At 62.6% G+C, this 257619-nt stretch overlaps 38 protein-coding genes and 2 long non-coding RNA genes across 69 annotated transcripts in view; 17 read left to right on the top strand and 23 right to left on the bottom strand.

Annotated features, from left to right (window-relative positions):
• The first annotated feature begins 18321 nt into the window (after positions 1 to 18321).
• Positions 18322 to 45412, top strand: SYT7 (synaptotagmin 7). Of its 5 annotated transcripts, XM_051776986.1 has the most exons (13): positions 18322 to 18449; positions 28927 to 29030; positions 31057 to 31136; positions 32283 to 32414; positions 32972 to 33178; positions 35870 to 36238; positions 38214 to 38339; positions 40457 to 40592; positions 40983 to 41253; positions 41656 to 41825; positions 42214 to 42328; positions 42421 to 42620; positions 43323 to 45411. In XM_051776986.1, the coding sequence occupies exons 1-13, from the start codon at positions 18419 to 18421 to the stop codon at positions 43425 to 43427; spliced, it is 2046 nt and encodes a 681-aa protein (XP_051632946.1). In that variant the 5' UTR covers positions 18322 to 18418; the 3' UTR covers positions 43428 to 45411. The 5 variants fall into 5 exon arrangements, with proteins under 5 accessions (XP_051632946.1, XP_051632945.1, XP_051632947.1 ...); XM_051776985.1 differs by lacking the exon at positions 18322 to 18449 and having other exon boundaries at positions 28830 to 29030; positions 43323 to 45412; XM_051776987.1 differs by lacking the exons at positions 18322 to 18449; positions 32972 to 33178 and having other exon boundaries at positions 28830 to 29030; positions 43323 to 45412.
• Positions 45413 to 47624: 2212 nt separating this feature from the next.
• Positions 47625 to 49552, bottom strand: LRRC10B (leucine rich repeat containing 10B). Its single transcript, XM_051777124.1, has one exon. The coding sequence runs from the start codon at positions 49466 to 49468 to the stop codon at positions 48614 to 48616; it is 855 nt and encodes a 284-aa protein (XP_051633084.1). The 5' UTR covers positions 49469 to 49552; the 3' UTR covers positions 47625 to 48613.
• Positions 49553 to 50383: 831 nt separating this feature from the next.
• LOC127466373 (uncharacterized) lies at positions 50384 to 53003 on the bottom strand. The gene is made up of 6 exons (XM_051777110.1): positions 52532 to 53003; positions 52240 to 52457; positions 51058 to 51173; positions 50841 to 50918; positions 50681 to 50753; positions 50384 to 50593 (listed from the first exon to the last, which is right to left on the bottom strand). Exons 1-6 carry the CDS (start codon positions 52822 to 52824, stop codon positions 50466 to 50468), a joined length of 906 nt encoding a protein of 301 aa, XP_051633070.1. The 5' UTR covers positions 52825 to 53003; the 3' UTR covers positions 50384 to 50465.
• Positions 53004 to 53136: 133 nt separating this feature from the next.
• SDHAF2 (succinate dehydrogenase complex assembly factor 2) lies at positions 53137 to 55736 on the bottom strand. The gene is made up of 4 exons (XM_051777177.1): positions 55679 to 55736; positions 54053 to 54261; positions 53702 to 53811; positions 53137 to 53426 (listed from the first exon to the last, which is right to left on the bottom strand). Exons 1-4 carry the CDS (start codon positions 55691 to 55693, stop codon positions 53296 to 53298), a joined length of 465 nt encoding a protein of 154 aa, XP_051633137.1. The 5' UTR covers positions 55694 to 55736; the 3' UTR covers positions 53137 to 53295.
• A 1127-nt stretch (positions 55737 to 56863) lies between these two features.
• CPSF7 (cleavage and polyadenylation specific factor 7) lies at positions 56864 to 65129 on the top strand. Of its 3 annotated transcripts, none has more exons than XM_051777035.1 (9): positions 56864 to 56979; positions 59738 to 59956; positions 61234 to 61337; positions 61606 to 61751; positions 62852 to 63257; positions 63371 to 63489; positions 63567 to 63732; positions 63855 to 64024; positions 64105 to 65129. In XM_051777035.1, the coding sequence occupies exons 1-8, from the start codon at positions 56926 to 56928 to the stop codon at positions 64021 to 64023; spliced, it is 1383 nt and encodes a 460-aa protein (XP_051632995.1). In that variant the 5' UTR covers positions 56864 to 56925; the 3' UTR covers position 64024; positions 64105 to 65129. The 3 variants fall into 3 exon arrangements, with proteins under 3 accessions (XP_051632995.1, XP_051632993.1, XP_051632994.1); XM_051777033.1 differs by having other exon boundaries at positions 63368 to 63489; XM_051777034.1 differs by having other exon boundaries at positions 63368 to 63489; positions 63855 to 64028.
• Positions 65130 to 65280: 151 nt separating this feature from the next.
• Positions 65281 to 67143, bottom strand: TMEM216 (transmembrane protein 216). The gene is made up of 5 exons (XM_051777181.1): positions 66881 to 67143; positions 66613 to 66714; positions 66441 to 66533; positions 65845 to 66046; positions 65281 to 65756 (listed from the first exon to the last, which is right to left on the bottom strand). Exons 1-5 carry the CDS (start codon positions 66891 to 66893, stop codon positions 65741 to 65743), a joined length of 426 nt encoding a protein of 141 aa, XP_051633141.1. The 5' UTR covers positions 66894 to 67143; the 3' UTR covers positions 65281 to 65740.
• A 96-nt stretch (positions 67144 to 67239) lies between these two features.
• Positions 67240 to 70652, bottom strand: TMEM138 (transmembrane protein 138). Its single transcript, XM_051777175.1, has 5 exons — positions 70586 to 70652; positions 69031 to 69253; positions 68777 to 68948; positions 67649 to 67724; positions 67240 to 67554 (listed from the first exon to the last, which is right to left on the bottom strand). The coding sequence occupies exons 2-5, from the start codon at positions 69156 to 69158 to the stop codon at positions 67442 to 67444; spliced, it is 489 nt and encodes a 162-aa protein (XP_051633135.1). The 5' UTR covers positions 69159 to 69253; positions 70586 to 70652; the 3' UTR covers positions 67240 to 67441.
• Positions 70630 to 73108, top strand: LOC127466386 (lysosomal membrane ascorbate-dependent ferrireductase CYB561A3). The gene is made up of 6 exons (XM_051777131.1): positions 70630 to 70793; positions 71795 to 72000; positions 72064 to 72272; positions 72348 to 72502; positions 72634 to 72790; positions 72887 to 73108. Exons 1-6 carry the CDS (start codon positions 70753 to 70755, stop codon positions 72908 to 72910), a joined length of 792 nt encoding a protein of 263 aa, XP_051633091.1. The 5' UTR covers positions 70630 to 70752; the 3' UTR covers positions 72911 to 73108.
• A 674-nt stretch (positions 73109 to 73782) lies between these two features.
• On the bottom strand, positions 73783 to 78574 carry TKFC (triokinase and FMN cyclase). Its single transcript, XM_051777010.1, has 17 exons — positions 78510 to 78574; positions 78253 to 78442; positions 78066 to 78176; positions 77600 to 77781; positions 77441 to 77519; positions 76759 to 76848; positions 76624 to 76658; positions 76441 to 76525; positions 76280 to 76369; positions 76082 to 76198; positions 75636 to 75755; positions 75427 to 75564; positions 74767 to 74873; positions 74592 to 74695; positions 74450 to 74483; positions 74244 to 74333; positions 73783 to 74167 (listed from the first exon to the last, which is right to left on the bottom strand). Exons 1-17 carry the CDS (start codon positions 78513 to 78515, stop codon positions 73997 to 73999), a joined length of 1749 nt encoding a protein of 582 aa, XP_051632970.1. The 5' UTR covers positions 78516 to 78574; the 3' UTR covers positions 73783 to 73996.
• Positions 78575 to 79369: 795 nt separating this feature from the next.
• DDB1 (damage specific DNA binding protein 1) lies at positions 79370 to 95566 on the top strand. The gene is made up of 27 exons (XM_051776926.1): positions 79370 to 79545; positions 81068 to 81216; positions 81308 to 81424; positions 82699 to 82920; positions 84133 to 84247; positions 84356 to 84453; positions 85106 to 85264; positions 85622 to 85705; positions 85843 to 85959; positions 86604 to 86706; positions 86823 to 86898; positions 86976 to 87084; positions 87268 to 87446; positions 87537 to 87700; positions 87784 to 87891; positions 88095 to 88302; positions 88406 to 88501; positions 88645 to 88756; positions 89827 to 89950; positions 90168 to 90332; positions 91901 to 91995; positions 92083 to 92253; positions 93585 to 93694; positions 94095 to 94264; positions 94360 to 94462; positions 94655 to 94778; positions 95037 to 95566. Exons 1-27 carry the CDS (start codon positions 79485 to 79487, stop codon positions 95118 to 95120), a joined length of 3423 nt encoding a protein of 1140 aa, XP_051632886.1. The 5' UTR covers positions 79370 to 79484; the 3' UTR covers positions 95121 to 95566.
• Positions 95567 to 97085: 1519 nt separating this feature from the next.
• Positions 97086 to 103572, top strand: VWCE (von Willebrand factor C and EGF domains). Of its 2 annotated transcripts, none has more exons than XM_051776954.1 (20): positions 97086 to 97195; positions 98156 to 98250; positions 98327 to 98416; positions 98785 to 98913; positions 98999 to 99115; positions 99186 to 99302; positions 99648 to 99776; positions 99874 to 100151; positions 100225 to 100318; positions 100386 to 100468; positions 100554 to 100620; positions 100723 to 100808; positions 101047 to 101164; positions 101571 to 101656; positions 101794 to 101890; positions 101966 to 102048; positions 102218 to 102308; positions 102403 to 102485; positions 102775 to 102865; positions 102967 to 103572. In XM_051776954.1, the coding sequence occupies exons 1-20, from the start codon at positions 97086 to 97088 to the stop codon at positions 103536 to 103538; spliced, it is 2616 nt and encodes an 871-aa protein (XP_051632914.1). In that variant the 3' UTR covers positions 103539 to 103572. The 2 variants fall into 2 exon arrangements, with proteins under 2 accessions (XP_051632914.1, XP_051632913.1); XM_051776953.1 differs by having other exon boundaries at positions 100699 to 100808.
• Positions 103573 to 104101: 529 nt separating this feature from the next.
• LOC127466357 (pepsin A-like) lies at positions 104102 to 110419 on the bottom strand. Its single transcript, XM_051777085.1, has 10 exons — positions 110299 to 110419; positions 106507 to 106625; positions 106284 to 106428; positions 105643 to 105760; positions 105247 to 105365; positions 104968 to 105167; positions 104740 to 104856; positions 104522 to 104660; positions 104355 to 104447; positions 104102 to 104266 (listed from the first exon to the last, which is right to left on the bottom strand). Exons 2-10 carry the CDS (start codon positions 106560 to 106562, stop codon positions 104117 to 104119), a joined length of 1137 nt encoding a protein of 378 aa, XP_051633045.1. The 5' UTR covers positions 106563 to 106625; positions 110299 to 110419; the 3' UTR covers positions 104102 to 104116.
• Positions 110420 to 110497: 78 nt separating this feature from the next.
• Positions 110498 to 113939, top strand: VPS37C (VPS37C subunit of ESCRT-I). 4 transcript variants are annotated; one of them, XM_051777098.1, is made up of 6 exons: positions 110498 to 110536; positions 110854 to 110978; positions 111582 to 111686; positions 111831 to 111924; positions 112131 to 112213; positions 112454 to 113939. In XM_051777098.1, exons 3-6 carry the CDS (start codon positions 111594 to 111596, stop codon positions 113135 to 113137), a joined length of 954 nt encoding a protein of 317 aa, XP_051633058.1. In that variant the 5' UTR covers positions 110498 to 110536; positions 110854 to 110978; positions 111582 to 111593; the 3' UTR covers positions 113138 to 113939. The 4 variants fall into 4 exon arrangements, with proteins under 4 accessions (XP_051633058.1, XP_051633057.1, XP_051633056.1 ...); XM_051777097.1 differs by having other exon boundaries at positions 110858 to 110978; positions 111753 to 111924; positions 112454 to 113937; XM_051777096.1 differs by having other exon boundaries at positions 111753 to 111924; positions 112454 to 113937.
• A 59-nt stretch (positions 113940 to 113998) lies between these two features.
• Positions 113999 to 120719, bottom strand: CD5 (CD5 molecule). The gene is made up of 10 exons (XM_051777206.1): positions 120653 to 120719; positions 120062 to 120100; positions 119514 to 119807; positions 119369 to 119431; positions 118727 to 119029; positions 117303 to 117587; positions 117000 to 117131; positions 115315 to 115368; positions 114691 to 114798; positions 113999 to 114609 (listed from the first exon to the last, which is right to left on the bottom strand). Exons 1-10 carry the CDS (start codon positions 120702 to 120704, stop codon positions 114524 to 114526), a joined length of 1416 nt encoding a protein of 471 aa, XP_051633166.1. The 5' UTR covers positions 120705 to 120719; the 3' UTR covers positions 113999 to 114523.
• Positions 115807 to 116189, top strand: LOC127466452 (uncharacterized). The gene is made up of 3 exons (XR_007902710.1): positions 115807 to 115829; positions 115930 to 115969; positions 116130 to 116189. It is a non-coding gene; the product is annotated as an uncharacterized LOC127466452 (long non-coding RNA).
• Positions 120720 to 123047: 2328 nt separating the features above from the next.
• CD6 (CD6 molecule) lies at positions 123048 to 127362 on the bottom strand. Its single transcript, XM_051777207.1, has 11 exons — positions 127211 to 127362; positions 125862 to 125912; positions 125071 to 125748; positions 124908 to 124976; positions 124684 to 124824; positions 124473 to 124595; positions 124286 to 124387; positions 124023 to 124140; positions 123847 to 123935; positions 123315 to 123521; positions 123048 to 123233 (listed from the first exon to the last, which is right to left on the bottom strand). The coding sequence occupies exons 1-11, from the start codon at positions 127263 to 127265 to the stop codon at positions 123154 to 123156; spliced, it is 1713 nt and encodes a 570-aa protein (XP_051633167.1). The 5' UTR covers positions 127266 to 127362; the 3' UTR covers positions 123048 to 123153.
• Positions 127363 to 128584: 1222 nt separating this feature from the next.
• Positions 128585 to 136639, bottom strand: TMEM132A (transmembrane protein 132A). Its single transcript, XM_051776925.1, has 11 exons — positions 136403 to 136639; positions 134974 to 135188; positions 134287 to 134895; positions 133836 to 134203; positions 132960 to 133109; positions 132633 to 132819; positions 132422 to 132565; positions 132131 to 132333; positions 131145 to 131421; positions 130144 to 130335; positions 128585 to 130061 (listed from the first exon to the last, which is right to left on the bottom strand). Exons 1-11 carry the CDS (start codon positions 136455 to 136457, stop codon positions 129021 to 129023), a joined length of 3441 nt encoding a protein of 1146 aa, XP_051632885.1. The 5' UTR covers positions 136458 to 136639; the 3' UTR covers positions 128585 to 129020.
• A 614-nt stretch (positions 136640 to 137253) lies between these two features.
• Positions 137254 to 139693, bottom strand: TMEM109 (transmembrane protein 109). The gene is made up of 4 exons (XM_051777142.1): positions 139645 to 139693; positions 138565 to 138798; positions 138106 to 138208; positions 137254 to 138027 (listed from the first exon to the last, which is right to left on the bottom strand). The coding sequence occupies exons 2-4, from the start codon at positions 138781 to 138783 to the stop codon at positions 137657 to 137659; spliced, it is 693 nt and encodes a 230-aa protein (XP_051633102.1). The 5' UTR covers positions 138784 to 138798; positions 139645 to 139693; the 3' UTR covers positions 137254 to 137656.
• Positions 139694 to 139939: 246 nt separating this feature from the next.
• On the top strand, positions 139940 to 146116 carry PRPF19 (pre-mRNA processing factor 19). Its single transcript, XM_051777039.1, has 16 exons — positions 139940 to 140080; positions 141921 to 142070; positions 142821 to 142897; positions 142979 to 143120; positions 143212 to 143285; positions 143398 to 143460; positions 143538 to 143579; positions 143663 to 143737; positions 143863 to 143938; positions 144129 to 144238; positions 144378 to 144533; positions 144619 to 144688; positions 144840 to 144925; positions 145145 to 145315; positions 145443 to 145548; positions 145642 to 146116. The coding sequence occupies exons 1-16, from the start codon at positions 140062 to 140064 to the stop codon at positions 145737 to 145739; spliced, it is 1515 nt and encodes a 504-aa protein (XP_051632999.1). The 5' UTR covers positions 139940 to 140061; the 3' UTR covers positions 145740 to 146116.
• Positions 145910 to 184426, bottom strand: ZP1 (zona pellucida glycoprotein 1). 2 transcript variants are annotated; one of them, XM_051776952.1, is made up of 12 exons: positions 184420 to 184426; positions 150901 to 151051; positions 150582 to 150703; positions 149133 to 150429; positions 148641 to 148784; positions 148381 to 148565; positions 147714 to 147811; positions 147382 to 147509; positions 147115 to 147304; positions 146887 to 147037; positions 146558 to 146642; positions 145910 to 146477 (listed from the first exon to the last, which is right to left on the bottom strand). In XM_051776952.1, the coding sequence occupies exons 2-12, from the start codon at positions 150953 to 150955 to the stop codon at positions 146362 to 146364; spliced, it is 2571 nt and encodes an 856-aa protein (XP_051632912.1). In that variant the 5' UTR covers positions 150956 to 151051; positions 184420 to 184426; the 3' UTR covers positions 145910 to 146361. The 2 variants fall into 2 exon arrangements, with proteins under 2 accessions (XP_051632912.1, XP_051632911.1); XM_051776951.1 differs by lacking the exon at positions 184420 to 184426 and having other exon boundaries at positions 150901 to 151204.
• On the bottom strand, positions 152470 to 156163 carry LOC127466331 (acyl-coenzyme A amino acid N-acyltransferase 2-like). Of its 3 annotated transcripts, none has more exons than XM_051777042.1 (4): positions 156105 to 156163; positions 154683 to 155152; positions 153700 to 153902; positions 152470 to 153124 (listed from the first exon to the last, which is right to left on the bottom strand). In XM_051777042.1, exons 2-4 carry the CDS (start codon positions 155143 to 155145, stop codon positions 152537 to 152539), a joined length of 1254 nt encoding a protein of 417 aa, XP_051633002.1. In that variant the 5' UTR covers positions 155146 to 155152; positions 156105 to 156163; the 3' UTR covers positions 152470 to 152536. The 3 variants fall into 3 exon arrangements, with proteins under 3 accessions (XP_051633002.1, XP_051633003.1, XP_051633004.1); XM_051777043.1 differs by lacking the exon at positions 156105 to 156163 and adding an exon at positions 155855 to 156064; XM_051777044.1 differs by lacking the exon at positions 156105 to 156163 and adding an exon at positions 155888 to 156064.
• CCDC86 (coiled-coil domain containing 86) lies at positions 156884 to 158833 on the bottom strand. The gene is made up of 4 exons (XM_051777158.1): positions 158369 to 158833; positions 157878 to 158007; positions 157478 to 157552; positions 156884 to 157260 (listed from the first exon to the last, which is right to left on the bottom strand). The coding sequence occupies exons 1-4, from the start codon at positions 158716 to 158718 to the stop codon at positions 157141 to 157143; spliced, it is 675 nt and encodes a 224-aa protein (XP_051633118.1). The 5' UTR covers positions 158719 to 158833; the 3' UTR covers positions 156884 to 157140.
• LOC127466403 (membrane-spanning 4-domains subfamily A member 15-like) lies at positions 158832 to 160937 on the bottom strand. The gene is made up of 6 exons (XM_051777160.1): positions 160767 to 160937; positions 160505 to 160624; positions 160260 to 160316; positions 159526 to 159681; positions 159108 to 159227; positions 158832 to 158973 (listed from the first exon to the last, which is right to left on the bottom strand). The coding sequence occupies exons 1-6, from the start codon at positions 160935 to 160937 to the stop codon at positions 158965 to 158967; spliced, it is 633 nt and encodes a 210-aa protein (XP_051633120.1). The 3' UTR covers positions 158832 to 158964.
• On the top strand, positions 160835 to 166447 carry LOC127466385 (uncharacterized). The gene is made up of 4 exons (XM_051777130.1): positions 160835 to 160976; positions 163089 to 163234; positions 164172 to 164390; positions 166092 to 166447. Exons 1-4 carry the CDS (start codon positions 160894 to 160896, stop codon positions 166445 to 166447), a joined length of 804 nt encoding a protein of 267 aa, XP_051633090.1. The 5' UTR covers positions 160835 to 160893.
• Positions 166397 to 169544, bottom strand: LOC127466377 (membrane-spanning 4-domains subfamily A member 12-like). 7 transcript variants are annotated; one of them, XM_051777116.1, is made up of 7 exons: positions 168652 to 169544; positions 168324 to 168443; positions 167633 to 167689; positions 167392 to 167523; positions 166944 to 167250; positions 166766 to 166849; positions 166397 to 166510 (listed from the first exon to the last, which is right to left on the bottom strand). In XM_051777116.1, the coding sequence occupies exons 1-7, from the start codon at positions 168739 to 168741 to the stop codon at positions 166497 to 166499; spliced, it is 804 nt and encodes a 267-aa protein (XP_051633076.1). In that variant the 5' UTR covers positions 168742 to 169544; the 3' UTR covers positions 166397 to 166496. The 7 variants fall into 7 exon arrangements, 6 of the variants coding, with proteins under 6 accessions (XP_051633076.1, XP_051633078.1, XP_051633077.1 ...); XM_051777118.1 differs by having other exon boundaries at positions 166944 to 167057; XM_051777117.1 differs by lacking the exon at positions 166766 to 166849 and having other exon boundaries at positions 166418 to 166510.
• On the top strand, positions 167081 to 168365 carry LOC127466443 (uncharacterized). Of its 2 annotated transcripts, none has more exons than XR_007902696.1 (3): positions 167081 to 167225; positions 167941 to 168136; positions 168227 to 168365. It is a non-coding gene; the product is annotated as an uncharacterized LOC127466443 (long non-coding RNA). The 2 variants fall into 2 exon arrangements; XR_007902697.1 differs by having other exon boundaries at positions 168224 to 168356.
• On the bottom strand, positions 170143 to 173897 carry LOC127465794 (uncharacterized). Its single transcript, XM_051776320.1, has 6 exons — positions 173016 to 173897; positions 171670 to 171800; positions 171369 to 171472; positions 171113 to 171293; positions 170924 to 171035; positions 170143 to 170838 (listed from the first exon to the last, which is right to left on the bottom strand). Exons 1-6 carry the CDS (start codon positions 173895 to 173897, stop codon positions 170386 to 170388), a joined length of 1863 nt encoding a protein of 620 aa, XP_051632280.1. The 3' UTR covers positions 170143 to 170385.
• Positions 174562 to 176973, top strand: MRPL16 (mitochondrial ribosomal protein L16). Its single transcript, XM_051777137.1, has 4 exons — positions 174562 to 174648; positions 174835 to 174900; positions 174981 to 175129; positions 175722 to 176973. Exons 1-4 carry the CDS (start codon positions 174606 to 174608, stop codon positions 176205 to 176207), a joined length of 744 nt encoding a protein of 247 aa, XP_051633097.1. The 5' UTR covers positions 174562 to 174605; the 3' UTR covers positions 176208 to 176973.
• On the bottom strand, positions 177472 to 184899 carry STX3 (syntaxin 3). Of its 2 annotated transcripts, XM_051777123.1 has the most exons (11): positions 184732 to 184899; positions 183271 to 183351; positions 183090 to 183189; positions 182930 to 183004; positions 182753 to 182820; positions 182070 to 182178; positions 181468 to 181541; positions 181237 to 181371; positions 180390 to 180500; positions 177879 to 177979; positions 177472 to 177703 (listed from the first exon to the last, which is right to left on the bottom strand). In XM_051777123.1, exons 1-10 carry the CDS (start codon positions 184759 to 184761, stop codon positions 177902 to 177904), a joined length of 861 nt encoding a protein of 286 aa, XP_051633083.1. In that variant the 5' UTR covers positions 184762 to 184899; the 3' UTR covers positions 177472 to 177703; positions 177879 to 177901. The 2 variants fall into 2 exon arrangements, with proteins under 2 accessions (XP_051633083.1, XP_051633082.1); XM_051777122.1 differs by lacking the exons at positions 177472 to 177703; positions 177879 to 177979 and adding an exon at positions 179597 to 179875.
• Positions 184900 to 186152: 1253 nt separating this feature from the next.
• On the top strand, positions 186153 to 195306 carry PATL1 (PAT1 homolog 1, processing body mRNA decay factor). Its single transcript, XM_051776975.1, is given in 21 exon segments — positions 186153 to 186254; positions 187187 to 187298; positions 187502 to 187713; positions 187796 to 187873; positions 188438 to 188632; positions 188710 to 188811; positions 188987 to 189076; positions 189200 to 189349; positions 189352 to 189401; positions 189474 to 189557; positions 189690 to 189873; positions 190896 to 191019; positions 191112 to 191162; positions 191165 to 191208; positions 191291 to 191350; positions 191795 to 191943; positions 192274 to 192433; positions 193038 to 193187; positions 193586 to 193677; positions 193845 to 193994; positions 194128 to 195306. Coding segments are annotated over 21 exon segments (2274 nt in total). The 5' UTR covers positions 186153 to 186239; the 3' UTR covers positions 194150 to 195306.
• A 412-nt stretch (positions 195307 to 195718) lies between these two features.
• On the top strand, positions 195719 to 202157 carry OSBP (oxysterol binding protein). Its single transcript, XM_051777009.1, has 13 exons — positions 195719 to 196026; positions 196930 to 197138; positions 198233 to 198480; positions 198571 to 198769; positions 199213 to 199318; positions 199399 to 199453; positions 199654 to 199785; positions 199863 to 200108; positions 200188 to 200308; positions 200385 to 200488; positions 200582 to 200677; positions 200752 to 200933; positions 201019 to 202157. The coding sequence occupies exons 1-13, from the start codon at positions 195722 to 195724 to the stop codon at positions 201458 to 201460; spliced, it is 2445 nt and encodes an 814-aa protein (XP_051632969.1). The 5' UTR covers positions 195719 to 195721; the 3' UTR covers positions 201461 to 202157.
• Positions 202158 to 203359: 1202 nt separating this feature from the next.
• Positions 203360 to 207311, bottom strand: CABP4 (calcium binding protein 4). The gene is made up of 6 exons (XM_051777210.1): positions 207066 to 207311; positions 205741 to 205771; positions 205078 to 205221; positions 204890 to 204999; positions 203481 to 203628; positions 203360 to 203404 (listed from the first exon to the last, which is right to left on the bottom strand). Exons 1-6 carry the CDS (start codon positions 207309 to 207311, stop codon positions 203376 to 203378), a joined length of 708 nt encoding a protein of 235 aa, XP_051633170.1. The 3' UTR covers positions 203360 to 203375.
• Positions 207312 to 209046: 1735 nt separating this feature from the next.
• CORO1B (coronin 1B) lies at positions 209047 to 214651 on the top strand. The gene is made up of 11 exons (XM_051777013.1): positions 209047 to 209183; positions 210224 to 210426; positions 210510 to 210632; positions 210713 to 210842; positions 210911 to 211092; positions 211880 to 211999; positions 212076 to 212180; positions 212251 to 212396; positions 212495 to 212552; positions 213211 to 213519; positions 214098 to 214651. Exons 2-11 carry the CDS (start codon positions 210226 to 210228, stop codon positions 214218 to 214220), a joined length of 1497 nt encoding a protein of 498 aa, XP_051632973.1. The 5' UTR covers positions 209047 to 209183; positions 210224 to 210225; the 3' UTR covers positions 214221 to 214651.
• Positions 214652 to 215953: 1302 nt separating this feature from the next.
• PTPRCAP (protein tyrosine phosphatase receptor type C associated protein) lies at positions 215954 to 217370 on the top strand. Its single transcript, XM_051777121.1, has one exon. The coding sequence runs from the start codon at positions 216066 to 216068 to the stop codon at positions 216948 to 216950; it is 885 nt and encodes a 294-aa protein (XP_051633081.1). The 5' UTR covers positions 215954 to 216065; the 3' UTR covers positions 216951 to 217370.
• Positions 217371 to 217691: 321 nt separating this feature from the next.
• Positions 217692 to 222153, bottom strand: RPS6KB2 (ribosomal protein S6 kinase B2). Of its 3 annotated transcripts, XM_051777047.1 has the most exons (15): positions 222037 to 222153; positions 221196 to 221230; positions 220992 to 221112; positions 220836 to 220904; positions 220606 to 220753; positions 219893 to 219950; positions 219707 to 219807; positions 219542 to 219632; positions 219363 to 219453; positions 218953 to 219060; positions 218772 to 218834; positions 218617 to 218694; positions 218433 to 218540; positions 218247 to 218359; positions 217692 to 217854 (listed from the first exon to the last, which is right to left on the bottom strand). In XM_051777047.1, the coding sequence occupies exons 1-15, from the start codon at positions 222106 to 222108 to the stop codon at positions 217692 to 217694; spliced, it is 1419 nt and encodes a 472-aa protein (XP_051633007.1). In that variant the 5' UTR covers positions 222109 to 222153. The 3 variants fall into 3 exon arrangements, with proteins under 3 accessions (XP_051633007.1, XP_051633008.1, XP_051633010.1); XM_051777048.1 differs by lacking the exon at positions 217692 to 217854 and having other exon boundaries at positions 218772 to 218868; XM_051777050.1 differs by lacking the exon at positions 217692 to 217854 and having other exon boundaries at positions 218433 to 218537; positions 218772 to 218868.
• Positions 222154 to 223458: 1305 nt separating this feature from the next.
• Positions 223459 to 233867, bottom strand: CARNS1 (carnosine synthase 1). 3 transcript variants are annotated; one of them, XM_051776948.1, is made up of 10 exons: positions 233377 to 233867; positions 230427 to 230445; positions 229271 to 229502; positions 228848 to 228937; positions 228136 to 228623; positions 227547 to 227727; positions 226978 to 227063; positions 226231 to 226462; positions 225874 to 226145; positions 223459 to 225763 (listed from the first exon to the last, which is right to left on the bottom strand). In XM_051776948.1, exons 2-10 carry the CDS (start codon positions 230427 to 230429, stop codon positions 224537 to 224539), a joined length of 2811 nt encoding a protein of 936 aa, XP_051632908.1. In that variant the 5' UTR covers positions 230430 to 230445; positions 233377 to 233867; the 3' UTR covers positions 223459 to 224536. The 3 variants fall into 3 exon arrangements, with proteins under 3 accessions (XP_051632908.1, XP_051632910.1, XP_051632909.1); XM_051776950.1 differs by lacking the exon at positions 233377 to 233867 and adding an exon at positions 231537 to 231626; XM_051776949.1 differs by lacking the exon at positions 233377 to 233867 and adding an exon at positions 230619 to 230776.
• A 54-nt stretch (positions 233868 to 233921) lies between these two features.
• On the top strand, positions 233922 to 239439 carry PPP1CA (protein phosphatase 1 catalytic subunit alpha). 2 transcript variants are annotated; one of them, XM_051777071.1, is made up of 7 exons: positions 233922 to 234051; positions 235607 to 235738; positions 235851 to 236081; positions 237572 to 237676; positions 237770 to 237993; positions 238652 to 238786; positions 239024 to 239439. In XM_051777071.1, the coding sequence occupies exons 1-7, from the start codon at positions 233949 to 233951 to the stop codon at positions 239132 to 239134; spliced, it is 1041 nt and encodes a 346-aa protein (XP_051633031.1). In that variant the 5' UTR covers positions 233922 to 233948; the 3' UTR covers positions 239135 to 239439. The 2 variants fall into 2 exon arrangements, with proteins under 2 accessions (XP_051633031.1, XP_051633030.1); XM_051777070.1 differs by lacking the exon at positions 233922 to 234051 and adding an exon at positions 234933 to 235044.
• On the bottom strand, positions 239275 to 241763 carry RAD9A (RAD9 checkpoint clamp component A). Its single transcript, XM_051777083.1, has 11 exons — positions 241609 to 241763; positions 241450 to 241520; positions 241225 to 241359; positions 241005 to 241119; positions 240823 to 240922; positions 240545 to 240654; positions 240355 to 240461; positions 240215 to 240279; positions 240031 to 240132; positions 239721 to 239937; positions 239275 to 239591 (listed from the first exon to the last, which is right to left on the bottom strand). The coding sequence occupies exons 1-11, from the start codon at positions 241640 to 241642 to the stop codon at positions 239493 to 239495; spliced, it is 1155 nt and encodes a 384-aa protein (XP_051633043.1). The 5' UTR covers positions 241643 to 241763; the 3' UTR covers positions 239275 to 239492.
• Positions 241764 to 246729: 4966 nt separating this feature from the next.
• CLCF1 (cardiotrophin like cytokine factor 1) lies at positions 246730 to 254849 on the top strand. The gene is made up of 3 exons (XM_051777143.1): positions 246730 to 246915; positions 252312 to 252478; positions 253508 to 254849. Exons 1-3 carry the CDS (start codon positions 246888 to 246890, stop codon positions 254000 to 254002), a joined length of 690 nt encoding a protein of 229 aa, XP_051633103.1. The 5' UTR covers positions 246730 to 246887; the 3' UTR covers positions 254003 to 254849.
• A 127-nt stretch (positions 254850 to 254976) lies between these two features.
• Positions 254977 to 257619, bottom strand: part of LOC127466384 (glycine N-acyltransferase-like protein 3) — a 6997-nt gene continuing 4354 nt past the window's right edge. For 3 of the 4 annotated variants that reach the window (XR_007902690.1, XR_007902689.1, XR_007902691.1), the window contains exons 2-6: positions 257225 to 257332; positions 257014 to 257140; positions 256825 to 256942; positions 255176 to 255806; positions 254977 to 255104 (exon numbers count right to left, since the gene is read on the bottom strand). Coding sequence is in view for 1 of the 4 variants with exons in the window: in XM_051777129.1 (XP_051633089.1) it covers positions 255404 to 255806; positions 256825 to 256942; positions 257014 to 257140; positions 257225 to 257332 (756 nt within the window). In the remaining 3 variants the exon portion in view is untranslated. Of the gene's footprint in view, positions 255807 to 256824; positions 256943 to 257013; positions 257141 to 257224; positions 257333 to 257619 lie in introns of all 4 variants that reach the window. The other variant, XM_051777129.1, reaches the window with a different exon arrangement.

Here is a 257619-nt window from a genome sequence, read left to right as displayed (position 1 = left end):
GTGGCCGGGAAATAAGGGCGGATAAAGCAGTGGGACAAACTCCTCTTTCCTCAGCTGAAATTTGCCTGGTGGGGGAGAAAAAAAAAAAAAATAAAAAAAAAAGCCTGGAAATGAATCCCGGAGGCTCCTGGGCAGGAATTGCCATCCCACGACTCCCCTGAGTCACATGGGGCTGTTTGATCCCGGTTCCAGCCAAACCCTCCCTAATCCCGGGGACAACGGGGCGTTTTCCTTCTCTGCTTCACCCCCGCCAGGATTCCTCGGTGTTTATCCTCCTCCCCGCCCACCTCTCCAATGCCCTGGGCTCCAGCCTCCTCTGGAAGGAGCGCTCCAGCCCGGGGATGAATCAGGATTTGAGGGGATGTGGGATGAGTTCACCCCCACAGGCAGAACTGGCCTTTTCCCAGGGCTCCGTGGGATTTGCTCGGGTGGTGCTGGCACAACTTCCCCAGCCTAGCCAGCAAAACACGGGAATTCGGCCCGAGGATGAGCCGCTTCCCAATTTTCAGGAGCTTCCCGTGATGGGAACATGGCGGGATTGGGAATTTTACGGTCCGGCCGTGCTGTGCCTGCCGGTGCTCCAGGGAAGCAGGGTCAGAGTTCCAAGCCTTCTGCCCCTCCCAGGCTCCCGAGGAAACCTGGAATGCTGCTGTTGGATGCGGCACCACTGAGGGGCCGGAGGATGCTGTTCCCCATGGAGCACAGCTCCGGATGCAATCAGGGAGCAGCAGCTGGAGCCACTTGGATAATTTCATTAGGTCAAATCCTTCCCTTTCCCTGCTTCCTCGGGATCCTGCTCCTGCCTCTGGAGGCAGCGGCACGAACCAGAGGGTTTCAATGAAGGATTCCTGCTCCTGGCTCCACTCCCACTCCTCCCACCAGGCTCCAGGGCCATTCCCCTCTTCCCTCGGACCTCAAAGCCTCTCCTGACCCACTTGGCTCCATCCCAGCTCTGAAGTGCCAGAGAGGGAGGCTCCGCTCCCGCCTGGAGACTCTGCTTCCCGTTGAGATCCTAAATCCTGGCACTACTTAAGCCCAGCTCCTCCACAAAGCCCTGGCACAGGGGTCGGGATCACATCCCGGCAGGAAGAGGGGAGAGGGACCTCGGAGCAAAGCGGAGGCTGCCTTGAAGAGCAATAACCTGGAATAATTATCCTGTGAGGAATTTCCCAGTTTTCCCTTGCAGAGAGCAGCTCCCTTTTGGACAAGCCCATAAAATGTAGCCGGGAATTTTATCTTAACCTGGAAAAGAGGAGGATTGGGGGGGGAACCTTCCCACCCTCCACAATTCCCTGGAAAGAGGTTGGAGCCAGGTAGGGGTCTGGATTTTCCCAGAAAACAAGCGACAGGACAAGAAGAAATGACCTTAAGCTGAGCCAGGTTGGATATCAGGGGAAATTCCTTCATGGAAAGGGTTGGAACAGGCTCCAGTGGTGGAGTGCCCATCCCTGAGGGGTTTCAAAGATGGATGTGGCACGTGGAGATGGATCAGTGGTGGCAGAGCTGGGTTAAGGGTTGGAATCAATGACCTGGGAGCGCTTTTCCAGCCTGAAGGATTCTCTGAAGGGGAAGGAACTGGAAAAGATGAGGCTGGAAAGACAAAGGCAGCAGGAATGTGAGCAAACACCCCCCATCCGAGAATTCCCGGCGTGGGAGTGCAGCGTGCTCCACAGTCAGGACTCTGTGCCACGGTGACAGGGAGGACCCAGAGAGCCAGAGGCAGGGAAAAAGGAAAGCGGGAGAGGGTCTGACAGGCGGGATCCTCCTCAGCCACTTCCCGAGGGGGCACAGCACGAGCGGCTGCCGAGGGAATCAGGACAGATGGCTGGAACCGGGCACTTGGGGCTCCCGGCGACTCCAAACTCTTTTTCTGGGAGGTGGTGGGCTGGCAAAAGCCGGGAGGTGACCGATTCCCCCTTCTCCCCTCCCCCGAGTGTCAGGATGGATTATGTGGGAGAGGAAAAGGTCACGGAGGCAGCGGGAGCCAAGACGCGTTTGCGCTTCTGCCCATCAAGAATTCCCCCCCTCCCGGCCTTTCCTCCCGCTCCCCTTCTCCAGAGGCCATGGACATCATCCCTGGGTGAGTCCCTGGGACAAAGTCCCAGCCAGGAGAGAGGGAAAAGCTTTGGAGCGGCGCCTGGCTGTGAATTCCCGGCGCTGCGGCCGCACCGTCTCCGGGAGGCGTTTCCACCTCTCCCTAGTATTTCGAACCATCTGAGCCTCTCGGCTCCCGCTGCCATTCCTCTGCCGGGGGCTTTGCTGCCTCCCAAAAAAAGGCTCCCTGAAAGACCGGGGTGGAGGCAGGGCCGGGGAAAGGCAGGGAGGGGGTGGGAATTGCTGCTCCCTGTCATTCTCTGCGGGCAGGAGAGGTGCCAAGAGCCTGTCAAACCCTGACGGCCACAAACAAGGCTCTGGAGCAGGAGAGAAAAGAGGGAAATAAAACCCCTTGGAAGTGGAGATGGGCAGCACTGTGGGTGGGATTTGAGGGATGAGAGGTGCAGTGGGAAGAGCTGTGGGTTTAGGGAATATCTGCCCACCTCGGACTGGCCCCACACACCACCACGGGGCAAAATCTAGAGGGATTTGGGAAGGAAGGACCTGAAAGGGCTCCAAGAGAGCTGGAGAAGGACTTTGGACAAAGGCCTGGAGCAACAGGACAAAGGGAATGGCTTCCCACTGCCAGAGGGGAGTTAGATGGGATATTGGGGAGGAATTCTTCCCTCTGAGGGTGGTGAGGCCCCAGAATGGATTTCCCAGGGAAGCTGTGGCTGCCCCATCCCTGGAAGTGTTCAAGGCCAGGCTGGAGCAAGCTGGGAAGGTGGGAGGTGTCCCTGCCCATGGCAGGGGGTGGAACTGGGTGGGATGTAAAGTCTTTTCCAACCCAAACCATTCCAGGATTCTCTGAAGGGAGAGTTCTGGAAGCAGCCATTGTAACTCCATCATCCCAACCGATGTCAGGAACCTCCTGGACTTGGAATCACCCCTCGTGGAGCTGCAGATCCCAGAATTTCAGTGCCCAAGACCCCACAGGGGACCCTCACCAGGCTTGTTCCCAGCAATTCCACACCCCACACAACCTGGAGGAATTCCTGAGCAGCAGGACCAGGATCACTTCCCAGGATTGCTCTGCTCCTGCTGCCGTGGGGAGGAGGAGGAATTTGCTCCAGCCACGGAGCACCTCCACATCCCTGTGCCAGGAGCAGCCAGCACGATAGAAAACATCCCTGGATTTCATATCCTGGACTCCCACAACGGGCTGGGTTGAAAGGGACCTTAAAGATCATGGAATTCCAGTTCCTGCCATGGGCAGGGACAGCTTCCACTAGGCCAAGTTGCTCCAAGCCTTGTCCAACCTGGATTTGAACACTTCCAGGGATGGGGCAGCTTCTCTGGGAACCAGAAGGACACAGGACATGCCACCATCACCCTCTGGATTTCCTTTGGATTCCCAGAGAGGGAAGAAGAGGAGAAGTGGGAGTGCCAGCCCCTTCCATGGGCTGTGTGGGCAGCTCCCTCTTGGAGCCACATTCCAAGGAGTCCCACGGATCAGCAGCTCCCACATTCCATGCCAAACTCCCAGGGCTGCTGCTGAGAGAAACCCACACAAACCAAGAGATGCTCGGAGGAGCCAGGGAGACACAGGATCCCTTAGAGAAAATAGGAATATATCAGCAGCTGTTCCCATTCCAGCAGCTGTTCCCACTCCAGCTTGTCCCTTCCTAGCCATCCAAGCACATCTTCCCCCATCCCTCAGAGCAACAGGCAGTTTCCCAAGGGGTCACCCCCCTCTCTCCTCTTTTCCATCCGCTCCAAGTCCAGCCAAAGCCACCCCCACCTCAGGCCACTGACACAGCCCCTCTCCCGAGGGGAAAACTGCCTTAAAATCAAGGGAATTATTCCAGGAGAGCCTGGATGATCCCACTCATGGATGTCCAGGAGCAGGCAGAGCTTGTCCAAGTACAGAGAGACTCCAGTCTTTGGGATAAGGCCTCTCCTCTCACCCTACAGCCACCAGGATCCCAAGGACACTCCCCAAAATAAACACACACCCCACGAAAAATAAGGATCTTGTCCCAAATTTTTTGCTTTCCTCTGCATCCACGAGGAATTCCACGCACTCCCTCCCTTCTGCCAGATGCTAACAGGCACCTCAGGCAGGAAATCCCCCCTTTTTTTTGGGAAGAGGGCCCAGGATTTGTGCCATGTCCATCCCTGGCGGGCACAGAGCCAGGGACATGCCGACATTCCAGCTGCCCGGATTCCGGCACAGCGACTCCGACTGCGACGGGCTCGTCCTGCAAATGAGCCTGGCAGGGCCTGGAGAGCCTGGTTTGCCAAATGAAACTGCTGGAATTACTCATCCCAAAAGCCTCGGCTGCTCCCAGCGACACCAATTACATGGAGCCGCTGCTTCCCGAGCACATCCCTGCTCCGGGTGCTCCCGAGGCACGGAGCGGCTGAAGGGCAGCTGGGAATGATTTGGAACTGAAAGAGGGCAGATCGAGATGGGATGTTGGGAAGAACTCCTTCTCTGGAATGGGTTTCCCAGGGAAGCTGCAGCTGCCCCATCCCTGCAGGTGTCCCAGGCCAGGTTGGAAAAGGGCTTGGAGTAACCTGGGATAGCAGAAGGGTTTGGGATTGGAATGGGACGAGCTTTAATGCCCCTTCCAACCCAAACCAGTCTGGAGTGCAGGGATACTTTTAGGAGAAGCGTGTTATGCTCCATCCTCTTTTCCTAACGGTTTGTCCCTGGATTTTTCCTTCTCCCCTTGGGCAGGGAGGAGGCCTCCAGCTCTCCTAGTCCCTCTTTTGTGATCCCTGATCCCTTTCATCTTAACTTCAGGATTCTCCTCCCTACATTTTAGGGTTGATTTATGTTCTGGATCATCTCCTGCTGCTCTTCTGTATCCCCTGCATTCCACAATGCTGGAATTCAGAGACTCCCACGTGTGGCCGTCTCCTATTCCCTGCTCCCTATTACCTCGGGAAGAATCATTCCTGATTTTCTGTCAGTACAGCCAGTTGTTGGGATCAGTCAGCTGCCTCCTGTGCTTTCCCCTGCAGCTGCTGGAAGCCAAGGAATTCTTTTCCGGGGTGGAATGAGATGATATTTAAGATCCCTTCCAACCCAACCCATTCCAGGATTCCTGCGGCAGAGATTCCACCAGCTCTGGGATTCACAGCACGGACACAGCCGCTGAGTCTCTCCTTGAAATGTTTCCTGCCTGGATTTCAGGGACACTGACTCATCCTCGGGAGTTCTCCCGCTGCCAGTCGTGCTCCGGAGCAGCCAGAAATTCCCGGTGCTCCTCCCTGCTGTGGGGGAGCATCCCTGGCTCTGCCATCCCGCTGTTTTCCCTTGTCAGAGGCCCACTGGGATCCCAGGGGTGTGTCCTCATGGCCACGAGCACCCAAAATCCTCCCAGAGCCAGGGAATCCTGGAATGGTTTGGGTGGGAAGGGAACTCAAAGCCCATCCAGTTCCAACCCCAACACTTCCCACTCCCCCAGGGTGCTCCATCCTGGCCTTGGACACCTCCAGGGATGGGGCAGCCACAGCTTCTCTGGGAAATCCATTCCAGGGCCTCCCCACCCTCACAGGGAGGAATTCCATCCCTATATCCCATTTAAGCCACCCTCTGGCAGTGGGAAGCCATTCCCATTGTCCTGGCACTTCAGGTGCTTTTCCAGTCCCTCTCCAGCTCTCCTGGAGCTGCTTTAGGCACTGGAAGGGGCTCTAAGGTTTCCCTGGAGCCTTCCCTTCCCCAGGCTGGACACCCCCAGCCCCCTGGGAATCTCCATGTCCTCCTCTGGACTTGCTCCAGCAGCTCCACATCCCTCTTATCCCGAGGACACAGAATTCCAGGTGGAACAGAGGGGGGAAATCCCCTCCCTCCCCCTGCTGCCCAGGCCAGGGGGGAAAAAATCACGTGGGAAGAAGGTGGAGGAAAAATCCTGCTCCATCCACAGCATTCCAAGCATGCTCCAGGAGGAAACTCACCTTCCAATGCACTTCCAGCAGCCCCAGAATTCCAGGCTGGATCCATCCCCACCGGCACAGCAAGGCACTCCTGGAGGCTTCCCAAAGGACCCCGCCCCACCCTCCTCCCCCTTTTATCCCACCCCTCCCTGCTCCAGGTGTGGGGCTGATGGGCAGCACCTGGGATAAGGGGGGGGGAGAATCCCAGGAAAACCTTTTACCAAGGGTAAAGCCTAAAAATCTCTGGAATTAAAGGTGATTTCAGGATGTGGGAACTCTGCTTCCCGCCATTCTCTGTGTGTCCGTCCATCCCTGGCAACGCCAGTGTTTCCACCTCCTGGATCTCCTGGGATCAGCCTTTCCCTCCACCCAGGGCTTTCCAAATCCTCTTCCCGGGAAGGCAGAGGCCGACTTTCCAGCTCCAGCCCCGCGTAGGAGCAGATCCAGAGGCACTAATGAGGGAGCTCATTTACTGTGACCTAAATATTCCATGTGCTCTGCTCCCGTGCCTCGGCACCTCCGTAATCCCTGGGATACGAGAGGGATTTCTGCAGGGAAAGAGGCTCAGCACCTCCCCATCCCAGGGTTTTATCCTGCTTCCCGAAGAGCCCTGTCTGCTCCTGCTTCTTCCCACACCCCCTTTTCCCTCTGGGAAGTGATCCCAGGGGAAAGAGGGGCTGGGATTGCCAGATCCTGGCCGTGCTCCAGGACTGGGACAAATCTATCACAGGGAGTGAGGAGCCGTGGATGGGGTGGCTGCCATGGAATATTCCAGCACAGCCGGCCTCTCTTCCTGCTTTTTCCAGCCCGTATCCCTTGGGAAGATGCAGCTAATTTAGCCAGAGGTCGGGTCCCTGGGCCGGGAGGGGAGGAGGATGCAAATGGGACGGGCTGCTATAAAAAGCCACCGGCGGCTGCTTTTTTTGGAAGCCAGGGATCGATTTTTCCTTGTGGAGCTCCAGCTGGAGGGCACGGCAAGGCGGGGAAGGGGGCTGGAGAGCCGGGAATGGTCCCATCAGCAGCACATCCCACTTGGATCAGGTGGGAAGAAGGAAGAGGGAAGTGTAACCCCACCACAGGCTCCCAAAATAACCCCAATCCTGCTCCTGTTCCCTGCTTTCCTAAATCCCTGTGGCACTGCCAGGCCCTCTGTGGGGACCGGCAGAGAAGGATTCCTGGATATTCCCACTGCTTCAAAGGGCCATTTCCTGGGGAGAAACGGGGTTTGGATGTCCCTGGAGTAATGGGAATACCCGGGAATCCCTCTCTGCCAGTCCCCCCTTGGGAGCAGGGTCTGCCAGTGCCACAGGGATGGCTGGAAGGGAGGGATTCCTGGATATTCCCGTTATTTTAGGGAGATTTCCTACGGAGAAACAACAGTCTGCTGGGCTGGGGACACAATGGATTTGGAACAATCCCTTGGAGCATCCAGAGTGCCATGTCCCTTCCCATGGAAGCTCCAAGGGATTGTTCCACATCCACTGTGTCCCCAGCCCAGTAGGTTGCTGCTTCTCCATGGGAAATGTCTCTGAAGTAATGGGAATATCCAAGAATCCCTCTTTGCCGCCCCCCCATGCCACAGGGATGTCTGGAAGTGAGGGATTCCTGGATATTCCCACCACTTTTGGGACATTTTCCATGGAGAAGCAGCAACCTGCTGGGCTGGGGACACAGCGGATGTGGAACAATCCATTGGAGCAATCCATGGGAAGGGACACTGTGCTCTGGAAATGCGACTGCAGCTGCCCTGAGGGTCCTGGATGTTCCCATTCCTTCTCTCTCCCTCTTCTTTTCAATACCTGTGTCAGCAAAAGGAAAAATGAAGGAATTGCTGTGATTTTCCGCCCCCTCCTCACTCCCACACCCGGATCCAGGACCGTGGCCTCAAATCCCATTTCACGCATTAACATCAAACTTTCCCAGAATTCCCCTATCCCGGTGCGGCTCCAGGCTCTTTCGGGGTGGTTGGTGGCTTCCCGTAGGAAGTGAGCCGGGATGCGGCTCCGTCCCATCCCAGGAGGCTGCGGGGACAGGGAGAGCCTGTTTCCCGGGATGCTGGGATGCTCCGTGTCCCGCGCCCCGGCGCTCTCCTGTGTATCCCAGGACTCTCTCCTGCGTATCCCAGGACTCTGCCGTGTATCCCGGGGCTCTCCCGGCGGCCGATCCCGGTAGTTCTCCCCGGGAGCCACGAGGAGGAGCTTTCAGACCGCACGGCCGCATCCCGGGGCTCCCGGCGCATCCCACTGCTCCCGGGGCTCCCTCTGTTCCCAGGTGCTCCTGGAGCATCCCTGTGCTCCCGAGGATCCCGATATTTCCCGTGCGTCCCCATTCTCCCAGCGCATCCCGGTGCATCCAAGTGTTCCCTCTGTTCCCAGTGCATCCCTGTGCTCCCAGTGCTTCCCAGTGCCTCCCTCCCAAGGCTCTCAGTGTTCCTGGAGCATCCCCATGCTCCCGGGGATCCCTATACTCCTGGTGCATCCCAGTGTTCCCAGTGCATCCTGGTCCTCCCAGGGATCCTAATTTTCCTGTTGCATCCCAGTGCTCCCTCTATTCCCAGAGCTCCCGGTACTCCTGGAGCATTCCAGTGCTCAGTGTATCCCAGTGCTCCCAGTGCTCCCAGTGCTCCCAGTTGTCCCAGTGCACCACAGTGCTCCTCCCAGGAATCCCAACACTCCCAGTGCATCCCAGGGTTCCTCATGCTCCTGTCACATCCTGATGCTCCTGATTCCTCTCAGTCCATTCCAGGGATGCTGGAGGGGGGCCAGGCTGCAGGATCCCGGGAATTCTCTTCCCAGCCCCACTCTCCCACCTCAGGACCCACATCTCCTCCCTTGCCATCCTGTGGAAAACCAACCAGGAAGGGCTGGATTCAGGATGGGGCCTCCAGAAGCTGCTCCAGCTCCTGCCTTGCATTGCTCCCCTGGGGCTCCCACATGGATAGTGGCCCATCCCACATCCCATCCCATATCCCATCCCACCCCATCCCATATCCTATCCCACTCCCTCTGGGAGTGCTGGCCCGAGGGACACACGGGAGCAGCTCCAAGATGGGCACCCCCATTCCCCCTCCCATCCAGGCCCACTATCCCAGGAATCAATCCCTGTGCTCTGCCCACCTCTGCCGGGTGGGAGGAGGGCGGGACACCCATCCCAGCCCCCCAGGGGATGGATCCCCACCCCATTCCCACGGGGATCATGGTGGTGGCCACAGGCATCGGATCATCCCTGGCTCCGCCAGTGAATCCATTCTAAATCCGGCTCCGGGATCGGGGTGGGAGGATTTGCGTCACTCAGCTGAGGAGGGGGATCCCGGTGGGATGAGTCACACAGGGAGGAGTTCCCTGGAGTGGGATGGGGCCCACGGCAGCTGGCAGCTCCGGAGGGGTGGGAGACTCAGGATGAGGATGGAAAAAGGGGCAGAAGAGCCTTTCCTGGCTCCGATTCCTGCGCCTTCTCCTGCCCCCTTCCCGCAGCTCCCAGGGATGGGGAGACCCCCTGGAGCCCAGCAGGGCCTTAGTGCTCCCCTCTGCACTTCCCATGGGAATAACCCGCTCTGGGGTGCATTCCTGCTGGACACGAGGGAGCGGGGGCTCATCCACACCTGGAACCCCAAAACATCGGCACCAGATGGGGAAACCCTGCCTGGAGCTCCTCGGAGCGGCACTGGGACATCCCATCTCATCCCATCCCATCCCATCCCATCCCACCCCATCCCACCCCATTCTATTTTTTCCACATCCCATTTCATCCCATTCTTCCCCCTTCCATCCCATTCCACCCCATATCCCACCCCATTCCATCCTGTTCTTTCTCATCCCATCTCCATCCTATCCCACTCTTTTTTCATCCTATCCCATCCCATTCCTTCCCATCCACACCCCACCCCATCCTTTCTCATTCCTTCCCATTCTTCCTCCTCCCTCCCCATCCCATCTCATCCCTTTCTGTCTGTTCCTACCCCATCCCACCCAATTCCCACCCTTGCCCCATCCCATATCCCATATCCCATCCTATCCCTCTTCCGCTCCCCTTGGAGCCCATTGTCACAACAGTGACAGACACCCCCCACCCCCAGGGATGGCTCTGGAATCTCCAGGATGCCGAGAGCTCCCCCTGCTCACTCCCAGCTCTCGGAGAGGAACCAGGAAGAGCGGTTCCAGGCACTGCTGGAGCTGCAGATCCCCATCCAGGCCCATTCCCAAAATACCCTCCAGGATCACACATCCGGGGACGGCAGGAGGTGCTCGGCAGCGCTGGCACGATCCCGCTGCCTCCAAAATCCTTTTTGGGAATTCAGGCAGCCTCCCGTGCCAGGGAACGGCTCCATATCCATGCGGGAATAACAGGTGGGGGCAGGAGGTGCCGGGAGCGGGTCCATCATCCCAATGCTCCCCCACCGGGTCGGGAATTGCTTTCCCGCTCTGCGCTGGAGCATCAGGAAGCCCATCTGGTGCTCTCCATGCCGGGAACGGGGGAGTTTGTGGAGCACAGTGCCGGACATCTGCTCCCAGCCTCAGGAAGCGTGGGAATGGGATGGGAGCGGCAGCGGAGTGTGACGCCGGAGCCGCCGGCTGCCGGGAGCGTGCAGGGAGTTAATGATCCCAACATCTGCCAGCAGCTGGCACAGAGCCGGAGCCGGAGCCAGAGCTCTCCCTGTCCAACACAGCACATTCCTGGGATTGCCGGTGGGCTGGGATGAGGGAAGAGCACTGGGAAGCAGGACCGGCCTTTTCCAGCATCGCCATTCCCAGTGCAGGACACAAATCCCCCCCGTTCCAGCGCAGGCTCCGGTGATGGAAACAGACAGGATTGGGATTGTTGTATCTCCCAGGTGGGGAGGGCAGAATGGAGCTTCCATTCCCTTGTGAGGTTGTGGGAATGGCAATTCCATGTCCAAGGATGGAGAGCATTGCTCTGGGGAGCGGCAGGAAGCAGGAGACTCGGGACACAGCGGCACAATCCCATCTGGGATCTGCTGCAGGCTGGACAGGGGGTGTCCATCCCAGAACAAGCTCTCCAGGGCTGTGGAATGGCTCCTTGGGATCACACCTGGGACAAGGGAGGCTGTGAGGGCTCCCAGGGATTCCTGGAGCACGAGGAGCCCCTGGATGCCTCAGTGCCACAGACTCCTGGCAGTGCAGGATATGGGATTATGCCAATTTAGGTGGGATATTGGGAAGAAATTCTTCCCTGTGAGGTGGTGAGGGGCTGGAATGGATTTCCCAGGGAAGCTGTGGCTGCCCCATCCCTGGAAGTGTTCCTGGCCATGCTGGGCGGAGCTTGGAACAACCTGTATTAGTGGAAGGTGTCCCTGCCCATGGCAGGGAGTGGGACTGGATGAGCTTTAAGGCCCTTTCCAACCCCAGCCATTCCTGAATTCCATGATCTTCCAGTTTCCATTGAGAAACTGGGCCTTTCCCAAGCAACTGGAGATCCTGGAATCCTGGAATGGTTGGGGCTGGAAGCGGCCTTAGGGCTCATCTCCGTCCCTGATTCCACGGGAGCTGTTAGAGGGATTTGGCACAGGCTGTTCCCAATAATCCCACATTGTTCCCTGGCTTTTATTCCTTTCTCCCAACCTTTAGTGCCTCCACTCCAGGCTGGGAATGTCCTGTGAATTCTCACCTTGGCTCTTCCCATAACTGGGATGAAAGTCCCCCTTCTCCCCGCTTTTCCCTGCCCCACAGATCTCGGCTTTCTGAATCCATCCCCGGCCAGTGCTGGAGGGTTTTCCTGCCAGGATTTGCTCCAGCCCTTGCAAGGACACAGTTTATCCTGGACTTTGCTCCGGCCCCTGTGGCAGAGCGGAGATGTTTGGATTACAGGCGGATGTGGCCATGGATCATCAGCCCTGTGCCATCCCCTTTCCGCCTCTGGCCTGGCAGGAATTCCCTTCACGCTCCACGGCTTTCCCTGAGCCCTTTTTGCAGCTGGATACAGCTTTTTTGGGATATTCCTGGCTCCCTGCCCAGCTCGAGCTGACAGGGTCCTGTGGGGTATTCCCTGGGGTTCCAGGTTTTGGTGCCCATTGGATGGGGGTGGATTGCAGATTGGACATGGTTGTATCTTGGCATCACCCCAGGACTCGGATTTTTCCAGCTGGGATCTTCTCCAGAAGGTTTTTCTTCCCAAGGCTGCTCCTGCCCACCCTGCTGCTGCTTCCAGAGGGAAAATCCGGGGTCCCTTGGCCTCTCCTGAGTCTTTGGAGGGAGAGTTCATCCCAAAATGTGTCCGGGGGGCGCAGGGAGCCTGTGGTGGTTCCACAAGGATTCCTGCACGTGGGAGAAATCCATGGAGCTGCTCCTCGAGGTGATGAGTGCAACGGGAATCTCTCTCCGATTTTGGGGCAGCTCCTTCCTTTTCTATCTCTATCCTATTTTTCTCGATTTTTCCTGATCCCACATGGCCTCACTCCAGCCCTCCCCACGTGCTCCCACCCACCCCCCTATGCATCCATCCATCCATCCATCCGTCCATCCATCCATCCCTCCCTCCGTGGCAGGAACAATTTGTCCCTAATTGTGCAATTACCCGGCAGAACCTGCCCTTCCAGTGCCTCCAAAAAAAATCCCCGGAGAGGTTCTTTGGGAGCTCCGGGGGAGCCTAATTGCACTAATTGCCCGGCTAATCGAGGTCACCGCTCCGCATGGAGCCGGGGGCCGCAAATTATCCGACGTCAGGACGCGGCCGGCGGAGGTCTGGGATGCACTGAGAGCTCCCGGCTCCGCGCCGGCAGCGCCGCAGGAGCACTTTGGGATGGGCAGGAAGGGCAGTGGTTGAGTGGCCAAGGGCAGCTCCCGCTCCCAGCCCTGCCTTTCCCGGGAATCGACCGCCGGAGCTCATGAAAAAAAGATGATCCGAGCGCCGGAGGGCCGGGAAAGCGGCGGGAGGAGGGAAGGTGCTCCCGGGTTGTCCCCCCCGGAGAGTGGGAACACCGCAGGCACCCGCTGCCACCATCCCCACATTCTCTGGGGCCAGCATTCCGGGCGGTGGGAGCACACATCATTCCCATCGCTCCCAAAGCCCTTCCCAGCTGGTTCCAGCCTTCCCAGTGAGGATCCAAAGGCACTGGGACTCTGGGAGTGGGGCCCTGCTGAGTCAGGGCTGGAGCGAGCGATCCATCGATCCGAAACCTGATCCCAAACCGGCTGCGGAGGACTGGCTTTGGGCTGCCGGGAAGGACGGGCCCTCCTCTCTCCACAGGATTTTGGGGAGGCAGGATCTGAGGATCCCAGACCTGGATCTCTGGGGTGTCCCTGCCTCCCGTGGGCTCGGAGCCAGCAGGAAGGATCCAGGCCCTGTGGAGTGGCCTCGGATCCCGTCCCCGCTGCCGAGCAGCTGCTCCCGTGGGCAAAGTCCACTCTGTGACCTTTGGCCTGCACCTGCTGCCTTTCCCGGCTTTTCCATGGAGATTTCCAGGCACCCGGAGGGCCGGGAGCTTTGCTGCCTGCTCTGAGAGCCAGGCTGGCCGTCCCTATGGAGCTGGGCACTATCCTGGTGCTCCTGCCATCTCTGGGAGAGCAGAGAGTTCTGCCAGGAGGATTCCTTAGCCCAAATCACTCCCAGAAAAGACAAGGAGCATTGGGAAGCTGTGGGATATAAACACCTCAGATTGGGATCAGCTGGCAGCGAGGAGTAGGGATGAGGGAGCGGGAAGAGAGGGAATATGGGATATTCCCCGTGGCCACCCTGGCTTGTGTCTCTCCAGCTACTCCATCTCCAGCATTCCACATAATCCATGATTCTTGTCCCACTGCTTTGTCCTTTTAATATTTCTCCCCCTGAGAGAGGAGCAGGAATAAATTCCTTGGATGCAGAGCACAGCTCCGGTGTTGGATGGGGGATATCCCAGCTCCGTGCCGGAGCATCCCAGCTCACCCTCCGGATCCCTGATGGCTTCAGGCTGTGTTTGGAAGTTCTGAAATTCCCAAATTTACCTTTCTGGGAGCCCCTGCTCCTTGGCCCAGGGACACTCTGGAAATGGAAAACTTGCTTCCAGCAGCTCCAAAGGGCTGGATAAAATAACAGGGGGATGTGGAGAGGGCAAAAAGCACCAGCCACACTGGGAATGTCACTCCAGGCCTCTGGAAAAGGTGGCACCGGGCAGCTGTGCCACATGGCGGCTACTCCCTCCGGAATTAAAACACACAGACAATACTGGGATAATTATTCCTGAGGGAGAGCCCTGGCTGGGGGTCTGCTGCACTCCCCGCTTCCCGCTGGTGAATTCCCAGCCTTCCACGTGGATCCACTACGGATCACCTGCTCCTCTCCCACACGGGCCAGTGAGCTTGTCCAGCATTTATTCACCGGGATAATTCAGCTGAGGATGAGCATCCCCCCGGAGCGCCTCTGCCCTTCCTGAGCCTCCCGGGGGCCACAGCGCTCTCCCGGGATTTCAGGTGAGCCGGGATGATCCCACTCGGCCACCGGACCGGTTTTCCCGGCGTTGTGTTTGCCCAGAGAAGGCAAACACGGCCCCGTGGCGCCGCTTCCGGAGCTTTCGGGAATACGGCACCGTGGGAGCAGCTGCCGGCTCATTAACGCCTTCATTAGCCACGACAAGCTCCAGGTCACCTCCTGCTCCTGCCCGAGTTCGGGAATATTTCGCTTCCTGACCCCTTGTGATTGCTCCCATCAGGCTCCGAGAGTGTCCTCGTTTTCCATGGAATTACCCCGGGCTCGGCCTCAGCCCGGAGGTTAATTTGGATAAATGGCTCCAACAAGGGGAAAAAAACAGGAAGGGAAAGGTTCTCTCTGTTGGGTGGGCAGGGAGAAGAGGGAACATCCATGTTCTCCCCAAAAAAAAGGGAAAAACAGGAGAAAGGAGTGGAAAACTTTTCAGAGCAGCCAAAGCATCCAGGAGTTGAAAATTCCAACTTGGCAGTAGAATGCGCCTTTTCCAGGGAGTCCTGAGTGGTCATATCCTGGAAAAACAATTTTGGGATGAGCTGGCAGAGCTCTGGGATGTGGGAGTGAGGAGCTGTGGATTCCCAAGCCATGCTTGGAAGCTGGAGCTGTTCTCCATAGCTCCAGGGTCGAGCTTTGGGGAGCAGGGAGGAGCATCCCAGTCTTGGAAGACACCCTGGAGACAAGGGAGCATCTTCCTGCCTGGTGGCTGGGGCAGAAGGAACACACTGGAATGGGATTTGGGGTGCCCAGGGACTTGGGAATGTAGGGACTCCAGGTATCCAGGCCTTTAGGATGGCAGGGACTCAGGGAGCCCAGAGTTTGGGGGACCCAGGGATTTGGGAATGCAGGGATCCAGTTGCTCAGGGGATTGAGACGGCAGGAGTTGGGAAGCCCGGGAATTTGGGATACCCAGAAGGTTGGGATGGCAAGGGTTCTGTCACCAGGGATTGGATATACCCAGGGATTTGGGATGGCAGTGGTCCTGTTACCCAGGGATTTGGGATGGCAGGTGTTCCAGTTGCTCTGGGATTTGGGATACAGAGGCCCAACTGCCCGGGGATTTGGGGTACCTGGAGTTTGGAATGGCAGGCATTTGGTTGTCCAGAGATTGGAGGTACCCAGGGATTTTGGATGGCAGTGGTCTTATTATCCAGGGATTTGGAGTACCCAGGAATTTGGGATGGCAGGGGTTCCAGTTACCCAGGGATTTCGGATGGCATGGGGTTCCAGTTACCCAGGGATTTTGGATGGCATGGGGTTCCAGTTGCCCAGGGATTCCAAACCCAGAGGTTGGAATGGCAGGGGTTTGGTTATCAAAGGTTTGGAGGCACCCAGGGATTTCGCATGGCAGTGGTCCTTTTATCCAGGGATTTGGGGCATCAGGGGATTTGGGATACCCCAGTTGCTAAGGCATTTGGGATACAGAAGTCCAGTTGCCCAGGAATTTGGGGCACCCAGAGGTTGGGATGGCAAGGGTTCAGTTACCCGGGGATTTGGGATACAGAGGCCTGGGGATTCCAAACCCAGCAGGTTGGTTATCCAGGGATTTAGGATGGTAGTGGTCCCGTTACCCAGGGCTTTGTGGTACCCAGAAATTTGGGATGGCAGAGGCTTGGAATGGCAGAGGTTTGGTTACCAGGGATTTGGGGTACCCAGAAATTTGGGATGGCAGGGCTCACGTTACCCAGGGATTTGCGGACCAAGGATCTGCTCGGACCCGTTTTGGTCCCAATTCCTCCCTCCCGGGTGGGCAGGGCAAAGTCTCTGGAGCGGGGCCGGTGCCGGAGGCTCCCGCGTGGCCCTTCCCGAGGTGCCAGGCCCGTGACTCAGCAGCGCTTCCCACCCACTTGGCCCCACTGGAAGTGCCGGCGGGAGCGGCTGTGTGGGAGCGGGAGGTTACGGAGCTGCCGGGATGTCTGTGTGTGTGGGGACGGGAATGTTGGAGCTGGAGCGTGTGGGAAGCGAGCGGAGAGAGGCAGAGTGAAAGCCAGGGCCGGTGCCAAGGGCTTAATGAGCAGCTTCCCACAAAAAAAAAAACATTCCCGAAGCAAAATAAAGCTCCGTGGCCGCGGGAAGAGGCTCTGCCGGCCCCAGAGCAGGGAGGGTGAGCTCCTTCCCGGCCCGTCCGGAGCCTTGGGAAGGTTGGGAGCTGTCTGGCACCAGCCTCCTCGCTGGAAGAGCTTCGCCTGGGTGGACGTACCGGAGTTTTCCTGGCACGTGGCTCCCGGAGAGCGGCACCAGCCGGTACACGTGGGCACCGGCATTCCTGGCCAGCTTTCCAAACTGGGATGTGGCTGGCACACACGGAGAGGCCCCCATTCCCAGGAGAGTGCCACCGGCATGGGCTACGAGGAGGAGCAGGAGAAAGGATCCCTGATCCCCTGGTGCCGGCACCCCCAGCCTGGGGATTCCATGGCACTGGGAACTGCCACTGGTGCCCCCAGTTCAGCCCCATCCCTCAATCCAGTCACTGCCAGTCCAGGGGTTTTACAAGCAGATATTTCCTGCCTCATTCCCTGCTCCAAACCCAGCCTAGGGACAAGGAAAATTGAGATTTAATCCCCGCAGGATCTTTCAAACCATGGCAGCGGTAGTTTCTTGGATTTTTCCAGTATGACTCCAGAGAGATTCCATCCCAATCCCCATCCCAATAGTTTGGGTTGGAAGGGACCTTTAAAGGTCAGCTGGTCCCAGTTCCATTCCACAAGGCCAGGCTGGGGTCTGCCTCTGGAGGTTCCCACTAATCCTGGACCAACTAGGAGTGTTCCAGTCCCATCACCCCATCCTGGGATGTGTCTCTGACCCCTTCACCCCATCCTGGGATGGTCTCTGATCCCATCACCCCGTCCTGGGGTGGTCTCTGATCCCATCACCCCATCCTGGGATCGTCTCTGATCCCTTCACCCTGTCCTGGGATGGTCTCTGATCCCTTCACCCCATCCTGGCATGTGTCTCTGATCCCTTCACCCCATCCTGGGATGGGTCTCTGATCCCTTCACCCCATCCTGGGATGGTCTCTGATCCCACCACCCCACCCTGGGGTATGTCTCTGCCCCCTTCACCCCATGACGAGGCAGGAGCAGGCACAACTCCCAATCCCAGGAGCAAACCCCGCAGTCTCCATCCTCCTCCGCTGCTCCATCACCTCCATGCGGGGGCACCTCCAGGTCCAGGTCACGGAGTCTCCTCCTCGCCCCCGCTCCCTCTCGCCCTACGATGGGAGCAGCAGGAATTCCGCGGCGGAGGGGGGGGGACACACACCACGGGCCGGAGCTCCCGCTCCGGGAGCTCCGCTCCGCGTTTTCCGCCGCCCGCCGCGCCCGCCGCGCGCGCAGTTCCCGGGCAGCTCCCGCCGCGCCCCGGCCCCGGGAAAACCCGGACCGGATCCCGACGGAGCGCGGCAGCGGCGAGGGCCGCGCGCGGCCCCACGCGTGTCCGCAGGGTCCCCGCCGCGCTCGGCCTTCCCCGGGAATTCCACCTTTTCCCCCGGCGCGCTCGCGTCCGTCCGTCCGTCCGTCCGCGCCCCGCGCGCACGGCGCCTCCTCCACGCGGGGGGAGCGCCCGCGCCCGTCCCGCACCCCCCCTACCCCCACACCCCGCGCGGTGCCACCGCGGCCACCCCACGCCTGTCCCCCCTCACGGCGCGCATCCCCCCTCCCTCCCCTCCCTCCTCGCTTTTCCCGGCGGCTGCAGTTTCCAATCCCGCCAGCAGCGAGCAGCAAGTGGATGCAGGACCGCGCCGCACACGCACCCGCACACACACACATACACACACGCACCCGCACCCCCGCACACGCACCCGCACACGCGCGCACCCCGCAGCAGCGGGCGGCCAGCACGGGCTCCGCGGGGCTCCCGGCCCCGCCGCCGCCGCATGCGGGGCCCCGCCACCCCGCCGCCGCCCCCCGCCCCGCCGCCCCCTACCGCCACCGCCACCGCCCCCGCCGCCGTCTGATGAGCCGCGGCCCCGCCGCACCGGGCAGCCGCCGCCCCGCCGCCCCGCCGCGCCCCGCCGCCACCCGCCACCATGTACCTGCACCCGGAGGCTGCCGGCGCAGGTGAGCCCCGGGGGGAGCCGGGAATGGGGGGACGGGGACGCGCAGGACGCGGGGGACACGCGGCGGGGGGGGGACGGACGCGGTGGCCGCTGCCCCGCTGCCCCCCCCCACCTCCGGGGCGCCTCGCCGTGAGTTCGGTAGTTTGGGGAGAAAGTCGCTGTCGCCGGCGTGGTCGTGCTGCGGAGGGGCCGGAGCCACCGACATCCCCCGCCCGGCGACATCGCGACACCCCCCCCGGGGGTCGCCGGCCCCCCGAAAAATCCGGGGTGAACCTTCAGCCCCGCTGGGTGCCGGCACCCAGATAGCATCCAGGCATCGGCTCATCCCTCCGATCCTCGTCCTGCAGAGCCGCCGAAGCCCTGGAAACCACCTCCGAACGCCCCCCACACCCCGGGGGCTGCACCCCCTCCCCTACCCCCCGGGTGAGCCCCGAATCCCGCCGGGTGCCGACATCCAGACAAACACCCAGGGATCAGCTCATCCCTCTGCTCCTCATCCTGCAGAGCTGCTGGAGCCCTCGATACCCCTCACCGGGGACCCCCCAACACCCGGGGACAGCACCCTGCTCCCCAGACCCCCAGCAAACCCCCCAGCCCCCGGGTGAGTCCCAAATCCCGCCGGGTGCCGGCATCCAGGGATCAGCACATCCCCTCCGTCCTTCTTGGGGTCCCCCATCCCCGTCCTGCTGCGCCTCTGGAATGACACCGGGACACGCGGGGGTGGGCGGCTGGGGAAGGGGCTTCCTCCGGCGCGGATTTGCTGAGCTCATGCTCCGAAGGCACCGGGCGGCCCCGCACCGGGAAATCTGGGACGCCGGCGGGGAGGTTTTGGGGGTGTGGAGGCACAGGGATGCTGCCGGAGCGCTGCGGATCCCCGGGGCCTGGCAGCCGTCCCCGGCCGTGTCCCGGGGCCCGGGGAGCGGGCAGAAGGACGGCGTGTCCTGCGGTGGCGGGGCTGCGGGGACAGCGGGGACGGCGGGCGCGAGCTGCAGGTGCCAGGCCTGCGGGAACCGCCGGCTCGGGATAGCGCCGGGCACCGTTCCCCGCGGCGGGTGACAGCGGCACCGCCGCCCGGCACTCGGCGGCTCCGGCCGAGCTGCCTTCGAGGGCAACTTCCCGCCCGGCCGCGGGCTCAGCGCTCCCGGCGGGAGCGGCTCCGGCCGCGTGACCCCGCAGGGATGCCCGGAGCGCGGCACGGCTCGGCTCGGCCCAAGGTCACCCGGCGGGTCGGTGGCAGAGAGGGGTCGCCAGGCTGTCCCCGCCGGCGGCGCCGCTCTTCCCTCCCCGTGCCCGGCGTTTGCTCCCGGTTATTCCCCCTCCGAACTTCGCACCTGCCCCCAGTTTGTCCCCCTCGTCCCTGCCCCACGTCCCCATCGGTGGCCAGTGGGACACCGACGGCTGCCCGTGCCACTGCTGACACTTCTTGGCAGCCTGGAAGCTTCAGAGGCTGAGCTTTGAGCTGCGGGATTTGGGGGGACGGATCCACATCCCCTCTCCCCAAATCCCGTGCTCCCTAGCTGCTGGGGCTCCCGTCACGTGGGAGTTTTCCCACGTCACCGGCGGCGGTGGCTGTGCCGTGGCGCCTGGAGCCGTGGGGGGCTCTGGTGGGGCTGGGGGTGCACACACCTGTGCCAGCATCCGACCCCCTTTCCCGGCTTTTCCCAGGTGTTGTCGCCCGTGTCCGCAGTGCCCGGGAGGTTCCGGGGCTGACCCCCACCAGTGGAGGCTGGGAGGGTGCCTGTGGCTCACACCCCCGCGGGATTTGGGATTTGCCACATCCCGCCTGTTGTCCCCCCAAATCCCTGCCCGAGGTGGCACCAGCCTCGTCCTCCTCGTCCCCTGCTCCGTGTGACCGTGAGGGGACGGTGGCTGTGACCCCCAGTGTTGGCTGCGTTTCATGCCGGGGGGAGAAGACGCAATGTGGGGAAATTCGGGAAACTTTGGTGCCCAGGAAGATGGGGGTGTGTGTGGGGGAACGTGAAGCTCGGAGGTGCTGCTGGGGGTGTCTGGTTTTTGGGTCGGAGACGCCCGAGGGAGTCTGGGCTGGGCTGGCGAGGGGTGTTGGGAATTAGGACCGAACCGAGGCGCTTCCCAAAGCGGCTCCCGCCAGCTGGGGAGATTTTCTGGGAGGCCACGGAGGGCTGTGATGCTGGGGGACAGTCCCCCGTGTCGGGAGCGCCGTGCCCGAGAGACTGGGGCTGCCACAAAGGTGCCCTCTGTGCCACAGGGACAATGTGCCCCTCGCCGCCCACGCCGGCTTTGGGAACGCCGGGAAGCTCCTTCCCCTCCCCTGCAAGGCCAGACCCCCCCGTCCATCCCTGTCCCTGCTGCTGGCACCAGCTGTCCCCTTGGAGGGGGACAGGCTGCACCTCAAACGCTCCAAGCAGCTGCCAGGGGGCCCTGCTCCCGCTGTCCCCATCCTTCCCGGCTGGAATGATTCCGAGCAGAGCCGCGCGGCGGCTGGAGGTGGTGAATCAATAACCAGGCAGCTGCCTGTTTTCCCCCCGCACCGTCTCGGGGGATGGATGGATGGGTGGACGGATGGATGGGTGGATGGAGAGCTCTGCGTGCTCGTGCGGCTTTGGGATCACATCCCCGATGCCCGGGGCTGGGATAAGAGTCGGCTTCCAAACTGGAACACCCCGAGGTGGGAGGCTGGGAGGATGATGAGGAAGCGTGACAGGCGGGAAGGCAGACAAAGAGCGGAGGGCCGGCCCTGCCGGGAGCCAGGCACCTGCTGCAGCCACGCGTCCCGGCACGGGCACGGCGCTGGAGCTCCAGTTCCTCCCCCGGAGCCCCATCTTGCTGGGGTTTGGGCTTCGCCTCCCTGCCAGCCCCTCTGCTCCAGCAGCTGGAAGCATTCCCCGCGGCCTCATCCCCTCCCTTTGTTCCCCCCGGCAGCTCCATCCCGTTTTCCGTGGCAGTGGGGTGTCCGTGCAGATTCTGAGCCCCCCAGGGCAGCTCAGAATTCCTTCCTTCCCACCAATTCCAAGCTTTTCATCCTCCCCGCACCCGTAGGATCCCACACACTGACGTGTCCCAGGACCCCGTGTACGGCTTGGGAACAACAAGGACTGGGGGTGGGTCACGGCCGGGCTGGGAGGTCTCACCGATCACCCCCTCCCCGATTCCAAAGAGCAGGAGAGGAGCTGGAGGCGGCTTTTCCAGCGCCTGATCTCGCGGCTTTTCCGCCTGCCTGGGAAGGGAGGGGGGAGCGGGGAATGAAGACAGATGCAGATAATATCGCTGCCACCCCCCGGCCCCCGGGGGCTCGGCTACGATATCCATTATACATGGATTCGGGGAGGGAAGGGCTCCCGCAGAGCCGCCGGAGGGCGGGAGTAACGAGCAGAGCGACAGCGTGGAGAGGGGTGATGGACCCCCCCCGCTGCCACTGGGGGGTTTGGGGTGTGCGTGGGGCCAGCTCGGGCTTGGGGGGCAGGGGGCTGGGAGGTGCCAGGGGGAAGGTCCCTCATCCCTGGGGTGCCAGCCTGGCCGTGGTACAGGGATGCTCCGAGCCCATCCAGGAGCTCAGGGGGCCCTCCCAGCACCCCGACCCTTCCCGGTGTTCCCGGCTGCGGGAGGGAGGGAGAGGGTCACCTTGGGGGGAGTTAATGAGGTTTGAAGGGAAGCGACCGGTCGTGCCGGCGGATGCGGAGCCGGCGCGGTGGCCGAGGGATGGCACGGAACAGCTTCCCAGATCCCGGCCTTCCGAGGGGGTAACGGCGTCAGAATGCGCCCTGGGGGGCTCTGGGTATCCATGGAAAGAGGTGTGACCCCTCTGGATGGGCCTGTGGGACACTGGTGGCTGCAGGGGGTGATGTGTCCTGTCCCCACTCCCCCACGGATGACCATCCCTGCTCTCCACGGACGACCATCCCCATGTATTCCTGGAGGACACAGGCCCGGGATCAGGCTCTGCTGGAGGTTTTCCACTAGCCCCACCTGGATGACTCTCCTTCCTCCCCATGGATGACCATCCCTGTGTATCCCTGGAGGATGCAGCCCTGGGATCAGGCTCTGCTGGAGGTTTTCCACCAGCTCCACCTCCCCCAGGCACCTTCCCACCCCTGTGTCCCCAGTCCTCCCTCTGGAGCCTTCCTCGGCCCTTCATTCCCTTCCTCTTCCTCTTCTCTCCTCCCTCTGAGCTGCCCTTCTCCATCTTTCCACGTGTTCCAACCTTCTTCTTTCTCCCCCAGCACTGCCAGTTCCCTGATTTGGGGGCTGTGGCATCCCCCCATCGCTGAGCTCCCTGCGGGAATTCTGTCCCCACAGTCCCAGATGGATCCCACGTGACATAACTGGGGGGCACTTCCCGGGGGGGGAACTGGAGCTGGGAAGCAGGCAGGGATCCGGTGGGATTGGGATGGGCTGCATGGAGGCTGCTCTCTCCTGTCCCCTGGGAGCCTCTGGCTCTCTGCCTTCCCTCTCTCCCGCTGTCACCCGAAGGGCTCGGGAATGATGGAGAGCCCAGGGGCGGGAGGCTAAGTGGTGACGGCGCGGAGCTGGTAGTGCCACTCGGGATGAGAGCCCAGCCTGCTCCTCCGTGCCCGCTGCTGGAGCCAGGACACGATTCTGTGCCTGGAAAAGCAGAGCTGGAGGCGCATCCAGCCCCAGATTCCTGGGGGCTCCATGGCTCATTTGGGGGCAGGGATTACATGGAACACCGGCCTCTCCGAGGGAAGAGCGGCACCCTGCTGGGAGCAGGGATTGGAATGGGGAAGGCGGTGGCTGGAAATCATGGGAGCAGAGGGAGTTTGGGTGTCGGGGTGCTCCTCGGGAAGAGGGACACGGTGGGGACTGAGAGGCAGAGAAACCACACGGCTCTCTCCGGAAATCCTCAGCCAAAAATAGCCCAGCACCGGGAAAGGAGCACATTCCCTTGCCAGATTCTCCCTCCATCCCCACTTCCTGCTCGCGGTGGCCATGGAGGGGGGACAGGTGGCACCAGAGCCGGAGGGAACAATCCTTGTCCATCAGCAGGTTGGGATAGGGAACGTGGTGCCATGCAGATGGAGCAGCGTGCTGTTTTGGGCTGGTGTTCCCGGTGTTTTGGGCCGGTGTTCTGGGCTGGTGTTCCCGGTGTTCTGGGCCAGTGTTCCCGGTGTTTTGGGCCACTGTTCCCAGTGTTCTGGGCCGGTGTTCCTGGTGTTTTGGGCTGCTGTTCCCGGTGTTTTGGGCCGGTGTTCCCGGTGTTTTGGGCCGGTGCTCCCCGCAGACTGGGAATGGTGCCGGTGGGCTCTGCCGAGTGAAGCCCCCCGGGCCCGGCAGCTCGGCGTGGGGGAGGCAGAGCCGGAGGGATTGACAGCTCCGGGGGATGGCCAGATGGCTGGATGGAGAACAGATGTGTACGAGGGACGGATGGATGCCAAGATTGATGGATGTGTCGGAGAGGGGGACGCACGGATAGACAGACAGACGCACAGATGGAGACCAGACGGGTGTGCCCGCCCCTCTCACCCTGGGACGCCGCTCCTCTCCTGGAGCCTCATCCCGGGATCCTACTGGGACAGCAGGATGGCCATGGGGCTCCTGATGATCCCTCGTGTCCACAGAGCCCCTGGGAGCATCTGGGTAGGTGCCACGTCCAGGCCCAGCCGTCCCAGCCCTTCACCGAGCCTGGACCAAAACATTCCCGAAAAGCCCATCGGGCTGTTCCCAGGGGTGGCAACAAAGCCTCACCTCCCTTCAGATTTTTCACATCCCACAGCCGCTCTGTGTCCATCCCTTCTCCCTCTACCTGCGCCGAGGGCTTGGATTCCACCTGCCTGCTGTTCCCACCGGGATCCTGCCCTGTGCCCACCCTCCTCGCTCCTGGGATCCTGCACAGGAGCGAAAGCTGCAAATTCACAGCTTTTCAGCTGCATCCTAAAAATAAGAGGTTTGGGAAATATTGAGCAAATGAGTGGGAGGATGAGAAGAGGAGGAATTAATGGCCTGGCGCCAGGAAAGTGGCATCTGGGAAGCCCCGGCGTGACAACGTGGCCACCTCATTCCCAGTCTCGTGGCCACCTCATTCCCAGCCTCGTGGCCACCTCATTCCTGGCTTCATGGCCACCTCATTCCCGGCCTTGTGGCCACCTCATTCCCAGTCCTGTGGCCACCTCATTCCCAGTCTCATGGCCACCTCATTCCCAGTCTCGTGGCCCTCGATCCCAGCGGCATGAGGGGATGCCGATCCAGGCAGGATCCCTTCCCATCCACCATCCCGCTCCCAGCGCCCCTGTCTGGGCTCAGCGGCACATCCCGACCCTGGTGAAATATTGGGAGGGGGGGATGTGTCGCTAGCTTGGCACCTTCTCCCGCTCCCCTTTTCCCGGGAACGTGTTTCTGCTGCTGGTTTGGCAAGGCTGGATGCCCGTGTGGCAGCAGCTTGGCACATGGAGACGTTTTTCCGTGTGGAGCTGCCGGCTTTGATCGCCGCTTCCAGGGAGCTCAGCGGGAGCCGGGGCTGGGGAGGCTCCCACGGCTTTGATTCCTTCCCCGGGGGACTTTGCATCCATGGATTTCACCACTGGACATGGGAGGGTGGAGCTGGGATACCGAGAAGCTGCCAGGGAGATGCTCTATCCATAAAACCTGGGAATTTTGGGATCTGCACCCAAAAGCACAGCCCTGAGGGCCCGGACAACGACATCCCCATGGGACACCTGCGGAGAGGTCGGTTCCAGCCCTGGTGCTGCAGCTTTTTCCCACCGCTCATCCAAAGCCTTTGTCTCTCCATGAAGGTCTTTTCCAACCTCTCCATGCCGTGCAGGAGCTTTCAGTCAGGAGAGGATCTGGATCCCTCCCTGGATGCCCCTCAAGGGCTTTGGTGGGGGGTCACGGGGCAGCCCTTGGATGGGGTTGGGTGCTGGGATGGGCACAGGGACACAGGGAATCAGGGCAGGGAAAGGGCCGCAGACGTCTTGGATTGTGAGGGTCTCACCATCCTGGAGAGGAGTGTGCACGGGGCCACCGAGAGCACAGAGACACTGGGATGCACGGGGACACTGGGATGCACAGGGACACTGGGATGCACAGGGACTCTGGGATGCGCAGGGACACTGGGATGCACAGGGACACTGGGATGCACGGAGACACTGGGATGCACAGGGACACTGGGATGCTCAGGGACACTGGAATGCACGGGGACACTGAGATGCTCAAAGCCACCGAGATGCTCCGGGCCACCACGTTGCCCAGGGCCACACAAACCCGAAGCCATTGGATGCACAGGGCCACAGAGATGCTCAGAGCCACCAAAATTCCCAAAGCCACCGAGGTGCCCAGGACTGCCAAGATTCCCAAAGCCACCAAGATTCCCAAGGTCACCGAGGTACCCACAGCCACCGAGATGCTCAAAGCCACTGAGTCGAGGCTGGAGCTCCAGGAGGAGGATCTGGGAGTGGCTGGGACACCCCTGGGTGTCCCCAGCCCGTGCTGCCAGCACAGGGGTGCCCAGCTGTGCCACAGCCCCCCTCCCACCACCCCGGCACGTTCCCGATCCGTCGGCATCGGCGGCTCTTGCCTCCTCCGGGTGGATCTCTGGCTTACACACTGCTCCGGAGGGCTAATCCCTCTTGGATCTCGGCGCCTCTCCTTGTGCTGGGGTTGGGTTTGAAGTGTTTCCTCACACCCACAAAGGCCGGAGCTTGCTCCCGCTCCGGAGGCAGCTAATCCCGAGCCTGCGGGAGCAGCGGATAAAGAAGGACGGGTACCTGGCAGCAGGCTGGAATCACAGCCACCATCCTCAGCTCCCAAATATCTCCCGTCTCCCACTCCAAGGTGCAGGGTGTGGGCACGGGCGCGTGGGGGGGTCTCCTGCTTGGCCAAGAGGTGTGTGTGGGAAGGGATCCACTGTGGAGACCCTCTCCATGCATCCAGGACCCTCTTCCCGCGGCACCGTGCCCCTCTTTCCTGGAACAGGGAAACTCTCAGCACAGGGACTCTCTCCCTGCATCCAGAACTGTCTCCCCCTGGAACAGGGTGCCTCTCCCCCGGCACAGCCGGGTCCTGCTCCCGCAGCTCCACACAAATCCACCGCTGGAGAGCCGCGGCATTAGCGAGGCAGGTAATCCCCTCATCGATAACCGACTGGAAAAGTGGAATTATATCCCTCAAGTGGCATTGAATCCTGATGAAAGAGCCGCAGGGACGTTCCACCTCCTTCCCAGCCTCCGCGGTGCTCTTCCAGCACGTGGGACGGGATAGGGAGACCCAACCCCTTGGAGGGGGACGTGGGATCTCCGTCTCATGGATACCCCCCTCGCTGTGCCAATGGGACGAGGCAGGACCAGCGAAGGGCAGGTGGGATTTGGGATTTGGGGGTGTGGACCCCCCAGTCCCACCCGGCCGTCTCCCTACTCCCGGCTGGATCGGCGCTGGCAGCCTGGGAAACTTATGGAAGGAGAGACAGCGGCGGTGTGAACAAGTGCCGCGTTGTCACCTTGTCACCCCCTCCCGGGGCCGACGCTGCTCCCCGTGCTCCCCCTGCACCCACCCGCCCCGTGGCATTCCCGTTCCAAGCATTCCAAGCGGCGCGGATACCCCACACCGCGCCCCAGGGCTGGGGACGCTCCGGGAGCTCCGAGCGGCTCCGGTTCTTTAATTAACCAAGTGCTAATTGCCTGGAAAACGAGCCATCGAACTCCTGCTGAGGGCGGCAGCGGTCGGGGGGCTGGAATGGCCCCCCCGGCCTGGAGACAGGGCTGATGGATGTGTATTCCCACCGGGAAGGGCTGGAACCCGCCCTGGACACAGGGACGGCACCGGAATCCCTCCCCCAGCCTGGGGACAGAGCTGAGGGATCCATGTTTCCACCGGGAAGGGCTGGAACCCCCTCGTGCACAGGGACACCCCCAGAATCGCTACCCCCGCCCTGGGGATACGGCTGAGGGATGAGTGTTCCCAGTGGGAAGGGCTGGAACACCCACCGAGCCCGGGGAAGACCCCCAGGCAGATTCCCGCTGGTATATCCGTCGGGATCACCGGGTGATGCCAGGCTTGGGCGTGTGGTGGCACCTCGGCTCTAGGAACTTGGCCCCTGGAACTCACTAATATCCCTCTCCGTGGTGGCTTCTTTTCCTCTCCTTCTCCTTTGATTCCCTCCCTGCAGATTAATTTGGGCATGACCCCGCAGGGAGCGAAGGGCTTGTGGAAGCTCCGGGATAAGCCAGAGGGGTCACCGTGTTCCCAAGTCGGATCAGAAAGTGCTGAGGGGGCTGAGGTAGCATTTGGGGGGGTCACCCCCCAATCCCAGTAAGCCCATGTCCCACTTGAACTGGTCGGGATCCCGAGGAGGGGGTCCCAAGCCCTTCCCGCCAGATCCAGCTCTTTCCATTCCCCCAGCAGCTTATCCAGCTGGGGTTTATAAATGTTTGAAATTAAGGGCTGGTCCCAAATTCCCTCCTAGGCAACAGTTGCTATGTGAGTTTTATACACAGGCTCCTCGTGATCCGGGAGCAATGGAGGAGCTGCCTTTGGATGGAGGGAGTGCTGGTGGGACATCCAGCCCTGTTCCCTAAATCCCCCCCAGGATCCCACCCTTATCCCACCCTCATCCCACCATCCTCAGCTGATCCTGAATGGATTTCTATAAAACTCCTCTTTGTGGTCACCATCCCTTTTCCTCCTTTTCATCCCGAGGTGGGGGGGCTGTGGGTGCTTTTCCAAGTGCAGGGGCGGGGGGTGGATTCCAGAATCCCAATCCATTCTCCCGGTCCCCTCTGACTCACCCAGGCCCCGGAGCCGCCGGCAAAATCTGCTACAATAACAAAGGTCTGCAGGCGAATTAATTATTAACAATTATTGTTTAATATTTATACCGCAGCACAGCTCCCGCCGCCGCTTCCCGACTCCATGGACGGCCCCCATCCCAGCGGGGTGCGAGGTGTCCACAGGGATGTTGTGCTGAGGTCCTACCTGGAATTAAGGCTGAGCCAGTCCTGGGGTCCCGCTGGACCCCCCCCAAGCCACCTTAGATCCGTGATCATGCTCCCACAGTTCTAGGGCCATTCCACAGGCTGGGAGCAGGGATATGATGTGCTGGATGCAGTGGAGTGGTCTCCATCCGTTTGTGGGGTCCCCAGGGTTGTCCCCATGGGAGATGCTGCTGTTTGGGGCGAATCCGTGTGGGACCGGTTGAGCCAAAGAGGGAATCCTGACCGGGGGGTGGATGCAGGGCATGGATCCAGGGACAAAACTGGGGTTGCTTGTCTGGAAGGGAGGGAAGAGGAAGAGGAAGGAAGGGGAAGGAAAAGGGGAGGGGGCTGGAGAAGGTGAAAGGATGAGGAAAGGACAAGCATTAGGAAGGCAAAGAGGGAGGAAAGGAGAAGGGCTGGACAAGGGGAAGCCTGGAAATCGGGAAGGGGAAGGAGCTGTGTTTTCCCTGCCTCTCCTCTCCCGGCTCTCCCGAATGCTCCCTGTGGGTGGTGCGCCCCCACTCCCAGCAGGAATACCCCGGGAATCCCCTGTGACCCCCCTGTTTTGTCCCACAGGGAGCCCCTCCCGGGACGTGCTGCTGGTCTCAGCCATCATCACCGTCAGCCTTAGTGCCACCATCGTCCTCTGCGGGATCTGCCAGTGGTGCCAGCGCAAGATGGTGAGTGCCACCATTCCCTGCCCCCTTCCCCGGCCGGGGGGCAATTCCAGCTGCCGGGGATTCCCTGGCTGCACCTTTCCTTCGGGCTGGTTTTTCTGGCCGGGATAATGAAAGGTTCACGTGGCGCGAAGGGAAGTTTCCAAATATCTGGATATATGTTGGTGACGAGCCGGAACGAGCTGGCCCCGGTCCTGCTGGGCACGCTCCCGCCTGGAAAAGCCCCGTGGGAAGGCGGCCAGCCCGTCCCTGGCACCACGAGCCGTCCCTGCCGCCCACTCCCCTCTGCATTCCCACTGTGGATCGGGGCAGCGCTCTCTCCCTTCCTCCTCCTCCTCCTCCCGCTCTCCCGGGAGCAGGACGTGCTCGGCCACGTTTCCTTCGCCGTCGGAATCGAATCTGGGTCAAGTGCTCCGACGGCAGCGGCACTTCCCGTGTGGGAGATGCCCGCCCTGAGCCGTGGGAAGGCAGCATTCCCCCCGGGAATGGGAGAGGGGATCCGGCCGGGTGTAAGGCAGCGTGGGGGTGCTGGGTGGGAAGAGGCTTCCAGGTGCCCTCCAGGAGGTGTGGAGAGGCAGGGATAAGCACTGGAAAGGAGGAGGACGAACTGGCAGGGGAACAAACAAGTGTAAATTGGCCGGGAAGGCGAATCCCAACTGGCCCTCGGCAGCACCCGGAGCTGGAACGGCTACGTGGGAATGACAGCCAAGCCCGGCGGGCCCGGCTCCGGGATGTGCCCACGCGGCCACTGCCGGGAGGGCCGTGTCCTCACGAGCCCTGAGCAGGGACAGGGATGAGCCCAGGGCTCAGGGACGACTCCCTCCAGGATGGCCTGTGGACATCCAGAGAGGTCTGACATCCCTGCAGCTCCTGGCAGGATTAGCCCATGGGCATCCAAGAAGATCCAGGTGTTGCCCTGCAGCTCCCAGCAGGATTAGCCCACGGGCATCCAAGGGCATCCAACATCCCTACAGAGCCCAGCAGGATTAGCCCATGGGCATCCAAGGACATCCAACATCCCTGCAGATCCCAGCTGGATTAGCCCATGGGCATCCAAGGAAATCCAGGTGTTCCCCTGCAGCTCCTGGCAGGATTAGTCCAAGGGCATCCACGTTCCAACATCCCCACAGAGCCCAGCAGGATCAGCCCATGGGCATCCAATATCCCAGCAGGATCAGCCTGTGGACAGCTAGAGATCCAGGTGTTCCCCTGCAGCTCCCAGCAGGATTAGCCCATGGACATCCAAGGACATCCAACATTCCTGCAGCTCCCAGGAGGATTAGCCCACGGGCATCCAAGGAGTTCCAACACCCTGGCAGCTCCCAGCTGGATCAGCCCAAGGACACTGTGCCAAGAGCACAGGTGTCTCAGCATTCCAAGGATTTAGCTCCGTGTGGAGCTGCAGAGGCTGGGAAGGAGGAGAAGGGAGAAATATTCCCATTCTCTGGGCAGGCTGGATGCAGGGGGGATGCTCCCAGCTCCAGGCCCAGCGTGGTGGAAGGGCCGGTTCTCCAGCCCATCCTGCTGCGGGAGCTGGTCCCTTCCCACCTGGAGCCTCCTCGGCTCCTAATTGTTGTCTAATTGGCACTAATTGCGCTCCGGGCTCAGAGCGCGCGGAACCCGCCAGAGTGTCCTGATTACCAGCCCCAGTTAGGAGCCAGCTCCGGCTTCATTATCCCACGGCAGTGCTTCCCGGGCACTGGGAAAGGTGAACTCAATTAATCCAGCTTCAATTAAGCCTAAAATTATCCACTGCTTCCCGGTGAGGCCTTGGAATGGGACACTGGAGGCGGTGACCATCCTGTCCTTGGGGTGACACGGGGTACGAGCCCCCAGGGATCACGGGACGGAGCAACTGGGAATTTTGCTGCTTGGATGGGTGGGATGGGACCTGGAGACTGCGAGGGAATAAGGGAAAAAGGTGAAATCTGGGATGAACTCAGCAGATGGAGGCAGCTCCCATCCTTTGCTGGGACACTCCAGGGGTCCCCTGCCACTTCCTCATTCCTCCCTCCTGCCTTTTCCATAGGGAAAGCGTTACAAGACTTCCCTGGAGACCGTGGGAACTCCGGATTCCAGCCGAGGCCGCAGCGAAAAGAAAACCATCAAGTAGGTGCCAGGACTGGGGGGGAGAGGAAGGACAGAGGTGGCCATTCCCTGGTTCCCCACTCCCAGTGGGAAAGGGGCTCCAGGACACTGGGAGAGCTGGTGGGTCTTTCCTGCATCCTTGTGTATCCCACGGAGCCAGAGCATGGAGCCACAGGAGCCTCAGCCCAGGGATGCTCCAGGTCTGGGTGTGCAGATGGCTCTGCATCCCGGGGGCATTCCGTGCAGGAAGGAGAGCAGAGCTGAAGTGTCTCATGGCTCTGGGTAGGGAATGAAGTGTGGGGTTGGAAGTTGGAGGGGCTCTCCTGGATATCCCAGATCCAGTACTGCCTCTGGAAACCCCCCACGGGGCTCCAGGGAGGAGGGAGCCGGACCAGTAGCAGGGAAAGAGCTCCTGCCTGGAATAAGGCTATGGAAAACCTCCTCCCACGGTGTTGTTGGGGTGCAGGTGTCCGGGGTACCTCGGGCACCTGGATGCTGCTCCCAGCCCAGCTGGGATGCGCTGGAAGTGGAGTGGGAAGCACATCCCCTCCTGAATCCCGGCATACGTGTCTTTCCCTCCCCAGCTCCGGCACAGCCGGGATCATCCCAGAGCTGCAGGTGGGCCCTGGCGAGGGCTGGGAGAGCCGGGCAGCGGCAGCTTTTCCAGTCTCCCAGCAGGAACCCTCTGGGCCCCCAGTCCCTGGCACACAGATCTGGTGGCTTCCCGGAGCCAGGAATTCCAGGCTCCATGCTGGCAGCAGGAAGAGATCCGGAAGGGTCTCCAACACGTGGTTAACCATGCAGGGTGCACTTCCAGGACCTGTTGAGGAGGCAACATGGACACACACGGGAATGCCGTGCCGGCACCACGCTCGCTCCTTAATTCCCACCATCCTTCTCTCCTTCCCAGCCGGTGGAGCTGCCCGCTCCTGTCTCTCCACAGCTCTTCCCTGCTCCATCCATCCGTCTGTCCCCGTCCGTGTGTGTGTGTGTGTGTGTGTGTGTGTCGGTGTCCCAGGGATGGGCAGCCGCGCTCCCCGTCTCTCTCCGCAGGATCCTGGCGCTCGGGGCCAGAGCGCTGCTTTCCCTTCCCCTTTCCCGCAGGAATTCAGCTTCTCTCTCTTGTATTTCCCTTTTCTTTTCTCCCCTGGAATCCGGCCGCTGTAGCGATCTAGACAGAGACTTTTGGAATAACAATGACAACACAGTGCAGCAGAAATGGAGCTCCTACCCTCCCAAGGAGTTTATCCTAAACATTTCTCCTTACGCTCCGTACGGTGATCCGCGCCTTTCCCTCAAGTGAGTCTCTCCTTGCCGGGTTTGCTCCGTGTAGTGAGTATTTGGGCAGTACCCTCTCGCCTTCCTCCTCCTCCTCCTCCTCCTCCTCCTCCTGCTCCTCTTCCTCCTCCTCCTCCTCCTGCTCCTCTTCCTCCTCCTCCTGCTCCCAGGCTCCCCGCACGCCACCCCATGGGCCTCCCCATGGAGACGAGCAACCCCTCCTTCCCGCTTTCCCGGGGTTTCCTGGGATGTCCCCCCGGGACGGGGTTGCGCGTTGGGGGCACCCCCTCGGCGCGGGGTCGGGCTGCCGGCGAGCGGGACCCCAATTCCCGACCCCTTTCCCATCTCCCCACTTTCTTTTGGACGGTTTTCAGAGGCCCCCCACACGCCCCCTGGCCAGGCCCCCTTTTTTTTTTTTTGGCAGTGCTGATGTCTCTCTCTCTCTCTCTCTCTGTCTGTCCGTCTCTTGTCCGTCTGGCTCTGTTGCCCTCTCCCCTCATTCCTCTCCCACGTCCGTCCGTGTGTCCGTCCGGCTCCGTATGTGTCCTGGGGGGTGTCCGGCCGCTGGCCCGGCCCAGTGGCTCTCTGTTATCAGGGGCCAAGCTGACGGCGTCGGCCGCCTCCGGCTTATCCGGGGACCGGCCCGGGGACAAGCAGCGGCTCGGCGAGGACAGGATGAGGAGCAGCGTGTCCGCCCACAGCGAGCCCGGAGCGGGAAAGGCGGCACGAGGCCGCTGGCACACGGTGCAGAGCCACTTGGCCGCAGGGAAGCTCAGCCTGTCCAAGTGAGTGAGCACGCCACTGGCACGGAGACGCTCCCCTCTGAGGGATGCACTTGGATGGGGGCCACCATCAGGTCCCCGGGGCTACCAACGTGTTCCTGAGGTCACCGCCAGGTCCCTGGGGCCACCAATAGGTTCTCAGGACCACCAACAGGTCTTCAGGGCCATCAATATTTTCCCAAGGTCACCAGCAGGTTCCTGGGGCCACCAGTAGGTTCTCAGGACCATCAACAGGTCTTCAGGGCCATCAATATTTTCCCAAGGTCACCAGCAGGTTCCTGGGGCCACCAGTAGGTTCTCAGGGCCACCAATAAATTCTCAGGACCACCAACAGGTCTTCAGGGCCACCAATATATTCCCAAGGTCACCAGCAGGTCCCTGGAGACACCAGCAGGTCTTCAGGGCCACCAACATGTTCCCAAGGTCACCAACGGGTCCCTTGGGCCACCAGTAGATCCTCAAGACGACCAACAGGTCTTCAGGGCCACCAATATGTCCCAAAGGCCACCAGCAGATTCCCCGAGCCACCAACAGGTCTTCAGGGCCACCAATATGTCCCGAAGGCCACCAGCAGATTCCCAGGGCCACTGTGCCGAAGGCAATGAGGAGTTTCCCGTGCTCCTGATGTTGTTTTGGCTCAGAGGGAGCCCCTTTAGGTGCCGTGTCTGGCACATTTCCAGCTTTGTCTGATCCCGGCGGGAAGCAGCTCAGCATTCCCAGGGCAGGCAGTGCCACCTTGGTGATGGCCCAGAGACGGGAAGTGCTGTCCCGTGTTCCCATCCCTCAGGAATGGTGCCGTCTCCAGCCTCTTCCCTCCCCACGCTCCCCTGACCCGGTGCCAACATAACATTTGCGGCTCTACCACCCCATACTGGGAAAATCTGGGAGAAGTCCAGGATCGATCAGTTTTAGGGAAAATCCAGGCTTTGGCAGGCTCGGGGTGGGGGGGTCAGTGAGACCCTCCACTGGGAAGGCCGCAGCTCTGCTGGCTGCTGACGGGAATGTGTCAGATCTGGCTCCGTCCTGTGTTCCTGGACTCTGCCCTGGTTCTCCAGCACCAGGATGTGGCATCCAGGACATCCCGGCAACAGCGCCAGCACCCTTGGAGAGCCTGGGGGTTCCCAGGCTGGTGTGCTTTTCCAGCCGTGTCAGTGGGGAGAAAACCTATGGAAAAGGGGCAGGTCCCTCCTGCTGCCTGGGAGAAATCCCGAATGCCCCCAGAATCGGTGGCGTGACGCTGGCGTGCTCCAGCTGGGAACTGGGAGCAGGAGGGAGAGGCAAGGAAGAGGGGGAGCCGTATTCAGACTCGGTGGAGAAGCGAATTCCCACTGGGAATCTGGACAGATGGACGACGCAGGCGGCCAGGGCAGGGTTAAGGGCACGTCCCGTTTTCCAGCATCCCTTTGGTGCAGAGCTGTCGGGATCGGGGGCGTCCTGGGGGTCCATGCTGAGGGTCTGGGTGCTGTGTCCTGCTCCTGGTTCCACGGGATCCATCCGGGAGCGGGCAGGGCGCAGTGCCGCCTGGCACGGCGCTGGCAGAGCTCGCGCCTCCAGCTGGCGCGGGGCCGACGGGAGCCAGATTTAGTTTCCTGTGACTGAGAGGTTGTAAATTGAACTAATTTAGGATTCCATAGGAAAACGAAAGGAGGGCGGCGGCGGCGCGGGGGGGAGGGGGCAGTGCCCAGGCAGTGCCTCCGGCTCCGGCCATCCCGGCTCTCCGCTCCTCTCCACTCCCTTCCCTCCTCTTTCTCTTCCTCACGCCTTTCGCTCTTTCTTCACCTCTTTATTTCGGTTTTTGGAGCTATTTATCCTTCCCCTGCCATCCCCCTCTACCCCCGCCGCTGGCATTGCACGATGGCACAGCTTTGTCCCGTGGCAAGGCCGGGATCAGGATGAGGTCAGTGGGTGCCGCTCGAGGCGACTCCTCGGTGGTCCCTGGGGGCATTTTGCCCCCCCGGTCCCGCGGTCACGAGCATTCCAGGCCGCCACGGGCATTCCCGCCCGGCTGCATGGGCCGCGCCAGGCATGCGCTGCTTCCTCGCCGGCATCCTGCCCGCTCTTCCCGCTCTGGAAGCCTGTCCGTCCCGGGCCGGGCTTCTCCACTCTCCGCGTCCCACCGGAGCCGCGTCCGCATCCATCGTCCCAGAGCTGGGAGCCTCCCACCTCGGGCATCCCTCCCCGGGCCCCCCGGCTCGCTGGAACGTCCCCACGGCGGGGATTCGGCCCCGCAGGATCCCCCCCGGTCCCGGCGGGATGGGGACGCGGAGCCCCCGCGGCGCGGGCGCGGGGCTGGGCGGGGAGGGAGCGGGGCCGAGGGGCCGGGCCGGCGGCACGTGAGCGGCCGCCGCGGGATTTGCCTCCTCGCAGTAGCCTCATTCTCCCGCAGACGAGGTCGGGCGCCGGGAAGCGGAGCGGCAGCCGCGGGAAGCGGGTGGGCACATCCAGCCCGGCCGAGCCCCCCGGGGGGGGACGCGGGACGGGCGACATGGTGGCGGCACGAGCCCCCCGGGCCCCCGGCAAGGCCGAGCAGCGGGCGAGAGGTGGAGGATCCGGGCGCCGCTCCCGTTGGCTCCCGCCTGAGCGTTCCCTGCGCTGGGGCATCTTCTCTCTAACTCTCTTCTTTTCCTTCCTCCAATTTTGCCCCTTCACCTTCTTCTCCTTTCTCTCCTCTCCTCTGCCCTTCCTCTCCCTAAGTTTCGAGGACTCCACCCTGTCCACAGCCACTACCCTTGAGTATATCCCCACCTCAGCAGGCGATCCCAAATTCCAGAGGCCCCGCACGCTCATGCGCCAGCAAAGTCTGCAGCAGCCCCTCAGCCAACACCAGCGTGGCAACCACAGCCAGCCCACCACCAGCCAGAGCCTGGGCCACCTCCAGGCCCACAGCGGCCCCTCCGGTACTGCTGCCAACTCCCGCGGCACCCGCGGCGGCCAAACGCGCCAGGGAACAGCCGCCGGCTCCAAGCAACGCATGGCCGGGGGTCGGAGCCGCTCCAACCCCGGCAGCTGGGACCACGTGGTGGGGCAGATCCGCAGCCGCGGCTTGGACATGAAGTCCTTCCTGTAAGTGTGTGCTCTCCAGCGCTCTTCCCTCCATCGCCATCCCCATCGCCTCCTCCTCTGCTCCACCATCCTCTGCATCTCTGTCTCCTCTGGTCCATCGTCCTTTCCATCTCACTCTCCTCTGCTCCATCCCTCTGCTCCATCCCTGTCTTCTCTGCTCCATCCCTCTGCTCCATCCCCGTCTCCTCTGCTCCATCCCTCTGCTCCATCCCTGTCTTCTCTGCTCCATCCCTCTGCTCCATCCCCGTCTTCTCTGCTCCATCCCTCTGCTCCATCCCCGTCTCCTCTGCTCCATTCCTCTGCTCCATCCCCATCTCCTCTGCTCCATCCCCGTCTCCTCTGCTCCATCCCTCTGCTCCATCCCCGTCTCCTCTGCTCCATCCCTCTGCTTCATCCCCATCTCCTCTGCTCCATCTCTCCCTCAGTCCCTCTCTCCATCCCTCTTTCCTCTGTTCCATCCCTCTGTTTCATCCCTCTCTCTGCTCCTTCATTTGCCCCCGCACAGCCGCTCGTCCATCACCCCCTCGGGGACACACTGCTCATTCCCGCGGGAAGATCCATGTTCCCTCCATCCCCCTCACGGGGGCAGGGATGACCCACCCGGCCCGGGGGGCTCAGGGAAGGGTCCCCCAGTTTTCTTTGCCATGTCACCGGCTGGGCTGGATATTGCACTCCTTTTCCATCCCCAGGGAATGCAGGGATGATCCAGCCCGCGGGATAGCCACCGGCGCTGTCCCCGGGGAGTGACATTGTCCCAAGGATTCGGGGAGGGGGGGGTGGTGGCCCCCGGGCAGGGCGACCGTGTGTTGGGTCCTGATATCGCTCCCAGCCGGAGGATCCGTGTGATCCTTAAGCTCCTTAACCCCATCTCCTCCATCGGCGCTGGATTCCCAGCATCAAACCCCGGGGGCTAATCCGAGTCCCGTGTTGTCACCGTGTCTCGGCACATGACAATGTCACTCCTCCGCAGAGCTGGTGCCCCCGGCTCCATCCTCCCCTGGATTCTCCAGCTCCTCCCTTTCCTCCGTTTGCCCCCCAGCACCCTGGAAAAAGGGATGCTGAGGTCCCAGCTGCGCCTCCCGCAGACTGGGAATGCTGGGAGTGGGACACGGGGACTGATCCTGCCCTTCCATGAGCTGGCACAGCACCTCCTGCATCAGGATTAGGTGGGAAACACCCCGAGAGGCACCAGTTTGGGTGCTCATCCCGCTCCTTCCCGCACAGGCAGCTCTGGAGAGAGGGACGAACCTTCCTCCGGGCCCCCTGGGGTGCACTGACCGTGACCCCACCCCGCTCCTCATTCCTCTCCGATCTTCCCTTTCCCACCGAGAGGTCCCTTCCAGCTTCATTTCCCGGGTTCCCAATATGGAGCTGCGGCTCCTCAGCCGTCCCGAGGGTCACGTTCTCCCTGTTTACCGAGCCCTGGTGCCGCTTCCAGCCTGGAATGGGCGGAGGGGGAGCAGCCGCAGCGCCCAGACGTGCCGAGTCAGCGCGGAGGAGCCGCTGCCGCTTCCCACCGCCTCTTTCCCGATCCATTGATTTTCCTTTTGCTCTGCTCATCCTCCCCGGCGCCGCGGTGTAAATGCGGCTCCGGATCCCACAGAGGCCGCTCCAGAGGGGGCAAAGAGCCTCGGATAGGGCACCACCGCCCCCTCGTCCATGGAATGATGCCGGTGCCTCACTCCTGCCATAACGTCCCTCATTCCCAGCCCCTCCGGTCGCCTTTTCCCCCTGTCACCAGGATTTTGGCATCCTCCCTGCCTGGACCGGTGGAGGAGAGGGATATCCAGGCGGGGGTATCCATCTCCCCGGAGCCGGTGCCTTTCTCCCCGCAGCCCATCCCGCAGGAGCCGGCGGGCGCATCCAGGGGCCCCTCGCCGAGGTCCCGCCGGCTCCTGCCGGTTCCCCGCCTGACGCTGTGTTCTCCTCTCTCTTTCTCTCTCTCTCCCACTGCCGGCGGGGCCCGCCCGGGCAGGGAAGGCCGGATGGTGGTGTTATCCCTGGTTTTGGGACTCTCAGAGCAAGATGACTTTGCCAATATTCCCGACCTGCAACCCGCTGGGACGCAGCCGAACCAGGCGAACGCTCAGGGGGACAAGAGGTATGAGCGAGGACGAGGCCGGTCCCGCAGGAGGAGGACACGAGGGCCCCATCCAGGGAGGAGGAGGAGGAGGAGGAGGAGGAGGCTGCCCTCGTGGAGCGCCAAGGTTGGAGCGGCACATGGTGGCCCAGCGGGCACCGGGACGTCTGAGCTCTCCCCGTCTGAGTTCTGCCTCGGGAGCGGCGGCACGGAGAGGACTCCCCACCCCTCCCTCCTCCCTCCTTCCTCCCCCTCCTGCCCTTCCCGGCGCTGGCTGCATGCGGGGGGACGCGCTCGGGCAGCCGCGGGGCAGGGGGGACGCGCGGGGACCGCCCCAAAAGGACTCTGCACGGGCTGAGCTGCGTCCCGTCCCCACAGCGCCGTTGCCGCCTCCGTCCCGGCGGGACGGGCAGCATCCCTTGGGATACGGGGACACCGCTGCCCCCTCCCCCAAAGGGGCAGAGCGAGCGCGACGTGCCGGGAGGACGCATTATGCCCGTTCTCCTCCGGCACGGCACGGCCCCTCGCCTCCGGCTGCTCCCCGCGATCCTGGGATGCCAAAGGCTTGGCATGGCACGCCGCAGCGGCAGGAGAGCCCGGCTGGCAGCGGCGGAGGGTCCGTGTGCCGCCGGGAGCGGCTGTTCGTCCCCTCCGGAGCAGGGGGGAGGTGTGAAGCCGGCGGGCGCTGCTCGGCGTGCGGCTCAACTGGCACCGTTCTCGCCCACCGGCTATTTTTACCCTGCTCCGCTTGGTTTTCGCTCCATCTTTTAGCACTTCCCTCCCCGGCGTCGCGCTGCGCAGCCGGTCCCTGCCGGGAGCACCGGGAATACCGGGAGCACCGGTAGCGCGTGCCGACGGGACGGGGGGGGGCACCTGGGACACGGCGTTGGGGGGTGGCTGTGCCGCAAGACCCCGCTCCCGCTTCCCGCATCCAGGCTTCAAAAACCCATGCCGGCGCACGCATGGCCTCCCCACCTCCATCCCCGCTCCTCCCCATTCCCTGAGCTCCGCAGGACGCGGCGGGTCCGGCCGGCGAAGGGGACGCGCCCGGGCGGTCTCCGCTCTCTCCCGCCCGGCGACGCTGCCGACCGACCGCTCTTCTTCCTCTTCCAAACACCTCCTCCATCCCTGTTTCTCAGCTTCTTCCTTCCAGCCCGGCCCCGGCGGCTCCAGCCCGGTGCCTCGGCGCGTCTCCCGTCCCGGCGACCAATCGCTCTCCGTCCGTCTGTCCATCCCTCCTCTCCCATTCCCTCCCGGCAGGCCGGCGCTGGATGACACCGCTCCTCCTTTCTCTTGCTCTTTCCCGCTCTCTCTCCCGCTGTCCGTGACTTCCTGCGGTTCCACCGGTGCCTCCTCGCCCAGCGGCTCCTCCGCCTTTCATTTTCCCTGGTTTTAACTTTGTTTTCCCTCCCCAGCTGCCTCGGCCTCTCCGGTCCTTCCCGGTGCCATCCCGTGTGTGCGTGTGTGTGTCCTCTCCCCGTGTGTCAGCGTGTGCTTGGCGTGGTGTGGCGTGTCCATGGCATGTTCTGTGCCTTCCCGAGTGTCCCTGCACCTCTTGGTGGTTTGTCACGGTGTCGTGGCTCAGCGGGAGCATCTCGGGGTGCCTGTCCCCCCTCTGCCATGTTCCTGTGTCCCATTGTCCCTGTGCCTTGTGGCAGCGTGGCCCCGGTGCATTCCCGTCTCCATCGCTGCTCTGTCCGGCTGCCTCCCGCCGCTCCCGGCTGCCCACCCTTCCTGGCACCATTCCCACCATCCGGGAGCCACAGGGACAGTGATCCTGGGGGGGTCTCGGCCGCAGGAAAGCATGTGGAGCACCCATGGGTGCCCACCGGGATAACGGGCTGTGGTGTGAGGTGCAGCCGGAGCCGCCGGTGGGGACAGGGCCGTCCCTGGCCTGGGGACACGGATGGTGTGGGACCTGCTGCTGTGCTCCAAAGGTCCCAGGGCACCCACTGGCACCGGGATCGGGTCCGGGAAGCCGGTGGGCCACAGCCACCGGTGTCCTGGCAGCGTCCACTGGGTGCTGGCACAGCCCCGGAGCAGCATCTGCTGGGAGAGGGCTCCCAGGCAGCCCCTCACGGTCTCGTCCTCGGCTCTCCCGGCCCCTCTCCTCCAAGGAATCGCCTCTCTTTCTGCAGGTTGCCGGCCGGCGGCAAGGCTGTGAACACGGCACCGGTGCCGGGGCAGCCACCCCACGACGAGTCCGACCGCAAGACGGAGCCTCACTCCTCCGTCTCTGACCTGGTCAACTCCCTGACCAGCGAGATGCTCATGGTGGGTGGACGGGATGCACCGGGAATGGGGTCTCCATGGTCGGCATCCTGCCCGTGCCAGAAGAGTTCCGGCACATCCCCCCTCTCCGCCGAGTCCCCGCCGGCTCAGTGCGTCCCCAGGGCCGGCACCAGGGAGCGAGCGGGGCCGGACACGTGAGGGCTGTGCTGTCAGGAGGGATTTGGTTAATTGGAGCTCCCGCTTCCCCGGGACGAGTGGCACGGAGCCAGGAGTCATGGGAAGTCATGGGAAGCGGCGGGGGCAGCAGGGAGAGGCTGATGGTCTCTGACAGCTCACGGGGCTGGGGGTCAGGGGTCGGGGTGATGCAAGGCCGGGGGGACGGGGGTCCCCAGCAACGCCCGGCATCGCTCTCACCTCCCTCCTCCCCCCCAGCTCTCCCCGGGCTCCGAGGATGACGAGGGCCACGAAGGCGTGAGCCGGGAGAACCTGGGCCGCATCCAGTTCAGCGTCGGCTACAACTTCCAGGAGTCCACCCTGACCGTGAAGATCATGAAGGCGCAGGAGCTGCCGGCCAAGGACTTCAGCGGCACCAGTGACCCCTTTGTCAAGATCTACCTGCTCCCCGACAAGAAGCACAAGCTGGAGACCAAGGTGAAGAGGAAGAACCTCAACCCGCACTGGAACGAGACCTTCCTCTTCGAAGGTAAGAATTGGGATGGACTGGGAGTGGATGGACTGGCCCAGGGTGGAAACAGAGCCGTGGTGGGACCTGGAGGTTCAGCTCGGCTCAAGCCACTGGTGTGGTGGCCATCGGTGGTGCCGTGGGCTGGCCAAGCCTCCAGGGCCAGGTTGGAGGGGTACCCCTTAAAGGGGACATGGGGGAAAGATGGGAAGGCTCCATCCCCCCAACAAGCCCCCACGGGTGGGAATTAACCCGGCACTGGCCCCTCGGGCCGTGCTCTGCTCCTCGTGCTCTGCGTGATTCCAAAGTCTTGCCGTTATCAGGGGAAGGGCAAAGGGGTGCCGGCTCCTCACTCCCTCCTGCTCCTCATCCCTCCGGCTCCTCATTCCCTCTGGCTTCTCCTCCCCTCTGTCTCTGGTGCAGGGTTCCCCTACGAGAAGGTGGTGCAGCGGGTGCTGTATCTCCAGGTGCTGGACTACGACCGCTTCAGCCGCAACGATCCCATCGGAGAGGTGTCCATCCCGCTCAACAAGGTGGACCTCACCCAGATGCAGACCTTCTGGAAGGACCTGAAGCCATGCAGCGATGGCAGTGTAAGGCCCTGGGCCCACTCCCACCCCCCCTGTCCCCGCAGTGTCCCGTCAGGACCACCCCCCACTTCCTACCCCAGCAGGGATGTTTTCTGCTGTTTTCCCTGATGAGACGTTTCTCTTCCCAAAGCTTTCTATTAAGGCTCCGAGTGGCCCATTTTGGGTCAAAACAAGCTGTTTCAGGTAGATCCAAAATGAAAGTTTTCTCCTCCTCCCACCTCCAGCAAGACCAGCAAACATCCCACCGGGGGTGTCCCTGTTTCCTCCTGCCCTGATTTTCTGGGCAGCCCCAAAACCCCAACTCCGGGGGGGGTCCTGTCCTGTCACCCCGCTCCCACTGTGGAGCTCCGTGGGGTGTGGCAGTCCCTCAGGGTGCCCATGAATCCCACAGGGAAGCCGCGGGGAGCTGCTGCTGTCGCTGTGCTACAACCCCTCGGCCAATTCCATCGTGGTGAACATCATCAAGGCGCGGAACCTCAAAGCCATGGACATCGGGGGCACGTCAGGTGCAGCCCTGGCCCCCTCCCAGCCCCCTCCCGGCTCCGGCTGGCATTCCCTGATTCCCACGCCGGTGCTGAGCGGCTCTTTTCCCGCCCAGATCCCTACGTGAAGGTGTGGCTGATGTACAAGGACAAGCGGGTGGAGAAGAAGAAGACGGTGGTGATGAAGCGGTGCCTGAACCCCGTCTTCAACGAGTCCTTCGCCTTCGACATCCCCACGGAGCGGCTGCGTGAGACCACCATCGTCATCACCGTCATGGACAAGGACAGGCTGAGCCGCAACGACGTCATCGGCAAGGTGGGGACACCGGGGGGACACCGGGGCCAGGTGGGACTTGGGATGAGTGGCTCGAGGGCGACCAGTCCGTCACCTCCCGATGGGGACCCCTTGTGCTGCGGGGCCCAAGTTCTCCCAGGAGAGCAGGAAATGGGGCAGCAGGATCCGGGACCCGGATCTGGCTGGCTCCCAATCCCCTGGGAATTATCCCCTCTGGATTTGCTGCACGTGAAACCCACCCAGCTCGCCGCAGGTGTAACCGTGACAAACGAGCGCGGTGATATCCGTCCTTACCACTTGATCCCAAAAACCCTCCAAGAAAACACATCAGCTGGCATAAATCCATCAAACAAAACCCCAGGTCAGCGCCACAGGCTGCCAGGGAGGGGCAGGGGTGGCAGCATTCCCGATGTGGGCACACCCGAGGGCACGGTGCTGGTGGCACGACCGTTCCCAGAGCACAGTGTGTTCCATGGACACACTGGCAGCGTCCATGATATTCCATTAAAACCCCGCCACGTGGCACCGGCTCCTCGAGGTGTCAGATGCGGTGGCAGCTGGCACACGCGGTTTTCCATATGGAAAATCCGCGGGTAAAAATAGCCCGGCGCCAGAAAAGCAGGGATGGAGGAGTTTGGGGGTGAAGGCGGCGGCGGCGGGGAGCGGGATGGGGATGGAGGGGCCGAGAGCGGAGCCGCGGATCCAAGGACGCCATTCCCGCAGATTTACCTGTCCTGGAAGAGCGGCCCCGGGGAGGTGAAGCACTGGAAGGACATGATCGCCCGCCCGCGCCAGGCGGTGGCACAGTGGCACCAGCTGAAGGCCTGAGCCCCCCCCGGCACCGCGGGCTCGGGGTCCCCGTTCCCAGCTCCCAACCCCGCTCCCGGCGCGGGACCAGCGGGACAGCGGGACCCTGCGTCAGGAGAGGTTGGGAGCCCCCCCGGCCCCCCCGCTCTCGCCCCTCCCCGGCGCTGGGGGTCCCGGAGCTGCCGCGGACCCCCGGGCGAGGAGGTGCCAGAAGCGACGATTCCCCCCCTCCACCCCTATTCCCACCGCCGGGCGGGACTTCTGCGAGTGCTTCCGGAGCCTCTCGACCCCTCCCCGGCCTCGCCCCCACCCCCAAATGCCGGGGGGGGTCAGGCTGCGGGAGCAAGGGGGACCCTCCCACCCTTCCCGTCCTCTTCCAACTCAATAAAACCTCTCCGAGCGTCAGCGTCGCCCCCCTCCCCCGCCCTTCCGAGCCCCCGCCGCCTCTCCCAGAGCCCCCCGGGGCGGGCGGGGGGCGCTGCGGGGAGGGGGCAGCCCCTTTTCCTGGGATCGGAAGCCATGCCACAGTTCCTTATCCAAAGGAGCCCGGCGCGCTCTGCCCGCGGCCGCCTTCGATGCTTTACCTCCGTCTCCGGGCTCGGGGGCAGCGGGGGGGCCGCAACCCCCCGGGGGGACCCCCCAGTCCCGCCCTCACCCCCTCCCCGGGCAGGTTGCGGCCCCTCGGGGGGATGCCGGGCCCCAGGGAATTCCCTCTCCAGCCGGGATGATCCCGGACCCCCGTGAACCACTGGGGATAAGGGGTGGAGCGAGCGCTGTCGTGCCCACCCCGGGCAGGCGACATTCCCTGCGCCGGCGGCATTCCAGCCCGGCGGGATCGGCGCCAGCAGCATCCTTGAGTTCCCCTGGGACGCACATCCCCCTCCACCGGGACAGGGGCCCCCCAAAATGGGGACGGACCCGACGGGGGTCGCGGAGGAGCGACAGTGGGGTCACCCCGCGTGGCGGACGACGGATCATCCTCAGTCTTCCTGCTCCCCCCGCGGCTCCCCCCGCCCTTCTCCCCTCCCGCGCCCGCGGCGGGGACACCCACACCCCTCCGGGTGCCACCGAGGCCACGTCACCATCGTCACAGCGTGTCCCCCCCCGTGTAGAGCCCCTCACGGTGACACCGGGCACTTGGAGCGGGGGACACCCCCCGAGGTGCTCCAGGGGATTCTCCGCTGCAAGGAGGGGAACCTGCACCAGAACCCCCCAAAATCCGCGGGATTCCCGGCCGCTCGGTCCCTTTTCCCGAGGGGCGACATCCCTGCCACGGTGGGGACAAGCCAGCTGGGGACACGGTGGCCGCGGGACAACCCCTCCCGCAGCCCCGATTTAGACGATTTTGGACAATCTGGAGAGAAAGTCATAATTCTGCTACTTCAGTAATAACGACGCTTTTAGGGACATTTGTATTTTTGTCAGATTCTCTCTTTTTTTACCATAAAAGAAGAGATTTACACGCCTGGGGAAGGAGACGGAGCCGAGGGGACTGTGCCGAGCCCCTCCCTCGCCCCATCCCGCTTTTCCAGGTCGGATTCCTCGTCCGCGGTCGGGCTCCCCGGGGGGGCTTTGTGTGTTCATTTTTAACTCTAGAGCTCGTAGCCGTGATCTTGTTCAGGTATTTCTCTTCTTCATGTGACGGTAACATCCAACTGGTGTGTAAAATACAGAAGAAAAAAAAAAAAAAAGGCAGAAAAAGACAAAAAAAAAAAAAAGAGAAAAACAATAAAGGTAAAAAAACCCACCCAACTAAAGATCCCAGCGCGGCCCCGGCCGAGGAGTGGCGGGAGCGGGGGGTGCCCGGCTGGCGATGCCAGGGAAGGGGCGCGCGGGTCGGGGCGTCTCCTTGGCGGAATCCTATTTTTGGGGAGCGGGGCCCCTCGTTTTCTGGAGGCAGCCCCCGCTCTCAGTAATAAAGGACAGTCAGTAACTGCCAACCTGACTCGGCTCCGGGATCGCGGGAGCGGTAGGGCAGATCCTTGGGGGCGGATCCCACCCGGAGCGGGGATGGGAAATCTGGATGAGCAGCCCCCCAGCACCGAGAGACCCCCAGAACTGGACATCCCAACACTGAGCATCCTCCTATTCCTGAGCATCCCCCCAACACTGAGCATCCCCCTATTCCCTGAGCATCCCCCCAGCACTGAGCATCCCCCTATTCCCTGAGCATCTCCCCACTCCCAGAGTATCCTCCCCAAGCCCTGAGTATCCCCTCCACTCCCTGATTATCCCCCTCAACATCGAGTATCCCCTCCCAGCATTGAGTATTCCCCCCAAACACTGAGTATACCCCCAAAACAGTGATATACCCCTCCAAGCCCCGAGCATCCCCCCAATTCCCTGAGTATCCCCCTGAAAACACTGACTACCACCCCCCACTCACTGATTATCCCTCTCTACATTCCCAAGGTTGGGACAGGCCATGCTAGGGGACCTCCTGGTGAAAGGGACACATCTTGGGGGGCAAAGGAAACAAGGAACACCCTCCGAAGTGTCCCTGCAGAAAGGACAAGGACAGCCCCTATCCCACAGCATCCCGGGGTTTCCAGGATGCCTCTGGCAAATCCTGAGGCTTCCCAGGGCAGTTAACGAGGGTAGTTAACAAGGGTTCACTAAGAGCAGCTCCGGGAAGAAGCTCCAAGGAGGGGTGGCTGGAAATGGGGGGATCCTGCTGGGATTGGGATCCCCCTGGGGGCTTTGGGGACAACGGTGACACCTCCAGCCGGGTGACAACTTGAGGGCAGACTTCCCATTCCATCCAGGCCTAGGAAGGATTCCTTGGGGCTGGAAGTGCTGGGTAGGGACTGGAATGTGGTCCTGGAGGGTGGGAAGAGGCAGGAAACCGTATCCTGGGAGGTGCCACAGGGAACGTGTCCGGGAGCCACCGCAAAGGCTCCGGTGACCAATGAATAATTCAGCGAATGTTGCTCTTGAATAAATAAAAGAAATTCCAAACTCTGGGATGGCAAGAGAGCCGTGTCCTCCATGTCCTGGATGAAATCCCTCTGGATGCACCTTTCAGGCCCTGGGATGCAGGGGACAGGACTGTCCGGGGGCTGCCCACAGCAGGGTGGAGGGGAGGTGGCTGCTCCCACTCTGGTTCTGGCTCCAGTTGAGCCAAACTCTGGAATTCCAGCATTTCAGCATTCCTAAGCTTCTGATGGCCTTGCTCTGCCTGGGCTCCCACACCGGCACCAGGTTTCTTTTTTCACCTGAAACCTTTGAAAGCGGCAAAAAGTGCAGCAATCCCAGCGCTCCTGTTGCTCGGAGCCGCCGCAATTCCCAATCCCGCTCCTTTGAGCTGGCAGCCAGCGGGAGCAGATGGGAATAGCAGCATGATCCCGGCTGTGGAGAGGCCACAAGCCGGCACACGCCGGGCCGGCAGAGGAGGCAGGGATATATATAGGGACAGACGTATGGATGATGCATTCCCAGGAGCCAGGGCTCGCCGGTGCCAACATTCCCAAAATACCTGAGCGGAGCAGGAATCTGTCAGATTCCCACTGACTGCAGCAGCTCCTGGTCCTGGTGTCACCATGATCGTCACAGGATCCAGCTCCTTCCCCAGCCAGGGTGTGGAAAACAGGGCTGGAAAAAAACTGGGGGGTGGGAAAAGACCCCAGGGAGGCAGGATCCCCCCTTTCCCAAGTGTAGGAGCTCCTGGATTTGATCCCGGCCATAAAGACAGGGGGGTGGCATCGAGAGCCACCTGCATCCCAATTCCTGCCAGGCATGGATGGGCTGGTGTGGGTTTACATGGAGCTGGTGGCTTTGGATCTCGCTTAGAGCCGGGGCTTGGAATTCTGAGGGTCTCTGCCCCCCAGGTGATGGATAATTCCTGCTAGGGAGCAGCAATGTCTTCCCAGGAAAAGCAGCAGCACCCCCACATTGATGGCACGAGGGGCTGGGAGCCACCCAGCATTCCAGGACTGTGTTCCTGGGAATTCGTGGGATTCTGGGGTACTCTGCTTCCCAGTCCCACAGTGGGTGGGAAGAGGGATTGACAGCCTGGACCTGTCGGGAAGACCTGAATCCAAGAGGGAAGAGCAAGACGAGCTCCTGCCAAGCCCTAAATCCCTGGAATTACTGCTGGAAAGGTAGGAGCATCCTCAGGCTGCACTGCTGGAAGGGGTGGCACTGACAGCTCCTGCACATCCCACAGCTGAGGATGCTCTACGTGTCCAAAATAGCCACTGTGGAGTGGGAAAGGGGGGGAAATCCTGCGTTGCCAGCTCCAGAGAGGATGTGGCGGGAGCTCTGGCTGCTTCCCAGCCCCCAAACCCAAACCCCTCGGGATTAAAAGCGGCTGCACGGTCGGAAACCTCCGTCAACTTCCAGACCTCGGATCCATGAGCTTCCCACCACACCGGAACAGCTTGGAGACAGGTGGAGGGAAACGGGACTCCTCCAATGTCAAAAATAACAGGAGCACCGGGATGTGTTGCCGTGATCGGATCCCAGATAAACCTTTCCTGAGGCTGCTCCCCGTCACCTTCCCCTCACACCAGGTTTCCTTGGAATTGTGTTCTTTATTGCTTGAGTTTGGTCCAAGAGGCACTTGGAGACAGGAAGAGGGAGGATAAAGCAGCAGAGCCTTGGATTTGGTGCCTGTTTTGGAAAGTCTCCTCTTGCCATAGAAGGAAACCCCTTTCCAGGTTGGAGGCAGGCAGGTGGAATTTCCATCGGCTCCTTCCCAAACCTGATGGAGAGGAGGAGCCCGGTGGGAAATTCTCTTTCCCAGCCTAATTCCAGCAGCAGGATGGGGATTTTGGGGGTGAGAAGGTGTCTGTGTCTTCATTCCCAAACCCTGCAGGATGCCAGGATCCATGTGGAATGGATACAACCGGCACTGCTTTTCCCTGTGCTGCCCACGGAGACGGGAGTAAAGGATTTTTGGAAGTGGCTGGGTGGGAATGTCCCCGTGCTCGTGGGGACACTGGGACTGGGCACAAGGGTCTGTGGGGTCACTCCTCAGGGCAGGGGGCTGTATCCCAAATCCAAGACACCCTGGGATGCTCCCGGGTGGGCTCATGGATCCCCACAGCGATCCGTGAGCCCTGCAGATCCAGGAGGCAGCTCCTCGCTGTCCCAGCTGGGAGATGCCGATCCTCGGACTGTCGGTTTCCCACGTGGAGGCTGTGACCTCCTGCTTTCCCAGCCCGAGCTGGGAATTCCTTGGGAGGCAGGCGGAGGCCCCGCATCCTTCACGTTTCCTCCCGAGAGCCCGTCAGGGCCTCAAATTCCCCCTCCCCGTCCTGCGGCCCATCCTCGGCGGGCACCGGAGCGGCCTCGGCTCCTTCCTCCTCCCCCTCCTCCTGCGGGCTCTGGAGGCTCCGCAGCCGCTCCTGCCGTGCTTCCATGTATTCCTGCGCCCCGTCCCCCACCAGCCGGACCTCATCCCCGACCCGCGGCGGCTGCCGGGCGGGGTTGTGGTCGTAGGAGAGGAGGCGCAGGGCGGCCAGGCCGGTGAGGTCCGGGAAGCGGGAGACGCGGTTGCGATCCAGGTCGAGGACGCGGATGCCCTCCATGCGCAGCAGCACGGGCGGGAACTCCTGGAAGCGGTTCCCGTAGAGCCAGAGCCCGCGCAGTCCCGCCATGCGGGGCAGCCCCGCGGGGAGCTGGGACAGCCGGTTGTCCCCCAGCTGGAGGCTGCGGAGCTCGGGAAGGTGCAGGAGGGCGCGGGGGAAGCGCGCCAGGAAATTGCCCTCCATCCAGAGGCAGCGCAGGCTCTGGAGCTGGGAGAAGGCGGGAGGTAGCCCCTGGAGCCCGTTGCGGCCCAGGTACAGGTGAGCCAGGCGGGGCAGGTCGCACACGGCCTCGGGCACCTCCATCAGCTCGTTGCCGTCCAGGGCGAGGGTGCGGAGGTGCCGCAGCTCCCCGAGCTCCTCCGGGATCTCCCGCAGCCCCGCGTCGCTCAGGTAGAGCTTCCGCAGCCCCGGCTCGGCCCACAGTGCGGCCGGCACCTGCCGGCCCCGCACCTCCAGCCGCTGCTCGGTGCCGTCGGGGCCCTCGGCGGCCGCCACGGGGGCCCCGCTCCCCGAGGAGCCGCCGCTTCCCATCGCGGAGCGCCAGGAGAGGCCCCGGGAGCGGGACGTGGGCGGGGCGACGCCGTGGCCATGGCAACGCGAGCGGCCAATGGGAGGCCGTGCCGCCCGGGAGGAGGCCGCGCCCACCACGAGGCCACGCCCTCCGGTCCCCTTTCATGCCCCGCCCCGCCGTTCCCACGCCCTCCCCGCGCCCCATTCATGAGCTCCCCGTGCCCCACCCGGCCGCGCCCTGTCTCCAAACAAGGCGGGTCCCCCTCGCGCCTCATTCCCGGACCCTGCCCGGCAGCCTGGGGTCAGCATCCCCACCCTGAACTGGGGCCCTAAACTGGGCGTGGGGCCCTGAACTGGGTGGGGTCAGTCCCTGAACTGGGGCCCTAAACTGGGTGTGTGGCCCTAAACTGAGTGTGGGTACCTAAACTGGGGGGGGGGGGGTGTCTGTGAGCTGGGGCAGGATCCCTAAACTGAGTGTGGAGGTCCTGAACTGGGGCCCTAAACTGGGTGTGAGGTCCTAAACTGGGTGTGAGGTCCTAAACTGGGTGGGGGGCCCTCTGGGACCCCCAGGGAGCAGGGGGTGGGGGTCCCTCTGGGATCCCCCACATCCCAAGGAGCCGCCTCTGAGAGCACAGACCCCCTTCCCAGTGCCCTCTCACTACTCCGTGGCCAGGGAGGACATGGACGAAGCCCCCCCGAGCCCACCCTATGGGGTCCTTCCTCTTCCTCATCCTCCCGCTTCCCACCCAGCCCTGCCTGGATTTTCCTGCCGCAAATCAGCTGTGTCATCCCAAATCCAGCTCGGAAAAACGGGCTCGTATCGCCCTCCGGTGGTCGTAGGACAAGCGACACCCCCTGACCCCTCCAATCCTCCTTCCCGGAAGGATTTGGGACGCAAGAAAACCCCCCAAGACGAGGGGGGGGCCGACCGGGATCGTGCGCAGGGTCTTTATTGCTCTCACGGGGATTTGGGAGCTTCCCAAAAAAGCCGAGGCTGGGACTCCTGGGATTTTGGGGGTCACATGAAGGGGTCGTCGTTGTGCCACAGGTTGGTGGGGAGGTTGTTGGTGCTGAATCCGCTGGGACGCGGGACCTGGACACCCTCCACGGATCTGGGAGCCCAGGTGGGACCCTGCGACCACCAGGCTGGGAAATCCGGGAGGGAAGCGTTGGTGAGGGCGGAATTTCCCCCTCCCCGGCGGGGGGGGGGCTGCAATCCCACCCCAAACTCACCTGGAGCGATGGGAGCCAGGGGTGAGAGGTTGGTCAGGTGCTGGTTGTGGATGGTGGAGTATCCCTGCGGATCCTGCGGGACGGATGGATGGATGGAGGCGAGTCGGGTGCCTGATCCCATGGGAAAGGGGGTTGGGACGGGTGGCATTCCCACACCCACCTTCTTGCTGGGTTCCTGTGGTCCCACTCGCAGTTCCAGGGGGGCAAATGGGGGGTGGTGGCCCATGGCGGGCAAACCCTGTGTGGGAACGGTGGGATGAGGAGGGGACACGGACACGGGGATGGGATCCCGCTCACCCCGCAGCCTCCCGACCGGGAGCACCGGGATACAGCATCCCCTCCCCACAGGGGTCTGGCCACCCCCTGCCCTCGCTCACGTGGCGGTTCTGGGGGCAGCAGGGATCCAGGGCGGGAACACCGGGCTCCGCAGGGAGATGGCAGGCATCCCTCGGGGGGCAGCCCGATGACAAATCTGGCTTCCACTGGGGGAGATCTGTGGGAGCACACGGAGCAGGCGCATTCCCACTGCTCCCAGCACCGTTCCCAGCCCTGCCATCACCTGGATACGCCTGTGCCCCCGTGTTTGGGGGTGGGGGACGCAGGGCAGGGGGGCTCCAACAATCCCAGAACCTCAGATTCGGTTCCAGGACTGACACCACCAAAATCCCCGGAGCTGGAGTTGGCCCCGGGACCACCAACATCCCTGAAACCTCCTGGGGATGGAGCTGGGCCTGGAACCACCAATATCCCAAAACCTTCCTGGGGATGGAGCCGGGCCTGGAACCACCAATATCCCAAAACCTTCCTGGGGATGGAGCTGGGCCTGGAACCCCCAGTATCCCAAAACCTTCCTGGGGATGGAGCTGGGCCTGGAACCCCCAGTATCCCAAAACCTTTCCTGGGGATGGAGCTGGGCCTGGAACCACCAATATCCCAAAACCTTCCTGGGGATGGAGCTGGGCCTGGAACCACCAGTATCCCAAAACCTTTCCTGGGGATGGAGCTGGCCCTGGAACCACCAGGACCCCAAACTCTGGTGTGGACAGAGCTTTCCCTGGGGATCCCAAAATCTTCCTGGGGATGGAGCTTTCTCTAGGACCCCAAAATCTTCCTGGGGATCCCAAAATCTTCCCAGGGATGAAGCTTTCCCTGGGATCCCAATATGACAAACCCTCCTGGGGATGGAGCTGGGCCTGGAACCACCAGGACCCCAAACTCTGGTGTGGATAGAGCTTTCCCTGGGATCCCAACACCCCAAAATCTTCCTGTGAATGGAGCTTTTCCTGGGGATCCCAAAATCTTCCCGGGGATGGAGCTTTATGTAGGACCCCAAAATCTTCCTGGGGATGAAGCTTTCCCTGGGATCCCAATATGACAGACCCTCCTGGGGATGGAGCTGGGCCTGGAACCACCAGGACCCCAAACTCTGGTGTGGATAGAGTTTTCCCTGTCATCCCAACACCCCAAAATCTTCTTGGGAATGGAGCTTTCCCTGGGGTCCCAACACCCCAAACCCTCCCAGGGAGCTTTCCCTGGATCCCCCCCTCCCAAATCCATACCTGGCTGGGCAGGACTGGTGCAGCCGCTCTTGGCGCTGGATCCCCTGGATAACTTTGGAGGCTTCAGCCCCTCATAACGGATCCGGGACAGGGAAAACTCGGGGGGATACGAGCACTCCGGCTCCTCCACACACTGGGGCAGGATCCTCTGGAACTGTGGGCGCCCGAAGGGCCTGAAATCCTCGGAGGTGGTGGACATGGACACGAAGGGGTCCGGGCTGCGGCGGGAATGGCCGTGACAGAGCGATCCCAACATTTTCCCCCCCAGACTCGTCCCGAAGAGGGGACCTACCACTCAGGGCGCGGGGTGATCAGGGACGAGAGGGCCGAGTAGTTGTTGGTGACGTATCCGGATCCGGAATGGACCCCCAGGAGCGGGTGCACGGACGCCTGGTCGGGGGGTTTGACCCCCAAAACACGCCCCTCGAACTTGTGGGACAATCCCGGGGGTCTCTTCCCAAAGGACACCTCGTAGGTGGTGACGTAGAAGCTCAGCAGGTCAGAGCGGTCCCCGCCGTGCACCCTCACCAGCGGGAATCCCGTACCCAAGCCCCCGGCGGGGGAATCCTGCGGCAGGGAAGGCATCCTGGCACCGGGATAACCCCAGGGAAGGGCCCTACGCCATGGTTGGAGGTGCTGGCAGCGGCTCCCGGCCTTCCCGGCCGGCCGAGAGGGTGTGCAATGTTGCCGCGGAATGTGACTCGGTCTCCTGGCAACCGCGACAACGGGACTCCGGGGAGTCCCAGAGCACCGGGAACGTGGAGCTTGAAGCAGGTGTGGGGCCACCTCCCTGGGAGCCAGGGAAAAGGGGGCAGGTGGGAATTAGGGATATCAGTGGGATGGGATGTGCCAGAGCGAGGTGGGAATGTCCCCAAGGACCGGACCCTGAGGTCACAATGTAGGGAAGCAGGGCCAGCAGCCCCGGCTTTATTCAGCATTCCAGCATTCCACAGTGTCCAGCGGCTGCCGAGAGAGGAGGAGAACCACAGGGAAGGCAGCAGCGATTCCACAGATCCCCGTGTCCCTGCGCTGCTCCGGGGAACGGGCACGGAGGGGTCAGGGCGGGGGCTCAAACAGGTATTCCAGGTCCGGCTGCCGCAGCCGCTGCTCCCTGTTCCTGTTCTTGGCGAATTCCCGCAGCATGTCCAGCACGTCATGCTCGAATTCCGCCGGAGCCGGCTTGGCTTCTGCAGGAAAACTGGGAAAATCAGCTCCGTGTGGTCCCGAGGCACCACAGGGGACCACCCCAGTATCCCAATGGCCCATCCTGAAGTCCAGGGACCCATCCCAGTCTCCCAGTGCCCCATCCCAGTGTCCAGGTGACCCATCCTGGTGTCCCACTGACCCATCCTGGTCTCCCAGTGACCCATTTCCATCTTTCAGGGGCTCATCCCCGTGTCCTGGGGACCCATCCTGATCTCCCAGGGCCCATCCCGGGGTCCCAAGGGGTGTCCCCACGCACCAGTTGCCCAGTAATAGATGTCCCAGTCGTTACTGGGCTCGTTGATGAGCCGGTCGTAGCGGTTCAGCTGCTCCTCGCTCATCCTGCCCAAGTTTTCCTTGGCAAAGAGGCTGGAAAAGGGATGGATATAGGTGGGAGATGGGAGAAGAGGTCCCCATGCATCCCAGGATTTACACACATCCTCCAAAGGATTTTGGCTCTGCTCCATCCACCCCACTGGATCCTGAACCACCCTTGGGATGGTTTATCCCATGGATTTTGGCTGTGCAGTCCCTCACTAAGCTCTTCCCGCAACTCTCAGGGCTCTTCCCCGTTAATGCCCCCCCGGGACGTGCCTGGAGCCAATCCCACCTCAGCAGGATGCAGTTTTCCAGCATCCCCCTTTTCCTGCTCTCGTAGAGCAGCCGGGCCCTCTTGGTGTCCAGCGGCTCCTCGGGACGCTCCTGCCAGGGGGGCAGCGGGATCTCCAGCACATCCTTCCCGGAATCCGATGGAGAATCCCCGCGGTATCCACGCCAGGGGATCACTGGCAACGCCAGCTGCCGGCGCAGGGAGCGGAGCTGGGAACAGGGAATGCCCAGGGATGTCAGGGCTGGGACCCCCCCAAATCCTGCAGGACATGATTCCCAATCCGAAACCACACCCAGACTCTGCTGCTCCCAAAGTCCCCCCGGGGCAGCCACATCCCATAACACTTTCTCACATCCTGCTGCCCCCAATCCCTTATCCCAAAAGTCTCCCAAATCCCCTTTTCGCCCCAGACCCCCCTTTTCCCACCCTTCTCCCACCTTCCCTCCCAGACCCTCCTTTTCCCCTCCTTTCCTTCTCTTTCCTTTCCCTTTTTTCCCCCCTTTCCCGCTTTCCCCTCTTTTCCCCCTTGTCAGAGACTGAAATAGTTAATGATTTATGCATTCCAGGAGTTTGCAGGTTTTGACTTTAGCCCTAAAAAGGCAAGGAGATGCCTCAGGTGGACTAAGCCCTAAAAGGGCAAGGAGTTGCCTCACAGGGGCTAAGCCCTAAAAGGCAAGAAGACACCTCAGGTAGCCAACCGGGCCCATCCCTCCCTCCAGTGCTAAGCCCTAAAAGGCAAACAACTCCTCATGCCAGGGAGGTGCAAAAGCATGCTGAGGGTATATAAACTGACTGGTGACTTTGAGAATTTGGGGGTTCTCCTTTTCCCCCACTGCCTGCGAATCAAGACCATCACTCTCAAGCATCGCTGGACCCAGTGAGCAGTGACTATGTCCATTTCTTTTATACTCTCAGCTTCTCTTTTCCCTTACTCTCATCCTGGTTTTCCTCTCCCCTAAACAGTTTCTCCCCCCCCAAAAGTTATCTCTATGTTGCATTGTTTTATGACAACACCCAAACTGCTAGCATGCTTGTTGATACAAAATTGTTAAAATAAACTTTGTTTTCAGACACCGATTATTTAGTGTCGTTTCACTTTAATCCACCCCAAGGGAATTATTGATAAAAACCTGAGTTACTCCCCCCTTCCCCTTTTTCTGGGGTGGGTCGTAACACCCCTTCTCCTCCAAATCCCTATCCTCTCCTTTTCCCCCTTCTCCTTCCCTCCTTTTCCCCTCTTCTTCCCCCGCTTTCCACCTTCCCTTTTTCCTCCTTTACACCCCATACCCCCCGTTTCCCCTTCTTTCCCCCCTTCCCTTCCTTTTGTCCCCCTTCCCCCCCACTTCCTCTTTTCTCCGCTTTTCCCTTCCCTTGCCCCCTCCTTTTTTCCCCCCTTCCCCCCAAATCCTCTTTTCCTCTCCTTTTCCCCCCTTCCCTTTCTCCCTTCTTGCCCTGTTACGCCCCTTTTCCCCTTCCCCCCCCATCCTTTCCTCCTCCTTTCTTCCCCTCTTTCCCTCTCCCTCCCCTTTTCCCGCTTCTCCTCCCCTTTTCCCCTTCCCTGCCCTTTTTCCCACGCCTTTCCCCTCTTTTCCCCCCTGTTTTCCCTCTCCCCCCCATTCCCCGCACCCTGGCCGCCGCCATATTGCCCGTGGCCGCTCTGGCCCCGCCCCCGACTCTATGCGCCTGGGGGGTGTGGGCGGGACTTTTACCGGAAGTGGGCGTGTCCTGCGCAGGAAGTGGGCGGGGCGCGGCGGCGCTGGCGGTGAGCGCGGGCGGCGCGCGCGGGGCCGGGAACGGGGGGTCGGGGGGGGGGGGGGGGGCGAAGAGGGGGAGGGGGAGGTCGCGACCTATCGCGACATATCGCGACTTGCCGCCCCCTCCCATCGCATCCTCCCTTCCCGAACTCCCCCCCTGGATCGGGCTCCGCCGCTCCGCGGGGCCGCGTATGGCGGGGAAGGGCCGGGGGGCCGGCGAGGGGGGGGGCGAGGGGAGGCGGTGGGATTTGGGGGGGGGGGAGCGGGGAATTTGGGGGGAAAAAAGGGGTTTGGGGGGAAAGGGGGATTTGGGGACAGAGGGGATTTGGGGAGAAAACAGGGAATTTGGGGAGACAGAGAGAATTTGGGGGGAAGAAGGAATTTAGGGGGTAAGAGGGAATTTGGAGGGGAAAGGGGATTGGGGGGGAAACAGGGAATTTGGAGGGACGGGGTTTTGGGGGACAGAGGGAATTTGGGGGGCACGGGGGATTTGGGGGAAGAGGAATTTCAGGGCGACACAGGGATTTGGGGTGAAGAGGGGATTTGGGGGGAAAGAAGGAATTTGAGGGGAACACCAGGATTTGGGGGGAAGAGGGAATTTAGGGGGAAAAGGGAATTTGAAGGGGACACAGGGTTTTGGGGGGACGGGATTTGGGGGGAAAAGAGGGTTTGGAGGCACAGAGGGGATTTGGGGGGAAAAGGAATTTGAGGGGTACACAGGGATTTGGGGGGAACATGGGATTTGGGGGGGGGAAACAGGGATTTGGGGGGAAAAGGGAATTGAGGAGTAAGAGGGGATTTGGGGGCAAAGTGAGGATTTGAGGGGGACACGGGGGTTTGAAGGACAGAGGGGATTTAAGGGGGAAGAGTTTGGGGAGACAGGGATTTGGTGGGAAAAGGGGCTTTGGGGTGATACAGGGCTTGGGGGAAAAGGTAGAATTTTGGGGGCAGAAGGGATTTAGAGGAGAAACAGGGAATTTGTGGGGGCACATCCAACACATTCCCAAGGCCTCGCTGACTCACCACCCCCCCCGACCCTCCCTTTTCCCAGAGCACCTTCCGTGTCCCGGCTCCGTCCCGGTCCCAGCCCGGGCTCCCGCTTTTCCCGCCTCTGGAAATATGTCCGAGGGAGTGGATCTGATTGACATCTACGCCGACGAGGAATTCACCCAGGTGAGGGCCGGGATCGGGATCCACCCCCTCCCCAGGGGCCTCCAGCTTGGCCAAGGTGTGGCTGGGAAAGGGCTGGGATCGTTCCCAAATCCCAGTGGCCGGGGTTAAAGGGTTTCCCCGTGGGTCATGTAGCGTTTGGGATTTAGCCGCACCCTGGAAAAATGAGGAATCCTGGCTGGGAGAGGCACTTCCAGGGAATTACACAGTGAAGGGATGCAGAGGGATGAATCCGTGGGATCGCTCGTGGGAAGATATCCCTGTGCCACCTGTCCCATCCCAGGGATGTCTGGGATTCACAGGAGGGAATGGTTGCTGGAAAAGCAGATCTTAGGGAATTTTTTGGATCTGGGAGAGCTGAGGGTGGAAGATGGAAAGCTGCCATGGAAAACCTGTGGAGGGAAGCTGGCAAAAGGAAAAGCCGCGGGAAGTGGAAGGAAAACAGCTGGATTAAGGAATCACCGTGGAGGGAGGAATTCCTGGGAGGTCCTGGAGGGATAAAGAGGAGCTGGGAAGGAAGGAATTCCCGGGAGCTCCTGGATTGATGAAGATGAGCTTGTTCTGCTTATTGGGTGAGAGTATCCATGGATTAGACCTTCGGGAAAACCAGGAAACTGTGTCCATGACCTTGGAGCCAAGGGGGCTTCCAGGTGCTTTCCAGCCTCCTGGGAAGAAGCAGGAGTTAACAACATAATGGGAATGCCACCAAAAAAAAGGGAGTTGTCTGTGCTGCCTGGAGTTTCCAACTTCCAAGCACCTCTCCAGCATCATTCCTGGAAAACTCCTGGAATAAACCAGATTCCCAGTGTATTAAACTACCTTGCTCTGGGACCGAACGGCTCCGGCTTAGGAATGTCCTCAGGTTTTGTGTTTTTATGGAATTTGCATCAGGAAAAAAGGTGTGCCTGGAGTTGGGAGAGCTGGAAAACTGCAGGAATGAGGGTAGAAAGTGGAAAAGTGGGAGAATCCATGGCTGGAGTTGACATGGGAATGTCTTCTGAGGAGCTTGGAGGGTCTGGGGTGGTTTTAGTGAAAGCTTTGGGATCTCTGGGAATAAGCAAGTGAAATGGGTGGGAGGAGGATTGGAGTAAACTGGAACACACAGCGTGGAAGGATTTAACTGGGAATTTTGGGAATAATACACCAAAGGTCCTTGACTGGCCAAGAGGATCCTCAAAGCTGGAATGATGATCCAGGCCAACAGCTCCGGCACCTCGCTCCCTTTGGGACGTGTGGGAGCAGGAAACCAGGAAACCCGGAGTTAATCCATGGTAGGATCAAAGCTGTGGTGTCCCTGTGGCATTCCAGGGATTCCAGTGTTAATTCCAAATCCCACAGCATGTGCTAATTCCCACTAACAGTGCCCACAGGGCTTCATCCCTGTGCGCCTGGATTGGGAGCTGGAGGATCCCTAAAAACTCCCAAGCTGAGGCATCCTCCAAGTATCCTCAGGGATTCCGAGTGATTCCTCCTCCTTCCTATTTTTGCTCTCCGCTTTCTGAAACTTCCAGGCAGGAATCTCCCAGCCCTGGGCCGTATCCAAAGGCTCCTGGTGGAGGTAGGAACGTGGGAGTCGGAATAACCAAACACTTAGGCTTTTTTGGGAATGAGCACAAAACTCCAGCTCCCTTTTCAGATCCTGCTTTTTGTTAACTCTGTGGGAAGAGCCGGATGCAAAGGTTCAGGAAGAGGGAAAACGGTTGGATTTTGGGATTTCCACGATCCTTGTGCTGAGGATCCTTCCCTTTCTTGCTCCTAATGGGATGTTTGCAATTCCCTGACTCTCAGAGCGTGGATTTATCCACCTCACACCATCTCCAATGGAAGACATTATCCAAAGTGCCTGGAATTCAAAATGTGGGAACAGAACCTCTGGTTTTTATGGGACACCAGCCCTGTGCCTCGTTCCCGTGGGATGGATCCTCCCGGAGGGATCGAGGGGGTGTGCAGCTCCCAAGCTGGAATTTTGGGAAGCATGAGCTGCCAAGGAGGGAGAGGCTCATCCCTGGAGGGGGCTTGGTTTTTCCACCATTGAACTCTTGCCCTCCAAAGTGGGAATTTCTTCCTGGTGGTTTCCAGGAGCAGCAGCTTGGGTCTTGTCCTGTTTGGGAAAGCTGAGATCCCAGTGGGCTGGTCCTTGGAATGTGCTAGAGCCCAGTGGGGGTTTTGGGATATTGAGAAGAAATTCTTCCCTGTGAGGGCGGTGAGGCCCTGGAATTGATTTTCCAGGGAAGCCTTGGCTGCCCCATCCCTGGAGGTGTCTGAGGCCAGGTTGGAAAAGGGCTTGGAACAAGCTGGGATAGTGGAAGGTGGATCAGATGATCCTTAAAGTCCCTTCCCACCCAAACCATTCCAGGATTCTGTGATTCTGATTCTAACCTCTGCTTCAGTCCCAAAATCCAGGTGGCCTCGCCTCCATATCCCCCAGGATTTACATGTGTCCTTCCCAAAGGATTTAAGCTCAGCCATCCCTGGCAGCTCCCATAAGGGGAAGGTGAGAGGTAGGGGGTGGGAATGGATGATCCTTAAGGACCCTGCTCCCTTCCCACCTGAACCGTTCCAGGATTCCATGAAAGCAGAGCCCATTTTTTTGAGATTGCCCAGGCAAGGGACGGCCCCGCTTCCCAACCGCGCACAGCCCCAAACCGAGCGATCGGGGCGGGAATTCCGCTCGGGAACGGGGACGGCCGGTTCGGAGATGGCACGGGAGGCTTCCCGAGCCTTTTTCCCAAAGTGGGATCTGACGGCGCTCTCCCGGCAGGACCCGGAGTTCAGTAATGCTGACCAGATGGACCTGTACGACGACGTGCTGACGGCCAGCTCCCAGCCCCAGGACAAGCGCTCCGGCGGCTCGGAAGCGCCTCCGGAGATGCGTCCGGAGCCGTCCCCCAAGGCCCACAGCAAACCCCCGGCCATCCTCTACACCTACAGCGGGCTCCGCAACAAGAGGGCCGCTGTCTACGTCGGGAGCTTCTCCTGGGTGAGCCCTCCCGGGGAATTTGGGAAGTCGTCGGGATCCTTTGGGGGTGTTTGGGGCTGGTTCTGGGGGGCTCTGGGCTCTTCTGCTGGGAGCTGCTCCTCCTCAATCCACGCTTGTCCCCCTGTCCCAACCCGGGCTGTGAGCTGGGCTTGGGATACTCAGGGAAAAGGGATTTGTATCCCTGAGAGCTCCAAAGAAACCCCTGAGGGGCTACCAGGCTCTTTTGGGGGTGTTTGGGGAGCATTCTAGGTTCTTTTGGGAGCTGCTGCTCCTCCTCAATCTATCCTGGTATCCCAGCCTGGGTTGTGAGCTGGGCTTGCCCTTGTGATCCTCAAGGAAAAGGGATTTGTATCCCTGAGAGATCCAAAGAAACCCCCAAGGAGCTTCAGAGAAACCCCTGAGGGGCTGCCAGGCCCCTCTGGGGGGACTAAAGGGTTCTTTTGTGGGGTTTTGGGCTCTTTTCAGGGGGTTCTGGGATCTTTGGAGGGGCTGCTCCTCCTTAATCCACACTGTCCTGGTATCCCAGCCTGGGTCGTGAGCTGGGCTTGGCCTTGTGATCCTTAGGAAAAAGGGATTTGTGTCCCTGAGGGCTCCAAAGAAACTCCTGAGGGGCTGCCGGGCTCTTTTGAGGCGATTAAAGGGTTCTTTTTAGGGGATTTGGGGCTCTTTTGGGGGGGTTCTGGGTTCTTTTGGGAGCTGCTCCTCTTCAGTCCACACTGTTCCAGTATCCCATCTTGGGTTGTGAGCTGGGCTTGGCCTTGGGATCCTCAGGGAAAAGGGATTTGTATCCCTGAGGGCTTCAAGGAAACCCATGACGGGCTGCAGGGCTTTTTGGGGTGGGTTTCTCAGCTCTTGGGGGGGGCTCCAGGGTTTCTTAGGGGAGTTCTGGGATATTTGGAAAGGCAGCTCCTCCTCAATCCACAGCATCCTGGCATTCCAGGCTGGGTTGTGAGCTGGGCTTGGCCTTGGGATCCTCAGGAAAAAGGGATTTGCATCCCTGAGGGGCTTCTGAGCACTTTGGGGTGGGTGCCCACCCTGGTGCCCCTCCATGGGCGTGACCTTTGGGAGCTGCTCCCAAATTCTCTTTTCCCACGGGGAGAGTTCTGGGAAGGCTCCATCTTGCCCAGAGAACAGGGAGACCTCTGATATCCATTCCCAGGGCTTTGTCCGGAGCTGAGAGGATTTGAATCCCTCCCTGAGGGACTCTGAGGGTGACATTCCTGAGGCGGGTGGGGGACACTGGGGATGGACAGACATCCCATTCCCTGTTCCCTCAGTGGACGACGGACCAGCAGCTGATCCAGACCATCCGCTCCGTCGGAGTCTACGACGTGGTGGAGCTGAAATTCGCGGAAAACCGAGCCAATGGCCAGTCCAAGGGGTGAGAGCCGACGGGATTGGGGTGGGAACGGGGCAGCCGGCACGGCCCTGGTTTTGGGGAGGGGTGAGGGTGCTTTTCCTGGCTGGCACAGGGGATGCACCTGGAGCCGGGCCGGCGAAGCTGAGACTCCCAAAGTGAATGGAAAAGGGAGGAGGGGGCGTGGAACACCAGGATGGGATCAGGAACGGGGGGCCTGCCTGGAGGGTGGGATTTGGGAAGGGGGTCCCTCACCTGGAGCAGGGGGTGAACCTCCCCGTGTCCCGCGCAGGTACGCGGAGGTGGTGGTGGCCTCTGAGAACTCGGTGCACAAACTGCTGGAGCTGCTTCCCGGGAAGATCCTGAATGGAGACAAGGTGGAGGTGAGGTTGGCCACCCGGCAGAACCTGTCCCAGTTCGAGGCCCAAGCTCGGAAACGTGAGTGCGGCATCGGGACGACGCGGGCGGGGGGATCCATGGCACACAGAGCCCCCCAAACTCCCCCCCGGATCAGCTGCCAGGCCCAGCCCCGCGAGCCCTCGGCACGGGGGGAAAAGCAGGAGTGCGTGGGGGTTGTTTTTCCCATTCCTGAGCCGGATTAGCTCCTGACCCGAGTCTTTATGATCCCCTTTTAGGTGCTCCCACACTGCGAAGATCCCTCGTAGCCTCCTCCTCCTCCTCTCCAAACTGAATGGGCTTAAGCTCTTCAGGCTCTGGGCATAGCTAAGACCCTCCATATCTATTAGTAGCTCCAATCTGGATCTGCTCCAGAGTTTTTCCATCCCTGCGGAGGTAAGGTGCCCAACACTGGAGGAATATTCCAGCTGGGACCTGGCCGTATGGCGATAGGTGGTCCTGGCCTCACTCCGCAGCGATGCGACGGGATCCGCAGGGATTGTCCTGGCAGGAGTGTCCAAGGAGGTCTTTGTAGGTCCCATGGCATGTTTGGTGCAAGGAAAACCCCCTTCCTGGCCTCCAACCTGCCCCTGGAGTTTTGGTGGAGCAGGGAGTGATCTCTGAGAGTTCCGGGTGCCCTTGGGGCACAGCGGAGCTTCCATGGATCCTTTGGGAGCCGTGGCTCCCTCAAACCCCTCCTTTCTCATCCCCAAAGCCTCTTTGAACAGAGAAAGGCTTCTTGTCCCTCTTGGAATGCCGAGTTTTCCTTCCTCTGGCAGCGGCTCCACTGCTGTTAGTTCTGTCCCTTCCTTGTGCTCCTCCACGCTTGGGCCTTCCCAAATCCACGTGTGGCTCAGGCTCTCCGGGTCTTTGGGGATCTCCCCCTGCTCCTTGTGGCTTTTGGCTCCTGTCCCTGCGTCCTCCCTGTCCCTCAGGGCACCATGCGGGTTCTGGGAGAGCTCTTGGAAAAACCCATGGAAGCGGAGGCTGCATTTGGCCAGCTGGATCTTTTCCCTGGGCACCTCCAGCTCTCCGGGGGTGGGAGGAAGAGGAGGAGCAGGAGCTCTCCGAGACCTGGAGACCCTCCAGCTGGAATTCACAGCTCTTCCTCCCCCCCCCCCCCCCCCCCGTCCCGATTCCAGGTGTGCCGCCGCGGGCCCACTCCCGGGATTCCGTGGACGCCGTGGATGGCCGGGCGACGCCAACGGACAGCGCGCTGCCCCCTTCCCGCATGGAAAAGCCCCCCTCGGTCCTGCCCTTCTTCAGCCGCCCCCCCGCGCTGCCCCTCATGGGGCTGCCCCCCCCGCCCATGCCCCCCCCGCCCCCCCTGTCCTCTGCCTTCGGGGTCCCTCCTCCTCCTCCTGGAATTCCCTACCAGCACCTCCTGCCCCCGCCGCCCCGGCTGCCCCCTCCCCTGGCCGTGCCCCCTCCGGGGGCCGTTCCCCCTGCCCTGCACCTCAATCCCGCCTTCTTCCCGCCTCCCACTGCCGCGCTGGGACCCCCCCCAGATACCTACGGCAAGGCCATGGCTCCCTACAACCACAGCAGGTGAGCCGGGTAGGGGGAAGTCGGAGGGGGAGGGAATAGGGGCGGGGAGGGAGGGTGGGATGCTCCCAGAGGCTTTGGGTGCCCTGCTAATCCCAGAATTCCAATTCCAGCAGCCGGGAGCTGGGCCCGCTGCCCCCGGCCGTGAGCGAGGGGGAGTTTGAGGAGATCATGAACCGCAACCGCGCCATTTCCAGCAGCGCCATTTCCAAGGCCGTGTCCGGCGCCAGCGCAGGTAATTCCCGCCTCCTTCCCAAACCCTGTCCCGGGGCGGATTCCCACTCCTGATCCCTCTGCTCCTGGCTTTCCCAGGTGACTACAGCAACGCCATCGAGACGCTGCTCACGGCCATCGCCGTCATCAAACAGTCGCGCGTGGCCGGGGACGAGCGGTGCCGCGTCCTGCTCTCCTCCCTCAAGGATTGCCTGCATGGAATAGAGGCCAAATCCTACAGCAGCAGCTCCAGCAGCAGCTCCAGGTATCCCTGTGGGTCCCACCTAACCAGATGCTGCCCCTGGATCCGAAGATCCAGCCCGGCGGGGCCCGGGGTGAGTGACTGAAAGGTGCCTCTTTGTCTTCTCGTCCCGCTCTTCTCCCAAGGAAAAGGCACCGATCCCGGGAGCGCTCGCCCAGCCGGTCCCGCGAGAGCAGCCGGAGGCACCGGGATCTGCTGCACGGCGACGAGCGGCACGAGGATTATTTCCCGGAGCGGAGCCGGGAGCACGAGCGGCACCGGGACAGGGACAGAGACAGGGACCGGCACCACTGAGGCAGGTCGGGGGCCCGGGAGCCCCGGGGGAGGAGGGACCAGGGGGGCTCTGACCTCACCCCCCCCCTTCTCTCCCCGCAGGAATTCCGCAGGAAGTGGTTTTTAATGGACTCGTATCTCCTCACCTCGACACCCCCCCCCCCCCCCCCCCCCGAGGCCGCTCCGCCCCATCCCGGCCCCTTCCCAGCCACTCCCAGCCCTCTCCCAGCACCTCGTGGCCTTGGGAATCCCCCCCACCTGCTGCTGCTGCTGCTTCCCGGGGCCATCCCGCTCCGCTCCGTGGACACTCGGACCCAAAGAGAAATGGTGCTTTTATTCCATGGAGGGAGGTTTGTGAGCCCTTCCCAGTCCAAGGGGGGGGAACGGAGGGGATGGAGCCCTCCCGATCCCGGGATCAGGAGCCACGTGCTGGCCTCTGGATCGCCTGGGGACACTCCTGTCCCCATCGCCCCGGCGGGACACTGGGCCACTCTCCTCCTTTTCCACCCTCGCCCTCCAGGAGTTGGGAAAAGAGGGGCTGGAGCTGGGCCGGGGGTCACCCCCTTCTCTATCCCGACATTCCCCACAGCAGCATTCCCACCTGAACGGCAGCTCCGGCCTCTCCCGCGGCACCTTCCTTGTTTTAGAGGAAGCGGAGGAGGCAGGGCAGGCTGCGATTCCCTCGGGTCCCCTCCTGATCCCTCGGGATCCCCGAGCAGGAGAGGGAGAGCCCAGGAGGGTTGGGATGAGCCGGGACACACCAGTGACTTCCAGGGCTGGAATCGCCCCTGGAGCTATTCCCAGGCGGGAAAACCCAGGCTCTGGGAAGTCTTTTTAAGTTGAACTCTCCCCAAAATCAGGAATAACACCCCCTCCCGATTTCCCAAGCCCCACGAGGTGGGAGCGCTCGGCAGGAGAGGTCCGGGTTTTTTTTACTTAAACGCCACAGATTTTTAGTTTCTTTCCAAATAGTGGAGGGGGGGAAAAAAATTCCCTCAAAATTGCAGAGCAAATCCCTGGAAGCCCCAGCGAGGAGCTGCCCCCTCCTGCTCGCAGTGATTAGATTTGTCTTTGCATAGGTTGAAAAAAATTGTGTAATAAACTCGATGACGTTGTCAAGTCTTTTACATGGCGCTCCCGTCACGTTCCTGCCGTGGGATTTGGGAAGGGGAGGGATCTGGGGAGCCTTTAGTGCCTGTTTTGCCTCAGATCGTCCTCTGAGGGGCTCCCGTGTTTCCCAAGGCAGCCCGGAGCGCTCCCACATTCCCAGGCACCAGGTAAAAATAAATATTTATTGGAAAGTAGCGAACTATTCCGGAAGGGTGTAGAAAAAATGATTCTTCGTACCTTGAGCTGGCACAAACTCGGAGGGGGTGAGTCCAGGCGGGAGCAGGTCCCTGGCACGTGCTGCAGGTGAGGTGGGAAGCAGGAAAAGCAGGAGGGATGTGTCCAGGTAGGAGCAGGAAAGGTGGGAGGGATGAGTCCAAGTGTAGAAGTGGGAAAAGCGGAAAGGATGTGTCCAGGTGGGAGTGGGAGAAGTAGGAGGGAGGATTTGTCCAGGTGGGAGCAGAAAAGGTGGGAATGACAAGTCCAGGTAGGAGCAGGAGAGGTGGGAGGGATGAGCCCAAGTGAAAGGAGGAGTGGAAAAAGTGGGATCCCTCCCTTTCCCAGGGCTGGGAAGTGGAGCTGGCACCAGTCACACTTCCCTGTGTCCCTGGGCTGTGTCCCCGGTGTGGCTTCAGTAGGGATCCGCACTACGGAAAAGGACAAAGGGAGGGATGTGTCGGCACCAAACCAACCTGGAAACTCCCACGGCGTGTCCCCAGTCCCGGGATGCGGCACCTGGAGAAGGAGAGCAGCGCCAGGAGGCCCAGGAGCAGCTCGAGGCCGTAGAAGAGGAGCAGGATGGCGCTCAGGAAGGATTCCAGGCGCAGGGAATAAGTCTGGAGCAGCAGGTAGTACCCGGCCAGCGCCGCCGCCGGCACCGTGAGCGCCAGGCTGAGCGACAGCGGCACCTTCCGCCGGCACAGGTTCCCCTTGGAGCCTGCGGGATACACGGGATCAGGGCGTGCCACGGCCAGGGACACCTTCCACTGGTCCAGGTTGCTCCAACCCGGCTGTGAGAACTTCCAGGGACGGGGCAGCCACAGCTTCCCCGGGAAATCCGTTCCAGTGTCTCGCCGTCCTCACAGGGAAGAATTTCTTCCCAATATCCGATTTAAACTAGCACATGGAATCCTGGAATGCTTTGGGTTGGAAAGGACCTTATATTCCATCTCGTTCCCACCCCCTTCCGTGAGCAGGGACGCTTTCCATCAGCCCAGGTTGCTCCAAGCCCCGTGCAGCCTGTCCTGGAACATCCGGGGCTGGATTTCGGGGTTATCCCAGGACTCTGCACTCCCCATGGAGCCTTTGGAATTTTGGGGGAGGGAACTCACCGAAGAAGATCCGCGTGGCCTCAGTGCCGAGGTAGAGGAGGAGCAGCACCACGTCCAGCACCAGGTTGGAGACGGGATAGGGCAGGAGCAGCACTGCGGGAAGAGCCGCGCGGGAATCACATCCCTGCCCGTCCCGGCGGGCTCGGGAAGGGGGCTGGAGCGGGGGGCTCACCCTTGTACACGAACACGAACGCCTCCAGGAGGAAATAAGTGGCGCTGTACCAGCCGTTGAGGAAAAGCAGGATCTGCAGCGGCGCCGAGGAGCGATGGCGGCCTGAGGGGACACGGGGCGGCCGTGAGGGAGGGGCGCGGGGGGGGTGGGCCGCGAGCCCTGCAGCGCCTTGGCCGCCCCCCAGCCCCGCTCCCAGCCCCACTCCCATCCCCAGTTCCCCCCAGGATCCCCCGATATCTCGCTTTTCCCGCCCCGGTCCCGCTCCCACCCCTGGGCGCCATCTTCCATCTCCATGGGAACCGCCGCCGCCGCGCCCGCCCGCCCGCCAAGGGGCGCTGAGCGCACGGCCAGGGCCGCTCTACCCGCCCCTCTCGACGGTCACGCCGCCGCTCTACCCGCGCCTCTCTATGGTACGAGGACTAACACGCCGGCCCTTGGGTTCGAGACCCCCGCCCTCCCAAATCCTACGATCCATTGGGATGAGAATCCCACGCCGCAAAAGTGGGAATAATCCCGTCTGGTGTCTACAGGTGCAGCACTGACCGGGTTCCAGTGAAGGTCAGGCTGTGGGAATGGCAGATGTGACAATGGGGGGTCCAGGGAGGGAGAAACACCCGGGAGCCGCTGGAAAACACATCCCATTTATTCCTTTACAGTTCCCAAAAATATTCCAGCCCCAACCAAGGCCGTGGTGCCAGGATGGACATTCCTGCAGGGACACCTCACAAGCCTCCCACTGACTCCCAGCATCCAGGAGGAAGAGGAGGAAGGACAAGGCGGGACTGATCCCACAGAGCGCAGGGAGACTCCAGGGGATTCCAGGGATCCATCAGCCACGGAAGTGGGCAAATTCCTGGCGGAGCCAGAGGGAATCCTGGTAGAAGAGGGGGTCTCCCAGGTGCACGGCTGTCCGCTTGTAGAAGTAGCAGTAGAGCACGGCCGCTGCGGGAATTCGAGGGGATTCGGTGACTGGGATTTCGGATTTGGGTCCAAGGGGTGTGGGATCCCCCTCAGCCCCGATCCCAGGAGTTCTTACCCAGCCTCTGGAAAACGAAGAGGGTCTGGAGGCCTTCGGTCCAGATGAAGCGGCTGGAGTCACGCCAGCGCAGGTTCTGAGGGGATGGAAAACCGGGAATAACCCCTGGAGCAGTTTGGGGAGCCCCCTTCCCAAAGATTCTGAGGGTGATGGACAGCTGAGAATAACCCCTGGAACAGTTTGGGAGGGTCCCCTTCCCAAAGAGTCCAAGGGGGACAGAGAACTGGGAATAACCTCCGCAGCAGTTCGGGGCAGCCCCCATTCCAGAGATTCTGAAGGGGGTGGAGGGATGGGAACAAACCCCGGAGAAAGTTTGGGGGAGCCCCATCCCAAAGGCTCTGAGGGGGATGGAGGCACATCCAGCTGGGAATAACCCCTGGAGCAGTTTGGGGAGCCCCCCATCCCGAAGGTTAAGCAGCTCAGGGGATTTAGGCACGGAGCCAGGCCCTATTCCGGCTTCAGACCTGCAGATCCCTGCAAATCCCTGAAAATCCCCCTCCCGGATAACGCGGGCAGCGCCAGAGCAGCCACCGTGGCACGGGATGGCTCCAGGCCCTCCCAAAACATTTCCTGTGCCCTGCAGCAGGAAGACCCTTGGGAAAGGGATGTCCAGGGGATGGGAAGGGTGCAGATCTGCTCTGTTGGGAAGGAATTTATTTTGGAAAGGGGAAAGTGCTGCCAGGACAGAACCAGGAGCCCGGACAGGGCGGGCCCACGTGTAGGGATTAATCCCTAGGAAAGCAGGAGCTGCTGGAATAAGTTTTCCCTGGGGAAAGAGCATTTTCTGACAGGTTATTCCCTTAGGGAATGGGCTGGGATGGGATGGCACAGGATTTCAGCCCAATTCCAACACTGGGATCATGGAAGGGGACACCAAACTGTCACTGTGGAGGACTTGGAGCTGCTGGACTTTTCCTGGGGAAAGAATGTTTTCTGACAGGTGATTCCTTAAGGAATGGGCTGGGATGGGTTGGGACAGGGCAGGACCCTTCCAGCCCGATTCCAACAGCAGGATCATGGAAAGGGACACCAAACTGTCACCGCGGGGGAAGATGGCGAGAGAGGCCCGAGGGGAGCCCTCCTGGGAAAATCCCTCGGGAGAATCCAGCCGTTCCCAGCCCATCCTACCATGATCCAGACGTGGAAGGAGATGCTGAGCGCCAGGTAGGCAGCGGAGAGCAGGATGGTTCCCTTGAACTTATGGAAAAGCAGGCTGACCAATCCCGCCTGGAACACGAAGGTGTTGAAGAACATGAGGAAGACGATGATGACATTGAAGAGGATGGCGATGTCCTGGATACTGCCGGGAAAATGCGGGCGTTGGGGCGGTTGGGATCTCCGGGATCTCCGGGATCTCCCACCCCTCACTTCCCAGCACTCACATGAAGAGGACGAGCTGCACGGCCGGAGCCGTCCGGAGCAGCTCCGAGAAAGAATTCACGAACAGGTCGTAGGAGAGCAGCAGGAACTGCAGGAACAGCACCAGGCTGTAGTTGCTGGGCTGGAGCATCCTCCTTTCCCAGGCCTTGGAGCGCTCAGCCCCGGCATTCCCGACGGATCATGGCGCTGGGGGGGCTCAGCGGGGCCGCTCCCAACATCCCGCACCTGGAGAAGGGGCACAGGGATTCTTTGTTTGCTGGGATGGATCCCAGGGATTGTTTGGTAAGTGGGATGGATCCCAGGGCCTCTCCCAACATCCAGGACCTGGAAAAGGGGTACAGGGATTGTGGGATGGATCCCAGGGCCTCTCCCAACATCCTGGTCCTGGAAGGGGCACAGGGACTGTGGGATGGATCCCAGGGCCTCTCCCAACATCCAGGACCTGGAAAAGGGCTACAGGAATTCTTTGGTAGGTGGGATAGATCCTAGGGGCTCTCCTTAAATCCAGAACCTGGAGAGGGGACTTAGGGATTGTGGGATGGATCCTGAGGGCTTTCCTGATATCCAGAACCTGGGATTGTTTGGCAGCTGGGACGGGCAGCTGGAAAACTAGGAAAACCTAGTAAGCGGTGTCCCCTCCCCCTTCAAATCCATCCCAAATCTCCACGTGAGGAAATCCAGGGATGAGGGAGCTGTGCAATCCCAGGGAGCAGCGTCCAGGCAGGTTATTCCCGGCTCCATGGGCAGTGCCGGGCAGGACACGCTCCAGGAGCAGGTTTGGGCACATCCCACTCCGGGCAGAGGAGAGGGGTGAGGATACAGCCGGGAATTTGGGAACACGGGAGCAGGTACAGCACTCCTGAGCCATGTATCCCATGGGAGCAGCCCCTCTGGGATCATCCCGATTGGAGAAGGGAGGGAGGGGCTGTGGGAAATCAGGGACCTTCCATGTCCTGGAAGGAGAGGGGTGGGATGGAGAATTAATTCCCTGAGGGGGAAATACGGGAATGGAAATGTGGGGAGAGGGATGGAAAGGGGGGAAAAGGGATGGAAAGGGAGGAAAGGGTTGGAAATGGGGGAGAAGAAGGGCTGGACATGGGGGCAGGAAAGGGATAGAAAGCAGCAGAAGTGGCTGGAAACGAGGGAGAAAGGGTTGAACGTGGGGGAAAAGGCTAGAAATAGAGGAAAAAGGGCTGGATATGGAGGACGAAAGGGGTTGGAATGGAGTCTAGAAGAGGTCTGGATTCGCAAAAGAAGTGGTTGGAAAAGGGGGGGGAAGGGTTGGACATGGGAAAAAATGACTACGAGTAGAAGGAGTGGCTGGATATGGGAATTAAGGGGATCACTCCCTCCCCCAGACCCCACTTCACCCCCCCTTTCCCACAGACACCCCCCACTATTCCGGGGCACCCGCCTCCGCCTCCCCCCTTCCCCCGCCCGGCTCCCCACCCCCGGGGTCGCCCCCCGGTGCCCCCAACCCCCCCCGGGGTTCCGAGTGTCCCGTCCCGGGGGTCTCAGGGGGGGTCCCCGCCATGTCCCCTCGCCCTGGGCGCTGACCCGCCGCCGCCATCTTGGTCTCCATGGCAACAGCCGCCGGGGCCCGGAAGAGGCGCCGGAAGTGGCACCTGGAGGACCCGCTCGGGGCCTCTCTGGCCGCCGCTCTCGGTGGCGGCGCATTGGCGGCGGTACCATAGAGATGAGCGGGCAGAGAGGCGCCCGCCAAGATGGCGACGCCCAGTGAGGAGGAGGGGGCGGTGGGGCCCAGGTACGGCCCCAGGGGCGGGGGGGGCGGGGGGCGGCCCCGGGGGCCGGGAGGGGCCGAGGGGCCTCCTGGGCTGGGTTTGGGGGCGTTTCAGGGCCGGGGCCTGTGTCCTCAGGTTCGGGGAGCCCCAGGTTTGGGGGGGCCGTGTGGCCCCATGTCCCGGATTTTGGGGAGCCGTGGGGTCCCGTTTCCCAGGTTCTGGGGACCCGCGAGTTCCTGTGTCCCCAGTTTTGGGGAACCGTGGGGCCCCATGTCCCCACCCCTTCCTGCCCCAGTGCCCCGTGGGCAGCTGATTTTGGGGAGCCGGGACTTCCCCCACCCCCGGAGGGGCCAGAAATAGCCCTTTGTGGGGGCACACGCAAATCACACGCAGATCACATGCAAATGAGGCTCCTGCCAATCACCACCTACGGGGGGTGGGGGGGGACACACGGGGACAAGTGACCCTGGGAGCCCCTCGCTGCCATTCCCTGGGAATTCGGCTCTGCATGTCCTCCTCCATCCCTGGATCCGTGCCAATCCAGGGAGCAGCTGGACACCCAACACCCCCTCGAGATTTCCAGTTCCCCTTTCGCAGCTCCTCTGCTGGAGCTGTCCCCAGGTGCCACCACCAACCCCCCTGGATCCGTGCCTGACCTCCTTCCCAGCCCAGCGAACAGCTGGGCCTGCTCACCCCCCTCAGGGTTCCTGCTTCTCCTTTCTGTGGCTCCTCCCTGGGGGGTGTCCATCCATCCACCCGTCCATCCATCCCTGACCTCCTTCCCAGGGCAGGGAAGCAGCTGGAACCCGGCCACCAACCCTGGCTGGGAAGCAGCTCCATCCCTGTCACCTTTCCTGGGCTGGGAAGCAGCTCCATCCTTGTCACCCTTCCCAGTCCAGGCCCCCCCCTCCCCTCGGTTCCCTGTGTCCCCCCCCCCCGCCCCCTCAGGGTTCCCAGTTCCCCTTTCCGTGGCTCCTCCCCGGAGCGGCTCCGGACCCTAAGCTGGCTCCTCGCTCATCCCCAGGTGCCACCAGCACTCCGTGGCCATGCTGGACATTCCCTTCCCGCCTTTCTGCGCCTTCCTGGGATCCCTGGGCTTGCTCTGCGTGGCCCTGGTGGGCACCTGGTGCCAGCACTGGCGCGGGGGCTTTTCCCTGGATAGCGGATCCCGGACTTTCAACTGGCACCCGGTGCTGATGGTGACGGGCTTGGTGGTTCTCTACGGAGCAGGTGAGCCCAGGGAGCGCTGGGAATCCCAGCGCCGCCCCTTCCTGACCTTTTTTCCCCTCACAGCTGCCCTGGTTTACCGCGTTCCCAACACCTGGAGCGGCCCCAAGCTTCCCTGGAAGCTGCTGCACGGCGGCCTGGCTTTGGGATCGTTCGTCCTCACCGTGCTGGGGTTAGCGGCCGTGTTCCGCTTCCACAATTCCAACGGGACGCCCAACATGTACTCCCTGCACAGCTGGATGGGGCTGGGAACCGTCCTGCTCTTCTCCTGCCAGGTGGGAGCACTCTCGGATCCCCCAAGCTCCCCCGGGCATCCCGAGTTTTCCTGCCCTCACTGAGTTTTCCCGCAGTGGGCGGTGGGATTTGGAACGTTTCTGCTTCCCTGGGCTCCCTCCTGGCTCCGGCAGCTGTACAAGCCCATCCATGTTTTCTTTGGCTCCACCATCCTCATGTTGTCCGTGGCTTCCTGTGTGTCGGGAATCAACGAGAAGCTTTTCTTCAGCCTGTGAGTGCCAGGATAGGGGGGATTGGAAAGAGCCCTCGCAGGGACTGGGAGGCTCGGGGTGGGATTTTGGCTGCATTAAGGGAAAGGCTGGACACATCCAGAACATTCCCAGCCCCACTTCTCCCTCCCAGGAAAAACGGGACCGCGCAGTACAAGCTCCTTCCTGCCGAGGCCGTGTTTGCCAACACTTTGGGAATCCTGATCCTGCTTTTCGGGGTGCTGGTGGTGGGTGCCCTGGCCAGGCCCAGCTGGAAGCGCCCGGATTCCGACTCCCTGGATTCCCGACAGGTACCGGAAACACGCTGGGTGGATTTGGGAAGCAGAATTTGGGAGCACAGCCCCAAGGGTGGGGAAGGATCCCAGCTGATCCCTGTCTTCCCACAGCCCCTGCTTTCCGCCGAGCGCTGATCCCAAAGGATCTCCCAGCATTCCTGAGGGGTTTCCTGCATCCTTGCCATCCCAAGGATTTCCCAGCACACCCAGGGTGTCTCCTGCATTCTCGTGCCTCCACGTGCCAGCTCCTACCTGGATTTCCAGCTGTGCCAAACCCCAGCCCTTCCCGGTGCCATCCTGGAGCTGCCAGAGCCTCGTCAGGACAAAGAGGAACATCCGTGTTGTTCCCATGTGTCACTCCCCCTCCAGGGAATCTGGCTCAGCAGGACAGGGATGGAGCCACTCAGGGACATGGAATAAACCAGTGGCTTCCGCAGGAATCCTGCACTCAAATCCATGGGGATAAGTGGAGCCAGGCTGGGATTGGTGGGAGCGGCGGGATATCGGGAGCAGGTCCTGGCCAAGCCAAGCTGTGCCTTCCAAGGGCTCCTCTGCTCCCTGGGAACGTGGGATAGATCCCCGTGGTCACCCACGGGATTTGGGGTCATGCTCTGCCCCGTCTCTGCTTCTCCTTCCCTCCGGCCCCCGTGGCCAGAGCCCTGTGAGCCCTGTGCTTCCCCCTCCATACCCCGGCTTTCCTTCCTCCCCCGTGGTCACACGATCCCTGTTCCCATTCCCCTTCCCAGCCTGGAGCAACGGGGGGACACAGGGGGGCCGTTGGGGAACATGTCCCTGTCGCAGAGGGGGACACAGGGGGCCGCTGGGGCCACAGAAGTTTTTTGGGATACACGTCCCTGTCACCATGGGGGGACACAGAAGGTTACTGGGGGACAATGTCTCCAAAGATTTTTTGGGATACGTGTCCCTCTCACCACGAGGGGGACACAGAGGGTTATTTGGGGACACGGAGGTTTTTTTGGGATACACGTGAGGCGGGACACAGAGAATTGCTGGGGGACACGTCTCCGAAGGTTTATTGGGATACACACCCCTGTCACCGAGAAGGGACAAAGAGATCTAGTGGAGGACACAGATTTTTTGGGATGCACATCCCCATCGGTGTGGGGGGACACAAAGGGTTACTGGGGGACACGTCTCCTAAGGTCTATTGGGATCCACATCCCTGTCGCTACGGGGGACACGGAGGTTTTTTGGGATACACTACTTGGGGGTAGCCAGGGGGTCCCGCAGCCCCCCCAGCACGGCCCCCAGCACGGCAGCCACGGCCACGGCCCCGGGATCGGGATGCTCCAGCCGGGATGAGCGGATGTAACTGGCTCTTCCCGCCCCGGCCTCCATGTGCTTGGTGGCCTCCGCCGCCACCTCGGCGCTCTGCCAGGAAAAAACGGGATGTTTTCCAGGATTCCCATGCAGTTGTCCCACCGTCCCAGCTCCAGGCTCTCCGTACCTGCACGGCGGCCTCCAGCACCCGGAGCGGGTCGGCCCCGGGAACGCGCAGGGAATGCAGAGCCTTTGCGGCTGCACACAGCGAATCCAGCTGGGAAAAAACGGGAACAGGGCTGGGAGCCAGTGCTGAGGCCAGGCTGGAACCCCCCCACACCCCCTGGAATTTCCCCTTGGCTCCCGGGTATCCCACGGGATTCTGGAACTCACCATCGTCCGGTCTCCTGGTGCGGCCCCTCCATACCTGTGTTGGATGCAGGGAAATTGGGATTGGGATTCCTGGGGGGATTGGGATCCCTGGGGGGATTGGGATCCCTGGGGGGACTGGGATCCCACAGTCCCGGGCACTGACCTTTGCATGGCTTCAATCCCGGAATCCACGGCATCGGCCCACGCCGCAGGATCGCTCCGGCCGTGCAGGGTCCGGGCGGCCGCCGTCAGGAAGAGCCCGTAGAGCTTTGGGAATACGGTCACCCCCATCCTGGGAACACTTCCAGGTGTCTCCCCGCATTCTCATTCCCACTTACCACTCCAGAGGAGCCTCCCATCTTTTCCAGCAGCAGGTCGGCCAGGCAGGAGAGGAGCTGGGATGGGGCGGCCGGAGGCGGCCGGGAGCGCATCCATTCCCGGATGGCTGCAGGAATGGAGGGAAGAGCGGGATGGGGGGTGGTCCTGGGCTCCTTGGGGATTCCTGTCCCTCGTGGGGACAAGCAGGAATGCCGTGAGGAAGCTGCCACTGGATGTAGTGACATTCCTGGCCTGTGGCTCCCAGGGTGTGGAAGGGGCATTTTGGGAGTCCCAAATCCCATGAATGGATGTCCCAGGGAGATCGCCCACTCCTGGGATAAGCAGGGACACTCCCAGTTCCACAAGGCAGCTACCTCTGGAAACAGAGATGTTCCAGGGATACAGTTCCCTGTGGAGACTCCATTCCCTAGGGAGGGGTACTTCAGGGAACCAAATCCCAAGAAAGGAAGCCCCCACTCCTGGGATAAGCAGGGACACCCCCAATTCCATAGGGCATTCCTGAGCCACAGCTCCCAGGGCATGAGGACCCTGTTCCATAGAAAGAGGCATCTCAGGGTTCCCAAATCCCAAGAAGGGACATCCCAGTGAAGTCCCCACTCCTGGGCGGTGCTGGCTGGGACACCCTCTCCCCACAATTCCCTGGATATTCCCACACCCACCATGGGCCGCCCGGGCGTGTGTGTGGCCACAATCCCCATCTCCTGCTTTCCGATCCAGCTGGTTGAGCTTATCCTGGATATCCAGCAAAGTGCTGCACACCCGCTCCAGGACCCGCTGCACCGGCACCGCTCCGGGCCCTGCGGAAAGGAAACATTCCCGAGGGAAACCGAGGCACAGGAGGGGGTCACAAGGGATTCCAGCTCCGAACCTGTGCTGGTCTCATCCAACGGCTGCCCCGGGACATCCATTGGCGCTGGAATCTCCTCTCTCCGGGCGGTCGCCGGTCCCACGGGAACGTTGGGCCAAGCCATGGCCGTGGTCTTGGCATCTGGAAAAGCCAGAGGTGACAGTGGCTCAGGATCCTCCTGGATCCTTGCTGGCAGATCCAGCAGCCAGGAATTCCTCTCCCAAGCACTTCGTGTCCCATCACCCAACACCTGCAGACTCCTGTGTCCCCGTTCCAGGTGCATCCAGCAGCCAGGAATTCCGCTCCCAGACATCTCACTGACCCTTGTGCCTGTCTCCCAGCTGTGTCCCCTTTCCAGGTACGTCCAGAAGCCAGGAATTCTGCTCCTGGGCACTTCGTGTCCCATCACCCAGCACCTGGAGACCCCCGCGTGCCCATCCCAGGCCACATTTGCGCCGGGAACTCACCGATCAGCCGCAGCAGCTCCTCATCCACCACCAGGAGGGTGAGGGAGACTCCGGCCATTTCCAGCGCCGTCATGAAGCATCCCACCAAGGCCCGGGCAATGCGGATCCCTCGGTTCTCTGCGGGATCCAGGAGCCGGGGGAGGTCATTCCAGAAGGTCCAGAGCCAGGGAAGGGGATCCCAAGAAACCCCACGCTCACCCAGTCTGCACACGGTGGCTCCGGCCACGATTCCCAGCTCCAGGCAGGATAATCCACCCAGGTTGTTCACCATGAGCACCACAGAGCACCCTGAGGGATGAGGGGCGGGATGAGACCGGGATCAGGGATTTGGGGGGCAGGGGGGATCCAAGGGAGCTCACCAGGGGTCAGGGATATGTGGGAAGCATTGGATGGATCCGTCATGTGCTTCAGCATCGTCTCCACGGCCTCATCCGCTGACAGCACCTGGAGGGGACACAGAAGGTGGGAAGAGCAGAGTGGGGGTATGTGGGAATGCGGGGGAGGTCTGGGAATAGGAGGACACAGCAGGATCCCCCCCTCACCTTCATCCTGCGCACTCCGGCCTCTCCGTGGATCCCTAGGGAGACGAGGCTGTGTCACATCCCACACTTCCCATGGGGGACAGGGAATCTCAGTCCCCCCCAGGGATCTGGGAGGGATCCAGAGCCCCTCCTCACCCAGCCCCAGCTCCATCTCATCCTCAGCCAGCTGGAATGAGGGCTTGGATCCCGGGATGCTGCAGGGAGACAGGCTGAGACCCAGGGTACCTGCACGGGAAGGAATGTGCCGTTAAACCTGCTGGGATTTGGGATGCGGGGAGGGAGAGGGCTCATTTTCCAGGGGGGTTGGGGGAATGGGGCTGATTATCCAGGAGAAATGGGGTGGGGAGGGGAGGGGCTCATTTTCCAGGGGGGACAGGGGCTGGGGGGAAGCTGCTTTTCCAGGAGGGATGGGGAGAATGGGGCTGATTTTCCAGGAGGGAATGAGGCTGATTTCCCAGGAGGGAATGGGGCTGATTTCCCAGGAGGGAATTGGGCTGATTTTCCAGGAGGGATAGGGAGAATGGGGCTGATTTCCCAGGAGGGAATGGGGCTGATTTTCCAGGAGAGAATGGGGCTGATTTTCCAGGAGGGAATGAGGCTGATTTCCCAGGAGGGAATGGGGCTGATTTTCCAGGAGGGATGGGGAGAATGGGGCTGATTTTCCAGAAGGGATGGGGAGAATGAGGCTGATTTTCCAGGAGGGAATGGGGCTGATTTTCCAGGAGAGATAGGGGTAATGGGGCTGATTTTCTGGGAGGGATGGGTCGGAGTGACACAGGACAGCATTCCCATGGGATAATGGGATCCCACAACGCACCCATGGCTTTGGAAGCCACCGTCACCTTCTCCACGATCTCATCCAAACCCGCTCCTGCCTCCGCCAGTGCTCCTGCCACCTGCCAAGGACAACATCAGATGAGCCACCCTGAAAATTCCCAAAATTCCAAAAATCCCTCCGAAGGAGCCCCGGCAGGACCTTATGGATGAGGACGGTGCCGCAGATCCCGCGTCTCCCGGCTTTTCCGGGCGCGGCGAAGGCACAGTCGTCTCCCACCACCACCATCCGCACGTCGGCCCCTTCGGAGCGCGCCCGCTCCAGGGCCAGCCCGAAATTCAGCCGGTCCCCGGTGTAGTTCTTCACGATCAGGAGGATCCCGACTGCGGGAATGACGCGGGAGGAGCAGGAATGACACGGAGCGAACAGGAACAACACGGACAGAACGGGAATGACACGGAGAGAACAGGAACGATGTAGAATGGGAATGACAGAGAGAGAATAGGAATGGCATGAGGAGAATGGGAATGATATGGAGAGAATGGGGATTGCACAGAGAGAATGGGAATGATATGGAAAGCACGGGAATGACGCAGGGTGAAAGGGAATGACAGCGCAGGGATTCCGGGGCAGGAATCCCAAAGCTGCATCCCGGTGTATTCCCGACCTGCTCCCGCCTGTGCGAGCACCCGGATGGCCGCCAGGACACTGCCCACGGACGGGGACGTGAACACGGCTCCGGCCACCACTCCGGTCAGCATTCCCTTCCCGACGTATCCTGCGGAGCGGGATTGGGAGCTCGGCGCCGTCTCCGTGCCAGGTGGCTCCAGGAAGCGGGAATTGTGGGGTCTCACCTGCGTGGGCCGGCTCGTGGCCGGAGCCCCCCCCGGACAGCAGGGCCACGCGGCCACGGACGGCCGAGAGGTCACTCCGCAGGATCACTCGGTGGCCCTGCAGGAGCCGGAGCCCGGGATTGCAGGACACCAGCCCGGCCAGGGCATCATCGGCACAGCCGGACACCGAGTTCACCAGTTTTTTGGGAATCTGGGGGAACAAAGGGGGGTAAGCAGAGGAAAAAGGGGGATTGGCGACCCCCCTGTCCCAGCCTCACCTCCATGGTAGGGTGGGATCCTGCGCAACGCTTGGAGCTGGGGCTGGAATCTGCTGGGTAAGAGGGCAAGGTCCAGGCTGGACACGGGGGAGGTCCTGGCACAGGACTCTGGCACAGGGACAGTGGAAAGGGAATGGGGCAGGATGGGAGGGCTGGTGGGAATGGGGGGCTGGGGACGGGGCTGTTCCCAAATGGAGACCCCTCCCGTCAAGAAGGGATCCCACTTTCGGGAATGAGGATCACGATGGGACCCCCACCAAACAGCAACCATCCCCAAGCAGGGATCCCCTTTTTTGGGATGGGGGATGAGAACGAGACCACCCTCATATAGGGACTTCCTTTTGGGATGGGGGATCGGAATGGGACACCCCTCCAAAAGGGACCCCCCCAAACAGGGATCCCCTTTTTTGGGATGGGGGACGAGGATGGGACAACCCCCAAAGAGGGATCCCCTTTTGGGATGGGGAGAAAAAGGATGAGGCCAGGCCCAGAAAACAGGGACCCCTTTTTGGGACGGGGAGCAAGATCCCCTCGGGATATGGGGTGGGATTAGAGTGGGATACAGGTGGGAGTATCCCGGGGACTCCCACCCCGGATTTTGGAGTCCCCACATCACGGGGGGAGTGCATGGAGCAGGGAGGGGTCCAGACCCGCCTTCCCCGCGGGACACAGGCCGGGATGGGGCCGGGATCCCCCGGAACCCCGCGGCTTTCGGAGGGGGAGCCCCCCGCACCCCGCTCCGCACCTGCGCTCTCCGCGGTCCTCCAGCCGCGCCTCTCGTCTGCTCCGCGCGGTCCTCCCAGCCGGCAGGAGCGGCCTCATCTCGTCTGCTCCTCCCCGGCCTTTCCAGCGGGCCAGAGCGGCCACGCGCAGCTATTTCCGCCGGAAGCGGCGGCGGCGCGGAGCGGCTGCGCTCCCGGTTCCTCCCCGGTTCCGCTCTCGGCCCCCCCCCGGGATCCCCCGGGACCCCCAAACATGTCCTACAACTACGTGGTGACGGCGCAGAAGCCGACGGCCGTCAATGGCTGCGTCACCGGTACCGCGCGGCAGCGGCTGGGGGGACACCCCTCGGTTTGGGGGGGTTCGGTACCGGAGAGGGTTTGGGAGTCCTCGGACGAGGCGTTTTGGGGTCTCTGGGCGGGGTTGGGGGCACCCGGGAGGGGTTTGGGGTACAGGGGGTGCGGGGAGATGGAGGTTCTGGGGGGCAACGGGGGAGTTGGGGTGCGGGGCGGTTTGGGGTCCCGGGAGGGTTTTGAGGTTCCGGGGGGGCTTTGGGGGTCCCGAGGGCTCTGAGGGGGACTGAGACTCCTGGGGGGTCAGTGCGGGGTTGGGGGTGCCGGGGGGATTTGGGTCCGGAGCAGGGTTTGTGGTATAGGGGGTGGAGTGGGGTTCTGGAGGGTTTTGGGGTCCCGGGGGAGTTTGGGGGAGGTGTTGGCTCCGGAGGGGTTTTGGGGTATGGGGGATACCAGGGGCTGGGGGGTTTGGGGGTCGAAGGGGAATGGGGTGGAGGAGTTGGGGTTCCCGGACAGACGTTTGGGGTACGGGTGGGAGTTGGGGGTCCCGGCGGGGGGTTGGAGGCACTGGAGGGGTTTGGGGTACGTGGGAGTTTTGGGGGTCCCGGGGGGGATTTGGTTCCAGGGGGGTTTGCACTCCTGGGTGGGTTTGGGGGTCCCAGGCGGGGTTGGGGTACAGGGGGTGTTTGGGGACACAGGGAAGCTTTGGGGTGCAGAAAAATTTTAGGATATGGAGGCTTTGGGGGCCCTGGAGGAGGGTGGGGGGTGGGATACATGAGGGTTTGAGGTATGGGGGGAGTTTGAGGGTTCCAGGGGGTTTTGGGGTATGAGAGGGTTTGGGGTATGGGGGGAAGAGGTTGGAGATATGGGGGGATTTGAGGGGTATGGGGGGGTTTTGGGGCTACAGGGGTGGTTGGGGGTATCAGTGGGACTTTGGGGTCCTGGGGGGGTTTCGGATGGGGGGGCTCTGGGGGCACTGGAGGGGAATTTGGATGTGGAGGGGGTTTGGTGGTTTGGGGGTCCCAGGGGGTTTTAGGGTACGGGGGGGTTTTGGAGATACAGGGGAAATTTTGGAGTACGGGGAGGGCCTGGGGGATTTTGGGGATCCCAGAAGGACCTTGGGATGCTGGAAATGGGGATCCAGGGGAGTCCCTGAGCTCTGTAACGGGGTGGGGGCGCAGAAGGTGTCGAAGAAACCTCAGGAATGAGAATTCCCTTGGAAAGGCAGCAAGGAAAGGGATTCCTGGGACGAAACGTGGAGCCCGAGCTCTGGGAACGCGGTTCCCAAGGGGGCTGCGGGGGGAGGAACTGGGGGCTTCAGGAGGCAAACCAAGGATTGGCGGGAGATCCCTGAGGTGGCGGGAGATCCCTGAGGTGGCAGGAGATCCCTGAGGTGGCAGGAGATCCCTGAGGTGGCAGGAGATCCCTGAGGTGGCAGGAGATCCCTGAGGTGGCAGGAGATCCCTGAGGTGGCAGGAGATCCCTGAGGTGGCAGGAGATCCCTGAGGTGGCAGGAGATCCCTGAGGCCTTCCCGCTTTTCCCAGGCCACTTCACCTCCTCCGAGGACCTGAACCTGCTGATCGCCAAGAACACGCGGCTGGAGATCTACGTGGTCACGGCCGAGGGGCTGCGGCCCGTCAAGGAGGTGGGGATGTACGGCAAGACCGCCGTCATGGAGCTCTTCCGCCCCAAGGTGCGTCCCGGGACAGTGCCCCAAGGCCGGGGGGGGTGCTGGGGGGGGGTTCCCGGCGCGGAAGGGCCTCTGGAACGTGTTTCCTGCGCAGGGGGAGAGCAAGGACCTGCTGTTCATCCTGACGGCCAAGTACAACGCCTGCATCCTGGAGTACAAGCAGAGCGGCGACAGCATCGACATCATCACCCGCGCCCACGGCAACGTGCAGGTGAGGGCGGCCGGAGCGCCGGGAACGGGAATTCCAGTTTCCGGCCGCGGCCGGATTCATGCCGGTTATTTGGATTGGAGGTGCTGTGGGTGCCGCTGGATTTGGGATGAGTCGCCTGGTGCCTCGGGTGCTTCCAGAGTTATTTTTGGTCTGGGAATCTGGGACGGTTTGGGTTGGAAGAAGGAGCTTAAAGCTCATCCAGTGAAAGCTTGTTCCTTCCCACGGGCAGGGAATGTTGCTCCCGTCCAAGCTGGCCTTGGACACTTCCAGGGATGGAGCAGCCAGAGCTTCCCTGGGAATCCATTCCAAGGCCTCACAACCCTGCATAGGGAAGGATTTATTCCCAATATTCCATCTAAATAGGACATGGAATCATGGAATGGTTTGGGATGGAAGGGACTTAAATCCCATCCAGTCCCACCCCACTGCCATGGGCAGGGACACCTCCCGCTATCCCAGGCTGCTCCAAGCCCTGTCCAACCTGACCTTGGACATTTCCCGGGATGGGGCAGCCACAACTTCTCTGGGAATCCGTTCTAGGGCCTCGCCACCCTCACAGGGAAGGATTTATTCCCAATATCCCAACCAGGCAGCACATGGAATTCTGGAATGGTTCGGGTGGGCCTTTCAAGCTCATCCAATTCCACCCTCTACCATGGGAAGGGGCACTTTCCCTAGATCAGGATGCTCTGACCTGGACACATCTGTGTTCTTGGGAATAATAAATATGGGATAATAAATGGAATTTAAGGAAAATTAGTAAGGTCCGAATTGTCCCTGGGAAATGAGTTCTTTGGGAACTTGTGGCTGTTGTTTGCTGGGGTGGTGTTGGGAATGATGGGCAGGAGGTGGAGGGGGGAATCTCCTGTCAAGAATGTTTGGGAAAAGTCCTTGGCACATGGAGGTGCCAAAGTCATTCCCAGCCAAGGAACTCCAAGGGGTCTGTGAGAGTGGATAACAGTGCTGGATTTTGGGAGGGGGATGTTTGGTCATGGATATCAAAGCAGAGACCAGGAAAGGGATGTGGCTCCTCTGGATCATCCAGTGCAGAGTTGGGGCTGGAAAACCAGGTTTAGTGGCTGATCCCACAGTGCCAGATTCCCAGGAGAGAAGAAGCAGTGCGGGAGCAATTCCAGGTGGAAAGACACCTCCTCCTTAGGCTTGGTGGTTTCCCAGCTGGAATTCTGGGGGCTGGTTTTTCTGGAGCCCCTCAGCGATCTTTTCCCAGCACTAATCCCCTTTTCCCTTCCCTCCTCCGTGGATTTGTCCCCCAGGATCGCATTGGCCGCCCCTCCGAGACCGGGATCATCGGGATCATCGATCCCGAGTGCCGGATGATCGGGCTCCGGCTCTACGACGGCCTCTTCAAGGTCATTCCCTTGGACAGGGAGAACAAGGAATTGAAAGCCTTCAACATCCGCCTGGAAGAGCTCCAGGTCATCGACGTCAAATTCCTCTACGGATGCCAAGCTCCCACCATCTGCTTCGTCTACCAGGTACCGCTTTTCCATGGAAAATCCATGTGGAGGGTGGAGCCGAGGGCTCAGAAGGTTTTCCAGAGGCTGGTTTGGGTGATTCTGGCCCTTTCAGGCTCGTTAGGAACCTCCATGTGTTGCTTTTTCCCAGCTCTGGGAGAGAGGAAGTGACGCTTTCCCACAGAATTCCCGGGCAGCTTTGCCTTGAGTGGGAATGTTTTCCTTGTTAAACCCTCCAGAGGAGCTCATGGATCACTCCAGCAATTGGATTAGTTCCAGGATCAGTTGTTTCCCAGAGTGACACTTGAGCCTTTCCATAAAAAACAAGGCAATTGGGATTTTTGGGAGGCAGCTCCAAGTGTAAAGACAATCCATGATCCATAACCTCTCCTATCACTTGGCTCTTCAAGGAAGGAGCATTCCAGGCCTTCTCCAAACCCTTGTTTTAATCCCAACAGCCATTGCTGTGCCGATTGAGCGAGGGATTAGCTTTCCTTTGCCAAATTCCAGGTTATCCCATGGCAGCAGTGATTCCATTATTCCCTGTTTGGGCACTGCTGGATCCTCCCAAATTGTTCCTGAGTCAAGGAATGGGGGAGAAACCACTTTGTCACCACGTACCTGGGATTGCAGGGAACAATTGGATGATTAGAGGGCTTTCCAACCTTAATGATTCCAAGATTCCATGTCTAACACTCAAAAATATTTGGAGCACGAACAGGATCTTGTAAAGCTCTGGATTATTTTTATCCCTGCCTGTGGAAAGGGGGATTTTTCCAAGCAGCTGCTTTCATTCCTTCTCTATTTATTAACCATTATCCTGGGATTTGGACCAAATAGAGCAGCAGGGACTGGGATAATTTTTGGGAAGTTCTAAAGCCATGGGAAGAGAATGGCAAAAGGGAGAATACAATAAGAAAAAATGGGATTCCTAAAGGTTTGCTGGAGCTGGAGGTGATATTTCATAGTGATATTCTTGCTCCAGCATTGTCAGGTGAACACAAATCCCAGAAAATCCCTTGGATAACACTGGAAAAATGCTTCCCAGCCTCTCTTGGCACAGAGGTTTATCCAGAGATCGGTTTATATGCGGAAAATGCTGGGAGAACCAGCAGCCTGGTTTGAGAAGGGAGAGGAGGAGCTGGGAAGGTTCCCCAGCTGCCTGGAATGCTGTTTTTGCAGGAGATGAGGTGGAATTTCCTGATTTCTGGGATCTTGTGTCTCCTCCTGCAGGACCCCCAGGGCCGGCACGTGAAGACGTACGAGGTGTCCCTGCGGGAGAAGGAATTCAACAAAGGCCCTTGGAAGCAGGAAAACGTGGAGGCCGAAGCCTCCATGGTCATTGCAGGTTGGGAAAGATCTTCCTTCCCAGTTTTTTTTTTTTTTCGCCAGCCTGGATGCCTCAGTTTTTCCACACAGGGAAAGACTCGTGGGGTATTTGTCGTTGTTCCCGCAGTTCCGGAACCCTTCGGAGGCGCGATCATCATCGGCCAGGAATCCATCACCTACCACAACGGGGACAAATACCTGGCTATTGCTCCTCCCATCATCAAGGTGAGTGGATGTGGAAATCCAGGACTGAATCCCATGGAATTCCTCCTTGCCCAATCCTGAGCCCTGCAGAATTCCTCCTTTCCTAGTCCTTTCAGGCAGGAATTCCAACCGCTGCCATCCCAAGCGTGGCCTAACAGTGCTTGGGCTTCCAGGGGTTTGCCTTCCCAAACAGTCACCTTTGTATCCATGGTCTGTGGGACTCTTGGAAAAGGGGCAAAGCCTGGAATATTTGGGCCCCATGGAATGGGATTAATTAGGATTTAAGGCGTAGTTTGGGCAGAATTCCAAGTGGGAGCCTGGTTGTGTTTCAGGCAGAAGATATGGATGAGCCCCTTGGAGACTTGGGAGATAAAGACAGATTTAGGGATTTTGGGATGGAGGTTGGATTTGTGGATTTTGTGGGAATAATAGCCCACTTCCCACATTTAGTGGGAGCAATGGCACGGCTGAGATGCTGCTCCAGGCTGGAATTACCATGCAAAGGTCCTTTTAAGCTGGAAATAAGGAAAGAACCCTAAATCTTGGATGGAGAAATGGGAACCTGGAGCTCTGGGATAGTGAGTCTGGGATGCTGAAGCAGGGAATGAGTCACCTGAGCTCCAGCTTTGGGGCTGTTCCAGTGGATTCCAAGAATTCCCTCCTTTCCCTGCAGCAAAGTACCATCGTGTGCCACAACCGTGTGGATCCCAACGGCTCCCGGTATTTGCTGGGAGACATGGAAGGAAGGCTCTTCATGCTGCTCCTGGAAAAAGAAGAGCAGATGGATGGCACCGTCACCTTGAAGGATCTGCGTGTGGAGCTGCTGGGAGAGGTAGGACTTGCCTTTCCTGGGATTTTCCCTAACCTGGAAAGGCTCGGTGTAGGAATTGTGTCCCTTTTGGATCCCGGGATGGTGATTCTTCCCATTTTTCACAGCTTTAACGTTTTGGTTGCTGGAAAATTCCTTCTTAAATTCACACCTTCTTCCCAGTTTTTTACACCTTCATCCCAGTTTTTTTTCCCCTGTTGCTTCCACGCTGTTTCTGAGGGAGAAGCTCAGACTCTGTGGGATTTATGAAGGGCTTAAATCCCTTTCCCGAGCCCAGGGATTTCCTGTTGGATAAACAGCTCGGTAGTGGCGCTCTCGAGGTGTTCCAGAGACTTTTCCCTGCCTTTTCCCAATTCCTAGACATCCATAGCGGAGTGCCTGACCTACCTGGATAACGGAGTGGTGTTTGTTGGATCCAGGCTTGGAGATTCCCAGCTGGTGAAGGTACGTGGCTGCTCCCTCCTGGCCTTGGTTCCCACCAAAACCTTGGGATGTGGATAAATTTTCCCGCTCTTCTCCTCGACTGCCCTTTTTATCCCACTCCCTGGAAGCCAAAGATTGATCCCAGTGTTTATTCCCAGCTCAACGTGGACAGCAACGAGCAGGGATCCTACGTGGTGGCCATGGAGACCTTCACCAACCTCGGGCCCATCGTGGACATGTGTGTGGTGGACCTGGAGAGACAAGGGCAGGGACAGGTATCCCTGATCCTGCTTTTCTGACCTCGCTCCTGGGAATTTCTGGGCCGGCCAGGTGTATCCATGAGCTGTCTGTAGAATCCCAGAGCAATTTGGATTGGAAGGATCATCTGGTTCCAACCCAATGTTCCACTATCCCAGGTTACTCCAAGCCCTGTCCAACCTGGTCTTGGGCAATTCCAGGGGTGGGGCAGCCACAGCTTCCCTGGAAAAGGAAAGGAAAAGGCTCCAAACTGTTTATCAAAGGATCTCGGAGTCATATCTGGGTACTGGGATTGGGATAAGTGTTTTCCTGGAGCAGTAGGAGGTTAATTCCAGGATATCCATGAGGAAGGGTCTGCCTTTGTGCCATGGGGGAAGGATCAGCTGCCAAAAAAATTCCTTGGAGGAGGTGCCCACAGAGATTGTGGATGTCCCATCCCTGGAAGTGTCCAAGGCCAGGCTGGACAAGACTTGGAGCAACCTGATCTAAAAGGAATGTGGAAATCTCATGGAAAGGGATGAAATATTTGAGGTCCCTTCCAAGCCAAACCATTCCAGGATTCCATGATCCTCAGATGGGTTTCCCATCTTCCCGTGAACCCAGAGAGGGGTGGGAAAGCTTCCCAGCCACGGCTGGTAAATCCCACCTGCTTCTCCTGCAGCTGGTCACCTGCTCCGGCGCCTTCAAAGAGGGGTCCCTGCGGATCATCCGGAATGGCATCGGGATCCACGAGCACGCCAGCATCGACCTGCCGGGAATTAAAGGTGAGGGGGCTGATCCGTGGTGTCCCACAGCCTGGGAGGGGACATCATGGGCACAGATGACGTTGGGATGTGGAATTAAGAGGAATTATGTGAGGAACTGTGGCCTCTTTTCCCAGGCTTGTGGCCGCTGCGGTCAGATCCGCACCGGGAGACGGACAACACCTTGGTGCTCTCCTTTGTTGGCCAGACCAGGTAAAGGGGGATCCTCGCTCCAGAGCTCTCACCACGTGCCAGAGCAGGAATTAATGGGAATTCCCTTCCCTTTCCAGAGTTCTGATGTTAAACGGGGAGGAGGTGGAAGAGACGGAGCTCACGGGATTTGTGGATGACCAGCAGACGTTTTTCTGCGGGAATGTGGCGCATCAGCAGCTGATCCAGGTAATTCCAGCTCGGGGGAAACACGGATATGGCTCTCCTGGTGATCCCTGTGGATCATGGGGCTAATCTGGGGTGTTGTCAGGGATCAGCAAATGGGATCCTGGGTTCCTGTTTCTAAGGGATATGGAGCAGAGGGAGCTTCTCGTTCGCATTTTCCATGATTTTTCCGTGCTCTCTTCCCAGATCACCTCCGCCTCCGTGCGCCTGGTGAGCCAGGAGCCCAAATGCCTGGTGAGCGAGTGGAAGGAGCCCAACGGGAAGAACATCAGCGTCGCCTCCTGCAACACCAACCAGGTGGTGGTGGCCGTGGGAAGAGCCCTGTTCTACCTGGAAATCCGTCCCCAGGAGCTCCGGCAGATCAGGTGTGGGTCAGGCACAGCCCACCCTGGGCGCTCTGGGAGCGCTGGGATTCGGGATCGTGACGGACGCCTGTGCTCCTTCCTCCCTCCCAGCTGCACGGAGATGGAGCACGAGGTGGCCTGCCTGGACATCACTCCCCTGGGAGACTCCAGCGGGATGTCCCCGCTCTGCGCCATCGGGCTCTGGACCGACATTTCCGCCCGCATCCTGAAGCTCCCGTCCTTCGAGCTGCTGCACAAGGAGATGCTGGGAGGAGGTGGGAGCTTCCCGAGGGGAATGGCAGCAGCCGCTGGCCGAGCCCCGGGTGGCCTCATCCGTCCTTTTTCCCGCTTCCCACAGAGATTATCCCACGCTCCATCCTCATGACGACGTTCGAGAGCAGCCACTACCTCCTGTGCGCCCTGGGGGACGGAGCCCTCTTCTACTTCGGGCTCAGCCTGGAGACAGGTGACTTTTGCTCTTCCTTTTCCATGTTTCTCCATCCCTCTGGAACGCTTTCATGCTTTCCCCAGTCCCGGGCGGTGAGAATTGGGGCGGATTCCTCCAGAGAAAGGAGCCAGCCGGATCTTTACATCTGGGGCGCCTTTTCTGCGCTCCTTCCATCCCGAGGTGTCCTGGGAGATCCCAATGGTTGTTTTCCCTGGCTCCAGGCTCGCTGAGCGACCGGAAGAAGGTGACCCTGGGCACGCAGCCCACAGTCCTGAGGACGTTCCGCTCCTTGTCCACCACGAACGTCTTCGCTTGCTCCGACCGCCCCACCGTCATCTACAGCAGCAACCACAAGCTGGTCTTCTCCAACGTCAACCTCAAGGAGGTCAACTACATGTGCCCCCTCAATTCTGACGGGTATCCCGACAGGTGAGCCCCGGGATCCACCAGGATGTGGAGCGCAGAGAGGTTCTTGCTGTTCTCTAAGATTTCCTTGATTTTTTTTTCCTCCCCCCCTCTCCCCCTGGGGCAGTTTGGCATTGGCCAACAACAGCACCCTGACCATCGGGACCATCGACGAGATCCAGAAGCTCCACATCCGCACCGTTCCTCTCTACGAGTCGCCCAGGTGAACTGGGAAGGATTCCTGGGATGGGGACGGGTGGGTGGTGTCGCTATCTCGGGGTGGGCTCAGGCAGGGATCGAACGGCTTGTGTTGCCTCCAGGGTTTCCCTGGAATGGCCTAGCCCAGCTCTCCTGTTTATCCTGCAGGAAAATCTGCTACCAAGAGGTATCCCAGTGTTTTGGGGTCCTTTCCAGTCGGATCGAGGTGCAGGATGCCAGTGGAGGCACCACAGCCCTCAGGCCCAGTGCCAGCACCCAGGTGAGATCCCAGCCGGGATCATCCCTACTCCGTGGGGATCTGAGAGACCAGGCTGGATCATCCCTGCTCCATAGGGATCTGAGATCCCAGCCCGGATCATCCCTGTATCAGGGATCTGAGATCCCAGGCTGGATCATCCCTGCTCCATGGGGATCTGAGATCCTAGGCTGGATCATCCCTGCTCCGTGGGGATCTGAGATTCCAGGCTGGATCATCCCTGCTCTGTGGGGATCTGAGATCTCAGGCTGGATCATCCCTGCTCCATGGGGATCTGAGATCCCAGGCTGGATCATCCCTGCTCCGTGGGGATCTGAGATCTCAGGCTGGATCATCCCCACTCCATGGGGATCTGAGATCTCAGGCTGGATCATCCCCGCTCCATGGGGATCTGAGAGACCAGGCTGGATCATCCCCGCTCCATGGGGATCTGAGAGACCAGGCTGGATCATCCCCGCTCCATGGGGATCTGAGAGACCAGGCTGGATCATCCCCGCTCCATGGGGATCTGAGAGACCAGGCTGGATCATCCCTGCTCCATGGGGATCTGAGATCTCAGGCTGGATCATCCCTGTATCATAGGGATCTGAGATCCCAGGCTGGATCATCCCTGTATTACAGGGATCTGAGATCCCAGCCCAGATCACCCCTGCTCCGCGGGGATATAATTCCCCAGGCCAAATCCAGGTTTTCCTTGACAGTCTTCCCTTCCAAAGCTGTGGGGGAATTCCTCCTTCCGAGAATGGGCTGGTGGGATCTCTCCATGGGGGTGACCAGGTCCTGCTTCCCACGCTCCTTTCCCTACCATCCCTTTATTTTTGGGTGTTGCTCCTTCCATATCCCACATGGGCTTCTCTGTGCCCTCCAGGGGTTTCCTTTTCCCAGGGATCCACCTCTGGAAGCCACAGTTCCCTCACTCAGCCCCCCCCTGCAGGAGCAGGAAGCGTGTCCCTTTTCTCATTCCTTACTCCGCCTTCTCTTCCATCCGTTCTCCTGCTCCCTGCTTGCCTCAGGCTGTGTGGATATGCTGAGCAGTACCGGGATCTGACAGGTTTTCCCGGTTTTTTTTCCAGGCCTTATCCAGCAGCGTGAGCACCTCCAAGCTGTTTTCCAGCAGCACTGCTCCACATGAAACTTCCTTCGGAGAGGAGGTGGAAGTTCACAACCTGCTCATCATAGACCAGCACACCTTCGAAGGTACCTGTCCCATCCCAAAATCCAGCTTTTCCCACCTGGAAAACCCCGCGGTCAAGGCTGGTGATCCTCAAAACCTCTGCAAATCCAGGATTTTGCGTGTTCCTGGAGGAACATCAGCCACAAGGTTTAGGGAACAGCGTTGGCTGATGGTGGGGGAGCAGCAGAGGGAATGTCCAGGATGATCCCAAAGTTTCTCCTTTTCCCGCTTTTTGCCCAGTGCTCCACGCTCACCAATTCCTGCAGAATGAGTACGCCCTGAGCCTGGTGTCCTGTAAGTTGGGAAAGGATCCCAACACCTACTTCATCGTGGGCACTGCCATGGTGTATCCCGAGGAAGCCGAGCCCAAGCAGGGCCGGATCGTCGTCTTCCACTACTCCGATGGTAAGAACGAGGGCTTCCCACCTGGAAACATCCAGCTTTTTTGCTCGGATGAGCTCCTCACACCCTGGAGCAGGCAGAGCTTTTCCCAAGGGAAGTGCCCACAGACGGGATTTGTCCCAGTGTGTCCCCTTTCCCTCTATCTGCTGGAGAATCCCAGGAATCCCTCCCCAGCCCTGGATTCTGGGACTTGCTTCCCAAGAATCCCTCCCCAGTCCTGGATTCTGGGATTTGCTTCCCCATCTCCTAGGAATCCCTCCGCAGTCCTGGATTCAAGGATTTGCTTCCACATCTCCCAGGAATCCCTCCTCAGTCCTGGATTCTGGGATTTCCTTTGCGCTGTACCTATGTCCCTTTCCTCCCGTTCCCATGTCCCTTTCCTCCCGTTCCCATGTCCCTTTCCTCCCGTTCCCATGTCCCTTTCCTCCCGTTCCCATGTCCCTTTCCTCCCGTTCCCATGTCCCTTTCCTCCCGTTCCCATGTCCCTTTCCTCCCGTTCCCATGTCCCTTTCCTCCCGTTCCCATGTCCCTTTCCTCCCGTTCCCATGTCCTTTTCCTCCCGTTCCCATGTCCTTTTCCCCCAAATTCCCGTGTCCCTTTTCCCCCAAATTCCCGTGTCCCTTTTCCCCCAAATTCCCGTGTCCCTTTTCCCCCAAATTCCTGCATCCCTTTTCCCCCAAATTCCTGCATCCCTTTTCCCCCAAATTCCTGCATCCCTTTTCCCCCAAATTCCCGTGTCCCTTTTCCCCCAAATTCCCGTGTCCCTTTTCCCCCAAATTCCCGTGTCCCTTTTCCCCCAAATTCCCGTGTCCCTTTTCCCCCAAATTCCTGCGTCCCTTTTCCCCCAAATTCCCGTGTCCCTTTTCCCCCAAATTCCCGTGTCCCTTTTCCCCCAAATTCCCGTGTCCCTTTTCCCCCAAATTCCCGTGTCCCTTTTCCCCCAAATTCCCGTGTCCCTTTTCCCCCAAATTCCCGTGTCCCTTTTCCCCCAAATTCCCGTGTCCCTTTTCCCCCCATTCCCGTGTCCCTTTTCCCCCCATTCCCGTGTCCCTTTTCCCCCCATTCCCGTGTCCCTTTTCCCCCCATTCCCGTGTCCCTTTTCCCCCCATTCCCGTGTCCCTTTTCCCCCCATTCCCGTGTCCCTTTTCCCCCCATTCCCGTGTCCCTTTTCCCCCAAATTCCCGTGTCCCTTTTCCCCCCATTCCCGTGTCCCTTTTCCCCCCATTCCCGTGTCCCTTTTCCCCCCATTCCCGTGTCCCTTTTCCCCCCATTCCCGTGTCCCTTTTCCCCCCATTCCCGTGTCCCTTTTCCCCCCATTCCCGTGTCCCTTTTCCCCCCATTCCCGTGTCCCTTTTCCCCCAAATTCCCATGTCCCTTTCCCCCCCATCCCCGTGTCCCTTTTCCCCCAAATTCCCGTGTCCCTTTTCCCCCCATTCCCACATCATCTCTCCCCCATTCCCATGTCACTTTTGTCCCTCTGAGCAAGTTTTTCAGGAAGGAAGGTTCAGGGCCGTCCCCTTGACTTCCAACCCTTTGGATGAAGCCCCCAGCGATTCCCGGCTTTATTCCAGGGAAGCTGCAGAGCCTGGCTGAGAAGGAGGTCAAGGGAGCCGTGTATTCCATGGTGGAATTCAACGGGAAGCTCTTGGCCAGCATCAACAGCACGGTGAGGGCCGGGGAGGTCCGGGCAGGTGTTTGAGGAGCGTATCCTGGCTCCGTGGGGCACATCCCGATCCGTGTCCCGCTCCCGCAGGTGCGGCTGTACGAGTGGACGGCGGAGAAGGAGCTGCGCACGGAGTGCAACCACTACAACAACATCATGGCCCTCTACCTGAAGACCAAGGGGGACTTCATCCTGGTGGGAGACCTGATGCGCTCCGTGCTGCTCCTGGCATACAAACCCATGGAAGGGAACTTCGAGGAGGTGTGGGAGCGGTGCCGGGAATGGGGGGGAGGAAGGGAGGATTTGCGGGGATCCCGGTGGGATGGATCGTCCAGGGAGGAGCAGGGGTGGGCTGGGATGGGATAGAACCTTCTGGAAAGCTGGGGGAGTGTTCCCAGCTCTTGGGAGCAAGGGGAAGCTTTGGAAGCTTCAGGAAAGCTGGAGGAGCCTTCCCAGAGTGGGGATAGGAGAAGCTTTGGAAGCTTCAGGAAAGCTGTAGGAGGAGCATTCCCAGAGTAGGAATAAGAGAAGCTTTGGAAGCTTCAGGAAAGCTGTAGGAGGAGCATTCCCAGAGTAGGAATAAGAGAAGCTTTGGAAGCTTCAGGAAAGCTGTAGGAGGAGCATTCCCAGAGTGGGAATAGGAGAAGCTTTGGAAGCTTCAGGAAAGCTGTAGGAGGAGCATTCCTAGGGTGGGAATAAGAGAAGCTTTGGAAGCTTCAGGAAAGCTGGAGGAGGAGTATTCCTAGGGTGGGAATAGGAGAAGCTTTGGAACTCTCAGGAAAGCTGTGGAAGAGCATTCCCAGCTCTGAGGAGCAGCACACTGGGAGCAGTGGAAGCTTCAGGAAAGCTGGAGGAGCATTCCCAGGGTGGGAGTAGGAGAAGCTTTAGAACTCTCAGGAAAGCTGTAGGAGCATTCCCAGGGTGGGAATAGGAGAAGCTTTGAAAGCTTCAGGAAAGCTGGAGGAGCATTCCCAGAGTGGGAATAAGAGAAGCTTTGGAAGCTTCAGGAAAGCTGGAGGAGGAGTATTCCTAGGGTGGGAATAGGAGAAGCTTTGGAACTCTTAGGAAAGCTGTGGAAGAGCATTCCCAGCTCTAAGGAGCAGCACACTGGGAGCAGTGGAAGCTTCAGGAAAGTAGGGAGTAGGAGAAGCTTTAGAACTCTTAGGAAAGCTGGAGGAGCATTCCCACCTCTTGGGAACAGGGGACGCTTTAGAACTCTCAGGAAAGCTGGAGGAGCATTCCCAGGGTGGGAATAGGAGAAGCTTTGGAAGCTTCAGAAAAGCTGAGGGAGTATCCCCAACCCTTGGGAGCAGGGCAAGTGCCATCTGGAATTCCTGGAGTCTACTTGGAACGGTGTAGCCGCAGTCTGGGGGTTTAAATCCCTGGGAGTGGCTTTGGCACAGCCTTTTCCATGTTTTCCCAGGGCCACTCAGACCAGGATCATCTCCAGGAGGCACTTGGTGCCTTTCCTGCTTTCTGGAGCAGGGAAGGCCAGGCTGGAGCCTGCCTCGCTCCCAAATCTTGGCGAGATGAGGATGCTGGATCCCAGCCCGACCCGTCTGGACACACCATTGTCTCCCGTTCCCTTCCAGATTGCCCGGGATTTCAATCCCAACTGGATGAGTGCCGTGGAGATCCTGGATGACGACAATTTCCTGGGAGCAGAGAACGCCTTCAACCTGTTTGTGTGCCAGAAGGACAGGTGGGTTGGGCTGGCATGGCATGGTATGGAACCCTCGGGAATGCTGAGGGAACATTCCTAGCTCCTCCTGGAGCAGGGGAAGCTTTGGAAAACCTTCAGGAAAGCTGGAGGAGAGCACTCCCATCTCTGGAAAGCAGTGGGGTGGGAGCAGGGGAAGCTTTGGAGCATTCCCAGCTCTTGGGAGCAGGGGAGGCTTTGGAACCTTCACAAAAGCTGGAGGAGCATTCCCAGGGTGGAAATAGGAAAAGCTTTGGAACCCTCAGGAAAGCTGGGGGAGCATCCATGGGGTGGGAACAGGAGAAGCTTTGAAACCTTGAGGAAAGCTGGGGGGGAGCATTCCCACCTCTTTGGAGCAGGGGAAGCTCTGGAGTCCCCCCATCCTGAGTGTTTGGAATTCCAGCGCGGCCACAACGGACGAGGAGCGGCAGCACCTGCAGGAAGTGGGATTATCCCACCTTGGGGAATTCGTCAACGTCTTCTGCCACGGATCCCTGGTCATGCAAAACCTGGGAGAGACTTCCACGCCCACCCAGGGCTCTGTCCTCTTCGGCACCGTCAACGGGATGATCGGTGAGGAGCATCCCCGGGGAATCCTGGAATGGGTCGGGCGGGAAGGGACCTGAAAGCCCATCCAATTCCGAGTATTCCCGGTGTTCCCATTGCAGGGCTGGTGACGTCGCTGTCGGAGAGTTGGTACAACCTGCTCCTGGACATGCAGAACAGGCTCAACAAAGTCATCAAGAGTGTGGGGAAGATTGAGCATTCCTTATATCCTTTGGGATTCCAGCCCGGAACCTGCTCCGGGGGGGGATCGCTCGGTGGGATCAGGTTTGGGCAGCTGTGGAATTAAGGTTGGATAAACCCTCTGAGGTGAGGGGGTGCAGCCATTAACCCAGCACTGCCACGGGCACCACCAAGGAGTTATTCCCTGGGGATTTGGCTCCTTGACGGATCTGGCACCTGGAGGTCGTTTCACACGGAGCGGAAGACGGAGCCAGCCACGGGATTCATCGATGGGGACCTGATTGAGAGTTTCCTGGATATCAGCAGGCCCAAGATGCAGGAAGTGGTGGCAAACCTGCAGGTGAGTTCGGGAACGTGGCCTTGGGGTCAGGAATCCAGGCTCGGTAAGTCACGGAATCGTAGATCCATGGAAAGCTTTGGGTTAAAAGGGACCCCCCGAGCCCGTCCAGCTCCAGCTCTGACACCTATCCCAGGTTGCTCCAACCTGGCCTGGAGCACTTCCAGGGGTAGGGAGGCCACAGCCTCCCTGGGAAACCCTAAATCCACACCTTCCTGGGTGGTCTGGGAACGCCTCCGATGCCTTTCCCTTCCCGCGCAGATCGACGACGGCAGCGGGATGAAGCGGGAAGCCACCGTGGATGACCTGATCAAGATCGTGGAGGAGCTCACCCGGATCCATTAGCAGGATTCGGGATCATTCCCTCCCCCCAGAGCCGGGGAATCCTTCCCCAGCCGTGCCCAACACCGGAGGGGCTGGAATCTCCCAAGGAAGAGCAGCTTGTTAGGAATTTGGGGGGCTGTCGGTCGCTTCCCGCTGGGATTCATGGATTCTGTGGACTCGGCTGTGCCTGGAACTGTCCCTTCCCTTGGGTGATCCACTGGGATGCGATTCCCTCTTCCCTGGTATCTTTGGTAGATTTGACTCATTTTTTTGGCTTTTGATCCCTTTTTTTTTTTTTTCTTTTTTTGGATTCCTTGTGTTTTATTGGAAGAGGAGTCGAAGCTGGAGGAGCAGCCGAGCGGGATAACTTTCCACAGGATCCATTCCTCGCTCAGGGAGGGAATTCTGGGAAGCTCAAACTCTTGTTGATTGCGGAGTTTTACCAAATAAAGTAGTCCAAGAGGAAAGATCCGTGTCCTGAGGAATCACAGCTGTGACCTCGCCTGGGGGACCTTGGGAACCCCTGTTTCCCAAGTGCATTTTTCTGAGATTTGTAGGGAATTTTAGCTCCTTGCCCGGTTGCCAGCAGCACTGGGAATTCCCTGAGAGGCAGATTTTTGGCTCACTTTTTAGGGAAACCCGGATTTTCCATCCTCTGGCTGCTCATTAGTAATCTTCCTCCTGCTTTCCCACCTTCTTCCTCATGGAATTTGGGGGTTATCCTGGAGCTTGCCATGCTCTCCCCAGCCTGGATCTCCCCATAACTCCAGGTTAACCCCTGCAAATCCCATTCTGGGCAGGTTTTCCCCAAATCCTTCTCTCCCTGAGCTCCAGCTCGTGCTGGAAGCATCCCTGGCTCCCACTTCCATCCTGGATTCTCCAAGGAGGCCACAGGGAGAAGGCTATATTTGGACATCTCTTCCCGGAGCTGGAGGGAGCAGGAGCTGACCCTGGACTCTGTTCCTGGTTTTATTCCCTCAGGCTTTGTTTACCTGCCTGGAGCAGCTTGTTCCCAAAATCTGGGAGGCCCAGGGGGCGGATCTTTGAAGTGCTATCCCTTTCCCAGCAAAACTGGTGCCAATGGAATGCTGGCACCCTCCTTTTTTGGGGCATAAAAGTGCTGCATGCGCCGGGGCTGGATCAGGATTTATCCCTTTCCAGGACCATGGAGCCGCTTCCAGGGCCAGGAGCTGGGATTTGGGATCACATTCCTCTAGGAAAGGACCTTGCCGTGGCAGCACCGTGGCTCCTGCATCCCTTATTCCAGCAGGGACCCCCTCCCAGCAGCTCCAGTCAGGAATTGCTGTGTCTTGCCTGGGTGATCCTGACCCTTGGGCAGGGTTGTGAGGGAAAATCCATGCTGAATTGGGAATTTTGGAGGCCACAGTGCCCTTTGCTCCCCGGGATCAATCATTTACCTGCCTGTGACCTTTGCTTCATTCCCAGCTCCAGGATGGGATGAGGGGCAGGGGGGAGTTGGATGAGAGCCTGAAATGGGGGGTCCCACAGCCCCCCTCTCCCTTTGGGATGCATCCCACTATCCCAGCTCCGCTTTGGCCCCTTTATCCGCCGTGTGCAGGGCTGGGAAGGCCTCCAGGAGAAGGAGGAGGAGGAGGAGGGGTGGGAAGAGGCCAGGCCGGAGCTTTGCCAGATGTGGGAAAGGAGGGAAAAGGGGGATACGTTCCCTGTTGCTTCCCAACGCCTTGGGGACCCCCTTCCCTATCCCGGAGCCACCGCGGGAATGTCTGGGCTGACTCCACTCATCCCGGGCGAGCGGGACAAAGTCGGGATGATCCCGGAGCCGCCGTGGGTTTGGGGGGTGGGTGGGAGCCGCTGGCGCCGCTCCCGCCCCGCTCCAATCCCCGCTCCAATCCCGCGCCGATCCCGCATTGTTCCCGGCTCGGCGGGAGGAGGAGGAGCAGGGCCGAGGGCCAGCGGGAAGGGAGGCGGGAAGGCGGGAGCCGGGAAGTGCTGGAGCCGCCTGTCATGTTGGTGGAGCTGCTCTTCCAGGCTGCCTGTGTGTCCCTGCTCCTCTCCAGTGGCCAGGCCAGGGGGTATCCCGGGAGGAAGAAGCCGGGAAGCTTTGCCGTGGAGAGGTAGAGCTGTGTCCCCCCCTCCCCTTTTCCTGATCCCTTTTCCAGCTACACCTGGGATGGGCAGCGTCCCGAGCTCCAGCCATCCCTGCGTTCTGCTGCCTGGACAGGCTGGGACCCCGCAATTCCCTCCCTCTTGCCAGGTCCCAGAGAGCATGACCCTGCTCCCTGCATCCCTGTCCTTCTCCCCGCATCCCTGTCCTTCTCCCCGCATCCCTGTCCTGCTCCCCACATCCCTGTCCTGCTCCCCACATCCCTGTCCTGCTCCCCACATCCCTGTCCTGCTCTCTCCACATCCCTGTCCTGCTCCCCACATCCCTGTCCTTCCCGCATCCCTGTCCTGCTCCCCGCGTCCCTGTCCTTCTTCCCGCATCCCTGTCCTTCTCCCCGCATCCCTGTCCTGCTCCCCACATCCCTGTCCTGCTCTCCCCACATCCCTGTCCTGCTCTCCCCACATCCCTGTCCTGCTCTCCCCACATCCCTGTCCTACTCTCCCCACATCCCTGTCCTGCTCTCCCCACATCCCTGTCCTACTCTCTCCACATCCCTGTCCTGCTCTCTCCACATCCCTGTCCTTCTCCCCGCATCCCTGTCCTGCTCCCCGCATCCCTGTCCTGCTCCCCACATCCCTGTCCTGCTCTCCCTGCATCCCTGTCCTGCTCCCCACATCCCTGTCCTGCTCTCCCCACATCCCTGTCCTGCTCTCCCCACATCCCTGTCCTGCTCTCCCCACATCCCTGTCCTGCTGCCCGGACTGGGATATTTGGGATGGCTGGGACAGAATCCTCCCCCCCTATCCCACCTTCTTTTGGGATCCCTCTGCCCCCGCCTCCCCACCATTCCTGCCTCCTCCTGATCCAAACCATGCTCTGCTTCCCATGGGCACGTCCTGGCATTCCCAGGCCCTTGGCTCCATCCGGGAGGGATGGGAACAGGGTGGCCTCAGGCTCCGGTGTCCCGCAGGCGCCGCGGGGGGCCCCACGTTTGCTTCCCGGGCTCCGGCAGCGGATGTTGTCCCGGCTGGATGCTGTCCCCGGGCAGCGGGAAGTGCACACTGCGTGAGTAGGGGCAGCCGGGGGGGTGGGTGGGGGGTCCCCGCTCCCATTCCCATAGCTCCCGTTCCCATTCCCGCAGCGCTCTGCTCCTTCGGCTGCGGCGGCGGCTCCTGCGTCGCTCCCAACCTCTGCCTGTGCCCGGATGGGGAGCAGGGAATCACCTGCCCAGGTACGTCCCAAGGGATGGGGGGACTGTGAGTCCATGGATGCCAGGCTGGACCCCCTTCCCTCTCCAGGCCACAAATCCCAAGGGATGGAGGTGGCCATGATCCTGCGAATACTGTGCCAGACTCCCTTTCCTCTCCATACCACTTATCCCAGGAGATGGGGGTGGCCATGTGCCCCCTTCCCTCTCCACGCCCCGAATCCCAAGGGATGGAGGTGGCCCCATCCTGGCAGGGCCCGTTGCTCCCTGTCCTCTCCGCTTGCAGCATTCCAAGCACTGTCCCCATCCCTGAGGCGTCCGTGGATCAGGGTGGGAGCTGGGTGCTGCCGGGGTGCCCCCGGTGCCTGGTTGACCCCACCTCCACCCCCCAGATCCGCCGGGAACGTGCGGGGAGTACGGCTGTGACCTGTCCTGTAACCACGGCGGCTGCCAGGAGGTCGCCCGCGTGTGTCCCGTCGGCTTCTCCATGGCGGAGACTCCCAACGGCGTCCGCTGCACCGGTGAGTGGGAGCGGGAATATCCCGGTGGGAGCGGGCAGCCGGAGGTCCCACATCCCAAACCCAGGCATTCCCGGCGTCCCCCCAGACATCGACGAGTGCCGGAGTGGGGCCTGCGAGGGGCCGTGCGTGAACACAGAGGGCGGATTCGTGTGCCAGTGCGGCTCCGGCCGGGAGCTCTCCACGGATCGGCGCAGCTGCCGCGGTGCGCGGGGGGCCGGCGGGGAGGCCAGGAATGCCGAGGGATCCTGACCCTCATCCCGCCCCCCTCCCAGACATGGACGAGTGCCAGGCCACGCCGTGCCAGCACCGCTGCGAGAACAGTGTCGGGAGCTACCGCTGCTCCTGCCGGCCTGGATACCAACTCCACGGGAACCGGCATTCCTGCCTGGGTGAGGGCCGGGATGGGACCCTTCCCGCTCCAGGACATGAATCCCCAAGGGATGCAGGTGGCCATGAGCCTGTGGACACCACGCCAGACCCCCTTCCCTCCCCATGCCATGAATCCCAGGGGATGCAGGTGGCCATGAGCCCCTGAGCACTGTGCCAGACCTTCATCCCTCTCCATGCCCTGAATCCCAAGGGACGCAGTTGTCCACGGGCCCACGATCCCAGTGCTGCCACCTTATCCCTGTCCCTGCCTGGGCCATGCTGGGAGCACATCCCAGCGCTCCGGGCTCCTCCCTGGGTCACATCCCGGGGCGTGACACCTCCTTCCACATTCCCTTTTCCCGCAGATGTGGATGAATGTCGGCGGCCGGGAACGCGCCGCTCCTGCCAGCACAGCTGCCACAACATTCCCGGGAGCTTCCGCTGCTCCTGCCGCCCTGGATACCGACTCAGCACAGACAGGGTGTCCTGCGAAGGTATCCGTGTCCTTCTCCGGCTGGGAGAGTGGAGCAGGACGCTCCCGCTCCTTGCCTACCCCAAGTGATGTCTCTTCCTTCCTGGATTCCTTCCCAGGGTATCCCAAAGCCATCCTGGCCCCGTCACCCATCCTGCAATCCCTGCAGCACCCGCCCACCCTTGTCCTGCTCCCTCCCGGCTCCCACCTGCTCCCGAGGGGCTCCCCCTCTCCCCACATCCCTGTGGCAGCTCCCGGGACCCAATTCCCACCCTCTTCTCCATCCCTGTCTCCCGGTACCTCCATCCCACCGTCCCCTCGCTGTCGGCACCGCGGGGTTTCCCGGGAGCCCGGCGCTCGCTGGACAGAGCCAGGATGCCGGAGCTGCACCTGCCAGGTGAGAATCCCACCATCCCACACCTTTCTTTGGCACCATCCCGACTTGGGATGAGCCACGTGTGTCCCGGCAGGAGGGACGAGTCCTGTGTGACGCCGTGAGCTGCTCCATTCCCTGCTCCCACCCGCTTCCCGCTCCGGCTGGGGGGTGTTGCCCCACCTGCACAGGTGAGTCTCGGCCCCCCCGACCCCAAAATTCCTGGGATATCCCTCCCTGATCCCCCCTGGATCACAGGGTGCCTCCATGAGGGGGTGGCCAGAGCAGAGGGCGATGTCTTCTCCCCGTCTGATGGGAATTGCTCCGTCTGCATCTGCTTGGTGAGCTGGATCGGGGTGGGAGAATTTCCCCGGAGCCCTGGGGACCTCCCAGCCTTGGGGACCCTCATCCCACCTCCATCCGCAGGCCGGGAACGTCTCCTGCCTTTCCCCGGAATGCCCCGCAGGCTCCTGCCCCAGCCCCTGCCATCCAGGTGAGACCCCCAACCCGGGGCTGTGGGGACCCCTGGGCTGGGATGAGGATTCAGGAGGATCCACGCTTGGATCTCCAGCCCTCCTGACTCCGCCTTTCCCAGCCAAGTGCAGTTTCCAGGGCCGCACGTACGCTCACGGGGCCCGGTTCAGCCCGGACGGGGACGGATGCACCACCTGTGTCTGCCAGGTGGGGAAACCCCAGGGATGGGGATCCCACGGGATGAGGAGCCGCAGGGATGGGACACCCCAGGAATGAGGGTCCTCAAAGCTGGGGAATCCCAGGGAGGAGGGTCCCCACGGATGAGGGTCCACAGGGATGGGGGTTCACAGGAATGAGGGTCCCCAGGGACCCTGTGGGTATCCCAGCTCTCTCGAGGCTGGGGCTGGATGTGGGGACACCCGGTGACACGTTCACACGTTCCCAGGGCGGGGAGGTGGAATGTTCCTTCGCTCCCTGTCCCATCCTGGACTGCCCCCAGCACCAGCGGCTCCTGCGTCCCGGGCAGTGCTGCTCCTCCTGCCGGGACCCTCCGGCCCCCTCCGGTCAGTCGGGACAGGGATACACCTGGGAACGGGGAGGGTGGGATAAGGGGGCCAGCTGGAGACAGGGGACAGTGGGATGTGGGGAACAACTGAGGGGGAAAAAAGGGGGTTGGAATGTGGGGGACAAGTTGTGGGGGACACTTGGGGACGGGAAAGGTGGGAGGGCTGTGGGGATATTTTAGGGATGGAGAGGGTGGGATGTGGGGGACAGCTGGGGGACAGTGAGGACAGGGTGGAGGGACGGGGAGAGAGGGATGTGGGGGACAGCCCAGGGGCCGAGGGGATGGGATGTGGGAATACGTGGGGATGGGGATGGTGGGAAACTGGGAATCCCCGAGCCCAGAGAGGGGGGAGTGTAGGGGAGGGTGGATTTTAGGGGCCAGCTGGGCACAGAGAGCCTTCCCAGGTTGCTTCCTGGAGGACAACGGCGTGCAGTTTCCCGTGGGACAGCTCTGGTCTCCGGGTGATCCCTGTGAGTTATGCATCTGCCAGGTGAATGAGAACCTGCTCTGCTTCCCTCCTGCTGCCTGTCCCCGTCCCCGCTCCCCATTCCCACCCTCGGGATGCCCGCGGACCCCCCGGCGGGCTCGGGAATGCCGAGGTGTCTGTGGAGGTGTTCCCGCCCGCAGGCAGACGGCTCCGTGAGCTGCCGGCGCACGGAATGCCTGGAGACCTGTCCCTATCCCATCCGGATCCCCGGGCAGTGCTGTCCCGACTGCTCCGCAGGTGAGGAGGCCCTGGAATTCCCGACCCGGGAATTCCGAGCCTCCCGGGGCCCCACGCGAGCCGTTCTGCCCGCAGGCTGCACCTACATGGGGCGGGTGTTCTCCAACAACGAGACCTTCCCGTCGGAGCTGGATCCGTGTCTCAGCTGCATCTGCCTGGTGAGGGCCGGGCCGGGCACCCCCGCAGCTTTCGGGGCTTCGGCTCCACGGGCTGATCCCGGGATTTTTAACTCCGTTGCAGGAAAAAAACAAAAAAAAACAAACAAAAAAAAGCTGCTCCGGGGGCATTGCCGGGGGTTCCTAACGGGGTCTCTCCGGTCTCTCTCAGCTGGGATCCGTGGCCTGCTCGCCTCTGGAATGTGCCATCGTGTGCTCCTACCCCTTCCACCCCGAGGGCCGCTGCTGCCCCGTCTGTGACGGTAACGGGGGGGGGGCGGGGGGTCCCCGAACCCACCCCCCCGAGCCCCTCGGAGCCTCCCCGAGCCCTCTGAGCGAGCCCTCCCACCCCCCCAGACTGCAACTACCGCGGCAGGAAGGTGGAGAACGGGCAGAGCTTCACCCCCGAGGGGCAGCCCTGCACCCGCTGCGCCTGCCAGGTGAGTGGGGAGGGGACACAGCGGGGACCACGGGGGGTCTGGGGGGTGACCCTGACCGGGGGGGGACCCCGGGGGGTCCTCATGCCCATGGGATACCTTTGGTGTTCACAGGGTGCCCTGGTCTGTAGGGTCCCCGTGCCTGCGGGGGTGCCCGTGTCCGTGGGGTCCCTGTGCCCATGGGATACCCCTGTCCGTGGGGTCCCTGTGCCCACGGGGTGCCCATGCCGGTGCCATTGTGCCCCGGGGGGGTTGGCAGGCCTGGCTGACCCACCGTGCCCCCCTGTGCCAGCTCGGGGAGGTGACCTGCGAGGAGCGGCCGTGCCCCCACTCCTGCTCCGAGCCCCCCATGATTCCCGCTCCCTGCTGCCCACCCTGCCCAGGTAATGGGATTCCCAGACCTCCTGGCACTCGGGGGACCCCCACCCCAGGCTGGGGGTCCCGGGGGAGGGGCGGGAACTGACCAAAGTCATCCCTGTGCCAGCCACAGATGTCCGGCTCCCGCTGCAGGGTAGTGACCTGGCCCCATCCCTGGCCCCATCCTTACCCCTGGCCCAGTCCTTGTCCCCATTCTCCTCCCTGGCCCCATCCTCATCCTCGTCCTCATCCCTATTCTCATCCTCATCCCCATCCCAATCCCTGTCCCCATCCTCATCCCCCTCCTCCTCCCACTCCCCATCCTCATTCCCGTCCTCCTTGTCCCCATCCTCCTCTCAGTCCCCAATCCCTAAGGATTCACCCCCTGGTACCTCCCACCCCAATCCCCCCACATCCCGCCCCCGTCTGGCCCAGCTCCTGCTTCCCAACACATCTGCCGTCCCCAGCCCCTTTCCCGGGATTTGGGATGCCGGGGATCCCCCTCCCACCACCCCGAGCCCCTCTGGACATCCCTCGGTGCCCCCCGACCCCCCCTCCGAGGCTGCAGCCCCCCCAGATCCCACGGGCTGCTCCAGCCCCGAGGCTCAGGGACCCCTCGGGAAGGCGGATCCCGCTGCGGTGCCACCGGACAGCAGGAAGAGCCCCAGGTGCCGAGTGCCGGGAGGAGGAGGAGGATGAGGAAGAGGAGGGGGGTCTGCAGGATCAGGCCCCTGGGGAGGGGGGGCGACTGTCGTCCCCCCCCCCCGCCAATAAACTCATCCTGGTATTTATTCCTTGTCCCCTCCTGCTTGGGAACACGCGGAGCCCGGGGCTTGTCCTCAGCGGGAATTTTGGGATGAGTGGCCTCTGAGGGATGAGGAGGGAAGTGCTGGAGTTGGAGTTTGGGGACAAGGAGGACGTGTCCTGCCGGGATCCCCAGGGATGAGGATCCCTAAGGCTGGGAAGACCCCGGGGACGAGGGTGCTCAGGGAGAAGGGTCCTGAGGGCCGGGAGGTCCCCAGGGATGAGAATCCACATGGATGAGAGTCTCCATGGCCAAAGGTCTGCAGGGATGCAGGTGAGGGTGACACCCACCGGTGTCCAGGGACACGCCCCATTCCCAGGAATGCCCCGCCCTTCCCAGAGACACACGGCACAGGGAGGCTTCTCCACACCTTTATTGTCCTCGGGAGCGGCAGGAGGGGCCGGGAACGGCGGGAAAAGGGACATCCCTGCCAGCCCCCAAGCCGGCAACCGTCGGGATCCCCCATCCCGGCTCAGGGCAGCCGGGACAGCCCCACCTTGTTGTTGGCCCTGTCGAAGACGACGTAGTATTCCCGGATAAACACATCCCCAAGGATCCAGAGCTCGCCCTCCTCCGTGGGGGCATCCATGCCTTGGAATCCCAGGCTGCAGACCCCGCCGCTCTGCTCCAAGCACACAGAACAGGGAGGTCACCGGCTGTGGGATCCCTGCCCCACGTCATTCCAGCCCCGTTCCCAGCAGGATGCTCACCTGTATCACGTAGGCTCTGGCCGGCACCGGGAATGCTTGGCCGTGGATATGGAATACAAGGTCGGGCAGTTTTCTGGCAGCCTGGCAGGTGATCTGGGGGGGACAGGGTGGGTCAGTGGCTATTCCAGCCAGGAAAAAACATCCTGGGAAGCGTCCCGGGGGCTCACCTCGCCGTTGGAGCGGGCGCCCAGGGCTCTCATGACGATCTGGAAGGCTCGGACGGGCATGGCCAGCAGGGATGTTCCCGTATCCACGATGGCCTGGCATCCCGAGGAACAGGCCGCTGCCACCCCGTTGATGGAGACGCTGGAAAAAGGGAGGCAGGGTGAGCTTCCCGAGGTTGGGATTCCCCAAAAACACCAGCTGCGGAGCTTCCCGGGAGTACCTGTCCATGGTGATCTGCCAGTAGGTCTCGGCGGAGAGCGGGATCCAGGAGATTCCTTTGGCGGTGTAAAAGGGATCGATGGCACCGAACAGGACAAAGCTTCCGGCTTGGCCGTCCCTGAAAAGCGGGATCCAGCCAGAGATTGCCCACCCTGCCATTCCCACTGGGAAACCAGCACCGGCAGGAGGGAAACGGGAGAACTCCTCGGCGGCTCCGGCCGGGATTTACCTGCTCAGGTAGACGGAGAAGAGATCCCGATCCACGAGCCTTTCCATCATCATGTTGTCAAAGACCGGGGTGGCTCCGGAGGAGGCGATGCTCGGGAATGCCAATCCCAGGATTCCATCAAAGGGGGTGTAGTAGAAGAAATCCCCCGGCTCCGTCTCCGCCAGCCCGAAAATCTGGTTCCGGACGTTGATCCCGGCGACCTGGGAAAGGGAGAGAGGTGTGGCTCGGGCCTCCCGGGATCCCGGATCCCATGGGATGGGAAGGATGGAGCGGCCCTACGTTGACGGTGTCGTATCCCAGGACTCCGGACATGCTTCCCGTGCCGTAGGCGATGAACAGGGTGTCGTTGGTGCTCAGGAAGGTGGAGGAATCCGCGGGATTGAAGCGGTTGTGGTTCCCTGAAAGGGTCGGGAGGGAGGGAATCACGGGAATGAGGCCATTGGGAATGAGGGTGGCACCTCAGTGTCCCTGGGAGAGGCTGATTCCCAGGGCAGAGCCATCCCTGGCTCCCAAGGCCTGGGGGGTTCCCCATCGTCCAAGAAGCCACAGGGCTGCCAGACATGCTCTGGACACCTGGAGACATTCCGGACACCTGGACATGCTCTGGATACCCGGAGATGTTCCAGACACCTGGACACGCTCTGGACACATTCCAGACACATTCCAGACACCTACTGCAGGCCGGGCTGGAGCAGAAGACAGAGGGAACCCAAAGGTTGGAAGAGCCGGTGTCGAAGACGACGGTGAATTCCTGGGCTGGAGTCCCAATGGAGATGGTGCCGAAGTACTCGTCCTGTCGGAGCGGGGTGGGAAAGGAAGAGTGGGATTGGGAAGGGGAGAGTGGGGTGGGAATAGTGGGATGAGGAAGGGGATGGTGAGAAGGAAATAGTGGGACAGGGAAGGGGATAGTGAGAAGGGAATAGTGGGGTGGGAATGGGGATAGTGGGAAGAGGGTAATGGGGTGGGAATGGGGATAGTGGGATAGGGAAGGGGAGAGCGGAATGGGGACAGTGGGATGGGGAAGTGGTTAGTGGGGAGGGGATAGTGGGATAGGGAAAGGGATAGTGGGACTGAGAAGGGGATAGTGGGAATGGGACAGTGGGACTGGGAAGGGGACAGTGGGATTGAAAAGAGGAGAGTGGGAATGGGATAGTGGGATGGGGATAATGGAGAGGGGATAGTGGGGTAGGGAAGGGAATAGTGGGAAGGGGGTAATGGGATGTGGAAGGGGTGAGTGGGACAGGAAAAAGGATAGTGGGATTGGAAAGGGGATATTGGCCCCCGTGCCCTCCCAGATCCCGATCCCATTCCCTCACATCCATGTAGTTCTGCAGGGGCTCCACAGCGATCCCAGGGAGGTACTTGGCAGCCAGGTTATAGGGATTCTGCTCCAGGAAACTTTCCAGCAATCCCTGCTCCCGCAGCCTCTCCCGCAGCGACTTCATCTTCCTCAGGGGTACCCTGCGGACACCGGGATCCGTCACTGGGATCATCCCACATCCCGCATCCTTTGGGACAGGGGCCCTTCCTGGCGCTCACCTGGTCCCCAGGCCCTGGGCCAGGACCACCAGGGAGAGGAGCAGGAGCAGCTTCATGGCGGGAGCTCCGGGAATGTGAGCCTCCGCTCCCGCTCCCGCTCCTTATATCCCGGCTCCCGTGTTTGGCCGGTGGCTCCGATAAGGAAAGCAAACGGTTCCCGGGAATCTTATCACAATGTCCTTAAGGAAGGTGGCCGGGAAAGGGGGGGAATGTCAAGCCCTTATTCCCAGGGGTGAGGTCGGGATGCTGGGATGGGAGGGAAGCGCTCCGGTGTCCCGAGGGAAGGCGCTGGGAGCCAGTGGGAATGTGGGGTTGGGTTTGTCCCCTGGATCGCCCCCAGCTCCCGGCTGGAGGGTTTGATCCCTGGATTGCAGCTCATCAGGGATGAGGCAGCCAAGGCTTTCCTGGGAGATCCGTTCCAGGGCCTCGTTACCCTCACAGGGAAGGATTCATTCCCAATATCCCACCTAAACCTGCCCTCTGGCACTGGGAAGCCATTCCCTGTGTCCTATCATTCCAGGCCCTTTTCCAAAGTCCCTCTCCAGCTTTCCTGGTGTTGCTTTAGGGGCTCCAAGGTCTCTCCAGAGCCTTTTCCTCCAGCCAATCCATTTGGGATTTTCAGGCTGCCAGCTCCAGATTTTCCATTCTGGGAATCAGCCAAGCCCTTCTCCTTCCAAAACCCCTCCAACATATCCCACCCTCCTTTTTTTCCCTCTAGGATAATCCGCTGCTTCATCCCTTTTCTCCCAACATCCCTCAGGGATCTTTATCCATTTCACTCTCCCCTATGGAATTCAGCCCCGATCCTCGGATTCTTTTGTTCTTCCGGGAACGGGGCTGATTCCAAGGGAAGAATTCCAGCTCTGGCCTTAGGGAGCCTTTGATCCTTTGATCTCCTCCAGGACAAGGTGACCGTTCCAGGATCCACATGGTGCCGTGAGGGAAGCCAAGATTCCCGGCCCAGCTCCAGTGACCTTCAGCATTCCAGTGGCATCTGGAGCCAGACCTTCCCCTGGCTGCTCCCACTTTGACCCCACAGCTGGTCCCAGTTCTGCAGCAGCGCCGGGAAAGGGTGAGAGGGATGAAATCCCAGTGGAAGCAAGACATGGAAGTGTTGGAGCAAAGCCAGAGGAGGGCACGGAGGTGATCCGAGGGATGGGAAAGGCTGGGAGAGCTGGAATTGTCCAGCCTGGAGAAGAGAAGCTCCAGGGAAATCTTGGAGCCTCTTCCAGGGCCTCAAGGGGCTCCAGGAGAGCGGGAGAGGGATTTTGGGAATGGGAATGGAGCGACAGGACAAGGGGGAATGGCTCCAAACTGGAAAAGGGGTGATTTAAACAGGATATTGGGAATAAATCCTTCCCTGTGAGGGTGGTGAAGCACTGGAATGGATTTCCCAGGAAAGCTGTGGCTGCCCCATCCCTGGAATTGCCGAATGCCAGGCTGGAGAAGGGCTTGGAGCAACCTGGACTAGTGGAAGGTGTCCCTGTAAATTTGGAGCTTCCAAGTTGTCCCTGGTTTTGGGCCAAAACAGGAGGGAAAACAAAAATATTCCCTTATCCCAGAGCTGTTTATCCATTTAATTCCCAGAGCTGCCATCCCAGGGGATCAGGACTCCAGATTTTCCAATGGAAGGTTTTTGCCAGAAATGGGAAGTTTCAGGACAAGATGGTTGTAAATCCCATCCCTGGGAGGCAAAATCCTGCCGGATTTTTGGATGAATCCTTATCCCCAGCAGGAAGAAGTTGTGGGATTCAGGGACAGGGAGAAAATGGGAATTAATGTTCACCACTAATTATATCAGGAATAAAAAGGTGAGAGGATGGAAAAATAACCCCTTTGAGGGTGTGAAATGGCTTTTCCTCAGGGAGAAATCGGGATTTTTCCAGCCTCGGTGGGGAAATTCAGGGATCCTGGAATAGTCCATCCCGGAGCTGGGATTTTAGGTCGGGAGCAGGTGACCGAGGCCTCCCTGTCCCAGCTTTCCTTGGCACCAGAGGGCACCAAAGGATGGGAAGATCCCAAAAAAAACCCGGATCTGGATCCATTCCTGATTCAGGCAGGGATTCCTGGTCAAATCCTCCCTCCAAAAAATTTAGGTTTGTTCCCAGATAATCCTGGTTTTAACGTGGAAACGCCACTTGGGATGGATTTAACTCCCACGGGAATCACCCTCTGAATCAACATTTCGGGATTTTCCGGCTTTTGGGACATCAAAAGCACGGGAACTTCCTTAATTTTACCCCCCAAAAATCCCCTAACGGGGTCAGGGTTTATCTTGGAATGGATTCAGGAAGGAAACTTGTTTTCCAGGCCCTGTTCCCAGTTCTTCTTGTCCCTTTATCACCCCGGAGCTTTATCGGAACTGTCAGATGAAAGGAGGGAATTCTGAGGCTCCTGAGGAGGCAAATCTCTGGGATTTGCTTAAAAATATTGAATTAAGTTATCAAGGATCTTGGCATTCCCTGTGGGAATGGAATTCCGCCGGACAGGGACCTCAGATAACCTTTTCCTACCTGGTTTTGGGTGGGATTAACACAAAATCCGAGGGAAAAAACCCAGGTGTAACCATCTTTTAGGGAAATTAGGGAGATTAATAAGAAAATAATGGGAATATCCCTTAAAAAGGAAAAATTATCCCATTTTTATTGCCGGATAACATATTTAAACGGATATTTTCCCATTTATTCCTTGCAAATCTGAATACAATTTAATTTATCCTTAATCCTTAAATTTTAATGTAAAAGAATCCCAGGTGGAACTATTTTAATGGGAATTAAGGATATTAATAAACAGGTAATGGGAATATCCTTCCAAAAACATGGAAATTAAGGATATTAATAAACTTTTAATGGGAATATCCTCCCCAAAACACCCCTTTATCCATTTTTTTTTATTGCTGGATAGCAATTAAATGGATATTTTCCCATTTATTCCACAAAAATCTTAATTTTTCCTCTCCCCAATCCATAATTTTTATATCAAATGTTAACTAAACATTTTCCAGCTTTTCCACGTGTTTGGAAAACTGCTCCAAACAAGCCTGGAAAGCTTTTCTTTCCCTTTGGAAAGTCGAGTCCCTTTGTTTTCCCATAACATTGGGAGTTTGACCTGTTTATCAGCCGCACTGGGAACAAGTTGTCCTTGATTCAACTGGAATTTTTTGGGATCATGTGACTCCCATTTATTCCACCACAAAGGCTCAGGTGACTTATGGGATCAGAGGTGCCTTTCCTGGATCCCAGAGGCACTTTGGGAACAACCTTCTACTGTTTTCTGAAGGAGCTGCTCTCCTCATTCCTTATCCCTGTCTGGGATTTGGGAATATGGAGTTAATTTGGGAAAAGTGGGGCTTGGATTCGTGTTTTGGGTGATGGGATTGGAGCTTCCATGTACATTCTAGGAAACATATCCCTGTTTCATGTCAGGAGGGGCTAATCCAGGTATTCCAAAGGGATTTGCTTTGATATCTTGGTTCCAGCCGGGAAAACCCGCCATTATAGGATTTTTTTGGGATGTTATCTGGGTTTTTGGGATGTTGCTGAGCTGTGTGTGTTTTTCCTAAACTACTTCCAATCGGGCCTTGGGCACTTCCAGGGCTGGGGCAGGCACAGCTTCCCTGGGAAATCCATCGCAGGGTTCTACCACCCTCACAGGACAGGATTTATTCCCAAAATCCCATGAAACCCCTTGCCGTGTCCATACAACCCCATTCCCTATTATGCTATGGCCCTTCTCCAAACCCCTTTCTCCACCTCTCTCAGCGCTCCTCCACCCCAAAACCACGAAGGATATAAATCCTAGAGCGGCTATGACCCGGCAGAAGCCCTCTGGGCATCCAAACATTGATTAATTAGGAAAAAAAATCCATTAAATTGCTCCCAAATCCCGCCCCCCCCAACATGGCGGCGCCGGGAGGAACCACCCGCGGCCTCCTGGCGGGGGGGCGCGTCCCCCCTCCCTGACGGCAATGGCCCCGCCCACTTCCGGTCCGCGCCGGAACCCGGAAGTAGCGACGGGCGGAGGGTCTACGGTGAGTCCGGGGCTGGGCCGGGAATGGAAATATCGGGAATACCGGGAATAACGGCGGCATTACGGCGCTAACGCGGCCGCTCCCGCTCGCTGCTGCCGTGCAGTCACCCAGCGCTTCGCCTCCACCCCTCTGAGCGCCGTTGGGCGCTTCCCAGAGCCAGTTCTTGAGTTTTCCCGCTCCCGGCATTCCCGTTTTTCCCGTTTAAACTCCGTAAAATTTCGTTAAGAGACCAAAAAACTCCTGAATCGGGTGATTCCCTTGCGGGGGGAAAGCCCCGCGCCTGCAGCGTGGGACACAATTCCCTGTTTTCCCCTCAGACAGGTTTATCGGGATCATGAGTTGAGACATTCCTGAGGATCTTGCGACATTGCCGGCGTGAAATCCTTGGGATGCTCCACTTGGATAAGAGGTAGAAGAGCCGGGAGCCATCAGGACGGCGCAGGTTTGTAGGGTGTCCCTGGTTTTTTTATGGCATTCCCGCATTATCCCCTCCCAGCTCTTGGAATTTGCACCACAAACGCAGGATAATTCCTACATGTTATCGGAAAACCTGGAATATTTGGGATAAATCGCAGATATAATACTGGAAATCCAGGATTTTGTGTTATTTCACTGCTTTCCATGTCAGAGGGTGGAAGTGGATGATCCGTAAGATCTTTTCCATCTCTTTGGAAACAGTGGGATAGGAGCAGGTCCAGGTTTCATTGGAAGAACGGGAATCTTGGGTGGGATGGAGCCTGGAATGAGTCAGAATCTGGAAAATGGGGGAGAGATTCAGCTAGAATTTGCTGGTCGGGGCTGGGAGTGGGTTTTTCCTCGACAAAAGCCTCTGGGATGCACAAAATTCTTTCCAAACAGGCTGGGAAAAGCTGGGAAAAGTTGGGGAAAAGTCATTCCTGAAGGAGGAATTAGTGGGAATGTTGCTTTGCCCTCGCTGATTTCTTATAGAAGCTGCTCCAGGAGGTTTAACAAAGCTGGAGTTCAATCCCTAGGAGGCCAAACAGCTGGACTGGGGAATTTACCCGCCTCCTTTTCCGTGTCCCAGGAATCCGGGAGGATGGACATGCTCAGGAACCGGACGGTGGAGGAGCTCCGGGAGCTGCAGGAGGATTCCCAGGAAATCGAGCGCTTGGCTCTGGAATCGCAGGAGGTTGGTGGGGGGGTCACCCTGGGGTTCCCTTGTCCCGTTCCCGGCGTCACTTCCCGAATTCCGCAGGTGCAGGAGCTGCAGCTGGAACGGGAAATGGCCTTGGCTTCCAACCGGAGCTTGGCCGAGCAGAACCTGAAATTCCAGGCGCCGCTGGAATCGGGACGAAGTGACCTCTCCAAGAAATACCTGGAGCTGCAGGAACTGGCCGGGAGGTGCCGGGAGCAGAAGGAAAAGCTGGGTGAGCCCTGGGATCATCCTGGCTCGGGAACAAAGGATTCTGCTTCCCAGAAAGCCGAGATCCCACTTTTTTCCCAGGAGAGATCCTTTTGGGTTTTCCTCCTTCCCCGAGTGATTCCTGAGGCTGATCCTGTGGGATCTCTGCTGTTTTTTCCCGATGGTTGTGATTTTTCCGTGTTTTTTTTTTTCCTTCCATGGTTTTCCCAGAGAAATCCTCGGCAGCGCTGCAACCGCAGACTCTGCTGGAGCTGCTCCAGGTGGAAAGTCAGAAGATTGAGGAGGAATCTGAGGTGAGCTCGAGGCTTCAATCCATGGGGAATCCCAGGGCTTCATCCTCAAAGACTCCCGGCTAACCCAAATCCCAAAAATCCTGGGTTATGCCTGGAATTTGCTGGTCTTTTCCCCCCCCCCAAAAATCAGATTGATCCTTGTTTGTGTGGAGTCCAGGAAAGACCGAAATCCCGAAGCGGGATGAGGGAAGAGGAGCCGAGGGATCCTGGGATGAAGCCGAGGCTGTTCCTCTCTTCTAGAAAATGGCGGAGAAATTCCTGGAGGGCGAAGTGCCCTTGGAGACGTTCCTGGAGCAGTTTGCCACCATGAGGAAATTGTCCCACCTGCGCCGGGTCCGCGTGGAAAAGCTGCAGGAGATCGTGAGGAAATCCGAGGGATCCCAGGAATCCGGCCAGGACTCGCAGGCTCCTCCTCCTCCTCCTCCTGCTCTCCCTCCTGCTCCTCACGTTCCTGGCTCCAGGGATCCTCCACAGCCCTTCCCAGCGGGATCTCCTCCCTTCCCCCTTCCCTACAGCCCGGCTCCCGCGCTCCCTCCCGGCCCCCCGGCCCATGGAGCGCTGCCTCCCGCACCTTTCCCGGCAGCTCCGGCTGCTTCCCAGCCCGGCTCCCAACCCTTTCCTTACCCAGCTCCCGGATATCCGTCGGCTCAGGCTCCCAGAGCTGCCTCCGGAGGCTATTCCTGGTCTCCATCCCGGGCCCCTCCGCAGCCGGCGCCATATCCCGGTCCCAGTCCGTCTCCTCCTCCTCCCAGGCCGGGATACTCTCCCTACATCCCTCCCGGAGCGGGAAGGCCACCCTATCCCACCCAGCCCCCTCTCCCGAATTTCCCGATCCCGGCACAGCCTCCCTATCCCGGGGCTCCCCCACCCTTTGGATACCCGCCCCCTCCCAACCCTTCCCGTCCGGCTTGGCCTGGATACTAATCCAGGACTTTCCGGGAGCATCCTCTACTGCTTCCTTCTTTTTCTGGGGATTGAGGAACAGGTGGAATCCCAGGAATTCCATGGGATGAGAGTCACAGTTCCAGGAGTCAGAGCCAGGTGATTCCCAGCTGGATATAGCAGGAAGGAGCAGCCCCTCAGGGCTGGAATTCCGGAGAGGAGAAGGCTCCAGGGAGACCTTGGAACACCTTCCAGAGCCTAAGGGGGCTCCAAAAGAACTGGAAAAGGACTTGGATATAATGGGCTGGAATGATGGGATAAAGGGGAATGGCTTCCCGCTGCCAGAGGATGTGTTTAATGGGATATTGGGAAGAAGTTCCTCCCTGCGAGGTTGGTGAAGCACTGGAATGGATTTCCCAGGGAAGCTGTGGCTGCTCCATCCCTGGAAGTGTCCAAGGACAAGTTGGATGGGGCTTGGATCCGCCTGGATTAGTGGAACGTGGTTGGAATGAGATGATCCCTTCCCACCCAGCCACTCCAGGATTGTCTGGGAGTCGGTGATTCCCACCCAGCCTCTGGTATTCCCGACCTCCCGCGTGGTTTTCCGGGCTCCTCACATCCCCCTTCTCAGGAAACACTTGGAGACAGAGGGAACGACAAACACCGGGAATGGGATTTGCTTTGCTCAGCACTTTATCCTACGAGTCCCGCCCATATCCCTGGAAGTTATTTATAAGGAATGGTTACTAATGGACTAGGATGGGGCTTTGTGGGATTTCATGGAAGCAATTCCATCCCTGGGATTCATTACAGTAATAAAACTGCATTAATTAATTCCATACTGGAGTCACGGCCAGTATTTCGTTCGGGAATGACGGAGAATCCGCCCATGGGTTGATCCCTTTATCCCTTCCTGGCATCCCGACACCGGCTCCCTTTGGATTCCAGCCTTTCCTCCTCTCCCAGCACCATCTCCCAACCCATTTTTCCTGCTTTTCCCGGGCTTATCTTTCCTCAGCTTGGGGCTCTTCGGGGTAGAAAAACAGGGAAAAATGCCTTTCCCTGTTTTCCTGTCCTGCTTTTCCCTCCTGACCGGGAGTCTGGTGCTCTAAGGAATTGCTCTGGGATATAGGAAGGAAGAGGACAAGGTGTAATTAGTACAAAAATCCCAATTTTATTACAGTTGTTGGATATTAAATATCTTTGATTCCTTCCCAGTATTCCCACCCTCCCTGGACTTGCATTCCTTTCCTTTATCCATCGGTTTGGAGCCATGGAAAAGCCGACGATCCCTCTCCAAAAGGCCTCTTAAATCCATATAAGTACCTTAAGAACCCCCAGAACTCCTCTTTTTCTCCCTGGAACGCTGGGATCCCCCTGTGGCCGAGCCGGGAGACGGGAACGGCTCCTTTGGGAATCCTTTGGGAATCACACCCTGCGGGCGGAGCGCAGGTCGTAGTCGCTGTCCGAGGAGTTCTCCGGAGGGTTGGAATGTCGGAGCGCTCCTTCCAGGGCTGTGGAGGGGATGGATGGATGTGGCTCAGGGGGTGCCCGGAGGGTTCATCCCTGGAAGAGGAGCTGCTTCCAGCGTTTACCTGGATAAGCGGAGAGCTGGGAGCTCTTGGGCGGGACCGCGGCGTAGTCGTTGTCCCCTCCCTGTCCCCGAGGCCTCGGAGCGGCGGAGCCGGAGCGGTGGAAGGAGACTGGAACACAAGGTGGGATTGGGATCGGGATTGGGATTGGGATTTGGGGACTGGAAGGGCGGTTGGGAGGGAATGGACCCACCCCCGGGATGGGGCTGAGGGAAATCAGGTGAGTTGTATCCAACGCCAGGAATCCCAAATCCACCCCCAGGAGTCCCAGTCCCACTCCCAGGAATCCTAATCCACCACCAGGAACACAAATCCCACCCCCTGGAGCCCCATATCAACCCCCAGGATTCCCAAATCCACCCAAAGGAACCCCCAGTCCCACCCACAGGAGCCACAAATTCACTTCCAGGAATCCCAGTCCTATCCCCAGGAGCCCAAATCCCACCCCATGGGCCCCAATCCCACCCCATGGGCCTCAATCCCACCCCCAGGAGCCCCAAATCCACCCCCAGGATTCCCAAATCCTTCCCCCAGAGCCCAAAATCCGCTCCCAGGTGCACAAATTCCACCCCCAGGAACACCAATCCCACCCCCAGGAATCCCAGATCCCAATCCCTGCCCCCTCACCCGTCTGGTTGAGGCCCGTGGGGCCGATCCATTGGCGCTGCTTTTTCTTGGAGACTGGAAGGCAGAGGTGGGGGGAGAGCGGGAATTGTCTCTCCAAGGATCTTCCTGATCCTTCCTCCAGCTGCTTCCCCCCTGCCAGCTCCATATGTCATCCCAAATAATCCCCTCCCACACCATAATTCCCCCTCGGGATCCTCCGGCTGCTCCTTTGTGTCCACTTGGAGCTTAATCCCCTTTCCCGCTCCCCTGCTTTGTGCCTATTCCACGTGGGATAGGCTTAGGGATAATGGGAGAGGTCTGGGGACAATGGGACAGGTCTGGGGACAATGGGACAGGTTTGGGGACAATGGGACAGGCTTGGGAATAATGGGACAGGCCTGGGAATAATGGGGCAGGTTTGGGAATAATGGGGCAGGCTTGGGAACAATGGGGCAGGTTTGGGAACAATGGGGCAGGTTTGGGAATAATGGGACAGGCCTGGGAATAATGGGACAGGTGTGGGAACAATGGGACAGGTTTGGGGACAATGGGACAGGCCTGGGAATAATGGGACAGGCCTGGGAATAATGGGGCAGGTTTGGGAATAATGGGGCAGGCTTGGGGACAATGGGGCAGGTTTGGGGACAATGGGGCAGGTTTGGGAACAATGGGGCAGGTTTGGCAACAGTGGGGCAGGCTTGGGGATAATGGGACAGGTGTGGGGACAATGAGACAGGTTTGGGAATAATGGGACAGGCTTGGTGACAGTGGAACAGGCCTGGGAATAATGGGACAGGTTTGGGAACAATGGGGCAGGTTTGGGGACAATGGGACAGGCCTGGGAATAATGGGACAGGCCTGGGAATAATGGGACAGGCCTGGGAATAATGGGGCAGGTTTGGGAATAATGGGGCAGGCTTGGGGACAATGGGGCAGGTTTGGGAACAATGGGGCAGGTTTGGGAACAATGGGGCAGGTTTGGGGACAATGGGGCAGGCTTGGGGATAATGGGACAGGTGTGGGGACAATGAGACAGGTTTGGGAATAATGGGACAGGCTTGGTGACAGTGGAACAGGCCTGGGAATAATGGAACAGGTGTGGGAACAATGGGACAGGCCTGGGAATAATGGGACAGGTGTGGGAACAATGGGACAGGCTTGGGGACAATGGGACAGGTTTGGAAATAATGGGGCAGGTCTGGAATAATGGGACAGGCCTGAGAATAATGGGACAGGCTTGAGAACAGTGGGGCAAGCTTGGGGACAATGGGACAGGTGTGGGAATAATGGGACAGGCTTGGGGACAATGGGACAGGTGTGGGAATAATGGGACAGGCTTGGGGACAATGGGACAGGTATGGGAATAATGGGACAGGCTTGGGGACAATGGGAGAGATCTGGGAATAATGGGACAGGCCTGAGAATAATGGGACAGGTTTGGGGACAATGGGAGAGGTCTGGGAATAATAGGACAGATGTGGGGATAATGGGAGGGGTCTAGAAACAGTGGGAGAAGCTTGGGGAAAATGGGACAGGCTTGGAGATAATGGGACTGGTCTGGGGACAATGGGAGAAGCCTGGGAATAATGGGACAGGTGCGTGGACAACGGCACAGGCTTGGGGACAACGGGACAGGCCTGGGGATGGTGGGACAAGCCTGGGAACAGCAGGGCAGGTGTGGGCTGAGGATCCAGAGGGTCACCTACTCCTCTTGTGGAGCCTCCTGCAGGCAGGGGGGCCGCAGACAACGAGGAGGACGAGGAAGAGCAGCAGGGCCAGGCAGATGCTCCCGACGGTGCCGGCGGATGTGCCGGCAGGAAGTGGCTTGGAGTCCTGGCCTGGGAAGAGGACGGATGGCACCGGATGAGACCCTTGTGCCCAGGGACATGAAAACCCACTGGGAGCCCGAATCCCACCCATCAAGGCATCCTCCCATCCCTACCCGTTCCACAGGGCTGGGAATTCCAGCTCCCAGCACCCCACAGATTGCCCCCGGAACGGCGCCTTACACACAACTCTGGTCCGGGAGCACTTCTGGGGGCTCCCGAGGTTCCCGTGGCAGAGGTGCAGGGGGTCGATCCCGCAGGTGACTCCCAAGGAAGGCGGCTCCCGGATCTCGGCGCTGGAGGTGAGATTCCCACAGCGCAGCTCCCGGCAGAGCTGGCGGCCGCGCTGGGAGCGCCGCGATCCGTCGTCACACAGGGACAGCCACTGGCCCTCGTGGAAAACCTGGATGTCCCCCTCGCAGGGAGTGGGGCCGGAGCCCAGCCTCCGCTGCACCCGCGGCTCGGAATCTGGGGGATGGAGTGGGAATGGCTGTGGGGATAATGGGGCAGCTCGGGGATAATGGGATAGGCTTTGGGATAATGGGACAGGTCTGGGATAATGGGATAGGCTTTGGGATAATGGGACAGGTCTGGGATAATGGGATAGGCTTTGGGATAATGGGACAGGTCTGGGATAATGGGATAGGCTTGGGGGTAATGGGACAGGTCTGGGATAATGGGATAGGCTTGGGGGTAATGGGACAGGTCTGGGATAATGGGACAGGCTTGGGGATAATGGGACAGGTCTAAGATAATGGGACAGGCTTGGAGATAATGGGATGGGCTTGGGGGTAATGGGACGGGTCTGGGATAATGGGGCAGACTTGGGGGCAATGGGAGAGGTCTGGGATAATGGGACATCTTGGGGACCGTGGGATAGGCTTGGGGATTCCAGGACAAGTCTCGGGGTAATGGGACAGGTCTGTCAGATCCATAGGGAGGGGTCAGATCCATGGGGAGAGGGGAGTCAGACCCATGGAGAGGGATCAGATCCACGGATCCATGGGCAGAGAGGGATGAGATCCATGGGGAGCCTCATGGCTGGCTGCTCCTGGCACAGGGATGCTCCTGGCATTCCGCCTCATGCCATAGGGAGCAGGGGATGTGTGTGGGCCAAAGCAGAGCCGAGCACTGAGGAGCTTTGAACTATTCCCATGGGAATGCAGCATGGAAGCTCTGCCAGCTGCTGTGGCACAGCCCAATAAACCCCCAAATCCCTCGGGATGGCTTCTGAGCTGGGGCAGATGGCAGGATTGCTCTGAGCCCTGTGCCTTGGATCTCCATGGAAAAGGGCAGGGAGGGGCCCAGGTCTGGGAGATGCCCACGGCTGGGGGATGCCCGAGGTATGGAATACTCTCCCAGGCAGGACCCAGAGGGGCTGATCCATGGGTTCCCTGCTCAGATTTAGAATTTGGGACACTGCCGTGGCCCCTCTCCCTCCCCGGCTCATCCTCTTCCGGCACTGCCGGGAACTGAGATTTCCTGTTTTGCCTTCGCACCCCAGAGAGGAAGAGCAGGAGTGGGCGGATGGAGCTCTGGGCGGGAACCCGGAATTCCCCCGGGATATCCCCCCCAGAGAGGCCTGGATGCTCCAAGTGTGCTCTCACCTGAGCAGGTGACAAAGGCAGGAGTTTTCCCCCGGGGGCTGGTCCTGTTGAAGCATTCCAGGAGGGAATGGCTCTCACAGGAATCCAGCACTTCCCACCTCACTGGCAGGTGGGTCCCGTGCTCCGGCTCCTGGTGTCCGTGCCCGGCGGTGCCGCAGCGCAGGTCCCAGCAGATGCGGGTGCCCAGGTGTGCCCAGGTGTGCGGGGGCATCCTGGCCACGGCCCCCCACAGCCCCCCCTTGTGCAGCTCCAGGAATCCGGAGCAGCTGAAATTCCCGTCCGCCAGCCGCAGCCGGGGCAGTCCTGGAGAGGGATTGGGGGGAAGAGCAGCGTGTTAGGGATTGGGGTGACATTCTTTTCCATTCCTGAGGAGAAAGTCCCTTAATCTGGAGTTTAATCACTGCATGGATCCCCCTGGATGGGGGCCTTAGATCCCTCAGAAAGGGGGTCTCACATCCCCTGGGATGGGGTGCTTAGATCCCCCGGGATGGAGGTCTTGGATCCTTTGAGATGGAGGTCTTAGATCCCTCAGAATGGACTGCTTAGATCCCTTGGGATGGGGACCTTAGATCCCTTGGGATGGGGACCTTAGATCCCCCGGGCTGGGTGGGAGTGTTGGATCCCTCGGGATCGGGGTCTTACCGGTGGGCTCCAGGGTGGTGTCCGGAGGTGCCGGTGGGGGCTTGGGAGTGGTTTTCTCTGGCTCTGGAACGAGAAGAGAAGGAGCCCCATCAGCCTGGATGATCCCTAGGGATTGAGGTGAGCGGGGTGGGGGGTCCAGGCTCACCTTTGCAGGAGACAACAACGTGCTCTGTGCAGTTTTCCAGCTCCCAGTGGCATTCCACCAGCGCTCCCTCCGGATTCCTGCACCTCACGGGCTGCGCACGTGGCTTCTTCCCGCTGGGAATGATGAGCTGGAAGGGCTCGGAGCTGGGGGGGCCGCAGCCCATCTGTCGGCAGATTTCATCCAGGTTGGACCGTCTCATGTTGTCCTGGCACACTCGTCTCCAACGGCTTTCCCAGTCCACCTCCAGTATCCCGGTGCAGCGGCATCCGCCACCGACGAGCTGCAGGCCGGGATCTGCGGGAAAACACTGGAATTATGGGGCTTCCCTTCCCTTCCCGGTAGGTTTTCCACATTCCAGGGAATGATGGAAAAGCCCTTTTTCAGGATGTCTCATGAAGTGGGACAAGGACTGGGAGTGGGGGGGATGAAGGGAGGTCACGGGGCTGAGCTGGGATGATGCAACTGGGGCATCTACCATGCTCCTGGAGCCTGGTGGGATTCCCGAGGTGTTTATCCTCCCCATTGGTGTTTATACCCCCCGTTCTCACCTCGAGGTGTCCAGGCAGCTCCTCCGTGGTCAGGAATGGCTGGAAGGAAGACAGGGATGGGGCATCAATCCCGGACCCGCCATTTTGGGGCAGAGGCTCCGGCACTCGGTGGTTTTGTGGGAGAAATGGGATTTTGGAAGGGGGGGAAATGGGATTTCGGGGAGAAAAGGGGTTTGCCGCCTGTCCGTCTGTCTGCTGGGGGTTAATTAGGGCCAGAAAAAGCCAAGGGACCTGCTAATTACCCTTAATTAGCTGCGCTCCTGGGCAGAACGTCAGGCCAAGCAGCTGGGGCGGGTGCCATGTGGACCAAGGGAAAGCTGGGAATGGCAGGAGCCGGGCGGGAATGAGGATGGGGAGCACCCCTGGGCTCACATTTGGGGTGGGACGAGCACCCTGGAGTTGTGCTGGCGGGGTTTTGTCCCCCTCAAGCCCCCTCCCCACCCCAAGCCCCCCGGCTGGGCCTCACCCAGGGTGGCACCACAAACCCCTGGTGCCCATCCCCTCCCAGAACATTCCCGGGGTGGGAAAACTGGGACGTCCCAGCACGGGATGTGAGCGATGCCCCCAGCCCGGGGCACCCCCAGCACTCACCCCACGTTCCCAGAAGGAGCAGGAGGCACAGGGGGGGCAACCGGGGTTCCATGGGTGCCAGCAGCGGGATGGGGGGCACGGGGGGCTCCGGAGGCTCCGCTGCCCGGGCCTGGAGCGGGCGAGGGAGGGGGGCCCGGGCAGGAACCGGCTGTTTTTCCTCCCTCTGTGGTTTCCTGACGTCACGGCTGTGCCGGTTTCGAGGCTCAGCTGCCTCACCAGGTCCCGCCAAAAAAAAGGGGGGAGAAATGCCAAGGGGGGGAGCTCAGCCCCCTCCCCAAATCCCGGGATTCCCACATCTCTGGATATATCCAGTGCTGAGGGAATGTCTGGGGTCACGACCCTTCGGGGCTGAGGAGGAGCCGGTGCCCACCCGAAACACTGTGGAACCCCCCAGGAAGGGGACGAGGGAAGGGTTTATCCAGGCACATCCCAGTTTCTGGCATTCCAGGGATGCCCCCTATCCCGGCAAGGGCACGTGGGGCACTGGCAGGGCTGGACCAGGGCGAGGCAGAGGTGTTAATTGATTAGGCCCTAATTAATTTTTCCGAATCCAGGTCATGCATGTTAATGAGGCAACTGTTTTCCATTGATCCCATGGTGTTCCTGCTGGAAGGAGAGTGCCTGGGGAGTGGGAATGGGAGGATGGAAATTCCCTTCCCACTCCAATCCCCCACCCTGGAGCAGGAGCTCAGCTCCCCTGGGACTTCCCTGGGTGCTCCCTGAACTCCCTGCTTGTTCCCATCCCAGTTATTCCAGGGGTCCTGCTGACCCCCCCAGACTGGGATTGTGGCAGAACCAAGCCCTGTCGGGATGTCCCACCTGGAGCTGACCCCCACCCAGTTCAGCTTTGAAAATTCCCCAGAAAAAGGGTGTAATTCCCAGATCTGCTCCCACAGGACTCAGCCAGGGAGGTCTTTGTGCAGGATCCAGGCCCCAAATCCCCCCAAATCCACCTGAAATTGGTGATTCCCCCCACATATCCTGTGATACTTCGCCTCTAGGAAAGATCCACATTATCCAGGGGTGTGTGACCCCTATGGATACGGGATGCCTGGGATCCAGCCCTTCCCTGGGAGCCTTGGCTGGCTCTGGAGGCCCTGGAATCCCAGAGGCAGGATTTGGGATTGGATTGAGCATCTGCCTTGCCGCTGGCAGCGGGAGTCAGCTCAGCATCCTGTGACAGCTCGGGATGCTCGGAATCCCTTCCCGGGGGGATTTTGGGATGTGCTGACACGTTGCCTGCCGTGAGGAGCCTTTTAAAAAGCAGGAGCTGCCTCTGGAGCGAGCAAGGACGGGCTTGGCTGCTGGCAGCACCTGCTGGGATCAGAATGAAAAACGGGAAAGATGGGGGTTTTCCAGGCGGGAACAGCTCGGATAAAGGGTCGGCACCGCTGTGGGGGCGGAGGGGGCACATTCCCTGTGGGGCCACGGGCTGGATTGTCCCGCTCCCAGGGAATCAGTGACCCCCAAGGCTTTGGGACCCCTGGACACCAAACCCCCCTGAGGTCATGGATGCCACCCCACGATCCCGGCGATCCCGACGCCCTCGGTGCCGTCCTGCCCGTCCCCCCCGCTGGCACAGGGGCCGGGGGCACCACGCCCCTGTCACCCCCCCCCCGTGCCCACCCCGCTCTCAACCCCCGCCTGCCCCGCTCCCTTTGTCGGGGTTTTGCTGCTATTTTGGGATTTCCTCCGTTGTCGCGGCTCCTTTGTCGGGGCCTCTCGCCCCGCGAACACCTGAGGGGTGCGGGGGGGCCGCTTTTTCCGCGGGGGGTGCAGATGAACCCCGACCTGCCCCTCGGGGCAACCGGAAAGCCGGGGCTGGAGACGCTCCGGGGGGCTGGGCCGGGCCGTGGGAAGGGGGGTTTGGGGTGCGGGGGAGTCCCCCGGCGTGGGGGTGGCAGCTCTGGGGTGATGGGTGGGTGCTGTGCCCCCCCCAAATCCACCGGGAGCTTCGTGTGCTCGGCTCCGGCATCCCACTGGGATGCGGGTGAAGCTTGGGAGGCTGGAGGAGGTGATCCCTCTTTTGGGACCCCCCGACGCCCCCAGAGAGCGTCATTCTGTGGGTTTTGGGGTGTCTTCCCTCCCAGCATCCCCTGGACAGGATTTATGGGCCCCCCCGGGATGGGGACTGTGTCCCAATGGGATACAGGGAACCTCTGGGAGTGGGGGGGACACTGTGGGCCACCAGACCCTCCCACATCCCCAATTCCTGGGGGGTAATTTCCACTCCCAGAGCTGGGTGGGGCCCCTGCCACCCCCATCCCTGCTCCTGCAGGTTGGGAATGGGATATCTGGACATCCCAGTGGGCAACTGGGAGCGCTCGGTGGCCCAGCCCCGCTGTGGGAATGGTGATGAGTCACTCCTACGGAAGGACAAGGAATACGGTGGGAAAAGCTTTTAATGACAGCACAGGGGAATGGTTGGAGAATTCCAGAGGTGATGCCAGCAGTGGGATGGTGGCCTTGGCCAGGTGTCCCTCTGGAGCAGCGGGAAAGGCTCAGTAGGCAGCTCCCTGGATGTCGTCATAGTCACTGCCCTCGGAGAAGTCGGGATCCTGTCCCAAGGGATCCATCCAACCTGGAGGGACACAGCCCATCAGGATTTGGGAGCAGAGGATCCTGGAGTCCCCATATCCCCCTGCCAGCGTGAGATCCTCACCGGGATGTTGGGAAGGGTCTCCGGTGTGCTCCATGCCCGGAATGTTCTCGTACCACTCCCCTGAGGAGGTGCTGGAGCTGCCGGTGGGATCGGGATCGGGATCTGCTGGACACGGAGGTACCCAGGGCTGGGAGGGCACTGGGGCGGGAATGCTGGGAGCTGCTGGGGGAACTGGGAGAAACAGGTGCTTACTGGGACCCTCCATCCCTGTTCCCATTCCCGGGGTTCCCCCACTCTCGTTCCCTTCCTGGGGTTGGACCCATCCCTGTTCACATCCCTGTTCCCATCCCTGGAGTCTCTCCATCCCTGGTCCCATTCCTGGGGTACCCACACCCTCATTCCCCTCCCCAGGGCTGTCCTCATCCCTTATTCCCACCTTTGGGATCTCTCCTTTCCTTATTCCCACCCCCGGGGTTCCTCCATCACTGTTCCGTGGGGTTCCTCCATCACTGTTCCCATTCCCAGGGCTCTCCCCATCACTGTTCCCATTCCCAGGGCTCTCCCCATCCCTGCTCCCACACATCCCTCCGGCAGGGCCCACCGGTGCCCCAGCTGTGCTGGGAGGGGACGTTGCCATTCCGGCAGGGATTCGTAGATGATGAGGAGGAGGAGCTGGAGGAGCTGTTCTTCCTTCCAGGGAATGGGGGGCCCATCCTGGCCGGTGCTGCGGGAACAAGAACATCCAGCATAGGAACAGAGAGGAGCCACCCCCTTATCCATGGGATGGACCCCCCTTGTCCCATACCATCCTCAGGGAATGGCTCCATCCCATCCTGGCTGGGCCTCGGTGGAAGCAGCTGCTCCCCGGGATGGCGGCGCAGCGAGTCTGGGAAGGGGAGAGCGGTGGGAGTGACAGGGATCCCAGGAAAAGGGAACGGGAATCCTGGAGCATGGGGATGGGGATCCCAGGTAGGGTGACAGGGGTTCCTAGGGCAAGGTGAGGGGAATTCCAGAGGGAATAGGGTGCTCACTGTAGAAGGTGGAGAGGGCGACGGGCGGCTTCCTGCTGAACTCGTAGTATTCCGAGTCAGAATCGGAGGTGGAATCCTTGGAAAAGGCTGTGCCCAGCGGGTCTGGGGGGTGAGAATGGGATGGGGGATGTGCCATCAGCTGGGATCCCCTTCCCCACATCCCAGGGGGGTGACCTGCCAGACCCACCTGATCCTTTGGGAAGGCTGGTGGGAATCTCCCTGTAGTCATTGGGAATCCCGGAGGGCACATCAGGGCTCTGGGAGCTGTGGGTCACCAGGACTGGAGTGGTTATTCCCAAGGAACACATGGCTGCAAGGACAATGGGGATGAAAAGCTGAGCTGAGCCCAAAAAGTGGGATGTGTGCCCCAATTCCATGCTCAGTCCAGAATTCCTTACCGCTCTTCTTCCTCAGCCTCAGCAGAGCGATGGAAAAGGCCAGTACAGAGAGCAGGAGCAGCATTCCCAGCACCAGGCACAGGATAAAGAGGAGACTATCCCACGGGAATTGTGTCCCTACAACTGGAGACCCTTCCTCGGCTGAGACAGAGAATGGACACAAGTCATTCCCACCTAAATCCTTCCTTCAGGGAATGGGAAGGGAGAGATTGCAGGACACTCACCCCGCGGGACGGTGACATTCCCGTTTGTCCCTGTGGCTGTGGGGGTTGGATCCAGCAAACCCTGGGAGCCTGGAGAGGGGAGTGGGGACAGAAATCAGATCATGGGGATGCCGAGGTGGGGGGCAGGAATTCCCTCCCAGATCCCAGCGGGAAGATCCAGTACCATTGCAGACCACCCCGACCGCCCGGGACTGGTGGCAGGGAGCAGATCTGTTGAAGGTCCAGCGGCAGAACGCCAGGGAAGCCTGGAGGCTCCCGCACTCGTACAACATCTTCCCGGGAAGCGTGTGTCCGAAGGAGAGGCGCTGGAGTGGCGTCCCGCATCCCAGGCTGCGGCACAGCACCGCCGATTCCGGGTCGTACCAGGTGTTGTCGCACACCGTGCTCCAGGTGCCGCGGAAAAACACCTCCAGCCTGCCAGCACAGCCATCCCGGCCCCCGGAGAGCCGCCACTCCTGGTGCTCTGCGGGAAAGGACGGGGATGTGCCTCCCTCATCCCTCCCCGCTGGAGCCGGGATGCTCCCAAACCCACCTGAGCAAACCACGCCGGCGTCCTCCTTGTGGCTGCAGTCGTGCTCCGGAGCGGCCGGGCATTCCCAGAGGTGCCTCTCGTGCCCGTGGCATCCCAGCTCATCCCGGAGGATGGGGCCGTGCCCGTGGCCAAAGGCGGAATTCCCGTGGACGCTCACGGCGTGGCCGCACCGGAGCTGCCGGCACACGACGTCGGCGTCGGGAATGTCCCACCCGTCATCGCACACCGTCCCCCAGATTCCCTGTTTTTCCAGCTCCACGCGGCCCTCGCACCGGCTCCGGCCACCGGCCAAGCGGAGCGCTCCGGGATCTGGGAGGCACACCAGGAATGGTGACCCAGCGATGTTCCCAGTGCCCCCTTCCCACTAAAAAGTGGGAGCAAGGGGGTGCTCCTAAGGATGTTCCTCACCCTCCCGCACTCACCCGGTGTCACCGAGGCGTTCCCACTTGGAATACTGGGAGATCCTGTCGGCTCTGCGGGAGCTGTGGGAAGAAAGGGACAGAGGGGTGAGGAAATGAGCCCCCCAGGATTCCCAATTTGGGGATGATGATCCCTCTGAGGTGACATGGGGATGACAGATGTGGATCTGATCCCACAGATCCAGATCCCCACGGAGCGAGATCAGCAGGATTCAAGGGGTCAGTCACTCCTTTTTTGGCTCATTCCTGGTTTTCCTGGCAAGAAGCAGATGGAAAACAGGAAGCCATGGCCCTGTGGCCACCCTGGGGGGGCACACGGAGCGGTGTATCCCAATCCCCCCAAAATATGGGAATTCTCCCAGTTGTGGGTGGCTCTGTGGGACCCTCCCCCAGCCCACATGGTCATGGCGCTTCTGCATCCCAAAAATCCGTCCCCACGAGGTTTCCTGGGGCTAAATCCTGGTGTGAGGTCTGCTCAGAGAATTTTTTCCTTAATTATGGGAATATTGGGACACAACTCACCGGTGGAAGAGCTGAAATTTGGGACGTCCTCACGCATCCGGTCTGCTCCCGCTTCCCGGCTCATCCCTGTGGACACAGAGGGGCTGTACCTATCCCGGAGCCACAGGTGAGTGCACGCTCCGGTTATTCCCGGGAAAATTACCCCTTTGGCTTTTGTAGGGTGAAGGATCCCCCGGTCTCTCCCTGTTCCGGGGGGGCTGGTTGGGTGGGGATCCCGGGGAACTGGTGGGGCATGGATCGGAGTCCAAAGGATCAAGGAAAAGCTCAGGGATGAGGGGGAAAAGCGGGACTGAGCTGCTCTGTGGGGGTGGAGGTGAAAGGAGGAGCGGAAATGGGGGTGAGGGGCCCGTTCCCTGATTGATCCGAGGCCTTGAGGCAGCTCCTGGCAGCCATTTCAGAACCCAAAGCACCCCAAATCCTGCTGGGATTGGGAGGGGGGAAGGCTGGATCACACCCCAAAACCATCCAGGGGTGACAGGAGGGACAGGATGGGATTTGGCCCTGGAGCATCCCATAGGGCTGGCAGGTGGGACAGCTCTGAGAGCACTTTTAGGAGCTTAGGATCCCGGTTTTGGGGTCCCCAGGGTGGTTTTAGGGGTCCCTCATCCTGAGGAGACCCCAATCCTTAGGATTGCCTTTCAGGGACCCCCTTCCCTCGCTCCCAGTGGACAGCGAGGGTCAGAGGAGCTGCAGAGCCACCACCGGAACATCTGCCCTGGGACCTCCATCCCGGGAAGATGGCAGGTCCCCAACCACAAAATCCATGGATCCGGCACCCCGAGCTCCCAAATGAGAGGCCGGGAAGCGACAGGCTGGGGATGGTGACATACCTGGTCTGGGTGCCACGGCACAGAGAGTCACCACGAGCAGGCACAGCCCCCCCATCCCTTCGGCGGGGCAAGCCCGTGGGATTTCGGGATCCGGGGGGGGGTTCTGGAGGTCCCTCTCTCGGGGCAGGGAGGTCTCGCTCCCCCGGTGGTTCCGGGATGGAGGCGGAGGGGAGGAAGCTGGGCTGGCATCACGAGGCGCGCCGGGGTGGCCCCATCCTGCTGCCGGCGGGGAGGAAACGGGGCGTTGGAGCCCCCGGAGCCCCCCCCGGGGAGAGCGGATCCGGTGGAGATTTGGGATGGCATGGGGGGATCTGGGGTCTTCCAGGCTGCTGGAGCTCCATCCCTTTTTTCAGGGATGAGGTGGGCGGGAGGAGATACCCATGGGGCACAGCGGGAGGGGACCCCCCAAATGTGTCACCCGTCCCTATGGATCAGCTCCAAATCCTTCAGGATGCTTTCCAGGGAAGCTGGGAGGGGGGCTGGGATGGGGCCTGGATCCCGACCTTCCGGGATCCTGCCTGGGATCCTGCCCTTCATCCCAACCTGGATGCTTTACTTCCAGGATGGGCTCCATGCCGGACAGGTGGTGGTAGATCCATCCAGGATCTGATCCATCCGGGAGTTGATCCCATGGAGCCACCATCCCACTGCCTTCCGGATGGAGTCACTGCATCCCAAGCAACTTACCACCCCAGGACCCTCCAGGGATATATGGTGAGGGACGGGATGGGCATGGTGGGGGAGGGATGGGGTGGGAGCTGGGGCATTCCAGGAGATGTTGATCCCACTGTGGGTGAGGGCTTGGATCTGGTTGGACACCTGGAGACCTGGGATGCCCTGAAAGAGGGACAGGACCAGGATTGCCTCATCTCAGTGTGGTTTTGGGAAGCTTTGGGAAGCCGGGATCAGGGTGCTGGGGTGTGGGAGTGTGTTTCCTGCTACCACCCAGGGCGATCTGGGAGTGCCTTGGGATCACTGGGAGGCTGGAAAAAGGGTGGGAATTTCCATGGTAACCCCAAATAAAGGGGGATCAATTCCTCTGGCCAATTCCAGAGGGGACATTTGGGCGGATCAAGGTGGGAGGAGACCCAGGACCAGGTTGGTGTTGGGGCTGGAAGGTGGAGGAGGAGGATGGTAGGAGAGGGAGGAAAGAGATCCCTTATCCCTTATCCCAAGGTCACCCCAGCTGGGCCAGGGCCAGGATCCATTCCCGTGACCAGTTCTCACGTGGATCCAAGGTCAAGGGCACGTTCCCGTTCCTGGAAGCCTGGCACTGCCATGGGAGCAGGATGGGACCCAGTACCGGGATCAGAGGAGATGCCACACGGAGTGGGGGGGGGGGGGGAGAATTCCCAGCTTTTTTTTTTTTTAAATACTTTATTTTTGTAACAACGTCAGAATTAAAAACTTTTCCATAAATACCAGCCCCTGGCAGCCCCTTCCTGGGTGTTCCCGGTAAAAAATGTGTACAAAATGGATGTGTGGCCAGGGTGAAGGGATTGGAGAGGGAGGGGGCGGGATAACCAGGATCCCTCCCCGGGATCAGACCACAGGAATCACCACCACCATCATCATCATCAGCACTATGAACACCATGTCGCAATGAGACCCAAAGCAGTAAGGGCATCCCAAATTCCTCCCCGGAGCCGCCAGGATCCCAGAACCTCTGGAGACCCTTCCTTGGGCCTCTCGGCGGGGTCGCCGGGGATTCCCGGCGCGCGTGGGGCCGGGATCGGTGTCCCCCCGGCGCGGCACGGGGAGGAATTCAGTCCCTTACTGGTTTGCCCGGGAATCATGGGGTTCCCCAGGCTCAGGAGCTGCCGCGGATCCTCTCCATGTAGCTCCGGAGCTCCTCGGGGTCCCGCAGCCCCATGTCCTCGCAGACCCAGCGGATGTCGTCCTCGCTGGCCACCAGGATGGACTGCACGTGGGGGGCGGCCGGGGGGGGCTCCTCGGGGGCGCGGGGGGGGCCGAAGGTCACGAATTCCACCCTCTTCCTCCGGCCGCCCCCGCCCGGGGCCGCCCCTTCCTTGCGGGGCACGGGCGGCTCGGGGGGAGCCCCGTCCTCGGCCGAGCCCCCGCAGCTGCACCCCGCACCCGCGGGCTCCGGCTCCCGGTGCGGCGGCTCCCGGCGATCCAGCTGCCGGCTCAGCTCCTCCTGGTCCGTGCCCAGCCAGACCCAGTTGTGGGGCTGCGGGGCCGCGGGGGCCCCGCCCGGCTCGGGCAGCTCCTTCTGCTGGTAGCGCAGCACGAAGAAGATGCAGTTGACGAGGAAGATGAAGATGGCGAGGCAGAACACTCCCAGCAGGACGTACATCCCGATTTCCAGGTCGGTCACCCGCTCCGGGGCCTTCACCATCTCCTCCTCCTCCTCCTCCTGCCGCTCCCCCTCTGCGCGGTCGCGTCCGTAACCTCCTTCCTCCTCATCCTCCTCCGAGGAGGATCCCTGGAACTTGGTGGCCGCCGGCCCCACGCCCACGGGGTCCCCGCGCCCCACGGTCACCGCTTCCCGGGACATGGCCCCCTCGGCCCGCGGGAAGGGCCGGGGGCTCCCGGGGGTCGGGGGGTGTCCCACCTCGAGCCAGGTGGTGCCGGTGGCCAGCGGGGCCGGGCGCTGCCGGGCACGCCGGCACGGGTCCGGGGGGTGCAGGGCGAGCTGGAGCAGAGCCCCCCGGCCCGGCCCCTCCGCCACCACCCACGGGTGGGAAGCGGGAACGCCGGGAGACCCCCCGACGGTGGCGACAGAGCGATCCAGGGACGTCACGGCCAAGGCCACGTCGTGCCACCCGTAGAGCTCCAGCGGGGCCAGCGTGCGGTCGGAGAAGGACAGCCAGACGGACAGCGTGGCTTCCTGCCGGGATAAGGGGCGGGATGGCAGCGGATCGCGGGATATGGGGAACGCCGGGAGCCCCCTCCCCTCCGGCCCATCTCACCTGCTTAAGGGCGCGCAGGGTGGGCGTGCCCAGGGCGGTGGCGGTGACCACGCCGGGATGCTCCGGGTGTGCCCGGAGGGACAAGGAGAGCCCTGCCACCACCTGGGCACGGAGCTCCGTCACCGTCACCTTGTCCTCGGACACCACCAGCGTCTGCTCCCCCAGGATGGAGTCGGAGAGCGGGGAGCGCACCTGGGTTGGGGTGGAGCCCGGGGGGGGTTATGTGAGACCCCCCCCGACACCCCTCATGGCCGTTGTGTCCCTTCCCACCTCTGCCCTGGACACCCCAGTTCCCTCCCAGCCCACCAGCTCCCCCCCTCCCTCCAGTCCCTGCACTCCCCCAGCTCCCCTCTGCCTTCAGGACCCCCTGTTTCCATCTCCCCAGTCCCAACACCCCCAAAATCCCAACCAAGGACCCCCCTTCAGCTCCCTGAGACCCCCTCCAACCCCCCATCTCCATCTCTGCAGTCCCAACACCCCCAGTCTCACCCAGGACCTCCCAAACTCCCCCCAGGACCTTCTCCAGCCCCCTCATCTCCATCTCTCCAGCCCCCACATTCCCCAGGACCTCCATTCGTCCCCTCATTTCCCTCCTGTGCCCAGGACCCCCTCCAGCCCCCCATTTCCATTCCCTCCATCCCAACGCCCCCCAGCTCCCCCAGCATCCCCCAAGCCGACTCTTCACCCCCTCACTTCCCTCCCCTCTGCCCCCGGGACCCCTCCAACTCCTCCACCTGCGTTTCCCTGGCACCAACACCCCCAAGATTCCCCCCGGGACTCCCCAAACTGACCCCACAACCCTCTCTAGCCCCTCATCTCCATTTTCCCAGACCCTGCACCCCTCCAGCTCCTCCCAGGACCACCCCCCGGATTCCCTCCTTAGTTCCTCTCCCCCCAGGACGCCCTCCAGCCCCACCCCTCCATCTCTGCAGCCCCGACACCCCCCAACCCACCCCAGGCCTCCCCTCCACCCCCTCATTTCCCTCTCCCCCCCGCTGTACCTCCACGGAGGTAACCCCGGGCTCCCGGCCCACCACCACGAGCCCCCCCTCCAGCGAGGCCACCCGGGGGTCCTGCACGCGGGTCCGGGGGGCCACCAGGTGGGTGACGTCCAGGAGCCACTCGGGGCCGGGCAGGTAGGACAGGGAGCGGCCCCCGTCCGGCGGGTGGGACACGAAGTGGGCCAGGACACGGAGCCCCGTGCGCTGGAACTGCGGGCGGCAGCTCCGCACCCGCCGCTCCGGCTCCTCCGGCGCATCCTCGGCCTCCAACGGGGAGCTGGGAGACGGGAATCACGGGATAGGGGGCCAGGGATCCTGGGACAGGGTGATGGGAATCCCAGGACAAGGTGACGGGGATCCTGGGACAGGGTGACAGGGATCTCCGGAAGGGTGACAGGGATCCTGGGGCGCGGGGAGAGGGATTGCAGGGCAGGGGTACAGGGATCATGGGATAGGTGGCAGGGATTGCGGGACAGGGTGATGGGGATCCCAGGACAAGGTGACAGGGATCCTGGGACAGGGGGACAGGGATCCCAGGGCAAGGGGGGCAGGAATGCCAGGACATGGGAGTGTGTGGGGTCTCAGAGGGACAGGGACACAGGTCAGAAGTGTCACAGAGCTCAGAGGACAGGAACACACAGTCACGAGCGTCACCGGGCTCAGCCACACGTGCCACGAGTGTCACAGGGCTCAGAGAGGACAGGGGTAAATGTCACGAGTGTCACAGGGCTCAGCCACAAGTGTCACAGGGCTCAGAGAGGACAGGGGCACATGTCACGAGTGTCACAGGGCTCAGCCACATGTGTCACGAGTGTCACAGGGCTCAGAGAGGACAGGGCCAAATGTCACGAGTGTCACAGGGCTCAGAGAGGACAGGGACAAGCGTCACAAGCGCTTCGGGTCTCCCTGCTCCCATCTCACCCCTTTCCCACCATCCCAGGGACACAGGGACAGTCCCGGGCGCTCCCCCCGGGAACGGCGCTCACCTGTCGGGATTCCCGGGCCGCCTCCATCCGCGGAGCTGCTCCAGGGCAGGGTCTCCCAGCTGGACGCGCAGCGGGAGCAGCGGGGCCCACACGGAGAAGGCGAGCTCCGCGTGCAGCCGCCGCGCCCAGAAATCCACGCGGGCCCCCCGCGCCCCCCGGCTCTCCCGGCCCCCCACGAACACGGCGTCGCAGGAATCCGACACCTGGAAGAGCACAGGTGATGCCGGGGGACGGACAGGGATCCGGGCCAGGCGGGGCGGGATGCGGCGGCAATGCCGGGAGGGAGCTCACCTGCAGCACCTGCTTGTCGGCCGACTCGCATCCCACGGGATCGGCCAGCTCGGACACGCCACCTCCCGCCTCCACGGCCACCAGTTTCACCGGGATGACCCGCGGGATTCCCGTCAGTGGGGCCGTGTTCAGGATCTCCAGCTCCTGGTGGGACAGAGGGGATGAGCCGGCGCTCCCACGGGACGGGGGGGATGGAGGGAACAGCACCCACCTGGACCAGAGGGACGAGGGCGCGGATTTCCCGCTCTGCCACCTGGATCTCCCACACCAGCTTGTCCTTCTGGGATTCGGGATCCTGGCCGGGATACTCCACCTGCCAGGTGAGGGGCCGTGCCGGGCCCCCCGTCCCGTTCTCCACCACCAGCTCCAGGTGCAGGAACGCGGCCGAGTCGGACACCCTGTGGATGCACACCGGGATCAGGATCACCGGGACCCAGGTGGGATGGACTGGGATGGGGCGGGGTAAGGGATGGGGGCTCTGGGACTCCACTGGGACACTCTGGGATGGGGCAGTGCCACACGCTGTGCCAGCCCCTACCTCCCGCTGCCAGGGGTGTCCCCGATCCGCCGGCACGTCACCACAGCCAGGGAGTGCTTGGGACCCCGGGAATGCTCCAGGTGGGCGCTCCAGGTGCTGGGAATGGTGGGATGGGCGGCCACCACCTGCAGTCCCTTCTTGGCCTTGATCCTGGGGAGGATCCCATGTCACAGCGTCACACAGTGTCACGTGCTGTCACACACAGTGTCACACTGTCACACACTGTCACACACACAGTGTCATGCACAATCATGGTGTCACAGTGTCACACTGTCACAGTGTCACACAGTCACACACTGTCACGGTGTCAGTGTCACACACTGTCACATACTGTCATGCACATTGTCACAGTGTCACACACTGTCACACACTGTCACATACTGTCACGCACATTGTCACAGTGTCACACACTGTCACACACTGTCACACACAGTGTCACATATTGTCACACACAGTGTCACATATTGTCACACAGTGTCACAGCATCGCTGTCACACAGTCACACTGTCACAGTTGTCACACACAGCATCACACACACTGTCACACACTGTCACACACTGTCCCAGCGTCAGTGTCACACAGTGTCCCACACTGTCACAGTGTCACACACAGTGTCCCCCACAGTGTCCCACACCATCACACAGTGTCCCACACAGTGTCCCACACAGTGTCCCACACCGTCACACAGTGTCCCACAGTGTCCCATGCTGTCACAGTGTCCCACACAGTGTCACACACCATCACACAGTGTCCCACAGTGTCCCATCCTGTCACAGTGTCACACACAGTGTCCCACAGTGTCCCACATTGTCCCAGCGTCCCCCCTGCCCCGGTGTCCCCTCCCGGCCGTGCCCCCCGCCGTGTCCCCTCTCTCACCGCAGGGTCAGGGCGTGCGCAGTGAAGTTGTTCCTCAGGGCTATGGTGGCCCTGAACCTCTGCCCGGGGCGCAGGGTGGCATCGGGGACGCCCAGCAGGACCTTGTCGTCCAGCCGCACCTCCTGCCGCCGCTCCGGCTCTCCCGCCCGCAGCTCCAGCGTTCCCAGGAATCGCGGCGTGTCCCCCTTCCCGCAGTGCCCCGGCCCCCCCACGCTGTAGCGCAGCTCGGCCGCCTCGGGGCTGCTGGGGCTCTCCGGGGGCTCGGGGGGATGCGGGGTGTCCCCGTCCTTCCGGCGGCTCCGCTGGGGTCCCGGGAGGAACCAGCGCAGGGGGATCTCCAGCTCCACCACGCAGACGCCCAGGGGGGCCTGGAGAAGGGGGGGACAGGGGGCTAGTGGGTGTGGGGGGGGCAGCGGGCACCCCCCCAGGGGTCCCCGGGGGTGGCACTGACCTGCAGGTGACAGGAGCCCTGGGCCACCCGCCCGCGGTGGTGGGCGTGCAGGGTGACGCAGGGCAGCTCCTGAGCCCCGGGGTGATCCCAGTCCTTCTGGGGATGCCGGTCCTTCGGGGGGTGGTCCTGCTGCGGGTGGTGGTTCCAGGTCCCAGGGTGGTCCCAGTCCCTGGGGTGGTCTCTGTCCCTGGGGTGATCCCGGTCTCTGGGATGATCCCGGACACCAGGGTGGTCTTGTTTCCTGAGGGACTCCTGGTTCCCAGGGTGGTCCTGGTTCCTGGGGTGATCCTGGACCTTGGAGTGATCCCGGACCCCAGGATGCTCTCGGAGCCGCAGGTGGTCCCGGTCTCCAGGGTGGTCCCTCTGCTCAGGGTGGTCCCGCTCCCTGGGATGATCCTGGACCCCAGGGTGGTCCCAATCCCTGGGCTGATCCTGAACCCTGGGGTGGTCCCGAACCCCAAGGTGATCCCGCTTCCCAGGCATCCAGTCGGGCCCATGCAGGTGGAAGAGGACACGAGCCACGGGCTCGGCGGGGGACACGGAGCTCTCCAGGGACACGGCGCGGACAGCCCAGGATGCTGAGCCGGGTGGGCTCTCCATGGGAATCTCCTGCAGGGACACAGGGATGGTGTCGGGGGGCCGAGATACCCCATGATGGTCCAGGGGGGCTCTGGGGGTCCCGTTTACCTGGCGGGTGCTGAAGGGGGGGTAGGTGGCCTGGAGCAGGGCCTGGGAGCCGGCGCGGTGCCGGAGCAGCAGGAATGTCTCAGAGCGGGAGTGCAGGGAGGAGTTGGGGGGCACGTCCTGGTCCACCCGCTGCAGCCGGTAATACTCAGGAACCCCCAGAACTTCCAGCTCCGCCGGCAGGAACACGGGATCCAGGGGGTCCCCGTCACCCCTCGCTGTGAGGATGGGGCTGTGTCACTGGCACTGCGGGCACGGGGGGCAAGGGGGACTCCAGGCCCACCTGTGTGGCACCACACAGGGCCACCACATTCCAGAGTCACCCCATCCCGGGGTTATCCTATCCCAGGGTCACATCATCCCAGGGTTATCCTATCCCAGGGCCACCACATTCCAGAGTCACCCCATCCCAGGGTTATCCTACCCCAGGGTCACCCCCTCCAGGGTCACATCATCCCAGCGTCATCCCATCCAGGGTCACCCCATCTAAGGGTTATTCCATCCCAAGGTTACTCCATCCCAGGGTCACCCCATTTCAGTCACCCCATTCCAGGGTCACCCAACGCCAGGGTTATCCCAACCCAGGGTCACCCCATGCCAGGTTTATCCAATCCCTGGGTCACCTTATACCAGGGTCACTCCATTCCAAAGTCACCCTATCCCAGGGTTACTCCACGCCAGGGTCACCCCATTCCAAAGCTACCCCATCCCTGCGCCAGTGTTGGGGGTCGGCACTGGGGGACAGGGATTTGGGGATTTGGGGATTTGGGGAGGGGTCACTCTGGGGGGATCAGCGCTTAGGGGGGCCCCCCGGTTCCTCCAGCCCTGTGGGGATCCAACCCCGGTGGGGAGAGGGACGGAACCAGGTCCCACAAGGTGTGATCCATTCGGGTTGCCCAGATCACAGGGAGCAGATCCCACCTGGATACCCGGGCACCTGGATACCCTAGATCCCGCGGCCGGGAACAGATCCCACGCGATCCCACCCGGGAGGAGAGGCGAGGCAGATCCCGGGGGAAGGGGATCGCCTCGGGCTGCGGGGATCCCGCGGAGACTGCGAGGAGATTCCCCCTCGAGATCACAGCGGATCCCTGGGATCCCAGGTGGTGGAGGGGGCGCGGATCCCCGTGGAATGGGGGGCGCGGATGGCGGGGAAGGCGCGGGGGGTGGTGGTCAGGTCTTCCCGGTTCTCGTGATCCCGGCGGGAGCGGATCCCGGGGACCCCGAATGCAGGGAAGGGGCGGGGACGGGGGGGTGGTCAGGTCGTCCCGGATCGCGGGAGCGGATCCCTGCGGAACAGGGGGGAGGGATCCCGAACGCGGGGAAGGGGGGGATGATCGCCCCGGATCGTGGGACCACGCGGGAGCGGATCCCAGCGCGGCGGCGGGGGGATCCCGGTGACGTTCCCATTCCCGGTGCCATTCCCACTCACCCGAGGCGCAAAGCAGGGCGACCGCCAGCAGCGCCAGGCGGGGCCCCGGGGCCATGGCCGGGGGGCTCGGTGGGGCCGCCGGTGCCGCCGGTGCCGCCGGTCCCTGCCGTGGCTCCGCCGCTGCCTCCCGTCCCTCCGCCCCCGCGCCCAGACAATGGGGCCGGGGCGGGACCGGCACCGGCGCCGCCTCGTCCCGCCGGGTCCTAAACACCGGCGTGCCCGGCGCCAGGCACAGCCCGCTCCCATTCCCAGCCCGCTCCCATTCCCAGCCCTGCTCCCCTTCTCAGCCCTGCTCCTATTCCCAGCCTGCTCCCCATTCCCAACCTTGCTCCCCTTCCTAGCCCTGCTCCCCATTCCCAGCCCGGTTCCCCATTCCCAGCCCTCTTCCCCATCCCACTCCAAGCCCAATCCTGTCCCCATTCCCAGCCCTGTTCCCCAGCCCCATCCTCATCTCCTCCCCATTTTCATCCTCATCTCCTCCCCATTTTCATCCTCGTCCCATCCTTTCCCTATCCCCACTCCCCATCCCATTCCCATCCCCACCTGGTGCTGGACACCCTGGAGCAGGGTGGGATGGTGCTGTTATCCATTCTTCCCTGTCCCACCCCAGCCAGGGACACTTGGAAACACTGTGGGACACCAGGAACACGGGAAGGACCAGAACAGACGCGGCCAGGAGCACGGAGTGAGTGGGAATTACAGCAGGAATAACTGGAAGGCAGTGGGATCCTGGCACGAATAACCCACCCTCCTCCTCCTCTTCCTCCCTTCCCACCCCAAGTGGGTCCCCCAGGGGAGCCCCCACACTCCGAGCTCCAAGCTGGACCCCCTTCCCATGGGAAAGCAGCGGATCCAGGCCGGAAAAACCCGTCTTTATTCCAAACCATTTATCAAAACCGTTTAAAAAGCAGCTGAAACCCCGAGGATTGACAGTGGGGGGGTCCCCGGGGGAGGGACTCTCAGCCCCCCCCAAACGAGCAGAGCTCCCCTTTTGGGCCAGATTGGCACAATATCCCCGTGGAGCAGGGAATGGGGGAGCTCCTCTCCCGGATTTGGGCTCCGGGGGGGGCTTTGGGGGACCCCCCTCCCCAGGGTGAAGGCACTTGTGGCACTTGGCAAGGCACGGCCCCCCAGCTCTGGGAAGGGATGCTCCAGGGAAAACTGGGGGGGCTCAGCAGGGGTGGGGAAGACATGCTTGGAATTCCGGAGCCAAGCTGGGAAGTGCTTTGGTGGGGTGTGTGTGTGTGGGGGGGGTCAATCCTCCCGGTTCCGGGGCCCCCCAAACTTCTGGCGCCGCCGCAGCTCCTCCACCTTCCACTCCAGGCTCCTGACGGCCGCATCCAGCCGGGCAGTGGGATTCTGGGATCCCACCAGACTCCCCAGGAGGGCGTAGAGCACCCACAGGGCCAGCAGCATTCCCGCCTGCACCGTGGGGCTCTCCTTGGAAGCGGCCACGTGGAGGAAGGCTCCGAGGAAGAGGAAAAGCTTCAGCCCCCGGAGCAGCGGGAGCAGCAGCCCCCGGAGCCGGGATAACACCCAGGATCCCACCAGGGCGGCCAGAGCCCACAGGAGAACCCGCTGGACTTCCCCGGGGCTCAGCGCGGCCGCTCGCACCAGCCGGTGGCCTGGGAATGGGAGATGGGAGTCACCGGCGGCACCGAGAATGGGGGCCGGAGTCGTCCCACGGGATGATCCCAACTCACCACCGATGCTGGAAGCGGCCAGGAGATCCGCCAGGATCCCGCAGAGCGTGGTCAGGGCAGCTGAGATTCCAGAGGAGACGATCCAGAGGGTGGTGGAGAGGCTCTGTGGGGAAAAATGGGGATGGGGGACCAGGAAAAGGGGGTGCAGACCACTGCGTTCCTCCAGGAGAGGCTCCAGGGAAACTTTAGGGATTGGGACCTTCCCCTTGTCACCAGCCAGGGGAAAAGGGGACACAGACCCCTGTGTTCCTCCTGGAGGGGATCCAGGGCAAATTTAGGGATTAGGACCTTCCCGCTGTCACCAGCCAGGGGATAAGGGGACACAACCCCCCAGGTCCCTCCATGAGAGGCTCCAGGGAAGGTCTGAGGGGTCAGGATCCCACCATTATCCTGGGAAAAGGGGGAACACAGCCCTCTACGTCCCTCCTCGGGGGGAAAATTTAGGGATGGGGATCCCACCTCCGCCACCATCTGCAGGGCTTGGGGTCCCACCCAGCCCTCCAGGGTATCCCAGGAGGCTTTTCCCAGCCGGGACAGCAGGTCATCCATGGTGGCAGTGCTGGAGTGTCCCCGGAATCCCTCCGAGCCACCCTTGGCTTCATCCGCTGCCGATCCCAGCAGGAATGGGGCCCACAGGAGCAGGACCAGCAGGGCCCGGAGCCCCCCGGCACTGGCCATCCTGGATCCCAGGATCTGTGGGGAGAGGGGGAGCCGAGAGGGGCTGGTTTTGGGGTCATCCTGCTGGGTTTGGGGTCCCCCTGAGCAGGAGGGGAGGGCGGAGGCCCCAAAGCTCCGCCCTCCCCTCTCGCCTTCCAGGCACAGGCCTGGGTGTCCCAGCTATTTTTGGGATGGCTGGGAGTCAGCGGGACACGGCCAAGGGCACCGGGCCTGGCTGGGGAAGGGGGGGCACCCAGCACCCTCTTCCCAAAGGAAGGAGCGGGGAACTTTGGGATGGGCCATAGCCATCACCACCCCCTACAAAGACCCCCTGTGCACCCCAGTCCTCCCTAATCCCCCCAGTTCCCCCTGATTACCCCAAATCCTCCCTGTGCCCACCCCCTCCTGTCCCATCCACTCCTTGGGGTCCCCTCAATCCCCCCTGGATCCCCCCAGTGCCCCGCGGAACCCCAAATCCCCCCTGTAGCCACATTCCTCAGTTCCCCCCAGTTCCCCCTGGATCCCCTCAAATCCCCCCTGTGACCACCCCATCCCAATTCCCCCCCCCGCCCAGTTCCCCCAACCCCCCGATTCTCCCAGTGACCCCAGTAGGATCCCCCCAATTCCCCCCCCTCCTTGGATCCCCCCAGTCGCCCCTGGATCCCCCAATCCCCCCCGTGCCCACCCCGCCCAGGTCTCCCCACCCTCCGCGATCCCTCTGATCCCTCCAGGATCCCCCCAAATCCCCCGACCCACAGCTCCCCCCCCTTCCCCTCAACTCCCCCCACACCTCCCACAACCCCCCCGATCCCCCTGGATCCCCCCAGAATCCCCCACTGCTCTCCCTCCACCCCGCTCTCCTTCCACTGGGCTCACACCCACCGTATTCCCCCGTATCCCCCCAAATTTCCTCCGATTTCCCTCTATTTCCCCCTATTTCCCCCCCTTCGCCGAGATCCCCCCCCGACCCCCCCTCACCGGGGGCTACTCCGCGCCGCCGCTGCCGCGGGGCACGCCGGGAGCTGTAGTCCCGGAGCCGCCGCGGGGCACGCTGGGAGCTGTAGTCGCCGTATCACCGCAATGCACGGCGGGAGTTGTAGTCGGTCGCCATGGCAATAAAAGGGGGAGCGGAAGGCGCCGTTCCCGCCGGGGGCCGGGGAGGGCGCGCGGGGGATGGCGGGAGCGCTTCCGGTTCCGGGGGCGGTGGCCGCGTGAGCGCTCGGGGGCCGCGCGCGCCAACCGGGAACCGGGAGCGGGAAAGCGGAACCGGGAGCGGGGCCGCAGCTCCCGCGGGCCACCATGGCGCTCATCTGCTCCAGTGAGTGCGGAGGGAGGGGGGCGGCGGGCGGGGGGGCACCGGTTTGTGGGGGCACTGGTTTATGGGGGCACTGGTTTATGGGGTCACTGGGCAGGAGGGCACTGCTTTATGGAGTCACCGAGCAGGGAGGCACCTGTTTGTGGGGTAACCGGGCAGGGGGGCACTGCTTTATGGGGTCATCGGGCATGACGGCACCGGTTTATGGGGTCACTGGTTTGTGGGGTCCCCGGACAGGGGGCACCGGTTTGTGGGGTCCCCGGACAGGGGGCACCGGTTTGTGGGGTCCCTGGGTAGGGGGGGACACCGGTTTGTGGGGTTCCCAGACTGAGGGTCGCTCTGGTTTATGGAGTCACTGTTCGGGTTATGGGGCTCACGGACTGGGGTCGCTGGGCAGGGGGTCACCATTTTATGGGCTTCCCAGGCAGGGGGTCACTGGTTCATGAGGGTTGCAGGTTGGGGATCACTGGGAGGGGGGTCGCCAATTTATGGGGTCACTGGGGGGGGGGAGTCACCAGTTTATGGGGTCACTGGGAGGGGGGTCACCAGTTTATGGGGCCACTGGGGGGGGGTCACCAGTTTATGGGGCCACTGGGGGGGGGTCACCAGTTTATGGGGCCACTGGGGGGGGGTCACCAGTTTGTGGGGTCACTAGGAGGGGGGTCACCAGTTTATGGGATCACTGGGCAGGGGGTCACCGGTTTATGGGGTTCCTGGGCTGGGGGTCACTGGTTTATGGGGTCGTCAGGCAGGGGTCACTGGCTTGTGGGATTCCCGAGCAGGGGGTCTCTGGTCTATGGGGTCACTGGAGGGAGGCTCAGCGGGTGATGGAGTTCCCAGGCTGGGGGTCACCAGTTTGTGGGGTTCCCAGACTGGGGGTCAGCAGGCAGGGGTTCACCAGGTTATGGGGTTCCCAGACTGGGGGTCACCGGTTTATGGGGTGACTGGGCAGGGGGTTCCCAGGCTCGAGCGTTACTGGGAGGAGAGTTACCGGGAGAGGGGTGAGCAGTTTATGGGGTCACTGGAGCAGGGTCACCAGTTTGTGGGGTTCCCAGGCAGGAGGGTCACTGGTTTATGGGGTTCTCAAACTGGGAGTCACTGGGCAGGGGGTTCCCAGGCTCGAGTGTTACTGGGAGGAGGGTTACCAGGAGAGAGGTGAGCAGTTTATGGGGTCACTGGAGGGGGGTCAACAGTTTGTGGGGTTCCTAGGCAGGGGGGTCACTGGTTTATGGGGTTCCTGGGCAGGGGGGTCACTGGTTTATGGGGTTCCTGGGCAGGGGGGGCACTGGTTTATGGGGTTCCTGGGCAGGGGGGGCACTGGTTTATGGGGTTCCTGGGCAGGGGGGGCACTGGTTTATGGGGTTCCTGGGCAGGGGGGGCACTGGTTTATGGGGTTCCCACACCAGGAGTCACTAGGCAGGGGGTTCCCAGGCTTGAGTGTTGCTGGGAGGGGAGTTACCGGGACAGGGGTGAGCAGTTTATGGGGTCACTGGAGGGGGATCACCAGTTTATGGGGTTCCCGGGCAGGGGATCACTGGTTTATGAAGTTCCCAGGCTGGGGGTCACCGGTTTATGGGGTTCCCACGCCAGGAGTCACTGGGCAGGGGGTTCCCAGGCTCGAGTGTTGCTGGGAGGGGAGTCACTGGGACAGGGGTGAGCAGTTTATGGGGTCCCTCATTTGCAGGGTTCATGGCCGGGGGGTCACTGGGACGGGGTGTCACGAGTCTGTGGGGTCAGCGGGTGGGATTTTCCCGGCCTAGCAGAGTCACCGGAGAGGGGATTCCCGGGCTCTGGGGCAGGCAGGGTCCCCCAGGGCCCTGACCCCCATTCCCGTGGCCCCCAGTCTCCAACGAGGTGCCGGAGCACCCGTGCGTGTCGCCCGTGTCCAACCATGTGTATGAGCGGCGGCTGATCGAGAAGTACATCGCCGAGAACGGCACCGACCCCGTCAACAACCAGCCCCTGGCCGAGGAGCAGCTCATCGACATCAAAGGTGCCCGGCAACGCCAGCCCCGCCTGGGAACTGCCTGGGAATCGGGGGTGGGAGGGGATTTCCCGAGGGATGGGAGATTTGGCGAGGTGGGATTGGAGCGCAGGGATCCTGAGGACATGGATGACCCCTTTCTTTGCCGGTTGCCCAGTGTGGCTCGTGGCGCTGGGAAGGGTTTTCCTGAGGGATGTGGGAGTTTGGGGAGGTGGGAATGGAGCTGAGGACAGGAATGACCCTTTTCCTCGCCCATTGCCCAGCGTGGCTTGGGAGATGGGAAAAGGTTTTCCTGAGGGATGGGAGATTTGGTGAGATGAGGTTCGAGCACAGGGATCCAAAGAGACCCTGAGGACAGAGATGACCCCCTTTCCTTGCCAGTTGCCCAGTGTGGCTTGTGGGGCTGGGACAGGTTTTCCTGAGGGATGGGGGAGTCTGGGGAAGTGGGAATGGAGCACAGGGATCCAAAGGGATCCTGAGGACAGAGATGATCCCTTTGCTTGCCAGTTGCCCAGCGTGGCTCATGGGGCTGGGAAAGGTTTTCCTGAGGAATGGGGGAGTCTGGGAAGGTGGGAAGGGAGCTCAGGGATCCAAAGGGGTCCTGAGGACATGGATGACCCCTTTCCTTGCCAGTTGCCCAGTGTGGCTCGTGGCACTGGGAATGGTTTTCCTGAGGGATGGGGGAGTCTGGGAAGGTGGGAATGGAGCACAGGGATCCAAAGGGCTCCTGAGGACACGGAGGACCCCTTTCCTTGCCAGTTGCCCACCCGATCCGCCCCAAGCCTCCCTCGGCCACCAGCATCCCAGCCATCCTGAAGGCGCTGCAGGACGAGTGGGTAAGCCGTGGGTCCGTTTCCGGTGGGCTGTGGGGTGGGATGGCACGTCCCCCCCCCGGCTGACCCCGTCCCGCCCCGCAGGACGCCGTGATGCTGCACAGCTTCACGCTGCGGCAGCAGCTGCAGACCACGCGCCAGGAGCTGTCCCACGCGCTGTACCAGCACGACGCCGCCTGCCGCGTCATCGCCCGCCTCACCAAGGAGGTCACGGCCGCCAGGGAAGGTGAGTCCCCCCGTCCCGCGGGAACTGGGGAGGGGCACTGGGAACGGCTCTGTGCCCGCTCCCCCCGCCCCAACTCACGGTGTTCCCGCAGCTCTGGCCACCCTGAAGCCCCAGGCCGGGCTCATCGTGCCCCAGGCGGTGCCGTCGGCGCAGCCCAACGTGGCGGTGAGTCCCTGCTCCCCAGCCCGGTCGTTCCCGACCCCTTTCCCGCTTGTTCCAGCTGCCAAATCCCTCCTCTGGGTGTCCCTCTCCACCCCTGTTTCTGTGTCCCACCCAGGGCGCCGGGGAGGCCATGGATTTGGGAGAGCTGGCGGGAATGACCCCGGAGATCATCCAGAAGGTAAGGGCTGCTCCGTGTGTCCTGTTCTCCCGTGGAATTCCCGACCTGTGCCAACCAACCCTCCCCTTGTTTTCCAGCTCCAAGACAAGGCCACGGTGCTGACCACGGAGCGTAAGAAGGTGAGTGACCTCATCCAGACATTCCATGGGAGCCAGAATATGCTGTGCTCCAAGAGAGGCTGATGTTTATCCCTGTTTTCCAGAGGGGCAAGACCGTCCCCGAGGAGCTGGTGAAGCCGGAGGAGCTCAGCAAGTACCGGCAGGTCGCCTCCCACGTGGTGAGTGCCAGGATGGGAAAAGGCTGGAAAACCAGGAGCTGGGAATCCCTTGAGGTTTCTGGATTCCTTCTGGGAGTGTTTTCCTGCTTGTGGTATTTAATCTGGGGGTCTCCTGCCTCGCACAGGGGCTGCACAGCGCCAGCATCCCGGGAATTCTGGCCTTGGATCTGTGTCCTTCCGACACCAACAAGATCCTCACCGGTAAGGCAGGAATGCGGCTGCCTGGGATGGGATCTCTCTGCTTTTGGGAATGCAGGATGGGACAACGGGGTGAAGGACTCCCTCCCCTCACGGCAAAGCTGCTGAGGGTGGGATTTTCCAGGAAAAGCGGGTGGATTTGGAGTTGTTGGCTCCACACTCCCATCCCAGCGCTTCCCGCTTGGTTTTCCAGGTGGGGCGGATAAAAACGTCATCGTGTTCGACAAGAGCTCGGAGCAGATCCTGGCCACGCTCAAGGGACACACCAAGAAGGTCACCAGCGTTGTCTTCCACCCATCCCAGGTGCCTGCAGCCTCTCCCCTCACGGCCAGGATTCCTCAAGTTTGCATTTCGGGACCCTTTTTCTCCGGAATCTCCAGCTGGGAGCTCTGGGGGAGGTGAATCCTACCCGCGTTAACCTTCCCACATGGTCCCCGTTTAGGAGCTGGTGTTCTCGGCTTCTCCCGACGCCACGATCCGGATCTGGTCCGTTCCCAATGCCTCCTGTGTCCAGGTGGTCCGTGCCCACGAGGGCTCCGTGACCGGGCTCAGCCTCCACGCCACCGGAGATTACCTGCTCAGCTCCTCGGATGACCAGGTGGGACACATCCCATCCCATCCCACGGATCCCACCCATGCTTCCTACTGCTCTGGAGCCAATGCTTCTCCTGTCTTTTTCCCAGTACTGGGCTTTCTCGGATATCCAGACAGGCCGTGTCCTCACCAAGGTGACGGATGAGAGCTCTGGCTGTGGTAAGGATTAGGGATGAGTATCCCCATCCCGGGGGTCTCTGGGCTTCTGGAGCTCTGGACAACTCGTTTGTGGGGGAGGGGTCTTGCTGTCCCTGAGTCTTCCCAACGCTCCTGATTATTCCCAACCCCGAGTGTCCCCGTGTCTCTCCAGCTCTCACCTGTGCCCAGTTCCACCCGGACGGGCTCATTTTTGGGACGGGAACGATGGATTCGCAAATCAAGATCTGGGATCTGAAGGTAGGGCTGGCCTTGATGGGAATATGGGGGAGTCCAAGGAGTGGGACTTTGGGGAACGTTTTAGGAAGTTTCCTTCGAAAATGCCCGATTTCAGTGGTGACACTGTAACCATGGTTGGGGTTGTCCCGAGAAGATCCGTTCATCCCCTTAACTCCAGAGCGGAACGATGGCACGTTCCCGCACTGTGATTCCCTGTCTAACCAACCCCCTCATCCCTAGGAACGCACCAACGTGGCCAACTTCCCAGGGCACTCCGGGCCCATCACCAGCATCGCCTTCTCCGAGAACGGATATTACCTGGCCACAGCCGCCGACGACTCCTCCGTCAAACTCTGGGATCTGCGGAAGCTCAAGAACTTCAAGACGCTGCAGCTGGACAACAACTTTGAGGTGGGTGTGGGGGGGTGTGTGTGTGTGTGTGTGTGTGATAGCACCTTCCCCCCCTCCAAAATGGGGCCAGCGTCCCAAAAATGCTTTGGGAGCTTTCCCAACGCCTTGTTCCGCTTCTCCTCCACAGGTGAAATCCCTGATTTTCGACCAGAGCGGGACCTACCTGGCGCTGGGCGGGACCGATGTCCAGATCTACATCTGCAAGCAGTGGACGGAGATCCTGCACTTCACAGGTGAGGGGGTTGGGGTGCTGGAGGTGGGCTGGGATCCGTGGGAACCAGGGAGCCATGAATGTTTTCCACCTGGGAATGTTTTCCACCCCCCAGAGCACAGTGGCCTGACCACGGGAGTGGCCTTTGGCCACCACGCCAAGTTCATCGCGTCCACGGGGATGGACCGGAGCCTCAAGTTCTACAGCCTGTAATCCCAGGATCCTGCTGGGATTGGGGGTGGGAGGGGGGTGGGAATATCCGTATGGGATTATCCAAGTGGGAATACCCCGGTGGGATTATCAAGATCCCCTGTTGTAGCTGTTAGTGCAAGGGGGAAGTCGGGCGTTGTCTTCCCCGCACTCCGTGAATTTGCTGTTTAGGGTTTCTTTTTTCCCCCTGATTCATTGTGTTTTCCGCCTTTAGAATTTTTTTGTGCTTGTAACTGATGTGAACCCCCACCCCTCCCCAGTCCTTGCGCTCCTGGAATTTGGAGGCTGGGATGCGCGGAGGGAGGGAAGGAACGTGCAGGTTTTTGTATGCAGTTACTTAGTTTCAGTATGGAAATAAAGGATTATTCCCTGTCATCCCATTGGGAAAGGGTTCCGCTCCTGTAAAGGGTTTGGTGGGTAGCAGCATAGGATTTGGGGGGCTGGGGGTGTTTCCAGCTTGGGAATAGGGATAAAGGATCCCCTTTCTTCTCACTCCCAGGATAAACCACCCCTAGAGCTGTGATTTGCACTGGTTTATTTTTCCAGCTTTCCCAGAGAAATCCAGCAGTGTTGGGTGGAGGCAGGAGCTGTGAAGAGGAAATGAGTTAGAGGGATGAAAGGTTGTTTAGGGATGAAGGGGTTTCCCTCTCTTGGAAACCTTGGGAAAGACAACGCATCCCTGGGATGTGACTGTTCCCATTCCATCGCCCATCCTGCTGTTCCCCGGAGACCGACGCGCTCCTGGTGGGAACAGAGTGTTGGGGTGGGAAAACGGGGGCACACAGAGGGACCACTAAATCCCAGGAAGCTCCCGGACTTACGTGAGGTTGCTCCCAGCTGGCAGGAGGGGCGGCACGGCTCCGGCTGGGCCAGGTGGCACACGGAGGCACTGCAGGAAATGTACACCTGGGAAACATAGGTGGGCTGGGATCAGCTGGAGACCCCTGGAAAGGGGCTCCAGGACTCAGGGAGACCCCCAAAAAGGGGGTCCAGGACTTGAGGAGACCCCCAAAAAACAGATTCAGGCTTTGGGGAAGCCCCATAAAGGGACTCTCAGCCTTGAGGAAGCACCAACAAGAGGAGTTCGGAGCTGGGATGGATTTGGGATGAGGGATTCCCAACACTGGGACGCCCCAAATGCACAACCCACCTCTCCCTCCATCACGGCCATCCCAGGAGGCTCCACAAAGGTGAAGGTGGAGATGACAAACCGCTGGTAGTGGCTTGGGAATGGCAGCTCCGGAGAGGCCGGACCCACCGGCACCATCCGTGTCCGGTAATTGTCCCCCTGGAAGGGACACCTGGACAGGCAACAAAGACCCTCCGTGGGCACCATCCATCCACCCTCACCTCCATCCCCCCGTCCCACTCCACTCACCCGTCCACCAGGATGGGCCACTGGGGCTGGGAGGCGGCGCTGGAGCCGGGAGAGGCCCAGCACTGGTGGAGCACCAGCACCAGGTTGGGATCCGTCTTCTGGAGCAGCCGGACTTCCACGAAAATGGGGTCCCGGAGCACCCTGACCAAGGGGAAGTCGCCCACGGGGTGGTAGGAGCTGTAGGATTCATCTGTGGGAATGTTGGGAGGGGTTGAGCGGGATGGGGAGCGGGGTTGGGAGCGGGGTGGGAAGCCGGGAATCGCTCACCGGTGGCAATCCGGAGCTCGAGCCCCAGCGGTCCCGGCATTGCCAACGGAGCGGCCGTGGGGGGCACAGCCACCTCCATTCCCAAGGGAAGGAGGTCGCTGGCATTGTAGATGCACCGAGCCTGGAGACTGGGAAGGGGCAGAGGAAGTTGGAAGACTCCCAAATCCTCCATCTGCCCCTTCCGGCATCACCTCTCCCAGCCCAAACTGGGGGGGGAAAGCTGGGAATTTGGCAGGAGCGAGGATTGGGTTGATCCCGGGGTGGGAGGGCAGGACGGGCTTTCCAAAGGGGAATCCTGGCTCTGTGTCCGGCTTTTCCCGCCTTTCCCTTACATGTAGACGCTGTCCCGGGTGACGAAGCCGCGGGAGGATCCCTGGACATCGATGGTGGAGATCAGCTGGTTCTCGTAGATCAGCCGGTCCTCGATCACCTGGAGGGGACATAGGAACAGGGAACATCCTGGGGGATCCACGGATCAGGCTCTGAGACAGGAGGCAGTGTGTGGATGAGGTCTTTATCCTGAAGTGGGTTATGGAGCTGGGAGCATCCCGGGGGATACATGGATCAGGGTGAGCTCTTTATCCTGAAGTGGGTTATGGAGCTGGGAGCATCCTGGGGGATACATGGATCGGGGTTTGAGGCACAAAGCTCTTTATCCTGAAGAGCCTTTTGGAGTTGGGAGCATCTTGGAGTTCAAATGGATCAGGGTTTGAGGCATGAGGCAGAGAATAGATGAATTCCTTATCCTGACATGGGTTTTAGAGAAAAACATGGAAACGAGCTGTGAGCATTCCAGGGGATTCATGGATGAGGGTTTGAGGCACGAGGCAGAGTGCGGGTGAATTCTTTGCCCTGAGGTTGGGTTATGGAGCTGGGAGCATCCAGAGGGATAAATGGGTCAGGGACTGAGGCACGAGGTGGAGGCTGGGTGAGCTCTTTGTCCCGAGTGTTTCCCGGCCCTCTCCCTTCCCCGGGGGCGCTCCGGGGGTCTCCCGGTACCTGCACGGTGGTCCCGCAGTGCGTGACTGGGAAGCGGAACATGACGGAGCTCTCGGTGACGCGGAAGGGCTCACACCCCGCCTGGCTGCCGGCCAGCCGGACGCTGTCCAGGTTGTAGGGCTGCACGGCCATTCCCCGCGGGACCACCAGGATAAACTGCCCCTCCCGCAGGCACTGCACGGTGGCTGCGGCACCACGGAGACATTCCATCACCCTAGTGCCCAGGGGATTCCCGGGATGCCCCTCCCCGAGCGCCCTACCCGTGTTCCCGTAGTAGCAGGGCGTGGCACGATCCGTGTCGTCGTAGCAGCATCCCGCCTGGATGCACCCGTCCCGTCCCTGCGGAGCCACGCACGGCATCCGGCCCACCGGCACCTGGCACTGCTCCCGCGTCAGCTGCATTCCTGAGGGTGGGAAGAGATCAGAACTCCTCCTCGGGAACTCCCCCGTCACAAAGTCCCCCTGGCGAATCCTGGAATTGTTGGGTTGGAAAAGCCCTCTAAGGTCACGGAGTCCAACCGTTCCCGCAGGAATGCCGAGGCCACCACATCCCCAAGTGCCACAGCCACGTGTTTTTGGGACGCTTCCAGGTGTGCTGTCCAGGACTGCACAACCCTTATCATGGAAAATTTTCCCTGATATCCAACCCAAACCTCCCCCTGGCACAACTTGAGGCCAGTTCCTCTTATCCCAGCCCCTGGTCCAGCCTCAGATCCAGGGCTGCATCCCTTCATCCCGCTTTTCCACCATACCTGCCCCTCCCGAAGGGTAGAAGAGTGCCGTGGGCTGGAGCGGATTGTGGATCCCGGGATGCAGCAATCCAGGCTGGAGTCCAGGGCTGATCAAACCCGGCCAGGATGAGAGTCCCGGGCGCACTAAAGCCGGACTGGGATGGCCGGGATGGATCAGCCCAGTGTGGCTCGGGAGCGCAGTTTGGGAGCCGGAAAGAAAACCGGGCTGAGCCATTCCTGGCTGGTTTGGGAGCTGAGATCCTGGGCGCAGGAATCCTGCTGGAGGGTGAGCACCAGCAGGGGTCAAGCCAGGTGAGTTTTGGGATGCAGACCCTGGGCGAGGCCCTGGCTGGGTCTGACTCCCGAGATGCACCGAACTGGGAGGATTTTGGAATACAAACCCTGGACGAAGGCCTGGTTGATTTTGATTCCCAGAATACACTGAACTGGGAGAATTTTGGGATGCAGACCCTGGGCGAGGCCCTGGCTGGGTCTGACTCCCGGGATGCACCGAACTGGGAGGATTTTGGAATACAAACCCTGGATGAAGGCCTGGTTGATTTTGATTCCCAGAATACACTGAACTGGGAGAATTTTGGGATGCAGACCCTGGGCGAGGCCCTGGCTGGGTCTGACTCCCGGGATGCACCAGACTGGGAGAATTTTGGGATACAGGCCCTGGACGAAGTTGATTTTGACCCCAGAGATTCACCGAACTGGGGTGGTTTGGGGACACAAACCCCGGGCGAAGCCCTGGTTGAGTCTGACTCCCGGGATTCACCCAACTGGGAGAGTTTTGGGATACAAACTCTGGGCGAAGGCCTGGCCAAGTTTGACCCCCAGGAAGCCTCCAACTGGGAGGATTTTGGGATACAAGCCCTGGGTCAAGCCCTGGGCCAAGCCCTGGCTGGGTCTGACCCCCAGGGCGGAGGGGCTGCACTCCCGGGTGATTGAAGCCTCCCTGGATATTGGAGATGGGATGAATCCCAGTAGACTCGGACGGAAGCCCTGGGCGAACTGGGTTGGACTGGGGTGGAATCCCGGGAAGCACCGAGCTGGGCCCATTCTGTGCCACAGTGTGAAGCTGCTCCGAGTGGGTGTGGGATCCTGTCAGGGTGAGGGAGGACTGGGAGACATGGTGCTGGAGACCAGTGTGGGAGACCAGGATTCCACTATCCCGGCCCTGCTCCGGGATGCTGTCCGGGAGCGTCTCGTAGCCACCCGGCTTCGGGCAGGTGATGTTGACCTCGGAGGAGGTGAGCAGGATCCCACTGGGAAGCAGCTCCTCCAGCTGCACCCTCAGGACGTAGCGGTTCCCCTGCAGTGGGATATGAGGGATAGTCACCTCCATCCCACCGGGAAGGGGCAGGGGAAGGGATGGCAATGTCACCTGGAGCAGGAAGGGGCAGGGGAAGGGGTGGGAATGTCACCTGGAGCAGGAAGGGGCAGGGGAAGGGGTGGGAATGTCACCTGGAGCAGGACGTGGCAGCCCTTGTATCCGGAGGAGAAGATGACAGATCCATCCTCCCCGGAGTTGAGCCGGTGGAGGCAGATGGAGCAGTTGGCCACGTCAAAGCGGGTCCCAAACTCGTCTGGTGGGACACCATGGACACAGGGAAGTGACACATCCGGGTGCCAGGATGCTCCTGAGGGTGGCGGGCGCACAGATCCCCCCCCCCCCCGAGCAGCACCTGCCCCTCGTTCAATCCATTGGGTTTATCCCATGGAAAATCTCGGGTTTCAGGGATCCAGCACCCCAAGGGGGTCCAGGGGTTCATCCCACACTCACCCAGGACCTTGAAGCGGACGGAGCGGCCGTGGGACGGGAATACCAGGAGCTGCATTCCCAGCTCTCCGCAGGTGTAGCGGTGCCGCAGGAACGACACGGTGGCCCTGGGCCACAGGGCCAGGAGGAAGAGGAGCAGGAGGAAGGAGCAGCTCTGTCCCATGGTGGTGTGAACCGGGCGGCACACGGGGCTTTCCCACACGGATTTATATCCGGAGGGGATCAGCTGACCGGGTGGGATGAGCTCTGCCCAGGGCTCCTCGCTCCTGTGCCGATGGCAACCTCAGTGCCCTGGCCCCGTGGTCACCTCCCGTGGCCGTGTCACGGTGACCCGGGACAAACCAAGCTTATCCCACGCTTGGAAAACTCTCCCGGTGGATGCCCAGCTCGATCCAGGAGGGAAGAAAAGGTAGCGTGTGCCCTGATTCCTGCTTGCCACAGTAACATCTGGACATGCCGTTCCCGTGGGACTGGGATCCTGCACAGGGGCTGGGGGACACGGTGGCACAGCCCCGGTGGGCTCCAGGGCACTAGGACTGGGAATTTGCCACTGGCAGTGCCACAAGGAATGCAAAATCCTCCGTGGGGCACTTTGTGCGTTCCCTCTGCCTCCCTTTCCAGAACTTTCCCTTCCGGGATTTCTCTTTACTGCAGATTAAACTAAGTCACCGTCCGGCCCTTCCCAGAGTGACAGGCACAGCCATTCCCTGTTCCCTGCCCTGGGGTGGGAATGGGACCATGCCAGCTCCCAGAGGCACTGGAATCCTGGTGGGAAGGTGTGTGGGACTGGGGGGGCTGGATATGATCCCCTAAAACCGCATCAGGAAGCGATGGCAGATGTATATGGCCGATATATGTTCTAGATGTGTCTGATACGTGTCCTATATTTATCCAACATATATCTGATAGGTGTCCTATACAAATCCAATATATGTCTGACCTATGCCTGATAAATGTATTATATATATATGTCCAATGTCTGATATATGTCCTATATGTACTCTCTATACATCCTATATATGTCCTATATCTGTCCTATATCTATGTGTGTGTACTATATCTATGTCCCATATATGTCCTAAATATAGATGCCCTATAGATGTCCTATATATGTCCTATATATACATCCATCTCCTCTTTATATCCTATATATATGTCCATATATATCCCATATATATCCTCTATATATGTCCATATATATCCCATATATATCCTATATATATCTGTCCATCTGTGTCCTCTTTATATCCTATATATATGTCCATATATATCCCATATATATCCCATATAGGTCTGTCCATCTGTGTCCTCTTTATATCCTATATATATGTCCATATATATCCCATATATGTATGTCCATATATATCCCATATATATCCTATATATATCTGTCCATCTGTGTCCTCTTTATATCCTATATATATGTCCATATATATCCTATATGTATCTGTCCATCTGTGTCCTCTTTATATCCTGTATATATATCCTATACATGCCCTATATATGTCCTACAGATGTCCTACGTATATCCCATATATGTCCCACACAGCTCCCCCAGAAGCACAACCAGGATCCAGCAGGTGCCGCTTTATTCCCGTTGGCGCCAATCCCGGTATTCCCGACCCCCTCTCCCGCTCCCTCACAGTTTCGTGGTGGCGGCTGGGCCCAGCTGCTGCTCCAGGAACCGGACGATCTCGTGCCAGGAGTGTTCCTGGGCGCGGGCGTGGGGCTGGGGCTCCCCCCCCCACACCACGGGCCGGGGGGAGCTGCGGATGCAGGAGACGCTGCACAGGGGGGAGCCGGGCGGCTCGATGAGGTGCCCGGCGCCGGGATACGACAGGATCCGCCCGCTCTCCGGGGGCATCCGCGCCAGGGCCAGCTGGGCGAACAGCTTGCTGTTGAAGCTCCGGTCGGCCTCTCCCACCACGAACAGCACCTTCCCGCGGACATTCTCCACTGGGATGGCCGAGGCGCGGTAGGCGGGGTCGCGGGGGTCGGCGAAGACGGCGGAGTTGTCCAAGGCTCCCGCCTCGGTGAGGAGGACGCGCTCCACGCGGTAGGGGATGGGTGGGATGCGCAGGTCCTTGTAGACCAGCGGGGTGCCGTGGAGAAAGGCCGTGCCATTGATCCACACCGTGGCCACCACCTGCGGCAGGAAGCTGGCCAGGGCCAGGGCCACCTCCGCGCCCTTGGAGACGCCCACCACGCCCAGGCCAGGGCCTCGCACCTGGAGAGGGGGACATGGAGCCAGACGGGAGATGAGTGGGATGGCACCGGGGTGTTCCCAGCCGTGGGGAGAACACCCTCACTGGGACGTTCCCGGTCGCCAGGATGTTCCTCGCTTGCCAGGACATCTCTGGGACATCAGTGGAACACCCCTGGGCACCAGGACAAGGATGTCTTCGTGGGATGTCCCTGGTCCCCTGGACATCCTGCTCACTGGGATGCCCTCGGTCCCTGGGATATTCCCAGTGCTCAGGACAACCCCTGGGGCATTACTGGGACATCCCTGGTTGCTGGGACATTCCTGGGAAATCACTGGGATGGCCCTGGTCACCTGGGATGCCACCAGCCCCTGAGATATCCCCGGTGTTCAACACAATCCTGGGACATCCCTGGTCACCTGGACATCCCTGGGACATCCGTGGTCACAGGGATGTCCTGCTCACCAGGATGCCCCCAGTCCCCAGGACGTTCCTGGGACATCCCTGGGACATCCCTGGTCACATGGACATCCCACTGCCCAGGTTGCCCCAGGACATCCCGGCTCACAGATTCTCCTCTCCATGCTCCAGGACTCACCTTGGGATGCCGGAGGAGGAAATCCGCCGCCTCCTCGAAGTATTCCAGGTCGAACTGGGACAGGACTTGGGGCAGGTCATCGTAGGCGAAGAAGGCGAGGGCCAGCACGGCAAAGCCCCGGCTGGCCAGGAGTCCTGCCCGGAAATCGATCAGCCCCCCGGCGCCTCCAAACATGTCGATCACCCCCGGGAAGGGTCCTGGACCTGCGGGAAGACGGAGAATGTCAGGGACGAGGAGCCACTGTCCTGCATCCTCGGGATTACAAGGTTGGGCATCCTGGGGTGCAAGGCTGGGTATCCCAGGAGTCCTGAGGTTTGGTATCCTAGGGGTCACAAGTTTCAGTATCCCGGGTGTCACAAGGCTGGGCATTCCAGGGATCCCAAGACTGGGCATTCCGTGGGTCCCGAGGCCAGGTCCTGATGTTTGCTATCCCAGGGATCCCAAGGCTGGGTATCCCAGGGGTTCTGAGGTTGGGCGTCCTGGGGGTCCCAATGTTTGTTATCCCAGGGGTGCCAGTGCTGGACATCCTGGGGGTCCTGAGGTTTGGCAACCCGGGGATCCCAAGGTTTTCGCATCCCACAGGTCCTGAGAATGAGCATCCTGCGGGTCCCGAGGTTTGACATCCTGCGGGTCCCGAGGTTTGACATCCTGCGGGTCCCGAGGTTTGACATCTCAGGGGTCTCAAGGTTTGGTATCCCAGAGGTCCCGAGGTTTGGCATCCTGGGGGTCCTGATCTTTGTTATCCCTGGGATCCCAAGGTTCAGTATCTCGGGGTTCCCAAGGCTGGGCATCCTGGGATCCCAAGGTTCAATATCCCGGGATCCCAAGGCTGGGTAACTGGGGGTCCTGATGTTTGATATCCCAGGGATCCCAAGGCTGGGCATCCCAAGGGTCCAGAGGTTGAGCATCTGGGGGTCCTGCTGTTCGTTATCCCAGGGGTCCCGAGGCCATGCATCCCGGGCTCCCCGCTGCGTGGTGCTCACCAGGAGGCAGGAACAGGGCCCCTCGGACCCTTCCCTGGCGGACGGGCACCCGCTGCACTCCGGGCCCCACGTACCACCGCTCGGCCTCGCACCATCCCAGCAGCCGCTCCTGCGGCTCCGCACCCAGCTGGACCCCGTCGAACACTTCCAGCCGCACCAGGAAGGGGCTCCCGGCCACATCCCGCTTCACCAGCCGGCGGAAAAGCGTGTCGGGCTGCAGGAACCAGAAGAGCCCCATGGGCCACACGCCGGAGTAGCTGCCCCCCAGCGCGGCCTGGCTCCCGGGATCCACCTCTCCCGATCCGTCGGCGCGGAAGAAGGCGCGGGACTGGAAGCGCTCGCCCTGCTCGTCCTTGAGCCACGCGCGCAGGGTGACCAGCTGGGACGGGGACAGGCCCCGCACCCGGAGCTGCACCGGCCGGTCAGCCAGCGAGGACCGCGGCGTCACCGTCACCTCCACCATGCTGCACCTGGGAACGGGATTGGCCTGAGCATCCCGTGGGGATTGCCTGCCCAGGTAGGGGGCTGGAGGCTGGAAGTGTCCCCAGGGATCCTCCCAGGGCATAACGGCGTGACACGGCGAGGTAGGTCTGCGGTCCAGATAGTCCTGCTGGCATCCCTGCTTCCCTGATCACTTCCCTGCTTTCCTGTTCTCATCCCTCACTCCTTTCTGATCCTCGTCCTCTCCTTCCCTGTCCTCGTCCTCTCCTTCCCTGTCCTTGTCCCCTCCTTCCCTATTCTCATCCCTCCTTCCCTGTCCTTATCCCTCTCTCCCTGGATCTCATCCCTCCTTCTCTGTCTACGTCCCCTCCTTCCCTGTCCTCATCCCTCTCTCCTTCCCTGTCCTCATCCCTCCCTCCCTGGATCCCATCCCCTCCTTCCCTAGTCCTTGTCCACTCCTCCTGGTCCACCTCCCTCCTTCCCCAGTCCCAGTCCCCTCCTTCCCGGGTTCCTGTCCCCTCCCCTCATCTCATCCCTTCTTCCCTGGTCCCTGTCCCCTCCTTCCATGCCCCCATCCCCTACTTCCCTACTTCCCATCCCTCCTTCCCCTATCCCCACCCGCGGGCCCCAAGTCCCCCCCTCCCCCCCCCCTTCCAGCGCCCCCAAAACTTGCCCGGCAGCAGCACCACCCCTTTTCCACGTGTCCCAGCCCCGGCATTCCCAACACCCACTGTCCCCTCTCCTTCTCCTCCTCCTGTGCCCACCGGGGGCCGGAGCGGGGCGGGGCTCCAGCGGCTCTGAGCCCCCCAGTCCCGAATTCGTCCTGGAACGCTCCGTTGCCTCTCCGGGAATGCGGAACAAGGGGATTTGGCCCCAGTCCCGCCCTGGGAGGAGGCACCGTGTTCTCCCACATCCGTCCCACCAGGAAATCAGCCCCTGCAAGCCCCGAGGCCACGGGCTCCCAGCTCCCCCCTCTCTTACCCCGCCGGGCAAAGGCTCTGTGGGCTCTGGAGAGGGAGAAGCTGGGATTTGAGTATTCCTTGGAAATCATTAACCCGGGAAGCAGGAGGGCAGAGGGCTGCCCATATCCTCACGCCATGCTGGCACGTGCCACGCCCCACAACTCCCGCCAGATTCCCACCAGATTCCCTCCCTTTCCCTTTTCCTTGATCCTGGACGTGGGTGGGACCCCCTGTCATTCCCATTCCCGGGAGGGCTCCAGGCCAGCTCCCCCCAGGGCCACAAGGTTTTGTGTGTCCCCAAAATCGTCACCCCGGAATGAAGCTCCAGGGACCCCCATTCCCACCCATCCCAGGGCTTCCCACTGCTTCCCGTAGTCCCGTTTTCCACCCCAGTGCCCCTCTTGTTCCCCCCCCCCATTGTCTCTTTATCCCATTCCTCCCCAGGAATGCAGAAAAGGGTGTTCATGGAGCAAGAAAAACCAGGAATGTGAAGAAATCCACATGATTTTCCCACCCTGAGCCTCTTTCTTCCACCCCCACCCCCAAATTCCCAGCCCTTCCAATCCCCCACAAATTCCCAGTGTTGTCTCCCCCAAAAAAGGGTGTCAAGAAGGTGTGCCCCCCTCCCATCTCTTCAGGGATGTGTCCCCTTCCTTGGGGATTGGCTCTGAGGCTCATTCCCAGCAGGAATTTGCTCTTTGGGAAGGGGGAGCCTCAGAGAATGGAGGGCCATGAAACACTCCGATCCCAGGAATGCCTTAGGGAAGGTCCCAGGTGGAGCCACTGGAGGCAAATCTGTCTCAGTTCCTGTTCATTTTTATAGGGAAAAGGCAGATTTGGGAAAGCAAAGTTCTGTTCCAGCAACATCCCAATTCCACGGGGATGGGGATCCAGCAGGTTCCTGTGGATCATCTGTCCTGTTGTCTGTCCAACACTGAGGGTCCCAGCAGCAATTCCTGCCCTGCAAGCCAAGGAAAACATCCCTGGAGAAGGGAGCAGGATCCATAGGAATCCCAGCCGCACGTCCTGGGCACGGCAGGATCCCGATTCCCGCCTCATTCCGTGGCTGTGCCGCGCCGGACAGGGGTTTTCTGGAGCAGGGCCAGCGTGTCCCGCTTTTCCACCCGCCGGAGCTGCTTCTTCTTGGCCCTCTTGAGCTTCAGGGGGTTCCGGATCTGGAAAATGGGGAAAAGAGGGGGGATTTCATGGAATCCTGGAGTGGTTCGGGTTGGAAGGGACCGTAAGGGGGATCCTTATGGATCCTCTAGCCCAGGCTGCTCCCTTAAAGACAGAGCCAGGGAGAGGAGCTGGAGCGCGGTCCATGGAGTCTGGACATTGTGGGATATTCCCGGTGCTGTTCCTGCCCGGGAGAGGGGACAGATTGGGACTCACCACTTGGACAATCTCTGCTTTCCGCTCGTTTTCCAGGCGCCGCTTCAGGTTCTCCTCCCGCCGCCGCTTCTTCTCCTGCACCAAAACATTCCCTGTGGGATCCCTCCCTCCGGCATTAAACCCAAACCAGCTCCAACGCCTGCCCAAGCGTGAAATCCGTCATTCCAGCAGCTTTTCCAGCCCGGATGAGGCTTAGACTGACCCAGGGGGAGTTTATTCCGAGCCGGTGAGTAGCAGCATGTGACTGAATTTGGCAGCAGCACAGGGAATTCACCATCCCAGCCGCCCTTTTCCCGGGGTTTGGCACAGCACTGGGATCAGCCACAGCTCCAAAGGCCGGGATGAGGGCAGAGACATGGGATTGTGCATGGGAAAGGTGGGAATTCCCAGCTCCCGTTACCTCTCGCTCCCTCCGCTTCCCTTCCTCCAGCTGTCGGGCCAGATCCCGGACCAGCTTCTTTTCCTGCCTCTCCTTCATCTTCCGGGCCCAGGAGGTGCGGAGAGCCTTGTCCTGGATCATGTGGGAGAACCTGGGCGGGCACACGGGATGTGTTTGCTCCCCAGAAACCCCGGGATGCGGCCGCGGGTCCTCTCCACAAACTCCTCAGGTCAGAATTCCATGAAACCCCCCTCAGCATCCCCTCCAAATCCACCCCTCCGTTCAGGACCACCCCAAAGTGTCCCTGTCCCCTCTGGATCCTTCCTAAGCCTATGGATACCCATGGGATAACTCCGGAGTCCCCGCACGGCCCCATGAGTGACCCCCCCCCAAACCCTGCCCCCTCTGAGACCCCCCTCCGAGCTCAATCCCCCCTCCAAACAGCCCTGGGGGACACTAGAGCCCCTCAAAACGCCTCTCCCCCGAATTCCTGCTCCCCCCCCCGCTCCCACCTTTTCTTCCCGGGGTCTTTCCACACCCTCCCCGACTTGGGCCTGCCCCGCGGAATGGCTGCCACCGTCTCCTGCCGCTTCTTGGCGCCTTTCCGCCGCCGCCGCGCCGGGCCCGCGGCCGGGGCGGCCCCGCTGGACCCCTCGGGGGTGGCTCCCGATCCCGATCCCGGGGTCCCGCCGTTCTCCCCCTCCATGGCCCACGTGCCCGCCGCGTCGCGGGGAGATGACGTAAGAGCGCGCTCGGGGCAGGAGAGCGAAGCCGCCGGGGCTCCCCGGCCGCCATGTTTGTATTGGGCAGCACCCGCGGCGCTGAGGGGGCGGCCGCCATGTTTGTGTGGGGCGGCCGCCATGTTTGTGTGGGGCAGCGTTGCCCATCACCGGGGGGACCCCACCCGGGGCGAGACCCCCCCGCACCCCTAGGGACCCCCGAAGACACGCGTGGGATGAGATGAGGGGAGAGGCCTTTATTTGGTGCACTGGGGCGGGCAAGGGAGGCTCCGAGGCTCCGGTACCGGTGACCCCCCTCGGGGATGCGGCACCTCCGGGGGGGGGGGTCCGGTGGTCCTTGGAGGGCGGAGGGCGAGAGTTGTCCATCGCTACAGCGCCTGGGAAAGGAAAAACTTGGGAAACCAGCTTTTGGGAGCACAGAGACGTCTCCAAGGTGTCCCAAGGAGGAGGTGGGACCAGCATTCCAGGGATTCCCAAGGAATCTGGGGGTGCATCCCGATCCCCCCCTCACCATGTGGGTGTAGCTGTGCTGCCGGGCGGCCTCGTATCCGAACGCCAGGGCCGCCACGGCCACGCAGAATTCCAGGAGGCTGAGGAGCACGAAGGTGGAATCCAGCCCGTTGCTCAGGATCTGCCGGGATGGGGAGAGAGCAGGAAGGTCCTGGAGCAGCGCTGGGATCCTCCGCCCGACCGCGGGAGCAGGAGGTTCTGGTCCTGAGCTGGACCCAGGAGCCTCGGACACCCCACCTGGAGCCTCCATCCCAACCGAGCCGGGACCAGAAGCCTTGGACACCTCACCCGAGTGGGATCAGGAGGTTCCAACCCACCACCTGAGCAGGACCAGGATCCCTGGACACCCCACCTGAGCAGGACCAAGGAGGCTCGTCCATCCCTCCCGGAGCCCCGTGCCCGAGGGCCGGTGTGGGTACCTTGCTGTGGGCGCTGAGGCACCATTCCGGCGGGATGTGGAGGGGCAGGCGGCGCTCGCAGCCGGGCGGGAGCCGCGTGATGGCCGTGCCGTGCACCGCGGTGGCCACCAGCGCCCCGAGGGCGACGCCCGCGTTGAGCACGCAGCAGGTCCGCACCTGTGGGGTCACCCGGGCGCGGTGACGTGGAGCCCCGGGAAGGGGGACAAGGGATCTCCTGGAACTTTTCGTCCCTGCGATCCCGGAGCCGGTTCCCAAAGACCCTGAGGGTCACCCGGACCTTTTGTCCTCCTCGTGCCAAAGTGATTTCCTGGAGGCTCCAAGGATGGCCTGGACCTGTTTTTCGCCCCCTGATCCCACAGTGACTCCAAAAGGCCCAGAAGGTCTCCTGGACCTTTTGTCCCTCTAATCCCAGAGTGGCTCCAAAAGGCCCCGAGGATTTCCTGGACTTGTCCCCGTCATCCTACAGTGACTGCGAAAGGCCTCGAGGGTCTCCTGGACCTGTATTCCCCCTCATCCCACAGTGACTCCACAAGGCCCCCGGCGTCTCCTGGAGGCCCTGAACCCCATCCTGTGCTCCAGATAGGAAGCGCTGGGCACTTCCCTATGGGGAGACCTGCCTGTGGATCCCATGGGATGAATCCAGGCTGTGGAGGGATCCCAGCAGCCCCTGGAAGGGACATAAGGAATGGGGGGGAACACGTTATCCCAATTATCCCTCCCAGCCTGGGTCTTACCAGCACAAGGTTGTCTCTCTTTTCACTTTCAACTAGCAAAGATCCCGAGGCCAGGAGCTGCTCGGAAAACAGCGGGAATGGGGGAGTCAGGAAACAGGTACCACTCCCTGTCACCCTGGTGGGAATTGGGGTTTAGGGATGCACGAACACAGGCGGGAGGGGTCAGAGGAGACCTGGAGTCCAGGGAATATTGCCCCCAAACCTCTGGAATTCCCCGAGATTCCCAGGTGTTCATCCCAGCTTACCAGGACCCCGAGCCAGAAGAAGATCCCGCTGGCCACAGGCAGGGAAGGGTTTCCATGCTCCGACGCTGTCAGGATGATCCCGAATAAGATGTGGATGATCCCGGTGAAGATGTGGATGGTCTGGGGAAGGATGGAGGGAGAGGGATCCCAATCCCATTGTTTTGAGCTGTATCCCACCCCGGGAAGGGACTGGGGACGGGCAGAGCACCTCCAGCAGGACAATCCCTGTGGATCCCCGATCCCCAGGAACGCCGTGTCTCACCCCCAACACCTTGGGATGAGCCCTCCGGAAGCCTTGGACTGGGAGCGACGTCCTGGCAGGCGCAGCTTCCCCGGATCCCAACGCCAGCTGTGCCGCCCGCGGATCTGTGGCCGGGATCACCTCCGTGATGATCCTCACGCCACTGGATTCCGTCACCGTGGTGGCCGCCATGGCCCGGGAAGGAGCCCAGGAAGCTCGAGGGACACCCAGGTATCCTCTTGTCCCTCCTCCTCCTCCCTCCACTGTCCCAAAATCCCTGGGAGGGGCTGGGCAGGCAGGGCCACGCTCCCGCTGCCCTTTGCTCCCTGCGGGAAGCTCCGGCCTGGAATTCTCGTCAGGCCCCTCTTGCTCAACGGGGCGGCTTTGCCAACGGAGGCTCCCGAAATCCTGCACGGGGAGAGGGAATTTGGGAAGCCAAGGTGGGTTGATTTTTTGGCAGCTTAGGGAAGGGTTGGGTGTTTATCCCATGGGATGCTCCCAGAGGAGACCCCCCTTTCCTGGCATTGAGTGAGTCCTTTCCATCCCAAATTGTGGATGCTTTTCTCGGGAATCATCTCTGCAGTTAGCCTGGCTCCTAATGAGATGCTAATTAGGGCCAATAATGAGCCAGCCAGTCCTACCCATTTCCCAGGAAAAACAAGGATTGAGCCAAAGAACTTTATAAACCCCGTTAGGTACCCGGGAAGCTCCTTTGTGGCCATTTTTGGGGGTTCTCCTTTCTCCATCCCTGAGGATTTGTTCCCAACAGGGGCGCACCCGGGAGGGATCTGTGGGGTTCCCAGCCGGCTCCGGAAAGGAGATCCCATTGTTTATGATGGGAAATGAGAGCTCAGGCTGGGAATGGAGCCACCACACATGGAGAGGGGATCCCGAGGGATTCGGAGGCCCCTTCTTCCCAGAAAACAGCCATGTCCTATTTTCCAGGAGGATTGGGATCCTCCCCAGGTTTCCTGGGTGTTCGGTGGGTGCAGGGCAGGAATTTCTTGATGGAACAGGAATTTTTAGGTCTAGGATTCCGGCGTCTCTGAGCTTGGTTTGCCACCACCCGGGAAGGGGCAGGACCCTCCAGCTGAGGATTTTAGGAGCAGGTGGAGCAACTTCTGGAAGTGTTTTTTCCTTCCTTTTGGCCCTAGAGGGAGCTGAGAGGCCGGGTTTGGAAGCACAGCATTCCAGAGCTCGGGAGAGGCTTCCAGCCCTGGAGCCAGGTTGGACGGGGCTTGGAGCAAACCCGATCCAATGAAAGGTGTCCCTTCCTGTGGCAGGGTGTTGGAACTGGATGATAAAGGTCCCTCCCAACCCAAACCATTGCAGGATTCAGTGAATGGGATACACCCCCAAACCCAGCCTGAATCAGATCCCAGAAAAGACCTGGAACGACAGACCTGGAAAGCAAAGAGCAACGAAGTGACCCGCGTTTCCATCCAATCCGTGACCTTCCTCCATCCCACATCCCTGGTGGAAGCACTTGGCCTCGTAAAGGGCCGCATCTGGCGGCACAGCTTTCCAGGAAAAACATGGACATGGATGAGATTCAACCCCTTCAGCGCAATCCTGGCGCCTCAGAGCCTTTAATTCCTGCTGCTCCCTCTCCCTCTCAAAGCCCCAATCCTAACAAAATCCCAGGGATTTCGTTCCAGGAACACTTGAGCCCCCCGTGGAAATTCTGGGATCCCCTCTTTATCCTCCAGCATATCCAGGGCTCAAATTCCCAGCCAAAACCACCCTACACGGTGGATTTCCTTCCAAATCCTGCAGCATTCCTGCAATTCCAGCCTTTCAGCCGGAGACTGCCCTCGGCCCCCAAAACAACCCCTTTCCGAGCAAGTTATCCATGGAAAAAGGGCTTTTCCCCTTCCAAAATAAACCCAGGTCCAGACTGGAGCCCAAGGAAGGATGTCAGGATTTGTCCTGGGAGCAGATTCCAGAGGAGATGAAGCTTTGAAGCAGATGCAGGGAAGCAGTGGAGTTTTCCAGCCCGTTATTTGCAGGAATTCTGAGCTTTGTTGATATATACAATACATTCCTTGGATTTTAATGTTAATTTTCCTGTTCTCCAGGGGAAATTATGGATGGGGGAAGCCTGGCTGGATGCTCAGACTCAGGAGGGATCAGCAAGACCCCCCCCAAGTCCCTTCCCACCGGGATAAATTTACAAGCCTGGTGGAACCAAAATCCCTTTTCCAACCCAAAAAGCCGTGGGTTTTTTTCCAAAGAAAATAGATTGTGATGGAGAAATTCCTTCCAGAGAAGGTTGCTGCTTCCTGGGACAAACTTTATATCCCCATAAAAATACCAAAAGTCAACATTTTGCTTTGCTTCCAGGTGTTCCTGCTTCCCACAGGGCTGTTTCCATGGCAATTCTGGAAGGAAAGTCCTGTTTCCTGGGATGAATCACAGGATTTTTTTTGGCTTTTATCCATGTGGCATTCCCAGGAATCACAGCACAGGTGCCACTGCGAACACACCAGGTATGTCATCCCAGGAATGTCGCCTGTGTTGTCTCCACAATTCCCTGGAGGAGCCTCCTCCGAGGGTGTTAAACCCCGCTGTGTCCATCCCGGATTAGGGAATCCGGAGCTGGGAGCGGGGGGGAAGGTTGGGGTTATCCCTACCCTGGCGTTTGGGACACCGGGACATCGCTCCCAAACCCTGTCCCAGATGTGTCTGTCACCCCCTCACGTGACATTCCAGCCTTTGATCCACTTGCTCCCAGTAAAACTCCAGATCCTGCGGAAAAGCTCTGGCGCATCTCCAAGGTTTCCCTGGCACCGGCTCCCACTGACAATCCTGGATGTTAAATCCCACCTTGTTCCCACTCTGACACCTTCCACTTGGATGGGGCACTTCCATGGATGGGGCAGCCACAGCTTCCCTGGGAAATCCGTTCCAGGGTCTCACCGCCCTCACAGGGAAGAATTTCTTCCCAATATTCCCACCCTCTGGCAGTGGGAAACCATTCCCAATGCCCTGTCGCTCCATCCCTTTTCCAAAGTCCCTCTCCAGCTCTCTTGGAGCTGCTTTAGGCACTGGAAAGTGTTCCAAGGTCTCCCTGGATCCTTCTCTTTTCCAGGGAACACAAAGCCATTGGGACCCCCCCAGCCCATCTCACGGCTGCTCCCTGGCTCCTCCATGGAGTTTTGCCTTTCCTTAGGGATCTCCCAGGTGGAAAGCCCATGGATGCAGCCTGGGAGCAGCTCTCAGCCTTTATTATCCCTTTATTATCCCACGAGGATACGGAGCAGGGGGTGGCACCGTCACCATGAGGGACACTCATGGAGCTTGGGATCAAATCCATAAGGAAAACTGCCAACCCCCCCCCCAGGGCTGCAAATTCCCACCTAAAAATAGAGATATATTAAAACCCCCCCCTTTTCCATGGAACTTTAAACACTCCAACATTTTCAGGGACAGCTGCACCTGAACACCAGGATACTCTGGGAAAACTGACTCTGATCCCGAGGAGGGAGAGGACGATTACCAGCCTCTTTCCTGGGAAGCTGCCACCCTGGGAAAACACAGGTGGATCCACCAGCTTGGCTGAGGGTTGGAATGGCTTCCTGGTGGTCCCTGTGGAGCTGGGAGAGGCTGGGATGCTCCGGAGCAGTAATGGATTGTGGACATGGGGTGAGTAGACACAACCTGTTCATCCCATTCCCAAAATCCCTGGGGCTTTTCCTACTGATCAGGCTCATTATTTTTTCAGAGCTGGGCCCAGAAATAACAGACAGGGAGTGAATAATCCATGAGGCTTTGGCTGAGCAGCCAGAGCATCAGGGAGGGTGGGAAAAACAAGGAAAACACCCGAAAACCAAAGGGAATGTTCGAGGAGGACATCACTGATCCTGCTCTGGGGAGATTTGGGATGGATCCTGTCCCCAAAAGTAAGGGGATCCCCCCCACAGGGCACTGAGAAGTCACCGGGATGCTCCCACCCCTTGGAAAATTGGCACTGGGGTCTCCATCCTGGCTTTCCAGGAGTTTGGGATGCTCCTTAAGTAACTCGATGCCACTGGGATGCTCGTTAGGTCCACAGGCATCCCTGTGGGTGCAGGATAATTAAGGGTGGATCCGTAACGAGCTCGTCAGGAGCCGACAAAATGATCCTGGAGCCCTTTGGCTCCGATTCCTGACCCCAAAACTGAGGGATCTTGGAGGGGTCGCAGCCCCTCGGATCCCTCCGCTCCATTCCCGCCCCATGGAATTGTGGGAACGGGGAGCACATGTTGCCAGTGTCCCCGTGTCACCCTGAGGAGCAGCTCAAGCCCCGAGGGCAGCTTCTTCAGTGGCGGAAAAAGCGGGATGTGCTGGGATGTGCTGGCGTCACTGCCGGCGCTCCGGCTGCTCCGGCCCGGCTAAAAATAGCGGAGCCGGAGCGTGGGGGGGGGGTCTGGGGGCAGAATTCCCTCAGGAGAGCAGGTAGCCTGGTTTAGGGGGGCGGAATTCCATGCAGAGAGGGGTTTATGGGGGCAGAATTCCCTCAGGATGAGGTGCCGGGGGTTAGAGGGGGTGGGATTCCCTCGGGAGAAAGAGCAGGTCCTGGGAGTTAAGGGGGGGAGAATTCCCTTGGGAGCAACTACCAGGGGTTTAGGGGGGACAGAATTCCACTGGGAGAGGGAACAGGTAGCAGGAGTTTAGGGAGGCAGAATTCCCCCAGGAGTGCAGGTACCCAGGTTTAGGAGGTGGAATTCCATGAAGAGAGGGCATTAGGGGGGCAGAATTCCCTCAGGATCAGGTACCAGGGGCTTGAGGGGTGGAATTCCTTCAGGGGACGAGGTATGGGGGGGGTGAGAGGGGTGGAATTCCCTCAGGAGAGGGGCTTAGTGGGGCAGAATTCCCTCAGGAGACCAGGCACTGGGGATTTAGGGAGACAAAATTCCCTCGGGATCAGGTGCCCAGGGGTTTGGGGGGAATGGAGAGATTTGCCTCAGGAGAGAGGGGTATGAGGGACTTAAAGGGACTCGGGAGCAGGCACTGGAGGTTTAGGGGGAGAAGAATCCCTCAGGAGCAGGTGCCAGGGGTTAAGGGGGATGGAATTACCTCAGGAGAGAAGGCACTGGAGGTTCACAGGGACAAAAATCCCTTGGGAGTGGGTGCCAGGGGTTTAAGGGGATGGAACAAATCCCAGGAGAGAACAAATCCCAGGGGTTTAGAGCGGGGCAGATTCCCTTGGGAAACAGAACAGGTAGCAGGGGCTTAGGGGGGCAGAATTCCCATGGGAGAGAGCAGGTATCCCTAAACCAGGTGGGATGAGCCCTTTTCCTGACGGAGAGCAGGTCTGGGGGAGTGTGAAATTGTAACTCCCACGCTGAAAATTCCCAAATTCAGGAGCCACAAGCCCGGACCGAGCGTTTATTCCCAAGATAAAACCAAGCCAATGCGGGACAAGCCGAGGTAGACGGTCCGGTGGATCCACACGTCGGGATCGCTCCAAGCCACCGGAACCCCGGGAAGTCCTGAATCCTGACACGAGTGAATCCCAGAATCCCACTGGGGATTTACGGGCGGGAATTCCGCAAGAGTCCCGCACGGAGAAGCCCCTTCCCAAAGCAGCCAGCAAGGAATGCCCCTCAGACCAGGCACGGGGGCAGATGGATGGGCAGGAGAGTGGGAATTTGGGGAGGGGCTCGCTGGCTTTTGGAGGGGTGGGACCAGCGTATCCCAGCGGGAAGACGATGCCGTAGCCCTGGATTTGGGAGCGATGGAGGCAGGATCCCATTCCGGTGTCAGACTTCAGGAGCAGCCAGCTGGAAGGAGAGCAAGCTTTGGGAAGGGGGAAGGATTTGGGGTGACCCCTCAGCGAGATTTTGGGATCTCCTCCCCCGTTCCCGGAGCAGAGAGGTGGATGCTCCAGGATGCTCTCTGGGAATGGGGTGTTTTCCCAGGGCAGCGGGATGGGGTCTGTCACACAGGAAGGGATCGGATGCTGCTCTGGGCTGGGGAGGGCCATCCCAATCCCGACTGCGCCCCTATCCCAGATATTCCTTGGGATGGGGAATCACCTCGGTGTAGCTGGGTGGCTGTGGCAGCTCCGCCGGCGGCACGGCCAGGTCCACACGGGTGGCACTGGGGACGATCAGCATGGACTGGGAGAAACCAGGATCATGGGATACGCCAGGATAACAGGGAAGAGCTTCAGGGGGTTCCATCCCAGCCTCCTCCCTTCATCCCCTTCCTTACCTCGTTGGAGCTGAGCCGGGTGGCCCGGCACCAGAAGTTGGCAGTGGCCACGGCGATGCAGAATTCCAGGACGGTGAAGATGAGGAGCACAATGGAAATCCCGTTCCCTGCGAGCTCCAGGGTGGGGGGAAAACCCCATCAGCACCTCCCTGGGAAGCACCCAGGAGGAAGAATCCCACCCCACGCCGCGCTTTGGGGCTCCCCCCTCCTCTCCCGCCGCACTCCCGGCTCTGTGAGCACTCTGATCCCGCCGTTTTTCCGGCTCGCAGATGCTTCCAAAGGGTGAGTCATCTCCCGAGGGACCGACCTGAAATAGGTCAACGCCGGCAGACGCGCCAAACCCCCACCCCAAAAGCGCCTTTGGGGGGGGCCACGGCGCCCCTCTGAGGGGCGGAGGACACTCCGGGGGGGTTCTCCCGAGGGCGGGAATTCCTGAAAGTGGGATTACCAGGACGAGGTATCCGTGGTAGTCAAGGTTGGAGTGGTAGAGCACGTTGAGGTTGAGGTCGACGATGAAGGCCACGATGCCCAGCAGGGCGAAGATGGCGCTGATGACGTTCATGGTCTGGCTGCCCTTCACCTGCGGGCACCAGGGGCTCTCAGGGGGCCCGGGGGGGGTTCAGGGGGGCGGGAGACCCCCCCCCAAAGATCCAGGAGGGACATCCTGGCCCGTTCCCGGCGGCACTCACCGCGCATTCCGTGGGGCTCTTCTCGGCGCCGATGGAGAGGCAGCCGGAGATGATGAACTGGGGGGGGACAGGGGGGTCAGGAGCACCCCCAGAGCTGCCCGGGGACACCCCCCTGGGTTGGGAGTTGGGGGGGCAGAATTCCCTGTGCCCAGGGATGGAGTGGCTGGAGCCCCGGGAGCCCAGGGGGGATCATTCCTGGTGGGATTCCCGCCCTAGGTGGGCATCATTCCCTGGTGGGTGTCCTTCCTTCCCAGGGAGTATCCTTCTCTGATGGGATTCCCTTCCTGATGGGCATCATTCCCTGGCAGGATGCTGTTCCTTGTGGGCATCATTCCCTGCTGGGCATTGCTCCTGGTGGGCATCCTTCCCCGTGGGCTTCCCATCCCTGTGGACATCATTCCCTGGCAGGATTCTCTTCCTTGTGGACATCATTCCCTGGTACCCATCCTTCCCTGGTGGGATTCCCTTCCTAGCGGGCGTCATTCCTGGTGGGCATCTTTCCTGGTAGGTATCCCTCTCTGGCGGGATTCCCTTCCCTGTGGGCATCGCTCCCTGGTGGGCATCAATTCCTCGGTGGGCAAACTTTTCCAGCAGATACCCCTCCTGGAGGGTGGGCACTCCTTCCCCTCTGGGCATCCTTTCCCTGCGGGATCCCTTCCCGGCAGGACCGTTGCCGCTGCCCTGCGCTCACCGACACGCCGCCCAGGAACGGGATCTCTCCGATGACGAACACTGAGGTGTAGAGGTTGGTGAGCGTGGTCAGGACGATCCCGAAGCCGATGTGCAGGAATCCCGTCATGATCTGGATGGTCTGCGGGGACCGGGATGGACGGGAATGAGGTCAACTCACCACCGCCCCCCTTCCTCCAGTGCCGCGCCGGCCGCGGGGGCGCCTCGATCCCACAGCGTCCCCCGAGGGATCGGCGGGAGGACGGGAATCCCCCGGGAACGGGGTGAGGGGGGTTTTTCCAGGGGTTCCCCGTCCCGAGCCCCCCGTCCCGTGCCCCCCCAAATCTCACCCCCATGACGCGGTTCTTGCCCTTGGAGAGGGTCTCCGCCGTGTACATGACGGAGCGGTTGCCCAGCCGGAGGCTCCCCATGCCCTGCATGGAGAGATCGGGGGGCGCCGGGACCCCCCGGAGCAGCCCCGCTCCCACCGGGGCCGCCCCCGCCACACCCTGCCCCGCCCGCCGCCCATTGGCCGGGCGCCGTGACGTCAGCGGTGCATCACACACACCCCCGGGCACCGCCCAACCCCAAAACCCCCCCAAAAATCACCCCGTAAAGGGGGAGGGGGGGGCGGAAAGTGGAACATCCCGGCTGCGGGGTGTGGAGGGAGATGCTCCATGGGGCAAGGAAGATGGGAGACCCCGCCCGTGTGGGGTGGGGGGAGACGCTTTGTGGGGTCCCCCGGCTGCGTGGGGCGGGGGGAGATGCCCCGGGGGACTGTGTGGGGCGGGGGGGAGATGTTCGCCGGGGCTGGGAAGATGCTCCATGGAGCATTTCCCCCACCTCCCCGCGGTGGGCAGGAGGCGGGGGAAATGCTCCGTGGGGCACCCCGGCCGCGTGGGGCACGGGGAGTTGCTCCGTGGGGCAGGGGGGGAGATGCTCCGTGGGGCGATGTCTAACGTTGCAGCCCCCCCCGGGGAAAGCTGCTCATCCCCAACCCAAGGGAGAGGAGGAAAAGAGGGTTCTAGGGACACAGAACCCCTCCACACCCCCCCCCAGCTCTGTGTCCCCCCACCTCTCCCACCCCCTTACAGCTCCAGGCCGTGTTTACAGGAGCTCAGAAAGAAAGGGGGAAAAAATAAAAAGAGAGAAAGGAAAAAAAAAAAAAAAAAGCCGCGCCGCGAATTCCTGGAAGAATAAATCCATCAAGGGCCATTAGAGCTCCTGCGGCTCCTCCCGGCGGAGCGGGTGAGTTGGGGGAAGGAGGGGGGGACCAGGGGGGGCTGCGGGGGACACGGGGCAGTGCCCAGGCACCATTCCCCCTGGATGTCCTTGGCGCCCCTTCCCCAGACAGGGATGGTCCAGAGTATCCTCCTTGGATCTGCTCCCTGGAGCAGGAGGGAAGGGGAGATGGGACCCCCCCCACTCATCCCAGCCACTGCCCCCTGTGCTGGCTTTGCCCCCAGGGGGCTTCCCCCCGGTTTTAGGGTGTCCAGCCCTGAGAAGGAGCCAGGAGCTCCGGGTAGGGGATTAAACCCCAAAATCAAGAACTAATGCCCTGGGAACGAGGGGGGTACAAGATACTCTCCTGTATCCCAAAATCCCTGCACCCAGGACTCCATAATGACAGGCACAGCTCGTGTCTCCCAGGTGAGACAGTGGCACAGGGGCCCTCTGATCCATGTCCCCCGCAGCCCCGGGACCTGCCCCACCGTGTCCAAGCAGCTTTGGGAACTGGGGAGCAGTGCCCCTATTCCAGCCCATGTCCCCCCCAACATCCCGGAGCTGAGGTGCCGACGAGGAACCCCAGCCCTGCCCTTCTCCCCCAGATTATCCCACAGCTCCCAGCACCCGCCAGAGCACACCAGGGAGCCCGGTGGAACTTTTTGGGGTCCACAGTGGCAGTGGGGACGTGTCACAGCCCCCCCATCCCCTCACGCTGAGCACCCCCGGGGCGTCCACAGGATCCACGGTCGCCTCGGGCAGTTCTGCACGTTTATTCCCGAAACAGGGATGCTCACGCAGCGACGGGCTCGGCAGGAGCAAGGGGGCTCCCGGAGGTCACCGTGGGTACCTGAGGACTCTCAGGCCCCCCCTTCCCCCGGATCCATGGGGGGCTCACACCCACCTGAGTCCCCCTGGTCCCCCCGCAGCACAGGCACCGAGGGGCGGGCAGGGGGGGGCGGGGTGGGCTCCCGAGGGGCTGGGGACGGGCTGGGACGAGCCGAGAGCAGCCCCAGGTGGACACCGGCTTCTCCCAGGAGCCCTGCGGAGAGGATGGATTCATGGAGCACTGGAATTGCCCCCGCGGGGCTCAGGGAGCCCGCTAAGGGGGGGGGGTGTCTCATCTCACCTCCACCAGCCAGACGCCGACGCCTCCCACAGCCTTTTGGGGACCCGCAGCACGAACAGTCGAATCCAGTGAATCCAGCATCCAGGGAATGCCAGGCAGATGCCTCCCGGTCGCTGGAACGGGCTTTTCCAGAGAGGCTTTCAGCCCCTGGAGCCACAGCCCGCAGGTGACAGCGGAGGGAGACCTGCCGGGGCAAACATCCTCGTGGATTCTCCACCAGGCTCTGGAGGGGTCACCCCGTGCCCCCAGCTCCCCCCTCTGGCACGGACCTGGCTGCCGGAGAGGTTTGGGAAGAGGAGAGTGTCCAGCTGGAAGCGGAGGGAGTGGTTTCCACGCCGCGGGAGGAAGCGGGAGCAGCCGAGCCACCCATCCAGGGGGTATCTGCCAGGTGGGACACGGGGCGAGCTGGGCACTGCTACCCCCCTCCAGAGGGTCGTCCCCCACCCCATTCCAGCCGCGGAGCTCTCCCGTTGTCAACAATGACACGGAATTCCGGCCGTTTGGAAACGCCTGGAGCTGCCACGCGCTGGTCCACGAACACCCTCAGGGGCTCCCGGGGGTCGGTGCCCACGGACGCCTGGACGTTGATCAGCTGACCCAGGAAATAGGAGGGGTGGAACAGGCGGGAGGACCAGGAACCTGGAAGGGGGTGCCCCGAGGGTCACAGGGGGTCCCGCCCTGCGGGGTGAGGGGGTCCAGGGCTCCTCCACTCACGGTCAAACACGGCCAGGGCGAAGCGCGGCCGTCTCCGGTGGGCAACGGTGGAGCCGAAGGGGATCCGGGTGGGATGGATGGGCATGGACGAAATGATGCCCGTCCTGTGCCACAGAGGGTGCTTGAGTGAGGGTACGGAGGGCACCCCTGAACCCCATCCTGATACAGACAACCCCACACCCTCCCTCCCAAATCCCTCCTGGATGGATCCCACGGCGGGCTCACGTGGGACTCAGAGCCCTGGCTCCCAAGGGTCTCCGCTGGGGAATCCTGGGCTCCAGGGGGGGTTCTCCCCACTCACCTGGGGTAGTTACACTCCACAGGGAGGGAGAAGGGTCTGGCACGAACCACAGGCCCCCTGGACAAGGGGTGGAAGTGGAGGATGTTCTCATAGCGGATTCTGTCCGGGAGGAGCTGTGGGAAGGAGTGGGTTTGGGGCTGGATTTGGGGCTGGGGGTTTCCCCCTCACCCTGGCCCCCAGGAATGCCCAGGCCAGGGTTCAGATGACCCCTCACTCAGCAGTGCTCTCAGAATGGCTGGGATGGGGGTTTGGGGGGACCCTCCACACTGGTCCCACCTGGTTTCCTTCCCCCCCACCAAGCCCTGGCAGGGTCCCCTCATTCCCACCCCATGTCCATTTCCATCAGGGACATGTGTCCCCGTTTCTCACCTGTCAGCTCTGGTGACTCCACATCCAGGGCCTAGGATCAGCTCCCCAGCGGCCACACAGCTCCCCAGGACATGGAGCGGGACCGTCACCGAGAGCCACGAGGGGCCACACGTGACAGAGACTGGCAGGTGAGCAGGAGGAGGAGCGAGACAGGGATTTGGGAACACCAGGATGCACCAGGATGAGCTCGAGGCTCAGCTGGACCTCAAATCCCTGCAGTGATCCTTTAGGGAGTGGCCCCAGGCACCGAGGCCGTGGTCCTCCTCACCATGCCCAGGGCAAGGGGACCCACCCTGTCCCTGTCCCTGTCCCCAGACCCCCCAGACACCCCCTTTTCCAGGCCATGCTGAGCCCAGGCCGTGGCTGCAAGGAAGAGCACAAACCACCCTTGGGAGCATCCACTGGGATAATGGAGATGGAGGGATGACCCCCACTGGTGGCTTTTTTTAACCCCCGTGGAAGAGGTGGTGGCCACGGGTCTCCAGGGGGAAGCTGGGTATTCCCACACTCCCTGCACACATATGGGGCTCATTTCCAGACCTTCCTCCTTCCAGGGAAAACCTAGGGGCTTGGGCACTTGTCCTCAATCCAGCCCTGCTCCTAGTCCCCACCCCTGTCCCTGTTCCAGCCCTGTCCCAGTGGAAAGCATGGATTGTCCCCTGGGACACCGCATAGTCCTTGAGGAGGGAAACCAAACCACAGCATTCCCACCCTGAATCCAAACCCAGCTGCTGGGAAGGAAGGAACCCTATCCCAATAACACCAGCGCAGTGGGAACACTCAGGCAGCTCTTTGGGGAAAACCCTTATTTATTTCAAACACAGGATCTGCAGGAGTATCTGAACTGCCAAGAGAAACTTCCTCCTGAAATTTGACAGCCAGCTTGGGAAAGCTCCCTGGAGATGGGGGAATTCCAGATCCCTTTGCTGCTGGAGGATCTTCTCCGACACTGAGCCCAGGCTGCTCCCGGTTGGCACCACTGCAGCGTCCCGGGATCCTTGGACTGGGCACTGGTGGCTCCAGGACTCTTCCTGCTGTGCCACTTCTTCCTGGGAACTCTTCACTGGAGTGGGCTGGGCTCCCAGTTTGACTTCCAGGTTCTTCCTGGCCACGTGCATCCTCAGGGACGAGCGTGTTCTGCTGATTCCCGCTGCTCCGAGGGAGCAGGGAGAGCTGTCCACGGCGTCTTCTCCGTCTGGAGCCCGCCAGGAATCACTCAGGCTCTTGGAGAGGGAGAGGCTTTCAGAAGGAGTGAGGCTGCCAGAGGAATGGAGGCTCTCCGAGGGCAGGGGTGACCCTTCCTGCCGTTCCACCCGCTCCTGGGAATACGTGAGGCTTCCGGAGGAACGGAGGCTCTTGGGGGGCTGGGATGACCCTTCCTGCCACTCCACCCGCTCCTGGGAGCGCACCACTGGGATGGGCCAGGCTCCCATTTTGACTTCCAGGCTTTTCCTGGCCACGTGCACCCTCAGGGATGAGCTGGCCTTGCTCATTCCCACGTCTCCCAGGGAGTAGGGAGAGCTGTCCACGGGGCCTTTCCTGTCTGGAATCCAGCAGGAATCACCGAAGCAGCAGTACAGGTGGCCTCGCTCCACCAGCTTCTCCAGGTCCTCCCACAGCACCTGCCACGCCAGGGAAACCCTTGGGAAGGACCTCCCGTTCCCAGCACACACGGACGCCAGCAGGTCCTGCAGCTCCTGGGCCGCCGTGGCACAGGGGGAGCAGCCGGGGCCGCATCCACACAGCATGGAACCCACGGGAGCCTCCGGAACAGCGGGAGCCATGGGGGAAGTGGGAGCAGCTGGAGCCACTCGGCTGCTCCGGGAGCCCGGCAGGACGCCACTCATGGCTCCCCCCATCCCGTTGGGATCACAGATATCTCATATCCCTGGGAGCTGGGTGGGGGTGGCTCCCAGTGTTGCCCGGCGACGGCACGCTGATGTCACAGCCCTGCTTGTGATGTCACAGCCCCAGGTCACCCCAGGGCTGGGGGGGGGGGAAAGAAAGGGGCTTCTGGTGGGCAATGGAGGCCCCTGTGGAGCAGAAGAGGTGGAAGATTCCCAGCCAAGCAGGACACAGAGATGATTATGAGGAGGAGGAGGATGGTGTCACCTCCTGGAAAACATGGATTATCGTGGAAAACATGGATTGTCCCATAGGACACTGTGGAGTCCTTGAGGAGGGCAAGCCCTGCTCGGCAACCACCAAACTATCCCTGTGTGATCCACAGCATTTCCATCCCGAGTTCCTGAATCGGAACCCAGCTACTGGGAATAAAATGGAACTTTATCCTAGTCAAACCACTCCGGGCTTTTATTATCCCAACAAAAGCAGTTTGTCGCCCAGCACAAAGACTGGAAGCCACTTCTAGCACCTCCCGAGGCCGCTGAGGGACTCCGGGACCCCCCGGAGGAGAACCCCAAGGTCGGTCCCCCCTTCCCGGTACGCGGGGGGGAAGTGGGATGCGGCGGAACTAATACTGCAGGCGCGTTTCCCAGCCGGGCCGTGGCACGGGGGGGCGGGTTTGCGGACGGACCGGTGGCGGCTCCTGTGCGGCACTTCCGGCGATGTGGCGATGGCGGCTCCCGGGGCTGCTCCGGGCCGGGCCAGGTCGGGGGGCTCGGGCCGCGCTCCCAGGGGTCTCCGGCTGCCCGGGGGGGGCTCGGGCGGCCGGGGCGGCCCGGCGGGGACTCGGGCGGGGCGTGGAGGGGGTGACCCCTGGCCCCCCCTCCGTTAAGCGGCGGACACCGTGAAGGGCGCCGGGCCCCGCCGTGACCCCCCCGCTCTGCCCCGCAGGTCCCGGCGGAGCGGCGATGCCCCGCGCGGGGCTCAAGAAGTGGGTGCTGCCGCCGGATTACAGCGGTGAGTACGGCGGCGATGGGAGGCGCGGGGCTCCGCCCGCGGCCTTGCCGGGGATGCTCATCCCGGAGTCATCCCGGCAGGAATCACCTTCCCGGAGAAGCCGAAGCTGAAGTTCATGGACAAGGTGCCGGCCGTGCCCAAGGTCCGGCGGGAGCCGCGGATGCTCCGTGACATCCGCGGGCCGTCCCGGGAGGCCACCGACTTCATCCAAGGGCAGTACGGGATCCTGGTGAGCACCGAAGGGAGCCGGGGGGGAGGAATTCCAGAGGCTGGGATTGGAGCAGGAGTGGGAACCCCCAGGGTGGAGACCCCCCGTGCTGCTGAGCCCTCCCAAAACGGCCAGGAACTGGAGGGAATTGGTGCCTGAGTGGCTCTGGAAAACTGATTTACCTCTATTGGGAACGCCCCAGCGTTCCCGGGAAGGGGCTCAGGAGTGTGACTTGCAGGTTAAGTGTTCCCAGGCAGGACACAGTTCCCTCTGTCCCATCCCCATATCCCTGAGTTGTCCCATGCCATATCCCGGGTTATCCCCCCCATATCCTGAGTTATTCCCCCCATACCCCAGATTATCCCCCCCCATCCTGGGTTATCCCCCCATATACCAAGTTATCCCACCCCATATCCCAGGTTATCCCACCCCATATCCTGGGTTATCCCACCCTATATCCCGAGTTATCCCACCCTATATCCCGAGTTATCCCCCCCATATCCTGAGTTATCCCACCCCTTATCCTTGAGTTATTCCACCCCATATCCCTGATTTATCCCCCCCCATCCCGGCTTATCCCCCTCTCTCCCGGGCTCTCGCTGTTTCCCCGCAGGCTCTGGGCGGGGGGTACCTGCACTGGGGCCACTTTGAGATGATCCGCCTGACCATCGGGCGCCACATCGACCCCAAGTCCATGTTCGCCGTGTGGCGCGTGCCCGCCCCGTACAAGCCGGTGACCCGGAAGAGCCTGGGCCACCGGATGGGCGGCGGGAAGGGCCCCATCGACCACTACGTGACGGCCGTGCGCAGCGGCAGGCTCATCGTCGAGGTGGGCGGCCACTGCCACTTCGGCCAGGTCCGGCCTTTCCTCGCCCAGGTGGCCCAAAAACTGCCCTTCCCGGCCGTGCCCGTGAGCCGGGAGAGCCTGCAGGAGATGCGCCGGGAGGAGGAGGAGAAGAGGCTCAACAACCAGAACCCCTGGACTTTCGAGCGCATCATCACCTCCAACATGCTGGGCATGAGGAAGTACCTGAGCCCCTACGACCTGCGGCTCCAGGGCCGCTACTGGGGCAAGTTCTTCCTCAGACACAGGGTGTGAGGGGCGCGGGCGGCATTCCCACGGGATTAAAGCAGCACGCCGGAGCCTGCGCTGGCGTTTGGAGGTGGGAATGCCAGGCTGGGAGCGTCCCGGGGGGACACGTGGGGTGGAGGCGCAAGGCAGAGCCCGGCTGAGCTCATGGAGGTGGAATTGTGGAGCTGGGAGCATCCTGGGGGATTTGAGGCGTGAGGCTCTTTGTCCTGGAATCATGGAACTGAGGGATACGTGGATCCAGGCTGAGGATGGACGAGCTCTTTATCCTGAAGTGGGGTTTGGAGCTGGGAGCATCCCAGGGGATCCACGGATCAGGGTTTGAGGCGTGAGGCTCTTTGTCCTGAGCTGGAATCGTGGAACTGAGGGATACGTGGATCCAGGCTGAGGATGGATGACTCTTCATCCTGAAGTGGGTCTGGGAGTCAGGAGCATCCCAGGGGATAAATGGATCAGGGTTTGAGGCACGAGGCAGAGCGTGGGTGAGCTCTATCCTGAAGTGGGTTTTGGAGCTGGAAACGTGGGACTGGGAGCATCCTGGGGCATAAATGAATCAGGGATTGAGCCACAAGGCAGAGTGGGGGTGAATTCTTTATCCTGAAGTGGGTTTTGGAGCTGGAAACATGGGATTGGGAGCATCCTGGGGAATCCATGGATCAGGGTTTGAGGCACAAGGCAAAGGATGGATGGGCTTTGCCCTGAAGTGGGTTATGGAGCTGGAAACCAGGAGCTGGGAGCATCCCAGGGAATAAATGGATCAGGGTTTGAGGCATGAGGTTCATTATCCTGAAGAGGGTTTTGGAGGTGGAAACATGGAACTGGGAGCATCCTGGGGAATCCATGGATCAGGGTTTGAGGCACGAGGCAGAGTGTGGGTGAATTCTTTATCCCAAAGGGGGTTATGGAGTTGGGAGCATCCTGGGGGATAAATGGATGCCTGGGGGATAAATGGATGCCTCATGGACTGAGGGATGAGGCAAAGGATGGCTGGGCTCTATCCTGAAGTGGGTTTTGGAGGTGGAATCATGGAACTTGGAGCATCCTGGAGGATTCAGTGGTTTGAGACACAAGGCTCTTTATCCTGACATGGGTTTTGGAGCTGGAAACACAGAACTGGGACCACGCTGGGGGATAAATGGGGCGGGATTTGAGGCAGGAGGCAGAGTGTGGGTGAGCTCTTTATTGAGGAGGAAGGCTCTGGCGTGGGTGGCTGCACATCCAAGGAGCTCCGAGCGCAGGGAAGAGGCTCCTCCGGCCATCCCAGCAAGGCAGAGCCCCCGTGTGCCCCCCGGAGAGGGACACGGCCCCTCCGGCCGCTCCGTGCCACCGGCCATCACCCGAGGAGAGCAGGATGAGGAGCTGGGAACTGGGGGAGCACGGCAGGGGGGCTCCACTCCTCCAGGGATGTGTTGGGGTGTCCTCGGGGCTCCAGGGACCAGGGGCTTGGCAGGCCGGGGTCTCTCCCATGGATCATCCGGGCGGGGGGCAGGAGGGGGAAGAGCCACCTGTGACAGGGACAGGAGGTGATGCCAAGGAAAGGGACGTGGCTCCCAATCCCTCCCTGACACCCGAGGGGGTGAATCCCACCTGGATCAAACCCCACCGAGGCCCAAAGCCGCTCCCCTGGGATTGGGGAAGGTAGGGACCCCCCGTGCCACCCGCTGTCCCTGTCCCGGTCACCTGAAGGGCAGCGGGATGGGGGCTCAGGCGAAGATGCTCCCGATGCTGGAGGCCAGGATGATGGCCAGGATGATGCAGCACAACATGATCATGATCTTCTTCTGCTCAGGGAGACAGGGAATGTGAGCCAGGGACACGGGGGGGACACACCGGAGGGGACAGGGACAGGGATGGGCAGGGGCATAAGGGACAAGGAATGGGGAAGGGGACAGGGACAAGGACAGGCCGGGCAGGGGGGTCAAGGGACAAGGATGGGGCTGGGGCTGGGGACAGGGGACAAGGATGGGGCTGGGGACGGAGACAAGGGACAAGGATGGGGCTGGGAAGGGGGACGGGGGACAGGGATGGGGATGGGGATAAGGGATAAGGAATGGGGCTGGGGAGGAGGACAAGGAGCAAGGACAGGGATGGGAGGGGGACAGATTGGGAGAGGGACAAGGACGGGGCTGGGAAGGGGAACAAGGCAAAAGGGAGTGGGGCTGGGGACAAGGGACGGTGTTGGGGAGGGGGGGCAGGGGACAGGTACTAGGAATGGGGCTGGGGACGGGGATAAAGGACAAGGATAGGCTGGGAGGGGACAGGGGAGGTGACAGGGCAGGTGTGAGCTGCTTGCATGTAGCACAGGGAGGTGACAGTGCCGGTGTGTCCCCCTGGCACAGGTGACCAAACTGTGACTTACCCAAACACTTGGGCGGGGGGGACACTCCGGGCAGAGCCCGGAGGGTTTGGGGTGTCCCCAGCCCCACAGCCCCCCTCATCTCCTACAAAAACGGGGCTGTCACAGACCCCAGACCCCCGGGCACCCCCGGAGCCGGGCTGGTGGCTTTAGGTGTCCGGGGTGACAGCAGGGAGAGGAGGCACAGGGCAGGGATCAGCCGGGATTTTATTGGAATTGGGAACTAAAATGTCCACGGTCGCCGCGGCGCCGGTCACTGTCCCCATTCCCGTCCCGCGTGCCACCGGGACGAGTGTCCAACCCTTGGATCCATCTCCTTGTCACCCCGCGCTGGCACCAGCGGCCACGTCCCCGCGGTGTCGCGGTGTCCCCTCCCTTTTCCCGTGGGGAGGATCCTAGGGATCGGCGGGGAACTGAGACGGGACGCTCCGTGGAGGGAAAGGCGGCGGTGCCGAGCCGGAGCCAGCGGTGGGAAGCGGGACACGGAGGGTGAGGGGAGCAGGTCCGGGAAAGGCAGGGAGGGAAGCGGGCGGGATCGGTGCCGGGGAGGATCCAGCCGGGAGGTGACACCGCTGGGATGGTCGGGAGCGTCTGGAGGAGGGAGAGGCGGGATGTCAACTCCCGGCTGGAGAGACTGGAAGGGAATGGGATGAGGGGGTGCAGCGGGGAGCTGTGGGGAGGGAGGGATGTGAGGAGCACGGATCCGACCTCCAGAGCCCCCGGCACCGCAGGGCCGAGCAGCAGGGACCCCCGAGCGCTGCAGCCCCCGAGCAGAGCAGACCCCCGAGCCACTCGGAGCCCTGAGGCTGCAGCCCCTCAAACACCGACAGAGCCCCGAGCGCCACAGACCCCTGAGCCACGTGTCCTGAGCATCGCAGCCCCCCGAGGAACTCAGGCCCCCCAAACGGCACAGACACATCCCCCCAGCAACAGGGACCCCCGAGTTCCAAAGACCCCTGAGCGCTGCAGGCTCCTGGGAAACAAAGACCCCCGAGCACCACAGACCCCAAGCACAGCAGAGCCCTGAGCGCTGCAGACCCCCAAGGAATGCAGAGCCCCCGAGCACCACAGACCCAAAACCACCCCCAGCCCCGTGACAGCCCCAAAGCACCGGGGTCCCCCTGAGCAGGAGCTGATGGTGGGACCACTCCAGCAGTCCCTGCTGCCCCCCGGGACTCCATGTCCCCACAGGGGGGGTCCCCTGCCCCCCAAAACTTACAGACCCCCCTCTCTGGGGCTATTTCGTGGGCAGCCCCACTGAGAGTCCGATGATGAGGGCGACTAACAAGAGCACGGCCACCACCACCAAAAACAGCGGCTTCTGGGGGGGACAGAGGGGACACAGGGGTGGTGACACCTGTGCCACGTGGGGGGACACCAGAGGGGGGCACCGGGGGGTCCTGAAGAGCCAGAGATGCTGCAGAGCCCCGGGACAGGGCAGAAGGGGCTGAGCCCTCCCCAGCTCATCACACCTGAGGGGGGGACAGAGGGGGACAGAGCTGCCCACCCCCCATGGAGGTGGCAAAGGGGGGAGTGGGGACCAGCGGGGGTCACTGGGGGGAGGTGGGAGTCATTGGGGACAGCTGGGGGAGCACTAGGGGGGTCTGGGAGGGACAAGAGGTGGCTGAGGAAACGAGGGTGGCTGGGGGGGGACAAAGGGTGGCTGGGGGACACAAGAGGGTCTCAGGGCTGCTGGAGGATACGGAGAGATGCTGGGAACACTGGGAGATGGGCAGGCACACTGAGGGCCGGAGTGGGACACTGAGGGTGTCCTGGGGACACTGCGGGTTATGGAGGGGACACTGGGGGGCACCGGGGCTGTCGGTCCGTCTCACCCTCCTGGCCTCACTTTGGTACTTCACAGCCTTTTTGGTGTCAGCCACAGCCCTCTCCACAAATCCCACGGACTGGTCCATGTTGTTCTCGATGCGGTCGATCATGGATCCCTACGGAGCACCGGGGGGAGGGGACACTGAGAGCACCCAGGGGTGCTGGCACCCACCCACCCTGCGTGCCTCGCCCCAGTGTTTGTCCCTGCTCAATCCCATGGCCCCATGCACATGTCCCTGCTTGTCCCTGCTCATCCCCATGCCCAGGTCCCTGCTCATCCCTGTGACCCACTGGACAGGTCCCTGCTTGTCCCCATGCCCAGGTCCCTGCTCATCTCTGAACAGGCCCCTGCTCATCCCCATGACCCCGTACACAGGTGGCTGCTCGTCCTTGTGACCCCATGCCCAGGTCCCTGCTCATCCCCATGACACTGTGTGTGTGTCCCTGCTCTTCCCCGTGATCCCACGCACAGGTCCCTGTTTGTCCTTGCTCGTCCCCATACACAGGTCCCTGCTCATCCCCATGACCCCCTGCCCAGGTCCCTGCCTTGTCCCTGTGACCCCATGCCCAGGTCCCTGCTCAGCCCTGTTAACCCCCCACACAGGCCACTCCCTGCTTGTCCCTGTGACCCCGTGAGTCCCCCCATGTGTCCCTGCTCATCCCTGGGCACAACTCCCTGCTCACCCCTACATGGGGGTCCCTGCTGGGCCCCGCTGATCCCACTCCCAGATCCCTGCTCGTCCCTGTGACCCCATACACAGGTCCCTGTTTGTTCCTGTGTCCCCGTGCCCAGGTCCCCGTTTGTCCCCGTGCCCCCGGGTCCCTGCTGGTGGCCGTGCCCCCCCCCCGTGCCTGGTTCTCCACGAGCATGGCGATGTCCACGAACATGTCGTGGAGCTCCTTGATGCTGCTCTCCAGGCGCACGATGTCCTTGTGCCGCCCCTCGATCTCGCTCAGCGCCTGCTTCGAGATCTGCGAGTCCATGATCTGCAAACAGGGGCCAAGGGGGGGAAATGTCAGTGGAGGGGGGAACCTGGCCCTGTCACACCCCCTGTCACACCCCCCTCATGTCCCCCGGCTCACCCCCGAGGTGAAGATGGAGGGGTTCCCGCTCTCCAGCATCTCCTCCAGCTCCTCGTCCGTCGTGTTCTTGCCGGCTGCAGGAACGTGGGAAGGGGTGGGGTTGGGCCACGCCCATTTTTGGGCAATGGGCGGGGTCTGTGTGGGGCTGGCTCCACCCACATTGCCAAAATGATGGGTGACTTAGGGCCTGGCTCCACCCACTATCCCAAAGGAGTGGGGCTTGTATGAAGTGCCCCACCCTATTCTGCAGAGGGGTGGGGTCTGTTTGCTCTGGTCCCACCCACTTTACCAGAGGAGGGGGGTCTTCAGGGGCCTGACAGCCCCCACTTTGCCCAAGAGGAGGGGTTTGTAGGGCCTGGCTCCAACCCCTTCACCAAAAGGGTGGGTCTTTTAGGGCGGACCCCACCCACTTTTACCATGGGGCGTGGTCTGTAAGGACTGGCTCCTCCTACTTTACAAAAGGGGTGTGGCCCCGAGTGTCCGGCTCCTCCCACTTTTCCAAAAGGTCGGGGTCTGTATGGCCTGACTCCCACAGCCACTTCCCAGAAGGGACAGGGTCCATAGGGAACAGCCCCACCCCCCTGGGGGTCATGGTCGCTCACTGATCTCCAGCTGCCGCTGGATCCGGCCCTTGCTGCGCTCTCGGAAATCCACCTGCGCCTCGTTGTACTTGGTCATGACATCCACGAACTTGCGGGACAGGACCGAGTGCTGGGGACGGGGACAGGGACACGGGGATGGGGACACGCCAGGCACGGTGCCTCCCCAACCCCTGGGGACGGGGACACGGAGATGGGGACGCCCCAGACGTGGCGTGTCCCAACCCCAGGGGACAGGACTGGCTGCTGGGGATGGGGACAGGGAGTCAGACTGGTGACAATCTGGGCATGGCATGTCCCCAGCCTTGGGACACAGGGCAGGAGGAAGCGCTGGGGGTGGGGACAGTGACATGAGACACAAGACACCAAGGATGTGGCATGTCCCAGCCCAAGGGGGACAGGACAGAGTGCTGGGGACAGGGCAGAGGAACAAGAAGCCTGGGAGAACTGGGTGCTGCTGGGGACAGAGACAGGAGACTTGGGGACACCAGGACATGCCACATCCCCAGCCTGTGGGAGCACTCAGGAACTGGGGATGCTGGATGGGGACAGGGAATGGAGGCTTGGGAACACCTGGTCATGCCACATGCCCAGCCCACAGGGGACAGGGTGGCACAGGGCACTCAGGACCTGGGGACACAGGATGAGGACAGCCCCAGCAGCGGCTCCCAGGGGCCGGAGCTCACCTGGGATTTGCGTATCCGGAGGTCAGCGGAGGATCGTGCCTCGTCCTGCTCAATGTTCCTCTCCATACCTGGAAAGAACCGGATTCCAACCCATCAGGGACCTTCCCCGCTGCCAGACCCCGCGGTCCCAGTGTCCCCAGCACGGCCGTGGGGACGGGGACACCCAGGGCCACTCACTCTTCAGCTTGTTGCGGACGCTGTTGGCCATCTTCTTGATCTCCGCCGTCAGCTGCTCCAGGTCATCTTTGGTCTCTGCAGGATCGTGGAGGTAAGGAATGTCCCCAGGAGGGCTCCCTGTGACCCAGGGGACACTTGGGGACACTGTCAGCACACTCACTCTGCTCCGGGATGGGCGCTGAGAGGATGAGGCTGTAGAGCTTCTTTGCTTCCTCCACGTTCTCCGAGATCTTGTCGATGTTCTGCCGGGTCTCCTCGATCTGGACACACCAGGAAGGATTTGGGAGGGGGGTTAGGAGGCAGCCCTGCGCCCCCCAGCCCCACTCCCAGCCCTCCCTCACCTCCGAGAAGAACTCATCCATGAAGGCCGTGTTGTCCACGGCGATCTCCAGCTCCTCGGTGTCGTCATCCGCGTCCTGCTTCTGTGGGACACAGAGCCCGGGGGTGACCCCCGCCCCGCCAGCGCCCCCAGGGACCCCCCCGGGGGGCCGGGGGACACGGGGGGAGCAACCATGGGGATGTGGTGGCACGGGGGGGCGAGGGACATCTGCAGCGGGGAAGGGGGGGGCCGAGCTCCGCTCACATCTGGCCGGGAATTAAGGGATTGCTGGGCTTGGCTGGAGGGAGGGGACGGGAACGGCGGCAGTTTGGGGTTGGGACGAGGTTTGTGGCCCCAAACGTGGCCCCGCGCGGGCAGCCCTGGGGGGCACAGAGGTGGCCGGTGCCCCTTACCCTGGTGTCACGCCTGGCCCCCCACTCCAGCGCCCCCAGCTCCACCCCATCCCAAAATCCCAATCCTAGCCCCTCCGCCTCCCCTCGCCCCCCTCGGCTCCGCCAGCACTCCGGGGGTGCTGTCGGGGTGTCCTGGGGAGGGGGCCAGACCCCCGGGAATGGACCACCCCCCGCCCCCCTCACGCCCGCTGGAGTAAAAATAAAATTAATCCCTTCGCTCCCCCCCGAGGGCTTTATCTGATGGCTCCATAATCCCGGTAAATCCCTGCCAAGCCTCCCTGCCACGGCGGGGGGCCGGGGGCGCGGCTCGGGGGGCTCCTGGGACCCCCACAACCCGTGGGGAGCCGGCGCTGGGGAGCGAGGGGAGCCCCCCGGGGAAGGGGGGAAGTGGAGCCCCACGGCTGGGCGGGAAAAGGGATGAGGAAGCAGCGATGGTGGCGGGAATGCAAGGGGCAGGATGGGGTGCTGGCACCCCCGGGCACCCCAAATTCAGTCCCGCCCCCCATGGCCTGAGTGGGTGTTGGTGTCCCCTCTTTGCACCCCATGGTGGAGGGGGGGGACACAGGATTTGTCGAGGGAGCTGATGTCACCCCAAAATACTCGATGTACCCCCAAACCGCACAGGGCTGGCCCCCCCTGTCCCTCTCACATGACACCCCATTGCTGGGGGGGCTCAGGACCTCCCACTGACCGTGGAATGGGGTCTTGGGGACCCTCCTGACGCCCCCACACACCGCGGGGTGGCACCTCGGTGACACCCGTCCCATGGTGTCCCCACCCACCGTGGACTCGGGTTTTGGGATCCCCCATCTCCGTGACACCCCCATCCATGATGGGGTGGGGTCTTGGGGACCCCCATCCCCGTGACGCCCCCAGGCACCGTGGGACGGCATCTCACTGTCACCCCCCCCGTGATGTCCCCACCCGCCGCGGACTCGGGTTCTGGGGTCCCCCCTCCCCGTGACGCCCCCACCCGTTATGGGATGGGGTCCTGGGGAGCCAGTCTCCCATTCCAGCGAGCCCTGGGGACCCCACGAGGTGTCCCCTGTCCGCGGGGGTCCCTCTCTCACCGCCTTGAGCTGCTCCAGCCGGTCCTTCATGGTGCCCCCGAGGGCTGGGGGGGCGCGGGGGGGTCCCCGTCGTCGCCCACCGCCGGGATGGGGGTGTCACCCTCGGTGTCACCGCTCGGCCAGGCCTCCTACATCCAGGCGAGGTGGCGGGTGGCCCCGTCCCCTGTCCCCGAGCCCGGGGCTGTCCCTGCGCTAATCCCCAGTGACGGGCGCGGGGAAGGCGCCGAGGGGAGGGACGGGGAGGAGCCGCCCCTCACCTGGGACACCCGGGGACACCGGAGACGCCACAGGCGACAGCTGGGGGTGGCCCCCGGGTCGCCCCGGGAGGTGACGGAGAGGTGGGGCAGGGATGTGGGGTGGCCCCGGTTTGGAGGCGCTGAGGAAGTCGGTCCCCACGGGGGTCACGCGGCGGCGACGACGTGTCATCCATCCCTCGCCACGGGTGGCGGCGGCGGGAGGACGGCTGGGGACAGGGGACACGGCAGGGGACACGGCTGGGGACAGGGGACATGGCTTGGGAACACGGATGAGCAGACATGGGGAGGAGTAGGGACACAGCTGGGGACAGGGACACAGTTGGGGACAGAGAACAGGGCTGGGGACACGGTTGGGGGGACATGTGTAGGGATAGGGACACAGCTGGGGACACAGCTACGGACACAGATGACAGCTGGGGGGACACAGCTGGAGACAGGACATGGCTGGGAATAGGGGACATGGCTGGGAATAGGGGACATGGCTGGGGACGCAGCGGGGGACACGGCTGTGGATACCGGGGGACAGCCGGGGAACGTGACTGGGGACAGGGGACAGGATTGGGCAGAGGGGACACGGGTGGGGGATAGGGGTCACATCCGGGGGGACAGCCGGGGACAGGGGACGTGGTGGGGGATAGGGGACAGCTTGGGGACATGGCTGCAGATAGGGGACACAACTGAGGGGCGTCGCAGGGGACACAGCTGGGGACAGGGGACAAGGGTGAGGGGACATGGCTATGGACAGGGCGTCACAGCTGGGGGGGAACACATCCCGGGGGACACAGGCTGTGTGTGAGGTGACACCTGGGGGACACGTCTGAGGACATGGGAGAGGGCCGGGGGGGGACACAGCTGGGGGCACACTGGCTGTGTATGAGGTGACACATGTGTGACACAGCCGGGGGCACACTGGCTGTGTGTGAGGTGACACGTGTGTGACACAGCCGGGGGCACACTGGCTGTGTGTGAGGTGACACGTGTGTGACACAGCCGGGGGCACACTGGCTGTGTGTGAGGTGACACGTGTGTGACACAGCCGACGGCCCCCTTAAGAGACACGAACACCCTGCGAGCCACGCCGGGGGCGTGGCTAACACAGACCACGCCCCCTCGCCCGCCGGAAGGCGGGGTGCGAGGGGCGGTGCCGGCGGGTGACGTCATGCGGCTGCGCCCGCGGCGGCGCATGCGCGGCGGGGCGCGGGGCCTGGTGGGGCGGCGCGGGGCCTGCGGGCGGGGGGCGCCGGCGCCGCCATGTTCCGGTACCCGGTGAGCGGGGGGGGGCACCGGGGAGCACCGGGGAGATGGGGGGGCGGGGGGAGGCGAGGCGTGCGGGAGAACCGCGGCGGGGGGGGGGCACGGCCGGAATGTAACGGGCCGGGGGGGCAGCGGCAGTGTGTAATGGGGAGGGGGGTTGAGGGGATGCGGAGGTCGTGAGGGAGGTGTGAGGGGGCGGAGGGGAGCGCTGGGGGTGTAAAACGGGCTGAGAGGGGTCACCGGAGTGATCTAACGGGCTGGGGGGGTCACTGTGTTGGTACGACGGGCTGGGAGAGGTCACTGGGGCGGTGTGATATGGGGGGGCACTGGGGAGGCACAGTGGGCTCGGCGGTGGGGTATGAGGGGCTGGGAGGGGTCGCCGGGGTGATATAACGGGTTGGGAGGTGGACACCGGGGACGTATAACGGGCCGGGGTGGGCCGCTGGGGAGATAGAATGGGCTGGGGGGGTCATTGGGGAGTTATTAAGGGCTGTGGGGGCTGTAACGGGCTGGGGAGGTCACTGGGGCAGTGTAATGTGCTGGGGGGCTCACCAGGGATGTGTAATGGGGCTGAGGGGGTCTATCGGGCTGGGGGGGGTCAGTGGGGAGGTGTAATGAGCTGAGGGGCTCACCAGGGATGTGTAATGGGGCTGGGGGGCTGTAACGGGCTGGGGGGGTCACTGGGGCAGTGTAATGGGCTGGGGGACTCACCAGGGGTGTGTAATGGGGCTGGGGGGGTCTAATAGGCTGAGGGGGATCAGTGAGGAGGTCTAATGGGCTGGAGGGCTTACTAGGGATGTGTAATGGGGCTGGGGGGGGTCTGACGGGCTGGGGGGTCACTGAGGCGGTGTAAGAGGCCGGGCAGGGGGGTTTCCCCTTGGCGTGGCCATCCCTTGGGATGAGAAGCCGCTGCTGAGCCCGTTGCTGGTTCCTGGCCGTGCCAGTCCCTGGAGGACTGCCCGCTGGACGAGGATGAGGATGCCTTCCAGGCCCTGGGGGAGGAGGATGAGGACATCGATCAGTTCAACGATGACACCTTTGGGGCTGGGGCTGTCGGTGAGACCCCCCGGGGACCCCCTCCAGCCCACTTGGTGTGACCCCCAAATCCCCCTGGTGTGACCCCCATATCCTGCCTGTATGTGACATTCCCCCACCCCGCCCAGTGTGACCCCGAAATCCCTTCGTGTGACCCCCGCTGCCCCCCCAGTGAGGTCCCCTGCGTGTGACCCCCCCCAAATCCCTGTGGTGTGTCCCCTCAGATGATGACTGGCAGGAGGCCCACGAGCGGCTGGCAGAGCTGGAGGACAAGGGGGTGCCGAGCCGGGACGCGGACGGTCCGGCCGGGAATGACGGGGACGTGCTGGGCGATCCCGAGGACGCGCTGGCCGAGCGGCTCACGCGCCTCGTCATCGAGGGCGACCTGGAGGACCCGGCCATCATGCAGGCCGTGCACACCAGGGGGCCCACCCAGGTGGGCTTGGGGGGTCCTGGGGTGGGGGGGGGCACGGGGCTGGATCCCACTGCCCCATCCTGACTCTCCGTGCGCTCCCCAGCAGCCTGGAGCGCTGAATTCCAGCATCTGGGACAGCTCGGCCGTGCTGCGGCGCATCCGGGGGCCACTCCTCACTCAGGTACAAGGGGGCTTCACCCAGTGTGTCCCCCCACCCAGAACCCTGTGGTGGCAGGGTGGGTGGGATAAGATGTGCTTGGGAAGCGCTTCCAGCTCTGCCTGGGATAGTGGAGTGTCCAGCTTTCCTCGTGCTGGGTCCGGGTGGATGGGGTGTGGCTCGATGTAGACCCTCATAGTCATCACCTCTTGGAGGGATGGAGTGGGACGGGATGGGGTGTTGTGGCTGCTCTGGGATCCCTGGTGACATCTGAGGGATGTCAGGGCTCGTAGCAGAATTTGGGAATGTTGGTGCCTCGAGGCAAAGGATTTTTGTCTTGTGGTTTAATTAACAGTCAGGCTTTGAAGTGCTGCCTGACCAACCCTCTCCCAACCCTGTCTCAGGCTGGGAAGTGACACAGAATTCCCACCACACACCCTGTCATCCCGAACGGGGCTATTGGGATCCCTGGGAGATCCCAGGAAAGCGCGATGGGACACGGAGAGCTGGCAGGAGGAGGGACGTGATGGGACACAGTACCCATGCCCCCTGTGCCAGTGTGTGATCCGGGGGGTGTTCCCCTGGCAGGAGATGCCGTCGGTGTCCGTGCTGGATTACGCTCTGCCCCAGCGGCCTCCGCAGGCTCGGGAAGAGGAGCGGGACCCCTCGGAGCGGGCGCTGCCCCGGCGCTCCTCGTCCCCCATCATCGGGAGCCCCCCGGTGCGGGCCGTCCCCATCGGCACCCCCCCGAAACAGGCCGCCATCCCCAACTTCAACCAGCAGGTACCTCCCCGCTTCCCGTGGCTCCAGGGGGTGCAGGATGCTTTCCCAGGGAGTGACTGCCACTTCCCACTTCCCAGATTCTGTGTCCCAAGCCTGTCCACATCCGAGCTACCATGCAGCAGCGCTACCCCGCTCCCTATGGAGAGAGGATGTCCCCCAACCAGCTCTGCAACGTTCCGGTATCCAGCCCCTCCTCACCCTCTTTTTTTGGAGATTGACTTCCAGCTCCCCCCCCCCAAATCCCCCAACGCCTCATTCCTGTGGCTCATCTCTGCTCCCTGGAGCCCGGCCTGCCTGGCACACCTTCCTTGTCCCGTCTGTGACCGGGGTCCCTCTTCCCACGTCTTTCCCCAGAACTCCTCCCTCCTGGGCCACCCGTTCCCCCACAGCGTCTCTCCCGTCCTCACCCACCTACAGAGGGCCCAGCTGCTCGGAGGAGCCCAGGTAAAGCCCCTTCCCACGTTTCTCCAGCCCCTCCACGGGCGGAATCTCCAGGATTTGGCTCTCCGTGGCTCTCTTCCCTCCGAATTCTCCCCCGGCTGACTCCAGGCTCTCTCTCCCTGCCAGGCCGGTCGAATGTCCCCCAGCCAGTTTGCCCGGGTGTCCGGCCTGGTCGGGAGCCCCCTTCCCTCTGTGAATCCCAAGCTTCTCCAGGGCAGAGTCGGGCAGATGATGCCTCCGGCCGGAGGGTTCCGTGCCTTTTTCGGGGCTCCCCCGCTCCGCCCCCCTCGCAGCTCCCGCACCCTCCGGGCCCCGGATCCCACCTGAGGTCGGTGCCGTCCCTTTCCTGGCCGCTTCCCGGCTCCCGGTGCCCATCCATGACTCTTCCTGCTCTTCCCAGGCCGCAGATGTTCCGGCCGGACACGACCCACCTGCACCCGCAGCACCGGCGGCTCCTGCACCAGCGGCAGCAGCAGAGCCGGAAGTGAGTGCCGGGGGCTTGGATCGGGAGTGCCGGGTGCGGGGACGTGTCCTGCTTCCGGGGTCACCTGTCCCCCCCTCTCTGTCCCTTCCTGTAGCTCCGGTGTGCTCACGGGTGCCCTTCTTCTCCTGCCAGCCAGCACCGGAGCCTCAACGGCTCTGGAGGGGACCGAGGGGGCCACCGGAGCAGCCATCAGGAGCAGATCCATAAGGATCCCTATGCCAACCTCATGCTGCAGCGGGAAAAGGACTGGGTGTCCAAGATCCAGATGATGCAGCTGCAGAGCACTGATCCTTACCTGGATGACTATTACTACCAGGTACCTGGGAGCGGGAAGAATCCGGCTCGTTCGCAGCCTTAGGAAAATTGGGATCTTGCAGTGTGTCGGATCTGGGTGGGGGGGTGTCAGGAAGGTGGAGGAACAGTGTGGGATCAGCATCCACCTCCTCTTCTTGGGTGAGATTTTCAAGGATTTGGAGATGCTGGGGGACACTGGCAGCATGGATTCGGAGGTTTGGGATAACAGGAAAGCAGCTCTTCTTTGTCAGAAGAAGAAGAGAGAGGATAAAACCCCTGGAATGGCAGACAGGGAAGGTGCTAAATGGAAATTCAGCAGAGATCCGTAGGCAGGGATTGGATGACTCTGGTCTGACTGGGAGTGCGGGTGATGAATCCTGCAGGGAGGTGAAGGTGGATAGGATTAGATTGCTCCTGCTTTTTCCTAGTTCAGGAATAGAGAATGCCAGACAGGACTGGGAAAAGGCAGATTTGGAGCAGGTGGAGCAAAGTGGTGGATGAGGGACAGTTTGAGGGTCCACAGGGGGAGAGAGAAATCCACCTAGGATGGGCACCTGGAGTGGGAGACTGAATGGGGTGGGAGAGCTATACCCGATGGATCCGTCCCCTCTGGAGCTGGCAGAGGTTTTTTGGGATCTGTGGGTGAGCTGGTTCCCTGTAGAGGAGAGGAACTGGGGCAGGATGTGAGTCAGCAAAGCCCCGCTGTTGCAAAAGGGTCGGACGTTGGACGGGTTGGATGCGGTGGGGAGGCCCTGGCATGGTGCCAACGGAGCAAGGCAGGCAAACTGGGATGTGCTGGGAAGGACTGGGAGCCGGGAAACTCACAGGGAGAGCGGATCTGTCCTTGTACTGAGGAAGGGCTGAGGAGGAGCCTTGACCTCCGCCATCCCAAGGGATGAGAGAGGAAAACGCGCTTGGCTGTGCTTTAAATCACGGTGTTGAGAACACTGGGGAATGTGTAGCACAGGCTGGGAGGAGGGAGATGGATCGCTCCTGGCCTGGTTTTTGGGAGAGGATTCTCAACCTCTCCTCTCCCTGCCTCAGAATTACTTTCAGAAGCTGGAAAAGTTGGCAGCGGCCGAGGAAGTGCACGGGGATGGTCCCAAGAAGGAACGCACCAAACTCATCACCCCTCAGGTGGCCAAGCTGGAACACACATACAAACCAGGTAAAGCCCTCCGGCAGCCACGGGGGGCTCCCGTTATCCAGGGATACCGAGGTGGCTGATCCCAGGGCTTCCCTGCTCCCTCCTTCCTGCAGTGCAGTTTGAGGGCTCGCTGGGAAAACTCACCGTGTCCAGCGTCAACAACCCCCGAAGATGATCGACGCTGTGGTGACGTCCCGCAGCGAGGACGACGTGAGTGCTGGGCCTTCCTCCCCTCTGGCACGTCCCCGGGGGTGCTTCCCACATCCCTGACTCCCTCTTCCCTCCCTGGCAGGAGACAAAGGAAAAGCAGGTGCGGGATAAGCGACGACAGACTCTCGTCACAATCGAGAAGGTGATTTTGGGGCGGGGGATCGTCACAGCCAGGGATGGGATGAAGGGTCTCCATGATGGATGAACTCCAGGCAGCGGCTGAGGTCCTGCTTGGATCTCTGTGGAGCAGAGATCCCATAGGTTTCCTGTCTACAGGGCAAGGGAGAGCGATGGACAACAGGGAATGGCTTTAAATTGACTGAGTGTGGGTTAAGTGGGAAGAAATTCTTCCTTGTGAGCGTGGGTTAAATGGGACATTGGGAAGAAATTCTTCCCTGTGATGGCAGTGAGGCCCTGGAATGGATTTCCAGGGAAACTGTGGCTTCCCCATCCCTGGAAGCGCCCAAGGCCAGCTTGGAGCTACCCGGTCTAGTGGAAGGTGTCCCAGCTGGAGCCAGATAACCATTACGGTCCCTTCCGAGCCGAACCTTTCTATGATTCCATGGGTGATCCCTGCTCCTTGCAGACATACAGCCTCCTCCTGGACGTGGAGGACTACGAACGCCGGTACCTCCTGAGCCTGGAAGGGGAAAGGCCGGCCCTGATGGGAGAGAGGAAGCAGAAGATCTGCGACATGTACGACAATCTGAGGGGGAAAGCGCCTGGCCAGGACAGGTGAGTGGGATTTCAGGAGCTCCCACACTCCCTGACCACTCACAGCCACTCAAACCAGCTTTTATGGATCTCTTTGACTATTCCAGTGGCCAAAATAACCTATTTTTTGGGGTGTTTTTCCTTTTTTTTTTTACTGGTTTCCCCTCTCTGTGGTTACAAAGCCTCAACTTCTGTTCCCTTACATGAGGGCTAGGAATGTTGTTCCTGCATTGTTTTTCCCTCCTCAGGAATGGTTTTTTGCGGCGGGGGGATTTCCCACCTGGTCCAGCCGTGGGATAACCCTGGATGCTCCCGGGGAGGGTTTGGCACCTTTCTCCTCCCCTTCCTCAGGCCGAGTGACGACCACTTCATGCAGATCATGTGCATCCGGAAAGGAAAGCGCCTCGTGGCCCGGATTCTCCCATTCCTGGCCCCAGAGCAAGCGGCCGACGTGCTCATGGCCACGGCCAGGAACCTGCCCTTCCTCATCAAGAAGGATGCTCAGGATGAGGTGAGATTCCAGAGGCTGGGAGATGCTCTGTGAGGGGGCGGTTTGGAGCTGGATCTCCTTGGCCCTGCCTGGCAGGTGGGATATGACATCGTTGGTGGCTCCTGCCTCTCCTGCGAGAGTGCCAGAGGGGCTCGGGGAGCCCAGGAATCTGGGAAATAAATCATAGGATCATGAAATGTTATGGGTTGGAAGGGACCTTAAAGCTCATCCAGTTCCAACACGACACCTTCCACTAGACCAGGTTGCTCCAGCCTGGCCTTGGACACTTCCAGGGATGGGGCAGCTTCTCTGGGAAATCCGTTCCAGTGCCTCACCACCCTCACAGGGAAGAATTTCTTCCCAATATCCACCTAATCCAGCACATGGAATCCTGGAATGGTTTGGGATGGGACTTAAAGATCACTCAGTGGGCAGGGACACCTTCCACTAGCCCAGGTTGCTCCAAACCTTGTCCAGCCTGGCCTTGGACAGCCTGGAAATCTGAGGAACAGGATGATTTAAGAAGGAAAAAGCATTGCCTGAGGATAAAGCTGTGAGGGGAATTGCTCACAGCAGTTCCAGCTGGAAGCATGTGGAGCTCCCAACTCTCCTCCTTTCTCCACAGGTGCTTCCCTGCCTGTTGAGGCCCTTTTCCCACGTCCTCTACCACCTTCCCTTGGGAACAGTCACCAGCCTTGTGCAGCAGCTCATGAACCTACCTCAGAGCGCCGCCGCTCCCACCAACCTGCACCTCACTGCTGTGCTCCAAAACAAGGTACTCCTCATCCCCTGGGATCACTTCCTGCCCTTGGGAATTCCCAAGCAGCCTCCCAAAGCCGGGTGCAGTTCCTGGTGTTCTCTCCTTGCTAATTAAGGAGAGTGTCTGGCAGATTAATTAACGGTCTGAGGTGGCCCCGGGTGGCTTCCGGACCTGTCCTTCTGGGCTGCAGAGTCCTGGCCTGGAATTTGGGGTGGGAATTCTGCTCCAACAGTGTGGGAGATGTCACTCCTGGGCTGGGAGTGGTTCATGGTCTTGCCTCATGGATTCAGGCCCCAAACAGCCTCCTCCTCCTCCCAGCCAGGGATCCTCCTGCTTGTCCCAGCATTCCCAGCATTGGGAATTGGAGGGGATGCTCGGAGGGGGCTCCCTGACCCCTGTCTGTGTCCCCACAGTTCGGTCTGTCCCTGCTGTACTTGGTCCTGAGCCGGGGGGAGGAATTGCAGAGCTCGGACACGAACACGGAGCTGATCCAGGACAACCAGTGGTGAGTCCCTGTTCTCCACTGTCCCCACATTCCCAATCCCTCGGGGAGGACAAGCTGGCCTCTAAGCTGCCAAAATCCTTCCCTGAGGGGAGCTGAGAGGTTCCTGGCTTCCCCCAGCACATCCCACAGCTCTCACTGCTCCCTTCTCCCGCGGTTTTTTCTGGCAGGACGGAGCTGATGCTGATGGCCACCCGGGAGCTCCTGCGGATCCCTCAGGGAGCCTTGGCCAAGCCCGTGTCCATCCCCTCCAACCTGATCTCCCTCTTCTCTCGCTACGTCGACCAGCAGAAGCTGAACTTGCTGGAGACCAAATTGCAGTGAGTGTCCAGCCCCCTTTTCCCGTGGGAATGCGGCCAGAAGAGGGAGAGCCAGAGGCTGGGGGTGGGAAAAGCCCTGAGGGAGGAGCAGCATGGGGATCTCTGATCCCACACTGTTGTTCCCCCATTCCAGCTTAGTGCACGGGATCCGGTAGATCTCCGTGGCTCCTCACCGCCACCGGAATGTTCCAGAGGAAGGCTGGAAGGAAGGATGGATAAATGGATAGATGGATGGAGGGCACACGGTTCACCCTGCACCCCCCAACGCCCGGCCTGGCACGAGGGGCACATCCCGCCCCCCCAAATTCCTGGATGAGTGGGAAAAGGGGGATGTTTGGCTGCTCCCCTCTTTTCCCACCAAGCGCTGCCTTTCCCTGCCACTCCCAAATTCCCACTGAGTCCCTCTGCACCCCCAAGCTGCTGCTTCTCCCCCGAACTCTCACATTACTGAGGATCCCGGAAAGGGGGAGCCCCTCGCTCTGTATCCTTGGGATGCCAGGGGTTCCCCCTTCCTTCCCTGCTCCTTCTCCAGCCCTTCCCAATCCCGCTCCCGGCCTTTCCCAGTGTGATCACACGTCACACACCTGTTTTGCACACTTGCTGCGTCTTCCCAAAATTCAGCTCCTTCCCTCACCCCCGGGATCAGCCCCAGCAGCTCCAGGGATGGCTCAGCCAGGCCTTTGTCCCCTTCGCAATCCGGGTGGATCCAGCTGCTCCTCGGGAAGGTGGTGGTGGTGGTTGGGGGATAATTTTACCTTTTTTTTTTTTTTTTTTTGCTTTTAAAAAGAAAAAAAAAAAACAAACCAAGAGATTTGCACATGTAGGGATTTTACACCAGGAATTCCTCCCGGCATTAACCAGCCCCCCCCTCCCCGCTGCTCCCAGCCCTTTCCCCCTCATTTTCCTCTGACAGATCAAGTGGAAAGTTCATTTATTATTATTATTATTTTATTATTTGCCTTTTTTTTTTCTTTTTTTTTCTGCTTTCTTTTCCTGCTCTTTTCCTGCTTTTTCTTCTGCTCTTTCCTGGTTTTTTTCTGCCTTTTTTTTTTTTTTGTGCTTTTCGGTTTGTTTTTTATTTCTTTCTTCCCTGATTTTGTTTTGCTTTTTTTTCTTCTTCTTTTTTTTCCTTTGTCTTCTTCTATTTCCTTTTTTGCTTTTTTTGTTTTCTTTGTTTGGTTTTTTTTTCTCTTCTCCCTCCCCTCCCCCCCCCCCCAGCCTTCCCACTTTTTTTTGTTCTGGTTAATGAGAATAAAAGTTTCTAAATTTACATTTTTATAGGGTATTGTAAATAAAGATGACTTGTATACTGCTGCCGGCCTGACCGCTCCTTCTCCGGCCCCCGCCACCCCCGGGGATGTCCCCGGTGGGGTGTCCCCTCCCTGTCCTCGTTTGTCCCCCTCGCAGGTCTCGAACCCGTGGCCCCCGGGTGTCCCCCCACGGCGCTCGGGGGGGCGTGGCGAGGCCTCAGCCAATCGCCGCGCGCACCGCGCCAGGTCCCGCCCCTCCGCCAATGGCTGGCGGGATGACTCACCGCTCGCCGTCACGCCGCACGGCACGCCGCTCCCGCTCTGATTGGCCGGCCGCTTGACTGACGGGCGCGGCGGCCCTCTCTGGCCAATGGCAGCGCGCGCGGCACCCCACCGCCGCCGCTCCCGCCAATGGGACGGCGGCATGGGCGGGGCGAGTGACGGCAGCGCGGCGGGGCGGCGGCGGCGGCGGCGGCGATGGCGGAGCTGCGAGCGGCGGGCGCGGGGCCCGGCCCGGCCGCGCCCCCCGGGCCCACAGCGCTACCCGCGGGCCCTGGCGCGGCCCCGGCCCTGCCCTCACCGGCGGCGAGCACCGGGGCCCCACCGGCTCCCACGGCACCGACGGCACCCACAGCGGCGGGAGGCGGCGGGGCCGGTGCGGGCGGCGGCGGGGCCGGTCCCGGCTCGGCCCGCGAGGGGTGGCTCTTCAAGTGGACCAACTACATCAAGGGGTACCAGCGCCGCTGGTTCGTGCTCAGCAACGGGCTGCTCAGCTACTACCGGTACGTACCGGGCACCGGGGACCCCCCGTGACCTTGGGGACCGTCTGAGCCCCCACGGGGTGAGGGAAGGGGGGGGAAGGCGGTGTCCCCCGCGCCCAGCGGGCAGGGGTCGGTGTCCCTCGGGGGTGGCTGGGGAGGGGGGCGGGTGTCACCTGCCTGTCCCCGGGGTTGTCACCTCTCGGTTCCCCGGGGCTCAGTTTGGGGAGGGGGGCGTCAGGCTGTTCCCGGTGCCAGCAGGGCGGGTCACGCCTCCCTGGCCCCGGGGTTGTCACCTCCGTGTCACCGGGGCTGTCACCTCCCTGTCCCCGCGGGTATTTTGAGGGGGGTCGGGAGGGTCTCCACTCTCGCCTCTTCCAGCCCCTGGATCCCGCTGTCTCTCCCAGCGCCTCTTCCCGGTGGCCCCGTGGCTCGTCCCCAAGCCCCGGCAGTGTCACTGCCACTCCCTCGGGGACATCTGAGCCCGGCCCGGGGGGGGCCGTGTTCCTCCGTTACTAATGGGAGAAGCGGAGTCTCGGGCAGCTGCCGGCTCCGGTTACACGGCCGGGAATGGGGGGGGACACGCCGGGACGGGGGTGTTCCGCCTGGATGTCACCCCTGCCACCCGCTGACGTAGACAGGGAGTGCCAGGCTGGGACTTCACCCTCGTCCTGGCCCGTGCCAGGATCCGGGAAGCACCAGGATTCCCAAGGCTCCAGGATCCCTGAGGCCGCTCCTGGGAGCCAGAGACTGTGGATTTACCCCCTCTAAAGCGACACACCCCCCCCAGCCTCAGCCCTACCAAAGCCTCCCTATTAATAGCCCCACTTGCCGGGTCGGGAATGCCGAGCCCCCTGCACGGCCCCCTGCGGGCTCCTCCCGGGGATCCCGGCCCCTTCCCTCCCTCATCGCGTGCTTCCTGTGCAGATCCAAGGCGGAGATGGGCCACACGTGCCGGGGCACCATCAACCTGGCCACGGCCAACATCACCGTGGAGGATTCTTGCAACTTCATCATCTCCAACGGCGGCGCCCAGACCTACCACCTGAAGGCCAGCTCCGAGGTGGAGCGGCAGCGCTGGGTCACCGCCCTCGAGCTCGCCAAGGCCAAGGCTGTCAAGATGCTGGAGGAGTCAGGTATGGCATTGCTGGGATCCCACGGGAGCCAGAGCAGGGGCACGGTGCCCTCAGGGTGAAATCCGGTGTCCAACAGGACCCAGGGCAGGATCCCAGTGTCCCCAGGGCAGGATCCTGGTGTCCCCAGGGCAGAATCCCGGTGTCCCCAGGGCAGGATCCCAGTGTCCCCAGGGTGGGGTGATGGTGCCCCTCAGGACAGGATTCCAGTGACCTGACAGTGAAATCCCAGTGCCCAGCAGGACCTAGGATAGGATCCTGGTGCCCTAGGCAGGATCTCAGCGCTCTCAAGGTGAAATCCTAGTGCCCCATAGGACCCAGGGTAGAATTCCAGTGTCCCCAGTGCAGGATCCCAGTTCCCCGCAGAGCAAGACCCCAGTGCTGCACAGAACCCAGGCCAGGATCCCAGTTCTCCATGGAACGCTGGGCAGGATCCCAGTGCCCTGGGCAGAATCCCAGTGTCCCACAGGCCGCAGGGCAAATTCCCAGTGCCCTCAGGGTGAAATCCTAGCGCCCAACAGGACCCAGGACAGGATCTCGGTGCCTCAGCACATGATCCCCTGTACCCCGCAGAACCCGGGGGAGGATCCTAGTGCAGGATCCCAGTGCAGGATCCCAGTTCCCCACAAGACCCAGGACAAAATCCCAGCGCCCCACAGCACCCAGGGCAGGATCCCAGTGCCCTGCAGGACCTGGATCAGGATCCCAGTGCCCCATGGGACCCAGGGTAGATCCCAAGGCAATATCCCAGTTCCCCACAAGACCCAGGGCAGGATCCCAAGGCAATATCCCAGTTCCCCACAAGACCCAGGGCAGGATCCCAAGGCAGTATCCCAGTTCCCCACAAGACCAAGGGTAGGATCCCAGCACCCTGGGTGGGGTCCCAGTGTCCCACAGGCCCCAGATCAGGCTCCCAGTGCCCCGCAGGCCCTAAGGCAGGATCCCAGCCCCCTCAGGGATTTGGGGATCCCCCGTGCTCCCCTTGGCAGCCCCCCCATCGCCCCCCGGTGCGGCGGGCACTCAGAACCGGGCGTACGGGACAATCTCCCCCCGCTGCATCCCAACCCACGGTTCCCATCCCTTCCCCGTTCCCTCAGACGACTCCGGCGACGAGTCAGTGTCGCAGACGGACAAGACGGAGCTGCAGAACACACTGCGGATTCTGTCCAGCAAGGTGGAGGACCTGAGCACCTGCAACGACCTGATTGCCAAGCACGGCACGGCCCTGCAGCGCTCGCTCAGCGAGCTCGAGGCCTTGCGCCTGCCCCCCGAGAGCACCGACAAGATCAAGCAGGTCAACGAGCGGGCCACGCTCTTCCGCATCACCTCCAACGCCATGATCAACGTGAGGCTGCCTTCCCTGGGGGAAACAGGCGGGAAAACCAGCGGGAGAACTGGCGGGCACTCGTGTTTGGGTTCGGTTTTGTCCCCGCAGGCCTGCAGGGATTTCATGCTGCTGGCGCAGACACACGGGAAGAAGTGGCAGAAGTCGCTGCAACAGGAGAGGGATCAGCGGATCCGGCTGGAGGAGACGCTGGAGCAACTGGCAAAGCAGCACAACCACCTGGAAAGGGCGTTCCGGGGGGCCACGGTGCTCCCTGCCGGCACGCCCGGCACCGGCGGCTCTGGGAAAGGTGGGATGGGACGAGGCTGCTTTCCCTGAGCTTCCCTCACTCCGCTGATCCCAGGGGGTGGGTCTGTCTCGCGTCACCTGTGCAGCCAAGGGATTTTGGCACCGACGGCACACTCCAAATTGGCTCCCTCTGACACCCTGTGGAGTTGCCGGGGTGGTGTGTGACCCCTCTGGCAAAGGCAGGATGGGACAAGCCAGGTGTTCCCCAGCTGCTTTCCTGAGCCAGGCTCAGCTTCCCTCAGTCCCCTGATCCCCAGGGCTGGGTCTGTCCCCTGTCACCTTGTGTACCCAAGGGATTTTGGCACTTAAAACCGGCTCCAAAGTGGCTCATCTGAGCCTTACCTGTGTGACCCCTACCTGCTGGTGACAGGGGCCTCCCAGTGTCTCACTGGTGGGAAAACTGGGAGCGATGTCCCTTCCTTAACAGCACTGTCCCCTTCCCAGATCTGTGCTGCCCCTCCAAAGGTGACATGAGCGACGAGGACGACGACAACAACGAGTTCTTTGACGCCCCCGAGATCTTCCCCATGCCCGACATGATGGGCCACAAGTGAGTTCTGGGGGGCTCTGGGGGGGCCCCACTGCCTGCACCTCCTTGGAAGCGATCACCCTGTTTTCCACCCTTTCCAGGAGAACTGGGAGCAACATCAGCGGCACCAGCAGCGACATCAGCCTGGATGAGCAGGTGGCACGGGGGTTTATGGCTTTGGGGCGGGAACAGGCCTGGGCTGGGGGTCCCCGAATTCCCACAGAGGGGTTTTGGGGGGTCACAGTGATGAAACAGCCCTCGAGGGGAAGAGGGCTGGGCTGAGAGTACCCTAATTCCTACAGAGGAGTTTTGGGGGGTCACAGTGGTAGAACAGCCCTTGTCTCCCCCCTCCCCAGTACAAGCACCAGGTTGAGGACACCAAGAAGGAGAAGAGAACCCGCATTCCCTACAAACCCAACTACAGCCTCAACCTCTGGAGCATCATGAAGAACTGCATCGGGAAGGAGTTATCCAAAATTCCCATGCCAGTGAGCGCGGATACATCCGGCGGGTGGGCTCGGGGCTCCCCAAAAAGCCCCTTTTCTGACCCATTTCTGCCTTGCAGGTGAACTTCAACGAGCCACTGTCGATGCTCCAGCGGCTGACAGAGGACCTGGAGTACCACGAGCTCCTGGACCGGGCGGCCAAGTGCGAAAATTCCCTGGAGCAGCTGTGCTACGTGGCCGCCTTCACCGTCTCCTCCTACTCCACCACCGTCTTCCGCACCAGCAAACCCTTCAACCCGCTCCTGGGGGAGACCTTCGAGCTGGATCGGCTGGAGGAGAGCGGGTACCGCTCCCTCTGCGAGCAGGTGTGGCCAGCCCCGCCCTCCCGGCCTCTCTTATTCCCTTGGGATGACCAGCACTGAGCTGTTCCCAATCCCTGTCCAGGTGAGCCACCACCCCCCGGCCGCTGCCCACCACGCCGACTCCAAGCACGGCTGGACGCTCCGCCAGGAAATCAAGATCACCAGCAAATTCCGAGGGAAATACCTCTCCATCATGCCTCTAGGTGAGCATCCTGGGATTTTGGGAGCCGACCGAGGCTCCGGGCGTGGTTCCTGACACAGTTTGTGCCCCACCCTCAGGTACCATCCACTGCGTCTTCCACTCGTCCGGCAACCACTACACGTGGAAGAAGGTGACCACCACCGTGCACAACATCATTGTGGGGAAGCTGTGGATAGACCAGGTGGGAAATTACGGATATGGGAGCGCCCTGGTCCTGTATGGATCCCTTGGGAGCAGGGTGGGGGTGGGTCTGACTGTCACCTTGCCTCTGCAGTCGGGTGAGATCGAGATCATCAACCACAAGACGGGTGACAAGTGCAACCTCAAGTTTGTCCCTTACAGCTACTTCTCCCGGGATGTGGCAAGGAAGGTAGGGAAAACAGGGAAGCGCGGGACATCCCGGGGTGCCTGTGTCCTGATTGGTGCCACCCCCTCTCCCTCCAGGTGACCGGGGAGGTGACGGACCCCTCGGGGAAGGTGCACTTTGTCCTGCTGGGCACGTGGGACGAGAAGATGGATTGCTACAAAGTCCAACTGGGAATGGGGGACAACGGAGCCGAGGCCCGGCCCCGAGCCCACGAGTCCGAGGACAGCCGGGTGCTGCTGTGGAAGCGGAACCCGCTCCCGTGAGTCGGGAATGCGGGATGAGGCGTCTCCTGGGAGCAGAGACGCGGGGCCGGCGCTGAATTCCCCCTCCCTCCCGTGCCGCAGGAAGTACGCGGAGAACATGTACTACTTCTCGGAGCTGGCGCTGACCCTGAACGCCCCGGAGAGCGGGACGGCTCCCACGGACAGCCGGCGGCGCCCCGACCAGCGGCTCATGGAGAACGGGCGCTGGGACGAGGCCAACGCCGAGAAGCAGCGGCTGGAGGAGAAGCAGCGGCTCTCCCGCAAGCGCCGCGAGGCCGAGGCCGCCCGCGCCTCCGAGGACGGTAAGGAAGGGATGTCCCCCCCCTCTCCGGAGCCCCCCCGGGTGGCCCCCGGGCCCTCACCCCCTCTGTGCCCCCCAGGGACCCCTTGTGATCCCTACAAACCGCTGTGGTTCGAGCGGAAGAAGGACCCGGTGACGCAGGAGCTGGCGCACGTCTACAAGGGGGGGTACTGGGAGAGCAAGGAAAAGCAGGACTGGAGCCTGTGCCCGGATATTTTCTGAGCCCAGCGAGGAGGAGGAGCGGCGGGATGGGGGGGATGAAGGCCAGGACACCCCCCCCTTCCGTGTCTGTCTTAAGTGCCCGCTGTCCCCACGCCACCGGGCTTTGCCTTAGCCCACCCAAACTGACCTTGGGGAGTGGGAGCCAACACAGCCCCCCCAGAGCCGGGCTGGAACAGGGGGGTTCCCTCATCCCACCCGCCTCCCCGGCACCCTGGGGTGGGGGGCACGGCCACCCCCAGGGTGGGGGGTCCCCGGGGTGAGCCCGAGGCTGGCCTTGGTCTCCCCCCCCTTCCCCACTTTTCTTCCCGTCCGCCCCCAGGAGTTCGGGTGCTTTTGGGGTACGGGAGGGGCCAGACTCCCCCCCCAGCCTGTTCTATAGCTGTATATTATATATATGTAGAGAGCAATCGGAGTCCTCTTCTCCCCCTGCCTAGGGGGAGCCTTCCCCAGCCCCCGCTTTGGGGGATCTCCCACTCCCCGGGGTGTCCCCCACCCACGGAGACCCCCCATGAGGTGCCTTCCCTGTAGGTTTAGGGTGGGGGGGGAGAGCTGTCCTGGGTTTTGGGGGGGTTTGCACCCTCAAACACTACAGGGGTGGGGGGGGAGGCGGCGTGGGGGTCTCTGTACCCCCAAACCTGAAATCGGGGGCTTTTGATGCCTTTTTATTTTTCTTTTTTTCGGGTTTTGTTTCTTTTTTTTTTTTTTTTTTTTTTTTTTTTTTTTTTTTTTGTCCCAAGGAAAAGAACTAAATTAAAAATCTGTGAATGCCCCAACCTGGCTGTGCCTGCTCTGGGAGTGGAAGGGCCCACTTCCCCACTTCCCCCTTGCAGCTGGTTTTGGGGGCACCCCCTCCTCCTGTGGGGCCCTGATCCTTGCAGTGGATCCTTGGACCCCAGAAAAAGGGGGGTGGCAGCAACCAAACAGGGACTTGAACCCCATTCCTGGGGGTCTCCAGGTGCTCTCTCTTCACCCAGGTCCTGCTGCCCCATGGTGGCTGGGGGGAAGTGGGGGGTGTCCCCTGTGTCCCCCCACATTCCCTGCTGGATTTGGGGTGCTGGGGACCCCCCCAGGCGTCTCCTGCCCCACGCAGAAGGCCCTGGGTTCCACCCCCAGTGACTTTCTGGGGGGACCCTCGATCTCTTCCCAGGGACCCCTTTGGGCCAGGAGGGTCACCTGTTGTGGGGACCTCCCGGGGTCACTTCCATGGATGGGGTGGGGGTTCCGGGGGGGGTGACACAGCCCCCCCCGCGTGTGCTGATTGGCCAGCTGGCTTTGGAGATGTGTTCTGATTGGCCAGTGCGGTGCTGTGTGCGCATTGGTTGAGCCCCTGCCCTGCCTGACACTGATTGGTTGGGAGTGACCTTCTCCCGAGGGCCGATGTTTTCCTACCCTGCCTTGATTGGTGAGTGCTGATTGGCCAGTTGGTTCGGGAGGTGCTGATTGGCTGGCCGGCTGCAGCTGGGTCAGATCCAGCCAATGGGAGAGCACACGTTGGCCCTGATACCCCGCCCCTGCCACACCCCCAGGCAGCCACTGGGACCATGTGGGACCTTCATGGGACCCCTCTGTGTCCCCTGTGGGACACCCTGTCCCTTAGGCACTGCGCCCTCCCCCTGGGGGTGGCTTGGGGTGGCCAAGGGGACAGTGACCCCACATCCCACCCCTCATCCCACCCCACATCCCACCCCATGACCACCAGACACGTTCCTCCAGCTCTGATCTGGGGGGTTTATTGGGCCCCCCCCCGGCCCTTCCACCACCCCTAGGGGGGCTCCTGTGGCCAGGGGTCTCACATCCGCCCCGTTCCCGGCTGCTCCGCTCCAGCTGCTGGCTCTAAGCCCTAAGGGTGGCAGAGAGGTCGGGCAGGGAGCGGCTGATGAGGCTCTGGGGGGTCTCCTCCTGCCCGGAGGCCCCGTTACCGGGAGGACAACATCATGACGAACTCTGCGGGGCGAGGAGGGGGGCGTGAGGGGAGGGGACCCCACCTCGGCCCCAAGGGAGGGGCGGGGGGTTCCCTCACCATCGAAGTCCACGTGCCCATCCCCGTTGAGGTCCACGTCCTGCAGGATCTCGTCCACCTCCTGTGCCTTGAGCTGCTCCCCGAGCAGGGCCGCGATGGCCTCGCGCATCTCGGCCGTGCTGATCTCCCCATCCCCGTTCATGTCGAACTGTGGGCTCGGGGTCACCTCCAGCCACAGCCACCCCCAGCCTCCCAGGGCCACCGTCCCCTCTTGGGGGTGCTTGGGGTCACCCCCACAGTCGTCGTTCTCTCCCGTGCCTTTGGTCACCCCGTGGTCATTGTCCCCACTGTGGTCTTCCCATGGTCACTGTCCACTCCCGTGCTTGTTGTCACCCCTATGGTCACTGTTCCCTCATGGTCACTGTCCCCTCCCTGCCTGTGGTTGCTGTCACCCAGTGGTCACTTGTCCCCTCCGTGTCTTTAGTCACCCCTCACAGTCACCATTCCCCTGTGGTTATGGTGTCCATATGGTCTTCCTGTGGTCCCTGTCCCTTCCATGCCTGTGGTCATCCCCATGGTCACCATCCCCTCACTGTCACCATCACCTCATGGTCTCCCTGTGGTCACTGTCCCCTCCATGCCTGTGACCCCTTGGTCACTATCCCCCCATGGTCATGCTCTCCCCATGATCTCTGTCCCCTCCCTGCCTGTGGTCACTCCCATGGTCACCATCCCTCCATGGCCACCATCCCCCAGTGATCTTCTCATGGTAAGTGTCCCTTCCATGTTGTTGGTCACCCCCATTGTCACCATCCCCCCATGGTCACCATCACCCTAAGATCTTCCCATGGTCACTGTCCCCTCCATCCTGTGATCTTTCCCATGGTCACTGTCTGCCCACGATCAGGGTCTCCCCATGGTCTTCCCATGGTTACTGTCCCCTCTTTACCCTCATGATCACCATCTCCCCATGGTCACTATGCCCTCCATACCTGTGGTCACCCCACGGTCACTGCCCCCACCATGGTCTCCCCATGGTCACTGTGCCCTCCATACCTGTGGTCACCCCACGGTCACTGCCCCCACCATGGTCTCCCCATGGTCACTGTCCCCTCCATGCCTGTGGTCACCCCACGGTCACTGCCCCCACCGTGGTCTCCCCATGGTCACTGTCCCCTCCATGCCTGTGGTCACCCCACGGTCACTGCCCCCACCATGGTCTCCCCAGGGTTGCTGTCCCCTCCATGCCTGTGGTCCTTCCCATGTTCAGTGTCACCCCGTGGTCAAGGTCTCCCCACAGCCTTCCCACGATCCCTGCCCCCTCCACGTCCCCATCATCATTGTCTCCTCAGCATGGTCTTTCCGGGGTCACTGTCCCCACCATGCCTGTGGTCCCCCTGTGACCATGGTCCCTGTGGCAGTGGCCACGGTCCCCTCACGCCCACGGTCCCCCCGTGGTCCCCCTGTACCTCACGGAAGGCGATCTTGAGCTCCCTGACGCCCACCATGTGCGCCGTCTCCTCCCGCAGCTTCGGCCCCATCATCTGCACAAAGTCCTCGAAGTCCACGCGCCCGCCCACTGCAGTGGCAAGGGGACACCCTCAGCTCCCCCTGGCCCCCTCCCGGCCCCCTCCCGGCCCCCCGGGCCCCCGCTCACTCCTCATCTTGATGTGCTGGGAGATCTCGATGAGCTCCATCTCGGTGGGCATGTACCCCAGCGTGCGCATGCACTCGCCCAGGTCCTTGTAGCTGATGTACCCGTCCTGGTCCGTGTCGAACTCCTTGAAGGCGTCCAGCAGCTCTGTACACACGGACACACGGACACCGTCAGGCGTGGGCAGTCACCGCAGTGCCCCGGAGCAGGTCGGTTCTGGGGTGTGGTGCCGTGGCACGTGGTCCCGTGGCAGTGTCCCCCTGTGGCAGAGCCCTCCATGGCCACGTCCCCCTTGAGAGATCGATCCCTCCACAGCCCTGTCCCCGTGGCTGTGTCCCATGGCAGAGTCCTCCATGGCCATGTCCTCATGGCGCTGTCCCCATGGCAGTGTCACCCATGGCAGTGTCACCCATGGCAGTTTCACCCATGGCAGAGTCCCCCACGGCACAGCCCTCTGTGGCTCACGTCCCCGTGGCCTGTGTCCCCATGGAAGAGCCCTCCATGTTCCCTGTCCCCGTGTCCCCATATCCCATGGTCCTGCACCCCATGGCAGGTCCCTCCATGGTCGTGTCCCCATGGCAGTGTCCCCATGGCAGACCCTTCCCTGAGGCCGTGTCTCCCCCCATTTCCCTGAGCCCTCGTCCCCGCCCTGTCCCCCCTGCTCACCATCCAGCTCCTCCGGCGACAGCTCCCGCTCCTGGATGGGGCACAGGGGGGGATGACAGCAGAATGAGACCCGGCTCTGTGACCATCCCCCCCCCGCCCCCAAACCGCCGTGTCACCTTTGTTAAGCACGGGCCAAAATTAACTCTGGCGGAGGATTAGCGGGATTGGAGGCAAAGCCCCGCCCTGCCCCGTGCCTGCTCCCCCTGCCCGCCCTCTCCTGGTCCCGTGTTCCCTCTCCTGTCACCCCCCCCGGGCTGGCTCACCCCGGGACCCCCAGGATCCGGATGGGATGTGGGTGCTGCCAAGGGGGCTTTGTACTCCGGAGGTGGGAGGGCAGGATGTGTCCCCCCAGAGCTTGGCTGACCCTGCCCAGGGTGTCCCTCTGGGGTGTCCCCTCTGTCCCCCTGGCCCTGGGGGGGCCCCAAAGCCATCCCTAGTGCCCCCATGCCCCCTCTCCTCAGGAATCCAGAGTGTCCCTGAGCTTGTCCCCTGTGCTCCATGTCCCCTCAATCCTCAGGGTTTCAGAGGGTCCCTATCCCCACTCCCGCTGTCCCCATATCTCCATCCCCAGGGTCCTGGACTGTCCTCCAACCCCATCCTCACTGTCCCCACGTCCCTTCCATCCCCAGGGTCCTGGAATATCTCCACTGTCCCTATTCCACAGTTCCCAACCCCATCCCTGCTGCCTCCCCTGCCCCCTCTGTCTACAGGGTCCTGGACTGCCCCTGTCCCCATCCCCACTGTCCCCATGTTCCCATCCCCACTGTCCCCACTGTCCCCATGTCCCCTCCATCACCAGCGCCCCAGAGTGTCCCTTACTATGTCCCTGATGTCCCTGTCCCCCCCTCCTTCCCGTGTCCTGGACTGCTCTTGTCCCCATCCCCACTGTCCCCTCATCCTCACCATTCCCAGGCTCCCAGAGTGTCCCCGTGTCCCCATCCCCACTGTCTGTCCCCCCTCCATCTGCAGGGTCCCAGAGTGTCCCTGACCATGTCCCCAGTGTCTCATGTCCCTTCCACCCACAGGGTCCTGGACTGTCCCTGTCCCCATCCCCACTGTCCCTGTCCCCATCCCCGCTGTCCCCATGTCCCCATCCCTGCTGTCCCCATGTCCCCATCCCCGCTGTCCCCATGTCCCCATCCCTGCTGTCCCCATGTCCCCATCCCCACTGTCCCCATGTCCCTTCCATCCGCAGGCTCCCGGACTGTCCCTATCCCATCCCCACCGTCCCCACATCCCCTCCATCCCCAGGGTCCCTCCATCCCCGCCCTCGTCCCCGTGTCCCCGTGTCCCCTCGGTCCAGTGCCCCCCCCCGCTGTCCCCACCTTGCCGAAGACGGTGTTGAGGAAGGGGGAGTAGGTCTTGGTGGCGGCAGCGTGGGGGTCCCCCGAGCCCTTCTTCCCGCTCTTCTGCCCGTGGCTGCCGTGCCGGGACTCGGAGCCGGAATTCTTGTGGGCGGGGGGCTCCTCGGGGGCTTTGGGGGGGTTCTCCCCCGCCTCGCCCCCCCCTTTTCCCTTCTGCGGGGGCTCCGTGTCCTTGGGGGTCCCCTTGTCCCCGCGGGTGCGTGGCATGTGGCTGGGGCCGGGTGGGCAGCAGGGAGCGGGACCCCGGGACGGACGAGCCGGAGGAAGGAGCCGGGAAATCCTCTTACACGCCCCCCCCTCCCCGTGACCCCCACACCCTTCCCTCCCTCCCCCGTGGGCTCCCGGGCCCGGCAGGGCAAAGCCAATTAGCGGTGATTAACGGCAGGAAACAGCCACGGCCACCACCGGCCCGGGGCAGGGCCACATGGCCACCGCACCGCGGCCACCAGAGGGGTCCCCACACACGTCCTGGGGTCACCCACCGAGGACCTTGCGTGGGGAGGCCAGTGGTGACACCCCAAGGCCACCACAGCATCCCCAGCACCAACCCATGTCCCTGGTGGTGACCCCCCAAGGCCACCGCAGTGTCCTCAGCACTGACCCCCCAAGGCCACCGCAGTGCCCCCAGACCAACCCACACCCCCAGTGGTGACACCCCAAGGTCACGCCACCCGTGTCCCCTCACCTGGCGCCTCTCTCTGAGCTCTCCCCACCCCTAAGGTAGGTCCTACATTATTTACCACCCTGTGCCACCTGCCACTGTCACCCCCGTGCCACCCACTGGCCCTGTCCATGGGGACCGTCCCCCACAGGTGACCCTGCCCACAGGGTGACCCTGTCCCACGGGTAACCTTGCCCACGGGGAATGTACCCTATGGGTGACCCTGTGCAGGGGGACCCTGTCCCATGGGGTGATCCTGTCCATGGGGTGACCCTGTCCCACGGGTGATCCTGTCCCATAGGTGATCCTGTCCATGGGTGACCCTGTCCCACAGGTGACCCTGTCCATGGGGTGATCCTGTCCCATGGGGTGACGGTGTCCCACGGGTGACCGTGTCCATGGGGTGACTGTCCCACGAGTGACCCTGTCTATGGGGTGACCCTGTCCCACAGGTGAGTTTGTCCCATGGGGTGATCCTGTCCATGGAGTGATCTTGTCCCACGGGTGACCCTGTCCATGGGTGACCCTATCTGTGGGGTGACCGTGTCCATGGGTGACCGTGTCCGTGGGGTGACTGTCGCACGGATGACCGTGTCCATGGAGTCACCCTATCCCATGGGGTGACCGTGTCCCTGGGGTGACTGTCACACGGGTGACCGTGTCCATGGGGTGACTGTAGCACGGGTGACCGTATCCATGGGATCACCCTGTCCCATGGGGTGCCCGTGTCCGTGGAGTGACTGTCACATGGGTGACCGTGTCCATGGGGTGACCCTGTCCCATGGGGTGACCCTGTCGCACGGGTGCCCGTGTCCGTGGGGTGACTGTCGCACGGGTGACCCTGTCGCACGGGTGCCCGTGTCCGTGGGGTGACCGTCGCACGGGTGACCCTGTCGCACGGGTGCCCGTGTCCGTGGGGTGACCGTCGCACGGGTGACCCTGTCGCACGGGTGCCCGTGTCCGTGGGGTGACCGTCGCACGGGTGACCCTGTCGCACGGGTGCCCGTGTCCGTGGGGTGACTGTCGCACGGGTGACCCTGTCGCACGGGTGCCCGTGTCCGTGGGGTGACTGTCGCACGGGTGACCCTGTCGCACGGGTGCCCGTGTCCGTGGGGTGACTGTCGCACGGGTGACCCTGTCGCTCGGGTGCCCGTGTCCGTGGGGTGACTGTCGCACGGTGCCCGCACAGCGCTGTCCCCGCCCGGGGTGCCCCTCCCGCCCGATGTCTCCGCAGGGTCCCGCTGCCCCCCGCTCCCCCCCACCCGTCCCAGTGCGCAGGCGCGGGGCGGCCCGCTCACTTCCTGCCCCGCCCCCGCCGCCGCCGCCGCCGCCGCTGCCGCCGCCGCTCCCCGGCACCGGCACCGGCACCGGGCACCCCCCGGGCACCCCCCGGGCACCCCCCGGGCACCGACCCGCCGGTGAGTGCGGCACCGACCCCCGCGGTGCCCCCCGTCCGCCTTCCTGGGGGGGGGCAGCCCCGTCCCTGTCCCTGTTCCCGGCGGGGCCACCCCCTGTCCCTGTCCCCATCCCTGTCCCCGTCCCCATCCTTGTCCCCATCTCTGTCCCCATCCTTGCCCCTGAACCCGTCCCTGTGCCCACGCCCAGCGGGCCACCCCTTTCCCACGTCCCTGACCCCATCCCTGTCCCCATCCCCGTCCGTGTCTCTATCCCTGCCCTGTCCCCATTCCTGTCCCCGTACCGAGCAGGGCCACCACCAGCCCTGTATCCCCGTCCTTGTCCCTGTCCCCATCCGTGTCCCCCATCACTGTCCCCATACCAAACGAGGCCATGCTCATTCCTGACTACTCCCCGTCCCTATCCCTGTCCCCATCACTGTCCCCACACCCAACAAGGCCACCCCTGTCACCATCCCTGCCCTCTTCTTGTCCCTGTCCCTATCTCTGACCCCGTCCCTATCCCTGTCCCCGTCACTGTCCTCATACCCAGCAAGGCCACCTCTGTCCCCATCCCTGCCCTCTTCTTGTCCCTGTCCCTATCTCTGACCCCGTCCCTGACTCTTTATCCCACAGGGCCACCCTATATGTCCCTATATAGCCAGCCAGGACCACCCCTGTCCCCATCTCCATCCCTGTCCCCATCCCATCCCTGTCCCCTGACCCACTGGGCTGTCCCTGTCCCCCTTTCTATCCCCACCCCTCTACCCAGGGGGACATCCTTGTCCCTATGCCTGTCCCCATCCCGGGTGGGACATTCCCTGTCCCCCTCAGAGCCCCCATTGCAGGGGTGCCCCCCGAGCCCTCCCCCAGGGGGCCGGGCAGGGAGGTGGGTGTGTGGGGTGTGTGTCCCGATTCCCGGTTGTGGGAGCGGCTGAGCCGCCCTTTACCCAGGGCAGAGGACAGTGGCGAGCCCGGAGCAGGTACCACTTCCCCGGTGGCCCTGCCCCTTGTTTTGGGGTGTCCCCACGTGCCTGAGCGTGGCCCCGGGGGTGCCTCCCCAGCCATGTCGTTCCGGAAGGTGGTGCGGCAGAGCAAATTCCGGCACGTGTTCGGGCAGCCGGTGAAGACGGAGCAGTGCTACGATGACATCCGCGTGTCCCGCGTCACCTGGGACAGCACCTTCTGCGCCGTCAACCCCTCCTTTGTCGCCATCATCGTGGAGGCCAGCGGTGGCGGCGCCTTCCTCGTCCTCCCCCTGCACAAGGTGCCGCCGGGGGGGTGCCGCCGGGGAACTGGGGGGTGGTCCGTGCCGGCGGGTGACACCCCTCGATGTCCCTTTGCCCCCAGACCGGCCGCATCGACAAGTCGTACCCCACCGTGTGCGGCCACACGGGCCCCGTCCTCGACATTGACTGGTGTCCCCACAACGACCATGTCATCGCCAGCGGCTCCGAGGACTGCACCGTCATGGTGAGGGGGTGCTGAGGGCACCCGGGGGGGCGGCCCTGTCCCCGCCCCTGCTTTGCTCAGTGTGCCCCACGTCCCCTCAGGTGTGGCAGATCCCGGAGAATGGGCTGAGCCAGCCGCTGACGGAGCCGGCGGTGGTCCTGGAGGGCCACTCCAAGCGCGTCGGCATCGTCACCTGGCACCCCACAGCCCGCAACGTGCTGCTCAGCGCAGGTACGGGGGGGCCACGGCGGGGACAGGGGGGGTCACACGGCCCAGGTGACCCCCATGGTGCCCCCCAGGCTGTGACAACGTGGTGCTGATCTGGAACGTGGGCACGACGGAGGAGCTGTACCGGCTGGAGGGGCTGCACCCCGACCTCATCTACAGCGTCAGCTGGAGCCGCGATGGCTCCCGCTTCTGCACCGCCTGCAAGGACAAGAGCGTCCGTGTCATCGACCCCCGCCGTGGCACCGTGGTGGCTGTGAGTGTCCCTGCCCCCCCGGGGCACTGTCACCCTGCCCGTGGCACTGGGGCACCGGCCCGCACTGGTTCTTGGGGGACAATCCCCTGCCCGCTGCCCATGCCCTCTGGTGTGCTCTGTTGTCCCTTGGGTGCCCCTGCACCTTGTCCTTGTCCCACGGTGCTCCCCTTTGTCCCGTGCCTCTTGGGTGCCCTTGTCTCCTGGTTCCCCACTGTCCCTTTGGGGCACCTGTCCCTTGGTGCTTCTCACTGTCCCGTGTCCCTTGGGTGCTACTGTCCCCTGCTTCCTAACTTTTCCCTGTTGCTCCCTGTCCTTGTCTCCTGGTGCTCCCTCTTGTTCTCTGGGCCTTGCCTTTGTCCCCTGCTGCTCCCTGTCCTTGTCCCCTGCTACTCCCCACTGTCCCCTATCCCTTGGGTGACCCTGTGCCCCGCTCCCTGCCCTTGTGCCCTCATGTTCCTTGCTATCCCCAGCTCCCTGTCCTTGTCCTCTGCTGTTCCCCACTGTCCCCTGTGCCATGGTTTCCCCCGTCCCCTGCTCCCTACCCTTGTCCCCTGCTGTTCCCACTGTTCTGTGTCTCTCGAATGCTCCTGTCCCCTGTCCTTGTCCCCCCGTGCTCCTCGCTGTCCCTTGTTCCCTGCCTTTGTCCCTTGCTGCTCCCCAATGTCCCGTGGGACACACCCTGTCCCCTGCTGTCCCCTGCTGTCCCCCGCCCCTCGGCACCCCTGTCCCCCTCTCCCTGCCCTGGTCATGGTGCCATGGCCCCGCTGACGGCCCCGTTGTCCCCCAGGAGAAGGAGCGGGCGCATGAGGGGGCGCGTCCCATGCGCGCCATCTTCCTGGCCGACGGCAAGATCTTCACCACCGGCTTCAGCCGCATGAGCGAGCGGCAGCTGGCACTGTGGGACATGGTGAGCGGCGCCCCGGGGGTCCCACGGGACCGCTGCGGGGGTCCCCACGTGCCTCACACCCCCCGCCCCGCCCCAGGAGAACCTGGAGGAGCCCATGGGGCTGCAGGAGCTGGACTCCAGCAATGGGGCTCTGCTGCCCTTCTACGACCCTGACACCAACGTGGTCTACGTGTGCGGCAAGGTACCGTGACCCCCCGCCCTGCTGGGGGCCCCCCCAAAACACGGGGACCCCCCTAATGGCGTGTCCCCAGGGGGATTCGAGCATCCGGTACTTCGAGATCACGGAGGAGCCCCCCTACATCCACTTCCTCAACACCTTCACCAGCAAGGAACCCCAGCGGGGAATGGGCTGGATGCCCAAGCGTGGGCTGGATGTCAGCAAGTGTGAGATCGCCAGGTGGGCGTGGGGGACATGGGGGACGTGGGGGACGTGGTGAGGGACCCCCCTGGTGCCCCTCCAGGCTCCCCTGAGACCCCCCCGTGCCCCCCCGGCAGGTTCTACAAGCTGCACGAGCGCAAGTGTGAGCCCATCATCATGACGGTGCCAAGGAAGGTCCGTGGGGTGGGGGGCTCTAGGCAGGGGGAGGTGGGTGGGTGGTGGTCCCTGGTGGGGGGGACCCTATGGGGGTTGTGTGGGGTCCCTGGGCAGGAAAGGGGGATTGGATGGGGGTCCCCATGGGGTTTGTGTTGTCCCTGGTAACTGGGGGTCCCCATGGGGTTCGTGGTGGATCCCTGGGCAGGACATGGTGTCTGGGTGGGGGCCCCCCCATAAGGGGCTGTGTGGGGTCCCTGGGTGAAACATGGTGCCTGGGTGGGGGTTCCCTGGGTGAGGCTCTCCATGGGGTCTGTGTGTGGGGTCCCTGTGTGAAGCTCCCCCTGTGGTCTGTGTGTGGGGTCCCTGGGTGAGGCTCCCCCTGTGGTCTGTGTGTGGGGTCCCTGGGTGAGGCTCCCCATGGTCTGTGTGTGGGGTCCCTGGGTGAGGGTCCCCACATGGTCTGTGTGTGGGGTCCCTGACTGGGGGACATGGGGCCAGTGTGGGTGTCCCCAGTGAGCCTGCCTGGGGGTCCCCATGGGGTGTGTGTGGGGTCCCTGGGTATTACATGGTGCCTGGGAGTTGGGGGCCCGCACTGAGGGCACGTGTGGGTTCCCTGGGGCGCCTCTCTGGGGCTCCCCCCGAGTGTCCCCCCACCCTGACCGTGGGCGGGGGGCAGTCGGACCTGTTCCAGGATGACCTGTACCCGGATACGGCGGGCCCGGAGGCGGCCATGGAGGCAGAGGAGTGGGTGGCGGGGCGCACGGCGGGGCCGGTGCTGGTGTCCCTGCGCCAGGCCTACGTGCCCCCCAAGCAGCGGGACCTCAAGGTGAGCCGGCGGGCGCTGCTGCACGACGGCCACGCCACCGCCACCGCCGGGGCCACCACCACGCCGACCCCCACGGCCCCCGCCGCCCCCGCGCCCGCCCGGCTCAGTGCGCCCCCGGCACTGGGAACGCTGGGAACGCTGGGAACCGGCACCGCCACGGTGAGGGAGGAGCAGGCAGGCGAGGTCGGGGTGGGTGGGGTCTAAATGGGTGTGGTCTCTGTGGGATGGGCCAGAGGCTGGGTGAGGAAGGTGGTGGGCGGAGCAGTGGGATGGGCGTGGTTTCTGTCGGTGGGGCTGTGGAGTGGGAGGGGTCTCTGTGGGTGGGACATTGGAATGGGTGGGGTCATTGTGGGTGTGGCTATGGAGTGGGTGTGGCCTGTGTGGGGTGGGTGTCATGGAGTGGGTGTGGTCTCTGTGGGTGTGGCTGTGGACTGATGTGGTCTCTGGGTGGAGCTGTGACGTGGGTGGGATCTCCAGAGTGAGTGTGGCAGCAGGTGGGTGGGGCAGGTGGGTGGGGCCATTGCTGGTGGGTGTGGCCATTTGGTGCAATGGGTGTGGTCACAGTGGGTGTGTATAAATTTGGGGGCAGCGGGGGGTGGGGGAGTGCAATAAAGGTCGAGTGGGGGATTGGTGGGGTGTGCTTTGAATGTGACCAGGCTGGGCCAACGGGCTGGGCTGCGTTTGGTGGGCGTGTCCCGTGTGGGCGTGGCTCACAGGGGTGGGGTGTTCTCCCTCAGGGGGGCCGGCTGGAGGAGGTGCTGCAGGAGGTGGCGGCGCTGCGGGCGCTGGTGGCCGAGCAGGGCCAGCGCATCGACCGCCTGGAGGAGCAGCTCAGCCGCCTCGAGAACGGCCACGTCTAGGGACCCCCTCAGGGACCACCGCCCCAGGGACCACGCCTGCGCCCCAGGGACCCCCTACCCCGCACCCTCCCACCCCTGGGGTGCCCCCTCACCCCACTCTGGGTCCTTCTCCCCTTGGGGGGCTCCCCCCCCCCCATTGCCTTACTGGGTGCTGCCCCCCTCCCCAAATCATGGACCATTCCCACCCCCGTGTCCTCGGGCTGGGGGTTGCTCCTGGGATCAAACATTGCCCCCTGCACCCCCCAGTCCCTTCATGGGGTGTCCTGCCCCTCTTCCTACGGGGCAGGGCATGATCTGACCCCTACAACTGTGAAATATTGTCCCCCCTATATTTTGGGGGCTTTCCCCCCCGCCTTCCCCTTCCTCCTCCTTATCGTGTTCCCTCCTCCATTCCAGTGCAGGGTCAAAAACTATATTTTCACTCCAAATAAAGGATTTATAAGAAAAGTTCCGGGGGCCGTGGGGGGGCCGGGGAGGCTGGGGGGTTTGTGGGGTTGGCTGTGGGGGTTTGGGGGGGGTGGCTGTGGGGTTAGGGGGCTCTTTCGGGGAGGGGGGCAGGGAGCTCCGAAAGCTGCAGGTGCCACCCGTGGGAGGTGACCCGGTGGGGCGCAGGAAGGCGCAGCGGTCACGGGTGGGGGCTCAGCGCCTCGGGCAGGAAGTGGGGGGCACTTTGGGTAGCAAGAGGGTTGGGGGGGTGCAGCACCTCCCCTCCCCCCGCTCCGAAACATCCGCTGTGCGGGGGCAGGAAGTTGGGGGGGCTCCCCCCCCTCATCTCGGCATCGTGCCCGCGGCGTCAGGACCTGCTCCGGCAGCACCCGCTGATGGTGAGCACCCCAAAAACGGGCAGGGAGGGACGTGGGGGGGCTGGGGACACGCGGGAGGGTTCGGGGGGATCCCCCAAATTGAGATTGAGCAGGGGGAAGGGTGGGTTTCTCTCCAGCCTCAGTTTCCCCCGTGAAACGTGGAGGCAGGGTGGGGGTGGCTGAGTTTCATTCAAATTCGGGTACCTCCAATTTTGGAGGGTGTGGGGGGGCAGCAATGGGGGGTCCCTGGGCAGGTCCCCCTTCCATAGTTGGGTGTGGGGTGCGAGGCCTGGTGGTGCTAGAGCTGGGAGGGCAGGTTTTGGGGGTTGGGGAGAGGTTTGGGGGGGCTCAGGAGCAGGATGGGGTGGGGGGGACAGGTTGGGGGGAACACAGTGAGGTTGAGGGAGGTTTGGGGGTTTCAGGGGAGCACGGTGAGGTTGGGGAGCAGGCTGGGCGGATTGGAGGAGTGTGGGGGGTTGGGGGAGCTGGTTTGGGGGGATAAGGGCAGTATGGGGGCATTGAGATACTGGTCGGAGAAGGGGAATATGGAGGGTTTGGGGGGCAGGTTTGGGGTGTTCAGGGTAGTATGGGGGTTGGGGTACAGGTGGGGGGATTAAGGGAGCATGGAGGGGTTGGGGGAGGTTTGGGGGTTCAGGGGAGCACAGTGGGGTTGGAGGGGTGTGTTGGGGGGGTCAGGGTACTGTGGTGAGTTCGGGGGGACAGGTGGGGAGGTAAGTGAGCATGGGGTAGTTGAGGGGCAGGATGGGAGGATCAGGGGAGATCAGTGGGGCTGGGGAGCAGGTTGGGTGCGTCAGGGGAGCAGAATGGGGTTCAGGGGCAGGATGGGGGGATCAGGGGAGATCAATGGGGCTGGGGAGCAGGTTGGGTGTGTCAGGGGAGTACTGTGGGGTTGGGGGGCAGGTTGGAGGGTTCAGGGGAGCACAGTGGGGCTGGGGAGCAGGTTGGGGGGTTCAGGGGAGCATGGTGGCGTTGGCTCAGGTTACCATGGTGGAGTTGGGGGTTGGGGTCTCCAGTGAAGGCTATGAATGCCGGGTTTGGGGAGGACCCTAGAGCTTTGGGGGGGGAGTTCCTATGGGGCTGCAGCACTGTGGGAAGGGGTGAGGGGTGCGGGGGGGAAGCTGTGCAGCCACGTGGGGCGGCAGGACCCGGCTCCTCTGCCCCAGCACCCGCAGGTGCCACAGCACCCGCCGCCCACAGCTTCCCGTCCCCGCCGCGGGGGTCACCTCCCTCCTCCCTGTCCCTTGTCCCCCGTCCCCGCTGCCCTTTGCCCCAGGCCCTTCCCAGCTCCGGGAAGGCCTGGGCCCCGTGCCAGGCACAGGGAGATGACCCCTGCCCTCGCCCTCAGGCTGGCCCGCGGTGGCACCCGCTGCTGCTGGCGCTGGCGGGGCCGGTGGCCGCCGGGGACCCCGCGGGGGCCCGCAGCGACCGGGCGGTGGGCGCCCTGGTGGGGGTCCTTGTGTGCCTGGTGCTGTGCCTGGCGCTGGCCTGGCACCACCTGTGCCGCCTCTCAGCCGGCCAGTACCACCCTTGGCCGCTGGGCCGCCGGGCCCTGGCGCTGCTGCGGGGACGGTGGCAGCGGCTGCGGGTGCTGGGGGACCCCGCCGAGGCACCCGGGGACGCCGACACGGAGGTGGCCGGGAGGGACGAGGACGAGGAGCTGATGCCGTGGAGCCTGGAGAGGAGGCCGGAGCGGGAGGAGGAGGAGGAGGAGGAAGAGCAGGAGGCAGCGAATGAAGAGGAGGATGAGCAGAAGGCAGAGGCATCCCTGGCCCTGGAGGGCGGGGAGAGCCCTCCGAGCGCGGGGCGGGGGGCGGGGGGCAGCGCCGAGGCCTTGCTCAGTGACCTGCGCCCCTTCTCGGGGACGGCGGCCTGGGAGGATACGCGGCCAAATGTCACCGCCTTGTGACATCACCCTGTGATGTCACCCTGTGATGTCACCCCGTGATGTCACCCCGTGATGTCATCCCGTGTCGCCACTGCCATGAGATGTCACCGCCCCGTGATGCCACTGCCCTGTGATTTTGCCACCCTGCTGAGTCAGCACCACCCCATGACGTCACCATTTGTGATAACACCACCGCCCTGTGATGACACGTCGTGCTGACACCCCTGTCCTGCGATGTCACCCCCCCCCCCCGGGATGTCACCTCCTCGCGATGTCACCACCCTGCCAGCAGAGGGACCCCTCCTCTGCCCCCAGCAGAGGCTCCCGATTGGCTGCGCGGGCCTGGGCACCGGCCAATAAAGAGCAGCTCTGCCCAGTTTTGGCTGCCTGGGTAAGCCTGGGAAATGGGTGTGGCACAAAAGGGGTGTGGCACCACACAGGAGGTGGAGCCTGGGCCCCACCCTGGCAGGGCAACCCTCCCCCCACCGCCCCCTCGCCACGGGCCCCTCCAGGCCCCCCCATGGCCAGCACAGGGACCACCACGGCCTCGGCAAGTCCTTTAATTGGCACAGGTCCAGCAGTGGGGCCATGCCTCCAGGGGCCACACCCCTGGGCGGGCCCCATGTGCCCCCCAGCCCGGCAGGCAGGGGGCTGTGCTGGATGGGGGGGGTGAACCCCCTGGAGCAACAGCAGCACCGTGGGGTCCCCCCCACCCCATGGGGGGCACCAGGCCACCCCCTGCCCCACCCCACCCCCCCACCCCTACCTGGGCACCCGGCCCCCCTTCTGCTTCTTGGCCCCCCCGGAGGGCTTGATGGGCAGGGGGGCTGTGCCCTCGGGCGGGGGGGCCTGGGGAGGTCCCAGCTCCATGGGGTCCCCCGAGGCCACCGGCTTGAACGCCTCGAACGGGGAGAACTTCACAGGGCTGGGGGGGACACGGCAGGTGGTGAGAGGGGCACCCACGGGGGGCACAGCCAGTGCCCCTCCCCAGCCCTGAGGGCACCACGCCCCCCTCATACCCCATGAACCTTTCCACTGGACCCCCACCCACTCTCTTTCCCCCTTGGTGACCACACTGATGCCCCCACCCCAAAACACCCCAAAGCCCCATCCCACCACCTCCCCACTCCCCCCTCGTACCCCCAGGATGGGGCGGGTACCTGATGGGGATGCTGAGCCCCCCCAACCTCTATGGACGCCCCCACTGCAGCCCCAGCACTGCCTCCTGTCCGCCCCTGGGTGCCCACCCTGATGCCCCCATCCCCAGCCCCCCTAGCCCCCCATTCTCCCCCCAAGCCCTTCCTGTCCCCCCAGTACCTGACGGGGGTACGGGGGCTGCTGTTGAGGCGTCGAGGCGAGCGCACCTTGGGCTGGAAGGAGAACCCCTCCTTGATGCTCTCCAGCACCGAGGGGGCCACGTAGGTGAAGCCCTGCGGGTTTTAGGGGTGTCAGCGGGGGTGCTGGGGGTGCTGGGGGTGCCCCCCCAGGTTGTGCCCCTCCTACCAGGAAGGCCTGGTTGGCACTTTCGCTGATGGCGGCGTCATCGGGGCTGTCGACGGGGGTCTGGCGGGTGAAGCGGGTGTCGAACTGGCTCACGTCCTCCTCTGACTGCTGTGGGGACACGGCGGGTGCTCCCATGGGACCCCCTCCAAAACACTCCCTGCCCCCCTCTGCCCACCCTCTGTACCAGGCAGGGTTTGAAGGGGGGGTCCAGCCTGCGCGCCAGCAGGTCCTCCCAGTTGATGTGGCGGAAGAAGGGTTGTTTCTGTGGGATTGGGGGGCGTCAGGCAGGACGGGGGGGGTCCTGCCTGACCCCCTCCCACCCCCTGCCCACCCCTGTACCTGCACGTCGGCCGCGTCCCCCGGGCCCCCCCCCACCCGCTGGCTGGGGTTTCGCTTGAGGAACTGGAAGAGAAATAGGGATGGAAGAGAAATAGGGCTGGAGGGGGAAATGGGAGAGGTGTTTTGGTAGAATCTACTTAAATAAAGGGTGGGAGGAGGCGAGGGGAGTTTGGGGGGGCACCTTCTTGAGGAGGTCGCGGGCGTCGGGGGTCAGGTAGGGCGGCAGCACCAGTTTGCCCTTGAGGATCTTGTCGATGGTCTTCTTGCGGTTCTCGGCGGTGAACGGGGGCTGAGAGAGGCACCACGTGGTGAGGGAAAGCCAGGGGGGCGAGGAAGGCTCGGGGTCACCCAGGTGAGGACCCCCCACCCACCCTCAGGACCCCCCGAGCCACCTCTGGGACCCCTCACCCAGTGACCCCCAGGGAGGAAAGAGCAGGAGTGAGACTTGCTGATCCTGTGAGTAGCAGGGGGCCCTGGCTCCTCCTGGCAGGGACCCCTCTCCAGGACCCCCACCCACCTTTAGGACCCCTCCCTCCACCTGTCAGACACCCCCCAGGCCCCCGGGGAGGAAGGAGCAGGAGTGGGACTTGCCGATCCGGTGAGCATGTCGTACATCAGGGCTCCCAGGCTCCACCAGTCCACCGCCCGGTTGTGCCCGCTCCTCACCAGGATCTCGGGGGCCCTGCCAGGAGCGGGGGGGGTCCCTGAGCACGCGGGGGGCCACGGCAGGCACCCCCCATCACGCCCCCCAAGTGCTGCATCCCCCTCACATGTACTCAATGGTGCCGCAGAAGGTGTGGGTGACGGCTCCGTCGTGGATCGACTCCTTGCACAGCCCGAAATCTGTGAGCTTGATGTGCCCTGAGGGAGATGGGGGGGGTCAGCACCATCCCTGGAGAACCCCCAAGCGCCCTAGACACCCCCCCCAGGCCCACCTTGGCTGTTGAGCATGATGTTCTCCGGCTTGAGATCCCGGTAGATGATCCCATGGGAGTGCAGGTGACCCAGAGCCAGCGTGATCTCGCTCAGGTAGAAACTGGGGCGGGACAGGGGGGCTGAGAGTGGTGTTGGGGCGCCCACTCCCCTCTCCATGCCCACCACTACCACCCCCCCATCCCTACCAGGCCGTGTCCTCCAGGAAGATTCCCTCTCGCTCCAGCTGCATGAAGAGCTCTCCACCTGCAAACAGCCCGAGTTGGACCCCCTGAGCCATCCCTGGAAACCTTTTAGCCATCCCTGGGACCCCCTGAGCCATCCCTGGAAACCCTTTAGCCATCTCTGGGACCCCCTGAGCCATCCCTGGGACCCCCTGAGCCATCCCTGGAAACCTTTTAGCCATCCCTGGGACCCCCTGAGCCATCCCTGGAAACCCTTTAGCCATCTCTGGGACCCCCTGAGCCATCCCTGGGACCCCCTGAGCCATCCCTGGAAACCTTTTAGCCATCCCTGGGACCCCCCAAGCCATCCCTGGAAACCCTTTAGCCATCTCTGGGACCCCCCGAGGAATACCTGGGACCTTCAGGGCCATCCTCGAGACCCTCCAAACAATCCTCGGGACCCCCTGAGCCACCCCTTGGACCCCTTTAGCCACCTCTGGGATCCCATGAGCCATCCTGGGGAGCCCCTGAGCAATACCTGGACCCCCCCAAGCAATCCCCCCTTTGACCACCTCTGGACCCCCCCTGAGTGACCCGTGGAACGCCGAGAGCCACCTCTGGATCCCCTGAGCCACCCCTGGGACTGTCTGAGCCACCCCTGTGACCCCGGGAACCATCCTTGAGACCCCCCTAAGCCATCCCAGGCTCCCCGAGCCCCCCAGCCCCGCTTCCCTCACCGCTGAGGCACTCCAGGATGAGGTAGAGCTTGCCGCCCGTCTGGAAGGCGTAGATGAGGTCGACGATGAAGGGGTGCTTGACGGCCTCCAGGATGTTCCTCTCTGCCCGGGTGTGCGCCGTGTCCTTGGCGTTGCAGGCGATCTTGGCCTGGGGAGGGGGTGGGTGTGGAGTTTGGGGGGTCCCCGGGGAGGGCTCGGGGGGGAGGGGGGCCAGGCAGGGGTAGCACTACCTTCTTCAGGACCTTCATGGCAAAGATCTTCCCTGTGTTGGTGCCCTGGACTTTGCGGACCTGGAACACCTGGGAGGGCAGGAAGGGAAGGTCAGGGACGCTGTGGAGCAGCACTGGAGCCCCTGCCAGGACCCTCCCGGCCCGCTGTGCCCCCACCTTGCCGTAGCCACCCTTGCCCAGGACTCGGAGCAGCTCGAAGCAGTGGGGGCCGATGTGCTCGGGGCCGTTGTTGACGCTGCTCTCCGAGATCTCGATCTCTTCATAGTGTCCCACCGGCCTGGGGGGAGAGGGGGTGAGCAGGGACGGACCCCCTGCCTGTCCCCTGCCTGCCCCTCCCTCCCCTGCCTGCCCCCCACTTACTCCAGGCCGTTCCCTCGGGGCTCCAGCTCCATCTCCTGCGGGAGGGGACCCACAGTCAGCGGAGGGCAGGGGGGGCACGGTGGGCAGGGGGGCGGCGGCAGGGAGGGGACACGCGGTGGGATGGCAGGGAGGCAGCAGACCCACGGCAGGCAGGGGACTCATGGCAGGCAGATGACAGGATGGCAGGCAGGTAAAGAACCCACAGCAGGCAGGGGACCCACGGCAGCAGGGAAAGGACACATGGCAGGGAGGGGACCCAGGACATCAGGGAGGGGACACACGGCAGGGAGGGGACCTACAACAGCAGGGAGGGGACCCACAACAGCAGGGAGGGGACCCACAACAGCAGGGAGGGGCCACATGGCAGGCCGGGGACTCAGGACAGGAAGGGGACCCGTGGCAGGCGCGACACGGGCAGGACACGGGCAGGACACGGGCAGCGCGGGGCGAGGCAGCGCCGAGCCGGCCCTGCCGGATGTTTTGGGGCCGAGGCCGGGCCCTGCCCAGCGGGAGCCGCCCGCTGCCCGGCCGGGACCCGCGGCTGCCCCCGGTGCCGCACGGACAGCGCGGCGACAGCCCCCGCCCCGCCACCGGCGGGACCCCCGTCCCTGTCGCTGTCCCGCAGCCCCCGCCCGCCCCGCCGGGCTCCGAGCGTGCCCCGCGTGTCCCACTGCCCGCGCTCCCGCTGTCCCCGCCGCGTCCCCGCTCCGCGCCCCGTCCCGATCCCGGTGCCCCGCGTCCCCGCCGCGCCGCCCCCCGCCCCCGCCGGCGCTGAGGGGGTCCCGATCCCAGGGTGTTCCCCCCGCGTCCCCCCCCCGCCCGCGCCCCGGGGTGGGCTCACGGCGCCCAGCTCGGGCTCGTCCCCGTCGCTGCCCTCCTCGGTCTCCAGGTCGATGTCGAACACCCCCGCCATGACGGCGCCGTGCGGGGACCCCCGGGGACCCGCCCCGCGGACCCGCCCCACGGACCCGCCCCCCCCGGACACGCCCCCACGGACACGCCCCCACGGACACGCCCCGCCGCGTCACCGGGGCGTGCCCCGGTGTCCCCGGTAAAGGGGGACACGGGGCCCCCGGGGGTGGCGCAGGGACAAGGACAAGGACAGAGCCGCTCACAGCCTTTACTGGGGGTCGCCCCGGCCCGGCCCCACCCGCGCTGCGCCGCCGTGACGTCAGCGGGGCCGCCGTGACGTCAGAAGAGGGGGTTAGGAAGGGAGGGGGGAGCCCCTCCCGGCCCCCCCCCTCTCTCCGCCACGAGTGGGCCTGGGGGGCACTGGTGGTGTCGTAGGGTCGTGGGGGCTGTGAGGGCTGGGTGTTATTGTAGGGTCTCTGGTGTTATTGTAGGGTCTCTCGAGTTACTGCAGGGTCTCAAGCACTACAGGATCTGTGTGTTATTGTAGGGTCTCTGATGTTATTGTAGGGTTGTGGGGGCCCTGGGTGCTGAGTGTTATTTTAGGGTCTCTCGAGTTATTGCAGGGTCTCAAGCACTACAGGGGCTGGGTGTTATTGTAGGGTCTCTGGTGTTATTGTAGGGTTGTAGGGGTTGGTGTTTCTGTAGGGATGTGTGTTGCTGTATGGTCAGCGGTGTTTTTGTAGGGTTGGTTGCGGGGATGGGTGTTATTGTAGGATTTCTGGGGTTATTGTAGGGTCTGGTGTTATTTGTAGGGTGTTATTATAGGGTTGTGGGGCAGTGGTGTTTTTGTAGGGTTGGGGCACTAGAGGGGCTGGGTGTTATTGTAAGGTCTCTGGTGTTATTGTAGGGTCAGGGTTGCTACAGGAGGTGGGTGTTATTGTAGGGTCATTAGTGTTATTCTAGGGTCTCAGGCACTACAGGGGCTATGTTGGTGTTATTGTGTGGTTGCTGGTGTTATTGTAGGGTCTCCCTAGTGACAGCCCTATATATCACAGGGGCTCCCCACACAAGTCTCTCCCCAGAGGACCTTCTCAGCTGCTCCAGGGAATCCGTGGGTGCCCCTTTGTTACTGTAGGGTCTCCCCACACTGGTCTGTTATTGTGGTTTTGTTGCATGCTGGTTTGTTGTTGTAGGGTCTCCCCTTCCAGGGTGTTATTGTGGGGTCTCCCCACCTCAGTCTGTTACTGTGGGGCCTCCCCTCACTGGTTTGTTATTGTAGGGTCTCCCCATTCTGCTTTATTATTATGGGGTCTCCCCATGATGGCTTGTAATTAGGGGGTCTCCCCTTCCAGGTGTGTTATTGTGGGGTCTCCCCTTCCAGGTGTGTTATTGTGGGGTCTCCCCTTCCAGGTGTGTTGTTGTGGGGTCTCCTTACCTCAGTCTGTTATTGCAGAGCCTCCCCACACTGGTTTGTTGCTGTGGGGTCTCCCCACGCTGGTATGTTATTGTAGGGTCTCCCCACGCTGGTATGTTATTGTAGGGTCTCCCCATGCCAGCAGGTGCCAAAGCACCTCAGGCTACCCCTGCTGCTCAGGTGGGGTGGCTCAGGGGCCTCTGGGCGTCCCTTGGTTGCCCCCCACCACACTCGGTGTCCCCCTGAGTGTCCCTGGCATGGGAGGGGCACGGGACCCCCAGCTGCGAGGACGGGGGGGACAGGGAAGGAAGGGGGATGTTGGGGAGCAGGGAATGGGGGTGCCAGGGCAGGGGGATGGGGCATCAGGGGAGTGGGGGAATGCCAGGGCATGGGGTGCCAGGACATGGCAGGGATGGCAGGGAATGGTGGAACAGGACATGGGGTGCCTGGATTGGGAGAGGGGGGTTTTAGGGGAAGGGGTAGCAGTGTAATGCAGGGATGACAGGGAAGGGGGTGCCACAGTATTGGGGGGGTGCCAAGGAATGTGGTGACAGGATGGAAGGGGATGCCAGGGAATGTGGTGCCAGGACACAGGGGATGGCAGGGGATGGGATAACAGAGTAATGGGGGGATGGCAGGAAACGAGGTGCCAGGGGAGTGAATGGGTGTCAGGGAATGGGATACCCGAGCAGGTGATTGGGATCCAGGGCAGAAGGAGGGGTGCCAGGGCTTGGGGTGCCAGGTTAATGGGGGGATCCCGGTGGGTGGGGTATCAGGATGCCAGGGGATGGGCCGCCAGGGAAGTGTGTGGATGCCAGGGTGTGGGATAGCAGGGCAGGTGATTGGGATCCAGGGCAGCGGGGGGGGGTACCAGAGGGCGGTGTGCCAGGCCACGGGATGGCGGGCCGGGGGGGGGAGTGCCGGGGGGATGCCGGGCAGAGGGGCTGCGGGGCGGGTTGGGCTGCGGGGGGGATGCCGGGGAGCGGGGCGGCGGGAGGGGGTACCGGGGCGGCGGGTGGGCTTTCCCCCCGCCCTCGCCCCGCTTTCCCCCGCCGTCCCCGCTGCCTGCCCGGCGCTATTTGAAGTGGGACAAGAAATGCTCCACGGGGTATCTCGGGGAGTCGATGCCCAGCGCCTGGCACAGCCCCAGCAGGCGCACGCAAGCCTCCGCCCGCGTCGCCCCGTCGCACGCCACGCTCAGCAGCGGCTCCTCGTACTCGCCATCCCCCGCCACCTCCTCGAAGAGCCGGTTGAGGCGGACGAGCCCCCGGCCCTGCAGCTCCCGCAGCGCCTCCATCCCGCCGCCGCCCGCCAGCGCCGCGCCGTGCTCCGAGCCCAGGCACATCACCCCGGCCAGGTGGGCGCGGGGCGCGGGGCGGGCGGGCAGCACCGGCGGCACCCCCAGCGCCACCAGCACCGCCGCCAGCAGCAGGTCGGGGCCGTAGACCTCCCGGATCCAGTCGCGCAGGTAGAAGCCCCCCATGCGGGGGTTGATCTCGAGCAGCCGCGGGCCCCCCGGCCCCAGCTTGAGCTCCACGTTGAAGACGCCGTCGCGCAGCCCGCACGCCCGGCAGCACTGCAGGGCCGCCCGCACGAGCTGCGCCTGCCGGTCGGCGGGCAGGCAGGAGGGCAGGCAGGCCGCCGTCTCCAGGAAGGCGGGGACGCGCGTGGGGCCGTTGTCCGACACCCAGGCACCCACGAGCCGCCCGTCGAAGACCACCAGGTCCACGTCGTGCTCGGTGCCCGGCACGTACTCCATGAGCAGCATGGTGTTGCCCCAGCCCAGCCCGATGCCCGGGTGGTCGGCGTCGTCCCGCAGGTCCCGCCACAGCCTCGCCGCGTGCGCGTGGCACTGCCCAGCGTCCTCCACCAGCCGCACCCCGACGGCTCCGGCCCCGAACTCCAGCTTGGCCACGGCCGGGAAGGGCACGGCACCCGCCGCCCGCTCCACGTCGCCGTGGCTCTGCAGCCGGCGGCAGGGCACGGCGAAGGCGGCGGGCGGGGGGCGGCCGCGGCGGCAGCGCTGCAGGTGCTGGTGGGTCCGGCTCTTCTGCTTGGCCACGCGGACGGCGGCGGGCGAGCAGCCGCGCAGCCCCAGGCCCTGGCACACCAGCGCCGCCAGCACCACGCAGTCGTCCCAGTAGGAGAGGCAGGCGTGGGGCCGCAGCCCCCGGGAGCGCACCAGCTCCAGCACCCGCTCCGCGTGCTCCTCGTCCCGCCGGTGCTCCCGGCTGTCGTAGGGCAGGAAGGTCTGGACCAGCCCCGCCGCGAAGTGCTCCGGGTCCGACTCCACCAGGTGGATCTGCGTCGTCAGAAGAGGTGTCGCCGGGACGCCCACCGCCACCGGCCGGGACACGGCACCCGGCGTGCGCTCCGAGACCTCTGGAGGGCAGCGCCCCAAACCCTCCTCACCTTCAGCCCGTACTCTCGAGCCGCCTCCCAGACGAAGCTCTTGCTGACGCCGCCGGCCCCGATGAGCAGGATGTCCTTGCCCTCCACCAGGTGACACTGCGCCCGGTGCAGCATGGCCTCGGCCAGCAGCCGGGGCAGGTCCCCGGCGGGCTCCCCCACGGCGCGCCCCATGGCCTCGACCAGCACGCAGGTCTCCAGGCACCGCTGGCTGTTGGTGGCCAGGGCCACCATCTCTAGGGTGTCATCCACGCACGCCAGCAAGAAGTCTACACCTGGGGACGGTAACAGTGACGGTGACACCGCGCTCGGCACCACGGGGTGACATCGGGGACCGGCGCCGCCCCTCGCCGCGCTCACCCAGGATGTCGGTGCGGGCGCGGGTGCCGCCGCGCTGCTGCGGGCTCAGCTCAGCCTCACTGGCCAGGAGGGCGGCCATGGCGGCCTCGGTGGCCTCCCGGAGCCGCGTGGCCAACGCCTGGCGCTGACTGGGGGCCACCACCCCCCACTGCTGCAGGCTGGAGTCCAGGCCCTGGGGCAACCCCGCCCCGTGACGCACCGGGCTCTCCGCGCGTCCCACGGCGCAGGCCACCTGCGGGGACACCGGCGCAGCCGTGGGGACACCGGCTGCCACCCCATCGCCCGGGGATCACCACAGAGGCGCGGGGACACGGACGGCCACACGAGGTAGGGTGACTACCTTGCCACCAGGTATGGGGGTGTTGGCTGCCACCTCGTAGCCTGGGGACCCAGCTACCACCAGGGAAGGGGGATGTGGGGTGACACATTGACCCAAGGACTGGGATATGGATGGACACCATAGCCAGGGGACATGGGGATGTGGGCTGTCATGTTAGTAGCTTGGGAGCACCGGGTGCCACCATGGCTTGGGGACATGTGGGGCCACCAGGACACGGATGGCCACCACAGCCTGGGAACACACAGGGCCACAAGGGCATGGGGACCTGGGCTACTGTGCCATAGCCTGGGGAACATGGGCTGCCGCCAGGGCGTGGAGACACACAAGACACACATGGCCACCAGGGCTTGGGGACACGGATAGCTTGGGGACATGCGGGGTCACCAGGGGTTGGGGACCCACCGTACCTGGCAGAGCTGGGGCCGGTCCCCCCAGGACCTGCAGAGCAGGGTGCAGATGCGCAGGGCCACGGGCAGCCGCGGGGCTGGGCTGCCTGGGGGGCGAGCGACAGGGCAGGCACTGTCCCTGCCCAACCCCCCCCTCCTCCGGGGGCTTTGGGCACCCCCCCGTGGCACCACGGTGGCCCTGGCCAACCCCAGCCCCAGGGGAGTGGGGGGTACAGCACGGTCATTGTCACCCCCAGCCCCAGGGGACTGTCGGGAGGCAAAGGGGGTCACCTTACCTCCCACCCCAGGAGACCGTGGGAGTTCAGGGTGCCCTTCCCTCTCACCCTAGGTGACCGTGGGGGTCCAGGGTGACTTCCCCCCCAACCAGGGACCATGGGGGTCCAGGGCGACCACCCTCATGCCCACCCCCAGGATGCCTGGAGTTTGGGCATCCTGATGACCCTCCATTCACCCCCCAGCCACCCACCCACCCCAGGGGACAGACACATGGCTGGCACAGCCAGGAGGACCTGGAGGGACCCTGCCCCCCCTCCCCCGGAGTGGTGGGCGCCCAAGGGCGGGGGTCTTACGTGGGGGGGGCACAGGCAGGCGGGCGGTGGGCACCATGGCCTCCAACAGGACGCTGTCCTCCTCCGTCAGGCCCCGGAGCCGGGCACACACCGCCTGCGCCACCGCCGCCCCCTCCTCCTTCCGGTGGGTGCTGTGGGTGCCCGTACCCCGCCACCGCCACCCCGCCGGCCGCACCATCACCTGTGGGCACCTCCGTGTCACCCCGTGGGCACCCCGTGGCACCCTGTGCCACCCCACCACCTGTGAGCACCCCCATGTCACCCTGTGCCACCCCATCACCTGTGAGCACCCCCATGCCACCCAGTGCCACCCAGTGCCACACCAACAGCCACCCCACCACCTGTGTGTACCCCCATGTCACCCCACACCATGGTCACCACCTGCATGTGCCAATGTGCCACCCAGGGCCACCCCAACAGCCACCCCACCACCCCGGCACAGTTGTCACCCTCTGTCACCAGTGACACCCTACTGGTGTGTGACCCACAGGTGCCCCCACCATGCCACTGTGCCCTGCCGTGCCCATGCCCCTTACCCCTACCCCCCTGCCATGCCCTGTGGGTGCCCCCCGTGCCCCCCTGTGCCCACCTGGCTGTAGGGCTCCATGGCGGTGCCCCCCAGGAAGGCGCCCACCTCCTCCTGCACCAGGCTGTCCTGGCCCTGAGGGTCCTGCAGCCGCACCAGCCTCACCCCGGGCACCTCCAGCTCGGCAGGCAGGTCCCCCCGAGCCTCCAGGACGAAGGCCAGCGTGGGGGGCACGGGCAGCTTGGCACGAGCTGCCAGCACCCAGCGGGTGACCAGCAGGTCCTCGAGGCGTCGGGCGAGCGGGGCCGAGCCCCCCGTGGGGCAGTCGAGGTCACGGGCCAGCTCGGCCGCCCAGCCGCCCTCGGGGTCCCACGGTGCGAACGTGCCTGTCACGTAGTTGGCACGGCGGGGGGGCACGAAGGTCTCCAGGGCACTGTGACCACCCACCTTGAAGGAGACCCCCTGGGAGAGCAGCAGGGACCAAGCGCCGGGACACGACTCCGACGGCACCCGGCTGGCCCAGGTGGGTGACAGGCACAGCACCATGGCACCTGGGGGCGGGCAGGGGGTCGGCAGTGAGGGCCCCGCATCCCCAACACCCTGGGGTGGCGTTTGCTGCTGGACTGGTGTGTACTGGGGTTAGTGGAGCACGGGGAGTCGGTGCCACCCTCCTCCCCTGCCTCAGTTTCCTTCCCAGCCCCGGTCACACAGCACAGGCAGGTTTGGGGACACCCCACTGTGGGGTCAGGGCTGGGGACAAGGGGACCTCTCCCACCTGGGCAGCGGGTGCCACCCTCCAGCAGGACAGGCAGGAAGGCGGTGGGGGAGCCCAGGATGCAAACGGTCATGTCCAGCGGGCCAAATCCTGCCGGGAAGGGGAGGGTCAACAGCCCCGGGTTGGGAACCCCGGTGCCACTCTGTCCCTGGCACCCCAGCCCAGCTAGGAGACCCCAAATATCCCATGTCCCGAGCCCGGCACTGTGCCCCCAGTGCTGCCCCAGTCCCTGCCACCCCCGTGTCCCCAGGCTGGCACTATTCCCTCATCCCAGTCCCTGCCACCCCCATGTCCCCAGCCTGGCACTATTCCCTTATCCCAGTCCCTGCCACCCCCGTGTCCCCAGCCTGGCGCCATTCCCCCACCCCAGCCCGTGCCACCCCCGTGTCCCCAGCCTGGCGCCGTGCCCCCCATGCCTCCCACCCGTGCAGGGCTCCACGGAGCAGTCCAGCGTGGGGGGCAGCCCCTCCTGGCACAGGGCGCTCTGCAGCCGCTCGAAGGCGTGGGTGGCACCGTCAAGGTCCCCGCTGTCCCCGGGCACATCACCATCGGGGGCCTCGTCCTCCAGCCAGCCTGGGCACAGCGCCTCGGGCCCTACCCACTCCTGCTCCGCAGGGCTGGGCACCCGCTCCGGACTTGGCTGGGCCATCGAGAGCTGCAGGAGCAGGGACCGCGCTGGCACGGGGCTGGCATGGGGAGAAGGGGGTGGCACGGGGCTGGAACTGGGATAAGGGGCTTGGGATGGGGCTGGAACTGGGATAAGGGGCTTGGGATGGGGCTGGAACAGAGCTAAGTGGATGGCATGCAGTTTAGGGGCTGGTATGTGGGGCTGGCACGGGCTAAAGGGCTGGTATGGTGGTGGCATGGGGCCAAGGGGATGGCACAGCGCTGGCATGGGGCTAGTGGGTTGGCATCATGCTAGTATGAGGCTTGCATGGGACTAAGGGAGAGCACGTGGCTGGCACAGGGCTGGTGTGGGGCTGCCACGGCTCTAAGGGTTTGGTGTGGGGCCAGTGGTTTAGCATGGGACTGGCATGGGGCTGGCACAGGTCTGAAGGGCTGCTATAGGGGTGGTGTGAGGCTGGCATGGGGCTAATTGCTCGTCACGGGTCTGGCACGGGGCTAAGGGGCTGGTATGTGGCTAACAGGCTGGCACGGGGCTAAATGGGTTGCCATGGACTGGCATGGGTCTGGCTCGGGTTTGAGGGGCTGACAGGGATCTAAGGGGCTGGCGTGGGTGTGGCACGGGGTTGTCACGGGGGCAGACACCGGGCGGGCACGGGGGACACGGTGCAGACACAGCATAGGGGCACCGGGCGCTGCTGCCACCCGCGGGTGGGGGTGTCACGGTGCCGGGGGGCTGCGGGCGCCGGGCACAGCGCCACCGCCTCGGGGACAGCGGGGCAGTGCCAGCCGCCGGGGCCACCAGCTCCCGGACAAAGCGTCCCCTTGTCCCCGCGGGGTCACGCGGAGGGTGGGCACAGCACGCCACGCTGCCCCGCGCAAGTGCCCGGCACCGCCGGCGTCCCCGGAGTGGGCACACACCTCCGCCCGGACCCCCCACCCGGGGGCCACTCACCATCCTGGTGACAGAGGGGCTGCAAGAGAAGGACAGGCGGAGTCAGTGTGGCTCCTTGGGGACCTACCACCCCCCCCCGGCCACACCCCCACAGTGCCGAGAGCCCCCCATGGGAGAATCCCTCCCGCAGCACCCACCAGAGCCTGACACCCTTCCTGGGGCACCCCTGGGTGCCAACTCTGGTGCCCCCACCTTGTCCACTCGGTGCCAACCCCAGTGGCCTCAGTTTGTTCTCTTGGTGCCAGCCCCACAGTGCCATTCCTGGTGTCCCGAGGTTGACCCCTCTGTGCCAGCTCCAGTGGCCCCAGCTTGTCCCCTCGTTGACCACCCTGGCGGCCCCAGATTGACCCCTCGGTGCCAGTCACGGTGGCCCTGGGTTTTCCCCTCGGTGCCAGCCCCGGTGGCCCCGGCACCTCCGGCTGAGCCCGCCCAGGGATTAGTGTAATCCTGTGCCAGCTCAGCACAGCCGGGGGCAACACCCCCAGCCCCGGGGGTGCCAAGGTACCCTGGGGGTGCAGACCCAGGTCCCCGGGGTGTCCCCGGCCCCCAGGGTGTCCCCAGTCCCGGCAGGTGCCCGGCAGAGCTGGCACTGAGGGAAACTGAGGCACGGAGCTGAGCGGTGCCCGCTGGCAACCACGCACCGAGGCACCCCCCGCCCCCCGGGGTGCCGGGACCTCAGGGGGACGCGGCGGGGGGGTGTCCCCAAGGGGTGGCCGGCACCCGGGAACAGGGTTGGGGGACACACTGCTCGGTGACATGGCACAAGAACCCCCCAAAACCCATCCACGAGGCAGCCGCCGGGGTCCCTCCAGGTCCGCGCCCCCCCCAGCCTGGGGACCTCCCTGTCCCCCTCCACCCCCAGCCGGGAGGTGGCCCTGCGGTCCCCAAGCTGGGACAGCCGTGTCCCCCGGTACCTTGGGGTGGGAGCCGTGGCCTGAGAGCGCGCAGGGGACGAGGGCTCGGGGACAACTGGCACAGGGGACACCGGCCGGTCTGGCCTTTAAACCCCCCCCGCGCCACCCCGGGGTGCCAACCCCCGGCCCCGTGCCCCGGATTAGGCGACACAGAGCCCCATTGTCCCCTCTGCCACCTCGCGCCAGGCGCTGGCACCTCTGTCCGTGTCCCTGTCCCCGTCGCCAGGGAGGGACACGCTGCCACAGCGGGGCCCGGGGCGTGGCTCAACCCGCCGGGGTGTCCCTGTCCCCCTGTCCCGTGTCCCCAGGCTGGGCACGCCCTCTGCCCCCTCCCCCCCCCCGCCCTGGCCCCCTGTCTCCAGCGTGGCGGAGCTGCCAACACGCACGTCCCCGGGCTTATCTCCAGCTGCCTGCGGTGTCACTGTCACCGTCACCACCACCGGCAGGCACGGGGCCACCAGCGCGGCTGCTGCGCAGTAGGGTCCTGCACGCACTGTCACCCGCTCCCTGTCACCCACCCTGTCACCCACACTGTCACCTGCACTGTCACTCACACCTTGTCCCCTGCACCATCACCTGCAGCCTTGTCACTGCCACCCCATCACCCGCATCCTGTCACCCACAGCTTGCCACCCACGCTGTCACCTGCACCCTGTCACCCACACCCTGTCACCTGCACCTGGTTACCCTCACCCTGTCACCCGCACCGTGTCACCTGCACACCCCCCCACACCTGCACTGTCACACCGCTCTGCGCACACACACACGTGTGCACACACACACACATACACACACACACGTGTACACACACACACATGTGCACACACACACGTACACACACACACGTGTACACGCACACACACATGTACACACACACACACGTGTGCACACAACCCGTCACCCTGTCACCTGCATCCTCTCACCCGCACCTCATCACCTGCACCCTGTCACATGTGCACATGCACACACACGTGCATACACACACACGTGTGTGCACACACATGTACACACACATGTGCACACACACGTGCACAGACATACATGTGCACACACGTGCACACACACACGCATGTGCACACACACGCATGTGCACACACACGCATGTGCACACACAATGTGCACACACACACGTGCACACACAATATGCACACACACAGTGCACACTCACATGTGCACACACGCACAGTGCACACACACACATAGACACACATGTGCACACACACGTGCACACACAATGTGCGCACACAATGTGCACACACACACACGTGCACACACAATGTGCACACACAATGTGCACACACACACATGTGCACACGCAATGTGCACACGCAATGTGCACACACACACAATGTGCACACACACACAATGTGCACACACACACATGTGCACACGCAATGTGCACACGCAATGTGCACACACACACAGACACACACATGTGCACACACACACAGACACACACATGTGCACACACACGTGCACACACACACGTGCACACATACATGCGCACACACACATGTGCACACACACATAGACACACATGTGCACACACACACATGTGCACACACAATGTGCACACACAATGTGCACACACACACAATGTGCACACACACACAATGTGCACACACACACATGTGCACACGCAATGTGCACACGCAATGTGCACACACACACAGACACACACATGTGCACACACACACAGACACACACATGTGCACACACACACGTGCACACACACACGTGCACACATACATGCGCACACACACATGTGCACACACACATAGACACACATGTGCACACACACACATGTGCACACACACATGTGCACACACACATGTGCACACGCAATGTGCACACGCAGTGTGCACACACAATGTGCACACACACACATGTGCACACACAATGTGCACACACACACAGACACACACATGTGCACACACACACACACGTACACACACACCCCTGCCTGCATCCCGCTGCTCCTGCCCTCCCTACACCAACACCCCCCCAAGAACACCGGACCCCCACCCAGCACCCACCGGCGGTGGCAGTGGCGGTGTCAGTCGGTCCCGGTGCTGTCACACCCCGGCGGTGGCTCTGCCCTCTCCGGTTCCTGCACTGTCGGGGTCTGTCGGGGCCTGTCTGTCTGTCCCGGTGCTGTCACACCCCGGCGGTGACTCCGCCCGCTCCGGTCCCGGCGGTGGCGGCGGCGCCTCCTGCCCGGGCGGGGCGGCCCCGGGCGGGGCGGGGTGGGACCGGGGGCACCGGAGGGACGGGAGGACCGAGAGGGGTGGCAGGAAAAGGGGACAACGGGGCGCCCGTGGCTGCGGAGCCGGGATGGCACCGCGGGGAGACGGGGACAGGGAGCGAGACTGGGACACGGGACGGGGACAGGGATGGGGGTAGGGGACAAGTGACCGGGGACAGGGACCGGGCCAGCCCGAGGTCACCCAGGGCCGGGTGTAAAACTGACACCGCGGAGCAGAAATGTCAGGGCCGGGGCAGGCCCCGGGAGCTATTCCCGACCGCACCCGCACGGCTAGAATGGCGCACAGGGAATGGCAGGGAATGGCATGCGAGCAGTGGCACGGCATGGTGTGTTGCACAGGGAATGGAATACAGGGAATGGCATGGCACGGCACAGGAGAATGGCGTGTCTTGGCATGGCATACAGAGAATGGCACACGGGGAATGGCATGGCAGAGCACAGCATGGTATGGGAGAGCATGGCACGGCATGGCACAGCCACTGTGGGCAGGGGGATAGGCGGGGGACAGGCAGAGGACAGGCAGAACCCCATCCCTGGCACTGCCACCCTGCCCGAGCCGTGGCACAAACGTGTCACCCTCCTCCGTGTCCCCTGCGGGAGCCCGGCCTTCAGGGTGTCCCCGAGGTGGCAACAGCTTCCCAGCAACTGCCCGGTGCTGCTCCCGACGGTGTCCCCAAGGCCCCGGGGCGGGGACATCCCCGAGCTCTGCCAGGCGTCGTGGTGTCCCCTGGTGTCCCTCTGTGTCCCCTGCGTGTCACCCTGACTCCAGTCCTGGGGACCCACTCCTGCCCTGGTCCCTCCTGATATGCCCCTAACTCCACGCAGCCCCTATCCCTGTGCTCCCAGGACTAGGATACGAGTGCCCATGTCCCCCCGTGTCCCCTCCGTGTCCCCAGGGCCTCAGTCCCGGGGACCCCCATCTACCCCGAGGCTGCCTCCTCCACTCTTATCTCTGCCCGCCCAGGAGCGGGATACGAGTCCCCGTGGTCCCTCTTGTCCCCTTTCCCGCGATGTCCCCTTTCCCAGGGTGTCCCCCTTCCGGGGTTATGCCCTTTCCCAGGATGTCCCCCTTCCCGGGGTATCCCCGTTCCCGGCGTGTCCCCCTGTCCAGGGATGTCCCCTTGCCCGGCTTCTCCATCTGCCACGCGTGTCCCACCTCCACGGGTGTCCTCCTGCCTCTATGCCACCGCCGTGGCTCCCCGCCCCCCTCCCCTCCATGTTTGTCCTGTCTCCCGTCCCCATCGGCGCTGGGATCGGGACACCGGGACAAGGGGGACACCGAAGCTCCGCGGTGACTCCTCCGAGCCGGCAGGGGGCGCCCCTGGGCGAGGGGGGGGAGGCGCTCTGGGCGGGCGCGCGGGGCGTGGCGGCGCGCGGGCGGCCATGGCGGACACCGAGAAGCTCAACCTCGACTCCATCATCAGCCGCCTCCTGGAGGGTGAGGGGTCCCCGCCGCCCCCGGCCCCCGGGATTGCCCCCTGTCCGTCCGCGGAGGTCCCCGGGGCCCGCCCGGGCCGTGCCCCAACGCCGCGGAGGGGGAGGTTCCCGGCCCGGGCCTGGCGGGGGGGGGGGTGTTAGGCCGCGGTGCTTTTGGGAAGGGGGGTCAGGGTCGGGTGGTGTTTGGGGCGGGTCCCCAAGGGGTCTGGAAGGCTCGAGCTGAGCCTGGAGGATATGGGAGGAGTCCCTGAGCAGTCTGTACCCCGCGGGGGGGGGGTGCGGGCTGGAAGATGTGGGGGGGGTCCCCAAGGGGTGTGGGGGGCTGGAGATGAGCCTGAGGATATGGGGGGGTCCCCAAGGGGTGTGGGGGTTGGAACTGAGCCTGGAGGATATGGGGGGAGTTCCTAAGGGATCTATATCCCGGCGGGAGGAGCTGGGGAATATAAGGGGGGTGCCCTAGAGATGGGCTGCTGGCGGGGTTCCTGAAGCACTGGCGGGGTTCCTGGGGGGTTCCTGGGGCACTTTAGGGGTCCCTGACCCCGTTCTCTGGGGTGGGGGGCCAGTCCAAGGGTCGCGGCCAGGGAAGAACGTGCAGCTGACGGAGAACGAGATCCGGGGGCTGTGCCTGAAATCCCGGGAGATCTTCCTGAGCCAGCCGATCCTGCTGGAGCTGGAGGCACCTCTCAAGATCTGCGGTGAGGGCTGGATGGGTGGGTGGGGGGTCCTGCACAGCCCTGCGCTGCCCACGGGAAGGCAGGGGGGCTGTGGGGAGCTGGGATCCCACTCACAGCCTGTCCCCCCCCTCAGGTGACATCCACGGGCAGTACTATGACCTGCTGCGGCTCTTTGAGTACGGGGGCTTCCCCCCTGAGAGCAACTACCTGTTTCTGGGGGACTACGTGGACCGGGGCAAGCAGTCTCTGGAGACCATCTGCCTCCTGCTCGCCTATAAGATCAAGTACCCCGAGAACTTCTTCCTACTGCGGGGCAACCACGAGTGTGCCAGCATCAACCGCATCTACGGCTTCTACGACGAGTGTGAGTGCCCAGGCTGGGCCCCCCAAACCCCCCAGCTGTCCTTGTGCACCCCTCACCTGCTGCTGTCCCAGTGCTGTCCCACCCCAGCTGTGACCAGGGTAGTCCTCCTGCCCCCTCTGCCCTCCCACCGTGTTCTCCTGACCTCCCTCATGTATCCTCCTGCCCACCCTGTGTCCTCCTGCCACCTCCTGCTCTCCTGTATCCTCCTGCCCCCTCATGCGCTCTTGTCACCTTCTCTTGTCCCCCTGTCTACCACTCCTGTTGTCCTCCTGTCACCCCATATCCTTTTGCTCCCTCCCCATGTCCTCCTGCCCACCCCTATGTCCTCCTGCCCCCTCTGTGTGGCTTCCTGTACCCTCGTATCCTGCTGACCCCCATGTCCTCTTGCCACCCCTCCTTGTCCCCCTGACCCCCCATATCCCCCATCCACTGCCCCCATTGTCCTCCTGCCTATCCCATGTCCTACTGCCCCTCCTTGTCTTCCTGTCCCCCTCCACATCCTCCTGCCACCCCTTGCCCACCCCTGTGTCCTCCTGTCCCCTTCCATGTCCTCCTGTCCCCTTCCATGTCCTCCTGTCCCCTTCCATGTCCTCCTGTCCCCTTCCATGTCCTCCTGTCCCCTTCCATGTCCTCCTGTCCCTCCCCACGTCCTCCTGTCCCTCCCCACGTCCTCCTGTCCTCTTCCCACGTCCTCCTGCCCTCTTCCCACGTCCTCCTGCCCTCTTCCCACGTCCTCCTGCCCTCTTCCCACGTCCTCCTGCCTTCTCCCCATGTCCTCCTGCCTTCTCCCCATGTCCTCCTGCCCTCTCCCCATGTCCTCCTGCCCCCCCTGTTGTCCCCCTGCCCCACTATGGTCCTCCTGTCCCCCCATGTGCTCTTGCCACCCCTCCTTGTCCCCCTGACCCCCCATATCCCTCATCCACTGCTCCCATTGTCCTCCTGCCCATCCCGTGTCCTACTGCCCCTCCTTGTCTTCCTGTCCCCCTCCACATCCTCCTGCCACCCCCTCCTGTCCTCTTGTCCTCCTGTGTCCCCCTGGCCATCCCAATATCCCCCTGCCATCCCTGTGTCCTCCTGGCCTCTCCAGTGTCCACTTGCCACCCCTTTGTCCAGCCCTGTGTCCTCCTATTCCCCCCCCAGTCCCACCCTGTCCCCCTGTGCCCCCGTGTCACCCACCTCAGTGCCCTCCCAAGGACACCCCCAAGTCCCCGTTGTCCCCCAAGGACACCCCCAAGTCCCCATTGTCCCCCAAGGACACCCCCAAATCCCCGTTGTCCCCCAAGGACACCCCCAAGTCCCCATTGTCCCCCAAGGACACCTCCACATCCCCATTGTCCCTGTGCAGCCAGAGCTTTGCCAGGTCTGATGGACCTCAGGGCAGCTGCCTGTGCATCACCTGGGGGGCTAAAACCCCTGTTGGGAGCCCCACACACCCTTAAGTCCCTGTTGTCCCCCAAGGACACCCCCAAATCCTCACTGTTCCCCCCCAGGCAAGCGGCGATACAACATCAAGCTCTGGAAGACCTTCACCGACTGCTTCAACTGTTTGCCCATCGCTGCCATCGTGGACGAGAAGATCTTCTGCTGCCACGGAGGTGGGAAAAAAACCCCTTTCCGAGGGGTCTGGGGAGGGGCTGTGGAGGGGCGGGATCTCCGTGCTGAGCTCTGGGGGCTCCCCTTCCCCGCAGGGCTGTCCCCAGACCTGCAGTCGATGGAGCAGATCCGGCGGATCATGCGGCCCACGGATGTCCCGGATCAGGGGCTGCTCTGCGACCTGCTCTGGTCCGACCCCGACAAGGACGTGCAGGGCTGGGGGGAGAACGACCGCGGCGTCTCCTTCACCTTCGGGGCTGAGGTGGTGGCCAAGTTCCTGCACAAGCACGACCTGGATCTCATCTGCCGGGCACACCAGGTACCTCCGGGACCCCCAAAATATTGGGGAGGGCCCCTGGAGTGGGGCTTTGGGTGCCCAGTGGGTGTCGGGTGTAGGGCAGGCGTGTGTACCCCAAGGATTTGCCCCCCAAGGGCGGTGTGTGCTCCAGGGGTGGGTCCTGAGGGGGTGTTCGCCCGCCCCAGAGGAGGTGTTTGACTTTGGGGGGTTGTTGTGAGTGTGTAGGCAGGATTTCAGGGGGGATTTGCCCTGGGATTTGGGTATTCATCCTAGAGGGGTGAGATTTTACCCCAGGATTTGGGCATTTGCCTGGAGGTGGATATTGGCCCCAGGGGGGAGGATTTGCCTGACATTGACCCTGGGGGGGTGAGCATTTGCCCCGTGAGGGTCAAAATTTGCCCCAGGGGAGTGAGTATTCACCCTGGGAGTCTGGATATCTGGCCCTGGGGGTGGATATTTTACTCCAGGGAAGTGGGAATTTGCCCTGAGTGGGCAAGTATTGACCTCAGGGGAGTGGATATTCAGGAGGGGAATATTTGCCACAGAGGGGGTGGGTATTTGCCCCTGAAGTTGCACAGTGGTCCCGGGGGGTTGGTTTATTTGCCTGGGGGGGTGGTTATTTGCCCAGGGGGGTGGTTATCTGCCCCAGGGGTGCTCACTGTGTGCCCCTCTCGTGCAGGTGGTGGAGGATGGCTACGAGTTCTTTGCCAAGCGCCAGCTCGTCACCCTGTTCTCGGCCCCCAACTACTGTGGCGAGTTCGACAACGCGGGCGCCATGATGAGCGTGGATGAGACCCTCATGTGCTCCTTTCAGGTGGGCTGGGCCAGGGGCAGGACACCCCCAATTCCTGCTGGAGGGGCTGGAGGGAGAGCGGAGGGCACCGAGGTGTTCTGCCCTGGAGGCAGGAGGGGAGTGGGGAGCTGGGGCGGGATGGTGTGAAGCCCCTTCCTCACCCATTTCTCTCCCTCCCCTCATGCATTTCTCTCCCCCTTCACCCCTTTCTGACCTGTTTCTTCCCCCCCTGACCCGTTTCTCCCCCTTGCCCCCCAGATCCTGAAGCCAGCCGACAAGAGCAAGGGCAAGTACGGGCAGTTCAGTGGGCTGAACCCCGCCGGGCGCCCCGTCACCCCCCCCCGAAACTCTGCCAAAGCCAAGAAATGAGCCGTGGGAGCTGCCCCCCGCCCCGGCCGGGGTGCTGCCCACCCACCCCCCTGTCTCCCTCCCCACCCCACCCCCACCCACACACACAGAATCAGGTCGCTTTTCTTTCGACTCAAGTTTTTTTATTTGGAGGATCCTGTTTCCCCCCCCCTTCGAGCCACGCTCCACCAAAGCAAGCCCAGTGCCAGGGCAGGGAGTGCTGGGGCGAGGGGGGAGCCCGGAGCCCAGAGCCCAGCCCTGGGGTGGCAGCGGAGCGGGGGGCGGGAGGAATTTTTTGGGGAATAAACTTGTAATGAATTGGGTCACTGGGGGGTGCCTGTGCTGGTTGGATGCTGAGGGGGTGGCAGTGGCTTGGGGCTCAACATTCTCCATCGCTGTCCTCTGCCAGCACCTCCTGGGTGGGGGCCAGGCCGGGCTCCCCCGGTGTCAGCACCGAGCCAAAAAACAGGGAGCGGAACTGTGGGGAGAAAGGAGGGGGCTGTGACCACCCCCTGCCCCCAGGCACACCCATCCCAGACCTTCTTGTGAGGGGGGGTCAGGAGGGGGTTGTGACCACCTCCTGCCCCCAGGCACACCCATCCCAGACCTTCTTGTGAGGGGGGGTCCCCGGCACAGCTCCGTCCTCATCCTCTTCCTCCTCCTGCTCCTCAGGGTCACTCTGGGCTGTCCGGGGGGTGCGCAGGGGGAAGGTGGGGCTGGGGGGGCCCCCGGATGTCCCCTCACAGGCACTGCTTTCCAGGGCAACCATGTAGGACTCGAGGTCATCAGCAAAGTCGTCGGCCGGGGTGGGCAGGTGGGACACACTGATGGGGAGGGAGCGAGGAGACAGGGGCAGGATCGGGAATGTTCACTCTGGTCCCTGCTGTGAGCAGCTGGGGGGTTCCTGTGGGACTTACCCGTTGGTGGGGGGGGGGAGGGAGCTGCTTTCCAGGTCAGAGAGGGTGGCCAGCACCAGGTGAACCTCCAGCACGGTGTCATCCAGGGTGAAGACCACCGGCCTGGGGGCACAGAGGGGCTGAGGGTCGGGGGGACACAGAGGCAGGGCTGGCATGGGGTGCAGGGCACAGCACCCCCTCCTACCTGCCAGGCTCATCGAAGTGGATGGTGAGGAGCAGGTTGGAGGCCTCGGCGAAGGTCAGCAGCCCCTGGGGACAAAGGGGGGGGTGAGGGGGGGGGGCTGGGGGGCGACACAGGGCTGGAGGAACCCAGCAGGGACTCACCCGAAATTCCTTGAGGCAGAAGGTGATGCGGGAGCCCGGGGACACAGTCACTGACTGGAACTCGTCCTCAGCCAGCCACAGCTCGGTCACCATCATCTTGCTCAGCTCTGGTGGGAGGGGGAGGTGGGGGGGGGGGGCTGTGAGGGCACCCCAGGGCAGACAAGGGGCTACTTCAGCCCACAGGACTCACCTGCCTCGTCCTCCACATAGTTCCGGAGGCTGATCTTGCCCCCGGGGCCGGTCCCCAGTGTCACCTCAGCCAGCGTCGGGGGGAAGTGGACCACAGCGTCTGCCAGCACGCTGGGGGCACAGGGGGTAGGTGAGGGGGGCTGAGCACCCCAAATCCCACGGGACCAGCCAGGATCCCTCCTTCCTTCCACCCTCATCCCCCTCTGCCCACCCTGGTGTACCCCTCTGTCCTGCCCACCCCAGTGCCATCCCCGTGGTGTCCCCTTGTTGCCCCCTCACCGTGCCGGGGCACAGAGGCGGCTGGAGCAGCACTGGGTGTCGAACACGGCCTGGAGCCGCTCGCACTCCTGGAAGGCCAGGTTGTGTGTCTTGGTGACACCTGGCAGTGGGGACACGGGCTCAGCAGGGCAGCACACGGTGCCAGCATGTCCCCGCTGTTGTGTCACCCCCCTGGCACTCACCATACTTGCAGTGGAGCTGCAGGACCAGGCGGCTGGCACGGTGCTTGAGCAGGATGAGGCATTTCCCCACCGACTTCTCCAGCGAGGGCAGCGAGCGGAACACACCCAGGAAGGACTGTGGGCAGGGGATGGATACAGGGGATGGATACAGGGACTGTCACCTGCCTGAGAAAAACGGGGAGCTTGGGGGGAAGGTGTTCCTGGGCAGGGGGGGCCGCACCTTCATGTGGACTTTGCATCGGAAGCGCTCGGTGTCGGGCGCGGGGCCGCCCGGCTCGTACAGCTGGAAGAAGAGGGGGGCGAAGAGGAAGGAGGCGAAGGCGGAGCGGGAGGAGTTGACGGCGCGCAGGGACAGCTGGGGGACACGCACACACAGTGTTGGCGCTGCCTGAAGGGACTGAAGGGGGCACAGGTGCCCCACCCAGCTCCCCCAGCTGCTCCATACCCCCTTCTCCGTGGGCTCTAGGTACAGCTCGTCGCCGATGCGGGACAGGGAGTGCACGGCTCGGCCCAGCACTGGGAAAGAGAGGGCAAGTAAGGGGGGGTGAGGCAGGGCCTGGGGGACCCCCCCGCCCCGCCGTGCCCCGCCGTGCCCACTGCTCACCTTTGACGTTGCCGCCCGCGATGACACATTTCATGGCACCGGCACCGGGCGGGCACGTGGGGGCTTCGCGCCACCGCCCCCAGGCCCCGCCCCCGCGCGGAGGCCACGCCCCCTCCCCGGAGACCGCGCCCCTCAGAACTAGGCCACGCCTGAGAACTAGGCCACGCCCCCTGCCACGAAAGACCACGCCCCCCAGCTGGTTCCGCCCCGCGGCCTCACCGCCCCCCTCCCTTCCCCACGGTTTTTGGTTTCCCCGCTCCTCGCCCCGCAGCTCCCCGCCCTGTCCAGCGGCCCCGCAGTGGTCTCGCCCGCTCCCCCACCCCCCTCCAGCCCCTCCCGGTGGTTCCGGCCGCTTCACCCCCGCCGGTGCCTTCCCGGCTTCCCGCGCCCGCCCTGCGCCCCCCGCCTCCCCATTGGCTGCGAGTGTCGCTTGGTCCCGCCCCCGCCGCGTTCCGATTGGTCCACGCCGGGGGTGCGCGTGACGGTACGGCGCGAGAGCACCACGTGACCGGCGTGCGGGGGGAAGCTCCCAGCTGCTACCGGGGGTGGCAGGTCCCGCCCCTTCCGGCTCGCTATTGGTCGATTCTCGGAGTGACGTGCGGCTCGCCCAATGGGGCTTCGACGAGCCCCTCGGCGCCGCTCCCCGCGCCGGGTCCTTCCCGGGGCTTCCCGACCCGTCCCGGGGCTCCCCCGGGGTCGTTCCTTCCCTGTTCCCCCCAGCCCCTTGACCCCTCGCTTCATTCCCAGCAGCATCCCGGGCGGGGCTGCTCTCCCGCAGCATTGCCCGCTCCGCCCGGTGCCCTCGCCCCTTTCCCGCATTCCAGGTGCTTTCCAGGAAGGGATACAGCTCCCTGGAGCTGCTCCGGTGCTCCCCGGTTCCCGGGGGTTTTTCGATCCCTGCCTCCCGGGGGCAGGATGCTGCTCCCATGTTGGCAGTGGTTAATGGTTAATGGTCTCTCTCCCTGCTGCAGGTGCTGCTGGCTGTGCATCCCAGAGAATCCTGGAATGGTTTTGGTTGGAAGGGACCTTAAGGTCCATCCAGTCATACCCCCCTACCATGGGCAGGGACACCTTCCACTAGACCCAGTTGCTCCAAGCCCTGTCCAACATGGCCTGGAACACTTCCAGGGATGGATTTTGGGGGTGTCCCGGGATTCTGCAGTGGGGGGGGATGCTGTAAATTCTGGGCTGGCCAGGTATATCCATGGGTTGTCCACAGAATCCCAGGATGGTTTGCGTCGGAAGGGACCTTAAAGCCCCCCCAGTCCCACCTCCCTGCCATGGGCCTGGACACCTCCCAGTAGCCCAGCTTGCTCCAGGCTGGCCGTGAGCACTTCCCGGGATGTGGCACAGGCTCCCACAGCCGCCCGTGCTCACAGCCAGCCTGGAGTGCCGGACTCTGGGCTCGTGGCCTCGAGGGAGCCCAGGGGATGTGTCTGTGAGGAACTCGAGTTGTGCTCACAGCAGGGTCCTCCAGCTGGCTCCCGCCCGCCGCCAGAGCAGCCGCTTCCCAAGTCCCTCCTCCCGGGCTCAGTGGCTCGGAGGGGCCCCACTGCTGGCACCTGATGGGGGGGAGGCAGGGCAAGGGGTGCAGAGCCCCTTTCCCGTGGCTGCCAGCCTCCAGGACACGCTCACGGCCTCTCCTCCTGCTCCTCTCTCCCCTCCCAGGTGTGTCTCTCTCCCAGTGCCTCGTATCCGGAATTTGGGACCCTCGACAGTGCGTCCCCTCCAGGTACACAACCCCCTGACCTTTGGGGGGGCTCCGGGGGCCGAGCCACGTGTGGGGGGCTGAGCCGGGGTCGGCGCTCTGGGGACTCCCAGGCCTGCCTTGGCCTGGGCTCAGGGTCCAGCCGGATCTGGCTCCTCCGCCCCTGGGGAGAGCCCTGGCTGCCTCCCTTCCTCCCAGGAGAAGGAGGAGGACGGGATTGTGTGCAAGCGTCCGCTCCAGCTCTGGCAGAGCTACCGGGCTCCTCTGGAGCGTTGGCCCCAGGAGGGGCTCTGGCCTCGGGGCCCGGCACTTTATGGGGCTGCGGAGAGGACGCAGCTGGCTGTGGTCGTGACACACACACCTCAGCGGGGGCCGGAGCCAGGTCACCCCTCCCTCCTCCCTCCAGCGCCAACCAGGGAACGGGCTCGATGCGGCAACAGGAGCCTGGCAGCCCCTCGGGGGGCTCCGGCACCGCCAGGTTGAGCTTCGCCCACCCAGGACTCCCGCCAGCGTCGGGGAGCTCGCCTGGGGCAGCGATGGGCTGTTCCTTCATGCCCCGGTGGGCTCGGGGATGTCTCCCAGCCTCCTTCCCGCTCCTCCGGCTCTCTTCCCGGCACATGGCACGGCGCCCTTGCCCAAGGAGACAGACGGCCACAGCTGGGCTTCTGCTGCCAGCCCGGCAGGAGGGGACACGCCGAGCCGGGACACGGCTGCTCCGTGCCCCTGGCTGCGCCCCAGGGATGTCCCCGAGGAGCCAGGCATTGCCTGTGCCTCCCAGCCCGCACCTTGCGGGTGGTTTGGGGCTAAACCCGGCATTTCTGGGTCTGGCCCTGCTGTGCCTCCCTCCTCCGGGCTGCCGGCTGCAAAGGTCAGCAGTGGGAGGCTGGGCTGGCCACGAGGGGACAGGGCACGGAGGTGAGCTCAGCTGCCCCGTGACGTGGCCCCCGAGGCAGGGAGGGCACGGCCTCACCCACGCAGAGCCACTGCGGGCACTGGGCACTGGGCGAGGAGGAGGAGGTGGGAGAGGAGGATGAGGCTGGATGAGGCTTCCCAGTGGTTTGACCTGTGCCCACTTTGTACCAGCAAAGGGGCTCTGTCTCAGCACCGCTGGCTGGCACAGGGAGAGGGCCTTGGGAAGGCAGGAGCCGCGTCTGCCCGGCTGCGTCACCCTCCTCCTCCTCTCCTCTCTCAGGTGTTGGCCCAGCGTGAGCCGAGGTGGCTGAAAAACTCCCCCAAGGCGCAAGCGCGGCGCTGGATTTAGGGGAGGGGGAGAGGGCAGCGAGGGGCAGCCCCGCTGCCTCCGCAGGCAGGACACCCCCGGGGACGGACTGGCGGCTTTTCCCAACTGCTCCAGTGCTGCTGGCGGGAGCTGTTGGCTCGGGGGGGAAACCAGATACCCTGTCCCGCGGCTGGGGCGGCGGGAAGGGCCGGCCCCATGCCGGGCGAACCCCTCAAACACGCTGCCGGGGCTCCTGTGGATTTGGGGAAAGGGTGCGCTCCGAGCAAGGCACCCTGTGTCCCGGAGAAAGCCGGGAGGATGCGATCCTGCGGGGAGGGCTTGGACCCGGCCAGGGCCGGGGTCTGGAGTGGAAGCGAATCCGCCTGTTACCTCCCGGCCCTTCCCGGCGCTCCCAGCGCCTTTGTTTTAAACAAAGCTTTTTTTTGGGGGGAGCCAGGACGTTCCCCTCCCCGCCGAGAGAGCCCCCGCGGCAGCACCCACTCGTGGCTGTGGGGCACGAGGGGAAGGGACGAGGGGCTCTGGCCGGCGGGACGCCCCCCTCCCCTCCAGCAGCAGCTCCCTCGGCCCTGGGGGTCTCCCCGCGCCCCCCACACCCACCCCATCCACCCACCCCGCGTGGGCTGTGGGGGACGCCGCGGTAATTGCCAAGGGCCCGGCGGGCGCCGGGACGGGGTTCGTCCTAACGGGGGAGGATAATTGGGAAGGAAGCGGCTCTGGTTCCCGGAGGGATGGGACTGGTGTGGGGAAGGGGGTCCGTGCGGGACGGGGGGCGCCGGGAGGAGCGAGACCCCTCCCCGGGACGGAGGGTCCCCCCGCGGCTGAGCCGCCGCCGCTCCGAGGGTCTCCGGTGGTGCCACCGGGACCCCGCCGCGCTCCCCCCGCCCCGCCGCTCACCTGCCGCCGTCCCGGCGGGGCAGCGCCCCCCGCGCTGCGGGACCCCGAGCCCGGGCGGGGGTCCGCGCCTCCCCGGACCCTCTCTGTCCGCCGGAGGGGAGGGGGCTGGCCGTGCCAGCGGAGAGCCCGGGACCCCCCCCTCCCCGCCCCGCCGCCACTCTCCCGCACCGGCCGGCCCCATCCCTCCGCCGCTCCTCCCCGCTGCCCCGGGGGGGGGAAGGAAGGGGGGGCAAGCTGGCACCCCACGCCCCCCACACCCCCCCCACGGCCCCGGCCCCGCCAGCGGAGCCTCTCCGCCGCACTTCGCCCCGTCCCCCCCCCTCCCCTCCCCGGACCCCCCTCCCTCCCGTTCCGTCCGTGCCCCCCCGGGACCGGGCTCTCGGCTCTGTGCGCGGGGAGGAGAAGAGGCGAGAGGGCTCGGAGCGGCAAATGGGAGCCGCGGTCCCGGGCCGGTGTGCGGGACCGCTGCTTGCCCGCCCGGGGACCCCCGAGCACGCACCCACCGCGCCGGCCCCGCGCCCGTCCCGCATGGAGCTGAGAGCAGGTAGGAGACCCCCCCCCGCCCCGCACAGCGGCACCGGCCCCGCACCGGCCCCGCCACTAACAAAAGCCGTGCGGGAGCCAGGACCGGGGGGCGCGGGGAGGGACAAAGCGGGGGTCCCCCCCTTCCCACCCGGCCGGCAGCACCCCCGGGGACCCCCCTCTTCCCTTCCCTCCCCTCCGCCTTCCGCAGCTCCGGGGCTCAGCTCCAGCCTCCCCACGTCTGCCCGGTGCCGGGACCCCGGGGATGGGGAAAGGGGGGATAAAACCGTGGCGGGGGGAGTGGGGGGAGAGGGAGGGAATGAATGGAGCCTGCTCTTGTGTACAATTGCATCAAATACATTCTTGAAAGCAACCTGGTTCTGCTTAACACTTGAATTGGGAAAAAAAAAAAAAAAAAAAAAAAAGAGGAAAGAAGGAGGCAGCAGCTTGGAGAGGGTGGATGCGAGCTCCGGTTTTTTTTGTGGCGGTTTTTTTTTTCCTTTTTTTTTTTTTTTTTATTCCTGCATTCCTGGACCCCAATCAAAAGAGCAAATCAAGGGAGGTGGAAGGGGGGAACGGCGGCGAGCGAAGCAGCCGGAGCGTGGTGCGAACCCTCCACACCCCAAAAACCCACCCAACCCGCCCTGGCTTTTTGGTTTTTGGTTTTGTTGGGGTTTTTTTTTTTTTCCACCTAACACCCGAGCGAGCCCAAACCAAAACAAATAGAGACCGAGGGAAAAAAAAAGAAACCCAGAAACCAACCCCAAAAGAAAAAAAAAAAAAGGAAAACCAACAAAAAAACCACCACCCAACCCCGAGAGCGAGCGAAGCAACGAGCCAGGGCTGAGGCGAGCGGGTGGGCTCGGGGTGCCGAACAAGAGCCGAGCCCCCCCGAAATCCCCCTGCACCCCGACTATGCTAAATGTTACCGGGGATCTCTCAGGTAAGCCCGCGGCGCTGGGTGTGGGGCGGGGGGTGCCCCAACTCCCCTGCTTGTATCTGCCGGGAGTTTTTTTCCCTTTCCAACCCGACTGCTGATTTTAATTTGATGTGATTAAAACGTCTGTCTGGCTTTTGGATTGATTTAAGACTTTCCCCTCTCTAGGTTGGGTTGTTGTTTCTTTGGTTTTTTTTTTCCCCCCTTTCTCTCGTTCCCTCTTTTCCATGCATGTTTGTGATTACCAGGGAGGGAACCGCCGCTGAGCACGGAGAATTAAACCCCGGGACTGACAGAGGGGAGGAAAAGGAAAATCGATGGGATTTAGGGGGGCAGGAAGAGTTAGCTTTCCTGCCCGGGGCTGGATTTCGGGGCTTGACTCCGAACACCGTCGCTAGAGCAGGCGAGATTCCTCCGGGACATAGCAGCGGGATTATGGGGTGCTGGGGAGGGGACTGTCCCCACGGCCACCGGACGGCTTTGTTCCCCCGGCCCGAGCGGCCACCAGCACCCGCGGGGCCGCCGGGGGTCCAGCCTTCCCCGGGGCACACCGGGATCGAGGGGTTCCTCGCTGGGGAAGATGCTGGAAAACACCCTTAAAAGGCCACGGCGTGGGCGCCGCGAGGCTCCCCGAGGTCCGGGGCGGCGGGAGTGGGGCCGGGGCAGCACGAGGCCGGCGCCGGGCCGGTCTCCGGCGGTGACGCAGGACGGGCAAAGCGGGGCGAGCGCCGGGGAACCGGAAAAGCGAGACCGGGATCCCCAGCGGCTCCATCGGCCTCCCTCGCCCCTTCCTCTCCCCCTTCCCGCTGTCGCTGAGGCCGCTGGACGTGGCCGAGCCGGGGACGGGGACGCCGAGCCCGGCGCGGCCGCGGGAGCCGCGGGGGCCGGAGCTCGGCCGCCACCGGCCACCCCGGCCCCGCTCCCTGTTTTTGGGCATCCCCATCGGCGGGCTGCCCGTCCCTCGTTCCCGGCGGGGCTCGGGGACGCTTGGCACCCGCGGTGTCCCCGTGCCTATTTAGCAGGCGGCGCGAGGGCACGGTGACGGCGGCACATCTGGGCTGCATTAGGCGCGGGCTCCGCGGGGAAACGCAGAGGGCTCTGCTTACAGGGCCGCGCCGGGGGGAGATTTATGCCCTGCTAAGTGGCACCGAGCCCCATAAATCATCCCCCCCAGCCTCCCCCCCTCGGCGGCAGCGCCCGTGTTCCCGTGCCACCGTGCCCGCTGTCCCACGCCAGCATCCTGGCAGGAATACGAGGATGCGCTCGCCTCGATGCAGATGGGATATCCGGGAAGCAGGCGGCCCAGCAGTGCTGTGGCCACGGGTGGCACGTGGTCCGTGGGTGACGGAGGTGTCCTGGGATTCCTCAGGGTGCTGCGGGGACATGGGGGCATCAGGGCACCGCCAGTCCCACGCTGACCTCGTGGCACCGTGGTGGGAGATGCCAGCGGTGGCAGCGGGTCTGGGAGTGCCAGAGTGTGTCACCCAGCGCTGTCACTGGGGGTCCCTTGTGCTGTTGGAGAGCTGCCACCCTGGCTCTGTACTGGTGAACCCCCCAGGGCGGTGCCAGGGGGGCTGGTGGTCTCTGTGGCTCCGTGACCTGTGGCAGGAAGGGATCGGGATGCCTCGCGTGGCTTGTGGGCACTGGGCGTGCGTGTGGGACGGTGGGGTCTGGTTGGGATTAGGGGCCTGCGCCCCCCTCACCGGCGGGGGTGTTTCCATCGTGCTGCTGGCTGGAGGCAGAGTCGGAGCCGGACGGGAAATCCAGGCCCAGCTAATTACGGCCTCGCTGGAGTCTCCCGTGCGCGGCCGCATTTATAAACACACGGAGGAGACAGGATGTAAACACTCAGCGCCGCGAGCGCAGGCACGGGGGGGACACGGGGCCACGCGCCCCCTGCACCCCAACCCGCCCCCGGCACGGCGGCTTTGCCACAGGGTGGGATGGACGGGATGGGGACACCTCTGTGGTGGCTGTGGTTGCTGTTGGGCAGCAAGGACACGCGTGTCCTTCCCCTTGGAGCTCAGGCAGCGCCGCGTTCGTGATCTTTGGGTGTGGAATGTGAGCATCCCTGTGTCCCCGTCGGCTCCAAGGGGCTGCTGCTGTGCCCCGGTGTCACCTGCCCAGCCATGGCGGGGTTAAACGCCAGCGGTGTGGGAACACAGAAGTGTCTGTCCTTGTGCTCTTGAGTGTCACCCACTCCAAGACCCTTGGAGCTGGCAGCCACACTGGGCTGGGAAACGCCCCGTGGAAGGTTAAGTGGTGCCAGTTGGTGGCCAGGACGTGACTGGGACAGCGGGGACAGGGCTGCTTTGTCCTCAGTGCCACAACCATTCCTGGCCACCACAAGACCTCCCGTTCTGGCCCCAGGAATGGGGCTGTGGGGTGGGATGGGGCTCTGCTCACCGCTGGCCTCCGGCCCATCAGATACGGCAGCTCCCGCTGCGGCGGCAGGGGCCGGCTCGGCTCCGTCCGCTGCCGGGGGGCTCTGGGGCCAGGGGGTCCCCCCTTCCCGGCTGCCGCCCCCACCACGAGGGTTTCGGGAAAGCGGCTCCGGGTGGCTTGTGGTCACTCAGCCCTCGGCGGCTCTGCCCACAGCATGCCCAGGAAACAGCTCACCGGCCCCGTGGCCGAATTCCTGCCTCGGCCGCTCGCCGGGAGGTCTGGCCAGCGCCGCCGCCCGCGCCGCCGGGGGGGTGGCAGGGCAGGGGTGGTGTCACCCCAGGGGCAGCTGAGCCACGTCCCCGCTGCCACGTGTGTGAGGGGTGCCCGTGGCACCGCTGGCGTGTCCGGTGTGGGTGTCCAGGGCTGCTGCTGTTGTAGCTGAGGGATCCCCACTCCCATGGCCCCCCGTCACCCCGGGTATCCCCGGGGCCGGGTGGGTGACCCCGGGCAGCCACGCCATGAGCTGCTTACGTGGGCTGGAAGCATCCTGGCTGCGCTCCAGGGCCGGTTTTGAAACCCTCGGGCTCTTCCTCTCCGACGTCACCGGGATCCAGCTGTGCCGGCTGGAGCCTCCCTCCTCCACTGTCTGTGCTGGTGGGTGCCGGGTGCCAGACTGGGAATGGGGTGGGCAAGGGACAGCAGGGGCACTTTCTATGGCTGGGCAATTGTCACTGCTGTGCCATGGTCACTGTCACTGCTGTGTCGTGGGCACTGTCACTGCTGTGTCATGGGTCTTGTCACTGCTGTGTCATGGGCCTTGTCACTGCTGTGCCATGGTCACTGTCATCACCATGTTATGGTCACTGTCACTGCTGTGTCGTGGGCCTTGTCACTACTCTGCCATGGTCACCATCATCACCATGTCATGGTCACTGCTACCACTGTGCCACTGTCACTGATGTGTTGTGGGCCTTGTCACTGCTGTGTTGTGGACCTCGTCACTGCTGTGCCATGGTCACGGTCACTGCTGTGTCATGGTCACCAGCACCCAGAGCCATCCATGCTGTGCCACTGCTGTGCACCCCACCATTCCCATCTTCCAGTCACCAACCTCCACTCCCTTTCTCCCTCACCCTCATCCTCATCCTCCTGTCCCGGCCACCTGCCCGGGAGCTGCCGTGTCTCCATCCCCATCCCATGTCCCTGCCATCCCCCCCCCGCCTCACTCCCTGGCTGTGTTTGGTTTGGCGCTGGCTGGGCCAGGGCGGGTGTAAATCCCGCCTGGAAACCGGAGCCGGCGGCGGGTGAGGGTCCGGCCAAAGCAAACACCGGGAAGGAGGGGTGTGGTGTGAGTCACCGCGGCCCCCCCGCGGCCCCCCCAGCCCCGGCCCACGCTCGCACGCACGTGGGGCCGGCCGCACGCTCCATGCGCCGGGACACACCGGGATGCGCCAGGACACACCGGGATGCACCGGGATGCACCGGGAACGCGGGCAAGTGGCGGCACATGCCCTCTGTGGGGCACTGGGCTAGTCGTGGCAGGCGAGGGCGGGTGGCTGCCACGCACGGGCACTGGGTGCCACGGGACACGCAGCGTCACACGTGGGCGTGGGGCGTCACACGCTCGGTGTGGTGCACGCATGGCGTGTCACACCCATGGGGTGGTGTGTGCACAACGTGTCACACACACGGCGTGTCGCGTGTGCATGGCGTGTCACACCCATGGGGTGGTATGTGCACAGCGTGTCACACACACAGCGTGTCGCGTGTGCATGGCGTGTCACACCCGTGGGGTGGTGTGTGCACGGCATGTCACACACATGGCGTGTCGCGTGTGCACGGCATGTCACACCCGTGGGGTGGTGTGTGCATGGCGTGTCACACACATGGTGTATGCATGCACACGGTGTGTCACACGCACACGGGGTGTCGTCACCCCCTCACAGGATGTGTCCCGTATGCACAGCACGTTGCACGCGTACCTGGCATGTCACATGTGTGCAGCATGTGCATGGGCACACACCTGCGCACGGACACCCCTGCAGGTGCATCCCACGCGTGTCACACACCTGTGTGGTACCCGGCACGCCCATAGGGTGTCCCGCACCAGTGCACACCTACTGACCCCTGTGTGGTGCCTCCCAGGTGTGGACAGCGTGTCGCACACCCACGGGGTGTCTCCCAGGTGTGATCACTGTCCGGCACACCCCCGGGGCAGTCGCATCCCACACGGCGTGGCTTGGCGGGCGCAGGGATACCCACCACGGCGGGGCCGCTGTGGCCAGAGCTGGGGTGTCCCCGAGGACCCTCGTGCGTCACTGGTGGCCGGTGACGGGGAGCGGTGACGTGTGGGGGCACACGGGGGCTGCCCACGCCGGGAGCCCTGTGGTGCCGAGCCGTGCCAGCGGCCAGACTTTCCCGGGAGGAGCTGCCGGGAAGGCCGGCTCCAGCGTACCGGGGTGCCAGCTGGCCGGAGCGCGCTGGCCGCAGGCCGTGACCTTTGCAGAGCCGCCGGCGCACGAGGCCGCGGCTCCCGGGCCTCCCTGACATCAGGCCAATGACGGGGACCCCGCCGGCTCTTTCCGGTGGCTTTGGCAAAGGTCACCCCGCGACCCAGAGCCGTGTCCCACCCCCCTGCATTCCCGGTGGCCCCTCTGCGGGGATCCCTGCTGGGTGCCCAGCCCGCTCCGGCATTGACGGTGCCCAAATATATCCCAGGCGTGTGTCCCTGCGGGAATGCCGAGGCCGTGCTGCTCCAGACCATATAAAGGATTGTTGGTGCAGCCACGGGCGGGAGCGCTCGGAGGGGAGCTGGGGGGTCACTGCAGTGAAGGGGGGGGTCTCTGCTGCTCCGGGAGGGGGTGCTGAGGTGGGGGTGCCCCCCCCTCCCCGTGCTGATGCCTCAGTTTCCCCACTCTCAGAGGGGTAACACCGGGATACCCCGCGGGCCCAGCGCCGCCCACCCAGAGCTGGGCTGTCCCTGTCACCCGCCCTGAGGTGCCGCGTGTCCCCCGCAGGTGACTCTTGGGGGATCTTCACCTTCCTGTGCGCTGCGCTCTGCAACCTGCCGGCGCTGCCGGCACTGAACTGCTCCGAGGAGCTGGGCGCCGGCCAGTCCATCCAGCAGACCTACGACCTGACCCGCTACCTGGAGCACCAGCTCCGCACCCTCGCCGGCACCTACGTGAGTCCCCGATGTTTATCCCCCCACCCCCGCCCCGGGATATCCACCCCGTGCCGAGCCGCTCCCGCGCCAGGGGGCACGGAAATGCCTCATCACCCTCCGGGCGCAGGGCGGCTCCCGGGCCCCCTCCCCTGGCCCATGATTCCATCATGGGTGTGAGCATCGGCCTCTCCCTCCCCGCCGGCATTGCCGACTCACGCGGAGGTTCCCAGTCCCTGCCCCGACGTGCCCTCGGTGGTGCCGGTACGTTGGGTGCCAAGTGGTGACAACGTCACTGCCTGGGATGTGGTGGGAATGTCCCCCTCGGGGATGTGGTGGGATGGGGGGGTGTGATGAAGAGGGGAATGTAGAGAGTGGGGACATGGGCATGTCTGTCCGGGGGATGTGGAGACCTCGGATGTGGTGGACAAATACAGACTTGGGACACTGAGAACTGGGATGGGGGGACATGGAAAATGGGGACGTGGTGGACACGTCCACCTGGGGGACATGGGACATGGGCAGAGGGACAAGGAGATTGGGGACATGGTGTGCAGAGGGACACAGAGACTTGCAAAGAGGGGGACAGGGAGACTTGGGACATGCTGGGTGTGTCAGCCCGGGGGTCATGGAAACATGGAGACAGGGACATGGTGTGCAGGGGGACACGGAGGCCTGGGAAAAAGTGGACATGGAGACTGGGAGCGGGGTGGGCACATCCCCCTGGGGGACAGGGAGACCTGGAACCCAGTGATCATGGGGACCTGGGGGACATGGAGGCTGAGGACAGGGTGAACACGGAGACCGAGGCCATGAAAGGGAAAGGGGCACAGTGGGCGTGTCTACCTGGGGGACAGTGAAACCCGGGATGGGGGGGACATGGAGACCTGGGCCATGCTGGGTGTGTGCACCCGCGGGGTGTGGGCATCTGGGACATGGTGATCCCGGGGACTTGGGACATGGCAGGCGGGAGTGCACGGAGATGGGACAAGGGGGACGACCCCAGCACCACACCACCCCCGATGCCCGACGCCCCCCGTTCCCTTCCAGCTGAACTACCTGGGGCCCCCCTTCAATGAGCCCGACTTCAACCCCCCGCGCCTGGCGCGCGCTGAGCGGGTGCCCAGTGCCACGGTGGACCTGGACCTGTGGAGGGGGCTGACGGACAACGCCCGCCTGGCCGCCAACTACCGCGCCTACAGCCGCCTGCTGTGCTACCTGCGCGTGCTGGACGGGCAGGTGGGCACGGCCGAGCTGCGCCACCGCCTCGCCCACTTCTGTGCCAGCCTCCAGGGGCTGGTGCTCAGCATCGGTGGCGTCATGTCCTCCCTGGGGTACCCGCTGCCTGCCGGCCCCGCCGGGCCCCCCGCCGGGCCCCCCGGGGCTCCCCCAGCCCCCAACGACTTCCTGAAGAAGATGGACGACTTCTGGCTGCTCAAGGAGCTGCAGACCTGGCTCTGGCGCTCGGCCAAGGACTTCAACCGCCTCAAGAAGAAGGTGCCGCCCGCCGTGGTCACCCTGAGGCTGGAGGCCAGGGGGTTCTGAGCACCCCGCCTGTGCCCCCGCCCGCCTCGTGCCGGTGGGACGCAGATGGGGCTCCTCACCCAAGTGCCCTCTCCACCACCAGTGTGCCTTGAGCAGCGGGGCTCCTGACCCCAAAGTGCCACCAAAGCCACCCCACAGCCCCTCTGTCACCACAATGTGCTGTAAGGGATGAGTCTCCTGACCCCAAGTGCCTCCAAAGCCACCCCATGTTCCCTTTCCACCACCAGTGTGCCTTGAGAAATGGGTCTTTTGACACCGAAGTGCCACCAAACCCACCCCACATCCACTCTGTCACCACACTGTGTCTTAAGGGCAGGTCTCCTGATCCCAAAGCATCACCGAAGCCACCCCGCAGCCCCTCCCTCATCATACTGTGTCTTAAAGGGGCAGGGCTCCTTACCCCAAGTGCCACCACAGCCATGCCATGTCCCCTCTCCACCACCAGTGTGCCTTGAGAGATCCCAAAGAGCCACCTCACAGCCCCTCTGTCACCACACTGTGCCTTAAGGGATGGGTCCCCTGACCCCCAAGTGCCCCCCCAGGGTGTCCCCACCCATCCGGGGTGCCCCATCCCTCCACCCCAAGAGACCCACGTGGGTACAAGCCCCGCCCACCTCGAAAAGGACCAAGCCCCTGTGAGCATAAGAATAAGCCCCGCCCCATCCAGCAGCAAGCCCCGCCCCTGGAGCAATAGGCTCCACCCCTGGATGGCAATAAGCCCCGCCCACTAGTCTGTGTAACCAGCCCCGCCTCCTCCCCGCAACAGGCCACGCCCCATTTTAACCAAGCCCCGCCTCCCAGTGTCCATCAATGCAGAGCTGGGGGCGTGGCCTGGATCCAGGGGCGGGGCCGCTGTCCTGGTGCGTCTATGAGTGTTTATTTATTGGAGATGTTTTATTTATTGGGGTATTTATTGCAGAAGATCTATTCTTGTATGAACGAATAAAAGCCTTTCTCCAGCGCCCCCGCCCCGCCCGCACCGCACCCCAAGGGGGGGCCGTCAGTAGGGATGGGGGTGAACAGATCCAGACCTGAGCTCAGAGAGGAATCAGGGTGTTCCCCCCTGTGCCATCAGCAGGGATGGGGGTGAACAGATCCAGACCTGAGCTCAGAGGGGAATCAGGGTGTTCCCCCCTGTGCCATCAGCAGGGATGGGGGTGAACAGATCCAGACCTGAGCTCAGAGGGGAATCAGGGTGTTCCCCCCTGTGCCGTCAGCAGGGACCGGGGTGAACTGCTCCAGGCTCCGAGCTCAGTAGGGACCAGAGAGAGCAGCTCCTCACTGAGCTCAGTGTGGCGGTCAGGCTGTTCCCCTCTGGAAGGTGGTTACTGGGGTAGGGATCCAGTCCCCTCCCAGGCCCAGGTTACCCCACCCCAAGCACATCCACCCCCTCCCCGGGCGCTACTTGGGTGTCCCCACGATGACGTAGAAGGTTCCGGGCTGTGTGACGAAGCCGATGGCGCCCAGGGCGCTGAGCGCGGCCCTGTTGTGGGGCAGCACGGTGCAGTAGATGGGGAAGCCGCGGGCGTGCAGCCCCCGGCCCATGGCGGCCATCGTGAGGCCGGTGAGGCCGCGGCCGCGCCAGGCGGGCACCGTGTAGCCGTGGCGCAGGCAGCCCTGGGCGTCCAGCAGGGTCCAGGACACGGGGCGGCCGCGCGGGCCCAGCAGGCAGGCGGAGGGCAGCGCCTGCACCAGCCCCAGCAGGAAGGCCCTGCTGCGGGCGTTGCCACCCAGGGCCCACGTGGCGTTGAGCAGCGGGACGTGGGATGGGGACACGGGCGCCAGACGCAGGCCCGGGGGCAACCTGCGAGGGGGCGTGGCAGGAGTGGGGAATGCTGAACCCCATGGCTGCAAGGGATGGCGGCTGGGATGGGGCCGGGGTCCCCTGTGCCACCCGGGAGTGGGAATGGGGGTGCCTGCGTCACCCAGGGATGTGCTCAGGGATCCCTGTGCCACCCAGGGATGTGCTCGAGGACCCCTTGTGCCACGCAGGGATGGGATTGGGTATGCCAGTGTCACCCAGGAATGTGCTCGGGGAACTCCTGTGCCACACAGGAATGGGACTGGGAACCCTTGTGCCACCCAGGGATGGAATGTGCTCATGGACCCCTGTGTCACCCAGGGATGTGCTCGTGGACCCCTGTGCCACCCAGGGATGTGCTCAGGGACCCCTGTGCCACCCAGCGATGTACTTGAGGACCCCTTGTGCCACGCAGGGATGGGATTGGGTATGCCAATGTCACCCAGGAATGTGCTCAGGGAACTCCTGTGCCGTGCAGGAATGGGATTGGGAACCCTTGTGCCACCTAGGAATGTGCTCGTGGACCCCTGTGTCACCCAGGGATGTGCTCGTGGACCCCTGTGCCACCCAGGGATGTGCTCAGGGACCCCTGTGCCACCCAGCGATGTACTTGAGGACCCCTTGTGCCACGCAGGGATGGGATTGGGTATGCCAATGTCACCCAGGAATGTGCTCAGGGAACTCCTGTGCCGTGCAGGAATGGGATTGGGAACCCTTGTGCCACCTAGGAATGTGCTCGTGGACCCCTGTGCCACCCAGGAGCGTGCTCAGGGACCACCCATGTCACCCAGGAACCCCCTGTGCCACCCAGGAATGTGCCCGGGGACCCCTGTGCCACCCAGAGATGTGACTGGGGACCTCTGTGCCACCCAGGGATGTGACTGGCCCCCCGATGCCCCTGTGTCCCTGGTGCTCCCGTGTCCCCAGTGCCCCCTTGCACTCCAGTGCCCCCACACCCCTCGGTGACCCCACACCTCCCCGGTAACCCTGGTGTCCCTGTACCCTGGGTACCCTCACTCACTGCCCACGGGGTCGGGGGGGGTCAGGGCTCATCAGTCCCAGGTACCGGATGGTCTCCACGTGCAGCCCCTTGGCACCGGCCGCCTCCCGCACGGCCTCATCCAGCCCCTCCTGCAGCCCTGGGACAGCCTGTCAGCTGAGCAGGGGACAGCAGGTGGTGTCCCCGTGTCCCTCCCAGGGCCATCCTTACCCAGTATCTGGAAGGCTCGTGCCTGGACCACCGCCTCGGTGCCCCCCAGAAGTGCCTGCAGGGCCCCCTTGTCCCGGTAGAACACAGCCAGTTGATTGGTGTAGTGATCCCTGGGGTCCTTGTGCTCCTGGAGGGCGGACAGGGGGGCTGAGGGTGGCACCCAATTCCCAGTCCCCCGGAGTGTGGGGTGCTGCCAGGTTGGGGGTAGCACCTCTGGGCGCAGGCGGGTCAGGACGATGCCAAAATCGGGCCAGGAGTCCACCAGCACCTCGTGGGCAGCCGGGTTCCCCCGGGCCACCGTCATCACAGTCCCCAGGACCTGCAGGACAAGGTCCCTGTCACCGGCAGGGAAGGGGAGAGGGGACAAGGGGGTTCCCAGAGTCCTCGACGTCTTGGTCACCAGCAGGGCAGAGGGAGCTGTGATATCCCCTGGGGTCTCCGTCAGTGGCAGGGCAGGGGAGAGGGGGCAGAGAGGACACGAGGTTCTTGTCACCAGCAGGGCAGGCAGAGGGGTTCCTGGGGGCCCCATCATTGGCAGGAGAGGTGACAGAGGGGTCCCCAGGGTCCCTGTGACCAGAAAGGTGGAGGGGGAGGCAGAGGGGCTCC

Source organism: Manacus candei, unplaced genomic scaffold, assembly GCF_025592945.1.
Source record: "Manacus candei isolate 608988 ecotype Guabito, Panama unplaced genomic scaffold, ASM2559294v1 h1tg000009l, whole genome shotgun sequence".
Classification (NCBI taxonomy): domain Eukaryota; kingdom Metazoa; phylum Chordata; class Aves; order Passeriformes; family Pipridae; genus Manacus; species Manacus candei.
This window is presented reverse-complemented; position numbering and strand designations above follow the sequence as displayed.

Coding starts and splice junctions, on each gene's coding strand:
- MRPL16 (XM_051777137.1), top strand. CDS start 174,606: ATGTGGCGATGGCGGCTCCCGGGGCTGCTCCGGGCCGGGCCAG. Junction 174,649..174,834: donor GCTGCTCCGGGCCGGGCCAG/GTCGGGGGGCTC, acceptor TCTGCCCCGCAG/GTCCCGGCGGAGCGGCGATG. Junction 175,130..175,721: donor AAGGGCAGTACGGGATCCTG/GTGAGCACCGAA, acceptor GTTTCCCCGCAG/GCTCTGGGCGGGGGGTACCT.
- LOC127466331 (XM_051777043.1), bottom strand. CDS start 156,036: ATGTGGGAGAACACGGTGCCTCCTCCCAGGGCGGGACTGGGGCCAAAT. Junction 155,153..155,854: donor GAGGAGAAGGAGAGGGGACA/GTGGGTGTTGGG, acceptor TCCCGTTCCCAG/GTGCAGCATGGTGGAGGTGA. Junction 153,125..153,699: donor TCCTCCTCCGGCATCCCAAG/GTGAGTCCTGGA, acceptor CCCCCTCTCCAG/GTGCGAGGCCCTGGCCTGGG.
- RPS6KB2 (XM_051777047.1), bottom strand. CDS start 222,108: ATGGCGGGGGTGTTCGACATCGACCTGGAGACCGAGGAGGGCAGCGAC. Junction 219,808..219,892: donor TTCCTGGAGGACACGGCCTG/GTAGGGATGGGG, acceptor GTCCCGCCCCAG/TTTCTACCTGAGCGAGATCA. Junction 219,061..219,362: donor ACGACATGCTCACCGGATCG/GCAAGTCCCACT, acceptor TGCCTCTCTCAG/CCCCCGTTCACCGCCGAGAA.
- ZP1 (XM_051776951.1), bottom strand. CDS start 151,060: ATGGGACAGAGCTGCTCCTTCCTCCTGCTCCTCTTCCTCCTGGCCCTG. Junction 147,812..148,380: donor ACTGCGGGACCACCGTGCAG/GTACCGGGAGAC, acceptor TGTCCCCTCCAG/GTGATCGAGGACCGGCTGAT. Junction 147,510..147,713: donor ACCCGGGACAGCGTCTACAT/GTAAGGGAAAGG, acceptor GCCCCTTCCCAG/TCTCCAGGCTCGGTGCATCT.
- CD5 (XM_051777206.1), bottom strand. CDS start 120,704: ATGGAACCCCGGTTGCCCCCCCTGTGCCTCCTGCTCCTTCTGGGAACG. Junction 119,432..119,513: donor CGTTGTTGTCTCCTGCAAAG/GTGAGCCTGGAC, acceptor TTCTCGTTCCAG/AGCCAGAGAAAACCACTCCC. Junction 117,132..117,302: donor CTCCCGGACCAGAGTTGTGT/GTAAGGCGCCGT, acceptor TCCTCTTCCCAG/GCCAGGACTCCAAGCCACTT.
- DDB1 (XM_051776926.1), top strand. CDS start 79,485: ATGTCCTACAACTACGTGGTGACGGCGCAGAAGCCGACGGCCGTCAAT. Junction 87,085..87,267: donor CGCATCAGCAGCTGATCCAG/GTAATTCCAGCT, acceptor CTCTCTTCCCAG/ATCACCTCCGCCTCCGTGCG. Junction 94,463..94,654: donor GGGAAGATTGAGCATTCCTT/ATATCCTTTGGG, acceptor CGGATCTGGCAC/CTGGAGGTCGTTTCACACGG.
- CCDC86 (XM_051777158.1), bottom strand. CDS start 158,718: ATGGCGGCCGCCCCACACAAACATGGCGGCCGCCCCCTCAGCGCCGCG. Junction 157,553..157,877: donor GGAAGCGGAGGGAGCGAGAG/GTAACGGGAGCT, acceptor GTTTTGGTGCAG/GAGAAGAAGCGGCGGCGGGA. Junction 157,261..157,477: donor AAGCAGAGATTGTCCAAGTG/GTGAGTCCCAAT, acceptor CCCATTTTCCAG/ATCCGGAACCCCCTGAAGCT.
- VPS37C (XM_051777099.1), top strand. CDS start 111,594: ATGGACATGCTCAGGAACCGGACGGTGGAGGAGCTCCGGGAGCTGCAG. Junction 111,925..112,130: donor GGAGCAGAAGGAAAAGCTGG/GTGAGCCCTGGG, acceptor TGGTTTTCCCAG/AGAAATCCTCGGCAGCGCTG. Junction 112,214..112,453: donor AGATTGAGGAGGAATCTGAG/GTGAGCTCGAGG, acceptor CCTCTCTTCTAG/AAAATGGCGGAGAAATTCCT.
- LOC127465794 (XM_051776320.1), bottom strand. CDS start 173,897: ATGGGGGGAGCCATGAGTGGCGTCCTGCCGGGCTCCCGGAGCAGCCGA. Junction 171,473..171,669: donor GTGGAGTGTAACTACCCCAG/GTGAGTGGGGAG, acceptor TCTGTGGCACAG/GACGGGCATCATTTCGTCCA. Junction 171,294..171,368: donor CGCCCTGGCCGTGTTTGACC/GTGAGTGGAGGA, acceptor ACCCCCTTCCAG/GTTCCTGGTCCTCCCGCCTG.
- TMEM109 (XM_051777142.1), bottom strand. CDS start 138,783: ATGGCCAGTGCCGGGGGGCTCCGGGCCCTGCTGGTCCTGCTCCTGTGG. Junction 138,209..138,564: donor CCCTGCAGATGGTGGCGGAG/GTGGGATCCCCA, acceptor TTTTCCCCACAG/AGCCTCTCCACCACCCTCTG. Junction 138,028..138,105: donor GGCCGCTTCCAGCATCGGTG/GTGAGTTGGGAT, acceptor TCCCATTCCCAG/GCCACCGGCTGGTGCGAGCG.
- TKFC (XM_051777010.1), bottom strand. Junction 76,659..76,758: donor TGAGATGGAGCTGGGGCTGG/GTGAGGAGGGGC, acceptor TCGTCTCCCTAG/GGATCCACGGAGAGGCCGGA. Junction 76,370..76,440: donor CCACATATCCCTGACCCCTG/GTGAGCTCCCTT, acceptor CTCATCCCTCAG/GGTGCTCTGTGGTGCTCATG.
- LOC127466357 (XM_051777085.1), bottom strand. CDS start 106,562: ATGAAGCTGCTCCTGCTCCTCTCCCTGGTGGTCCTGGCCCAGGGCCTG. Junction 105,366..105,642: donor CTGCTCCAGCCCGGCCTGCA/GTAGGTGTCTGG, acceptor CGACCCTTTCAG/GGAACCACAACCGCTTCAAT. Junction 104,267..104,354: donor CCAGAGCCTACGTGATACAG/GTGAGCATCCTG, acceptor TGCTTGGAGCAG/AGCGGCGGGGTCTGCAGCCT.
- TMEM132A (XM_051776925.1), bottom strand. CDS start 136,457: ATGGCCCCGGGGCCCCGCCTGGCGCTGCTGGCGGTCGCCCTGCTTTGC. Junction 135,189..136,402: donor CGCCCTGCTTTGCGCCTCGG/GTGAGTGGGAAT, acceptor CCATCCTCACAG/CGAGGGGTGACGGGGACCCC. Junction 133,110..133,835: donor GCGCACGCCCTGACCCTGCG/GTGAGAGAGGGG, acceptor GATCCTCCCCAG/GATCAAGGCCAAGAAGGGAC.
- VWCE (XM_051776953.1), top strand. CDS start 97,086: ATGTTGGTGGAGCTGCTCTTCCAGGCTGCCTGTGTGTCCCTGCTCCTC. Junction 98,251..98,326: donor CAGCGGGAAGTGCACACTGC/GTGAGTAGGGGC, acceptor CCATTCCCGCAG/CGCTCTGCTCCTTCGGCTGC. Junction 101,891..101,965: donor CTGTCCCGACTGCTCCGCAG/GTGAGGAGGCCC, acceptor TTCTGCCCGCAG/GCTGCACCTACATGGGGCGG.
- CORO1B (XM_051777013.1), top strand. CDS start 210,226: ATGTCGTTCCGGAAGGTGGTGCGGCAGAGCAAATTCCGGCACGTGTTC. Junction 210,427..210,509: donor TCGTCCTCCCCCTGCACAAG/GTGCCGCCGGGG, acceptor CTTTGCCCCCAG/ACCGGCCGCATCGACAAGTC. Junction 212,181..212,250: donor TGGTCTACGTGTGCGGCAAG/GTACCGTGACCC, acceptor GCGTGTCCCCAG/GGGGATTCGAGCATCCGGTA.
- LOC127466385 (XM_051777130.1), top strand. CDS start 160,894: ATGATCCTCACGCCACTGGATTCCGTCACCGTGGTGGCCGCCATGGCC. Junction 160,977..163,088: donor GAAGCTCGAGGGACACCCAG/GTATCCTCTTGT, acceptor CTTTGCTTCCAG/GTGTTCCTGCTTCCCACAGG. Junction 163,235..164,171: donor TGCCACTGCGAACACACCAG/GTATGTCATCCC, acceptor CAACATTTTCAG/GGACAGCTGCACCTGAACAC.
- LRRC10B (XM_051777124.1), bottom strand. CDS start 49,468: ATGGGAAGCGGCGGCTCCTCGGGGAGCGGGGCCCCCGTGGCGGCCGCC.
- STX3 (XM_051777122.1), bottom strand. CDS start 184,761: ATGAAGGACCGGCTGGAGCAGCTCAAGGCG. Junction 182,821..182,929: donor CGTCCGCAACAAGCTGAAGA/GTGAGTGGCCCT, acceptor GGTTCTTTCCAG/GTATGGAGAGGAACATTGAG. Junction 182,179..182,752: donor TCCGGATACGCAAATCCCAG/GTGAGCTCCGGC, acceptor CCCCGTCCCCAG/CACTCGGTCCTGTCCCGCAA.
- LOC127466377 (XM_051777115.1), bottom strand. CDS start 168,741: ATGCAGGGCATGGGGAGCCTCCGGCTGGGCAACCGCTCCGTCATGTAC. Junction 167,524..167,632: donor AGAGCCCCACGGAATGCGCG/GTGAGTGCCGCC, acceptor TGGTGCCCGCAG/GTGAAGGGCAGCCAGACCAT. Junction 167,251..167,391: donor ACCACGGATACCTCGTCCTG/GTAATCCCACTT, acceptor GACCTATTTCAG/GTCGGTCCCTCGGGAGATGA.
- TMEM216 (XM_051777181.1), bottom strand. Junction 66,534..66,612: donor GTTCGTGTTCGTGTACAAGG/GTGAGCCCCCCG, acceptor CTCTTCCCGCAG/TGCTGCTCCTGCCCTATCCC. Junction 66,047..66,440: donor GGCCACGCGGATCTTCTTCG/GTGAGTTCCCTC, acceptor TGTATCCCGCAG/GCTCCAAGGGGAACCTGTGC.
- PPP1CA (XM_051777071.1), top strand. CDS start 233,949: ATGGAATACAGGGAATGGCATGGCACGGCACAGGAGAATGGCGTGTCT. Junction 234,052..235,606: donor GCATGGCAGAGCACAGCATG/GTATGGGAGAGC, acceptor GTGGGGGGCCAG/TCCAAGGGTCGCGGCCAGGG. Junction 235,739..235,850: donor GGCACCTCTCAAGATCTGCG/GTGAGGGCTGGA, acceptor CCCCCCCCTCAG/GTGACATCCACGGGCAGTAC.
- SYT7 (XM_051776985.1), top strand. CDS start 28,845: ATGCTCCCTGTGGGTGGTGCGCCCCCACTCCCAGCAGGAATACCCCGG. Junction 41,254..41,655: donor CGAGACCTTCCTCTTCGAAG/GTAAGAATTGGG, acceptor TCTCTGGTGCAG/GGTTCCCCTACGAGAAGGTG. Junction 42,621..43,322: donor GCAACGACGTCATCGGCAAG/GTGGGGACACCG, acceptor CCATTCCCGCAG/ATTTACCTGTCCTGGAAGAG.
- LOC127466386 (XM_051777131.1), top strand. CDS start 70,753: ATGGCGACGCCCAGTGAGGAGGAGGGGGCGGTGGGGCCCAG. Junction 72,273..72,347: donor TCCTGCTCTTCTCCTGCCAG/GTGGGAGCACTC, acceptor GTTTTCCCGCAG/TGGGCGGTGGGATTTGGAAC. Junction 72,791..72,886: donor ACTCCCTGGATTCCCGACAG/GTACCGGAAACA, acceptor GTCTTCCCACAG/CCCCTGCTTTCCGCCGAGCG.
- CARNS1 (XM_051776948.1), bottom strand. Junction 228,624..228,847: donor GGGTGGCACCCGCTGCCCAG/GTGGGAGAGGTC, acceptor GCCCGCCCCCAG/GTGCCATGGTGCTGTGCCTG. Junction 227,728..228,135: donor CCATGGAGCCCTACAGCCAG/GTGGGCACAGGG, acceptor AGGTGCCCACAG/GTGATGGTGCGGCCGGCGGG.
- CD6 (XM_051777207.1), bottom strand. CDS start 127,265: ATGGGGGGGCTGTGCCTGCTCGTGGTGACTCTCTGTGCCGTGGCACCC. Junction 123,936..124,022: donor TCCATCCCATGGATAAGGGG/GTGGCTCCTCTC, acceptor AAGGAAGAACAG/CTCCTCCAGCTCCTCCTCCT. Junction 123,234..123,314: donor AGACCCTTCCCAACATCCCG/GTGAGGATCTCA, acceptor GTGTCCCTCCAG/GTTGGATGGATCCCTTGGGA.
- SDHAF2 (XM_051777177.1), bottom strand. Junction 53,812..54,052: donor GAAAACTGCATCCTGCTGAG/GTGGGATTGGCT, acceptor TCCCTTTTCCAG/CCTCTTTGCCAAGGAAAACT. Junction 53,427..53,701: donor CATCTATTACTGGGCAACTG/GTGCGTGGGGAC, acceptor GTTTTCCTGCAG/AAGCCAAGCCGGCTCCGGCG.
- PRPF19 (XM_051777039.1), top strand. Junction 143,286..143,397: donor CGGCGCAGCCCAACGTGGCG/GTGAGTCCCTGC, acceptor TGTCCCACCCAG/GGCGCCGGGGAGGCCATGGA. Junction 144,239..144,377: donor TTGTCTTCCACCCATCCCAG/GTGCCTGCAGCC, acceptor GTCCCCGTTTAG/GAGCTGGTGTTCTCGGCTTC.
- TMEM138 (XM_051777175.1), bottom strand. CDS start 69,158: ATGCTCCAGCCCAGCAACTACAGCCTGGTGCTGTTCCTGCAGTTCCTG. Junction 68,949..69,030: donor GTGCAGCTCGTCCTCTTCAT/GTGAGTGCTGGG, acceptor TTTTCCCGGCAG/TATCCAGGACATCGCCATCC. Junction 67,555..67,648: donor CTTCGTTTTCCAGAGGCTGG/GTAAGAACTCCT, acceptor GAATTCCCGCAG/CGGCCGTGCTCTACTGCTAC.
- LOC127466403 (XM_051777160.1), bottom strand. CDS start 160,937: ATGGCGGCCACCACGGTGACGGAATCCAGTGGCGTGAGGATCATCACG. Junction 160,625..160,766: donor CTCATCCCAAGGTGTTGGGG/GTGAGACACGGC, acceptor ATCCTTCCCCAG/ACCATCCACATCTTCACCGG. Junction 159,228..159,525: donor GCCTCAGCGCCCACAGCAAG/GTACCCACACCG, acceptor CCATCCCGGCAG/ATCCTGAGCAACGGGCTGGA.
- LOC127466373 (XM_051777110.1), bottom strand. CDS start 52,824: ATGCCTTCCCTGCCGCAGGATTCCCCCGCCGGGGGCTTGGGTACGGGA. Junction 50,919..51,057: donor GCTGCCCCCAGAACCGCCAC/GTGAGCGAGGGC, acceptor GTTCCCACACAG/GGTTTGCCCGCCATGGGCCA. Junction 50,594..50,680: donor CCTGGCTCCCATCGCTCCAG/GTGAGTTTGGGG, acceptor CGGATTTCCCAG/CCTGGTGGTCGCAGGGTCCC.
- CABP4 (XM_051777210.1), bottom strand. CDS start 207,311: ATGCCACGCACCCGCGGGGACAAGGGGACCCCCAAGGACACGGAGCCC. Junction 205,772..207,065: donor TCAACACCGTCTTCGGCAAG/GTGGGGACAGCG, acceptor TGCCCCATCCAG/GAGCGGGAGCTGTCGCCGGA. Junction 203,629..204,889: donor TCAAGATCGCCTTCCGTGAG/GTACAGGGGGAC, acceptor CCGAGCCCACAG/TTCGACATGAACGGGGATGG.
- RAD9A (XM_051777083.1), bottom strand. CDS start 241,642: ATGAAATGTGTCATCGCGGGCGGCAACGTCAAAG. Junction 240,462..240,544: donor CTATGTGGAGGACGAGGCAG/GTGAGTCCTGTG, acceptor CCCTCCCACCAG/AGCTGAGCAAGATGATGGTG. Junction 240,133..240,214: donor CACTTCGATGAGCCTGGCAG/GTAGGAGGGGGT, acceptor CTGTGCCCCCAG/GCCGGTGGTCTTCACCCTGG.
- CPSF7 (XM_051777033.1), top strand. CDS start 56,926: ATGTCCGAGGGAGTGGATCTGATTGACATCTACGCCGACGAGGAATTC. Junction 61,338..61,605: donor GCCAATGGCCAGTCCAAGGG/GTGAGAGCCGAC, acceptor TGTCCCGCGCAG/GTACGCGGAGGTGGTGGTGG. Junction 63,258..63,367: donor GCTCCCTACAACCACAGCAG/GTGAGCCGGGTA, acceptor TTCCAATTCCAG/CAGCCGGGAGCTGGGCCCGC.
- OSBP (XM_051777009.1), top strand. CDS start 195,722: ATGGCGGAGCTGCGAGCGGCGGGCGCGGGGCCCGGCCCGGCCGCGCCC. Junction 199,786..199,862: donor TATCCAAAATTCCCATGCCA/GTGAGCGCGGAT, acceptor TCTGCCTTGCAG/GTGAACTTCAACGAGCCACT. Junction 200,678..200,751: donor CCCGGGATGTGGCAAGGAAG/GTAGGGAAAACA, acceptor CTCTCCCTCCAG/GTGACCGGGGAGGTGACGGA.
- CLCF1 (XM_051777143.1), top strand. CDS start 246,888: ATGCTAAATGTTACCGGGGATCTCTCAG. Junction 246,916..252,311: donor TGTTACCGGGGATCTCTCAG/GTAAGCCCGCGG, acceptor TGTCCCCCGCAG/GTGACTCTTGGGGGATCTTC. Junction 252,479..253,507: donor GCACCCTCGCCGGCACCTAC/GTGAGTCCCCGA, acceptor GTTCCCTTCCAG/CTGAACTACCTGGGGCCCCC.
- PTPRCAP (XM_051777121.1), top strand. CDS start 216,066: ATGAATGCCGGGTTTGGGGAGGACCCTAGAGCTTTGGGGGGGGAGTTC.